The 288358-nt window shown below is 39.1% G+C and overlaps 3 protein-coding genes and 3 pseudogenes across 5 annotated transcripts; 3 read left to right on the top strand and 3 right to left on the bottom strand.

The window, feature by feature from the left end:
• The first annotated feature begins 77760 nt into the window (after positions 1–77760).
• Positions 77761–79179, top strand: LOC149998222 (serine/threonine-protein kinase MARK2 pseudogene; annotated as a pseudogene).
• Positions 79180–96412: 17233 nt separating this feature from the next.
• Positions 96413–146774, top strand: TOM1L1 (target of myb1 like 1 membrane trafficking protein). Of its 3 annotated transcripts, XM_090257354.1 has the most exons (16): positions 96413–96528; positions 98758–98842; positions 101072–101150; positions 109227–109376; positions 110122–110247; positions 111715–111819; positions 113047–113163; positions 125476–125609; positions 132577–132634; positions 133018–133135; positions 134617–134713; positions 139802–139853; positions 142221–142326; positions 142769–142850; positions 145976–146040; positions 146648–146774. In XM_090257354.1, exons 1-15 carry the CDS (start codon positions 96471–96473, stop codon positions 146037–146039), a joined length of 1431 nt encoding a protein of 476 aa, XP_090113480.1. In that variant the 5' UTR covers positions 96413–96470; the 3' UTR covers position 146040; positions 146648–146774. The 3 variants fall into 3 exon arrangements, with proteins under 3 accessions (XP_090113480.1, XP_090113483.1, XP_090113482.1); XM_090257357.1 differs by lacking the exon at positions 109227–109376; XM_090257356.1 differs by lacking the exon at positions 111715–111819.
• A 1144-nt stretch (positions 146775–147918) lies between these two features.
• Positions 147919–153738, bottom strand: COX11 (cytochrome c oxidase copper chaperone COX11). Its single transcript, XM_090257358.1, has 4 exons — positions 153291–153738; positions 150094–150249; positions 148687–148812; positions 147919–148299 (listed from the first exon to the last, which is right to left on the bottom strand). Exons 1-4 carry the CDS (start codon positions 153651–153653, stop codon positions 148117–148119), a joined length of 828 nt encoding a protein of 275 aa, XP_090113484.1. The 5' UTR covers positions 153654–153738; the 3' UTR covers positions 147919–148116.
• Positions 153739–153742: 4 nt separating this feature from the next.
• On the top strand, positions 153743–284526 carry STXBP4 (syntaxin binding protein 4). The gene is made up of 18 exons (XM_090257359.1): positions 153743–153816; positions 162674–162749; positions 163223–163347; positions 166304–166436; positions 176487–176593; positions 176780–176999; positions 177970–178048; positions 185327–185421; positions 193704–193800; positions 196096–196187; positions 200339–200428; positions 203517–203582; positions 231532–231708; positions 236359–236475; positions 236970–237019; positions 239639–239772; positions 272026–272083; positions 283894–284526. The coding sequence occupies exons 3-18, from the start codon at positions 163277–163279 to the stop codon at positions 284006–284008; spliced, it is 1701 nt and encodes a 566-aa protein (XP_090113485.1). The 5' UTR covers positions 153743–153816; positions 162674–162749; positions 163223–163276; the 3' UTR covers positions 284009–284526.
• LOC149998219 (Y-box-binding protein 3 pseudogene) lies at positions 155078–156370 on the bottom strand (annotated as a pseudogene).
• LOC149998218 (vacuolar protein sorting-associated protein 29 pseudogene) lies at positions 156324–161931 on the bottom strand (annotated as a pseudogene).
• Positions 284527–288358: the final 3832 nt, after the last annotated feature.

Below are 288358 nucleotides of genomic sequence, written 5' to 3'. Positions count from 1 at the left end.
TTCACTTTTTCCCTTATGTGTTTGCCTACTTAAGCATATCTGTCAAGCCTGTGAACATCTTTATCACCAGTGTTTAGAACTCTGCATCTGTTAGGTTGCCTATCTTCTCATTTGTTAGGTTGACTATCTCCTCGTTTGTTAGGTTGGCTATCTCCTCATCACTTAGTTCTCCCACTAGAACCATGATCTGTTCCCCCTCTTTGGCCATACTTCTTTGTCTCCTCATCTTGACTGGCTCCTGTGTTTGTTTGCCTCGAGTCTTAGGTAGAGCTGCCACTCCTGTTACATTTGTAAGGGGTGGAGCCTTAGGTTTTCATCAGTACAGGGAGACCCGTTTCACCACATTGTGGCGCTGTATGTGGGGGAGGGGCCAGAAGGGGAACAATATCACTTGCTCAACACTTGCCCCTTTTCTAGGCACTTCTCCCACTTTCATGTGGACTGGTACCTCTAGCTTTTGTCCTGGCTGTTGTTCCCAGAGTGGGTGGGTCTGCAGACATTCTAGCACCATGGGGGTCCTTTAAACAAGTGGACACTGCTGAGAGAATGGTAGTTTCTTCCTTCACCCCAACCCCCACTGGTTTGCACAGTCAGAAGCAATGAGGCTTTATTTTTCACAGCGCTGGGACTGTGAGCTGCTTGGTCTTGTCTGGCGCTGGGATCACTCCCCAGGTGTCCCTCCCCACTTTTTAATACATGTGACTGTGCTTTCCACCAGCCTGCCACTGCCACCGCTGCTGTTGCTGCCACCACACCACATCCTCTCCGCCCTGGCTCTGCCCCTTCTACCTGTCTGGATGAGTATTTCTTTTTTATATCTTTGTTTGTTGGACTTCCATACAGCTTGATTTGCTGGAACTTCTGGTTGTCTCTAGTTTTGAGGTAGTTGTATTCCTTCTTAGTTGTGGAGGGAGATGCAGTGTGTCTGTCTAGGCCTCCATCTCAGCCAGAAGTCTGTTTCAGAAGCAAACACACACATATGCAGCTACCAATACGTGACATGTTAAAGGTAGTTATTGTATGATGTGATTCCTTTCTTTTGTGTGTGTGTGTGCTTTCCAGATTTTCCATAATAAGCATGAATTACCTTTAACATATTTGCCCTGGCTGGTTTAGCTCAGTGGATTGAGCGTCGGCCTGCGAGCTAAGTGTCGCTGGTTCGATCTTCCAGTCAGGGTACATCAGAGAAGGAAAACTCTGACTCCAAAAAACCTCCGCTGCCTTGCGGCATACCTCTTCAGGGGAAAGGCTAAGGGAGTAAACCCCGACAGAAAATCCGGAGCCGGAGTCCCTAAGGCGGTTTGACGTTGTAGTCAACACCGGCAACTCCTGCGGCGCACCTGAACCCAAGCTGTATCGACTCCGTCTTTCCCTTGGACCCTTCAGCTGCGAAGAGAGGGGGGGGTCTGCTGCATGGGCAACAGCAGACCCTCCATATTACCCTGCCCAGGCTCTGTAGCTTCAGCGTCATCGCAAGATGTCGATTCAACACGGGAGGAGACAGATACCATGTCACTCCCGAGTCGGACTGCACAGCCATTCTTGGCGGTGCAGATAGACTCTGAAGAAGCTACACCATCGTCTCTCGAGACGGACGGCTGCCGACGACGACGACGACGACCTTTAACATATTCAAATGGCTTTGAGGCACGGGTTCAAGAAGCTACTTGAAGGGCCCCAACTGAAGTGAAGCAAGTGGGGCATTAAATTTCCATCCATTTCCACCAAACATTTGTATACGTTAATTTTAATAAGGAGCTCCAGAGCTAGGTTAAAAAAGAAGAAGAAGAAGCTGAAATCCACCATTGTTCAGTCTCCTCAAAACTTCTCTGTAGCAGTTTCCAACACCTCCTCTTCTAGTGCATGGGTGGACAGGAATATATTTGTTTCTGGATTCTTGGATTAATGCTAAAAAGGAGAGTATATGAGAGTTTAGACCCTGGTGCTCAAATTTTTTAATCCTGAGGGAATGGGGCCAGACTGGTATAGAATTCAGAAGCTCTGGTATCTTAAAATGCTAGAGTGGGATGACAAAAATACTTTTCCTTCACAGGCATCTCAAGAGGAAAATGCAAGGAGAGAGACTAGGGAAGCTCATCACTTCTTGGCCCTTGAATCCCTTCCCATGGAAAAGGAATGATCTAGAAATTGTTATATCTACAAAAATGGACTGCTGTGGTAACTTCCTTGTCAGCTTCTGTTTTCAACTTTTTGCTAATTCTTACCATTTTCCAATTGCACATTTTGCTTTTAATTTTCTTTACAATAGAAAATGTGTTAAAGAAATAAACAAAGCCCTCACTGTTGCTTTGACTGGGCAGATTTGCCTCAATGAGCTGTCCAGACTAATCCTCAGCAAAATCACAGATAATGAAATGCATCCTCTGGGTTGCAAGTCAGTGTTGCATAAAATTGAGAAGCAATTTGCCTCCATCACTGCTCTCTATAGGTAACTGTTGCCTTGGGAACATGCCAGCTATGCTAAATGCCATTTCCCAGCACTGGGTTCATAATCTGGCTTCAGAAAGTGTCACTGTGGCAGCTTAGGAAAGAAGGTCCTCTAGTTTCATGTGGAAAGCAAGTGAGATGTTGGCCTGGATGGTCCATGCCAACTATTTCCCCAAGGTTCCCATTGGTCTGCATGCACATGCAGGTGCATACCCCTAACCTTAGAGACTCCCTTCTCCTATTCAAGTTTTTAACACTTATTTTATTCTTACTTTTCAAGTTTTTACACTTATTTTATTCTTATTGTGAGTAGTCAGTGCTATATACAAATCAGGATCTTTCAGTAGTGGTCATCTCTATATTCTAGGCTCCTGGCACACAAAGGAAATTCAATAAATATTTGTTCCAACAACTCAAGACATAGATCAGCACAGGAGGTTCAGGCTGGCTGACGGACATTCCTTAGCAGACTCTGCTATTTCAATTCAGGTCAAAAGTTAGCATCACGAATGACGTTGCCCATGAGTGGACTGCACAGAGCAAGAAAGAATCCAAGACAGTGCAAACAGGTAGAATTAAGATGTTCCCCCTAAGACTAGCAAGGCTACAGCTAATGGATGAAGGTGACTCTGGGACCTAGGATGACCACTAAGGTCAAAGATTAGCCCCTTGCCTGAGAGGGTTCCCAGGAAAAGGATTTGAAAGAAGGAAATGAAGAAAAAAGTGTAATCTCAGGCCTGTGCATCAATACCAAGAATACATTATGCTGAGTCTGTGGGGCTAGAGCTGGTTGACTCCTTCTGCCCCAGGTCAAGCCTCTTCTGGTATTGGAGTGGGTCAGAATCTACAAGAAGGAATTAAGTATTGGGTTGGCCAAAAAGTCTGTTTAGTTTTTTCAATAAAATAACATGATCGATTTGGATATTTTGAGTATGTCAGCTTTTGCCCACATGGTATAATATTGATTGTTCTCAGTATCACAGTTTGATCACTGTCAACTTCAACTGGCCTACCTGACTGTTGAGCATTGTCCAGAGAGAAATCTCCAGCATGTACCTTTGCAAACCACTTTTGACATGTTCAGTCAATCACAGCACCTTCTCCATACACTGCAGAAATCATTTTTTTGTATTTCAGTTGCATTTTTACCTTTCTTTATATAATAAAGCATAATATGCTGAAATGCTGCATATTTTCGTTCATCTTAAATATTAAAATAGCTATAACTGTACAAAAATTCATGAATTTTGATGTTTTTAAGTGCACATTGATATGACAGTTGTCACAATACAATCTAACAAAATTGTTTTGAATAAAGTTAAAGACAACTAAGTACTACTAGAGCCATCTTAATGGGGGAGGGGGAATGAAACTTTGTGGCCAACCCAATATTATAGACATAGAGAGAAGAGGGATGTCGAAGGCAGTAAAAGAGGCCCTTGCTCCACTAATATGGAGTCATTGACATTTAGCTAAAAATTATTGGATATGCTTGAAGATAATCAATATATCCCTTACTTATCATAGCTCAGTAGATTAATTCCTTTTTGTGGACAGCTTCACTTCCCATATCTATTTTTCTTCAGAAGTAAATAAATACCATATGAACTTGGTTTCTCAGAAAAAGCCCAGAACCTAATAGGTAAATGAAGTCTGAGACTTTCATTAATTCACTTATTTTAACATTTGACATTAAAGTGGATATTGTATTCCCATTGCTACTGATGAAAAAATTTAAGTTTGAAGTGTGTGCAGAGAACAGCTGCAGAGCTCAGATCTGAACCCAGATTTCTTGGATGCCAGAATCTCCTTCTCATGAGCTCCTCCAAAACTCTTGAAATCTTGTTAACTGACCACTTGGAATTTTATACTTTCAATTGAAAACTAGAACAATTTAAAATATGTATAGGGAAACAAACTGACGAGTCATATGGGAAAAAAGTCAATGGGCACTCAAAGATTTCCAGACTCATAAGAGATTAAAATAATCCATTGATTTACTGTTACATCTTCTCCTGGCAACAACAAAGTAGGTTTTATTATAATTCCAATTATCATGTACTGTGACCATCTTTGTTAGGAATTTATGATGATTGGAGGTGAGGAAACATAATTTGCCCATTACACTTCTACTGCATAGAAGAATGGAATCTGAACCCCGGAAGTGTAACTCCAAAGCCAGAAGTCCTAAACACTATTCTGGGCTGCCTCCTGGATGTTCACTGAGCAATCACTGCATGCCAGATCCTGCATAAAGCACTTTCCGTGCGTTATTCCATTTAAGTCTCAAAACAACCCTGTGAGATCAGTGAAAGTGTCACCTCCATTTTACAGATTGCAGAATTCTGAGTTTGGAAAAATTAGATAACTTTGTCAAGTGACAAAGCCAGTAAGCTCTTAGCTAGCATTAAGTCACAAGTTCCCGACTCTCGAGCTATGCTCTTAACGAAAGCCTTCTATACTGCCTACATTTATCCTACAAATTCTTTTCAGTCCAGAGAAAAGTAATCACCGACAGTTGTTTACAATGTTTGTGCACATCATTTCATTACATTAAAATCTAACACCTTTGGGGGGAAGGTGTATCTGATGCGAGATGAGGATTTAAGGATTGAACTGTATACTAAGTTTTTACATATTCGAGGTCAGGGCCATGTAACCTGTTCATTGATCGATCTACCTCTGTGCTAGTAGCACACTCCTTTAATTATCGTGGGTTTTGACAGCTGAACATCACAGATTGTTCAGCTTTCTTTGTACTGTGACCTTTCAATATAATGACAACAAAACTCCAAAGCCAACCTGAGGAAGTTTACACAAATTTCAACCCTAATCGCAGTTTTCTTCAGTTGGCAATGTAAGCAGGGGAGGTTTTGTGGAATTGTGCATTTGCTTTTTTGACCCCCTGCCAACATCTAATCTTAGACAAAGTGACATTTCATTACTCCATTCAGATAGCTAATGCAGGGGAGATATTTTATCATCATCATTCAGTTCCCTGGGATAAGAGTAGCAATTGGGTGACACAGATTTATTGATAGCAAGAGCAAAAGCTACAAAACGCACTGCTAAATTCTTGTAAATTTTCAGCCATTATTTATTTTCACTCATAAATTTAGTTTTAATAGAAGGGCCATGAACATGCTTCTGCTTCTTTCTTATCATCTAATGAAAGATCATTTCCCAGGCTAGACTATAAATGAGGAAATACAAACCTTGCTCTCTTATAACAGGATTTCTTGATCAGTGTTTTCTATTTCCTTTTTCCAAAATTATGAACATTTTCTAAAACACTGTGTAAGATAGCTTTTGCCCGTATACTTGCAAAAAACTATAAATGCTGTTAGGAAGTCAAGTTTATTTTCTGAGGTTTCTAATAAACATTGCAGAAAAGAATATCTCTTCCACAGAAGTCGACAGACTGACAACATGGGGGGACCCCAGCGTGTTGTGATAGCTTGAATGTCACTTGCACTACTATGGGTCACCATCCTGTGGAAAGAGAATTTCAGTGGTGAAAGCACTTTCACATGTGCATTTCTGGCACTCAAGGCCATGAGGAACAATTCACTTCCAATCAGCTTCTCCCACATCAAAAGAACACAAAATATAAGAGTGTTTTGCATTGCCACTCTGAGTCAAGGGAGAGGCCACTGTAAGATTTAAAGCTACTTCTCTCATCTCTGGTACAAGATATGTTTGTAGTATTTCTCATGCTCAATGTTATACAGTAATAATCTTTCAGCCCCATCCTCCTCTCCCCATTCCCCTTCCTTCTAGGCTCTGAGGTTTTGCTTCCAGTAGTCATGACCTAAAATCTTTCTTCCTTGGCCTCCAGTTGATGTTCTGCTCCCAAATACATCAACTTCTTTCACACCCATATTTATCTTGCTCTCTACTGTTAAGTTTTATCTTTCTGCTTATGCAGGTAGACTCTATCCTTCAAGAACAAGCTCAAGAGAAGTCATTCCTGGCTTCTCTCATTCACATTGGTTGCTACTATTAAATTTAGTTATCTACTTTATAATACCACAGAATGGTAGAGCTGGAAGAAAATCACTTATTCTTCTCAGAAAAAGAGAGTGTAAGAAAATGGAAAATATAATAAGCAGAGAAGATACAAAGAAGTCATAATATATCAATAATTACAATGCATTAAATGGACTGAATTTGTCAGTTAAAAGATAGATTGTCAAACTTGATTTATATTTTATTTTAAAGGGGACATAACAATAAAATTAAAGGTCAAAAACTATATTTCAGAAAAACACTTTTTAAATTAGTTTGCATAGAGATATTAATATCAGACAAAATAAACTTTAAGAGAAAACTTTTCTCAGTGATTGACACTAACATTGATAAAATGCCAACTGATCTAGAAAATATAACAGTTCTAAAGGTGTATCCTAATTAAAAAAAAAAAATACCTCAAAGTATACCAGAACAAAACAATAAAATTACAGAAAAAAATTGAAAAATCACCCTCACAGTAAAATATCATAATATATATCCCACATTATCAATAAGCCAAGAACATAAAACAAATAAATATACTGAGATTTGAGCAATATAACATAACCGATTCATAAACATATATAAATCAGCACCTTTCAATTTTAAAATATACATTCTTTCCATGCATATTAGGGTCGTTTACAAAAATTAGTATTTACAAATACTGACCATAAATTAAGTTTTAAAAGATTTCAAAGAATTAATGTAAATTATGTTTTCCTATCAAAAAGCAATTAAATTAGAAATATATACTAAAAAGAAAAATTTAAGAATTTCTGTACATTTGGAAATTTAAAATACCTCTAAATAACTAAAAAATTGAAAAGGAAATACTTAAAATATTAAAATACTCATAAGAAAAGATTACATATCAAAACCTGTGGCATATAGTTAAAGTGGTATTTAGAGGGAAATTTTAGGTTTAAAATAAGCTTATATTAGAAAAGCAAAAGTCTAAAATTAATGATTGAAATATAATAAAATTACAAAAAAGTAATCAACTTAGCAGAAAATTAATGAAATAGAAAGCAAAGTCATTAGAGAACATCACCAAAGATAAATTCAACTATGTAAAGAGATAAGCTTCGTAATTAATACAGAAGAGATAGAATAAATTAAAATGTGATTTAAAAGGAGGCCTAACTATAGGTACATCAGAGATTTTTTAAATAAAAGAGTACTATGAATTATATGATAAAAAGTTGAAAACTTAGATGAAATGAAAATACACTAGCAAAAAATAAAAGTAACGAAACAGATTTGGGAAGAAGAGGATAATGCTGTTAACAGTTCTGAAATCTTCACACAAAAATTCACACTCAGGCAATATTGCAGAAAATTTCCACCAAACTTCCAAGAAACATACAATTTCAAAACAATACTATATCGTCCAGAAAATAGAAAAATAGGAAACTTTTATAGGATATAATTCCTTCAAATGTTCATTAGTCTCTCACTTTTGTCATGTGAATAAATAATAAATAGTTACACATTGGTCAGTTTGCAATAACTCTGCCCTTGGAATTTTTTCATTCTTTATATTTGCTGATCAAATTTTTCTTCTTGCTTACATACAGAAATCTGAAAGCATATTATTTTATTAAAGTTGCCAATTTCAAGTATACAAATGAGTCCCAACTCTTCAAAATAAAGGATTAAGAGTTAAATTATAATTTTTTAATGTTTTGGAAAATAAAAAGTCAAATATTGTTTTTCAAATATTCAGAGAAATGATCATTTCCATTATTGGAAGCCATCTAAGAAATCATAGAAAGAACTGATGAACAGGGTACTCACACAAAATGAACAAACATATGGAAAATGTTCAACTCGCTATTAATGAAAACATCAAGTCAATCTTAAGATAACAATTTATTCCTATTAAATTGTTTTAATTATTGAAAAGCTTTAAATATTCACACACACAGAATGACTTTATTGTGTTGACCTTGGGACACTCTTATGTACTGGTGACACTGTAAGGCTGTACAATAATTTTTTGGATCTACTAGGAAATGCATGCTAAGAAAAAATAAGGGAATAAAATACTAACAAAAAGCTATATCCATGAAGATAGTGTACTAATATCTGTAACAGCAAATACTTTAAAACAATTTACTGTCCATGTAAATGATGTCACATTAAGTTAATGTAATAGTACAATATTATACTGCCAAAATGTTATTAAGCATCTTCTAAGAGAGATAATAATGAACACTATGTAGCATCATGGGAAGTGTTAATGGCATAATGTTAAGTAAAAGCAGATTATAAATCAGAACGACTACAAAAAAATATATGCATGTGGAGTTGAAAGAACGTTTGAAAACTAGGAAATCAATCATTGAATTAGGATAATGGCATAGTTAGTAATTTATATTTTATTGTTTAAACTTCCTTTCATTTTGTTGTAAAAGTGCCTTTAAGTTATTTTTAAAGAAATTGTTTTAATGACTGAGGGATGATGCAGGCTAGCCTTCTAAACCCAGGGACTTTAGTGTGGACATTTATCACAGTGAATGGATTTGAAAGATGGCCATTAAACTCTAATGGATTTAACTACAATGGCAAAGCATTTGGCCACACTTACATGCTTTTTAGTAGCTCATCACTCTAAGTAATTTCCCATAACATTTTTTCCTTTTCATTTAATCAATCAAATTCATGTACAGACCAAAGAAATACCAAAAGACCCAGTGTTGTTCTCCTAAGAGGTTTGACATGGATAATGTAAGTTCTGTGATTCATCAGGTATAGCTCTAGTTCCTCAGCTAGAGTCTATCCCACAATTTGCCTGCACTCCAAATATTTCTGGAGATCAATTTCAAATTTTAATATCTAATTATATGATCAAATTTAGCTGAGGTTGAAAACAATCAAAAATTTCCACTGAAGGTAATTTGGTCCTTAGGCGAAGGAGGACACAGAGATGAGGGAAGCTACTAAACATATTTGCATTGAACTTACTTGTTTTATGGGGATGACAGGATCTTTGCCAGCCAAAAAAAACAAAAAAAAAAAAAAAATTTAATATAACTTGAGGCCAGTGACTTGCAGGGACCTCTTCACTTGCACTGTTTTCCTCTCCTCACCTCTAATCTTCTGCATCACCACGTGGAAATCCTTTGACCCCTATGCTGGGGTACAGGAATGAAAGAAAATGAAGTATGATGATAAGAAACTGAAGTATGATGATAAAAGATAGAAAGAGGTGCCCTTATAGTATAGGGCACCTTCTGTGTATGGAGAGCTCCCATTGGCCACCATTTGATTGTTGGGTACTTTCATACATAATAGTAATATGTTTTATACTTTATATAGTAGCTGCTTCAAAATTAATTGGGAGTGGCAGCAACCTTTGGCTTCAATGTTGGAAAGTAAATAACTCCTCATGAGATAATGACTGTTAAAACTGAGAAACTGAGACATAATAATGACGTGTAGCACAAATAACACTTTACAAAGTGCCTTTGCATGTATTCCATTTAACTCCTACAGCAATTTTGCATCCAAAAAAACATTATTAGCCTCATTTTACAGATGATAAAACTGAGGTTCAAAGAGATAAAAGATGAACCCAACTATAGGATGGATACGTAAGTATCTTCACGTAAAAAAGAAGTATGTTAGTCCTCCATAATTTTGATGTCTCAAAATAATGCAGGTAGGAAGTTGTAGAGCCAGGATTCAAGCAAAGGTCTTCTAACTCAAAATCTCATGCTATTTTGCGAATAGGCGGTGATACTCTTCTTAGGGAAATATACCTTTTTCTGGTCTTTGGGATATGAACATCTACATGTGTCAGGATATGTAGCAGAATAGATGAACTGTCATTTGAAACCAAAAGCTGACTTGAACTGCTTGTGTTTTATGGAAGAGGTAGAAAAGAAGGGTAGATAGTGTGGCTTAAATCCTACCAGTGGAAAATTAAATCTCTGTATGCTCATTAAGATCAGGGAGAAAGGAAACCGAAGCTTTGAAGCCTCTGCCAGGTCTTCTGTTCTAAAGCATTTAAATGACTATTTTATTTTAGATTATTCTTCATTTTAGCAGAGCCCATTAACAGGTCTTCAGATGTGCAAAAGTAGACCCAAACTCGTTAGAAGGGTGGAAAGATAAACTATTCTGTACAATAAGGAGGAAAATTGAATCTAGAGGGGAACAAAGCTGTGCACCATGATACAGATGCTTAAAAGCATATAATATTCAGTTTTAAGTTTTCTGCCTTCAAGGTGATGACCCCTTCATCATCCTGGACCTTCTCAAAGGCTGCACAAGCACATACATTTATGTTTGATTTACTTTGCAGCAGAAAGAAAAATCATAGGACAAAAGTTATAACTGGATTGAATTCTCAATGTGAAAAAGGGGACCATGAGAATGTAAATCCCTGAGAATCTGTAAAAATGTGTAGGATAATGTTAGATTTAGCTCAGAATTAAAATCTGAAAGGCCAGTCGACTTTACAACCACTGGGTAAATAATACACGTAAACATAGAAAAGATGTGTATGAGCTTTCCATAGTTTGGTTCATCCATTCATTCAGCAAATATTTACTCGGTGCCTATCAATTGCCAGGCATTATTACTAGATGCTAAAAATGTCCGGGAGAATAAGTCAGAGCTTGTTTTTCCAATAATGGAATGGGTTGCTGTGAGAGAAAAATAAGGAAATGGGCCATTTCAACTCAGTGTGGTAAGAACTAAGAAGGAAGTCACAATGATACAAAAACACAGAGAAGAGACACCTAACCCAGTCTTAAGAGCAAAAATATGAAGCACACCCCCTAGGTTTTCCAGAACAAATGCAGTTTCAAACAATTTGCTTCCAGCGATAATTTTCAAGTGCCAGTCTGTTTACCCTGATAATGATTCAGAAAATACAGCCACCACTTGCACAGTCTACCCGGAGTTTATCCATCTTTACGATACATGTTCTTCCACATTTAAAGTCACCTGAGGAGCACCAGGGCTTGCCAAGATGGAATGAGCTCACTGTGCAGCCTCTCTCCCATGGCTTACAACTAAAAACTCTGCATGGAGTACAAAAACAAGTACCTGAGAATTCTGAAAAATAAAAAGTATCAGAAAACTGAAACAACCAACACAGTGTTGAGTTGCCTGTTTTCCTCCTCCTTTTTCCCCTTCTATGAACCCAGGGCAGTGAGGCATGGAAATGCAAGGGACTCGGGCAGCAAAAACACTGAGAGAAGCATCTTTTTTCCTGGCTAGAGGGCCAAGAAAAGGGGTTCCTGTGAGCCAGAAAGTATTTGGAAGGAAATCCCCAGGCTTTTCTCATTCATAGTCTCTCTCCCTCTCCTTTTCCCTCACCCTCTGACTCTCCCTTTGTCTGTTTCTCTCTGTCTCTCTATCTCTCTCTGTCTTACTTTTTTCCTGTCCTAAATATGCATTAGGGACAGCCCAAGTCACAGAAATGCACTGTCATCACAGTGGGGATGGCTGTGTGGGCACCTGAATCCCTGAGAGAAAGCCCATCTCTTTGGCCTGAGGAAATGGGAGAAAGGATATTTGGACACTAGACTACAGGGGAATATCCTTGTTAACTTCTCCTCTCTTTCCTCGTACACCATCACCTCATGGGCAGCCCCAGTTGTATGGAACCACAAGACCATGCAAGGGGTTAAAACTCTTAGTTTCTGTGGCAGAAGAAACGAAGATAGAAGACCCCCAGGAGTCAGGGTGTGAGAGCAGGGCTGGGACTGGGTAAGGCAATGTAGGCACACACGGGACAAAATTTAAGAGGGCCCTGGCTCACAGGGTTGTGCAAGTAGCAACCCTCTCCATGCACCACACTCAGAGAGAGGGCCTCCTAAAATTCTGCACCTTTGGCGTCTCACTCTTAAGAAAAAAATTCTTGAATGTGCTCAGAGAAAACTGACATCTTACATAAAAGAAAAAAAAGGACTCAAACGAATATGGATTTTTCATCAGGAACTTTTAAAGCCAGAAGACCGTGGGGGGAAAAAATAAACATCTTTAAAGTGTTGAAAGAAAAGGACCATCAACCAAGAATTCTGTATCCAGTGAAACTATCCTTCAAAAATGAAGACAAAGTTAAGACATTTCAGATGAAGGAAACCTTATCAAGTTTCATGTGAAAAATGTATCACCAGCAAATCTGCTCTAAAACAAATGCACTTGCTAAAACGTACTAGAAGTTCTTCAGCTGGAAGGGAAATGATACTAGAGGGAAATCTAGAACTTCGAGAATGAAGCAAAAGCAACAGCAATGGTATACATATGAGTAAATATAATATATTCTTTTCCTCCTAAGCTTTAAGAGAACAAATAAATTAAACTAAAGTAAAATATAATTTAAAAACCCAATGAGACCAAATACTAGTTCTTTGGAAAGATTAAAGAAATGCATAATCATTAAGACTGGCTGAACAAGAAAAAAAAAGGTGACGATGAAATTTTTCAGTATCAGGAATGAAAGCAGTACATTACTATAGACAGCGCAGGCATTAAAATGATAACAGTGCTACAGACATTAAGTCCATAAACCTAACAACATAAATGAAATAGTCCAAATTCCTTGAAAAACGCAAACTACTAAAACTCATTCAAGGACATTAGATAACTGGAAAGGTCCTATAGATACGAATGAAATTGAACTTCTGGGTTAAAACCTTCTAACAGAAAAATTCCCTTCTGATGGCTCACTGGACAATTCTACAAAACACTTATGTAATAAATATATTAATCTTACACAATTGCCTCCCTGAAATAAAAGGGAAGACAATATATACAAAATAATTTTATGCTCGATAGCAAACCCAAAGACATTACTAAAAATTTTTTTCTGTGCATAAAAATAAGTTCAAAAATCTAAGAAAATGAGTTGAAATATTATCAAATCAAACCTAGCAATATATAAAATGGATCATGATCAACTTGGGTTTACTTCAGAAATGTAGGTTGTTTCATCATTCAAAAGGAAATCAATATAATTCATAATCGTAACAGACTAAAGAAGAAAACCACACAACCATTTCAATACACACAGAAAAGGCAATGAGAAAACTTACATCCGTTAATGATTTAAAAATAAAACTCTCAGTAACTATAAGTGTATGGGAACTTTCTTAAGCTGATAAAAATAATCTACAAAAAATGCTACAAGTAATTACATACTTAATGGTGAAAGACTGCTTTCCTCCTAAAATTGGGAATAGGGCAAGGATGTGTATTTTCACCACTCCTATTCAATAATGTGCTGAAAGACCTAATCAGAAAATGAGGGGGAAAAAGGCATATATAGTAAAAGAAAGAAATAAAACTCCCTCTGTTTGCAGATGATATGATTGTCTATATAGAAAATCTAAAGAAATACATAAATAAGCTCCTAGAAATATTGAGTGAGCTTACCAAGGTGCCAGGATTCAAGGTTAATATACAAAAATCAATAGTATTTCTATATATTAAAATTGGAAATCAAAATTAGAAATAGTACCATTTATAATAATAATACCAAAAAATTAAATACATAGGTATAAATCTAACAAAATGTGTGCTGGACAATGTGATAAGAAGTACAAAACACTGATAAAAAATTTTAAAGAGCTCTAAAGAAATGAGGAAATATACTACATCCATGGACTGGAAGAGTCAATATTGCTGTCCAATCTGATCTATAGAGTCAATACAATTCCAATCAGAACCCTACAAGCCTTTCGTAGGTATTGACAAGCAGATTCTAACATTTATATGATAAGACAAGTATTAAAATAACCAAATAAATTCTGGAAAAAAATAACTAGGTTAGAAGATTCATATTACCTATTTTCAAGCATTAATACAAAGCTACAGTAATTTTGACAGTACAGTACTGATGAAAGACTAGCCACACAGATCAACAGAACAGAATAAGGAGGTCACAGATGGCTTACTTATACATGGACAAAATTGCAAAGGCAATTTAATGGTGAAAGGATAGTCTCTTCAGTAATGATGGTGAAACAATGAGATATCCATATGAAAAATAATAATAATTCACAACCTATAGTTTACTTTTTATATAAAGTATTAACTGAAAATATACCTAAATATAAAATGTAAAACTGTAAAACAAATGAGAAGAAAACATACATCTTTGTGACCTTAGATTGTGCAGAGTCCTTAGATATGGCACCAAAAATGTAATCTATAAAAGGAAAATTTTGATAAACTGTATATCAAAATATAAAATCTTTGCCCCTTGAAACACACTGTTAACAGAATGGAAATGGCCCCTGGCCAGGTAGTTCAGTTGGTTAGAGTGTCATCCCAATATGCCAAGGTTGCAAGTTCGATCCCCAGTCAGGGCACGTACAAGAATCAACCAATGAATGCAAAAATAAGTGGAACAACAAATCATTGTTTCATTTTCTCTCTCTCTCTCTCTTTCTATCTATAAAATCAATTTAAAATAATGCAAATGCAAGTCACAGATTAGGAGACAATATTTCCAATTCACATATCTGGCAAAGAACTTGTAAACAGAATCCATAAAAAACTCAAAATTTAACAAAAAGGAAACTAACAACTTAATTTAAAAGTGGGCATAAGATCTGAACAGACACTTCACCAAAGAAGATATATCTATGGCAAATAAGTATGTAAAAAAGTCATTGACATCATTAAAAATGCAATGAGATGCCACTATATGTACATCTATTTGAATGGCTGAAGTAGAAAATGCTGCCAAAACAACACGCTAACGAGGAAGCGGAGCAACTGTAGTTCTTCTGCATCGCTGGCTGAAATACAAAACGGTTCAGTCAGTTTGTAACAGCTCGGCAGTTTCTTATAATTAAACATGTATTTTAATATACTACCCTACAATCTCACTCCTAGATATTTACTTAATATGAAAACATTCACGCCAACAAATTCAAATTAAAAAGAAATAAGAAACCTATGTTCATACAAAAATTTGTAAATAAATGTTTATAGCAGCTTTATTCATAATCTCCGAAATCAAAATCACTGACATGCTTTTCAACTCGTGAATGGATAAACAAATTGGGATGCAGCCACACAATGGTATATTACTCAGCAATGTGAAAGAATGAACTGCTGATTCACAGATTCACATGACGACATGGATTAATCTCAAGTGCATATTGCTAAGCAAATCAATAAATAAATACACAACAATAACAACAAATGCCATATTCAAAAGACGACATATTGTAGGATTTTATTATATGACTTTCTGACCAGGCAATATTACAGGCACAGAGAACAGATTCATGGTTGCCGAAGGTTGGACCTGGGAGGATTTGGCTACAAAGGAGAAGTACAAGAGAATTTGGGGATGACAGAACTGTTCTGTATCGTGACTATGGTGTTGGATACACAAATTCATTCATTTGCCAAAAATTCACTGCATGAATTTTTTTAAAAACACCTTACATATCCCTTGAACACAGAGAAAAATGAAAAATGGACTCACACTTGACCTCCAGCAGGAGTAATTAGGAAACACGCCAAAACACCAAGTACCTAGATCATTATGAGAAAGTTAGCAACTATATTTTTAAAGGCTTTCATAATGGCATGTACTGAATTAACAGCCAATGTTTGCATACCTAGTTTTCACCTTTAACTCAAAAATTATGTGATCTAATGAAATGCTAAGGCTCATCATGCACAGAGCACATTACACACAACCCTCTTAGAGTCACTGTGCTCCTGAATAAAACATTTAGAGGCACTTAATGGAAAGGTGGTAAGTGCATTGACTTTGTTAATATTACCATAATTAAGGCAAAATATAGATAGCTAAAAAGGTCTTTCCAAGATAATGAAGATTTCTTAATTACCCGAGTCTTTGTAGCAAGCTAACTTTATGTTAAACTCAATTTTCCCTTGTCATACTAAACACTTAATCTGAGAGAAACTCAAAGTGGAATCCTGGAATTTGAGAAATAAAAGAAACTACAAGTGTCACAGAATTAGACCAGGCCCCACATTTTAGAAGTGTGAAGTATAGGATCTTACCTTGAAGAATGTGGAATACAATTTAAACTGTTACAATGAATGATTATAGATGGTTTTAGGCTAGAATACAAAGTTTAAAATATCTGTATTTGCAATAGGCAGAGAAAAAGAAATGACCTGGCCCCGGCAGGCATGGCTCAGTTGGTTGAGTGTCATCCCTCAAAGAGAAGGGTCACAGGTTTGACACCAGGCCAGGGCATGTGCCTGGGTAATGGGGGTGGTCCCCAGTTGGGATGCGTGAGAGAGGAAGCCGATGGATGTTTCTCTCACACATCAATGTTTCTCCCCCTCTCTTTCTCCCTCCCTTCCCCTTTCTCTAAAAATAAAATCTTTTTAAAAATATTTTTAAATGACCTTAATGATCTTAAAATATATGAATCTAGCTCCACTTATTTCCTGTGACTTTGCTTTTAAGAATGTGTGGGTTTTGTTGGAGAGTTTTATAATTACTTCTAGTTTCGTAGATTGACTCAGATGACAGGGTGACATTTTCTGAAAACAAGCAAGGGAGATAACAAGCCCACCCCTCCCCTCTACCACAACACTATCCATCACCCCCCTGCCCAGCCCCACCTTTGTCTGCACCAGGGAAAAGAAAGAAGGCGCCATGTTGCTGGGTCACGGGAAATAAAGCCACGGAAGGAGAATAACGGCAAACTAAGAGCTTGTGAGAAGACTTCATAGATAATATTAATTTCCAACCTTCTATTCGCTCTCTAATGGAAATGTTAATATGTATCCAGAGAAGGGAGGGCACAGTCCAAAGGGACCTACTAAGGTACAGAATTTCCCTAACACATTGTTATCTTCAAAATCCATGCAAAAATGTGTGTGCTGCTCCATAACTTATCACCAATTGTTTTAGTATACAAATAAAATTTCCACCAAACCAAAAAGTCCTTGTTTCTAGGAAATTCCCCAGAACTTGCTAGATATGAGTAATGTTTATCCTTTAGCTCTTTGTGTCATTGCCCCAAGCAGATATAATGTGGTAAACACAGAAAGGTGTCCCAAACATAAATACACACACACAGACACACTAAGCTGGTGAAATTGGAATTTTTCTAGACCATGGAACAAGAGATAAGTCTGGCACACACGTTCACACAAAAGGAGTAGCATAAAGATTGTACTTTATTATGCGATGTTTAATCTTTTTCTCCCTTAAGGGAGTCCTTTCTCGGTCTGCTAGAGACTGGTCACCCTGAAGGAATTATGATAATATTAATAGTCAATCCATAAAATTGTAAATTATTTTTGCCAGAAGAGATGACTGTGAGAACCCAAGAATTTTAGCCAGTTAGAAATGGTCCTGAATGTAAACACGTCTCAGTATCACTCGTACATTTAAAAAAATAGAGGGGGAACACTACATTAGGTTAATACTTTCCTTCTTAAAGAGAAATAATATTTAAGAACCTACGAAGCACAAAGCACCTGTGCTTGGTACTTTGTACTCAATACCTCATTTATTCTGTTAGATCTGTATGAGTATGTGTTAACACATTTTAGTTGATACAGCAGCTCAGTAGGGAGGCAGGGTTTGAACACTCTGTTCTCTCTTACGGCAGAACCTATGTATCTATTACACTATGCTTTCTCCCTGATTCTTCCATAAGATCAAGCTTGCTATCACTGAGCAGGTGATATAATAAAATTCCACCCTGCATCAGATTCTTTGCCTTCAGTACTACCTTCAAAATTGAGAAATAATTTTAAAGCTGAAGATCATGACTGTCTTCCTCACATTCTTGAGAGAAATAAGTTTGGCATTAGCTAGGAATATTGAAGATACACATACCATGTGACCAATAACTCCACTTTGGGGTATATACTCTAGAAAAATGTATACAAATGTTCAGCACAATCCCTGTTTAAGAACGTCAATAACACCATTTTTGTCATAGCCCCAAACTGGAGACAACTCAGTGACAGATAAATAAATCACAGTAATTCATACAACTCCATTCATACCATGGCATGTATGCATAAATAAAAATAAGTTGATTAGACATACAAGATGAATTCATCTTTTAAATAGTCTTGAGCCAAAGAAGCAAGACACAAAAGAATTATTCCAGTACTATTTACATTATATAAAGCTCAAGAGCATGCAAAACTAAACTATATTATCAGAAATGTGGGCATAAATGGTAAAATAATTTTTAAAACACAGGAATTAATTACCATAAAATTAATTATAGAAAATACTCTAAAGGGAGATAATTAAGTCTGATGGAGGAGAACCTCTGAGTGTTGGAAACAGCATATTCCTTGACTCGCATTGTAATTACAAAGTATTCACTCCATAATTATTACGTACTTTTCCATGTTAAGTGTTTAATTTTAAACTTGTGAAACTTTATAATGGAAGTGTTTTTACAATGGAAGTTAAAGGGAAGTGTTTACAAAATTAAAACTCTTGGGAGATCATTTCCCTCCACTTAATTTTCAGGTGCTGAGAAGGTTGAAGTTGCAGATGAGAATAAGGAACAGAAATGAGAACAATCAAATAAAGCAGTTCCTAAAATTGTCCAAATGAGAAAATAAATATAAATGTAAAAATATGTAAGATGTAAGGGTTTGTATTTATTGAGTGTCAGCTACGTGATATGACCCAAGTGCTCACAGACAGACTTAGGATCAGTACAAGCAACCTATCAACCTTCCTTATCCAGAAGAAAACCATTGTTAAGGTGACTATATGTTATGGATGCTTATACACAAAGCCCTTTAAAGAGGGTAAGTTTTCATCTGTGTTTTGAAGAATGTGAGGAACATGGCTTGATCATGACTATGGGGAGGTCTAAGACACACATGTAGCAGGAGTTAGCAAACATCAGCCAAAGAAGAGTGACTTGGCTGGAGTAGAGTAACTATAGCACAAAAGAGCATGAAGTAATATTTGCAATATGCACATATATAACAGGATACATAAAGAAGTCTTGAAAAATCAATAAGGAAAAGGTAGACATCCCCTATTTAAAAATGCACAAAAGATTGGTGTAGATATTTCATTTAAAAAAGGATACCAAATAGCCCATAACATGGAAAAGTGCTCCTCTTAATTAATAAGCCAAAAAATGCAAAAATAAAACCAAAATGAACTACACACCCACTGAATTGACTAAAATGAAAAAAAAAAATCAACTATTCCAAATACTGGCAAGGATATGGAACAATGGTAGGCATATCAGCTGAAATAACTTTGAAAAATGTTTAGTAATATCTACCAAGTTAAACATATAAGTATCTACACACACACATACATACCCTATGACCCGGCAACCCGACTCCTGGACGCTCCTCAACAGAGATGGGTGCTGTGTCCATCAAAGACTAGCACAGAAATGTGGATGGCAGTTTTAATCATAGTAGCCAAAAACTGGAAGTGACCCAAATGTCCACACACAGTACAATGATTAAATAAATGGGAAATGGTCATATAATAAAATACTAAACAGCGATGGAAAAAAACAACAACAACCAAAAAAAAAAAAAAAGAAAAGCTACTGATATACATAACCATGGGGATAAATCTCACAGATAAAATGTTAAATGGAAGAAGCCAAATACTAGAGATTACCTGTTCTATGATTCCATTTATTTGATATTTAAACAGGGCAAAAAAAAAAAAAATATATATATATATATATATATCAGTGAGGATAGAAGTTAGAATTGTGGTTAGCCTTATGGAAGGAATACCACTGGGGGTGTCTGAGGGCTGGAGGGTTGGGGGAGGATGGATCCTTCTGGGACCCTGAACATGTTCCAAGCCTTGATCTAGGTAGAAGTGACATGTGTTTATAAATATTATAGAGACCAAAATTCAAGGTATCAAGCATAGTAAGTAAAGAAGTATATATCAAAGAGTAAATTATTTCCTTTCCCATGAAGAAGAAATGTCCCCAACTTGAAAGTTTCATATTGATCATAAGATTATTAAAATTTTACAAATAGAATGTTTTAAAAAGTCACATACATTTCACTTATCATCCAACCCCAAAACATATTTCCTTGTATATATACTGATATGTAAGGAATCATTTTGGACAGAAATCCTATATAGAAAGAAGTCAGGATTTAGAATCAGAAAAAATTATTTGAAACCCTGATGGGCATGTATTAACCTAATCTCTCTAAATCTTTGTTTGCTCACTTATAAAAGGGAAGAAAAATATTGTCTAACCTCACAGAGTTGTTATGAGAATTAAAGTAGGTGAAGCGTTTTTATAAGCACTGCTGAAATGCTTCGTAATTTGTGTTAATAGAGGTGATCACAGTGTGGATACAATTCTTCACTCTGCTATTCTTGCTTTCTCTATAATTAGCATTTCCACAGTGACATGTAATTTTCATAGTGGCCTACCTGCTTTCCATTCCCACTTCGTTTCACCAACAGAAACTCAATTTTATTTGCGGTTGGAAAATGTGCCCAGCCTAGTGATAAATTATGATTGATCTGAACCAATCGTGACAAGCCTGTTCCCTTATTTCCCAGCCTTCCTTGCAGCAGGGGGTGGGGTCATGTGACTCAGGGAAAATTCATGGGGGGAAAAGGGGAGTTTCTGGGAAGGCAATCATTTTCCTGGCAAAAGCAATAGACTCTGTGCTCTTCTCCCCCGCCCCCACGTCCCCCTTTTCTTCCTGCCTTAAACCCAGTTGTACTGCTTAGCGCTTTGGAGGCCGTTGTGTGTGTGTGTGAGACAGGCCTAAGAACGTCAAACACATCAGTCAGGAGATCACCAAGCCCCTACTACAGCTCATGCTGTCACCGATCTCTGGACTTCTTGTGAAAGAGAATAAAAAACTCAGGTTTCTAGAAGCCATTGTTAGAGTTTTTGTTATTGCAGCTGAAAACATTCCAAACTAATATGATAGTTTTAATGCCTTTGAAACAAAAGTCACTGAATTGATATAATTACATTAGTCATTTACCTTTTACCAGAAATTTAGATTTAGTTCAACAAACATTCACAGATGGTCTCGTGTATTCTGTGTTATTGAATAAATAAGATATATTCCTCCCCATTAAAGAAACTGACAGTTTCTAATTTTGCACTATTAAAAAAATCCAGGTTTGATAGAAGGAGACTCGACTTGGGGTGGTAAACACAAAATACAATATATAGATGATGTATCATAGCATTGTACACCTGAAACCTATATAATTTTATTAACCAATGTTATTCTCATAAATTCCTTTTTTTTTTAATTTTAAAAATTAAATTTAAAAAATCCAAGCAGAAAACCACTATGCATATATTTTTCATTGGAGTTATTCCCATAAGAAATAATTCTCTCTCTTTTTCTCTCACCCACTATGCTCCCACTAACCGTTTGGTTCCTGGAACATACCAAAACCATCCCAACTTAGTCAGCCTTCACTAGAGCACCTTTTCCTGAGAATATTCTTCCCCAAGCCAGTGCCTAGCTGAATCTTCCTTGTCATTGAAATGTCAACCTAAATGCCACTTCCTTAGAGTGGTCTTTCTCCTCAGACACATAAAAGCAGGTATCCATCATAGTATCCTATTTTAATTCTTGGCACAGCAGTTATCACAATGTCACATTTTTCTGACTAATTGATTTCTTTCTTTATTCATTGCCAGCTCCCTTACCCCTACCTGGCTGCCAGAGAGCAGCCCCATATGACAACCTCTTTTGTTTTGATCACCTCTGTACCCCAGTCCCTAGAAAATTGGCAAACCATAGCCTGCAGTCAAATCCAAACCAGCTTCCTGCTTTATAAATAAAGTTTTATTAGAACATGGCCACCCACATTTGTTTACATAATCGTCTATGGCCGCTTTTGTGCTTCAATGGCAGAGTAGAGTCATTGGAACAGAAACTAGATGGCCCACAAAGCCCAAAATATTTCTTGTCTAACCTTTACAGAAAAAAAATTTTCTGATCCTCAACCTAGAAGAACACCTGGCACAAAGTAGGCACTTCATAAATTCCCAAGAAGCATTACTATTTTGTGTCAAAGGCTAGAGAAAAGAAATTTTTTTCTCATTTTGTACATACATTTGCTCCTAATGACAAATCTCGTCCCATTGCTGCAGGATTGCTCTTTACTGGAAGTACTTCATAAACCATAATTTCACATGAAACTCCCAGAAGGAACAATGCCTCACTTTAGAATAGAGCATTCAAGTTTAGCTCAATAAACTCATAATTATAGGGGCATCTCACTGGCAGAATCTAATATCTTTCCCAGGTTAACAGGATAAATCAGGTTCCACCTGCACTTCTTCACTTATTTTTTTTTTCCTGTATTTCAATTTCTTTTACTTTACTGAAATTATTTTAAAAGCTGCCACCAGCCAGCCCTCCACCCCCACAATTGTTCTAAAAGCTGCCAATTACCTCTTTTTAATATTTTTATCTTTATTGTATTTTTTTACATTACCTTTTAGTCCCCTAGACCCTATTCCTCCCAGCAAATAGTAAAATTTTAGTGATACTGGAGATACTGTGCATAAACAGATATTCTTAAGAAAGGAAAATGATGAAGGAGGAAATGAAAAAAAAGAAATGTAGAAAAAAGAATGAAAAGAGAAGAGCAATAAGAAAGAGGAAAAAGAGAAGAAAAAACTGATAAAAGAGAAAGGAGAAGAGCCAAAAGATAAAAGCTCAAATCTTTGTTTAGTTGCCAAGCATGAACTTTCTAATGAAGTCACCTCCACAATATTTGCTAAACAAGTCCATACAGGTTCATCTGGGGTCCAAATGAGCAGGAAGACCTGTTTGCCTGTTGATAAATGATGTCTGTGATTATGACCCTGATGCACAGAAAGAAAGATCTGAAGAGCTGAAGAAATTACAAAAAAAAAAAAAAAAATTAAATCATGTTGAATGATTTGGGAGTTAAATTAATGTTATTGGAAATGACTGCTCAATCAGAAGGTATTCTTGATCATACCAGATGGTAACAATTTTTACTTCCAGAATATCTAAATCACCTGAATGAGTATTCCCTGAGTTTTATCTGAAAGGACATGAGTTAAACAGCCTTTTTGTAGATGAATCTATTATAAATATTGCACTCATGAAAACCAAAATGTGAAAAATAAACTAATGAATAAATCTAGACAAGGTATTCTTACTATGAAAGGTTCCTCGGATTAACTTCATCTAATGCATTTAAAATGGTAATGAATTAGAACACATTTCAGGAGCATTCTAAATGCATAAAGTTGGAAGAAAATCTGTCCCATGTAATATTCAAAAGGACGAATAGTGAAATAATGGAATTTCTTAGTATTCCTTTCAGCCCAGAATAAGCTGTTTCCAAAAATGTCATATTAAACTTCAAACTTTCAAAGTATAATTAAATCAATTAGTTGGAAAGATCACTGTCTTAAAAGGACTCAGATTTGTGGGGTGTTTTTTTAGTTAATACTGTATAAATGCAGTAAATTTGAAACTATCATCTCTGATGACAAATTTATTCCATATCTCCATCATTTCTATTTGGTATGTCCACATGTTAGTGTTTTTCTTTTGTATTTTCTGCAGTTATTTCAAATAGATGCTTATTTCAAGTCCTTAGACCCAATCATTTGCAAATAACTTATCACTCGATACAATCTTAGATCATCCGGTATTTCCCAAAGTAGATTACTGCATGGCTCACTAATCCTATGAGATGCTTTAAATCTAAGATAGGAATTCTGTTACCAAATATATTTAGGAAAAAGCATTCTTTTATTGCTACTTCTAAAGTTCAGTAGTAAAGGCAACTGTTGAGCTTGTTTAGATATTTCCCAAATATATTTAGCTTTGAATTTTATTTTGATTATTTATTAACATCTTTTAGGTCACATTTGGAACTAAGGGTCTATTTTAGGTCTGTCAAGTTCAAACATTTTCAATGTCCAGGTGTGTAAAGTGAATGTGGCAGTCTGGTATCAGACAACAGGGAGTAACGTGGGCTGCAGAACTACATTCTTGCTGTTCCTAAAGGCATTCAGGTTCAAAGTACTAAAACGGACTGGTAGATTGAGAGAAAGAGAGAGAGAAATGGAGAGACCAATTGCTGATCAAACAAAGCCTATTTGTGGAGAAGATTCAGCTCCTGGGCCACCAGTTTTCAATTCCTGATCTCAACGATCTCTTACTGAACAAGTGAGAGCAAGAGTCTCAGAAGACAGAACTTGTTCACTCCACCCTAGGACAGCAGGTACCTTTTTAAAAACAGAATGATTAGGGGGTTCCTGTCATTGCCAAGCACCTGTTACACAGCAGCCATTTCATCATCCACTTTTCATAATCAAAATTAGCCCCATAGGCAAAGTGTTATTAGCTCCTATCGTATAAGATAGATAAGGAAACTGAGGCTCAGAAGATTATTTGATTTGCCCAAGGTTTTTCTCAGATCTCTCTGCTCCTAAGCCTGTGCTCTTCTCAGTTATATATATAGATTACCTTTGCAATCCAACAGGAGGACTGGGCTGTGGCATTTCATTGACAAGGTACCACACGTAAACAAGTAACAGAATCTTTCCACTGTTGTGGTGAACCTGACAAAGTTACCATGTATTTTCCAAAAGGAACCAACTCACAGAAACTAAAATTAAATTGTAGTAGTCCTTGTAATAACGTGGGAACTGCCATTGTTAAACACTATGAACTAAGTTGTTTTTTTTTTATTTTTCATACTATTTCCTGTCACCACAACCACCCTTCAAAATAGGTATTAAAAATACAGTTTCAGATTAAAAGTACAAGTGAGCCTGAGAAAGGGTAGGTAGACTTTCAAAGTGACACAGTTTTCAAAAGCTGGGATCTGATTGGCCTACTCTTTCTTACACCAAGTTGCCTCTCATGGTTCAAACCCATGGCTTTGGATTAGAAAAGTAAATATTTTATCCCTTCATTAGGACATGCCAATATTAAAAACCATCCCTTTTACACACGTAATCCCTGACAGTTAAAATATTGCTTTAAGACACGTAATCTCATTTAATCCTCCTAATGACTCTACGTAGAAAAGGCAGATTGCAGACCCACCACGTTGCAGAGGAAGAACGTCAGACGCAGTGACAGGACTGTGAAAGCAGAGCCCAGACGCACACCCAGGCTGTCTGACTTTCATGATTCCAGAAGCACTACACAGAAGAAAACATAGAGGCGTGGCTCTTCCATTCTCATTTGCATATGAACAGAATACCAGGGGGGGAGGAGCACAGATTATGGGGGGGAAGGGGACAGTGGCAGATCTACCCATGGTTATTATGGCTGAGAAACAGTCACTCAATTCCCAGGGACTTCAGACACATCATATGTAATAATTATCCTTCTGAATGTAAAATTCCTATACCACGCAGCCACCATTTCACTTTCTTTGGCCTCTATTTCAATGCCTCTCTATAACTATTTACATTGCTACCAACTGAGATGTGGTAGGATTATAATAAACTTCTATGGACTTCTAAAATTCCCTGATTATTGATAAACAAGGCAACTTGGATGGATTTCAAGGACATTATGCTGAGTGGAGGGGGGAAAATAAATTTCAAAAGGTTACATGCTATATGATTCTATTTCTATACCATTCTCAAAATTACAAAATTGTAAGGATGGGAAAGAGATTCATGTCTTCCAAGGGTCAGGAATGCAGAGTGGGGAGAGGAGGAGGGACAGGGCAGCAATGGATGTCCCATAAAGGTGTAGCATGAGGAATTTTTGAGTTGATGGAGCAGTCTAGAATCCTGGTTGTCGTCGGCAGCCGTCCGTCTCGAGAGACGATGGTGTAGCTTCTAAGAGTCTATCTGCACCGCCGAGAATGGCTGTGCAGTCCGACTCGGGAGTGACACGGTATCTCTCTCCTCCCGTGTTGAATCGACATCTTGCGATGATGCTGAAGCTACAGAGCCTGGGCAGGGTGATATGGAGGGTCTGCTGTTGCCCATGCAGCAGACCCCCCCTCTCTTCGCAGCTGAAGGGTCCAAGGGAAAGACGGAGTCGATACAGCTTGGGTTCAGGTGCGCCGCAGGAGTTGCCGGTGTTGACTACAACGTCAAACCGCCTTAGGGACTCCGGCTCCGGATTTTCTGTCGGGGTTTACTCCCTTAGCCTTTCCCCTGAAGAGGTATGCCGCAAGGCAGCGGAGGTTTTTTGGAATCAGAGTTTTCCTTCTCTGGTTGTCGTAATGGTAACAGAATCTACATACAATTGCACTGAACTACACATAAACACACACACGAGTACACGTGAACTGTTTCCCTGAGTAAATTCTGGGGATTGTACCAATGCTGATGTTCTGGGTTTGATATTGTACTATGTAGTTAGTAAGGTGTTCCTATTGAAGGAAACTGTGGAAAGGTACACAATACCTCTCTGTATTATTTTTTATAATTTCCTGTAAATTTATAATTATTTCAGAATTCAAAAAAAAAATAAATTTTCTGATCTTAACGGGGGACTTTGCTGGATCACCAGTGTCTATGACCTCACCAGTCCCGTCTTGGGCAAATCCACTCTACCATCCCCCAAAGCACCCTCCCTTCCAGGAGTGGCAAGTGTTCTATGGGCTGCTCTCAAATGTATCTCAAATCTAACCGGGTCACTTCTCTTTTTAAAACACATCCAGAGAATAAAGTTCAAAGTCCTCATTTAATATTGCATACAGGAAGGCTCATTATAATCTTGATCCTGCTTACTTTTCCAGCCTCGTTATATGCCCTTCCCTCCCTTTCCCCGGAAAAGAAATGCTTTCTTTCATGCTTGTGGTTCTAATGACGCCTTCTCTTCCTTCCACCTGGAATGCCTTTCTCCATGGTATTCCACTGTCAGTCCTCAGCAGCCCAGCAGTATTGCTGGCAGCTGGGGAGAGGAGTACGTATCTCAGGAGATCTCTTACCTCACTGTACACACTCATCGTGGTTTTTGAAACAGCCCGGCTCTGCTCCCAACAGGCCTTGCAGCTAAGGAGCAGCATATGGCAAATCAAAAGCTCGACTCATCAACAGACCCATTGAAGATGCCTCACAGCCTCTCTCCCCAGCCAGGAGTCTCAAGCCTTTGCCAAGTATTAAATTCGCTCACCAATTTTTTACAACTATCCTTCTGTGAGTCCAGAAGCAACGCCTAACCTAAATTATCCCCAGAAGGGAAGCGTGATGGTTTTCCTCTCCCACCATTTCAGGTGTTTACTACCCACCAAGGTTTCACAATGGCCATTAGATCATGGCAATGACAGAAGGCAACTCGAAGACTGGGATATTGAAATAATAAATCAGCTAGACTTTGCCTACATGGGTTACCTCTGAGAGGCTGAGAATGAACAGCTTAATTTGCACCACACAACTCCAGGGGTTCAGGAGCATCCGTTAGAGGAGAAAATAATACAATACAGCTTCAACTTAACCCAACATATGAGCGAGTAGCGAGACGCTAAGCAGAGAAAGCCCAGTGGCATTCTAGACCTCAGGACTACGGAGCCAACCCAGTCACTTTCGTGTGTTTATCCTGAGAATTTCCCACCGTGTTTGGTCCTTTCTGCCCCTGGTGACTAATGCCATTGAAAAGCAGTAGCCCTCCTGAAGGAAGTGCAGTTCAAACACAGCTATTCTGAAAGATTAACGGAGTGAAAGTATAGTATTTGTGAGGTCAATTTTGTCCCCCAGAGAACACATTTTTATCTAACCTTGGGCTGATTTTTTAACTCAGAGGGGTATTCTGATTAACCTTATCTCTAAAATCTCACTGTAAAAGCACCAAAGCAATGCATATGGATAAGATCAAGAATTGTCAGTCTTTTTAAATAATTCACCAGCATATTAATCTTCGTGAACTTTGAGGAACTGTGCTAATGTCAACTTTACATTGTTTTTCTAGGACCACAGAGGAGTCAGGACACGTTTCTCACCTCAGGTAAAGAATCACAGAGGGCTGGGTTAAGATGGCAACATAGGGTGATCTTGACCTCACCTTTCCCCAAGGACATACTGAACCTAAAACTACATATGGAGCAATTTCCTCTTGAATTAGTTAATTAATTAAAATAAAATAAAAACTAGTAGAGCAAAGACTACATATTGGGTAAATGGGGGGCGGGGGCACACCCAAGTGGGTAAGAGAGGCAGAGATACAAATCCCGCCATAAACCTCACCTACTACAAAGCAAGGCCGCTCATGAGTCAAGAGAACTCAAAACCCACAGCTTCTTCCAGGAGAGCAATGGGTTTGAACTCCACATCAGGAACCCCAACTTTGAAGATCTGTACCTGAGAGAAGAGCCCCCCAAAACACCTAGCTTTGAGAGCCAAAGGCGCTTGCATCCACGAGGCCCACGGGCTGTAAGTGACCTGAGAGAAAGCTTTTACAATACCCCCACCCCCACCCCCACGCTCAGGACCCACCTGCCCAGGGCGCAGCGCAGAGGCCACAGGTGCAAAAGCACCCAGGCTTCCTGCGACAGGAGGCTGATTCGCTTACCTGCAAGTGTCGGCCTGAGGGCCAGGCATCTGATGTCACACACACCTGGAGGCCTCTTGAAAGACCCTTGTGGCATTGGCTGGCGGGCACCATCTTCCCGCTCTCCGCTCTCCCTCTGCCTTGTTCCAGGGGGACCTTATACCCGCCTCTGGAGCCCGATTTTTGGCTGCCGCCATGGGAGCATTTCTAAACACCCCCGCTCTGGGGGCCAGTGTCGCTTACACTGTGGGTCCCAGAGGACTGTAACCAATGGGGAAAGAGTTCTTAACCAGCTCCGCCCCCAGGCACAGCAAGAGGCGGCAGGCCGAGGAGTCCAGTCTTTCTGGGAAAGAACTACGCGGATGCAGGCTGTGTAAATTTCAGGTGTGGAAGTTAAGCTGGGGCACAGATACTCTGAAGCCTTTGGAATTGACCTTATGTGAGCGTTTTGTGGGAACAGGGCCTTGTTCTGACGCTGTTTCTTCTCAACCCCTTTTCCCAGTAGGTAAGTAATAACTCCAGAGCGTTGCCCATAACACCCCAAAGAAAAGAATAAGATACAGTTGTTGAAGCAGGGGGTTGAACCCAGTGGATAGAATAATTCCTTCTCTTCAGCCAACCAGAACTATTTCAGCCAGTCCCAGACACTGAAAGAAACTGCAGTCATGTGGATGCCTAGAAGTTATCTGGCCAATTTGATAATCCGTGTTAAGGTATATATTAATATAGTCTATCTACCCAGATCGAAATACCAGATATTGCAGACCCTGCTTAGAAACACAGGAGCATAGAGCTCTTAGTGATTTTCTAGTTCAGTACACTCACAAATACTTTAAACTCATAATGCCCTAACGTTATAATCCATTGACCTCTGCCACACGTATGTAGAATTCAACCTCTACCTAATTGAGAAATGTTAAAGCTACCTATTATTGAGTACTGGCATACCTTGTTTTATTATGCCTCCTTTACTGTGCTTCACAGGTGTTGCATTTTTTAAAAATTGAAAGCAAGACCCTTAGCCAACAAAAAGATTACAACTTGCTTATACTTTATTACAATGGTCTAGAACTAAACCCACAATATCTCCAAAATATGCCTGTAACAGAGTAACCACTTTAAAGTGAAGGAGATTTCTAAAGAAAGCATTTTCAAATCCTTGCAAAAACGGTTTAACCTAATTAATGGCTCAGGTATATATCCCTTGGAAATGGGTTCCAAGTACAATAAACTATGGTTTTTATAAGAGCAGCTCTCTACTCATTCCCTTCCTGAAGAATCTGCAGGTTGTAGGTTCAATTAGTACACCATTGAATATTTGTACCCTCAAATTTTCCTGATGGAGAATATTGATGAGAATTAATGACTTTTTAGAAGTAATAATTGATCTATCTTCAACTTTGTTCAAACACCCTCCTTAGAGGTAGGGCTGGTCCACCTGATGAGCACAGTCTCGGTGCTGGAGGGGGGTTCCAAAAACCTGAAACTTGAGGGTGGCAACTTATCTAAAGCAATATGAAAAGAAACAGAAACATGCACACCAGCCAAAATCTATTGAAAATAACTAAAAATAAGATGCAGGGGAACAAAGAGATTTTATACAAAGGAAAATCCACTGAGATTTGAGGGAAGGAATAAAAACGTTGAGGTCATAAGGTTAGATCAGACAAAGACTTTGCCAGGAACAAGCAAAGATGATCCAAAGTACTCACTGCAAAGCCCATTCAGGTGTCCATGGCATGCTTTGACAGTCATGCAGGTAGGAAGGACATAGCCAGCTGGTTTAACAAATCAGAAGTAGGCTTCAGAAGCTTTTGATCACACAGATGGAGACAGCGTGTGGGTCAGTTGTCTCAAAACAGGTCATGGACTCTGAATGATTCTTCCAAGCCTTTGTCACATCACCTCTGTGAAAAATAGATCACACAGAAATGAGGCCTTGGGAATGTCAATTCAGAACCTAAACAATGTTCTAAAATCTTAAAAGGCTGTGTTCTAAGCCCTCTACCTTACATTTATACTTAAGAGTAAAATGCCAGTTTGTTTTCTTAATTTTCCTATCATAATGTTAACTCGTCCACGTGTGCATCTCCCACTACAGTATGTGGATCTCCTTCTATCCATAAATCAAAATATTTGTACTTAGGAAAGTAGGTATTGATCTCCCCATCGTGTTATCTTCTACCCATCTGATCTCCAAACTCTCACTGAGGCAACTGATATTTTAGAAGAGATTGCTAAATATGCATTTCCCATAATCCTCCAAGCTTTATCTCTGAATCAAGTCAAATAGCCAGAAAAACTATGTGCAAGAATTATTATATTAGTTCCCTATAGAAATGCCTTTACAGACCAGTTTATTAACATTATGTCTTCTTATTGAGAGGATCAAAAATTTGTCACCTCTTGTAAAATTGCTATTGAAAAAATTGTCTAGTATATGGCATAAAGCCTACTAAATGAAACATATCAAAAGCAAAATCAGTGCAAGGAAAGAATTATATCCCCTGGTAAACAGAAGTTTTATTAGAAAATGATGGTATTGAGGTTTTTCACCAAAACATCCAGGAAACTCAAAACTAACATGTTTGTACCTTCTTCACTATTAATTTTGTATTCCCCTACTCTATTTTTATTGAAGGCCCTCTCAAGGTATTTTTGTAAAGAGGGAGTATATAGATTAATTGATATAGGAAGTAAATGTCAGAATACCAAAAGTGGAGCAATAATTATAGCTTCATTATTGGTTGGATTTTTTATACATGTACAATTTATGTTTAACTTCATCTATTAATTTCTGTATTTAGGGAAGTTCCCTGTGCCAGAAACAATGCTATGCATTATCAGTTTTCATTTTCTTTTCCTCCTTCTGGACATTCAGGAAGAATACACCTCTTACCCAACCTGCAGTTGAGTTGGCCCTATATCTGTGGGCCCTGGCCACTGAAATTTAGGTGGAACAAATGTACATCACTTTTAAGCATAACACTTAAAAACATTCCACATTATCTTCTTGCTCTCTCTTCCCTTGCTTTATCAATCCTAGAAGCCATAATAAGAAAGCAACATCATAAGACAGTGCAGTCTTCATCATTCTGGGTCCCTGAATGACAATGGGAGTAAAGGCCCACTACACGCCAATGGGAACATCTAGCAAAACTGTAAATTTTTTTTTAATTGATCTTTTTGTCATTAATTTCAAAATTAATTGATACCAGTTGGTAATTTATTGGTATCAATGAGTAATTGGTAGTTAATTGGTTAAAAAATAATTGATAAACTTTTTTTGGAACAAGGAACTGAGAATTCAGAGTTAATTTTTGTTTGTTTGTTTGTTTTTTACCACATAGTAGCCTCTTCTCTCTAAGGACCCATCAGCCCAAGTTCACTGCCATTTCCTCTCTGGGTTCTTGTAAATTCTCTGAGATTCTCTTCTAGGAAGCAGCACATAGAGTCTTCAGATATGCTTGCCATTTTCTTATTGCACTCTGCCATACAAATTAGCCCAAGGGGGTAGGTCAAGGTGCCAGTAGCCCCAAACTCTGCTCTTTCAGGGACTTGTAATATCTAAGCCCCCATTGCATTGTTTCTCCTCATACATGTGTCTCTACCTCTCAACCTCTGCAACCTATGGAATCCCTGCATAGTCTCCTGGTTTGATTCCCATCTCTGGCTCATTTTGTATTCTTCTATCTCTGTTGTTCATCCTCAAGGCACTCTTGAAGACAAGGCTGTTCTTTTGAAAAAAGTGAGAAGTTTTCTTAGCTTTCTTCTGCATTCCCCATAACTGGAAGCAATGAATGCGACCATCCTAGCAGTCCAAATAGGAACAGAAAATATATTTTTAAATCCTTTTAGTAACTATTCCAAAAATATCATGAAACCCTGCCTGTCAGCTCTTGACTGTCAACCCTGCTGATTCTCTTTGGCTCTGAGAATTTCATTCATTTACTAAGGAACAGGAAGTCTTCTGCAAATACCCTCAATCTGGGGAAATAAATTCTTTTTCTGACTGTTTTATTTCAGGGGCTATATCAGTATGTACTTGAGTAGATACCCCTAAAATTTCACAGATCCTTCTTTTTCAGATGGTGCTCAGCACATCCTTTTTGTCTCTAAACAAGAAGAGTTAACCTTGCTACACTTTCTGGATTTACCATTGGAGGTCTCGGTGTTTGTCCCATATGGTTCCAGATTTGCAAATGAGACCGAGCTGAGCGTTACCTCACAATTCATGCAAATGAGGTACCAGGAAGGCTGTTGAAAAGAGAAGATGGTATCATCGGTCTTGCAAGGACATTGCTCAGATTGACAGGCCCACATTCAGCCTCCTCTCTTCCTTCCCATGAATTAATAGTTCAGCTCACCCTCCATAAGAAGTCATCTGCTTTATTGAAATTAAAATTGCACATGCACCAGGAAGAGCCCCGAGACAGAATCTGTCACTTGTTGCCTTTGTTCTCCTGGGCTGGAAAGGTCTAACGCTGAATGGATTATGCTGAAGTATACTTAAGGAAGACTTTGGATTTGGACCTGATATTCAGGAGCCTACACATTTATGGGCTTCAATCAATGGCCTTGCTCAGCGCTGCCATCATTTCTGCATTTTCCAGTGTCCAAGAAATGAAGCTGCCAGAGACTTAGTCACTAATGTACAGCTTTATATATTGTGACAGCCCAGGTTTAAGATAATTCAATGCACTCGATGAAAATATAGGCACCTGAACATGACTTGTTTTGATATATTCAGCTGAATCTATAATAATTAGGGTCAAACTCCCCAATCAAGAGGCACACATATGTTTATGACAGGAATATCATCACAAAATACGCCTAGGTAATTAATTATTCATTCAACAAATACTTGTTGAACAACTGCTGTGTTTTAAGGACTATTTCAGGTGCTCAGTATATAGGACTAAACCAGATAAACAGGGTCACTGCCCTCAAAAGTTTATCATCTTACTCGGGAGCCAGAAAAAATAGACCAGAAAATCAAATAAACAAAACTCGCTGATTTTAGATTGAGAGGTAAATGCCATGACAGAATCAAAACAGGGTGAAGTGGTAGCAGCAAGCACTGGGGTACACACACTTTAGGTAAGTGGCCAGGGAGGGCCTCCTGGAAGAGGTGACATATGAGATGAGATGTGAATGATGAGAAGACGGTAGATGTAAAACAAACTAGGATTCAAAACCCTGAGGTACAAAGGAGCATGGGATGGGCTAAGAATTGAGAAGCCAATGTGGGTAAAGTCTAGCGACTAAATCAGAGTGATAGGAGGGGCCAGAAACCATTGGAACTGTTGTGAAGACTTAGAGTTTGTAGCTGGAGTTGACATCACCTACGTTTTATTTGTTGATTTTTTAATTTAATATATTGGGGTGACATGGGTCAATAAAATTATATAAGTTTCAGGTAGACAGTTCTACAGCACATTATCTATATATCGTAATGTGTGTTTTCCACCCCAAGTCAAGTCTCCTTTCATCACCATTTATTCGTCCTTTACCCTCTTCTATCTCCCTGCACCCCCTTTCTCTCTGGTAATCACCACACTGTTGTCCGTGAGTCTTTCCTTTTTTCCTTTGCTTGATCCCTTCACCCTTCGCACCCGGCCTTCTACCCCTCTCCCCTCTGACAGCTGTCAGTCTGTTCTCTGTGTCCATGAGTCCGTCTCCTCTTAGTTGTTTTACTTTGTGCATTAGATTCCACATATGAGTGAAATCACATGGTATCTGTCTTTCTCTGACTGGCTCATTTATACTCTCCAGGTCCATCCATGATGTCACACAAGGTAAGATTTCCTTCTTTTTTACAGCATAGTACAATAGTATTCCATTGTGTAAATGTACCATAGCTTTTGCCCATCAGTAGAGGAATAGATAAAAAAGGCATCATCTAAGTTATTAAAAGAACACTCTGATTTTTTATATCAAACTGGGTGAAAACTGGGTGATGGCAGAGCAGAAGTGAGGAAAAGACACTGTTCAGGTGGCAACAGTGTAATCCGATCGGTAAAGGTGGGCACCTAGGTCTGGGTTTCGGGAAATATAAACTACATTGGTTTTGAATCAGAAACATCATAACCAATTCTTTATTCTAAACTTGACGCTGGAAGAAACAGATATTGAGCTACTCTCCACTCAGAAAATTTTGGAGATAACAAATGCTTGGAGAACAAAAAGAAACGAAGCAAAAATTAGAAGGAAAGCACGTTGATGGTGTCATTCGCAACATTAACAAAGAAAAGCAACATATGTTTTAGGAGTCATCACCATTTCACAGTTTGGCGAGGCCACCCAATTTTCTCAAGAGAGAAAGATCAAAGGTTACAATGCAAGTGCTAAAAGGCCAACTCAGATAAAGACAATTTGACAGTAAAACTTGTCTTTACAGAAGATGAAAGAAAATCTCAAAAGAGGAAGTGTACCACATGGGACAGGGAGAAAAACATAGTTAAATTTAGTTTTATTAAGACCCACCTACAGCTTGGTCAATTGGGCAATTAAAACTTCCCTGTAGTTTGTTTCTTATGAGATCAAAGTAAAGCCTTTCGAGAACACCTCATCAGTAAAAACAATTCCACAGCATTTTTCTCTTGGTGCAGGATTCTTTGTTTCAGGTATTCCCTTTACAGTCCAGTTGGGCAAAAGGAAGCATATACAGTAATCCCTCACTTATTGCGGGTATTACGTTCCAGACCCCTCCCTCCCCCGCGCCATGAAGTAGGAACCGTACATTTATTCTACACTCTTAAACCTACGTAACTTTAACAAGATACGTATACGGTACCGCAAAATCCCGCGATATAGCAAAAAGTCCATGATAAATAATTAAATATAGTGTTTTTAAAACTCCCAGGATACAGTCGTCGTCGTCGGCAGCCGTCCGTCTCGAGAGACGATGGCGTAGCTTCTTGAGAGTCTATCTGCACCGCCGAGAATGGCTGTGCAGTCCAATTCGGGAGTGACAATCCCTGCCGCACTTGGTACAGGTGAAGGCAGATGGCTGTTGTTGCTGCTGCTGACGCTGCTTCCGCCTCGATCTTTTCTGGACCGCCTCCTCGTTGCGCGCAGCCTCCGCGCGTGACGTACCTTGCCTGACCGCGAGCCTCCAGGCTAGGCGGTCGTCTGCTTGAACTTCCCATGTGTTGAGATTGATGGAGCATTGTGTCATGTCCTTTTTGCAGATGTCTTTGAACCGCAGTTTTGGGCGCCCTGTCATCCTCTTGCCTTCTGCTAGCTCGCCGTAGAGGAGGTCTTTGGGGATACGGCCTGCATCCATTCTTTTGACATGGCCGAGCCACCTGAGGCGTCTCTCGCTAAGAACTGCATGCAAACTGCTCATATTGGCTCGCTTCAGCACCTCGGTGTTGGGGACCTTATCCTGCCAGGCGACATGCAGGACGCGTCGCAGGCACCTCATGTGGAAGCTGTTGAGTTTCCTTTCATGCCTTGCGTAGGTGGTCCACGTCTCGCTGCCATAGAGGAGAGTGCTGAGTACGCAGGCTTGGTAGATGCGCAGTCTGGTTTTCTCAGTGAGGCTGGAATTGTTCCACGCTCGCCGGTTCAGTCTGGCCATAACTGTGGCTGCCCTGGCGATTCTCCGGTTGACCTCCAAGTCGACTGACAGAGAGCTCGAGATGGTGGACCCGAGGTAAGTGAAGTCGTTGACAACCTCCAGGGTGTATCCGTCGATGGTGATGCATGGGGGAGTCCCCGTGCCTTGAGCCATAACATTCGTCTTCGTCAGGCTGATGGCTAGTCCGAACTCCTTGCATGCGTGGGAAAGGCAAGTGACTAGCTGCTGGAGTCCCTCTTCGGAGTGTGATGTCAAAGCTGCGTCATCGGCGAAGAGCATCTCACGAATGAGCACCTCTTTGACTTTGGTCTTGGCTCGTAGACGGGCCAGGTTGTAGAGCTTGCCATCGGATCTGGTGTGAATGAAGACACCCTCGCTGCAGTCCTTAAAGGCGTATTGGAGGAGCATGGAGAAGAAGATTCCGAACAGCGTAGGTGCGAGGACGCAGCCCTGCTTTACTCCGCTGCTGACTGGGAAGGCCTCAGAGGTTGCGCCGTTGTAGGACACCGTGCTGTGCATGTTGTCGTGAAAGGACATGACCACAGCAAGCAGATGTGGTGGACAGCCAATCTTCCGTAGCAAGCTGAAGAGTCCGCTTCGACTGACCAGATCAAACGCCTTCGTGAGGTCAATAAAGGCGAGGTAGAGTGGTTTATGCTGCTCGTGACACTTCTCCTGCAGCTGGCGTAGGGAGAAGATCATGTCCACTGTTGATCGGCCAGCTCTGAAGCCACACTGGGACTCTGGGTAGACGCGGGAAGCAAGGGTCTGCAGGCGGGCAAGAGCGACCCGGGCGAATACTTTGCCGACGACGCTGAGGAGAGAGATGCCCCGGTAGTTGTTGCAGTCGCTGCGGTCTCCTTTGTTCTTGTACATGGTGATAATGTTGGCGTCTCTCATATCCTGGGGGATGTAACCCTCCTTCCAGCAGCGACAGAGTAGATGGTGGAGCGGCTGTAGCAGGACTGGTTTCCCGCTCTTTAGGATTTCTGGAGGGATTCCGTCGCTTCCTGGTGCTTTCCCGCAAGCGAGGCGGTCGATGGCTTTGCTGAGCTCTGCCGCAGTAGGTGGGGTGTCTAGCTCCTCCATGACTGGTAGGTCTGGGATGGCGTTAAGAGCAGCGTCTGTTACGGTGTTCTTCGTTGCGTACAGCTCGAGGTAGTGCTCGGTCCACCGCCGCATTTGCTGTTCCTGGTCAGTGATGACCTCACCTGTCTTGGACTTAAGGGGGGCGATCTTGGAGGGGATTGGGCCTGTTGCCTTCTTGATACCCTCATACATTCCTCGTGCGTTGCCTATATCGGCGGCTTCCTGAATGCTTCTGCACAGGTTTAGCCAATAGGTGTTGGCACAGTGGCGGGCGGTCTTCTGGACTTTGTTCCTGGCAGCCCGTAGAGCTTGAAGTGTACTGGGAGTGGGCGTGGCCTTGTAAGCCAGTAGGGCCTTCCTCTTAGCCTCGATCACGGGTTCCATTTCTTCCCAGTGAGCCTCGTACCAGTCAGCGTTCTTCCGCTCTTTCTTCCCGTAAGCAATAATGGCGGAGTTGTATATGGCGTCGCGGAGACGTGGCCAATTGGATTCGATAATGTCATCTGCCGCCACTCCCTCGCCGAGTGCATCTTCCATCTTGTTGATGAATTGCTGGGTCTTAACTGGGTTGCTTGCACAACTGGTGTTGATGCGTGGGCGACCCTTCATCTTGGAGTGGTGCAACCTCTTCGGCATTATGCGCACCTTGCTTACCACGAGGGCATGGTCCGTTTGACAGGATACAGTGAGGCCGCGATAAGTGAACTGCGATATAGCGAGGGACTCCTGTCGTTTTTATCACTGCTCAAATTTCACAGGTGCTAGCGGAGCTCGACTGAGAACAAGAAGACACGAGATGAGACCAATGAGATGGTGTTAGTGGATTAGACATGTGAGGTGAGGGAAAGGAAGGAATCCAGGTAAATCCCTCACCTTCGGGCTCAAGCAATAATGTAAATTTTTATGAAAGTAAGAGATCTTAGGAGACGTAGAAACTAAGATCTAAACCCCTTAGGAAGTAAGGGGACTTAGAGCTGGTTCTTACTGGTTTAATCAAGATTCCAAGCCTCTTGAGCAGGAATCATATCCTACACCGGCCGATGTCCAGCACCTAAAATACGGAGTGTTGCTGAAGCTGTGTAGATTGCTGTGGAGTCAAACTTGAACAGAAATTTGTTTTAATGAGAGAATGGAGTCAATAAATTAAAGAACTTTGTACAGACAACCTAGCATGGCTGGAAAAGGAATTGTTGATGAGATATAATGCTAATTATCATTACAATCACTGACTGGTGCCAGTTTTAGGGTTCCTTCTATGTACTGTTTCAGTGAATCTACCCTGTGGAGTAGATGCTGTTATTGTACTCATTTTATAGATGAGGAAACCAAGAGAAAAGGTGTCCAAACTCACCCAAACTCACATGGTTAGAAGTGGCAGAGCCAAAATTAGAACCCATACTGACCACCAAGCCTAGGCTCAGAATCCCTAAGATTAGCATGTACCAGTGGTAAGTGATGTTCCTGATGTTCTTGACCTTCACCACAAGTGAATCAAGAAATTCCGTGGAACTGTCTGGTGTGGCTCAGTGGGATGGGCATCATCCCACAAACTGAAAGGCTGCTCGTTTGATTCCCAGTCGGACACATGCTTGGGCTACAGGCCAGGTCCCTGGTTGGGGACGTAGAAGAGGCAACCAATCGATGTTTCTCTCCCTCTCTTTCTTCCTCCCTTTCCCTCTCTCCAAAAATAAATAAAATCTTTTAAAAAAGAAAAGGAATTCTGTGGAAATATGCCTCTCATAGAAGAAAGCAGAATTTTGCGGAAGGGAGACAACACCATCTGAAGTTCCGGACGTGGAGAGCTGCTCTGTGCAGGGCTGGGCCCTGACTGCTGTCATGGCCATGGGATAGCCAAGGGCTCGGGGAGGTAAAGCATGGCCTGCAGAGCTACATTTGCTGCAGACCTCTCCACACAAGGAAGCAGTGCTTTCTCTCTCCTTTGGGCTAGTGTCTCCGAGAGAGACTGGGGCCTGCAACCCCAGAGGGCATCTATATAGTTTTCCTTTCTCACTGTATTAGGATTCTCCAGATAAACAGAACCAATAGGGTGTGTGTGTGTGTGTGTGTGTGTGTGATTTATTTTAAGGAATGGACATGGACTTATAGAAGTGAGCACGTCCAAACCCTGCAGGGTGGACTGGCAACCTCAAGCCCCCAAAGGGGGCAGTGTGGCAGCTCCAGTCTAAAGACTGTCCTCTGGCAAAATTTCTTATTGCTCAGGGGAGGTTGGTCTTTTGTTGTCTGTAGGACTTCAACAGATTAGATGAGACCTACCCACTGTACAGAGAGGGCAACCTAGGATATTTTCCCACCTATTTAAACCCGCGATGATGTCTCCTTCTTTGCTATGCTTCGCACATACGGGTATCTACGCAGTTTAACACATTTCTCTTCTCTAAATCAGCATACAGTTAGCTCCTCTGATCTGCAGTTTTGCTTTTCTTGGTTTCAGTTACACTCCATCAATTGCAGGCTGAAGATATTAAATGCACCATTCTGAGTATTGCGATGAAATTTCACATCATCTCGCTCTGTCCTGCCCAGGACCTGAATCATCCCTTTAACCGGCATATCCACACTTTACATGCTATGCTCCCATCGGGCACTTAGAAGCCACCTTGGTTATCTGACAGACTGCCACAACACTGACATGCTGGTGTACAAGGAACCCTTATTTTACTTAATAATGGCTCCAAGGTGTAAGAGTAGTAATGCTGGCACTTGGGATACACCAAAGAAAAGCCCCTAAAATGAATGAACATGTAACAACAACAACAACAACAACAAAAAAAAAAACATAGTATATTATATACAGATTTTGGTACTATCTGCGGTCTTGGGTATCCACTGTTCTTGGGTTAGTAGGGAGGCAGTCACAGATTTTGAGGGTCCTTGAAAGTGTCCAGGGAGTTACTGAGAGGAAGAGAAAGGTAGAACCGAGGGACCACATACTCAGCACAGTGTCTCCAACTAGAAAACACTGCTGGTAATAACAGAGCAGGACGTCTGTCTTCCTTCCTAACTGAGATAAATCCCTAACGTCTTAGTTTGCCGATACCACAGCATCAGCATGATTGTCAGTTCCCACTTCACATAGACCCTTCTGGAATAATCATGTCTCTCCAGTGTGAGAGATTACTAATTAATATTTGACTATTTAAAAGAAGATTAAGTGAAAGCTTTGGGAAACTATGAATCATAATATTATTATAAACAGATCTCATTTGGGTACCCCATGAGATCTGTAAAAGAGAATTATATCAACAGCGTCTTTGGAGATATTCTAGGTTTATTGTTTTTTAAAAATTATTCTTCAATATGAGGCTCTAAAAGGAAGATATTTTGGTTGAAGCAAGCGCTGTAATATAAGAAAAGGATTATGATTCTAACATGTAGTAACACAAGCAATTAATGAAACTGCTGTTTGTGGAGAACTCAACACTTACACTTCTAAACATGTTAAAATTTTCCCATGATCCCTTAAGGCTTCTTTTAGAATAAACCTCTCAGTTAAGCTGCTCACTTGATATTGTTACTTGAATAGGTTCCTGGCCTTTGAGATGACACCTCTGTCCTTTTCCTTCTCTTCCTCCAGCCCCACCGATTATTAGTTCCCCTGCTTTGCAGCACTTTATTACTGTTACAGAGTGGGGGTCTCCAAAAATCCCCAGAGCCTGCAGATTGGGGATGGGTAAAAGGGAACAGCTTTCAAGATACCTTTGCATGACTATGGCTAGTAGCTTAGTGTCTCAGTTATGCAAATGGTTTGGTTCTTCCAAGGCCCCAAGGAGGTAGGAGGGGTTTTGACTATAGAATGGTGCTGAAAGAGCACACAGAGCCTGTGCAAGGTTCTGTGAATGGCCAGAACTGGGTACCACACCCACTGCGTCACAGGACACAGTCAGGGATTTAAAAATAGGCAGCAGACATTTTGGCTAGGAGAACATCATGCAGCTTTGAGAAGAGAACTCTATGCACTTTACAAGGAGGCTGGGAACTCCACGTGGTTCCGCATGAAGAGCTGGAGTGCACTGCAACACAGGCAAAACCTCCCCAGTCAGGATCGAATGATTGGCAGCTGCTGGTAAAGCTGAACTGTGTCTGGAAAGTAGGAAAACTGTATCTCTGACTTTTCTAAAACTAGCCTGGTTTGGTAGGGGGAGGCAGAACTATGTGTTTGTGGGTGTTTTAAAGAAAATAAGACAATGGCAGAAATCCACCAATAATCTAAATCTATGTAACTATTATATAAACAATTCTTCTTTTCACCAAACTCCGGTATTGAGAGTTATGCTTCTGGAGGCAGGCAATCAGGCCCCTAATAACTGAACAGCCCGTGGGTTCTGTTTCAATCTGGACAGCCCGTGGGTTCTGTTACATTACCACATGTGCTGTGAGTGACTGAATTCTCAGGCTGTGTTCTCAGAGTAATGTGATTTTACAGAGAACCTTTAACTCCCTGCATGATGGAATAAGAAATAAAGAAAGAGCACCAGATTCAAAGAGTATGTACTCCGTTTGTCGTGTTTGGTCATCCTGTGGCAGCAGCTGTCTTTCCAGGGCACCGTGCAGGGGGAAGGGAGACCCACTCCAGAATGACAACGGGGGATGAGAGAGGTATTAACTCTGGGAAATCCTCTTAAATAAAATACCCAAACAAAACTGGGAAGCAATAAAGCTCATAATGACCTGGTTGTTCCCAGAAAAGGCAACAAATAAAGAACAAAGCCCCCGGTTAATCCCGAGGGCTCAAGCACATGATCACGACAAGCCCACAGGCACCCAGTGAGGCTGCTGCCTGCTGCAGGAACCCAAGGGTGCCAGGTGTTTGAAGTCAGCTCTTCACCCGGCACCTCTGAGGGCTGTGGGGGACCTTGGAGATCTAGGGTCTCCTTCTCCGCTCTGCCAGTAAAAGCACGCATATTTACCCGCCCAAGGTACAGTAGCCCACTCCTCCATGGGGACACGTTACAAGCCCCTCAGTGGGCACCTGAAACCACAGATACTAAGTACCAAATCCTGTGTTACTATGTTTGCTCCTAAATATACATAACTATGATACAGTATAATTTATAAATTAGGCACAGTAAGAGATTAACAACAATTACTAATAGAACAATTATAACACTATGCTGTAATAAAAGTTGTATAAAAATGGTTTCTCTCTCCCTCTCTCCCTGAAACTGCTCTAATAACTAAGGTAGTTACTAAGTAACTAATTGGGGAGTAGAGCAAAGAGTGTGGATATGCTGGACAAAGGAATGATTCACATCCTGGACGTGAGATTCATTACGCTATTCAGAATGGCACATAATTTAAAATTTATGAATTCTTTATTTCTGGAACTTTCCATTTAATATTTTCAGGCCCTGGTTGACCACAGGTAATTGAAACCACACAGAGAGAGTAACTGTGGATAAGGGGGGGGGGCACTGTATTCAAGTTACAAAGGGAGTAGAACTCCCTAATGATTTTGAGGTAGATTAGGAAATCAGTGTGTTATGTAATTGACACTCCAGCTTGTGCTAGGGGTCTCAGAGGCGGTGGCTAAAGAGCTTCATTCTGACCCCAAGAACCTAAAACCCTACTTTTATACCATCAGTAGAACTTACCATTACTGTGATATAACTTGACATACGCATTCCTGAACAACCTCAAACTTTACAAAATAAAACTTAGAAAATAGCAAGGTATATGCAAAATGTGGGATTAGAACAAAACTCTCAAGACATATGTAACGTCGTACCCCGAGCACTATGGATAATAGTAATTGGAACCTTGGGACAGAACTTGGAGAACCCAAACAGACAGCTCAGGAAGGTTGGGGAATGCCCCAGTGGGGATGTCAGGTTTCTGGGGTACACGCTTGACAGTGGGTGTGGGCAGATGGGCACGTAATTCCACGAGGGGGTTTATAACGTTAGAATGTCTTGTGTGAGGCAAGTCCAGGCTGAATAAGTACAACAGGCCTTTCTAAACCTTCAGTTTCACTGAGAATAGGGGCTAAGAGTTGCACAGTGAGCAGTAAGTGTTACGAGAACAGAGACACTAACTACGTATCACGCTGTTGAAAGATCAAGTAACAAGACATCTCTGGGTCTGGTAACACGGAGAATACTGTTTTGCTTGACAAGAGCAGTCATGCTGGAAGGATGGAGACAGAAGCCTGATAGGAATGAACTGAGAGGAGAATGTGTTGCAAGAAATAAAGAGACTTTAAACAAGGGGTTAAAGGGCCAGAGAGTAAATATTTTAGATGCTGCAGACCTTAGCGTCTCTGAAACAACTATTCATCTCTGTCACTGTAGGTGAAAGCAGCCACAGATAATATATAAGCAAATGGGCATTGCCGTGTTCTGATACAATTTCATTTATGGACAATGAAATTTTAATTTTATATAATTTTTACATGTCACAAAATATTTTTCTTCCTTTAATTCTCCCCCCCCACCCCCAATGATGTACAAATATAAAACCCATTCTTAGCTCTTGAGCTATACAGAAGTGGTTGTCAGGCCCGATTTGGACTGTAGGCTACGGTACGCCAACTCCTGAAATAAACCACTCTTGGGAGGTTTTCTGTGAATGGTGTTGAATAGATGATATGATGAAATCTACAGATCAAAAGGGAATGCAAGCTCCATGCAGGAGAGACATTTTCTCTCTTGTTTGCTATCTTTAGCTTCTAACACATGGCTTAGCACATAATAAGTGCTTTTAAATATGTGCTAAATAAATGAATTGCTTCAACCTCAATCTGCCTACTTTCTGCTAGAGCATGGACACAGGGAGCTCACCTTAGAGCCTGCAGAAATTCTCACTGGCTCATATAAGAATAACCTGTCTGTGTGCTGTGTGCACTTTCTGGAACCGGAGTCAGATACCTGTCTGCTGAACTAGCTTCCTGCTTACTTGGCCTTGCTTAGAACCCACTGATGCAGACGTCTGCCTGTGTGCTCGGACTCGAACCCTGCAGGTTCATTTGAGACTATATATCTTGTTCTTTGCAAACAACCCAGTTGAGTGAGGAAATTCTTCACCTGAATCCTGATGTTAATTTTCTTTTAGTGTAGAATCTTTTAATAACCTACCTAAATGAAAAGATCCAGACAAGAAGATGTAGAAAGATAGATAGATGGAAGTAGATAACATATATGCATATATATATGCACATGTACACAAATATATACATATGCATATTCTTTTACTTTGCTCTGTTATTTTCCACCTTCTCTTTAGAGTCCTGCTATCTTGCCTTTCTCACAAACAGCCTCTGAGCTGCTTAGCCTGATAAACCCATGAATGGGTAAGCCCTTTCAAACCCTTCCTGGGTCTCTGGCAGCTATGCTGGCTGAGGGAGCAGATAACTCTGGGCTAGAGGAATCACAGAATTTTCCTTGATCCACTCCCCAACTTGCTAAGCTCTCTGCTACACATAGATCCAGGGTTTGTATTTTCAAAGATCACTCAGGGAGACAGAGCCAGGGAAAGGCACTGCCAGCATAGAATTTCCACTACAAAAATGACTCAAGGAGCAAACGCTCACATTAGCTTTTTCCTCCTCTGAACTCACAACGCTTACAGTGTAAGCCACTTGGAATTGAATCACACACTGCGCGGGGGTATTATCGCCTTCTGCCCACCTTTTCAGTCTTATCATGCGTTGCACACTCTTTTTGATCCCCCAAAGCTGATCTTTCAGTCACACTGAATGTTCTGCCATTTTGGACAACCTAGGTCCCTCCCCTCACTCATTTAACGACCTACAACCCACCGCTCTCCTACTTCTCCCCAGCCCTCATCTCTTTGTTTTAGAGTTCTACCCATCCTTCAAGCTTGACTCTAATTCTCTGTCTTCCAGGAACTTTCACCAGTCACCCACATTGGCATTCACATCTCCAGCTTCCATGATCCAGTCCACTTTCTGTCCTATATTGCAACATCTGCCACATGCAGTAGCTTTCCATGGAGAGAGTGTGTGTTATAGAGTTAGACAGATGCGATTCAAATCTTATCTTTGCCAATTACTTACAGAGGGATCTTAGTGACGTCAGTTAACCTCTCTGAGCTTCTGTTTTCTCATTGATAAAATGCCTAAATGTTTCCCAGTTTGCCTGAGTAGCAAATGAGATAATGAATGGAAAGGACCTGGCATAGACAGTCACCCGTTTGCCCCTTGTCCGACTCTATTCTGTAAAGAATGACTTTATCTATACAACTTCCATATTTGCTCCCATCCAAGTATCTTCCATAAGGGATCTGGCATATTTTCTCATGAGGGAAAAAGATTAAATGCAAATACCCATAGCCAACATCTCGTTAAACAAAAACAGAATTAGAGAGTTACAGAGTATAAGGAATCCTAAGAAAAGATTGGTAACATTACCTAGCTTCACACAAAGCAGAGTCTGCCACCTGATAGCATGCTAAAATTCGAGGCCAAGAAAACTGCTTTAGCAAAAGATCTTTCTCTCTAATATATACCCCTCCAATGTGTTGACTATACCTATAATCATGGCAACATTTCCTTGGTGTGTAAATAAAAAGGAATTCTTGAAAGAAACAACTAAAAACGCATTTGCCTTATATAACTGTCCTTACATTCTTACATTAGCAAATATTTGACATTTCTGATCTCATCCTCAATTCTCTCTCACCTTTATACAAAAAAGTCCAGCCATTGTTAATATAATGAGAATGGTTTGTGTGACATTGATGTAACCTGGCAGCCAAGGAGAGTGGACTGGAATGCGCATGTGTGAACAATGATGACTTCACTGTACTAGTCAGTGGGGGTGGGAGATGCCATTGAGTGAGCATGTGTACTGTGTGGCTGTCACATTCAAAATGACTGAGTGAGTAGAACAATGAGTCTGCATTAGATTTTGCATTAAGCTTGAACACTCCTCTATGAAAACTATTTGGATGACTCAGAAGGCTGCAGCTATGGGCAACTGGTGACTGGAAGCTTCATCACAACATGCCTGTTCATGCATCACATCTTGTGCAAAGTTTGTTGGCAAAACATCAAATCACCCAGGTGACTCAGCCCTGCTATAGCCTATATTTGGCACCCCGTGACTTGGGGCTTTTCCCAAAACTAAAATCACTTTTGAAAGGAAAGAGATTCAGGCCATCGATGAGATTCAGGAAAGTATGAAAAGGCAGCTGATTGGGGATTGGGAGAACTGTGTGAGGTCCCAAGGTGCCTACTTTGAAGGAGCCTGAGCATCATTGTCCTATGTACAATGTTTCTTAGATCTTGTATCTTCTTCAATAAATGTCTCTATTTTTCATTTTACATGCCTGGGTACCTTCTAGACAGGCCTCATACATCTCATTTCAAAGTGATAATAATGTTGGAACAAGTGCAGCTACTCCCATTTTGCAAAGTTGAAAATTTAGAGTCATAATGGTGATGACGATACAGTGGCGTTGCCATTGATCTCTCTACAATGACCAGGAAAATTTAGAAGCCACTCGGTGGAGTCCCTTATTAAAGGGTAGGTTCGAGCTTGGCCTGTGCTCATCATTCTTGGGGCTTGTCTGGCCTCCACCAGATTGAGCTGGAGTGACTATGGATATGCGGTGCTTAGAAGAGCATATCTTCAATGTGTAATGAAAGAGAAACAAGGGCGGGAAGATCAAGGCAAAAGTTGACAGCCCCACAGGTTAAAAAAAAAAGAGAGAGAGAAAGCTTTCAAAAAGGAGATTTACTCAAGAACATGATCACATTGAAAAACCAAATCTCCTCAGGCAGAATAAACTATGTGTTAGTAAAAGTCAGTTGTTTTTCCAAGATCAGAGTTGTTGCAACCAGCTATTTGTTCTAAAGTGAGTTCCTTGGTGTATGTGTTTATATATCCTGGTCTTTCTCACACAGGGACACTACTAAAGGACGGGGGAGAGGTAAAAACATAATTTTCTGTGATCCATGCTGGGGAATATTAAATGGTACTTGGCTATTTAAATATGCTGTTTGTACTGAATTCAAAGTGCATTATCTTACATCTCAGTTAACGTAGAAACACTTAGCCAAAAGCTTAATGCCCAGGAAAACTAGGTTGAACCTTAACATCTATGGCTCAAAAAATAGGTAGTGTCAAAATTTTTTTACTAGCTCTTGAGTTAACTCTTGGTCATCCAACATGAAGTAAAGAATGCCTAAAATAGTCCCTGAACTATACCGGAATCATTGGATAGTAGAGAAGAAATACTAGGAATCTGCTTAGGTGGTATTCTGAAGGGAGTTTCAATCTTTTAATAAGAATAACAAAAGGCCAAGGGACTAAGGGTTCTGTGCCCAATTCCAGTGGGGGGTTGGGGTGTTCCCCCACCAATGAGCAATGCTCTGACACCAGCTGGGGGTCCCACAATCGAACTAAATTCTGACACTATCTACCTAAAGATACTGTCAGCTCCCACAGGTTTAGGCTTAGTCCTATAAGACTGCCCCACTTCCCTGCCACATTAGAAGCCAATCGTAAGTCCAGCTTATCACCTGGGATTGTCACCAGCTAGCTATAGACTGGAGGTTCCAACGACCCTCTCCTTGGGTTCCATTACTTTGCTAGAACTCAAAGAAACATTTTACTTGGTAAGGGTTAATGACTATAATAACATGATATATTCACCATGTAAGACCCTATAACAGGTCTTATACATATGTCATACCATTGCATCCTCAAAATACTTCTGCAAAGTTGAAGTTATGTTCTCCACTTTACTAAGGGGTTGAGGCCCCAGGGTTGAGTGTACTTACTGAGGTGTTCCAGCTTGTTAAGAGGGTGAGATTTGGACTCGATTTGTAGTGCCTAAGCCTAAATACTTACCAGTATGCATTCCAGACCCCCAGAAGGTCAGAGTCAGGGGAACTAGAGACACAGATGAGGTCAAACAGGCCAAAGTCAAGAGCAGAATTAACTCATCTACCAGTTGACCTTTAAATATTCCATGCAGGGGCAGAAAGTTAAAAGGTAGGGTTTCACAATTTGTCCTAGATTGCCAGTGCATTTATTTGGACATTCTCTTCATGTTCCCTGTAGCTTGATTCATAATCCCTGGTTTTAGTATAAGTTTCTGTCTCCCCTGATTGGCACAAGGACCTTTCTGAACCCCCTCATCTGGAATGTTTGTCTCTACTCTGTAAGGTCTCTCAGCCACAACGTAGCTGGAATTTTCTAGTTGAGACCTTGTGCATACAGATCAAGCCTGATTTCTCTGATTTCCTTCCACCTGCGGCCATCCATCCCTCCCTCCCACCGTACCACTGGGATGGGATTCCGGCCCAAACTGTGTTCTGAAATACAGTGTTTTGAAACCGCAGTCACGCTGTGGGCTCAGCAAAAATTCCAATTCTGAGACCACATTCTAATGATGGGGAGTTCAAAACCCCTCATCCTTCAGTCTTTGGTTTCAAAAGAGGCTAAAATCAGCCTGTCAAACACCCATATAGATTGTATCTGTTAAGTGGCAGATACACAGAGTAAGGACCCTTGTTGGATATTGAGGCGTGTGTGGAAATTTGCACTGCTCACCTCCAGGATATCGCTGAGAAAACATGTTCTCTCTGCCAGAAAATTCTGTACCCCTCCTTCCCCTGTTCCGTTAGTTGACTCAGTCAGTGTGCCAACACCTTTCTTCTCAGGACCAACCTCTCAGCTGCCTAGCCCTTTCTGGTTTCCGCCAGATTCCACATTTTGCTCAGGAAGTGCTTAATTGGTGCTATAATACCAGCTTAGTTCTCCCTTCATTATTCCCTGAACTCTGCCTCATTGCATTTATCTTCTTTAATGTTTAATGCTATGATGACTGTTACTGATTAGGACTAAATGTTACCCCAGGATGCCCAGGGAACAAATGTTTTTATTAAGAGTACAAGAGAGGGAAAGCCATTCTGAAAAATAGAAAAGATTCCCATGATTTCCCTCTTGAGACTGCTTGAGCAGAGAGCAGAGCTGACTTGTGGTTATTATTTGATCAGCTAGAGCTAATCTGTGTTGATGCCTCCTGCCACATCCTGCCACTTGTGTGTGATTTCTTATCTACTAATACATAATGTATGGATCTGGATATAGGGAAATCAATTATCCTGCCTCAAGGAAGCAAAGCCAAACGAATGGCAACATTAGCCTGAGACTTCAGGAAAATTAGAGCACTGAAGACCCAGGTGTGCTTTAAAACTGTGTGGGGAACGTTCAGAGAGGAGGGAGGCAGGGAAAGGGGTTCGGAGAGCAAGGAGGAGGGGAAATAAGGGACAACATATTACTGCTTGAGGCCAAAATAACCTGGCTGTTCTGTGTGGAAGACATCGATCATAACAACAAAGATCCATGGAAAACAACACTCAGATGATTCCAGGAATCTTGCCCTTCTTGTCTTGAATTATCAGATGCAACAAGATATGTATCTAGCTCTGCTGAGCCAAACTGAGGATCATGATGAACATACACTAAAGAAATTATAAGTAAAAGGGTGCTCTAGCAAAGACTGTTTCTGCCATGCTTGAATTCTTTAGTTCACAAGAAATATGAAAATCGATGGTACAGACACAGTGTCTTAATATTCATTGGGGTTTAGAGGATGTGAAATTGGAAGGGGTCAGGGGTACTCTTGATGGCTAGCTGAACACAGTCGCTACTGAGTGCTTGTGAAGCTAGTCTAAATTCATCTCTCATCAGAGATTGATTTTTAAGACTTTTAAAATATACAGTGATCCCTCACTTATCGCGGGTATTACGTTCTAGACCCCCCCCCCCCACGATAGGTGAAAATCCACGAAGTAGGAACCTTACATTTATTTTAGTATTTACTGTACAGTACCACAAAATCCCATGATATAGCAAAAAAATCAACAATAAATAATTAAATATAATATTTTTAAAAATACCACGATACAGTGAGGCCACAGTAAGTGAACTGCGATATAGAAAGGGACTACTATACACTGTATGTTCTTTCAGTTATTTACATGTCAAAATAATGCTGATGTTATCATTTTTCAGAAAATAAAAATTTTCTAGGGAAACTGAATCCATAATTTTATTATTTAAGATACTTTTAAGAAGAAGTTTTGTATACCACTAAGAATTCCTAGGACTGAGCTCGGTGGTTAGTGTGTAGTAAGTACTTTTAAAATGTCTAAATAAAAATAAAAATAGGTAAGTGAGTGAACAAATGAAAAGGATCATATGCATTCAATTAAAGCATCCTATATGCATGTGGGTGTAGGCAGATAAGTTTTAAATATTTTAAAATTATAAAAACATTTTTATCAATATTTTAAGTGATTATGACCATCTTCCAGTGTTTGGTTGTGAGTAACCTCTCTCTGAATGGAGCAGAAACCAGATGAAAATCCTATATTTCTGAGTAGAATACAGAAAAGGTGGGTCCCCTCTGTGTGATCTTTATACTTGGGGAGTCATAATCTGTAGAGTTGGTACAAGACTCAGCCATATAACACACAATTCACAAAATTCAAGTGAAGCAAACATCAGCAGATATGAAAGGGTCTGAGATACTGACAGTAGAACTCCTGATAGGTTGGGAAAATTCTGGATTGTTCAGAGAATACAAAAAGTCAAATTTTCTCTAAAATAACGCAATGATAATTTCTCTAGAAAAACACAATGACAATTATTACTAACAATAACACTTCACCATTTAATTTAATTTAATTAATACTTCAGGAGATACAGGATGTTATAGAGTTGATTCTGTCCTTCTGTACATAAATTAAGAAAAGAAAATGGCTGTGACTTTCAATATGTCATTAAATTACAGGCTAGTGTAGTTATAGGTAAGTAATAGAAAAGCAATATAAGTCATAAAACATAAAATACCTTATTGCAATAGAAAACATGGTCATGGTATTGACCAGACAAAAGAATTCTATGAATACCTTACTATCTAAAGATAAATCACATGCATAATAATAATATCTAAAGATGACTCTACAAACACAGAGATTCTCATTAGGAAAATCATACTGTGAACTAAAATAATTAGATTCAAAAGATTTATTTTATGTTTAAGAGAGACTTATCTTGAAGACATTTGCACAGATGTAAATTTCAGGAAAGTTTTGAAGCCATGAAGAACTTTTCTACATGTTTTGGAAAGAATTATTGTCCTTGTCAAAAAAAGTTAGGCAACAATTTCTTAGGTAGGAACAGAAAACATAAACCATCAAAAAATTAATTAAAAATGCCTGATTTGATCAAAATTAAAAATTTCTTTTTTAAGAACACTGCTGAGAAAATGAAAAGAAACCAGGAGAGAATATTTGTTAAACATCTATCAGATAATAGACTGATATCCAGGATATATTAAAAACTCCTCCTACATCTCGATAATAAAATATAATGCAATTAATAATGGAAAACATTTGAATATAGACTTCATCAAAAAAGATGTACAAATGGCAAAGAAGGACATAGAAAGATACTCAATGTTTTGTGATTTATTGCATTCTATGATAACTAATAACATCATTGGTTGTTGGGGAAAGGGATGTAAATTAAAACCACAGTGAGATATTACTACACATCTGTTAGAATGGCTAAATTACAAAGGCTGAGCATACCACATGTTGACAAGAGTGCATAGCAACTGGAATTCCTCTACACTGTTAATCAGAATATAAAATAGCCCACCACTTTGGAAAGTATTTGGGCAATTTCCTAAAAAGCTAAATATATACTTGCCACATGACCCAACCATGCTGCTTTTAGATAACTACTCAAAAGAAATAAAAATATATGTTCACATAAAGACTTCTTCATGAATATTCCTAGCAGCTTTATTTGTAATAGCCAAACACTAGAAGCGGGGGAGGTTGGTTGTCCATCACTATCCATCACCTTGTGATCACCTCGTGAATGAATAAACAATGTCTGGTATATGTGTACAATGAAATATTACTCAGCAATATAAAGGAACAAACTATTGATACATGCAACAACAAGGAGGAAGCTCAAGAACTTCATGCTAAGTGAAAGTGATCAGATTTAAAACATGCCTTCTGTAAGATTCCATTTATATGACAATTGTGGAAAAGGCAAATCTAATGTAAAAGAAACACATCAGTAGTGACCAAATCTGGGGTGAGGGAAGATGAAGGAAGTTTTGGGGGCAATGAGACTTTTGTATATCTTGATTGTGGTGGTGGTTACACAACTGTATATACAGGGGTGGGCAAAAGTAGGCTTATAGTTGTATGTGAAACGCAGAGTTAGTTCATCCTTGTATTATGTATTTTTCCATATGAACAACTGTAAACCTACTTTTGCTCATACCTGTATCTGTCAAAATTCATAGAACTGTACACCAAAAAGGGGTAAATTTTCCTGCATGCAAATTATACCTCAAATGATATATATGAAATACTTATTTCATTTACCTTTACATTTTAGTAATAGAAAACTATTTTACACCACCTGGATTCTGAATAGAAATATCACATGTAGGAAATCAACAACTATTGTTTATTCAACAGGAAAAACAAAACTGCTACCTGAATATACTAATAAGTGTTTTTTGTATTTTTAAAAATAATCAGCCATGAGCTACTGAACCTCAAAGATTTCTCTCCTGTAAAAGAATGTATATTAAACTGAACGTGGGTTTTTCCATTACACACTTTGGAGTCCATCGTTCTTAGCTAATCTTTTATCATCTTCAACAAGCCCCAAATACTTACACTTAATAAAAAAGCCCTGTAACAGTTCTTCTAAAGATTATAAAAAAAAATAGATATCTGAACTGGACTAATATCTGAAATAGACTCTACTGGTTACATGTCTGCCTTTTCACAACGGACAAAATATAGTAATTAGTAGGAGCGCCCTTTAAGTCGTGTTAATTTTAAGGATTATTTCAATGTGTGTGCATCACATGTTACCTCTCGTCTGTAGCACACTCTCTAATGAGCAATGCGGAAAGGAGAATTACGCTTTCAAGGGTGAACCTGCTGAAAAACACTGCCTCAAGTGCGTGCTCATGAACGCTGACACCCATGAGATGGTTCCAGCTCGCTGTGTGCAGTCTGAGACTCAGCAATTGCCTCTGACTGACAAAGAGGATAACTTCACATTATTGTTTCTGAGCTTTCTGAAACAGGAGGTCTGGCCCGGCACACGATAGATATACTTCTCTCTCAGTTTATTTTCATCTCATTGTATGGAATATTTCCTATAAAGGGCTCACAAGGGTGAAATGCAGGAAATTCAGGGGAAACTGCTTCAGGCACTGGTGGAATGGCTGATCATTTAATTTTTTTTTGCAGCAAGCTCAAGGAGGAACTTATATGAAGGGAAGAACTGCAGCCGCCCTCCAGAGCAGCTGATGCTTAGCATAGCACTAGGGTGACACATCCATACATCTTAATAAAGCACCATCCATTAATCTATTAGTAGCAAGTCAAGGAAATACTCCAGTGGCCAAAGCAGAGTGGGTATGGAGTAAAGACTAACAACATGGATGATAGAATAGTATTAAAAAGAAACATAGTGATTATGCCCCCCGCCCCTGCAAAAAAAAAAATTCTCTATCTTCCAAATTATGAAGAATGCTTCACCGTCAAGTAATTGCTGCTGGGAGAATTGCTGGGGTGTAGTGGAAATTGAAGGACAGGAAGCTAGCTGCTCAAGCTAGCCAGATGTGTGTTGAGGTTTTTTTTGTCCCCAGTGATACACAGGGAATCGGTAAAAACAGCCAAGTGGCAGCCCCTAGAATGAATGTCATCAACAGAAAAAAAAAAAAAAAAACAATAGAGCTTCAGTTACAAGTAATGTTACTTAATTTTTTTAAATTTTAAAGCACTACAAAAGCCAAAGGTTGGGAAAGACAGATAATAATCAGCTGACTAGCTTCTTTCAGGTCTAGAGTCAAACCCGTCAGCACACAATGGATGAAGTCAGGGGAGAGGTAGGCACTAGTAGTATACCAGCAAGAACGCTGGACTTAAAATCAAAAGACCTGCACTTGAATCTCCGTTCTGCCACTTGCTACCAGGGTGATCTTTGGCAAGTTACTGAACTTCTCTGGAAATAATATGGAAGTACCTAGCGTTAGCAGACACCAAGTAGAATTTTGCTTGGTCTGCTTATCTCTTGTGGAGACTTTCATGTATGCAGCTCAGCCTCATGTGATGAATATTTGTTTTAAAACTGTTCATTGTAAAGAGTTCATTGGCATAGGACTCATCAGTCAAGATGTCAATATCTTTCTTAAGTAGATCCACCCAAGTAGGGTCACTCTCTCCACTGACCCACCTAAATACTTAACACATACTGCCTGCAGTTGTGTATAGTTGCTAATAAATTACATTGTAAGCATTCTTATTTCTGTTCATGTGTGCATGCTCTGTCTCCTCAATTAGGAGTATCGACTTATTGAGCCATAAGGCACTTTAGAGAAAAGTTTAGGCCAAATTCTTCATTGTACAGGTGGGACTATCAAGGTCCAGGGAAGACCAGTGACTCCAATGATTCAAATCATACATCAATTGGTGACTGAGTCAGTATTAGAACCATCCCTCTATTCAATCCCTGGCCAAGGCGTTTTTCTCCCACATTCTCATCACACACTATTCTAAAAATAAGCATCTAAGGACAAGAACCCACTTTTGCTGTTAATTGTTGTTAATCCATAAAATGTGGTACTCATTCATACAACCTAAAGGACCAGAGACACTGGAAACTTTCTATTTATAAATTGTAGTATTCAGAAACACCAGAAGTATTCTTCCAGTGACCAATTTATTCTGCAAATCTCATTCTTTCTTCATAAAGTTAGTAACACGATCATAGCTACAGATAGCACTATGGTTTGTGGCACACTTTCACGTCTATTATCATGTTCAATCGGTTTGCAAACTCTGTGGAGGAATCAAAGTAGGTAATATTATCTCCATTTTACAGTTGAAGAAATGGAAGGTCAGAGAGGTTAAATAATTTTTCTAACTACACACAGCTACTTATTGGTGGAGCTAGCACTCCAACCAACTTGGGTTTTCTGGTTTAATAATCCAATATACTCCACTGTATAATGTATATGCTACATTACATGGATAGGTCGTCGTCGTCGTCGGCAGCCGTCCGTCTCGAGAGACGATGGTGTAGCTTCTTAAGTGTCTATCTGCACCGCCGAGAATGGCTGTGCAGTCCGACTCGGGAGTGACATGGCATCTGTCTCCTCCCGTGTTGAATTGACATCTTGCGATGACGCTGGAGTGTCCTCTCCAGTGGAGCTGAAGCTACAGAGCCTGGGCAGGGTGATATGGAGGGTCTGCTGTTGCCCATGCAGCAGACCCCCCCTCTCTTCGCAGCTGAAGGGTCCAAGGGAAAGACGGAGTCGATACAGCTTGGCTTCAGGTGCGCCGCAGGAGTTGCCGGTGTTGACTACAACGTCAAACCGCCTTAGGGACTCCGGCTCCGGATTTTCTGTCGGGGTTTACTCCCTTAGCCTTTCCCCAGAAGAGGTATGCCGCAAGGCAGCGGAGGTTTTTTGGAGTCAGAGTTTTCCTTCTCTGATGTACCCTGACTGGAAGATCGAACCAGCGACACTTAGCTCGCAGGCCGACGCTCAATCCACTGAGCTAAACCAGCCAGGGCATGGATAGGTATACTTTTAATAAAATATTAACTTAGAGTATCTGTACTGAGTTGGTCAGAAATCTTTGGGACATAAGCCACTAAAACCCATTCAAACAAGTTTTTTAGTGGTTTTTTTGTTTGTTTTGTTTTTGTTTTTGTTTTGTAATGCAGGGGAGAGAGAAGACTGGCAAGGGGTGTGAAAGTCAAAGGCTTCATATAACCAGACCATATGGAACACGAGGATGGAGCAACCTTAAGGAACAGCCCTTGCTCTAATCGTCATAGCTTAATCAGCAGGAAGATGTGGACTTTTCTCTCCCAGTCACCTCTGGAAATCCTAAAGAACAATGCTGAGAGGGGGCAGGAGTCAATTTGCATCCGATGTTTATTTTTTAGATTCTTAGACCAAGCCTTGCATGCAGAGTCTAATATTGATAAATTGAGGAATGGAAAACTGGGCAGAAAAATACCAGTACTAGTCAACTCCATTGATGTTCAGAAAAATAACATTGGAACAACTGGCTAAACAAGAGAAACAAAGAAAATACCTGATTTCTATACTGTGCTGATTTCTATGGTGGAAATACTTCTTCCGCCATGGGTGATTTCAAGGACCAATATAACATCAATCAGATCCCGAAATTCCTGAAAAATTCAGCTGTTGGCTTATGTGGAAAACAATGAACCAGACTCAACACACCACAGTCGTGTAGCACTGGTTAACTAGACTCAGACCTGAACAGGTCAGGAAATTCATAGGAGCTACCAGTTTATGGAAGATGTGCCTTTCCACCCCTGTAAAGGAGAAACAGTTCAATTCAGCAAACATTTATTGACTACCTACTAAATGCCGGGCATTGGGCTTGTCAATAGAAGATAAAAAGATACATCCCCACCCTTAAGGATTTTGTACTCTGGAAGGAAGATGGACCAACTGCAGAGTAGATGATAATGTGAAACGTATTATAATAGAAACATTAACTTATTCCTTCACAAATATTTATAGTTCATTTACTAAGCGCTAAGTATTATGCGTACATTCAAATGAGAAAGCTGGACAGTTAATATGAAAGTTTTATTGGGAGAAGGAGGGCCCAACATAGAAGGGGCATCAGAGGAGAGAAGAAGGTGAATACAGTTGAGGTCAGAGAGGAAAGCAGGATAGGGAGCAGTTGTTTTCAATGTGTGGTCCCCACAGCAGCAGCATCAACAACATCTGAAAGCTAAGAAATGACGTCTCCACCTGTGCTCCAGGCCTATGGAATCAGACACTCAACATCCTGGAGGTTAATAGCGCCCCCAGGTGACCATGATACATGCTCACACTTGCGAAACATTGGTACAGTTTTATAGATCAGGATCGGTAATTTTAATCTAAAGCATGGCGTTAAAACCATTACTACTTTTAAACTGTGGAGAGAGGATATGTGACATTATATTTGTGCTTTTTAAGGGTTCATTCTCGCTAGCTTTTCAGAGTGTGGAATCTAGAAACACAAGAGTTTAAATGGAGCAATGAATTAGGAGGTTTTTTGAGGCTATAAATTAGGATATCTTAGTGTAAGGTTGCTGGGGTGGAAATGGAGAACAGTGCATAGATTTAGGATATGTTTTGAGGATTCACAGGGCTTACTAATATGGCAGGTGAAAGGAAGTAAAAAATCAAGGGTTATTCCCAGGTATCAACGAGGTCGATTGCAATGCTATTGGCTGAGGTGAAGAAGATTGGAGGAGGAGACTATGGGGAGGTAGAAATTAAGAGTCCCCTTTTGGTCATTTTACGTTTGAGATTATTGACAGACATTCACATGGAGGTGTCAGTTAAGCAGTTTGGTGGAAGAGTCCGCATTTCCAAGAAAATGTACCGAAGGTATGTTTTTGGAATCATGGCACTAGATGAGTTCACCTGGAGTGAGCTAGAAAAGAGGGCTCAGAGCAGAGCCCTGCACATCTAACATTTACAGTTCTCAGAGAGGAGTGGGGCCCTTTGAATCTTGCCCAGGGATCAACTAAGACAAGACAGAGGGGTGACCAATGGGACCATCCTAAATCATTGGTGACCTTGATAAACAAAGTTGCCATGCAGCAATAGGAAAGAACCCACTTAGAATGGTTTCAGAAAAGAATGTGAGGGAAGGAAATCAAGAAAGCCAACGTAACAACTCACTATGTGAAGGGGGACAGAGGAAAAAGAAGGAATTGGAGGGCCATTTGTTGATCGAAGAGGGTTTGCAAATTCCAGGCAAGACACAGTGCCTGCCTCAGACAGCTTTACCATCAGGTAGAGACGCCAGGCGAAAGGAAAATGATAGCCCCAAACCTAACCAATTTCCATTGTGATAAATGCCTAGAGTAGAATAACATTTACTGAGCACCTATGATAGGTAAGGTAATGTGAGGATATACAGAAATTAATCAAAATGAAAAAAATGAATGCACAGTTAGATAATTAAAAGAAAAGCCAGTCTGTGATGACGCTGTAGCAGAGGTACAAAGTGCTTTGGGATCATAGAGAAAAAAGGAATTGATTTTTGTCTAAACTGTTGCTAATCTTCAAGAAAAACAGAGAATTGGGACTGTTTCATTGAAGTATAGAGAAGAATTAGTTTCTAATGCAGAGGGGCTAGTTTACCAGAAACTAATTACTAATTAATAGAATAGTGAGTGCAGCTGTAAAAATGGAAATATTATATTTGGCTTCAATTACAGTCCAAAGAATAATAACTAATATTATGTAATTTCTGATTTTTTCAGTACCTTTATATTTTTTGTTCTCCATATTTATGGAAAACAGAAGGATTGGATCTCTGTAGAGAAAGAGAGGAGAAAATCTAAAAGGAAGAAAATGTAATTATTGAGTACCTATTAACCTATTACATGGCAACCTTTGTTGTGATACTTTAACATCCATTCTGTTATCAAATCCTTGGCCAGCCTTGCTTCGCAAGCTTTATCACAGTGTGAATTGGGAATTAGTCCCTGTATGATTAGAGAAAATTACTTAAGAGTTTCTTCTAAAATGTCTCTTGATGATTTTATTTCCTCTCCAAATAAATAGATACATAAGAGATTATATTCCTTTCATAGTTATTAATTGGACAACTATTATTTGCAAGAATCATAACTGAGGGAAAAAATGAATATATTTTTCATCCAAAGGATTTTTAAACATTGGGACTACAAGAGGCACTCTTGTACAATGGTTTTCAAATCCAGCTGTACATCTGAGTCCTGGGGGAAGCTTTCTGAAAATGTAGCTCCGCAGACCCCACCCCCAGAGGTTCTGATTCTGTTGATCAGCTGTGCAAGTAAGGAGCTGCAGCCGGGAAAACATTCCCAGGTGACTTTGACGTGCTGCTGGTTGTGGAAAGCACAGCTCTGATACAGGCAGTTCTCTTACAATTATGTTTCCATAACATGACTTGGCTATGATAAAATTTTAAAATTAGCGAACACTAATTGCATTACAAGGACAAGTATCAGCATAAAGGGATGGCCAGGAACTCACCATGCCAGTAGGGAGAAAAAAGACCTGTTGTGCACACGTTGTTGTAAAATGCTTTTGCTGACCTATTGCTGCTACTCTGTTTGAGAGAGTCCACGCTTTATTTTGTGATAACAATGGATATAACTAGTCAGAAAGAGGAGAGTGTAAGTGACACTCTGCTAATGAGGATGCTGGTGGTTAAAGAGAAAGAAGCCATTTCACTGGAGAAAATTAAATGCTGGATCTGCTTATTTGAGGTTTATAATTACATATTTTGCCTATAGAAGCACCCTCATTATTGAACATTTTCAGAGAAAAAAAATCCATTTTGTTCCCTTTAAACAATTGTTTTGATAAAACTTTTTAAAAAATAACACCATATTTCTTTCAGTAATGCAGCTAATATTTAATAGCAGAATAGACTATAATCTCTGCCTGTGAAAAAGTATCATAATAAATATGCAAATATGCAAGTGTATGGTAGAAATAAGCATAAGGCACCTAATTCTGCTTGGGAGGTATTAGAAGATTGATAAGACTTATGTTGAAAATGTAGGGGGTATATTTCTAGAAAACTACTATTATATTTGTTTATCTTTACCTTTTAGGTGTTATTCCATTATCTTTGTTTATTCTGCAATCTCACCACTCTACTAATTAGAAAGTTCTTGAATGTTCTAAATCCCTTTTTCTGTGATTCCAATTCATTCCCAAGAGGATGACTTTGTTGACAGAAATCCTGCGTATGGGCATAGCACTTGGATAGTTTGATTTCCCTATAGAGGAAGGTGTTGACAGGTAACTCAAGGTTCTTTTCCTGTCTGCCACCCTCCTTTGACTCCTCAAGGATGAGGCAGGGTTAGAGGGGAGACAGTACAGCCTTCAAGGAACTGGCGGACTGTGGGCTGTGCTTTTAGGGGCAGAGTTACAAAAAGTGTTAAAATATCACCTCATTGGCATAGTCTTTCTCCCCTTTCTGTAGATTGGTCTCAGCCACTGGGTAAAGCCAGGGTTGCTTTTAAATGAAAGGAGATTGACTAGCTCTGTCCCTTCTGATGTTCCCTTAACTTGGGGCTAGACCAAGACAAAGCCAGGACAGTGAAGGACATCTTTGCACTGGGGCAAAGGGTTTGTTATTGTTTTTCCCTTTTACACTATAGTTCTCTTGGCCTGGCTTTTTCTCCCAACAATGGGACAAAGTTCCAAAATTGGAGGTGAACTTAAGGGGAAAGAAATTCGGCCATTTTTCCAGCTTTGGTTCTAGACTATTAACTAAGCCAAAAAGGGAACTCTCTAGAGTTTTATATTGAGCTTTGAGGACAATCCTCCTAAAAATAAAATGTGTGTTTACCCTCCTGTGCCTCCATCATGTTCATATCATCATGAGGAACTTTACTGAAATCTTTCCAGGGGACCCAGCCCAATACCATTTCCAGCTCACCTTCCTCACTCTAACACAAAGCACAAGTCCAAACTAGAACCTGTCTTAATTTCTCTCCTTCTGAAAATGCCACTCAAAGTAACTGAAGGTATTCTGGGTTGTGCTTCCTGCTCTCAAGAAGCAACTGGCCTGTGTCAATAACCAAAGAGTCTTCAGGACCTTCTATCCAACACCTGCCTATTACTTCACTACAACCAACCTACAACATGTCAGCTCTTCCCATGAATTAATCGGTCTGTAATTAAGATCGCACAGAGAGCTCAGAAATTAATGAGGACAGAAAGGGTCATGACAGCACAGCTTTCTTTAAAGAAAAGACCAGCCTCTGTCCATCTCTGCATCAGCTGCTCCCAGGGCTGCCTTTTTCTGAACTGTAACCTCATTGTGAAAGTGCCTAATAAAAGGCTGCCACATAGTGGGCATCAATACACTGCATTGACTGTCCGACTTCTTACTTAAAATATAAACCAGGGAGCCTATTTCTCCTGCTTAGAGAAAAAAAGAAAAAGAAAAACAGTAAATTTAGCCTCATTGCTCACATCTGTGTTTTCTTCGTCAGCTCTTCACGCTCTGTGCATGGGGTGTTCTTTTAAGGTTTCTGGAGCCTGAGCTCCTGGGCATAATGCTGGGGAAGCAGGACAGGGCAGGGTTACATGCTCTGGGATCAAATGTATCTGCTATTTACTGCGAGATCTTGGGTAAACTATCAGTACTCTGTGGCTCGGCGTCTAGTACACGGCAACTTTGCAGATCTTAGGTATGTTATTAATGTGGTTTGATCCCTAACAGAATAATGATAATAATGATGTCCATTTTTCCTGTTCTCAAGAGGGACAGCTAAGAGATTCATATTAATAACTTCAATATACTCTCAGGTCTATAAGAAACAGTCCTGAAAGCAGGGTGCCATGTTTTGTGCAATGTTTGGCAACTGGCTTAAACTTTTTGTTAAATAATGAGAATCAATCAGATATAAAAATATTCTTCAACATAGCTGTGAAAGGAGATGTATTAACAAATCCAAGAACTCACCTCTTCAAAAATAAAATATCTTTCTGCCCTGAATAGCTGCAAAACGGCACCTCCTTTCCCATACCGTGGAAGAAAAGGACAAAAAATTTCTTCCAAAATCTGTTGTTTTAAGACTGCCAACCAGAGAAAGGGATCATAAAACACTGTAAGAGATGACAAAGTTGAATTAAATCCCGGGGACTTTTAAGAACAGTGTGAAGGACTTGTCTCTGGCCAGAGACATAATAGGGTATTGATTAATAACGTAACCTTCCTTTAAACCTGTTCAGGCAGCCCCAAATCTTGGCTGCACTCAGGTGGGGACTACAAAAAGGTTTGCCCAAGAACCTGAATAGAAGCGACAACTGGAAGAAAGCAGACTTGTCATGGACCAGTTTCCACCATCTGGATCCCTCCCGCCTCACTGAGCAGCACCACGGGACCCGAAGGGGATACACTCTGGTGCTTGTTCCTCATCCAATGCCCCCAGAGAGCATGTCTGTGCATTTTCAAGGGAAGTTTTACTTAGGCTTTTGCTTAATCCATTCAAAGACTAGACAAAAAGTATAAAATGAATAATTAACAGAGAAATCTAACGTAGCCAATATTTAGTGATAAATATATGATATACAACTCTGGTTCTTACTATGCAGGCAGCGCGAGTGTTCGCTGGGTTCTCTGAAGTTACAGAAATAGAGATCCGTGGAGGTTACTTCTAACAATGGGAAATCAGCTGTGAGGCTACACGTGGAAATGACAGCAACAGAAATCCCCCAGGAACCCAGGAATAGCTAGACTGAAGCTGGAGTATAGTTTTAAAAAACTGTAAGGTTTTTTTCAGGATACTCAATTCTCAAAACCCATTATGGTGTCAGAAATTCCAAAAGTTTGACAACATCCACTAATGATAATCTTGGATTCTCTACTATTGCTGTCATTAAGCAACCACCCTACCCTCTATTTGAATATTATTTTTCTATCTTTTAGCTTTAGCTTACCGATAACATTTTGACTACTCTTCCTGCTGAAATTGATCCTATTAACTATTCGTTCCTTCATTTACTGCACATTATTGAATATTATTATACAGAGGCACAACGTGAACTCCTCAGCTAGTGAGAGGCACTGTCTAGTAAATGATCATTGCAATACAGTCTAAGCTATCATATATTTATCATCTATCTACCTACCTCCCTATAAACATTGATTGATACGAAAGTCTCATACCAGGTCTCTTCCAATTCTGCTCATCACCTTGACACTAATAGATTTGCTACCCTTACAGCAGGTGCCATCTCCTGGTCCAATTAGCTACAATGGTGGAATCAAATGATTTAGAACAGGGGCCTACAAAGTATGGCCCACACGCCAAATCTAGCCTGCTGTGTGTTTTTTGTATTTTAATTAATTTATATATTGTCACTGGCTGCTCTTGCAGTACAAGGGCAGGCAGAGTTGAGTAGTTGCCGACAAAGCCTAAAATAGATACTTTGTGGCCTTTTATGAAAAGTGTCTGCCTAGCCTCATTTAACCATGGTCAAGTGTTTAGAGCAAGGAAGTGCTCTGAAAGTAGGTTTTCTTGGGAAGGGCTCAGGACTATAGCAGGTATTCTGGGGCTGAAGGCCTCAGGGAAGCTCCAAATTATCCTTTCTTAAAAAAAAAAAAGATTTATTTATTTATCTGTTTGTTTATTTTTAGAGAGAGGGAAAAGGAGAAAGAGAGAGAGAGAAACATCACTGTGTGGTTGCCTCTCACTCGCACCCCCCAACTGGTGACCTGATGTGCAACCTAGTCATGTGCCCTGACTGGGAATCGAACCAGCGACACTTGGCTCGCAGGCTGACGCTCAATCCACTGAGCCACAGCAGCCAGGGCTCCAAATTATCTTAAGAAGTCCTTGGGGTCTATATGCCCACTATAGATTGAATAAATATGCATACATTCAAATGTATGTAGATTATTTTGTTGTGAATAACAGATGAAAAAGAAAAAGGGCTCATGGACACAGACAACAGTGTGTGATTGTGGGACGGGGGGTGGGTGGAGGAAGAAGAAGGTAAAGGGGGATGAATGGTAATGGAAAAAATACAATAAAAAATAAATTATTCAACAAAATACATAAATTAGTTCACTTAAAAGTAATTTGTATCCCATACCATCTCTTTAATAACTTTTTTTCTCCATGAGTTGGAATGTCCCTCTAAGCCTTTTGGGAAGCTGTTACATATAAATATCAAAACAGTATATGACCGACTTCCGGCCAAGATGGAGGCTTAGACGGACACGCTAGGTCTCCCTCTACAACTAGAGAGGAATACAACTACTTCAAAACAAAGGATAACTAGAAATTCCAGAAAATAAAACTACACGGAAGCCCAACATATGAAGTTATAAACCAGCGGTGCCATTTGGGCAGGTAAGAGTTAAAGAGGGCAGTGCTGTTTGCGGTCGCACCTGGACAGCGGCGGGGCGGCGAGGAATCCCGGCTGCGGTCAAGCCCCTGCCGGTGCGCGACCCCAGCGCTGGGGAGAGCGGCCACCGCATCGCCTTGAACAGTGAGGCCCAGGGGGGCGGGAGGACGGATCCCGGTCTCCTAGCTGAATAACTGTGTGAATCCATCTTGGACCCCCGCCCCCAAAGAAAGCACCACAGGGCTGCGAAATAGGACAGGCGCTGGTCGCTGAATTGTGACGCGTACACAGGCACTGCCCCCTACAGCCGGCCCAAGAAAACAAAACGCATCTGTCAAAATGAGGCAGACAACTATAGAAATCCCGGTGGCACAGCTCACCAGGCAACAGATAGAGAACCTGACAGATGAACAGATAAGAAACCTGTCAGAAGCTCAGTTCTGGGCCATTGTTATCAGGTGGCTTACAGAATTCACAAAAGAGCAGGAAAAAGATAAGAAAGAAGCGAAAAACATTCATAACGAAAGGAACAAAACCACATACGAGACAGATGGTGAGGAAAAAAAATCCAGAGTTCATTTCAACAAACTGGAATATGGAGAAGGAACAAGCAGTCAACCAATGCAGAGAGAGGAAATGGGAAGCAACAATGAGAGGATCAGAAACCTCTGGGACAGCTATAAAAGGCCCAACATAAGAATCATTGGTTTGCCAGAGAGTGAGGAAGATGAACTAGAACTTGAAAAATTGAGTGAAAATATAATAAAGGAGAACTTCCCAGACTTGGGGAAGGGAATAGACTTGCAGGTCCAGGAAGCAAGGAGAGTTCCCAAGAGACTGGACCCAGGGAGAACCACTCCAAGACACATTATAATCAAAATGTCAAAAATTAAAGATAAAGAGAGAATCTTAAAAGCAGCAAGAGAGAAGAAAAGAATTATGTACAAAGGGGTCCCAATTAGACTATCAGCTGACTTCTCAAGGGAGACCCTACAGGCAAGAAGGGACTGGCAAGAAATATTCAAAGTAATGAAAATCCAAAACCTACAACCACGAATACTCTATCCAGCGAAATTGTCATTCAGAATAGAAGGACAGAGAAAGTGTTTCCAGGACAAAATAAAACTGAAAGAGTTCATTAGATCCAAACCACTGTTATATGAGATGTTAAAGGGACTGGTTTAAAAAACAGAAGCTAGGGAGATGAAACAAAGGCAAACGAAACAGGCAACGAGAGTGGAAAAGGAACTGTGGGTACGGGAAGCATATTGGGGGGAGGTCAACAGGGAGGGGGAGTGGGGAGAGGGAGGGAGATGATATAGGAATTGGGGATCATGGTAGGAGGGAATGGAATAGACGGAGAGAGGTTGGGAGGAACTGTATGCACAACTAATGGACATAATCTAAAAGGGGGGGACAACTGGAGGGAGGGGGGCCACCGGGTGGAGGGGAGCAGAGGGAAGGGAAATTGGCACAAATGTAATATTTTAATCAATAAAACACATTAAATCTGAAAAAAAAAATAAAAATAAAAAACAGTATATGACCTGAGAAGCATTTCTGTTTAGCTCTGGGATGAAATCAATGCTATCATTTTGCTATGTTTTTGTAAAAAACATAATTGGGCACTCACCATATAAAATGGGGTAAAACTAATAGGAAAGAGCATGGTTTCTACTACTTCCATTCTTACCATTCTGAAGCTCATCCTCATCCTTTTTGTAATAAGAAGTCAAGGAGGAAAAACTGTGATCACTAATTCAAGGAGCTGCTAAAAAGTGAATTTTCTGTTTACTTGCACAAAGAAATGAACTTTGCCCCCTAAGTTAGGAGCTCTTCCTTACTTGATTATGAGCACATGGAGTGCAGAGATTGGGCTTTACCTCATTCACATACCACTGCATCCGAGCATCATGACTGGCACATTGGGGGGGGCCCGTTATGTGTTAGTAAGACGAATGAGTGAAGATTGCCATATGTTCTCACAATTCAGTTTGCAAAGCTGACTCAGACGACCTTTAACATAAAGGAAATTAGGCACACCGTTCCTAACTGCTGTCACCCCTATAGAGATGAAAAAGCATGTAAAGTAAAAGGTCTCCCTATTAAGGAGTCAGGTGCAGGGCCTGTGAGAGCCAGGCCTACTTGAGCTCCCTTCCCTTCGTGGTCATTGCACTGCCTGTGCTCAGGCCTACGCTAACAGGCCTGGCCCTAACCCTGAGCTGCCCATCCTCCACGCGAAGTTAGTTGCCACGCTGGGCTCCCATGAAATTACATGTGCACTTTCACTCACCACAGACTGAATTGCAATTGTCACTTAGCATACAGTTTCTCCCCCTAGCTCAGGAGTTTGTATTGTGCCTCTGTATGACACAATTCAATCATGTGTGATAACTGAAGGAATGAATGAGTAATGATCTAATAAGGATATAAAATATAATATAAGGCTCGATCCTCTCACTGACCATCTATGCTCATTGATCACAACACACTTTCTTTGCTTTACCCACGTTCAGCCCCATACCATTCTTCGTGATGTAGCCTTTCCAGACAGCCTCTAACTATATTTCAAATTCTGCACAATTATAAGTATATATTTGTCATTCAGAAGTTCAAATCCCAGACGTGACTTTTATTAACATCCCCTTCTGCAGCCAACCTAATTCCTGATTCAGGTCTAGCCTTTTAAATAACCAACCCCCCACTCAGGGCCCCCATCTGCCTGCTAAATAAAGAATACCAGGTTTTAGTGGATACCAGGTTTTACTGCCAATATGAGACCCCAGGAAGGAAACTGGGCAGCATCAATGCGCGTCCCCACAGAGCAGCTAGCCCTTAGCAGTAAAACACCCTGACTCGGGCTTCTGGAGCCTTCCACCCCATCCAGTGAATCATTCTGCCAGAATGTGGCTGCCCAGCTAGGCCTCTGGGAAAATTTGATAAGTTAATCAAGGCTGCCCTCTCATGGTTAAAAAAAATTACCTGTATAAAATACATTCTCCAAACAAGAAATCCAGGGCACTCTATTGAAAATATAAATAATATTTATATCTTTTCCAAAGCAGATAATTTAAAGTACACTGCAGTCAACTTCTAAGATAAAAATGAATGATAAGTAAAAATATAAGTAAAAAAATACATTCACATTTTAAAAACCTGCTCTAGATTGAATTAGCATCAAGAAAGCATTACTGGTCCCAGAATTTAAAGGCAGATGAAATAATTCCTTAATGCTGCAAATGGGATATTTTTCATAGGGGATTTATTGTAGAGCGTGGTTGCCTTATACAACAGTAACACTGGTTCCATTCATATATCCATTCATTGAGTAAATATCCATAAAGTACTTACCAGGGAATTGCAACAACTCTATGATACTCTTTTTTTCATATTTCAACATTTCCGATGCACTGTACAACCTGTGGTATGTTATAATTTGTCTCCTGGCAGCAGCAGAGAGGTGGATATAGTGATCATTTCCAGGGCTTCTGCAGTCTGCTAGTTACTGTGGGTACCATGCTGACAAGACAACCACACTCCTTGATGGTTCAGTCCTAAATCTATTGGGTTGGCCAAAAAAGTCCTGTATGATTTTTTTCCATAAAATAAAAGACACGTTTTTTATTTTAACCAATAACTTTATTGATTTGAATATTTTGGTTATGACAGCTATCTCCCACATGGTATAATGTTAATTGTTCTCAAATAATGTCTTGATTTGACTACTATCAACTTCAACTGGTCTACCCAACCATGGAGCATTGTCCAGCGAGAAATCTCCAGCACAAAATATTGCAAACCACTTTTGACATGTTTGATCAGTCACAGCACCTTCTCCATATACTGCATAAATCTTATTTTGAATTTCAGTTGTATTTTTAACTTTCTTGAAGTAATAAAGAATAATATGCCTAAAGTGTTGCTTATTTTCTTCCATCTTCAATATTAAAATGGCTACACAAAATGTCACCAATTTCGGTAAGATTTTTTTTAATGTGTGTTGATATGACAGCCGTCACAATACAATCTAACAGAGTTGTTTCAAGTGAAATTAAAGACAACTAAGCATTTCTAGAGCCATATTACAGTAAGAAAAAAAAAAACATAACATTTTTTCCAGCCCCGTACTGAAGGACCATTTGGGGAGGGAAACCGAGTCCTGCCTGTTGCCTGAAAAACCTTTCATTGAGACTTCCTGGTAAGATTAAGAATCTAGAAAAATGGGTGTCAGTAGCTTAGGAGAAACTATTAGGAGGCAGTAGGGGAGCAGTCTAAGAAATGCTGCATCACCAATGGACTTGATGGCACAAAGAATGACATGGGGTTGAATAACATGCTAACATATTGATATCCCCAGGTCAGGGAATGAGCCAGGAGAGTGTGATTCTGTACAGGGAGAAAAAGTATCTTTGTTAATTTATTTTGCTTACATTGCCCATTGAGTATGATGTCAGTGGCAGGCATTTGTTGAGGTATGCTCCCTCTATCCCCAGTTTGCTGACTTTTTTTGTCATAAATGGGTACTGAACTTTATCAAATGCTTTTTCAGCATCTATTGATATGATCATGTGATTTTTGTCTTTCATTTTGTTTATGTGGTGTGTTATGTTTATTGATTTTCAAATATTATACCACCCTTGCATCCCTGGAATGAATTCTACTTGATCTTGGTGCATGATCTTTTTAATGTAATGCTGGATCCAGTTTGCCAATATTTTGTTGAGGATTTTAGCATCTATGTTCATCAGCAATATTGACCTGTAGTTTTCTTTCTTTGTTGTGTCTTGACCTGGTTTGGTAATTAGGATAACACTGGCCTCATAGAAAGAGTTTGGAAGTCTTCCCTCTTGGACTTTTCGGAATAGTTTGAGAAGGATAGGAGTTAATTCTTCCCTAAATGTTTTGTAAAATTCACCTGTGAAGCCATCCAGTCCAGGGCTTTCATGTGCAGGTAGTTTTTTGATTACTGCTTCAATTTCACTAGTTGTTACTGGTTTATGCAGCTTTTCTGCTTCTTCTTGATTCAGTTTTGGAAATTACTATGTTTCCAGAAATTTGTCCATTTCACCCAGACTGTCAAATTTCTTGTCATATACTTGTCTGTAGTAATTTTTTACAATCCTTTGTATTTCTGTGGTATCAGTTGTGGTTTCTCTGTTTTCACTTTTGATTTTATTTATTTGAGTCCTCTATCTTTTTTTTCTGATGAGTCTCATTAAAGACTTGTTGGTTTCATTTATCTTTTCAAAGAACCAGCTCCTGGTTTTATCAATCCTTTGAATTGTTCTTTCAGTCTCCAGGTCATTTAATTCTGCTCTGATCTTGATTATTTCCTTCCTTGTACTCACTCTGGGCTTTGTTGTTGTTCCTCTAGTTCTTGTACATATAGGGTTAGATTGTTTATTTGAGGTTCTTCTATCCTTTTTAGGTAGGCCTCTATTGCTATGAACTTCCCTCTCAGGGTTGCCTTCACTGTGTCCCATAGGTTTTGGGCTGCTGTGTGTTCATTTTCATTTGTTTCCAGAAACTTTTTGATTTCTTCCTTGATGTCATTGTTAACCCATTCATTATTTAATTGCATGTTAGTTATTCTCCATGAATTTAAATGTTTTCGAGTTTTTCCCCCCGAGGTTAGTTTCTAGTTTCAAGCCTTCTGATCTGAGAAGATGCTTCATATAATTTCAATTTTCTTGAATATGTTGAGGCTTGTTTTGTGTCCTACCATCTGGTCTATCTTTGAAAATGTTCCATGTGCACTTGAAAAAAATGTATATTTTGCTTCTTTGGGGTGAAAAGTTCTATATACATTAATTAAGTCCATTTGATCGAGAGTGTTGTTCAGTGCCTCCACATCCTTGGTGTTTCTTTGCTTGGAAGATTTGTCCATTTTTGACAATGGGGTGTTAAAGTCCCCTACTATGAATGTGTTATAAAATAAATAAATCAGTGTTAAAATGTTCACCAAGAGTCTTCCTCTTTATTTGGCATAATCCAGGATTCTGACCACACAGGTCAGGTTAAGACACACTCCTACTTAAAACTATCTAATGGCTTTCCACTGAATTCAGAATAAAATCTAACTTCCTCACCACAATCTCCAAGGCCCTTCCTATACGACTCACTAGCCCAACTTTCCTTGTAAAACCGTTCTCTTCAGTCATTATACCACCTTTCTGGGAACCATATTTCTGTGTCTTGAACATGCCAAGATAATTTTGGTCTTAAGAACTTGCTCTTGTTTCTGTTGTCTCTTTCTGGAATATGCTTTCCACTGTTTTTCTTCTGTACCAGAGACTGTGTGTGATCATTCAGATTGCGGCCCTTGTGCTATCTCCTCAGAAAGTTCTTTTGTAATCATGATTATGGTCTTCGTCCTTCTCATCCTCTGAAATTGCTCATTTATTTATTTACATATTCATTGAGTGTCTCCCCCCTCCCTGACCCACAATGTATATTTTCTCACTAGTTTCCTCTGTATTCTCTGCACCTAACACAGTGTCCAGCACACATTTGGCACTTTGTAAATGTCTGTCAAATAATTGGGTAGAGGTAAGAAGAAAAAGATTAGATGGAGAGAGAAAGCCCTGTTCTCTTATAGTTAAATAGGTCATTATTTTGGCTACATTTTGCCTCTGTTGATGAAAGCATGTATGCTGTAGACCCTACAGATTTCAAAGTCTCTCATGTGGGATTTTGTATTAACTGTACAAAATCAATAGGTCAGACCATATGAAAATGAGGCTCATTGGGAACAGATAATTTCCTTGTGCTTGCTGTGTTTTTAAATCAAAGTCTGACCTGACCTTTGTGGACCCTGAAAAAGAAGATGCCTAGAGAAGGACTCCTGGTGGCTTAACTGGGTTAAAGTTAAAAAACTATAACAAAAAACACAAACACACACACAGACACACACACACACACACACACGCCTAGTGGCCATTCTACACAGGGCCCTTTCACGCAAACTGCACTCTTGGAAAAGCTAGCCCTGCACTGTCTGCATCCAATGTTTCTGCCATTTGAGCCAGCCTTTATAACAGAGCCTTGGAGTCCTATTTAACCAGAAGGACTGAGGATTTCCCCATTTATTCAGACCTACACAGCAATTTCCCCAGCAGCTTCTTTACTGATCAATCAGAGTGACTCCATTATGACCAACCAGGACAGTGACTTTGGACCAACCAAACAGTAAGGATTTAGAGCCCTCATTTGTGTGAGGATGGACCAATCAGGGACCAGGGATGGGGACTTCTCTCTACATAAGTCAGTTCCCCTCTGGCTGTGAGAGCACACTTTCCCTTTCCACCTAAGGCTGAAGATTGCATTTCCCCAGCTGGAGCTGAAACACGGAAGACATCTCACTGGAACAGTGCAGGGCAGGGCAGAGTGGGCCAGACCATTAGGGACCACTGTCTAACTGGAGAAATGGTCTGACTTCAGGACGCCTCATCCCAGGGCCTCCTGGCCCCAGGGCTGCCTAACAGCAGAACTGTTTTCACAACCTGCTGTCACAACTGAGGTGTGTCACAGATGTGCTCTGTCACAATTGAGCTACTTTCACAGAAAAAAAGTATCTTCCTTTGCCACACCCCAAATTGGAGATTTCTTTTGGTATTCAACTGATGCCAGTAACCACCTGTCGATGCTTTAATGCATAACTAAAATACAGGAATCTGTCTTCAGAAAAGGGGAAACTAAATCTAATTAGGCCTATCTGATATTTGGTAAGTGGATTTCAATTTAACTGCCCCCCAAATAATAAAATTATATTAACGATGATCCATATGGATTCTCATTGGGTAGGGTTACAGTCATAGCAGTTACTAAAATACTTCTAGAAAGTCTGATTTTTGCTACTTGAGAAATGCCCAGAGTCCCATAGGGATTGGGGAACCCATTTTACTAGACAAATTCTACCCCAGGTGTGCGAAACTTGGCTGATATTGTAGCATTTTCATTGGACCTATCATCCATCCCCAGTCCCCTTGTTTTATAGAACAAACTGACCAGATAAATAAAATTCAATTGGTAAAATCTGTTGACTCTTAATCTACCTTGGCCTAAGAAGTCTTTGCTTTGGTATTGCTTAATCTATAATTAATACTTTTTGGTTTATATTGATTTTCCCCTTCTAAAATTGTGACCGGAAGGCCTATTCTGTGAGCTTAGATCAGGCAGGGAATGTGGGAACTTGCCTTAATAAGGAGACCTTCTAACTTGCTGCTGAGAACTTGCAAAGGCCCTTGAAATTAGTGCAAGCTCATAGGGCAATCTTTCCACAGAGCACTTCTGGGAGATGGCACAGAGCACCATGGCCTGTGACCTGGGTACATGGTCCATCAGTAAAACATGTCCACAAGGACTCCCTCCAGCCTTGCTGGAGTGGACTATACTACATATTGTTAACTAATCCCTGAGTCGCAAGGGTAAATGGTACTGATTCATGAATTTGTTTTTTATTTTCAAAGCCCCCTAACTTGGGGTCTTCTGGCCAAGATTGAGGCATAGACAGACATGCTGTATCTCCCTCCACAACTAAGGAGTACAACTACCTCAAAATTAGAAACAACCAGAAGTTTCAGAAAATCAGACTGCATTGAAGTCCAACAAACAAAGATATAAAGAAGAAATACTCATCCAGACAGGTAGGAGGGGCAGAGAGGACGCAGTGTGATGGTGGCAGCAGCAGCAGTGTCAGCAGGCTGGCAGAAAGCACAGTTACACGGTTTAAAAGTCAGGAGAGACACCTGGGGACTTCTCCAAGCTCTTCACCAGACCTGGCAGCTCATGGTCCCAGCAACGGGGAAAATCAAGCCTCATTGCTTTTGACTGTGCAAACCAGTGGGGGTTGGGGCGGAGGCAGAGACTGCCAGTCTCAGCAGAGTCCACCTGTTTAAAGGGCCCCCATGGTCCTAGAATGTTCACAGACCCACCCACTCTGGGAACGATGGCCAGGGCAGCAGCTAGAGGGGCCCAGTCCCATACAGAAGTGGGAGAATTGCTTGGAAAAGGCACGAGTGCTGGGCAAGCGCCACTATTCCTTGTAAGACCGCTCCCCCACATACAGCTCCACAATGGGTCACCCTGTACTGAAGAATCCCTAAGGCCTCTGCCCCTTACAACATAACAGGAGTGACAGCTTTACCTTAGACAGAGGCAAACACACACAGGAGACTTCCAGCCAAGATGGAGGCCTAGACTGACACGCTCCATTTCCCTCCACAACTAAGAAGGAATACAACTACCGCAAAACCAGAAATAACCAGGAGTTCCAGAAAATAAATGGAAGTCCAACATATGAAGTTATAAAGAAGTGGCGCTCATCCGGACAGGTAGGGCAGGCAATGCTGGGGAGGAGAGGTCAAGCTGTGCTGGCAGCAGCAGCAACGGCGATGGCTGTGAGACACCAGTAAGCACAGACACCCATATTTAAAGGGAGGTGAGAATTGCCTGGGGAGCACTCTTGGCTGCAGACCAGGCCTGTCTGCTCATGATTCCAATGCCAGGGAAGGAAGACCCCCGTTGCCTCGGATTGTGAGGTCCGGGGGGGGGGGGGGCGGACAGAGGAGGAGGCTCCTGAAATATAAGCGGAGAGTGAACGGCAGGAATCCATCTTGAACCCTACCCCCACAGAAAATACCACAGCATGGTGAGAATTGTCACCCAGTTGTGAAGAGTGCATGGGGCTCCACCCCCTCTAGCATAGGAGCTGTGACAGCCCCACCCAGGAAGGAAAGGTAAACACAAAATGGTCAGGATGGCACAGATCATGATAGAGATCCCGGTGACACAGCTGACCAGACAGCAAATTTCTAATCTAATGAAGCAGCAGATAGGAAATCTTTCTGAGACACAGTTCAGAGCTTTGGTTATAAAAATGTTTACAGACCTAACAGCAGATCTTAAACAAGACAGGGAAGGAATGAAGGCTAGTCCTGCTGAAATGAACAAAAACACACATGAAACTAGTGGTGAGAGAAAGAAAACCAGGGATCAAACCAACAAATCGGAACATAGGGAAGGAACAAACAGTCAACCAGTGCAGAAAGAGGAAACAAAAAGTGAGGAAAATGAGGAGAGGCTCAGAAACCTATAAAATAGCTATAAGCAGGCCAACATCCGAATGATAGGGTTTCCAGAAGGCGAAGAAGAACTAGAAATTGAAAAATTATGTGAAAAAACAATGAAGCAGAACTTCCCTAACTTGGGGAAGGAAATAGGTTTACAGGTCCAGAAGGCACAGAGAGTTCCAAAAAAACTGGACCCAGGGAGAACCACACCAAGACACATTATAATCAAAATGTCAGAAGTTAAGGATAAAGAGGGAATCTTAAAAGCAGCAAGAGAGAAGAAGAGAATTACATACAAAGGGGTCCCAATAAGACTCTCAGCTGATTTCTCAAAAGAAACTCTGCAGGCAAGAAGGGACTGCCAAGAAATACTCAAAGTAATGAAAATCCAAAACCTACAACCACGATTACTCTATCCAGTGAAGCTGTCGTTCAGAATAGAAGGGCAGAGAAAGTGCTTCCAGGACAAAGTAAAACTGAAGGAGTTCATCAGATCCAAACCACTGTTATAGGAAATGTTAAAGAGACTTGTTTAGGAGAAAGAGGATCAAAACTATGAACATTCAAATGAAAACTGTATCACAACAACCAACAACAGAAGCTAGGGAACCGAAACAAAGGCAAACTAAGTAGGCAATGAGAGTGGGAAAAGAATTATAAGTATGGGGAACATTATGGGGGGAGGTCATCAGGGAGGGGGAAGGGGGTAAGGGAGGGAGATGGTACAGGAATTAAGAAGCATAGTAGGATGGAATGGAGTAGACAGGAGATGTTGAGAACTATATGCACAACCAATGGACATGGACTAAGGGGCTGGGGGTTAACTGGAGGGAGTAGGGGGTCACTGGGTGGAGGGCAACAAAGGAAAAAGAAATTGGGACAACTATAACAGCATAATCAGTAAAGCACTTTTTTTTTTAAAAGCCCCTAACTTCTACCTCATTGACCGAATTTACACCCCAGCCTATAGGAGACCTCAAACTGGAGTTACCCAGAGCTTGGTTTTTCCTTGACAGTTTTATATTAAAGGTCTTATCTTCACATCTATATTGTCCTTGCTGAAAGAGATCATAAAATATTCTATTTTCCCTGATTGGTGTGGCTCAGTGGATTGAGCACCAGCCTGGGAAACAAAGAATCACTGGTTCAGTTCCTGGTCAGGGCACATGCCTGGGTTGCAGGCCAGGTCCCCACTTGGTGGCTTGTGAGAGGCAACAGAATGATGTATCTCTCGCACATCGATGTCTTTCTCCCTCTCTTTCTCCCTCTCTTCCTCTCTCTCTGAAAATAAATCAATAAAATATTTTTTTCTTTAAATATTCTATTTTGTTGGTATTATTTCTTAAGAAACTATTAACATCAATTTTATAAATGGATATAATTAGCTCATAGACTGGCGGCTTTCTTTGAAATTTTCTCCTGTCTGAGCTTATTCTAATCTCTGACTGTAACTTGTAAACATCTGTCTATAATTGATGAAATGACCATCCTTTGGGTCCCAGTCAGATCAGCAACAGAGATTGTCCTACTTAGGAGCCAAGGAGCACTAATACAAGGTAAAAAGTAACAGACTGAAGTGCTAGGGAGGGAAAAGCTCACAGGCAAATCCCTCTAAAGAGTCCCTTTACCACAAAGCTGAGACTTCCACAGACATATTAAAGGAAAATAAGTCCTAGAATAACTTATACACGTGATTAAAACACTCCATATACTGAAAGTAGGGAGATTTCTTCAGGATAAGCGTGACTATAACATGCCAGAGGCCCCCCTAAGTGTCCTCTAGCCTGCCTGCTCCCTCTGTGCCACCATAAAAGGGCAGAATTAGACCCAACACATCACCTCACCCTCTGTACCTCTGCAGAAGTCCTCCCATCCAGAGGTTTGCAAGTGTTTTTACAAATGTAAATTAACCAGCCTCATCATCACATCTCTCCATAAGATGGTTCATTTAAGTAACAGAAATTTACCTCAATGGCCTACTAAGGGTCATCTGAGATGTCCTTTGTGTAACCTGGAAATGGATGTTCAAAGTGTCAAGTGACATTGCAGCCTCACTGCAGATCCAAACTCATCATATCCTTAGCAGGTAGCAGTGGAGGGAGGAATGGATCATCTTCTTGAATCTTTACAGCAAGGCTCCTTCCAGTTGGCTTTTCCTCAGGCTCCCCATGTGCCCACATACCTGGAAACCCAGGCTTCAGCTCTCCTCTTTCCTATCTTATCTGTCCCAAAAGCTGAGTGAAGACAGAACATGAATTTGTAAAAGATTTTTTTAATAAATCACTTTGATTAAATAAGTAGTTGACCATATAGTGTCTTGTTACCCTCAAACTTTTATACTTATTAACCACTTACCTTATTGCTACTCACCGTGCTAGACACAGGGAAGACCACAGTCACGCTCCTGCCTTTGTGGGAAGGTCGGACAGTGAACAAGAACCAGCTGCCTGTGGTCAGTGCTGTGAAGATGACAAACGTGGTGGGCTGGGCGAGGCGGGTAGGAATGGCTGGGTCAGGGAAGTTTTTCTCTAATCAGGTGATATTTGAACTATGACCTGGAGAATTAGACGAAGTAAGACTTTTCATTTTACTTTATTTTATTTATTTTATTGTTGCAACTGACAGATTTTTACTTCTAAGAAAGTAAATTTCAATCTTTAATATCCCACATAAACAAAAATCTCATTGGGTGAGAGGGGACCCATTTTTTTTTTTTTTTTTTTTTATTCCAGAGCAAAAGGGTAGTGAAACAAAAAAAAAGAAACAAAAAAAAAACAACACTGTAGTTCATCCCCAGCCATGCCTGCTCCACACCATGCTCTGACATCACAGGCGCCATTGTGACACCTCTGCAAGTGCATCCTACATATACAGGCCCTGGCAGGGCTGAGATTTTGTCCGTTAGAGCCCAGGGAGCTATTGTGGTGACCTGTTGGACTTGGACTTGCGAGCTTTGTTCTTGCCGTTACTTTGAGAGTTTGTTTTCTTTTCCTTACTGTCTTTTTCCCGTTTCTTTTTCTTTTTTTGCATTTTTTTCCTTTTCCTTTATTACTTTTCCTTTTTTAAATTTTTATTTGTTTTTCTTATTTTGTTTTTACTTATTTTATTTTTATTTTTTTCTCTTTGTTTTTGTTTTCTTTTTATTTTCGTTCTTATTTTGAAGCCACCATGGCCCCTCAGGAGCGCATTATTGGCGATTACACGCTCCTGCGCACCATTGGCAAGGGATCCTTTGCCAAGGTGTGGTTGGCAGTGCACGAGCCAACGGGGACAGAGGTGGCTGTCAAAGCCATTAGTCGGTTTGGCTTATCTAGATATCTAGAGGAAGTTCGATGTCATACAAGCTTAAATCACCCAAATATCACGCAGCTGTTTGAAGTGATTGTCACTGGAACTATGTGTTACCTCTGCATGGAGCATGTGAGCGGAGGGAGCTTATATGACTACCTCGAAAACTGCGGCCCCAGGACCGAGGAGGCAGCCAGGCCCATGTTCCGGCAGCTACTGTCGGCGATGCAGTACTGTCACCAGAAGAAGATCGTCCACCGGGACCTGAAGCCGACAAACATACTGGTAGATGGTGAGAGGAATCTCAAAATTGCAGACTTTGGCTTTGGTAGGAAATTTACCATCAATAAGATGTCCGCCGTCTATGGCACCACAGCCTATATGGCCCCAGAGCTCTGCAGGGGTCAGATCTATGACGGCCGGAAGGTAGATGTCTGGAGCCTGGGGGTAGTTTTGTATCAGATGTTGACGGGGGCTTTGCCATTTGTGGGGGACACACATGGGGAAGTGCAGAAGAAGATCCTGAGAGGGAAGTTCCAGGTACCACGCTTTCTTTCCAAAGAAGGTCAAAATCTCTTAAAAAAGCTATTGACCTTCAACCCCAGGAAAAGACCTACCCTGGAAGCCATACTACAGGACCCATGGGTCAACATGGGACAGGGGGCGGGGGAACTGAGGCCGTATAGTGAGCCACCCTGGGGTGACCTTGACCCCCAAGTGATAGACTTAATGAAGGACATGGGGTTCCCAAAGCACGAGATCCAGGAGTCGCTGACTCGAAAGAAATACGACAGGGTCATGGGAACTTACATGATCCTTCAAGCCACAACCATGAAGTTCAGGAGCCGCACCATCCGGGTAAGGCCCTACCCCACCCCTGTCTCCAACATCGGCGAGATTACAGGAGAGTCTGCCGGTCCCTCAAGCCACCTGGGGTCGAGGACGTCCGTTCCCCTACCAGAAGCCAGCTCCAGCACATCGTGGCGCAGCCTGGATAAGAGGTTGACGGTTCCCCCACCCAGCCTGGAGTCCAGGACCAGCACTTCCCTACTAGGCTCCCCCACCACCCCCAGCCACGACAGCGCCAGCGACACTGCAGGAGCCCTAGAAGGAACCACGGAAGACAAGCGCTCCCAGGCTTCACGGCCTGAAGGTGGGACCCCAGGCTCTCCCTCTGGCCCTAGCCGGGGCTGGCAGGGTGTGGTTCACAGAACCTTCAGGTTCCTCTTAAAGGGTGTGTGCTGTGGGCCGTCCACTTTCAAGCGTCATCGCAAGCGGACAAGAATCACGCCAACATAATTTTTAAAGTTGTGGACGGCCTACAGCATCGAAGGTGGACACAGACAGCTGCCGGAGAGCGCGGTGCCGGTGACAGGCGACAGGACCCGGTCCGGTGGGCGATGGACGTTGGAGCTGCCGCAGCGTTCTCCGCTCAGGATTCACACCAGGAGGGGATCCCGCATCTCTTCGGACTGTGTTCTCCTGGGGCCCTTCTCCCTCCCCTGCTCTCCTCTGCTCCCAAGTTTGTGGGGGTTCTTAATAAAGTACTTGGTTTGTCCAAATTGTGTAATAAACTTGATGATGTGATCCAGAAGAATGTTTTGGATACTTTGTTTCTCATTCTCTGCGCACAGAATTGGGGCTGAGCGTACTGTGTTGGAGAAGCATGTACTGATGTGGTCCCTCCTTGGGCTTTACTACGGGAACTCTCAACAGTTAGGAACGTGGTTTTACTGGGAACCAGGCCTCTGGGTCAACACAGGGCACGGGGAGGAACCGGGCCTGCTGGGCAGGTTCCAGACACCAGGGCACAGCAGGGGTGAAGCAGGCAGCGGTCTCTGCTGTCAGGTAGCGGGCAGCCTGGGTGCTCTGTGACATCAGCAGGGACCACCTCTCCTGACCTGCTGGCTTTGCTTGCTTCCCTCTGGGCTGGGGTCATTGCCAGGGGGGCTCTCCCTTTGTACATTCAGACTTGTAAAGCCCCGCAGGAGCAGTGCTCCAGAGCTCAGTGAGCTAAAGTGAGAGCAGCAGGAGACATGGCTGCAGACGCAGGCAGAGCCCGTGGGCCAAGGGAAGGGCGTGGGCTTTACTCTGAGAACAGTCAAACTCATGAAGGGTGTTTAGCAAGGAAGTGGTATGATCCAATTTATGTTTTAAGGATAGCAAATTGTGGCAAATATTCTTTCTCTGCAAGCATTTTTATCTCTTTCTACATATTATAATATTATTTCTACATATAATATGATTCACCAGGCAGGGCAGGTTTTGTTTTAACTGCTGAAGAAGTGTGAGTGGGAAACTATGTGTCTTTCTCACTTTAATTTTTATCACCCCAGTTCCATTAACACACAGGAATGCAAATTAATCGAATGTTTTAAAAGGGAAAGCCCTACCTGCCTCTACAGAGCTGATTCATTGTTTTCACCTCACTAATCAGCTGATGTTCTTGGCCTTGGCACTGAGGAGCACTGCCGTGGTCCTCTGATTCATCTGTCCCCCTTCCCTGAGACCCCAGCAGCATATGGCATAGGTCTGCGTGTGACTCCCATCGCTTTGTATTGTCATTACGTGGTTCCCTTGCCCCCTTGCCCTCATCTTCCATTCCTGAGTTCTTGGGGGCTGGGAACTACATTGTTCACCTTTGTATTTCTGGTGGTTATCAGAAAGCCAGGTCCAGAGTAGGGATTGTTTCCAATCAAGACACATTGGAGCGTAAAAGGGACTGTGGTGAGTGATTATGCTGCAACAGCAGTGTCAAGTTGGACTGGGCTTGAACTGGGATGTACGCACCTCATGGACCTTGTGAAGCGTTATGAACAAAATGGTGAAATTTCTATTTCTGGGATCTTTTAGAAGGCCCTTGTACTCCCTCCATTTGCTCGAGCTGCTTTCGCCTGATGTTCCTCATGGCATGGGACACGTCATAATAGACACAATGTTTCTAACTAGCAAGGGCACCCAAGTTAGGTCATACAGACTCACACTTTCACTACATTTCCTTTCAATTCTACCTTAGTATTTTTAATTATTACAGAAAGAAGCTCTCAGTTGGTGTTAGCTTATCTTTAACCCCCTCAAACTCTTATTAATCTTCATTTTTTACATGACAAGCAACCTCAGGATCAGGACCTTTGAATAAGAAATGGTATTTGACTGGAATTTAACATTACTGTGTTAATTATATTTATTTTATGCTTTCCTTTTCTTCATGGCAAATTATGATCATTTTCCAGGCAGAATTGGGATATAGAATTTCATTTTCCATTAATCTTTTGAAGTAAAAAAGAGAAGATTTGAAATATCTATGAGAAAGTTCATATATAGATTTTGGCAAAAATCGTGATGTTGATGAACAAATGACTGATGTTTGGATAACTCAATGAGATGATTTCATACTTATTTAGGAAAATAAGTATGCCATTTGTGTATATTTTATTTACTTTTATCATCTTTTTCTCATGATAAAGATATTGCACGCTTATTGTTGGAATATGATCCTGGAAAATTAATAGCAGCAAAAGTATAGTTAAAAAGTAAAAACAAAACAGCATAAAATTAAACAGGTCAGGGAAGATTTTAATGTGAGTTCTTTAATTTACTTCTTTCAGAAATATGACAATTTTTAGGTATTAATACATGTGTAAGCCTGAATTTACATAAAATAAATAAAAGGGATATGGTTCGGTTCATTAAAAATTAACAATAGAATGCCTTTAAGTATCAAAGCTTCCCTTGTGTACTTAAAGGTTTAATTGACTCAGATATGATATACATGTCATATTCAGTTCCATTCTTATTCAGTAATTTAAGATACATCTTTACTGAATAAAATTTCATACAGTTTCAACCCATTATGATGAAATGAATGAAGCTTCCTTTTGGAAATTGCGCATTTAAACCTCTGCTTTTCTTATTTACCGGAGACACACACTTTCCAGATTTGCACACTTACCTTTCTACCATGGAAGAATAAAAACATAGCACTTGGAGCTGCGTTCTAATTTTCAGTGAGAGGGAATGACTTTGACTCTATTGCCCTGCCAAGCCAACATGTGTAGGGAGATAATTATCTACTTATAAAAATGGTACAGGTATTGAAAATATCTACTTACCTGTTTCTCCAAAGCAGAATGTCAGCGTGTTATAGCATCATTACCTTAATCACAAACAGCCAAGATAATTAGAAAACAACGAGGACCACAGCAACAATAAGACCCACTCCGCACCAAGATAATAATAACCTGCTGCTCCATGACAGCTCCGTGCTCCTCTCCCACCCTAAGGATTTCTCTAGTCAGGAGACTGACTACACCTTCATTTAGGGTGTGTGTGTGTGTGTTTTGTTTTGTTTTGTTTTTCACACACCTTTCACTGAATTTTGTATTTTTGTTTTGTGTGTTTCTGTGTGTGTGTGGTTTGTCTTTATTTTCTTTCTTTTTCATTTTTTTATTGTTGTTCTATTACAGTTGTCTCATTTTTTCCCCCATTACTCTCTCCTGCCCTGCCCACCTCCCCACTCTCCCACAGTCAATCCCCTCCCTATTGTCCACGTCCATGGGTCATTTATACTAGTTCCTTGACTAGACCCTTCCCCTTCTTTACCCCCTTTTCCCTTTCCCCCCTCCACCCTCGTCACTGTCAGTCTGTTCCTTGTCTCCATGCCTCTGGTTCTATTTTGCTCATTTGTTTGTTTTGTTCATTAGGTTTCTGTATTAAGTGAGATCATATGGTGTTTGTCTTTCATTGCCTGGCTTATTTCGCTACGCATAATACCCTCTGGTTCCACCCACGTTGTTGCAAAAGGTAGGAGTTCCGTTTTCTTCCCGCTGCGTAGTATTCCATTGTGTAAATGTACCACAGCTTTTTAATCCACTCATCTACTGATGAGCACTTAGGCCGTTTCTAGAATTTGGCTATTGAAAATAGTGCTGCTATGAATATAGGGGTGCAAGGTTCTTCTGAATTGGTGTTTCAGGATTCTTCGGGTATAATCCTAGCAGTGGAATCTCTGGATCAAAAGGCAGTTCCATTTTTAGTTTTTTGAGGAAATTCCATACTGTTTTCCACAGTGGCCACACCAGTCTCCATCCCCACCAACAGTGCACTAGGGTTCCCTTTTCTCCGCATCCTCACCAGCACTTGTTGTTTGTTGATTTCTTTTGGGTTTTGGGTTTTTTGTTTTTTTTTTAGTATATTTTATTGATTATGCCATTATAGTTGTCCCAATTTCTTTTACCTTTGCTCCCCTCTACCCAGTTACCCCCCCTACTCTCCAGCAATCCCACCCCCTTAGTACATGTCCATGAATCATGTATATATATGTTCTTTGGCTTCACCCTTTCCTGTACTATTGTTAACATCCCCCTGTCTATTTTGTACCAACCTACTATGCTTCTTAATCCCTGCATCATTTCCCCATTTCCCACCCTTCCTTCTCCCAGCTGATCACCCTCCAAATGACCTCCACACCCATGATTCTGTTGCTATTCTGGTGTTAGTTTGTTTTTGTTTTTGTTTTTTAGATTCTGTTGTCGCTAGTTGTGAATTTGTTGTCATTTTAATGTTTATAGTTTTGGTCTTCTTTTTCTTAAATAAGTCCCTTTGACATTTCATATAATAAAGTCTTGGTGAGGATGAACTCCTTTAGCTTTACCTTGTCTGGGAAACACTTTATCTGACCTTCTAGTCTAAATGATAGCTTTGCTGGAGAGAGTAATCTTGGTTGTAGATCCTTGCTTTTCATCATGTTGGATACTTCTTGCCAGTTTCTTTTAAGAAATCTATTGATAATCTTATAGGCACCCCTTTGTATGTAACTCTCCTCTCTTTCTTCTCTTAAGATTCTCTCTTTATCTTTAACCTTTGGCATTTTAATTATGATGTGTCTTGGTGTGGTCCTCCTAGCTTGTTTGGGACTCTCTTTGCTTCCTGGACATATATGTCCATTTCCTTCAACAAATTAGGGAAGTTTTCCTTCATTATTTTTTTACAGAAGTTTTCAATTTCTTGCTCTTCCTCTTCTCCTTCTGGCACCCCTATGGTTCAGATGTTGGCACATTTAAAGTTGTCCCAGAGGTTCCTGAGCCTCTCCTCATTTTTTCAATTCTTGTTTCCTCCTTCTGTACTGGTTAACTGTTTATTTCTTCTTTATGTTGCAAATCATTGATTTGAACCCTGATTTCCTTCCCTTCACCGCTAGTTTAATGAGAATTTTCCTTCATTTCTCTTAATATAGCCTTCATTTCTTCTCTGTCATAGTTTATCTTGTCTGCCAAGTCTGTGAGCATCCTTCTCACCAGTGTTTTGAACTCTGCATCTGTGAGATCAGCTATGTCCTCCTCACTTAGTTCTCCCACTGGAGCCTTGATCTGCTCCCTCCTTTGGGCCATATTTCCTGTCTCCGCAACTTGACAGCCTCCTGTGTTTGCCTCTGTGTCTTAGGTAGAGCTGCCGCACCTGTTATGTTGTATGGGGCAGAGCCTTAGGTGTTCATCAATGCAGGGGCAACCTGTTTCTCCATGTGTGGTGCTGTATGTGGGAGAGGGGTCTGAGAGGGAACACTGCTGCCTGTTCAACACTCACCCCTTTTACTCTGTTGAGGGACTGACAGCTCCCTCCACCGCTCCAATACCCACTGGTTTGCACAGTCAGAGGCGATGTGGCTTTATTTCCTCGCAGGCGGCAGAACTATGAGCTGCCTGGTCTGGTCCAGGGTTGTGAGAGATCCTCAAGTTTCTTTCCTGACTTTTAAAATGTGTGACTGTGCTTTTCATCAGCCAGCCCCAGCCACTGTGCTGCCACCATCGATGGTGCTGCTGCTATTGGCATGAATGCCGCCGCCACTGGCATAGCTGCTGCTGCCACTACCGCTGCTGTGGGCATTACTGCCCCAGTTCCACTATCACTGCCACTAGGGTCACCTCCTGGGTGCCGCTGGTGCTATCGCCACTGCCAGTGCACCCCCCACTTCCTCTCTGCCCCGGCTCTGCCCCTCCTTCCTGTCTGGGTGAGTATTTCTCCATAGTTGGACTTGCCTTAAATTCAATTTTCCGGAACTTCCAATTTACTTTTATAATTTTTGAGATAGATGTACTCCTTCTCAGTTGTGAAGGGAGACACAGCATATCTGCCTACGCCTCCATTTTGGCCAGAAGTTCTTGTTGATTTGTTAATGATGGCCATTCTGACTGGTGTGAGCTAGTATCTCATTATGGTTTTAATGTGCATCTCTCTGATGGCCAGTGATGTTGAGCATCCTCTCATATGCCTGTGGGCCCTCCGTATGTCCTCCTTGGAGAAGTGTCAGCTCAGGTTCATTGTTTAATTGGATTGTCTGTCTTCTTGGTGTTGAGTCATATAAGTCCTTTAAATATTTTGAAGATCAAACTCTCGTCTGAGGTATCATTAGCAAACATGTTTTCTCATACCGTTTGTTCCCTTTTCATTTTGCTGATGCTTTCTTTCACTGAGCAGAAACTTTTTAGTTTGATATAGTCCTAGTGTTTATTTTCTTTTGGTTGTGTTGCTCTTTGGTGGGTCCTTCCCTCCAGCTAGCTGACTGAGAGTCACCCCTCCCACCACATCTTGTATACTGTTGTAGAAGTGCACTTTCTTTCCTTCCTGGATCTGCCCCTGGTGGCATCAGATTGTGTCCCAGTCCGGGCCTTGGTAGCCCAATTGAGACTACCAGAGATCTGCTGTCTTTGTCTCCTTTAGATGTTAATCTATTCAATCTGTGATCTGCCGTCAGGCTTAAACACTGAGGGTGGGGCAGATTAATTCCTGTGGGCTGGGATATTGCTTCCCCTCAGGCTGACACCACTTGGAGGGGAGTGATTTGCCTGCAGTGTGGGGGATGAGTCAGCACTGGGACCTGGTCGGCTGCTCCCTCAGTTCTCTCCTCAAACCCACGGCCCTGAACTCTCCTTAAGCATCTCTAGTCCACTCTGCCCTCCCTCTGCTGGATCCCACGGTAATTGGGTGCCAATGTATTTTCATACGTGGTCCCTTTAAGAGCTCTTTGTCTCCAGCCATTTGTCTCAGGCCAGCAAAAAACTCTGTGGCTTTTCACTTTTCACAGCTGGATGCTATTTTACTTTCCACTCTGTTGCGGTAGGCTGGGAAGCCAAGCTGGGGGGTTAAACCCCACCCTTCTCCAGGGGAACCCTGGCTGCTGAGATGTTTCTCCATCCCTTCAGCTGCCACCCGTGGGAGCCCAGCCAGCTCTTTCACATCTCTGTACTTCCTACCAGTCTCGTTGTGATGAAGCAGCCTTTTCTGTCTGTCCGTGGTTATAAGGCTTCTCTCCAGCTAGTGTTCAGTTGGTTATTCCAGATGATTTCTGCACAATTAAGGTGTAATTCTGGATTGGTCCTGGGAGGAGGTTACTGTAGCTTCCACTTACTCATCTGCCATCTTGGATCTCCCTCTGTGACGTACTTCTTAATTCCCTTCACCTTTTCTGTTCATCCCTTCGCTCACCTCCCATCTGGCAACCATCACTTTGTTCTCTGTATCTGTAGGTTTGTTTCTGTTTTATTTTGTTTATTCATTAGTTTTATTTTTAGACTCCACATATAAATGAAATCATATAGTATTTGTCTTTCTCTGTCTGACTTATTTCACTTAACATAATCTCTATGTCCATCAATGCTGTCACAAGTGGTAAGATTTTGTTCTTTTGTGGCCGAGTAATATTCCATTGTAATATTCTTCTTTATCTGTTCAGCTATTGATGTACACCTAACAAAGGGTTATTTAAATAATATAAAATAAAAATTCAGTCATAGTTTAAACTGGTCATAGTTTAATTGGAATTTTTTTGTCTTTTAGTCGTCGTCGTCGGCGGCGGCAGCCATCCGTCTCGAGAGACGATGGTGTAGCTTCTTAAGAGTCCATCTGCACTCTCCAGTGAAGCTGAAGCCACAGAGCCTCGATGAAGCTACAGAGCCTGGGCAGGGTGATATGGAGGGTCTGCTGTTGCCCATGCAGCAGACCCCCCCTCTCTTCGCAGCTGAAGGATCCAAGGGAAAGACGGAGTCAATACAGCTTGGCTTCAGGTGCGCCGCAGGAGTTGCCGGTGTTGACTACAACGTCAAACCGCCTTAGGGACTCCGGCTCCGGATTTTCTGTCGGGGTTTACTCCCTTAGCCTTTCCCCTGAAGAGGTATGCCGCAAGGCAGCGGAGGTTTTTTGGAGTCAGAGTTTTCCTTCTCTGTCTTTTAGTAGTCTCTAAGATAATAGTGCATCTTACAGCTAAAGGAGTTATAGATTAAATGAACTATGGAAAGTATTATCGGTACCGTAGTCACTGAGTAATGGGACTCCCTCACAGAGACAGATGAGGGGCAACAACTATAAGCATGTAAATAATGAAATGAAACCACTTCGAATAGTAGTAAGTGCTATGAAGACAAAACAGAGCAATGGTTCTTAATTTCTGTGCCATTTCTTTTCATTCCCCCTCCCAGCAAAGAACTTATATGTTTGACTCATTGACATGAACTAAGGGTGGGTAGGATTGCTGGAGGGTACTGGGTGGAGGGGAGGAAAGGGAAAAGAAATTGGGACAACTGTAACAGCATAATCAATAGAATATACTTTGAAAAACAGTGAAAATTACAATATAAGACATAGAGGTGTAGGTGATGAAATTAAAATATCTTGTAATATATAATATCAATGCTTTATCCTATGTGACATTATAAAAGTGTCCATGACATATGAAATACATGATTTTGGTTGATTGAAAAAAAATGGATAGAATAAGAAAATAGGGTAAGGATAAATGCTGTTAGAAGAAGATTAAAATATTGAAGTTGAAAGATAATTACATGTTTGAAAATAAAAAAGGACTCATGGACATAGAAAAAAATTTAAATAAAACAGAGTAATGGGATAAAGAGGGGCCAGGTGAAGAGTGAGGCTTTAAATCATCACTGTAGAAGCTGAAGTCCAGTAGAGTACAGCATCCCATCCCATTATAAGAGGTAAGAGGAGAAATGTGTTCAAAAAGTAGGCAGGGTCAACTGTTAAAACTCGTACAGTGAGTCAAGAGACCTGTCCTTAATATTGGCAAAGCCATATCCTTTAAAAGCAACCTTACAGCTAGACCAAAATGGGTAGAAGATGAACGAGAGGTGTGGATGTGGGGGAGCAAATACACATCTTTTTGAGTAAGATTGCTTTAAGCAGCCAGAGAAACTGCCTGATGGGTCCTACCTGAAGGCAATGTAAAGTGACAAGAGCTTACATTTTGCAGTGTGTGTGTGCCCATGGGGGTGGGGGCAGTGGAGATGTTACAGAGCGAAAGGCTTGTTGCTCTCTCTGACTTTATCTTCATCTTAGCTTGCATTTTTCCCATGGCCTTCAGGGGAAGTGCTCCTGTTACAGATACGCTAATTATTAGAGGAATTCTGCTTGAGGCTTGAGCTTTGGTGAAGCCTTGCAGGAGCCTGAGAACTGGACTCAGATCATCAGGGGTCAACACAGAGATTTAGAGGTTTGGCACTCTTTCTAGAATCTCTGTTGGCACCTACATGTCACAGATCTCATGCCCCCACCCCGTCACCCTTCCCTTGACATAAAAGAAGCCCAAATTCTAGTCTCTTTTAAGATGGGTTTGCAGAAGCTTAAAGGCCCCGCATCTTCATAAACTGGTGCCATTTTGATCACTAAACCTTTTTTTAGTCCAAACTCCGATGTTTTGAATATTGGCCTTCAAAGCTTCGGGCACACAAACCTTGAATTGGTAACAGAGGGGCAATAGTAAGTCTTGTAAGCAGGCAACAAGTAAACAATTTCATAAAACTGTTTAAGATTATAATTAGTGATATAAAGGGCACAACCAAGATGACGTGATAGGTAATAGGGAAACAGGAGCCTACTTTAGGCTTTTAACAATTATTGAGCACCAGTGATATGCCAAGGTATTTGTTAAACTTGTTCAAATGTTGTCATTTAACCCTGAGACCCGCTTTTTGAGAAATGTGGAATTGTTATAGATAAGAAAACAGGTTTTAAAAGAATGAGTTGCCTGCCAAAGGTCACAATTAATGGTTGGTAAGTCTGGGATTTGAACAGAAGGGGACCAATATTTTGCCACCCCAAAACCTCGCCTTTTGGGAAATTGATTATAAGCTTGTTATTAAGAAACAAGACTATTTGAAATAACTTCCCACCCTCCCCCATCCCTGCCTACGTGGTTCAGATAGAAAGGCCAGCTCCAGGAAGGGAGCCTCAGCATATTCACCTTAGCATTAGACCGAAAGGCCCCAGGCAAGGGGCCTCGGAGCTGGATCCACTCCCTGCATTCCACTGTTCTGAGTTGCCTAGCAAGACTTTGCCTGCCCTCTGTGCCCCGCTCTTCCTCAGCTACCTATAAATTGCATATTTCCTTAGACATCTCAGGCCCCGTCCCTTTCATCTTTGTCTGTAGTGGCCTGCCCAGTTCGTTCCAGGTCTCATTCTGATGGCACCCCCTAGTTTGCATGCGTGTAACAAACTTTGTGCATTTTCCCCTGTTAATCTCTCTCTGTTAAATTGATTATTAGCTCATCTAGAAGAACTTAGAAGGTAAGAGGACAAGTTTCATTTTAGCTCCCACAGAACCAAGTTTGATCTAAATGAAGTGTCTCTGTTTCCCTTCCTGCCCATCCATTCTTTCAAGGCTCTCCTGCAAACAAACCTCCTAGCAGCAGCCTTTGGGCCTGCTCTTCCCGACTCCAGTCCAAATCCCAGTTCTCTCAGGTTTTTCAGAGCCCCATTCCTACAAGATCTTTTTTCAAGTAAATTGTTCAACAAATCACAGTATTCATGAAGTGCTGTTGGCAGCAAAACAGCACCAGGTGTTAGACCAGTGGAGTCGTACCAGACCCTGGCTAAGAAAGAGTTCAGAGCCAAGACCCAAACTGTAAGAGAAAGTTTATATCGAAAGTCACAGAGGTAGAAGATGTGAGCTGTAGAAGAAATGGGTTCAGGAAGCAAGTTAGAGAGGCAAAAGAAGTGCCCTTGGAGCTTAAGAGAAAGAGAGGCAAGGAAAATGCACCTGCAGGCAGGGAGAGGGGAAAGGTGCAGCCATGCTCCACAGAGAGAACCTAATAACAGGTCCTCTGTCTTAAGGGTATTTATCTGGAGGTGTCAGGGAAGAATCCCAATAGAATATTCATTAGCTTTCCAGGTGTGCCCTTTCAGGGTTCTGGTCTGTACTGATTGGTCGGCCCCAGGGTTGGGGGTCATTAGTCAATGCAGCTGGTTCTGATATCAGCCATAGCTCTGCCTGTCTGGTTTTGCCACCTTTCTGGGACTGGAGCTGAATTACAACTGAGGTTTAGGTTTACCTGATGTGGGTTAGAACCTCATTATCCTGGGGGCTTAATGCTTAAGGGCTATTCTCCCACCCCCTTGTTCATTACCCTCCAAGGGGGTCTAACCTGCATGTCTAGCAACATGCCAGCAGTATGAAAGGTCAGGGTTGCCCATCATTAGGCTCCCAGGGCTTTCTGCCTGGTGACCTGTACCTGGCCTGTCATCCTTGCCCTGCTCATGTCTATCTAACGCCCTGCCACAGTGCTAATAGAAACTAAATATATGACAGGATAATTCTAGTGCATGCTAATAGGACCTTCTTTTCCCAAGCAGGTAACACCTGCATATTTAAATGGTAGCTTTCAGGGAGTTATTGCCAAACTTCAAAGACTATTTTTTTTTTAAAGTATATTTTATTGATTATGTTGTTACAGTAGTTCCAATTTTTTCCCCTTTACTCCCCTCCACCCAGTATCTCCCTCCCCCAGCATCCCCCCCCAAGTCCATACCCATGGTTCGTAAAAAATAACTATCCCTCCCTCTTAGATATTAAGACCCTTTGTAATCTTGTAAAGGACAATGGGCGAAGGTCTCAAGCTCCTCTAGCTGCTTCAAGCTGGACATGGTCGTCGTCCTACCTACCCTTGGGTCCAGAAATCCCTAATAACAGTGGGGGTGTGGAGGGGAGGGTTCAAAGACTATTTTCTAATAGTAGAAAATCCAGCCGCCAGATAGGCTGAAAGGAGAAATTGATAATTAGTTAATATTTACTGAGCTTGTTGAGATGCCAAGCACCATTTCAAGTGCTATACATACATCATCTCGTTATTTTTCAAAACAATTCTATGATGTTGAAATTCTTTTTACCACCTGAGAGATGGGATTTGAACCCAAGTATTCCATCTGACATGCAAATCTGAGCCAGATTTCCAAAGGGACACACAGGAGTTAAATTCCAGATCTGAAATGAGTTAAGTGTGAACTGGTGAGGTCATGAAACCTACAGAAAGCTACTTGGCTTAAATTATAAACATATTGGTTCCCTTAGTTTATTTTCCAGATGAAACTTTGGTCTTAAGCTTCATAAGAATTATTTGAAATGATAAATTTAGCCTACAAATGCCCTTTCGTTTCAGATTTCTTTGGAGCTTCTTCAAGTTATAGGTGACGAGGCCAGCTAACAAAAGCATTTGCGTGGTTTAAAGTTCAATATTGGAGGAAGGACAGATGTTTAAAGTCAATCTGTTACCAGATCGAGGATTCTTGACCCCTCCACTTCTCAGGATGGAAATCAAGGGAGGAGACAAAGCAGATTTTGGAAGGGAAGAGTTTATTAAAGAAAAAGTAAAAAGGCCCGGGGCACCAAATGAGCACAGACTGGACTGAAAGCTATGTGGCTCCCCAGGCTACCGCTGCGGTCCGGCTAGATGATACAGTCTCAGCCTTCCTCTTCCTCCTTTGCTGGGCTGGCATTTGACTCATGCAAACACAGGGCAGATTCCTTTGTCCTTCAGGTTTCCCTCCGGTGAGCAGGCTCTGGCTTGCACAGGCATAGAGCGGATTTCTTTGTTCAGTTCCTTATGGCAGGTGGGCTCCTATGTGTGCAGGCACAGGGGAGCTATGTAGGAGGGGGGGACCCAAAAAACCCAGAACTTATTTAAAAATGTGTATTTATTCTTACATGTTTAAACTTCAGTCACCTTCAAAGTGCTCTCCATTTGATGCAATACACCTAATGAGATGTTTTTTCCACTGCTCCAGTTTTTGAACTCATCAACTTTGATGCCTTTTAGTGCTGCTGCAATTGTTTCATCTTTTCCACATGGGAAAACATTGCTATTTGAAGACTATTTCCATCTGGGGAAACCAAAAAAAAAAAAAAAAAAAAAAAAGTCTCTTGGGTGGAGTTCAGGTGAATAGGGAGGGTATAGCCTGAGGTCGTACTGTTTCAGGTCAAAAACTGCTGGACACTCAGCATGGTGAGGGCAGGTGTGCTCGCAAACCACCCACCATGAAATGGCGACACATCTTCAGTCTTCAAAACAAACTCACTGAAGCCAGATGCAGCCTCTCTCCACAATAAGGCCAGCTGATACACTGATACAGATGGGTTCCTGGAACACTCACCTATCAAGGGAAGCCTGTACTACAAGGGGCCCACCCTCCAGAAAATAATTCTGGTGTTTTGGGGGTCCCCCTTCATACTCTAATCTGGCAGTCCTATTTCATGGCATTTTTCTGGTTCCACCCTGGAATGTCTTTTTTCGGATCTCAGTCAGGGTTCAGCTGCCTCCTACAAATCAAATTTCTATTTGGCACTGCTGGATGAGGAATGCGGGGCAGATGCTACAGGTACTCCCCAAGGTCAATGACATGATCCTTGTGCTGTGTGCAGGAAGATGAAAGTGGAAAAGGGCCTAGTGTTTGAAATGAGGCAAACAAACCCAGATTCACCTCCCAATTCTTTGTGACTTTAGGCAAGTCAATTAGTTTTGCAGAAAAATGATTTGTAGTTTGTAAGTGTATTATAAGGTTCATTGGAGATACCAAAGCACTTTGTATAGTGACTGACACAGTAGGAAGTCTACAGTATTAGTTCCCATCTCCCTGTGCCTGCTCTCTCTCATTTGGAATCTCTGAGTTTAGCAAAAGCTCATAGAAATCGAACAAAATGGTCCATGGGGTGGGGATTAGGGAGGAAAGTACTCTCATGTGAAGCTCATAGAGGTGGTCCCAAGAGCAAGAAAGGAAGGAAGGCTGAGTTTCAAATTTCTAGAATCAGGGGTTCCCAAGATTTAATATATATGTATTTTTAAATGGAAATAAAGTCAACATATATCTCTGTACGTAATGGTTTTTAAAAAATAATGGGTAACATTCTGTAAAAGAGCGTCCATTTTAAAAATAGTATGCCTTTATATGCACAGAGTCTTGGTTATGTTTGGGAGAACCCAAGCTTCAATCCAAGTTCATCCCTAAGCATTATTAAGGTTTATGATAATTAAGAACTGCTGGATTGAACAAGGTCCACAGAGGGAAAAAGGCAAGGAGACAAAGAGATAAAGAATGCAGGGGATTTGGGAACTAGGGATAACATCAAGATTTTTTATTTGGGAAATTAAGGTAGCATTAGCCCATCATGGGACCTTTAAAAATCTTGATGCATCCTGGCTGGTATGGCACAGTAAATTGAGTGCTGACCTGCAAACCAAAAGGTCTCTAGTATGATTCTCAGTCAGAGCACATGCCTGGGTTACAGGCCAGCAACCAATGTATCTCTTATACATTGATGTTTCTCTCCCTCTCGCTCATCCTCTCTTCTGCTCTCTCTAAAAATAAATACATAAAATCTTAAAATATATATATCTGGATGTCATTGATGCATCCCAGGCTTCTTAAATCAGAATCTTTGAGGGTGGAATTCAGGCATCAGTACTTTTTTTACAGTGACCCATGTGATTCCAATACATCAATAACAGTGATGTTCAAAACAAGGAAGTCAGGTAGAATACCAAGATGATGGGGAAAGGGTGAGTATAGTAATTCCAGCTGTCAAGGGCAGGGTTCCAATAAGGCATCTAGGAGGGAATTAAGAACCAGATCTCAGGAAGGATAGAGCCACTCAAGATTTTGGAGAGTCAGTCAGGCATTCAGTAAGCATCCCTTAAGGCTTTTTAAGTGCCTGGATACCCAGTTCAACAAATGGGGTCCTCTTTCCCCTTTTAGGAGGCAGCAAAGAGATTTCTAAACAAAGAAGTAATATCAAGTGTTGTGAGTTCTAAGACAGATCTGTATGTAGGACAAGACAGAAGGGCTCAACTATCTTGGGAGTGGTCAGAAAAGGCTTTATAGAAAAGGGACAAGAAGGCACCCTGAGGGAATGGAGAAAAAGGAGAAGATAGACTTGGGAACTGTGGAGTGGCTTACTTAGGGTTAGTAGGCCAGGGAGGACAACGATGCCAGGTGAAGATCCTGAGAAGTAGCAGTCAGAAAAAGGAATGTAGGATAAAGTACCCGGAAAGGTGATGGAGGAAAGAATGGCTAATGGGAGGGGTATCACATACTACAGGGAGGGCAAAGAGCAGCTGAGGCAGAGAATGGCTGTTAGATTTGATGATCACATCGATATGGAAATTAGTTTCCATGGAGGGACAGGTGGGGGAGAAAAGAGTGGGTGGTATTTGGAACTGGAACCATTAAAAAGAGAGAGGGATAAAGAGAAGGCTAGAGAAAATACTATGGGGAAGTTTGGAGGAGCACATTTAAATATTAAAATAGAGAAGATGTGCCTACCGTGGGAAGAGTTTGGGACTTGGGGTTAAGCTATTGTGTTACATTCTTCTAGCTTGGAGCTGGATGGCCTTGTCACTTCCCTTCTCTGGCTGTTCTTTTCTTTTTTTTCTCTCTCTTACCTATAAGATGATGAGGATAGAGACTTTGATTTCTAAGGGCATGTCCAGATCTGAAAATCTAAGTAATTTAGTGGTAAGAACAAAATTAAATGAGAGGATAAAAATTCCTCTTACCTGCATAAAGGCTGGTAATGTGTCAACTTTGTCTTTTAGACATATGTACTTGCAATGCTCACTCACCTCTTCCTACAGGCATATGCCCTAGAATCCACTTATTTAAAAGTGTAAACTAATCAAGGGTACTGCTACTATCTAGGGCATACATGAGAGGTGCACAGGACAAAGTTCCAAGTCCCAGCTTCTGGAATCAGACAGTCCTTCACTAGCCAGACAACTATGTAAATAGTTATATGCTTTGGTTTTTCTAAACTGCAATATGACAGCATCTGAAATAGCTACTCAACCTGGATAATCAGGTGGAGAGAATATTAGTTACAGGTAGGGCTGATCCTATTATGAGAAATACTATCAGAACAAAAATGTTTTCTTCTATATTTTAGAATCCCTGGTACTAGAGAAAAAAAGAAAGGAAAGGAAAGGAAGAAGAAAAGAAAGAAAGAAAGAAAGAAAGAAAGAAAGAAAGAAAGAAAGAAAGAAAGAAAGAAAGAAAGAAAGAAACAGAAAGAAAGAAAGAAAGAGAAAAGAAAGAAAGAAAGAAAAGAAAGACCCCCTGCTGTGTATTGCAATTGGTTTTGAATTCTATTTTAAAATATATAAGACTAAGGGCATAAATTGGACCAAGCCCACTTTGATCTCTCTTGTCACCATTTCCAGGGCCAAAGAAGGGCTTGTGGGACAGGGTCCAAGTTGACAGCAAAAAGCGAGGTTAAGAGGTATTGGGATCTCTAATTGCCATCACCTGGAGGCACCCTACTCTCTAGGCTCTGGCATCACTGGAGATTAACATCGGTAATCAGATGTTATGCCCAGGATAGGGAAATAAATCCCGCTTCTGAAAGGGCAGCTGGAAAGGGGTTGGACCGCTTAAGCTGGGATTTACATTCCAAAGCAGTCCTGAGGCCAAACTCTCCCTGCCTGAGCACAGCGAAGCCTCTTTCCTCTTCTCAGTCGCGCTGGAAGATACTGCTCCCAGGAGCGAGGGCTAGGAACCGAGTTTGCTGGGCAGCGTCCTGTGTCCATCAGGAAATAAGAGCAAGACAAAGGACGCTAGCTCCTGGAAGGCCCCTAAATTCAAAGCTAACCCATCACCTGCAGCTTTAAAGGGCAAGAGACACACCTCCTCTCGCGGACCTCTGGGGCGAGGATGGAAGTAAATATTTGTCGTTTACTTCCATTTGGTGGTTAAATATGTATCTTGTGGGTAACAGTAACGAACCTGAGCGTTTTATGTCCCCAATTCTAATAATAATCCTGATATTTGTGTCATTAACCCCATACTTCCTTAGTTACAAGGGGGAGCAAGAGGGGCAGAGAAAGGCAGCAATTTGCCCAGTAGGCGGCGGGGTCAGAGCTGTGATTTCTAATTCGCAGCTGTGGCTCCGGGGCCGTCTCGCTCCGGCAGGGCAAGAAGCCCACCTGAGTTGGGAGCCAGCGCCCGGTGTCCCTTCTTGCACTCGGAGGCCACCACCCACTGGTCCCACCTGGAACTGGCAGCGCCCTCTCCTTGCAAGTCCCGAGGGGCGCAGCGCGCGGCAGGTGCACGGCCACCCAGGAGCCCCGCCCTAGTGTTCCCACCTCCCCTCCCTGGCCTGGAGCTGGGCGCCCTGCCATGGCCGGGCGGGACGCCCAGCCTCCGCCCGGAGCCTGGGAAGCTATCAGCGAAGAGGAGGAGCCAGGGACACCGTGCGGGTGGAGTCAGGAGCCGAAGAACCTTGGAGGCGTTTTTCCTGCGCCCGCCTCTCTCCGGCTACCATGGCGTTTGGAAAGAGTCACCGGGATCCCTATGCGACCTCCGTGGGCCACCTTATAGGTAAAGAAGCGCAGGGGAAGACCCCCAGGCAGGCGTTAGGGACGGGGGGCGGGAGCGGGAGATACCCTTCCCGGGGGTTGGGGTGAACCTCTTCCCGGTTGACTCCTTCTAGGCCTGCGGAGGACAGAGTTGGTCCACGTTTGAGGAAATACTTCCCCTCTCCCTGCCACTTGCCCCGGGCACCCGCATTGCACGCGGCCCCTTTGAGGCATTTCTTTATGGCCGACTCTTTCTAGAACCCCCTCCTTAAAAATCTGCCTCCCTGTGTATGCTTCCTGGAAAGTAAAATCGAACAGGTGAGCCACGTGTGGGATTCCGCTGTGGAGTGTTTGGGCCTCTCCATGGGTTAGTCCTCAAGTGTGTCCACTCGAAGGCACAAGTACTGCTGTGACCGCTTTACAGAGGACAAGAAGGATCAAGGAGATGAAGTGAAGGAACCTCGCGGTGAGAGGCAGGTCTTCTCAAACCAGTTCTCCCTGGCGCCAAGCCCTTAACACCTGAATTGCTTTTCTGGGTAAACAAAGAGATTGAAAATGCTCATACCTGGAGTGCAGGAAGTGGGGAGCAGAGAAGCCATCTGGAGTCACTAGAGGCCTCTCAAGACGCCAGGGACCACGCAGGTATCTGCCAAACTCATTTCTCCTGTGGCTGTACCTGAATAGGTCCGCAGAAGCCAGGGACTCCGTTCTCCCTCTTCTCCCTGATGCCTCCTTGGGGACCCAGGTGTGGCATCAGTGCCTATGATGCCAATCAGAACATGATAATATCGGGAACTTAGCGGGGTGAGGAGGCTCAGATTTGGAGACTTTGGGCTGCAGCTCAGTTAGCTGCCGTGTAACATGGAACACACCACTTAACCTGAACTTCAGAGCCCGTGTGGTACATAAAATAAAAGGGTGAGAGTAACTGTCACTGAGGAGGAACGATTTCTAAGCGGTTGCTGGCTATATCCCTATTGAATATTAAATAAACTCTGAGCATAAATGGGTTCAGATTGCATCTTCATAGGCTGATTAATTCTCTAATGCTGCAAATAATTACCAACTGCTTGAAACTGGATGAGGCAAAGGTAAGACCCCGTCTCAACCCTCAGGAAAGGCACAGTTTTATAGGGAAGATGGACACTTTTTTGAGGTTACTGTAATATGGAACCTTTACAATCCAAGAAAAATGTAAAACCACCCAAGACTTATGAAAAGGGAGACATTAACTCTGCTATGGCTTTTGAGGGGTGAGTAGGAGTTTTCCAGGAAGATGGGAGAAAGAGCATAGAATGAAGAGCAAGGAATCTGGCAGAAGGAGTGGTGATAGTCCTGAGCAACACAAGATCAGTCTGGTTTGTCCAAAGGGTGCCAAATTCAAAGAGTTCTTTTCCTAGATGGGAAGCAGTTTCCCCAACCAAACTTGTGTTCTTTCCTTTTTAATTTTTTCTTCATTCCCCCTAGGACTTGGTATTTTCATGCTGTGGCATCTTCTCCTTTCCTGTAGGAAAGATGTTAAGCTCATTCGGGTTGAGTGTTCTTTACGCTCCCCAGGTAGCATTTTGTATTCTTAAGGAGGACATCTGGACGGAAAAACATCTGAATGTTTAATTCAGCCTGGGTGCAACCTGGGTTATTATAGGTTCTAGGAGTGACCTTGCTCTACTACCAAAGGACACAGACAATTTCAGTCGTTCTCATCTCTTTTTCTTAACACCTCCTCCCCCAAGAGAATAAATGATTTTAAGAAACAGAGTAGCATCCAACAACTTTGATTTGAATGTTAGTTATACCTTGCACTGACTATGTAGCCTTGCGTCATTTCCTTAACTTCTCTGAGCTTCTGTTTCATCATCTCTGACAGTGGGTTTAATGACATTATAGAAGCTAAAATACTTAGCACTGTGCACTTCACTGTGTAGGTGGCTGCTCAGTAAGTGCCTGTCCTCTGAAAAACAGACAGGCAGATGGAGATGGAGCTGTCCTGGCCTAGCCTTGCAGTCAGGTGTTGTGCCTGCAGTCTTTCTTAATAGGTCACTCATTACTGTTGCTACAACAGCCCTCTGAACTTGGGTTCTGATTGATGCCTGAATTACTGGGAATTGCTCAGAAAAAAAATCTCTTTGCCCTTTGGTAATATAAACTTAATGGTACTTGCTAGCAAACCCCAGGCAGGTTATTTCAGGAAGACCAGACATTTTTCATTCTGTTGTAGCTCAGAGTCAACACAACACCTTTTTCTTTGCAGAAAAGGCTACATCTGCTGGAGTTCAGACCGAAGACTGGGGCCAGTTCATGCACATTTGTGACATAATTAACACTGCCAATGATGGGTGAGTACAGAGTGTGGCTCTTGCCTTTGCTTCTGGTAAGAAGCACAGAACTACAGTGCATTTTCTCTTGTAAACCTTTGGTTTTCTTGTTGAAAGAGTGTTTTCCTCCCCCCTTAGGTTGAAGTATTAGGAGAGCTGCTTGTTTGAACATGTGCAGTGTCTGAGAACCCATTATAATTGTTCTCCTCTTTGCCCTTTCCTTAATAGTTTCGAATTTTGGCTCAAATTCCTTGTTCTTTAAGAAAAATAATTTTTTTTAAGAGAAATTGTTTTCTTCTTTAGGAATTTCCCCCTGCTCTGATTGCTGGTATTTTATGTTATTGTCACTGAAAAATATTATCAAGAAGCTAGTGGACTCCTAGGTGACTTGGCTTTGGACAGTTGTCATTGTAACCAGGAAATAATCTTGCAATCTTTTCTTTTTCTCCCTGTCACAAGACAGTATTTCTCCTCTGAAGGCCAACTTGCCCATGTTCATGCTGTGTTCTTAAATGGCATACTATCTTTTGTTATACTTTTCAACAGTAGAGAATTGAAGTTTTAAAAAAATTGCTTAAAAGGCCAACTGTTTTGTGAATTTAGTCTGAATTACAGATTGTTATGAGGGATACAATTCTGTTAATTCTCCTATGTGTGTTAAAGTGATAAGTGACAGCAAAAGATTTTAGTATAGTTTATGTTGATGAAGGAGACATTCCACTTAATTATTGACTCTATCAGTGGAAAGTGCTTATGGTTAGTATTTTAAAGTATTTATGGTGCTTTCATTGTAATCTTGTTTACTATATTTGGTTTCTCTGTGAATCTTTTTTTTCATTGATAATACTAATTTCTTCATTGATAATACAAAAAGGGAATCTCAAAGTCGTTTTTTCCTTTTAAAACAGTATCTTTATTCTTTTAAACTTCTCCTAGACTTTAATTCTAGATTTTAGAGAGGACTTTTTAGAAATATAGAAAAAAAATCTATATAATATTGTATTTTATAATAGTGGCAATTCCATGTAAGCATATGTAATATCATATAATTATTATCCTATAATAGAAATCTACCCATGCAAACATAACAAAATTGGAAGGTAACATATAAAAAGGATTTGTATTTTTCATTTTTATTGAGATAGAAGTGACATATAGCACTATGTAAGTTTAAAGTGTACAGCATGATGACTTGACATACGTATATTGCAAAATGATTACCATAATCAGTTTAGCACTATAGTCATATAGCCATACAGTTTTTTTCCTTGTGATGAGAACTTTTACAGTCTACTCTCAGCAACTTTCAAATATACCATAGAGCAGTGCTAGCCGTACTAAGAGTCACCATGTCGTAGAACACAACGCCATGACTTATTTATCTTATCACTGGCAATTTATACTTGTTGACCATCTCAAAGTACATTTTGACCCTCTACTTAACACTACGTAATTCCTCCTTTAGTAACATAAAATTGTGACATATCAGAAATTGACCTAGTTAATCGTAATGCCTATGGGATGCTAAGGAAATACTAATAGTCTTAATCAAAATGGGTAGCCTTCATTGGTTTTGGAAATTACATTTTCTGTATACTGGTTCTGTACATTGATGGAGGCGTATGTGCATGATACATTTCACAAGTATTCTAAGTAATATTCTTATGTAGATTTTTGTGTGTCTGTGACTAGTTAAAATTTAAGTTTAAATAAACACTTTTCAAAAATGACATAGACATGAGTGCTGCATGAATCTCAGAGAAAATGTATAAAATGCAGATCAACATAAAATAAAAATCACAAATGACTCCACCACCCAACAAAAACTGTAGTTAACATTTTGGAGTATGGATTCATAACTCACTTGTTTTGCTATTAACATGTGATGGACCTTTCCTCCATGTCTTAATTATTATTCCATTTACTAAGACATTTTGAAAAGCCCACAGAGTATTTTTAATAGGGATTACCACGAGTTATCTATTCAGTCTCATATAAATTTCTAGTTGTTATTGTAAACAGTATTATAGTAAATATTTTATTTGATCCTCACAAGGGGCTAGGTGGTATTGTCTTCCCAGATGTGTGAGGAAAGAGGTGTCACAAAGTGTTGCCCTGGGTCACACAGTGGAACCAAGGCCTTGAGCTTCTCCTCAGCTGTCTCTCCCCTTACAATGCAGGTGGCTTTTCAGAGAGTCCGCATTTTCAGCTCTGCCTAAATTGATGATTACTTTGTATTCACTGCTGTAGGCCAAAAGATGCAGTAAAAGCTTTGAAGAAAAGGATTTCCAAAAACTACAATCATAAAGAAATTGAACTTACCTTGTCAGTAAGTACTTTCGTATTATAATTAAGACTCTAGGATTTTCCAAGCTATAGTCACATTTTAATTCTGGTTAAATATATATATATATATATATATATATATATATATATATATATATATATATATAATTAATAGGTTAGCAGAAAGTTATTTACAATATGAATTAAAACTGTTTATTGAGAATTACAGAATTAAGAGAGTTAAGTTGGTTATAATAAATAGCATTTCATTTTGTGGAAAGAGTGTTCCTGGAAAATCGGGTTTTTCTGGTCAGGAAATGGGAGCTGGGGGTTCGACTGATAGGTCCTGGGCTGATCAGAAAGTGTGCATCTGTGTTACACAGGGGAGAACTGAAGTCTTAGAAATGCTTCCCAATTAGCTCTGTATTGCACTTGAATACCTTTGTGGAATTCTGAGGTACAGGCAGCTGATGAAGTTTCAACCAAGTTCTGCTGCTTGTTGCAATTGGGAGAAAGTCCTTTGTTGATTAAGTAATTCTCTTATGCACTATAATATCTGTAACCCGGGCATGGACACTTACTTGACCTGTTGCCATTTTCTCCCTTGGCCATACAACCTCTTCAGTCACTTTGATGAGTTGCCCTTTTTACTTCAGTGTGTTTTGCAAGCCTTGCCTGTTGCCTGAGAGTGAGCTGTGGGGCTTTCTGATTTCCTTGGCGTGCCTTTGGACCTCGGCCTGGTCCCAGGCTTCTCGTGGTTATGGCACTAATCAGCCAGCATCATCACACTGCTCTTAGGGGCTTTGGGAGTGTTTTGATCAAGAGGACCATGGGGTGACTTGGTTCTAGTTCTTGGTTACTTGGAGAGTAACTGAATGAGAAACAGTCTCAATGATGCTTTCATTAGACAAATACCATATGATCTTGTTTATAAGTAGAATCTCATGAACAAAATTACTAATGACCAAAATAGAATCAGAGGCATAGAAACATGGAACAGACGGACAGCTGTAAGAGCAGAGTGGGGCAGTGGAGACTGGTTGAGAGAAAGTGAAGGGATTAGAAAAAGAAGATACATGCATGACTCATGGACGTGGACAACGGTGTGGGAAGTGACTGTTGGGAATGGGGGCCGAGCTGGGTGGAAGGGGGCAAAGGGGGAAAAATTGGGACAACTATAATAGCATAAACAATAAAGTACTTTTAAAAATGATGCTTCCACTAAAAAAACCCTTCCATTTGGGCACTGAATATAGTTTTAGAGGCATTTTTCCTCTTTCACCAGTTTTTGACTTCTCCCTTGTCCTTTAGCCATAGCTGCCACCTCCGGGAGGTCACAGAATGAAGGGAACTCTGGACAGAAGCAGGGCACTTCAGCAGATATATCTGTGCAGTGGATCAGTGATGGAAATAAACTTTTGCCTGATACCTGATTGATGCTCTTGACAACCCTGTACTTCCCCCGCCTCATGATTTTTTACACCAGTGTTATTAACTCCATTACATAGGTGAAGAAACTGAGACTAGTGAGATGAAGAGGTATTTTTCCACTCAAGATTTAAGTGGCATCATCCTCAGAGTCTAGATTCCATGCCCTTGCCCCATACCATCTTGTTTCTCAGAACAAATCATGCCCCTTATTTTTTCATGTCCTCAGACATTTTGTTTTTTATTTTTTCAATATCTTGTATTAGTTTCAGGTGTCCAGCTTAGTGGCTAGACAATCACATACTTTACATAGTGTTCCCCTCAATATTTCTAGTACCTGACTGGGTCCAACCATAATTATTACAATATTATTGAGTGTATTCCCTATGCTTTACATCCCCATGACTGTTTTGTTTCATTTGTGTCTTCAAGTTCTTCATATATGGTGCAGGACCCAGATATCAAGGCCTCAGATGTTGAATTAATGATTTAGTGCCCCACCCCCAATATCACCTCTCCTGGTATTCAAGAACACTCAGGGCTAATGGAAGGTACTGCAGAATTTGGGTAGAAACACAGGTAGCTTTGGAATGAAGTGGATCTAGAATATCTCAAGGCTGCCGAAGGCTAGGAGACTCGAGTGAGAAAGATAAGGGCAGAAGAGGAATTTATGCCGCTTTCAATATTTTAGCATGTGGTATTATTTCACCTTCTTACAGAAGTTTGCTCTCTGTAATGAGTCTGTCTCTTCTTCGTTGTAACCAGCCTACTCAACATTTCTGTGGTGGTTTCTTATCTCTGTCTCCATATCTTTCTCCATGGTGGTTCCTTCCTTCTGAGGATGAACCAGGACCCTTCCCTGAGGAAGCTGGGTTATTCTAGAATTTTCTTCTGACTTTTCTGACCCTTCATTTTGCTTTGGGCTCCCATTCTTCCTTCCCTTCAGATTGTCTGATCTTTCAAGCTGATTGTTCCCATTACCTGTTCCACCTCAGGTAACTGTACTTCCCCAACCTCATGATTTCCACACCAGTAAGTGAGAACACATGACTAAAACCTGCGCCAAAATAAGGGTAAGAGTCACAGGTTGAGGGGCTATTGTTTAGGTAGAGTTCATTAAGTACCTGCTTCTTGGATGTCCTTTAAGCATTTGACTCTTGATAGCTTCTTTCAGATTTCCCCAAGTTGTATATTTAGTGGCCCGGTGACCTTCTGACTGCTCACGGCATTGCATAGGTGTGTTTAATATTGTTAATATTAACTTTAATATTGTTAAGCCAAATTTGATTGTGATGGAAATTAGTCACTGAAGGCAACACCAAATGTGGGTCAAAGGCAATCACATGTTAACCAATAAACTCTTTAAAAATGAATCCCCATATATGACATTTCCATTATATTACTAGGAAGCGATGAGAGAGTGTCAAAGTCAATTATACATGTTCTTTCTATCATCCATCATTTGAGTTCTCCATGGTCTTGCTAGCCTTGATTGGGTCTTCCATGGGATGTGACTAGACTGATCTTCAATCATCATTTGGTGGAACAGTTTTGTCAAGAAGTCAGGAGTTTTGTTTTTTAAAAAGCATTTTGTTGCCATGTTTTATAACTCTTAGGCTAGTCTTTTCCTGAAGGAGTCAATAAGTCTCAGCAAGATACTATTATTGTCAAATGGAAAGTGGTTGAACAGGATCCTGGGAATTGTGGAGCACCCGCTACGTGGGGAGCCATGGGGGCCTCAGAATTAGTGTAAATAGTGTAGAATATGTTTAGTCCTCCAAGAGCTTGTTATAGAGTGAGCTCAGCCCCTCAGTGTGGTCTTCCTCAGCTCTGGGTGGCCCCAGTGCCTGGTTTACTGTGCTTGGTTTAGACACTGTGAGAACTGAAACTACCAAGTAGATATTTTTCTTCTAGCTTCTCAAAAAAGAACACTTACATCAGCTAATCAGTGCCTTCTTTCCTGATAGAAAATTACCCATGGAAGCAAGTGATCAAAATAGTTACCATTTAAACAACATAGAAGCAGATTCGTAGACACAGAGAACGAACTGACAGCTGTCGGGGGGTAGGGGGGGGCTGGGTGAAATCGGTAAAAGGATTAAGCAAAAAACAAGCAAACAAACACCCGTGACACAGATACCAGCATGGTGAATACCAGAGGGAAAGGAGAGTGGAGGAGTTAGAAGAGGGTAAAGCCAGAATAAATGGTGATGGAAGGAGGCTAGAGTTTGGGAGGTGAATACAAAATACAATATACAGATGATGTATTATAGAATTGTACACTTGAGACTTATATGATTTTATTAACCAATGTCACCCCAACAAATTCAATAGAAATATTTTTTGAAGTAGTTACCATTTATTAAGGTCCTGCTATGTGTCAGGCTCTTCATACACATTATATTTCCATTTCATCCTTACAAGAAATCTCTAGAGGGAGGTGTTATGCTCATTTTGCAGCTGAGGATGCTGAAGCTGAGCGTAAGGATAAGTGGTTTGCCCAGTCAAGTGCAAAAGTTGGCACAGTCTTTAGTCTCTCTTGGTTCCCTGACTCCTAGATTCTCTATCGCGCCTCAGATCATGGTTTCTTGGTTGTGTGGTTTCCAAAGATAGGTTATTTAAACACAACCTTCACATGTAAATTGCACCAAAGCCCAATTTCAAAATGTGCAAAAGCATCATATTTAATATTTCCAATGTGCCACAGTAGGCTTTATTGTTTATCAAAGTGGGCTCGGGTGCGTGTGGAGGAGGTGCTGGTGACATACTAAGAGGTGATGCAGAAGTCATTGGTCCTGAAATTCTACATTCCAGTCGGAAAACACAAAGGGCATAATCTGAGATCTCCAGATGTTAACATTTCCAGTGTTCCTGTTGACTCTTTGATTTTGTACAGGTAACCTCCTTGGAATGTCACCTGTTATGATACAATCTTGGTGCTCCAAAGCTAAAAATTGGTCTGCCGACTGTTTGGCAAGAAATTCACCATTCATTTTATTATTAGGGGAAGTGAGACTTGGAGGGGGAAGTTGTTCTATAAACTCCCATCGAACTAGAGGCATTCCTCTCAGATTTCACCTAATAAAAAGTTATGATGTATCAAGCAAAGAGTCATTTGTTATTCAACTTTTCTAGTTATTTTTCCCTAAGTAATATGCATTAAAATAGTCATCTTAATATGTTTTGGATTCTGTTTTTATTTTCCTTCACCTTAAGTGTTTTCGCTATGTTTCACATAGCCACGTGTATTCAGATTCTGTATTCTCTGATTGCCTTCTTAGCTATGTTGCCCTTAAAACTACCGCTTTCAGACCTGGCTGGGTTGCTCAGTTGGTTGGAGCATCATCCTGTACATCAAAAGGTTGCAGGTTCAATCCCCAGTATGGGAGGAAGCCAATTGATTTTTCTCTTTCTCTCCCTTTCCCTCCTTCTCTCTCCTTCTTTTTCTCTGTCTCTCTCTCTCTCTCTCTCTGTCGCTCTCTCTCACATGTGCATTAAGATTAATAAACATATTCTTGGGTGAGGATGAAAAAAACTACAGCTTTCCTTTCTTCATTTTGTATTGCCATTAAAGTGATGGCAAACAGAGTGTGATGTCAAGTCAATTTACAGGGCTTTTTTCCTGCAGAGATGATTATTCCTGTCCCCGTCACATAATGGTGTGACCTCTCTAACCCAAGAAGAGATAGTAGCGTGGAAACTAGAGAGTTAATTTCGTTTTTAGATCACTTTAGAAATTTGCTTTCTGCATGCAGTTCTTCAATACCAACTCCTTTCTTAGCATGATTTCTCATGTTTCTTTATTAAATATTGTTTTTTTTTTTCAAGGTAACTAAGGACCCCACTAATCAATGAACCTAGCTGCCTGTTTCTCAGACCATATTCTTTTTTTTTTTTCTTTTTGTATTAAACTTATTGGGGTGACGTTGGTTCACAAAGTCAGATAGGTGTCAGGTGCAGAGCTCAACAAAACATCATCTGCATGCTGCGTTGCAGTCTCAGTGCCCCCAGCAAAGTCTCTTTCCATCACCGCTTACCCACCTCTGCTCACCTCCACTTACCAGAGAATCTTTTTTTTTTAATTTCTTTTTTTATTGTTGTTCTATTACAGTTGTCCCAATTTCCCCCCATTACTCTCTACTTCCCTGCCCCCTCATTCCCACAGTCAACGCCTACCCAGTTGTCCATGTCCATGGGTCATTTATACTAGTTCCTTGACCAGACCCTCCCCCGTCCTCCCCCCTTATCCCACCCCCATCCACTGTCAGTCTGTTCCATGTCTCCTAATGAATAAAGCAAACAGTGGAGCCAAGGAGAACCAGAGGCATGGAAACATGGACCAGTGCATATTCTTAACTGGTTGACACGCCACCCTCCCGGAGACTGCCCTGTTTTGACTTTACCGACATTATGTTCTCTTTGTTTTATGCTTCCATTTCTCTTGGTTGCTCTTCAGTTGCCTTAATTGAGTTTTCTTTGGAAGAGGGGCCTTTGATAGGTAATTAGATAATGAGTGTAGAGCTCTCTTGAATGAGATTAGTGCCTTTATAAAATGAGTCTAATAGGTGAACCCCATTGTTGCAGCCATTCCCCGCTGTGCTCAGCATAGTCAGCCTTGAGTTTTAGCTGAACACTCTCTTGGACTCTAGTTGTGCGTGCCCAGCTCTCAGCCAGGCATCTGTACTTGAATGTCCTGCCGTCCCTTCTGTCTTAGTCATCTTGGGCTGCTCTAACAAGTATACCATAGACTGGGTGGCTTAAACAACAGATACTTATTTTTCACAGTTTGGGAAGTCCAAAATCAAGGTGCTGGCACATCCAGTGTTGGTTGAGTGCCTGCTTTCTGGCTTGTAGATGACTATCTTGGTATATCCTCCCGTGGCCAACAGAGGGATCATCTCTCTCATTTCATTTTATAAAGGCACTAAGCTCATTCATGGGAGCTCTAACCACATGACCTAATTAGCTATCAAAGGCCCCTCCTCCAAATATCATCACATTAGGGATTAGGAACTTCAACATGTGAGTTTGGGAGGGACATAAACATTCAGCCCCTAGTACTTTTAATCTCAAAATGTATCATTTTTACCCTAGATCAGTCATACCATCCCATCTAGTTCCCGATTTCCATCCAGGGCATCCTCAGCCTCATGCAGAATGGCAGCAATGTAAATTTCGATCATCTTTTTTTGACAGTCAGCTGTTGAAAGGTCTTCCTCCCTAATTGTTATGTCTTTTCCTTCCGTGCACCCACACCGTTCTGGTGTAGGCCTTTCTGCATCAGGCCTGCGCTGGTGGGTTCCTGCTGGATTTCTCCATCATTCCAGGCTCTCTTACCTTCCCATTCACTTTGTACAGTTCTGCTTGGAAACCTGTCCTGAGTATAACTTTCTCTCAAGTTCAGGATAGAGATGTGAAGGTGACAGACTAACAAGAACCCTTCAGTGCCACACAAATTTCTCCATGATTCTCCTCTAGACTTGGTATCTACCTGACCTCCTCAGAGTCCCCAATTTGCCTCATAAAGAAGCCTCTACAGACCGAAGTACTGATTTTCCTTTTCACAACCCATATGCCTTGTCGTGTGTGTGTGTGTGTGTGTGTAAATACTATTTACATGCCTAGAATATAGCCCTACACTCATTTTCACTTAACTATTTTTCAGAGCCCAGTTTAGGACCAGCTTTTTCCAAAAGTCTTAACGACCTGGCCCTAAATTATTACACATGTCTAAAAGGGTCTATAACTTAGGGTAACTATGTAATTTATCATCCAGATGAGGACACTTTCTGTTTGTTTGTTTGTTTATTTAAATATTCTTTCTTTTAATTGGATTTATTGGGGAAGAACAGGATACTTTTGACCGAGAAAGAGGGTATCATTAATAAAGCCAAGGCAACAGGCATAAACCAGGACTTCCTGGAAATTGGAACAAATATTACCCTGACTATAGCCAATGTGTTTTGTTTCTACTTTCTATTTAGTAGCTTGTATTATTATTAATGTTCTTGTAAGAAGTCTATCATCTAAGCGGCAGGAATTTTTAAAACATGCACTACCTGACTAGTCAGAGGCACTGACCTTTTTCCCTTAGACTGTCAAATAAAAAAGTGATGGCAGCCAACACAGCAATAGCCATCCAGTGTGAATTCCCTGTCTTGAATCATAAATACATAGGTCATATGATGGAGTTGCATCTTATTGGTCACATCACATAATAAGGTTGTGTCTGATTGGTTAATTTTTGGTATCAGGAATCCTTATATACAAGTATAGGCACCTGATTTTTTAAAAAGGCACTTTGGAGCAAAAAGGGTAGGTTATTATTATTATTATTATTACTACTACTACTACTATTATTATTTGTATATCAAACAAAATTATACCTATTTTTTGTCAGACTGGCAAAAAATATATTTTTTGGCGTGCTGTAGAATTTTAGTAATTAGCTTATGTGTGCCATGAGATGAAAAATGTTGAAAATCACTGCTCTTAGCAGTTACATTATTCCTTATACTTCCTAACATTCCCAGAACCTAACATTTTGCCATATGTTTTAGTAGACACTAAATTCTGTTAGTTCATTAGAATGCTGGGAGAAATTGTTACTTAGCAATTTTTACTTTATATTTACAAAGTGGTTTTCCCAAAGAAATTTAGTGTGTCTTTTTTTTTCCCCCCTCTAATTTAGCTTATTGACATGTGCATGCAGAACTGTGGTCCAAGTTTCCAATCTCTGATTGTGAAGAAGGAATTCATTAAAGATAGTCTAGCTAAGCTGCTGAATCCCAAATACAACTTGCCATTAAACATTCAGAATAGAATTTTGAATTTTATTAAGGTAAGCCTCTTGTATGCTTTATGGAATGGTAAACTTCTATGATTAGAGATTTAATGACATACCAATTGGTTTAGTGATCTTTTCCAAACCCGTGATTGAGCCAGAAAGCACTTCACTGTCTTATTTTCTGTGTAATAATACATTTTTATCATTGGACAGTGCCTTTTTTTCCCCTAAAGAATTTGTAGTCATTTTTCCTGCTTTCTGTGTCTATTTTATCTATGTCAGGTAAGAAAGGGAGTGAGATGTATGCTTCATTTTGTGGATATGAAAACTATGTCTAGAGTAGATAACAGACTATTTTCAAAGTTATTTGACAAAATAGCTACTATTTTAGAATATGTCTATTAATTGTCAATTTCATATAATAAAAAACAATCAATTAGTATCTATTCCAGGGTTTCATTAAAATGTTGAGGCATGGGAGTCTGATGATTGAAAATATTTTACATTATTATTCTAGTCTCTGAAAATGTGCAGTTTGTCCTTGGCGTTCAAAAGTAACTTTCTTTTTCTGAGTAAGGTCCCTAATTGTCACTTTCTCATTTCCTGTGACCAGCTTAAGAATTGTGTTTTGTAAAAGACTCATGGACATGGACAACGGGGAGGGATATGATTGCAGGAGAGGGGGTGGGTTGGGTGGGGGAGAGAAATTAGGGGAAAAGGGGACAACTGTAATTGAAAAACTAAAATAAAAAAAAATTTTTTTTAAAGAATTGTGTTTTGTTTTTGCTGTTCTTTTCAGACTTGGTCACAGGGTTTCCCAGGAGGTGTGGATGTAAGTGAAGTGAAAGAAGTGTACCTTGACCTGCTTAAGAAAGGTGTTCACTTTCCGCCTTCCGATGCAGAGGCAGAGACAGCAGGACAAGAGGTAAGAAGTCTCTTCTTTGACTAATGTAAAGTTAGTATATTACATGGATGTTTTCTCATCGAAAGGGAAAATCCTAGCTCTGTTCAACTTAAGCAAAAAGATGAATTTATTAGAAGACTATTGCAGTGTCTCCTAGAATAACTAAATCACGAGCTCATTGGTGTTGGCTGGATCTTTTGAACAACTGTGAACCAAGCACTCAAATGCCATGTTACTTGTCTACTTCTGTATGATCATCAGCTTCATTCCTCTCTCACTGCAGACCATTTTCTTCCACACAGTGGATAACATAGCTTCCAAATTTTCATGTAATAGCTTTAGCTTTTTCAGATTCCAAGTCAAAAAGTCTGGGAGAAGGAAGCTCTCTGAACCAACCCGGCTCCAGAAAGGAATCATTGGCCTATAGTACAGGAGAGGGAAGCTTTCAAAAGAAAGGATGGATGCTAGACAAGGCTGTTTACTTTAGGTAGTCATTTAATATGCTTGTTGTTTATTATTAATACTGTGTCTATGAGAGTTTCTAGATATTCACATGTATTCTCCCATTTGCAAATAATGTTCAAGGGTTTGAACTATGACACTTTGAGCGGCCAGTTATCATTCATCCCCTTTCTATGATTTCTATAATACAAAAACAGTAGTTCTTTCCTTCTGTAGATTGGTGAGTCCTGTCTTGGTGGAATAAGCAATACCAGAAGTCTCCATGGAAGCTTTGTCTGAGGGCCAACTCTTCTGCTTGTGTAGTTATTTGCTTCTGCCCCATTCTTTATCTGCCCATGAGCCTACCCACCATATCTCTTTTGGTTTTTCCTCCAAGGCACAGTATAGTAGTCGTCTAGAATCTTGCTACTTACTCAAAGTGTGATTTGGAGTATAATCTTTGGTCTTTCCTGGACTAAATCAGAATCTCATTTTTGCAAGATTTCCAGGTGATGTTTCTGCATATCTGTATTGAGAAACACTGGCCTCCAGCCTTGTGCTTGGGCTCTCTGCCAAAGGTTGGGAAAGGAGCATTTATTCAGGGAGGTGTTCACTGGTGGAAAAGGAGATGCTTTGCCAGCTGTGGCTTAAAGAGACTCGATTCAAATTAAATTACCATTTGTTTTTAACAACCCAGAAAGAGGATAGCAGTAATCTCTCATGGCAGTTTGTCTTGTAGACCTTTGGTTAAAAAAAACAAACAAACAAAAAAAACACAACATTTTATTACACTTTAAATCAGTTAATAACCATAATAGCCACCTTTTATTGACTGTGTACTCTATGATGGGCATACCATTTGCTTAGTACTGTTTTCAAAATGCCGAGCAGGTTGGACACCGGATGGTGCACTCCGGGCTAACACCCTCTAACCTGGGCTTTGGTTGGGAGAAAGTGATTGAGTCATCTGAATGGAAAAAATTGGGCTGGGGAGTGTTTATGTAAATAATAAATGTTAAATAATACTTTCATGTTTCATATTGATAGATGACTCAGATCTCATCAAATCCACCAACATCTGTTCCTACTGCACCAGCTCTTTCTTCTGTAATTGTTCCCAAGAATATGACTATTACATTGGTCCCAGAACAGGTAACAATAGCAACAGCTAAATTTATTGATGACTTTTTCTAAGTTCTAAGCAGTTAGTATGCAGTTTATCCTTTTTAACAGTGTTATGAGGTGAGGATGCATTGTTACCCTCATTTTGCAGAGGAGGGGCCTGGAGCTTAGTGATACTGTGTGACTTACAATGGTTCAATTCTAAGTGAACTTAATCCCATGGATTCTCTCTGGCCCTAAAGCCCGAGCTCTTCACATTTCTGCTTGGCTAGTAGCTTTTGTGTCTCTGTGGAGGTTGGGCTGTGAAATGGATCTTGTGTCAACTAGCTCATTTTTATTGTTTTTGATAGGACTGTCCAAACACGATTTCAGAAACCTCAGTAAGCAGTAGCCTTATCACTAGTATTCACTGTGCTAACTGAATTACACTTACTTGTTTGTCTATATGTATTTCTCAAAGGTCCAGATGAGCAATGCTTATACAGGGTGGGGCAAAAGTAAGCTAATGGTTCTTCCTATGAAAAAGAATACAATAATTAATAAATAATAATGCAATAAACTCTGTGCTTCGTGTACTCACAGTTGTGAACCTACTTTTGCCCCATCTTGTGTGAAGATCTTTTCTCTCCTCCTTTAAGGGAACTATCATTGAAGAATTGGTATTAGTTTTATTCAGCATTATATAAAAATCCATGCGGTTAATTTCTCTTAGAATTTAATCTAGGAATGAGAAAAAAGAGTGTTTCTCTCTTGATTACTCTTTTGCTAATACCATGAGAACTGTAACACCTTTATTGATTTTTTTTCCCCCCATTGGTTGCCAAGAAACACAGATTAACATTTTCCATTCTGTTGGGTCTCTGGTAGAGGCACCCTCCCTCTTCTCCATATTGTACGTGATCTGATTTTTCTACCTTTATTTTTAACGTTTCTAGAGCATATTTTTGGATTTATTACAAGAGATCTCTTTTTCTAAGCTTATCTTTTCAGTACATATTTTTTGCCTTTTTTTTTATTGTTGTTCTTTTACAGTTGTCCCAATTTTTCCCCCTACAAGACATCTTTAAGTCCTTTTAGGTGATGGTTTACACATTTGTAAAATGTATAAATATATTTTTTATTAAAACAGAAAATTGAAAATATTAAATTTTACAAAAACAATTTCTCCTCCAGTAAGTGTCCGCTAGGAGAAGGAAGCAATGTAGCCGTTCTTTATGTGTGACACGTACTGACTGGTGGCTGTGTTGCTCCCCACAGATCGGAAAGTTGCTCAGTGAGTTGGATATGGTGAAGATGAATGTGAAGGTGATGTCCGCCATATTGATGGAGAATATTCCTGGATCTGAAAACCATGAAGACATAGAGCTTCTGCAGGTGGAATATAATTTCTGGGCAATCAGTCCAAGTGTCTTTTAAAATTATTCTCTAAACTTAGAGCCTTAGAGGTGGAAGGCACCTTCACATTGTCTATCAAGTCCATTCTCCTGCGTCCTCAATTGATTTTTAAACTTAGCAAAAAATAAAAAAAGATGCAAGAGGGACTTTTTCAGAAATGTAAAAGTAATTTAGACATGCTCCTTGCCCTTTTGCAATGAATAATTTACCTAATTTAATCCTTAATAGCCTTGCTCATATACAATCTCTTATTAGTCGCTAACAGTGTTAAATGTGTAAAGAAAGTTGCCTCTATATTCAGCCATTCAACAAACATCGAGTAACTGCAATGTGGTAAAGGACTCAGAAATGTGGAGGCTGTCCTGGCCCTTAAGGAACTTATGTCTAGTGAACACACTGGTCTTATAAACCACGGTTTAATGGCATGTTATAGATGCTAGGATAGAAATTTGTTTCTCATGCGGTGGGATGAGGGTCGGGAGCAAGGTGTTTGGAAAGGTTCAGAGGAAGACAGTACTCAGGCTGGAGGAAAAAGTGGGCAGTGCACGCAGCCCTCTGTGAGCAGGAGACGGCACCATAAGCAGCTAGTTCATTGTCACTGGAGCAGTGGCCCTCCCAGACCCTTTGCTATGTCTGTAAGTCCATGCCCGTTACCTTTTCCCTCTAATGGTTTGTTCTGATTATCAATTTTAAGTTTTAACATACTAATTTTAGAAGCAGTTGGAACAAAAATCAGTTTATAAATCTTGCTTCCCCAGTAAGTTAAGAACCTTATTCTATGTCTACTTCTCTCAGATTCCAATTAGATTTTTCTTTGTTATCTTTCCTTTAATTTCCTAGGGCATTAGTAAATAACATTTTTCTTAATCGTTGCTTCTTAGGGAAACAAATTGTAAAAATTTCCTCGCCCAACAGTGCTTTTTGTTTCTTCATAGATGTGCTTCCTCCTTTTATCTTTCCAAGGACAGGAATTATTTTTAAGGATGCTCTTGCACGTTCTCTATGGATTTTCCCTTTTGGGGTGCAGAGTCTTTTGTTCATCACTTCTTTCACTTGTGTTCCTCACGTATCTGGCTGTATTGCTGATGGGGAGCTCATTTTTGCTTTCCGTTTTGTGGCGGTTGGTCTGCATTCTCCGCGGCTCGGCTCTTGCACACCGAGGCGAAGATGCGGTTGCTGTAGCTTGTGCTTGATACTGTTTTCCGAGTACGTGGGACTGGCCTTGGGTGATGCTGAGTGGGATATCTTTGTAGCCTGTTTTCTGAGTTGTATGCTTTCTACTTTCTCTGAATGCTCTCAGCAACTGGAAATAATTCCCTATGTTTCTGTCTCAAGCATGGCTCCCACCTAAAACCAGATACCTTGTCTCAGCTGTCTAGTCTCACATTGGCAGAGAGGCATGAACAGGCGTTGTCTGGCCTGGTTGTTTCACGGCAGGACCTCAGCCAAGCCGTCTAGCAGCTGCCCCTCGTGCCATCTTATTCTGCCTCTGCCATCTCCAGGCACAGAGCATCCTGCCTTGGTCTCACGTTCTGCAGCAGAGCACACGGTGGGCAGTCTTGGACGTCCTCTAGTGCAGGAACCAGCAACTTGGCCGGTGGGCCACATGCAGGCCTCCGTCTGTTTTGGTGTTGTCTGTGAACTCAGAATAGTTTTCATGTTTTTAAAAGACTATTGAAAGAGAGAGAGAGATCATTTCTCCAGCTATATGTCTGCAAACTTAACTCCAGGGACCACTCGGGAGTAAGCCATACCTCTAAGGAACTCCGCTCCGCGTCCTCCCATTATTAATGGGTTTGAGTTCGTGGTGTCTGTCAGGCACTTAGGGATGAGAAGAGAATTTAAAAGCACAGCGTGGGAGGGTCAAGTTCCTGGTGAAGACTGCTAAGTTCTGGTCTTTACAGGTTATTGAGGGCCTTTTATGCCATGCCAGAGTGAGGTTAACCCACATGGTGGAAGGAAGCCATCTGAAGGACTGTGTAGTCAGATACAGTGTTAGAAAGATGCCTCTAGTGACAGTGACATGATACATTCTGGGCAAGCAGGAAAAATCTCTAGGACACAGTTTAAGACAGCATTTTCTATTCACCTTCTGCTACAGTCTAATGGGGAAATGACATCTGTGGTCAAGTAAGTTTACAAAACCAATTGCCTACTTTATTCTTCCCCTTGGAGGTTCATAAAACCCATTCGTGTAGGAGAGGCTTTAAGAGTCTGTGTTTAATCCAACACTTAGAAACTAATTTAACTGAAGAATCCCCATTTGTTGAGTATCTGTTAATATCCCACAGAACATCAGAGTAATGTACCTTGAGAGAAACCAATCAGAATTTTACATCAGTGGCATTAAGTATATTACCTTTAGAATATTTTCCTTAGGAACACTGTACAATTTTGCTAAGGATTCTTGGGGTTGTTGGCCTTGGGCTAGTCATTTACTGTCATGGGACTTAGTTTATGGATGTGTAAAAGGAAGAGTTCAGATGATACTCAATAAACAAAAATTATATCCTATTTACATAGGAGGTTAAAATTAATTATTAGAGTTGCACTCTAGTATTCTTTTTTAACAATCCACAATGGAAGCCTTTTACAGATATAAACTTTGTGACTTGTGATGTTTAACAGTGTGTTAAACTAAAATGTAAAATTAAATATCTAAGTAAAAGGGTATGTGGCAGATATTTTTCAAAAATTGCCACCCTCCATTTAAATATGTGAATCCAGTTTTATGGCTTAGGCCGTCCTGGGGTACACTGCGATGGCTTTTTCTGTCAGTCTTTGGGTGCAGATGTTTGATTGAGTTTTTCAAGGATAATGCTCATTTGTTGGTTGCTGTTTTGATGCCGGAGCTCAGGGCTGTGTGTTGCCTTGAATAGTAAAGAGACTTGGGTTGTAAATCAACATTAGAATACTGCTCATGGCCAACTCAAGTTGAATGCGTTCTGGCATCAGATCAGCTTGTTTACAGAGCCTATTGAATATGTAACTTTATTTTTCTTTCTATGCTTTTCCTTAAAAACACTGGACATCTGGTGTGGGGAGTGCTATTCTTAAATTCTTTTGACAAATATTTAATTTTTTTTTTGTAATCTAAATAACCCTATAAAGAAAACTATTTCTCTGCTCACAACTCTTCTGACACCTTTGTGTGAGTTTTTTTTTTTTTTTCCCTCAGTTAAACAGTTCTGACATTAGCTATGCAGAGTTAGCACAGACTCCACAGATTAAGGGCTCAGTCCCACAAGATTACCCGCCACTTCAGACACCAATCACAAGTAGTATGCCCACAGGTTACTCACACTTCTGTCTCACTGGGCTACAAAATCAGGGGCTCCCACACCCTCTTCTCAGGCTCAATAATTTGCTAGAATGGCTCCCAGTATCCAGAGAAATACTTGACTCCTCCTGTTACTGGTTTATTACAAAGGATGCAGTTGAAAGCCGGATGAAGAGGTACATAGGGCTAGGTCTGGATGGATCAGGAGCTTCTGTCCCCACAGAATTGGGGTTTACAACCCTCCTGGAACCTGGATGTGTTCGCTGACTCAGGAGCTCTCAGAACGCCAAGTTTTTGGAGAGATTCCATTATGTAGGCATGGTTGATTTAGTCACTGGCCATTGGTGATTGAAGCAATCCCCAGCCCCTCTCCTCTCCTCGGAGGTCAGGACTGGGTGAAAGTGCCCGCCCTCTGATCACAAGGTTGGTCTTTCTGGCAACAAGCGTCCCCTCTTCCAAGAGTCACCTCATTAGCATAAACTCTAGTAAGGTTGAAGGGAGCTTATTATGAATGACAAAATGCTCTTCACTTCTGCCACTCAAAATTCCAAGGGTTTTTGAATGTCTATGCTAGGAACTGGAGTTGAAGACCAAATCTGCATTTCTTATATCACACTATTCTATCTCACTACTGTCAGTCTGAAAGAATTGGTGAAATCTTCTATGGAAACAGAGGACAAGGAGCCTACCTGATACAAGGATGTTAAAAATGAAGTCAGCAAAGATAGATTATGGAGAAATGAAGTAATTCTTTAGTACTTTTTCAGGGGTTCTCTCACATCTATCTGAACCTCCACATAATGTTATCTCCCTGCCTAGCTTTCTCCATGGAACCCAAGGCTCTTTTGGGAGCTTTGGCATGAGCCTGGCTGAGACATCAAGGTGGAAGGCAGTGAGGGCTCACTGGCATTGAGCATCCCAAGGGCATAGTCTCAGGATAGGAGTGCATCTGTGAAGAAGTAATAAAAGTATTTGAAGGTAGCTTTGTGAGTTGTGAAACATACATCTACTTCTTTCTCCAAAACGAGCTAATCACCACAGTTTTTTTAAGCTCATGAAAATAATAAACATATCTCCTCTTTGTTCCCCAAATCTCAGTGAAATAACAGAAGAAATAGGAAAATACGAGTAAACTCCCCCGGATTATGGAAGGGCCGAGACAGATCATCAGGAGACCAGAATAGTGAGGAGATTCAGTGTCCCATAATGTAGGTGAGATCAGACTAGTGGAGGAACCCACACAGCCTCACCAGGCAAAAGAGACCCTTCCAAAGTGACTTTCTCCAGAAGAAGCCATACAGACCCCAAAGTCAGAGTAAAATTGCATGGGCCTTGGATACACACATGAAGATGAAAACAGCTGCTAACTTTAGGAGCAGGGAATTTCCGGTGTGGCTGTTGTTGACCAAAGAATGTCTAGCCTATACAAAAGTATTATAAGAGTTTATTTGAGGCAAAATTTTGAAGACATGCCCAGAAACAAAATCTTAACAGATTGAGAAAATGCTTCAGAGAATGGCAGTTTTCTGGTTTCTTTCCTGCATTTAGAATCAAAGGAGAAAATGTAAGGAAAGTACATGAAATGCATTGGTAGTAGATTAACAAGGTGGGCAAAAAATATAGCAGGGAAATCAGTAGGAATGGATACAAAGCAAAATGGAGAAATGATTCTTTTACATTGGTGGGTACAGGGTGGTTAATAACAGTTACGCTATATAGAGATGGTATTCAGGAAATAAGATAACAATGAAGGATTCTGTGGTCTAGAAAAGAAAATTGCTCTGATGTTTCAAAGGTGTTATCCTAGATGCAATAAGAACAATGGACAGAGCTCACTTCAGGTCAAGGTTGACCTTTGCTAAAGAAGCTAGAGGCCTGGGATGGGACTGCCCGCTGTGGCCTGCCCAGTTAGGAATGATCAGACCCTTCTCTGTGGTCCCTGTGGCCATTGAGCTTGTCAGGCCTGCTATGTGTCCCCCTAAGCTTGTCAGGTTTGTTACATAGACCCTCTTTTGTTCACACTGTAAAGGACAGAGAAAAAGGACTGTCCTCCAATTAATTGGGGGTTTCCAAGGAGCCTCACCAGTCAGGAGGAGAAGGACCAGCATTCACTAGGGACTTTAAACTTGGAAGGCAGGGAGTCTCATTCCTAGCAATGATGATGCAATAAGGCTGTTAGAATTCTCAGGAAAAATACTTATTTTCCTTCTCTTCCTGAAAGTCAAGGCTGAGACACCGTTTTCCTTTTTGGTTATAGAGTGAAAAGAAACCTTTGGTTTTCTACTGTTCATACCAGCACTACCCGGACCAGTTCTCCTACACCGGCTGGCTGGCCAACCATACGTCTCAGTTCTGACACTGGCTACCTGGAGTTAACATCAGATTCCACAGGGTCAGGGCGCAGCCCCCACAGACTGCCCCTTCAGATGCTCACTGCAGGGCTGGGCCTTCTGTACTTCTGACCAGCCAGCTATAGATCAGGAGTTTCCTAAACCTCCTGGGGTTTGATAATTTGCCGGAATGACTCATAGAATGCAAGGGAACTCGTATATTTACTGATTTATTATAAAGGATATTACACAGGATACAAGTGACTAAGCAGATGAAGAGGTCCAGAAGGGTTCTGCCCCCATGGAGTTGGGGTGCACCGCCCTCCTGCCCCATGAAGAGCTATGGGGCTCTTCAAACCCCATAGTTTATGTACTTTTATGGAGGTGTAGGGGATCAGAACAGGCCTCCCCCAAAATGTGCCACTTTGGCACATGAATTGTTTTGAGCTGAAGGCCAATCAAGACCTTGTAGACTCATGAGAAGCTTTTACCTGTCCCTTAAAAAATATAAATTAGGGGTCTTGCCCATAATAAGTCATTAACTGGAGATAATGTTTTATGACCTATCTCAAGGGCAAGGGAAACATCTGATTACTGAATATCTGCTCTTATCCACAGCCCATGTTCTTCTCCTGGGTCTGACCATATGGGCCACCTTCCTATTTCTCGGAATTTCTCGGACACCCTGAGTTCATTCTGTCTGGGGAACTGTTTTCAGCCTTGACTCCCATGCCACCCTGTCTTCTAATGGCCAGTTTTTTTTCATCATTCCAATCTGGGATGTCTTTTCTGACTCCCTACTCTGTAGTCAGCCACTTTCCTGTCACAGTGTGGATTTCATTCTCCAGCTAGCACTCTGGCACTTTTCTTGAATTTTTGTTCAGCTGCTTTGTCTATTAGGATGGGAGCTCCACAAGGCCTGCCTTCTCTACTGCTCAAGTTCTGGCTCCCAGAGCAAGCCCCTGGTATGATGTAATCACTCAATAAAAATATCTTTAATATGTTCATGGATTGTACCTAGATTTTATGTGGTTTAAAATTAAAATCTTTGCTGTTGATATGAGTTAAGAGACTTGACCTTCATTTACTTTTTTCAGTTAGATGGCTGCTTGCCTAGATAACATTATTAACAATTCATACTGTCTCTTCTAATTAGAATTAATACAAGGATGTTTTTCCAGAAGCTGTTCCCTTTGTTTGATCGATTTGTCTATTCTTGTGTTGCTATTTACTATTTTAATTATAATACTTTGCATTTTCATATCTTATAGGGCTTATCAGTTATTAAATGGATAGTGTGCTCAGTTTGGGTCATTTGAAGAGTTTAGTCAATGTACTATTTAGTGAGATATCACAGGATTCAGAGGAATGACAGGAGGTAGTTCAGTACCCTGGGCTATTTACTGACATCCCTCAATAGGCAAGAGGGGACTTTGGCCAGAACCCAAAAGAAAAAATCAAGTGGAAAAGGCAGCCTTGAGCATAGTGGTGCTTTTGGTGAAAGAAATGAAAGGAATAAATATCTAGACCTCACTATCCTCCCTTCTCCCATTTCCTGCCCGTGTCCTGTTGCTGAACCCAGTCAGAAGGGAGAGGGCAGGGGACCTGGGGACGTGTTCCAGGCCAGTCCCCAGGGCACAGAGCAGGGCGAAGAGGGTGGACAGTGCATCTGAGGACAAAGAAAGGTATTCAGCACATAGAAGAAATCTCTACTCAAAAATTCCTTGGCCTGTCTTGTGTAGACGCTTTGCCACTGATCATTATCTTAATGCAATTTATTAACATTTCAACCAACCTCTAAACTTGGAATTGCTTCCTGTTTTGTCTATTGGTACTGACCTCCTAGCAGCGGTTCCAGCTTGTTGCCTTACATCCGATATCCAGTGCCCTTACTTGGAATCCCCAGTCTGTTCTCCAATCCATGCCCAACAATTAGATCTTGTTAGACTAGTAGGCAGTGAAACTATTTTGCATAGTAAACACCTTTCCCCGCACTATATTGCTTGTGGACTACGAACTTCATTACAGGGGTTGTGGCGGGGAAGGGGGAGAACGAGACTGGATTTTTTTTTTTTTACTTGCCATAGTGGAGTACAGTACAAAGGTTCTGAGGCTGCATTCAATCTAATAAGTCTTGTGATGAGTTAAGAGTGTCTGCTCTGGTCACAGGAATGAAATGTTGCTGCATGTGTTCTTGGCGTTTGCTTTCTTGGCCTTGTACACTTGGCTTTGGATCACCTTACTCTGACCTTGAATAGCTGACTTTCCCTGCTACCTCCCATTTTACTCTTTCTTATCTTGTTTTTTCCCAGCCCCAGGAGGACAATGAAAGAATAGAATGTTTTGATCTTCTGCAGAATGAAGTGAGCTCTGATTTTGAAAGTATGACCTAGAGAAAACCTTACTCTTAACTTATTAGAGATGTTTAAAATCATGTGAATATAAAACTTGATCCTGTGAGAGTAATTTATAAGCAGTTGAGGGAAAAAAAAAACTGAGAAGAAAATAAAAAGTCATCCTCCCCAATCACTCTTACTTTCTTTACTATTCAGAAGCTTGTATGTAATTAAGAGTGGAAGGGACTTTTGATGTCATTGTGACCATTTTTCTTCCTTTATAGGTATGGCTGCATATTCAGAAAGGGGTTGATTTGCTCACACAGTGGCAGGGGATGGAGCTGGAGTGAGAATTGCCTTCTCCTGAGCCTGTGTTCTATCCATTCTACCATGCTTCTCATGTTGAACCCAGGATTAACTTTCTAGTATAGATGGCTAACCTATTGTCTTTTCTGTGGGTATATGTTAGCTCTCTAGGATGGAAGCAACTAGAAGGCAATTACCAAGTCCTATACTTTTAAATCCATACAACTATGCATATTTAGATTATAAGCTTTGTACTCTAGAGTTTATAAGTGAGTTCATTATATGTATCTTGAATAGACCAATTCTCTTTGTTGAAGAATTAATGATTTAGGACAAAAGAAGGGCTAAGAAGTTACTGAAGACAAAGACTTTTGGTAAGCTAAATGTTGACAATATTTGCCCTGGACAGTGTGATTGGAGCATCCTCCTGTAACCGAAAGGTTGTAGGTTTGATTCCCAGTCAGGGTTCATGCCTAGGTTGTGAGTTCAATCCCTGCTCTGAGCATGTATAGGAGGCAACCAGTCAATGGTTCTCTCCCTTCCTCTCTCTCTAAAAACAATGAAAAAAAAAGAAAAAAGAAAAGCCCTCAAGTGAGGATTTTTAAAAGTGTAGACAATATTTATAGTTGGGACAAAGTCAGAAGGGTTCTAATGAACTGATGATCTTCTTGAGGATTATCTTGAGGATTAATTTCTCATTTATTCACTGAGGCCTACATAAGGCAAAAGAGACTACATGAGTAAGTTAGGCTGGGAAAGGTTCAGTTTTAGGGTGGGGGTCTTACTTTGAGCAGATAGACATGTTCTCTGGGTCTCTTGCAGCCTGGGTGCGGTGCCCAGGGAGAAAGGAAATATGGTTTGGGCCGATAATAGGAGTATTGCCAAGGAGATATTATTTCTAGAGAAGGCTTTCAAGTAAACACATTTCTTCCTGTTTTTACTTTTTCGAAGGCACCTTGTATTTTCTTTGTATTGAGCTGCCCTGTGTGGGTAAACGTAGCACAATCAGAGCTGGAGTTGAAAGTGCAGAGGGATCTCCTTCCTTAACTCCTGAGCACTCTATGGAGGAGGAGAAGCTGTCTGGGTGCCAGAAGAGGAAGCTGTTAATGAGCTTCTCATTTTGCTCCAAAGACTTTTGAATTGATTGTTCAATTCACTTTAAGCTAGAGGCCTGCCTTGGCTTTGATAGGGTATAAAGGAAGGCAATTCCAAGGGCTCCGTGCTGGACATACATACCAGCAGCTGTTCCTGTGTGTTTTTTTTTTTTTTGCTCACAACCCCTTGCTTTCCCACATCCACAGCCCTGCAGGTGCCTGCTGTGGGGAACTTCTGACCTGTCCTTTTGGTCCATGGTGCTTGATCTCCACTGTTTGCAGGTGGCTTGGCCCTCCTCAGAGGCAGACATCAATTGCAAAGATCAGAGTGGGCTGGCTTTGAAGAGGTTTTTCAAATTCTGCTTTGCAAACCTGCTGGGAGATCTGACGTTCCTTTCATGTTTCCATTCCATCTGTCTTTCCAGAGGGCAAAGGGAGGGTCTTCATGTAACCGGAGGTGGGGGGAGGGGGATCAAGAAGCTATGGATGTTGGTCGCAAATTCATTTGAAATTAATTAGATTAATTTCTACTTCTTTTCATCGCAGTCCTCTAACAGCCATTGTATTTCCTCGATCTTGGCGCTGCTCTAGCAAGACTGCCAGTGAGCAGGAAGAATAATTTTTGTATACTCACAAATGAAAGAATGAAAGAAAAGTTCTCATTCATCAAGGAGAGAGGATTAAATACTCTTCTGAATTCTTTCCTTTGTGTATCGGGTCCTGGGTAGTGGTGTGAATATTACAGGAGAGCATTAATAACCTAGTTAATCTCCTAGTGATATCGCCTTACACAGCCAGAATACATTTATCGATTACCCACTGTATGCCAAACATGGGGGTTTCAACTACACCATCACCTGTTCTGACAACAGTCCTACGAAAATATCGGTGTTATCTTTGTTTTATAGATGGGAAAGAAAAAAACCCTGAAACTAAAATGTAACTAAATCTCATGTCAGTTATGCATATGTGAAAGTTCTTTGGTCTATTGAGTCTAAAGTCTCTTCTCTTTGCTCTATACCAGGAGCCATAAGTGAGCCAAACCTAGCTTGCCGCCTGTCTTGGTTTTATTAGGATAGGACCACAACTCTTTGTTTACATTTGGTCTATGGATGCTTTCCTGTTATTATGAACAGTGGGGGTCATTTTGACAGAGAACATATGTCCGGCAAGGCAGAAGATATTTTAATATGTGGACCTTTAAGAAAAAAGTTGGTTAACATTGCCGATAGAGGCCAAGTATTTATTTAGCAAATAGGAGAGTTTTCTGGCTGCACGTTGCAGGTGTAAAACCCAGAGTCTGTCATCAATCTGTCTGTCTCACTGTTTCCCTGCTTCTCATTCCCCTTTATCTTGCAAATATCTTCGTTATGATTTTGTAGAGAGTGGTGGCTTTTACCTCTGAGTCTAAATGCCAGTTGGTAATGGTTTGATTTACTTATTTAGAGATTTCCTGTCAGAGCCTTGTAATAGATAGTTTGAGATTCTAAATGGTTTTGTAAAGCGTCAGTTTTTCGGTGGGTCTTTCCTAAGAGGAAGGATATTAGATAATGTAACAGTAGGGTGACTTAACGAGTTCTGCTGCTTTCATTTCGAAAAGAGAAACATCCCTATGCGTTTTTGCCTGATGTTAATATACTATTGCATGGACAAACTCCAGCCAAGATAGGTTTGAAGAAATATTGCTATCAGTTTTTGCTCCTCAGGCTCATTTGGAGGTTTGCTTAGGAGGAAGTAAGCTGTAGGGCAGCAGTTTTAAAATGTCAGTGTACAGTAGTCCCTCTCTATATAGCGGTTCACTTATCGCGGCCTCACTATATCGCGGGATTTTTAAAAATATTATATTTAATTATTTATAGCGGATTTTTCGCTATATCACAGGATTCTGTGGTACTCTATATGTATGTTGTTAAAGTTACGTAGGCTTAAGAGTGTAGAATATGTTTAAGAACATAAGTAGCGTTTATAAAAGTGTGGAAAAGGTTCATAAGGGACTGGGAATGGTTTGTAAGTGTGTGGGAGGATTTATAAAGCCTTAACATATATATAAATACTAAAATAAATATAAGGTTCCTCCTTCACGGATTTTCACCTATCGCGGGGGGGTCTAGAACGTAATACCTGCACTAAGTGAGGGAATACTGTATATAAGAAACACTTGGGATGTTTTTAAAAAATGGAGATTCCCAGGCCCTCAGCCAAAGAGATCTTGAATCAGGAAGTCTGCTATAGGTGCCTCTGAGGCTTTCGGGCAACAGTTGGTTTGGGGAGTGGAGCAGTAGCTGACTACAAGGATACTAGGTTATTCAAATAAGGATATTATCCGTGACTCATTTTTAATTCTGGTTCAATTTCTCTTGGAATATGATGCTGTAGCTATACATTTTAAATGTTTATTTAAGTGAAACATAATAGGAAAATCATGTTGCTATAAATGTATTTGAGCTAATTCTTTCTTCCACTATCTCTAATAATGACAATAGCATTTTATGTTGTACATCATACTTTATAGCTATCGAGGTCCTCATTATGTACATCTCATTTGATTTTAACATCAACCCTTGAGATAGATGTGGCAAGTAGTGTAATTTTCATTTATCAAATGAGAAAATTGAGAATTAGAAAACAAGTGATTTTTTTCCCCCTAACAGTATAGCTAATAAGCAGTCCATCTTGAATTCCCACACTCTGTTTCTAATTTCTAGTCCTGCTGCAGCTTGTTCTTATGACACCTATTTTGATTTTTAGAGTAAACTACAATCATTTATAACTCATGGCCCTCTGAGAGGAAGGATAAGCTGTCCATAGTTAAATACTTGAGAATCGCCCATAGGTCTCTCAAGGTAGAGGGAGATGATCATAGGCGTATACAGATTGGTGAATCAGTTGTCTTTATAGAACATTCTTAAGCATGGAAAAAGAAATCTCTCTCCTTTCTTGGACAGAAACTTTATAAGACGTGTCGAGAGATGCAGGAGCGGATCATGGACCTGCTTGTGGTGGTGGAGAATGAAGACATAACTGTTGAGCTCATTCAAGTGAACGAGGATTTGAATAATGCCATCCTGGGATACGAGAGGTGAGCAGACGGTGCACCCTCTCCAGCCCTGCTCCAAGTCTAGTTTCACCACCAGGTTACTCAGCATGCTATTAGAATGCCTACAAGGAGAACACTCAGGAAGATCAAGAACAAGTTTGGAACAAGGCTGCCTTCCTCCCAATATAAGGGATCTTGGTCCTGGCCTTCTGGGAGCTTGTGATATGGCTTACAAGAATAAGCAGTGCTAGGAGCATTGTTGGGCACTCTCAGGCTGCGTATACCCCTAACCTATGAGTGGGACCTGGATTTTATTCACTGAACATTGTCTTCACTGAGCACACTGTAGGCTCTCAAATAGATGAAATGCTATAAACAAAGACTCTCAGTGAAAGTGAAATTGACCGTAAGTTTGAGATGGAGAAGAATACGAAAAGAGAAGAGGGGAGAATATTTTATATGGAGAAAATAGTCTATGAAAAACTAGAGCAGCCTGTGAAGAAATTTTTTTTAATATGCTTTATTGATTATGCTGTTACAGTTGTCCCAATTTCTTTTCCCTTTGTTCCCCTCCACCCAGTGACTTCCCTCCCTCCAGTTGTCCCCCCCACCTTAGTCCATGCCCATTGGTTGTGCATATAGTTCTTCTTAACATCTTCCTGTCTACTCCACTCCCTCCTACTATGCTTCTTAATTCCTGTACCATCTCCCTCCCTTTCCCCCCTTCCTCCTCCCTGCTGACCTCCCCCCATAATGTTCTCCGTACCTATCATTCTTTTCCCACTCTCGTTGCCTACTTAGTTTGCCTTTGTTTCGGTTCCCTAGCTTCTGTTGTTGGTTGTTGTGATACAGTTTTCATTTTAATGTTCATAGTTTTGATTCTCTTTCTCCTAAACAAGTCCCTTTAACATTTCCTATAACAGTGGTTTGGATCTAATGAACTCCTTCAGTTTTACTTTGTCCTGGAAGCACTTTCTCTGCCCTTCTATTCTGAATGACAGCTTCACTGGATAGAGTAATCGTGGTCGTAGGTTTTTGCTTTTCATTACGTTGAATATTTCTTGGCAGTCCCTTCTTGCCTGCAGAGTTTCTTTTGAGAAACCAGCTGATAGTCTTATTGGGACCCCTTTGTACATAATTCTCTTCTTCTCTCTTGCTGCTTTTAGGATTCTCTCTTTATTCTTAATTTTTGACGTTTTGATTATAATGTGTCTTGGTGTGGTTCTCCGTGGGTCCATTTTTTTTGGAACTCTCTGTGTTTCCTGGACCCGTAAGTCTATTTCCTTCCCCAGGTTAGGGAAGTTCTGCTTCATTATTTTTTCACATAATTTTTCAATTTCTAGTTCTTCACATTCTGGAAACACTATCATTCAGATATTGGCCCACTTATAGCTATTTTATAGGTTTCTGAGCCTCTCCGCATTTTCCTCATTTTTCGTTTCCTCTTTCTGCACTGGTTGACTGTTTGTTCCTTCCCTATGTTCCGATTTGTTGGTTTGATCCCTGGTTTTCTTTCCCTCACCATTAGTTTCGTATGTGTTTTTGTTCATTTCAGCAGGATTAGCATTCATTCCTTCCCCGTCTTGTTTAAGATCTGCTGTTAGGTCTGTAAACATTCATATAACCAAAGCTCCGAACTGTGCCTCAGAAAGATTTCCTATCTGCTGCTTCGTTAGATTAGATATTTGCTGTCTGGTCAGCTGTGTTACCGGGATCTCTATCATGATCTGTGCCATTCTGGCAGTTTTGTGTTTACCTTTGTTTCCTGGGTGGGGCTGTCACACTTCCTACACTATAGGGGGCAGAGCCCCATGCAGTCGTTACAACCGGGCGACCCTTCTCACCACACTGTGGCATTTTCTGTGGGGGTGGGGGTCCAAGATGGCTTCCTGCCATTTACTCTTTAACAGTGAAACACTGAGAGACCAGGAGCCTCCTCTTTCATCCCCACCCACTCTGGGCCTCACAGTCCAAGGCAGTGGAGGTCTGCCTTCCCCGGTGTTGGAATTGCAAGCTGATGGATTTGGTCTGCAGCCGGGGGTGCTTCCCAGGTGCTTCTCGCCTCCCCTTTAATATGGGTGTCTGCGCTTACTGCCATTCCGTTGCCATCACCAGTGCTGCCACCGCAGACAGCACAGCTTGACTTCTCCACCTCGCCTTCACCCATCCTACCCATCTGGACGAGCACCACTTGTTTATAACTTCATACATTGGACTTCCATTTATTTTCTGGAACTTCTGGTTATTTCTGTTTTTGTGGTAGTTGTATTCCTTCTTAGGTGTGGAGGGAGACAGAGCATGTCAGCCTAGGCCTCCATCTTGGTCCAAAGTCTCAGGAAATTTTTTATATGAACATAGATTAAAAAAAAATTTTTTTTCATTCAGAAAAGAACAAAGGGAAAAATGTTAAATACTCGTAACTTTATCACTAATATTTTAGTCCCAATTTTTTAATAGTTATATTTATATAGAGAACACATACTTTTGTTTCTTCCTTGATTTTATTTACTATATAACAAGTCTTTGTGTATCTTGTGTTTTTAAACACTTTTGGGAAACTTTTTTTTTTTTTTAAGAGAGAGACAGGGGAGGTGAGAGAAAAAGAGAAGGAGAGAAACAACAATGGGTTGCCTCTCATAATATGTCCTGACCAGGGACTGAACCCACAGCCTAGGCACATGCCCTGACCAGGAATTGAACTGGCAACCTTTTGCTTTGCCAGATGATGCCCAACCAACTGAGCCACACTGGCCAGGGTGGAAACCATTATTTTTAATAGCTGCATGCTCATAATGGCCCATGTTTCTCTCACAGTTCACTTATTAGGCATTTATGTTATTTCTAACTCATTCATTCATCAGAAAAAGTATTCTTATAATCTTATAGTAGGAAACCACCTTAAATCATAACTATCTACACTTGGAAATTGAAATAACTGCTGTGAAACGAAAGTACAGGAGGTCTGTTTGGTGAGAATCACAGTGGGACCCAATCCAAATTGGGAGAAGGAAGCTTCTGTGAGGAAGTGCCCTTTAATCTGAGAACTCTGGAAAGAGTGGAAGTTGACTAAACAAGGAACAAAGCAAGAGCAGGTACAATTTGTGAAAATACGGGGAAGTGCCATAGACCTGGGGAGAGCGCATGCACCCAGAGCCCAGCCCCAACAAGCTGCAGCGTGCTTTGGTGACAGGTGGCTTTTTCCTCAGTTTGAAAACAGAGCTCCAGACAAGTCCCCTGATCTCTTTCCAGACCTACCTACTGTAGAAATTTTGTATCTTCAGAGATCCCCACACTTTTCTCGATCTGTGTTTCTTAGTTAGAGAGGATTTGGCATTTGGGTGGGACAGCGTTCTCTCTCCCTCCTCACTAAATGTCAGCGTGTTCCTCCTAAGAGGGCATTTGGAGGCACCCTGGGGAGCACCATCTCTGTTGCGAATTACTGGCGATATGGAATTGTGCAGTGACCATATTTCTAACTAGCCGATGAGGAATGAGGGCAGTGACCGAGTAGTCCTGGATCAAATCTTGATGATTTCAGACAAGATGTTTAAATTTTCTAAGACTTAAGTTGTTTTTCCTGTTTGGTAAAGAGGATAATACTACCTATTTGGAGGGTTTTCTTTTGGAAATTAAATGAGATAACATGTATAAAAGCACCCAGGGGAGTGTGCTAGCACACTGACACTCATTAAATTTAATTTCTTGTCTTCCTCCTCTCTGTTAACATCCCACTGAGCATTTTAATTTGACAAGACCCCCCCCCCCACACTGATCATGAATGAACCAAAAGAATCCATGAAGTAAAACCAGTAGCTCTGAAATAAGCTCTTTGCTCACTATCTTGTATTTACCGCCTATCAGTGACAGCAGCCCTTTGGATGACGAGAGGACAGGGCATCGACTGAGGCTGGGAGCCCCGCGATCCATGTTCTCTCCGCTCTGAACAATCTCCCAATCCTTTGCCCTTTTGTTTTCTGCGGCATAAATCGTTGTAAGCTGGAAAATATCTAAGGGAAACCACATGGTTTTCAGTAGAGTGCTGCCTTCTGGTTTTCATTTTGGAGAATTCTGTTACAAACCGTAAGACCAATGACTAAAATCTTCCTCTGAAGGGGATGTATGTTTATTTGGTCGAGCTATCAGGATATTGGATTCCTTCCATGAACGGCTCATTCTGGTTCAGCTTTGAACCATGTGGGCCAAAAGCAACTGCAGGCACTTGTGAGACAGAAACACCGAGTCTTAAGATTTGGAGAGAGATCCCTGTCTCTAGAAGAGATACATCTGGTGTATTAGTTTCCAATAGCTGCTATAACAAATTATCACAACCTTAGCTTAAACCAGCATAAATTTACTATCTTACAGTTCTGTATGAGTCTGAAATGAGTCTCACCAGGCTATCGTCAAGGTGCGGGCAGGGCTGCATTTCTCTTTGGAGGCCCTAGTGACTCCTCTTTTGTTTTCTTAACTTTTGCAACTTCTAGAAGCTTCCCACTTTCCTTGGCTCGTGACCCCCGCCCCCGACCCCCCCCCCCACTTTCCTCCATCCTGGAAGCCAACATCATCTAGCTCAGTGGTCCCCAATTTTTATGGCACCAAGGACTGGTTTCATGAAAGACAATTTTTCCATGGACTGGAGTGGGGTGAGGGGGGTGGCTTTATACCTGCCACCAGATGCAGATTACTTGTCATTTGCCACTCTCTGATAGGGTTTTGATATGAGGCTGCAAGCAACAGATTTATTATGGTCTCTGTGCAGTCAAACCTCTCTGCCAATGATAATCTGTATTTGCAGCCGCTCCCCAGCGCTAGCATCACCGCCTCAGTTCCATCTCAGGTCATCAGGCATTAGATTCTCAACCTGGATCCCTCACATACGCAGTTCACAGGAGGGTCTGCGCTCCTATGAGGATCTAATGCCACTGCTGATCTGACAGGACGCGGAGCCCAGGCGGTGATGTGAGCGATGGGAGCAGCTGTAAATACAGATGACGCTTTGCTTGCTTGCCCACTGCTCACCTCCTGCTGTGTGGCCCGGTTCATAACAGGCCACCGATGGAGAGTTGGGGAACCCTGGTCTAGTTGAGTCCTTTTCACATCATATCACTCTTGCTTCCCCTTCTGCCACCCTCTTCCACATTTAAGGACATTAGTGATTATATTAGGCTCATCCATATAATCTCCAGGATAATCTCCATGTTGAAATCAGCTCGCTAGCCACCTTCTTTCTATTAACCATCTAACCAAACATATCCATTGTTCTATTGATTAGGGTGTGGATATTTGGGGGGGGGAGGGCATCATTCTGCCCATCGCAATCTGTCCCCTGGTTCCCAAAGATGCACATCTATCCCACATGCAAAATACGTTCACCGTATTCCAACATCCCCAGAAGTCCCCACTCATTATGTCCCGGGAATAGTTGTGCAGATAAGGAAGTGGAAATTTGTTATTCAAGGCTTGACCTGTGGAGGGTGTTCAGACCCAGCATAACTAACTAGCATGCAAGAGGCCAAGGTCATAAGTAGATGGGAAAAAAAACAAAAACATGTATTTTAGACAGGGAAAAGTCCTTAAAACCAAGTACATGTTCCAATTCACTGTAAGCTTTTAGACTTTAAAGTGTTTAGGTTCACAGAGTCAGTGTGTCATAGTATTAATACCATGTTTTTAAGGCAAGTCTTAGTTTGTATAGCATTTCCACATTCATCCACCTGTATCATCTACTGATACCTTGCCGATGAGAATAACTTTCTGAGGAAATGGTTCAAATATTGCTATTTTCTTTGAGCAGATGGAGAACTGAGGATCAGGAAGAAACATCAGTGGTCATATAGCTACTTGATAATAATGCTGATACTTGAACCTTGACTTCTACCTTCAACTTTACTATTCTTCCTAAACTTTTACTTTATTTTATTTGTGTGTTTATTTCACTGCTCCTCCTTTACCCCCAGTGTACAAGCAGCATAAAATTTTTAAAAGTTATAAAAGGTCAGTATTGTTAGTAGGTATCAAATACTACTTCAATAAATGTATTTGAATTTTTATGGGAAATTATAATGGCAAAATTGGAAACACCTTAAATATCTGAGAATAATAAGAATAGTTAAATATGTGATATGTTCATAAGGTAAAATATGCAACCACTAAAAATTGTATTTCTGAATAACAAAAAAGTACTTGCAAATTAATTGAATTAGGATACAGAATTATATAAAATATAATTTCATCTAAGTTTAAAATAGATTAACTTACAGAAAAATATACTGGAAGGAAATACATTATGATGTTAAGGACCATTTCTCAGGTGATAGAAATGATTAGGGACCATTTCTAGGTGATGGAATTGTTATTATTTTAAATAGTTTTCCGTTTTCAAGCAACGCCAAACCTCTGAGCCCTTCAACAAAGAGAAGGGACGATGAAGATTAAAAGAAGTAATGGAGAAAAAAAATGAAAAATCTGGAGGGGCAAAACCATTTTTAGAACTGGCACCCAAGGACATTGGAATACTTGGACATTAAAATTCCAATGTATATAGGTTCTGCTACCAATATCAAGATTGAGGGGGGTGGCCCACACCAACAAGAAATTTATGGGGTACCAGCTGGGTTCCTAAAATTCAACTCAATTTCAACACAGTCTACCCAAAATAGCAGCAGATGCCCCAGGTTCAGGGCTTATTCCACAGAAATGTCCCCACCTAACCAACAACCCCAGATGCCTGTTGAAAGCCCAGGCTGTTAACTTTGCTGCTGACCCACTGGCTAGAAAATAGAATTTCCACAACCTCATCCAACAACAACAACAAACTGTTATTTTCTTGCTGTGTTCTGTAAGGGCATTATTACTTTTATAAACTAAAAAATGTTACTCAAGTACTTTATTGGGAATGGAGTGGTGATGAAACTGCCTTTATTCCTAAATATTTGCATCGTAATTTAAATATCGTAGAATTTTCAAACTCATTTTATTTTAAATATTTATGTTTTGCTAATTCAAACAGGTTTACTCGCAACCAACAAAGGATTTTGCAGCAAAATAATCAGAGGGAAGATGCCAACGTAAGTGTATAGAAATGTTATAAAAATATACAATTGAATGGTTTACACATTGTACAGTACGGAGCAAGGCTTATGTTAAAATAGGCCTTAACAAAGAGGAGACTTTCCTTAATGACTGGGATGATTTTGATGGTGTAGTTTTCTCAATAACTTGATATTATTCAGTTATTAATAAGAGGTCATCCGAAGGTAATTAAGCAGGAACTCACACAGATGGTGAGATATGGTGGTACTCATGTTGCCTATTGAATGGAGAATTCTCCCTCAAGATGAATCCAAAATAGGATTCTCCTTTCTCCAAAGAAAGGCTTCTGGAGAGAAAGCTATGATAAACTACCTGACATCATTTTTCCAAATTCTATTTTTGTTTGCTTTGTTTTCAGACTACCAGTGAACCTTCTGCCCCATCCTGTGATCTGGTTGACCTAAGTCCCAGCCCTCCGGATCCTAGGACCTCCCTGGAAGAGCTCAACACCATGAATGCTCAGCTTTCAGACTTAAGTAAGCAAGCTCGTGGGCCCTTCCGAGTAGCAGAAGAGCTTGCTATGAAACCCTTCTCCTTGGTTTCATGATTAAGTGCAACCAGAGAGGGGCTGAAGTCAGTCTGAATATCAGAACTATATCAGGAGATGCCACTTCTTGGCAGATGGTTGCATCATACCCAGTACAGGTGGGAGATGGGACAGGCTTAGACTCTCCTGCAGTTCATGTGGCCTGCTTTAGAGAGGCTGTTCAATTCCATGGCCCGTACTTAAGTCTACTCTGAATACCGTCTTTGGGTGTCTCTGCCATGCTACAGCATCGAGAAGGGAATATTGGATGTAGAGAAATTCAGGAATCGTGAGGCCTTACCCACATGGTGGTGAACTGTGGAGAAGCAAACACAGGCTTTTCAGTTAGAGGAGTCCAGGGTGAAACCCCAATTCTGCCACCTCTTAGCCACCTAACCTCTGAGACTTTCCTACCTTAAAAAGTAAGAACAGTGGCTACTTCAGTGGGTTTCTGTGAAGGTAAATGAATAATGTGTATAAAATGCATTGTTGCCTTGGGGGTTACCTGTCTTATCTGTCTTATATGTTATCACCTGCTATCCTTATTCCCAAAACGTTTGGGTAAATTACAAAATAAGGATGATTACAAAAAATTCTGAAGTCTGGAACTTTTTGCCAAACTAAAATCAGTTTTGTTTTATTTTTTTCTCTTATGTTAGGCCGTTTTTCCAGAGTCAAAATACTTGGTATCACTGTGTTTGTGATTTTCTTATAACTTCCTTCATTTCTGAAATGTTGGGCGGTTTGCTTACGTAGAACAGTGGGATGGATGGACAGAGTCTGTTACATAAAAGAGTTTTCTTGAGTTTTTATGAGGCATTTTCTTAGGGGAAGGGAATAATTATTCTCTTTGGGTTGTCTCACTTAAGATGGGAAGTTAAGAGTTGGGGGAGCGCTGGCTGGTGTCGCTCAGTGGATTGAGCGCCGGCCTGCAAACCAAAGGGTCGCTGGTTCTATTCCTAGTCAGGGCACATGCCTGGGTTGCAGGCCAGGTCCCTGGTTGGGGGCAAGTGAGAAGCAACCACACACTTTGATGCTTCTCTCCCTTTCATTGTCCCTCCCTTCTCCTCTCTCTAAAAACAAATAAATGAATAAAATCTTAAATTAAAAACATAAAAAGAGTTGGGACAGGTTAGGGTAGAGCTCTGTATATACAAGAGGATTTTACTTTTGAAGTTGGTAGAACAAGACACATAAAATCCCTCTCGTTCCTAATCATTTTGGGATTTTATAAAACCCAGTAGCGTAACATCTGTTGCCTTTCAACAACCTAATAACCTCTTTAATTTCTATCTGAGGAAAGTCCATAATTCTTGGTGATGGAAATCAATCTCTCTCTCTTTCTCTCTCTCAATACTGTGGGAAAGGCAACAGAACAAGTTATTGACAAAATGTTTTAAATCCAAACAACAATTCCATTTTGTGTTCTAGGTTTCCGCTCTCCAAGTCCTATTGTAACGAACAACTTGCAACCCAGTGTTCATCCACAGGTGGATTTGCTAGCCTTGGAAAATACAGAAACAGCCACGTAAGTATGTCAGTCATACTCCAGAACTAACGGTATCTTGTTCTTTCCCTCATACTTCCAGGAAGTGTGACGTAACAGGAAAACTAGAGACTTCGGAGTCAGACAGACCTGAGTTAGGATCTCAGTGCTACTTCTTCCTACTAGCCATGGGACCTTCGATAAGATATACCTAGTGTGAACCTTCATTTTCTTCTAAGAATACTTCCTAGAAGTATTCCTAGGGTTCTTACAAAGATTCTGTGAGATGCTGTACATACCCCCTAATATGGTATTTGGTACATAATAAGCCTTCAATAAATTGTCTCTGTTATTTTTAAAGTGATTGACAGGAAGTAGATGAAATACAATGACAAAGGAAGGGGAAGAGAAATAAGGTTCAAATGGTTCAGCATAATGGCCACACCAGTTACCAAGTACTTGCTATGTGCCAGGCACTTTGCTAAGCTGTTTTTGTGTTTTTCATTTAATCTCTGCAAAGGTTTTTGGGTCAGTGCTATTGCTATCATTCTCATTTTATAGGAGAAAAGGCTGAGTGAAACTTAAGGACTAGAACTTGCCCAAGTTCGTTGGGCTATGAAGTAGCAGTTCTTGTTAATGGTTACTTGTTTTACCATGTGATCTCCTGGATCTCATAGTTTAGTGTGCATGAAAAGTCACTTGGGCGACTATTGAATGGTAAAATTGCTGGCCCCCAGACATATAGGCAAAACCAACCATCCAAATGTCTTATGGACTTGAGATTTTTCCACCCCTCTGTGTTTGTAGTTTAATTTGTTCATTACAGAACAAATGAGTGATGAAATTATTCATAACAGTAAGGATCCTTGGGAAACAGTGATGATGGGATAAAGTCACAGGCCGTATTTATGGCCCACTGACTACCAGGCAGCAGGCTAAGAAGAATAAGAAATGGCTATTAATTTCTTGCTAGTGCTCCCAATAGGCCCGAGGTAGGTACCCTATCATTCTCAATTTATAAATGAAGAAACCAAGGCTGAGGACAATAACTTGCCAAAGGTTACCCTTCTGGTAAAATTGACACGCCACCCTTTCTTATGTTTAGTTCTGTGAATTTTGACAAATAGAGTTATATAACTACTACCACAATCAGGATACAGACTGGTTCATCACCCCTGAAAACTCCCTTGCGTTGTTACTTTATAGTCATACCCTCCCCAACCTGTGCAACCACCAATCTGTTCTCATCACTATAATTTTGCCTTTTGGAGAATGATTTCTAAATAGAATCACACAGTATGTAGCAGTCCTTGAAAAGGTTGTGTAAAGTTGGTGTTTACTTCACATATTTGAAGCTGTTATAAGTGCATATGCATTTAGGACTGTTATAGCTTCTTAGTGAATTGAGCCTTTTATCATTATATAATGTTCTCCTTTGTCCCTTGTTATTTTCTTTGCCCTGATGTCTACTTTGATATGAATATGGCCACACTAGCATTGTTTTGATTGGTGTTTGTGTGGTATATCTTGTTCCATCTTTGTATTTTTTATGTACATCAATATTTGAAGTGAATTTCTTATAGATAGAATGTGATTGTGTCATGCATTTTTATGTCTTCTTATAATTTTTGTCTTTAATTGGTATGGTTAGACCATTTCTATTTAATGAAATTTTATGTTTGGATTAAGATTCTACCATGGTGTAATGTCTTGTTTGTTTCTTTTTTCCTGCATACTTTTGGGTCATTTGAATGTTTTCAGTATTCCATTTTATCTTTTGTGATCTTTGTATAGTTTATATATGAGGGCAGGGACTGGTTGCTCTAGGGATCACAATATATGTAACTTTTAAGTCTGCTTAGAACCAGTATTTGACCACTTGAAGTGCAATGGAAAAACTTAACCACCATATAGATCTTCCACTTAAATTATAGTTATCATATATATTACACCTATATACATTGAAAAAAAATTACCACTAGACAATATTATAATTTTTGCTTGCAACCCACAAATGTATTTCAAAGAACTCAAGAAGAGACAAATAGCCTATTCCATTTACACAATATTTACCATTGTTGATGCTCTTTGATTTTGTTCTGGTATAATTTCCCTTCTCCCTAAAGGATTTCCTTCAGCCGTTCTTTTACAGCAGTGGAAATATCTTAGTTTTACTTCAGTCTAGTATGTCTTCATTTCGTATTTGTTCCTAAAGGATATTTTCACTAGATATAGGATTCTGGCTTAACAGTTCTTTTTTTTTCAGCAGTTTTTCAATTCCACTCTCTTCTGGCCTATATGGTTTCTAATAATTGTTCACATTTAATAATTCTAATAATTGGTTTCTATAAACCATATAATTCTATATGGTTTCTAATAATTGTTCACATCTAATAATTCTAATAATTGTTCACATTTTTGTTCCCTATAGATACTGTGTTGTTTTCTTGGACTATGCTTTCAAGAACTTTTATTTTTTTCTAATTTTGAACAATTTTATGATGATGTGTCTGGGCATTGGATTTTATTCTGTTCTGGGTTTGCTGAGTGTATTAGTTTCCCGTGGCTACCATTAAAAAAAATTACCACAAACTCGGTGGTTTAAAACCACAGGAACTTATTTTCTCAGAGCTCTGGAGACTAAAAGTCTGAAATTCAGCAGGGCCACACAGCAGGGTTTTTAGAGGGGAAGTCATTCTTTGCCCCTTCCATAGTCTGGTGACTGTTGGCATTCCTTGGCTTGTTGCCACATCACTCCATTTTCTGCCTCCACCATCACATTGCCTTCTCTTATCTACAGTTTCCAGTGCTTTTCTCTTTCAAGCTCACTTGTCATTGGATTTAGGGCCCATTCAAATTATACAGGTTGATATTGTCATCTTAAAATCCTTAACTTATATGCATCTGCAAAGACCCTTTTTCCAAATAAGGTAACATTAGGACAAGGACATAAGTTTTGGGGGAGCCACCCTTCAACCAGCTCCACTGAACTTCTTTAATCTGTGGTTTGCCTTTCACCAAACTTGTGAAGTTTTCAGCCTTTATTTCTTCAATTTTTTTTTTTTTAGCCTTACCTATTTTCTGCTGTCCTGGGAATCTTGTTGGCACAAATGTTAGTTAGATCTGTTGTCATTGTCTCATAGATTCCTAGGGTTCTGTTCATTACTTTTCTCCCTTTCTTTTTCCTGTTTTTTAGACTGGATGATTCCTATATCTGTGTTTAAGTACACTCATTGTGTCCTCTCTCATCCTCATTTGATGTTAAGCTCATTCTGTAATTATTTTTAAATTTCAACTATTATATTTTTCAATTCTAAAATTACCATTTCACTCTCCATATCTTGTGTTTCTTTGCTGAGACGTCTATGTTTCCATTTTTTTTTGAAGAGTGTTTGCAATTGCTTGTTGAAGCATTTGTGTTCAAGAGCTGCTTTAAAATCTCAGATAATTTCAGCATCTGTATCGTAATGATATTAACCTTTCAATTTGTCTTCTCTCTTGCAATTTGAAATGTTCCTCATTCTTCAAGTTCCTAGTAAATTTGGCTCGTGTATTGGAGGTGTTGAATGTTATGACATACTTGCTGTTATATAAATCCTATTGGGAATGTTGATATTTTGGTATTATTAGGCAAACACCCTCATTAGGCTCATGCCACAGTGCTAATCTGCCTTCTCTATGCTGTGGTTCCAACGCTGCTAAGCTTTCAGTCTTTGCGGTGCTATTCGGGTCCGTTTCACATGTGCACCACTCAGCCGTCAGTCTAAGGTCTGGACAGCAGGCTGTGCATTCGGTTCTGTCTTTGGCATCCTGACTGGGAATGGACCCACAGAGGCACAGATTAGAGGGGAGCCCAGGATTTCACAAATAATTTTATAAGTTTGTTTTCCCAAATCCGTCCTTCGCTGTGGTTTCTCTGGGCCTTTGTCTTCCTGGGACTCCCCCTTTCGGCTCTCCAGTCAGAAACTGGAGGTTTGCTATGCCATGCGTTTTCTTCACTGTGCTTGTGCCTGGGACCAAATGGCAGGAACGAGAGGAAAACAGAAACAAGGGAGGTTGGCCTCATCCCCTAGGGACCACAGTTCGGCTTGTCGGAGAGGACAACTCCCCTCACTCTATAGGCCCATTTCCCCTCATGTCACTGTGGCCGCCTTGGGATTGCCTCGTGTTAGGGGTGTGACAATGGAGAGAAGAGGGGAAAACGCGGGAGGAATTTCCGCACGCGCACTGAGTACACTGCTCGTGGAGTGAGAACGGGAGGCCGCTCCCAGAGCTGTCTGTCCTCACTGCGCACTGTCGGGTTTTAGGCTGCCTTGCACTCAGTTTAGGGAATACCAGAGGAGAAAAAATGGTAAGGTCAGCGACGGTTCAGTGCGATACTCACATTCTTGTCTTCTTTCTGTGTCAGCCTGTAACTATGTACTTTTCAGTCCTCAAATACAGGAGTCCCTCTCTATCGCGGTTCACTTATCGCGGCCTCACTGTATCGCAGGATTTTAAAAATATTATATTTAATTATTTATCACAGGTTTTTTGCTATATCGTGGGATTCTGTGGTACTGTATACGTATGTTGTTAAAGTTACGTAGGTTTAAGAGTGTAGAATAAATGTAAGGTTCCTACTTCACCAGAGGGGTCTAGAATGTAATACCCGTGATAGGGGAGGGAATACTATATTCGTCCCATGCATTCCTCCTGTCCAGGTTTTCCAGCTGCATTTAGTGGGAGAGACAAGGCCAAGTGTGCTTACGCCAACTTGCCCACAACCAGATCGCTCCCCACTTGCTTCCTAACCTCTACTCCACATCACCTCTCATCCTTCAGGAAATGATGGCGGGGTGGCTACTCTGATGGGAAGACCCGAGGCTCTGTTTTTATTAATGTACTGCTCATACTCCAGTGTCTCAGGGCTGCCACTGCCAAAGGACAGTGCTGTTTTTATTCTTTGGCATTTGGGCATCGTGGCCTGGTGGACACTGAAACCAGATGGAACTGTTTTGTAAAATGAATGCTTTTGTACAGTTTGAAGGTACATTTGACGTTCCGTGTGTAGACCAGGAACGTCGTCTTACCTTTTGCATTTGTGTTCTCACTGTAGGGTAATCATGCTGTGTTATCACACTATCCTAGGTCTGCCCAAAGGACCAGCCAAAACCTCGCCTCAGGTCATCCACGCGAGAGTGTAAGTGATGAAACCCTTCACCGGCAGTGCATGCACCTAGTCAGATGAGCATGGCCAAGTCACCTAGTCAGATTAGCATGGCCAGAAAGGGCCAACCGGTCATTAATTCTGATGTTCTTCTCAGTGTCTCTTTGTATTTATAATGTATTGACATATCCCTGTTAGGGCTTTTCCTTATTGTCTTTTTAATCTTTTATTTTTTTAAATTCCAGTTGACACACAATATTATGTTAGTTTCAGGTATACAACACAGGGAGTAGACATTTATTTAACTTACAAGGTGAGCACTCCAATTCAATCCAGTACCCACCTGACACCACACATAGTTATTACAGTATTATTGACTGTATTTCCTATGCTGTACTTTACATCCCCATGACTATACAGTTGGCAATTTGTGCTTCTTAATCCCTTCCCCTTTTTCACCCATCCCAAGCCCCCTTCCTTCTGGTAACCATCAAAATGTTCTCTGACTCTGTGTGTTTGTTTCTGTTGTTTGTTATGTAGATTCCACATGCAAGTGAGATTATATGGTATCTGTCTTTTGCTGTCTGACTGATTTATAGATTAATAGATAAAGAAGATGTGGTACATATGTATCATGGGAGATTACTCAGCCATAAGGAAATCTCGCATTTCTGACAACACGGGTGGACCTGGAGGGTGTTATGCTAAGTGAAATAAGTCAGACAGAGAAAGTCTTAAATATTTTAAGATAAACAAGTTGAGTCTCCCTTCTGTTAGAAAGATGACTAGGGACCAGAACTCCTCCAATGTTGTTCCTATTTGCAGTGTCCACGTCTTTGCTCCCACCCTCTATGACATGGGCTGCCACCACTCTGCCCAGCCAGCAAGGTCAGCAGTGACCTCACCACCAAGCCCAGCACTGCAGGTTCAGTCCTCCTCGACCCTGATTGATCAGCAGCAAGTGACAGCATCACTCCCTGCTCCCTGTCTGCATGTGTGACTTTCAGGCAACACTCATTTTCGAATCTTGTCTTCTTTGCTTTCTTTCCAGCTCCGCCTTCCAACCTGCCCTTCCTGTCATCTAGTCCCCCAGCAAGTGACCATGCTACTATTCAGTTGCTCACGTCGAGAACCTTGGAAAATAGTGCTTGACCCCTCTACCTTTTTACCGTTTACCTTCAAAGTATATTATTCCAGCCACTCTCCTTTTTTTAATTATTTTTTGATTATGCTATTACAGTTGGCCTGACTTTTCCCCCTTTGCCTCCCTGCCATCCAGCACCCCCTATTCTCTCAGGCAGTCCCCCCGCATTGTTCCTGTCCATGGGTCATGCATGTAAATTCTTCGGCTGCTCCATTTCCCATACTGTACATTACCTCCCCCTCCACATCCCAGCCTCAGCCACCAGATGGATACTGCAGTGGTCTCCTAAGGGTTCCCCTTCTTCAGTAGTCACACCCCCCCTCCACTCCCACCCGCTTCCACACAACTGAGTCTCAAAACAGTAACCGGAGCAATCTTTTTAAAACAGTAGTCATACGATGTCCCTTACCTGCTCTAAACCCACCCATTGTTTTCTTCCCCACTCCACTTTACTCGGTAAAAGCCTGAAATGCTGATCTGACCCCTCCCATGACCCCTCCAACCTCACTGCTCACTCTTCTCCCTCGGCTCACTCTACTCCAGTCACACTGACTGACGTCCCCTACTTCAGAGCATACGGGACCTTGTGTGTCCTCTCAGGTTCTCGCAGGGCACACTTCAGCATCAGGGCTCCGCTCACTGTCTGCAGTGATAACCCACCCCAGGTCCCCCCGCCTCTCCTGTCCCCATTACCCTTTTTCCGTAGAGCACTTGCCATCTGACATCTTGTTTACATTTGCTGACTGTCTGCTCTATTTTATTTATTGCTCTATTTATAGCGCCTGGCTTCTATAGGTGTCCAGAACATATCTGTGCAACAAATAAGGAAAACTGCAGGAAAGATGTTTCTAACGAACACTTTTAATTTGTATTAATCCTTCGTAAATGCCATCACTTCATGCCTTTCCATAGGGTCGTTTTTTTTTTCCCTGTTTGAGGCTGAGATTTTATATTTAGTGTAAAACAACAGAATCTGGATTAAGCTACATATTCTTGCTTTTATTTTTTGAAAGCCTGTTTTTATTTTTTATTTTTACATGGGAAATGAGGTGCAATGTGCACAAAGCCAGACAGAAAAGCAGAACAATTTATAAGTGGTTATTAGCTAAAAAACTAAATAGTTCATAATTGCTAATCTTGTCTAGTGAGGATATAATTCTTGCGGTACTGCCACTTGAAAGCCTAGGAATCTAAATAATAAAAAAAGGAAAACATTGTAGAACGTTTATATGAATATGCACTATGCTTTTTTTCAGTTTCTGGAATATTCTAATGCAACATTACTACATCCCGTGAGTCCACAGACCATTCCAGCCACACCATCAAATGAGAGACTACCGCCCTTGCCCAGAAATCACCCAGGTACTCAAGATCTTGTTATTTATTTGCATGAGGAAAAATTGTGAGAATAAAGAAGTCTGCCTGAGATGTATTGGTAATTATAAGCATACAGAGGAAAAATTAGAGGAGTTTATTTGCATTTTAAAGTTCCATGAAGTAAATCCAGGGCAAATACCATTATGACTGACATTAGGAGATTATAAAAAATGCTTGTGTTGTTGTGAATATTGTATTTTGAACACTCAGGGTAAATGAACCTTTAGTTGAAGTTTGAAGTCATTTTGTTATATAGATTTGTTGCACACGGGAGTAGTATTAGAACACCAGTGTTATTTGTTTTAGGTTGTATTTGTTAGGACCTTCTGTTTGGAATATAAATCATAAAGAGAATACTAACTGTGCATATTTCCTAGAAAAGCAATGTGTGTTTACCGTTTTTGTTTTTTGGGTTTTTTGCCTAAAGCAATGACAAAGAATGATCTCCAGCCACCCAATTACTATGAGGTAATGGAGTTTGATCCCTTAGCTCCTGCTGTCACTACAGAGTAAGTCATTTACAAAATGATTAATTTATTTTTTGTCTTGGTTCCCTTTGGTAGCAGAGCTAACAGAGCTTGTGTATACATTTAACTTTGTTTCGATCTTGGCACAAATTGATGACCTTATTAAAAATGACTTATGGGGCTTTATGGAAGCTGTTGCTCTTAATGGTCTTACCATTCTAGGCCTTGTGAGTGAAAAATAAAAATGCTGGGTTGCACATTAAGAAGTAACCGGAACCATCACGTGCATTAATGGATTCCTCATAGATGCCTTGACGGAAAGCCAGGTTCTTTCCAGCTTGCACTAGTCAGTGATTAACGATATCATAACGCATTGATGGAAATCCCCAAAGAACTCATAAGAACTTGTTTTTAGTTTTTACTACAACTACAATGTGCTTAAAATAGGTTAGTAAAGCATTAGTGTAAAAATAACTTAACTTGAAATCCTTAAGTCCCTGCTATTTTATGAGTTCCTATTGGTCAAGTGTATATAAATATTTCTAGGGTGGTAGGCTCATTAGAGCTTTAATATACTTTGATTGACTGAAGGTTACCCCCACAATTGTTAAAAGTGATGAAAGCAAGGTTACGGAAATCACTGTTCAGGAACTGGCAGCCTGCGGGCATATGTGTCTTTGCCTACAGCTGTGTTTTGTTGAACCTTTACAGAATTCAACATATGCATTTAAAAATTAGTTGCCAACAGTTAAAACGCTGGGATATTTTTTAAAAAAATATTTTGATCTCTGGATTCTTTTCGATGCCATGCCTGCATTTTTACATGCTAGCCATAGGTTGGGGCTGAGGAGTGGCTGCCTCCTTAAGTTGACTCTGCAGTCCACCAGGGCCCCTCCATCTGCAACCCCCTCCCCCCACCCCTTGTCCATTCACTTGACCTCCCTGGCATGGGTAGGTCTTTGAGGTTTTGACGGACACCTGGTTTAAACCGTCAATGTAGTGATCCATTTTGGAAATAATTAATGGATAGATCTTAATAGGCTTAGGTGCTCATTAAGCATTTTTTCCTAACAGGATTAGAAATTTCCCTAGGTCATTCTGCTTGATAAACTATCACTGAATGTATTAGTTTTTAAGGAATTAGAAATTGGTTAAACTAGGTATGCTTTCTGGAAACCGAAGTTTTTGTTTGTTTTTTGTTTTTTCCAGTTTCTGTATCCAAATAGGAACCGGAAAACTTGATTATATTCTAGTTAATTAGGAGATTGTTGTAAGTAGATATGGCAGTGCAATAGATATTAAAGATGAGAGGGAGTAAAAAGCCAAAGGAAGACTTAGGAATTCTCTACCACTAGAGAAAGGAATTCTTTTCCTTTCTCCAGAGGGTAAGGGTGTCTCAGTTCCTTTGAAAGTCTCATGAAACCCAGGCAACTTCTTAGGAAAGGCCCAAAATCTTGCAGAAAAGTTTTGAGATTTTCACATCACTGGCTGTCCATGAACCTCAGGTTCAGAGTTTCAGGACAACAAATACAGTATTTATGAGGATATGTACACATACATACACACACATACAATTCACTTGACAAATAAAGATTGACAATGATTAGGGCCTGATTTATCATGCTGAACAAGAAACATGCTCCCTGTCCTCATAGAGGTTAAATCTAATGTGGAGGCAGAAATTAAAACAAGCAAACATGTATTTAAATATGTGTTAATGATATGAAAGAATATGGTCACCTGACACTGTATAATAGGAACTAATTTACATGAGGGTTAGAGAAAGCTTAGGAAGTGACATGAGAGTTACGACCTGCAATTGTTTTCCTAGTCAGGTGGCAGGTTTGGGAATCAGTGTTACAGACCCACGGAACAACTGGCACAAGGGCCCTGAGGAGAGTTTTGGCACATCAAAGGGAATGGAAAAGCCAAAGCCAAGAGCAACAGATGTGGAAATTGCAATTTAGAAACCAAAAAGAAGGGAGTGCACAACTGTGATGAACATCACTCAGAGGACGAGGAAAATGAGGACTGAAAACTAGATAATGGATTACGTAACAGGAAATCATTAGTGATTTTCGTAAAAGCTCTTTTGGTAGATGGATGGGGACAGAGGCGAAATTTCAGTGCATTAATAAATGAGTGGAGTAGCATCAGTAAGTGCAGATGACACTAGAAACTTCAACGTGAAGGGATGCTGGGAAGTGGCCGGGCAGCTAGGGGGTTACTGACATGGGACTAAGGGACTGCCTTGTTGATGCTGGAGCACCTATGAATGCTGAGGGGTAGGAGCCAGTGGACAGGGAGAGGGTAAAGATTCGGTTCGGGAAGGGGGATAACCAAAGGAAGTTGCGTGTTTGAGAAGCCAGGGCTAGACAGGATCACGGAAGTAGATGATTGTGCAGAAGAAAACAAACTTGAAAATTCAGTGACAGGAAGCTGAAGTTTCCATATCCAGGCATTTAATTTATTAAGAAGTAAGGTTTCTGACTCACTGAGAGGAGGGATGTCAGAGACTTGAAAGTGAAGGAGGTTGAAATATTTTGTGGAAAATGAAGACAAAACTTATTAGCGAAACTTTTAAAAATACTATCTGGACCAAGCTTCCTCCTGTTGATGATCAAGGCTTTATATAGTGCTATAATTTTTATTGTGTATATGAATTTCATGTTTATAGATATATTTTCTAGCCATAGACATAAGACATAAAGGATTATATGGAAGATGTTATAGAAAAATTATTATATATAAAGTACAAAGATGACAGTTATAAGCTAAAGGTGGCTCAGGAGTTTGGACTGTAATAACATAGGTTAAATAAGCTGTAATTAGTATATTTTTAAAATATTTTGAAACCAGAAAAAGCAGAATACTTTTTCCTTTTTTAAAAGCAAAAGCAAACTATTCCAAATTTTAACCATATTTTTCATTAAATCACCATTAGAATGAACTCATATATAATATACATATTTTTAAGATGCATAGGAATTGCACCATTAGGATCCAAGAGAGCTATAAAGTAAGCTTCAGGGTGGAGATTTTTGTTTTTGTTCACTTATACAGCCTGAACAGCTAAGGACACCAGAGTTTTAGTTAAGGTTAAGAGCCAAGACAATACTTTGGAACTTATATATAACCCTTTAACCGTGATGGCTTGTTTGTTTCAGAGCTATTTACGAAGAAATTGATGTTCATCACCACAAAGGCACTCAAAATCATAGTGACTGTTGAGGTAAAGACTTCCGTTTACACAGCCTTCATTCCACATTCTGTGTGATTTCAGTGTAATTATCACTCTCTCTGTTTGGTATTTACATTTTGTAAGGGCCACCTGTGTCTCTGACACTTTGGTGAATGAAATATTATTATACAAGTTCTTCCAAATCACTCAGTTGAATGAACTATTTGTTCACTAATGAAATAATTCTTTGTGACCTTGTTAACTAAAAATAATAAATTCTGGGAATGAAGAAGTTGATTTATGTATAGAAATATTAATGTCAACAAAAACAGATGATCAATCAAAACTTTTTAGCACTGGAATCAGACTTTTATGTGCAATTAATACCGATGAACTGGGACTGGTGGAAGCCATTCACTGTTAGCCCAGATAGGTCTGGATTATTTCTATTTGCTATGCTAGTCATCCCATTTATTTATTAATAAATTACATAGCCACTAATAACCTATTAACCTTATTTATTCTCCTCACACCAACCCCTACAATGGAAATAGTACATTCCTGCTTTTCCTCTACTAGTATGTGGATCTGTTGTTATCAAGGAATGGGGAAAGAGAAGTAAAGTATGGGGATGCTGACTATCTTCTGTTTATTCTAGGTGAAAGTGAGTGACCAGCTCACTAGCTGCATTAGGGGTGACCAATCTCTTAAAGGTAGACCCTGTCCAGCTTTGAGGCCCAGAAGACAAGACCTACCAAACACAGACATCAAAACCACGGTGGAACATTTCTCTTCTGCAATAGTGAAATTTAAACAGAAGAGTAACAGTTCAAGTTTTATCTCAAAAAGCTTGGTTTTAACATATATTCACTTAAAACTTCAACAAAAGAAAAACTCATTGTACTGAGGCCAACCAGGTTAAGTGAAGCATCTTATGAAGCTTTCCTACATTTAGAAATCATCACATGGCTGTGATGAGAGTAGATGAGTATTTTTTTATTACAAAATAATTTGAATAGATATAAGCACAAAATGTGAAAATCTAAATATCTTATTCAAGAATACTGAGTGCCTTCATTTAAATAAAGTTAACTATAAAAGTCTATTAGCACTTCTTTATAAGTAATATTGCTTAGAATTACGAATTGTAAAAAAACCTTAATATTGTAGTTTGTATTTCAGGTACCCAGAAGAGGTCACCAAATGCTACATCGAGTTGCCTTTAAATACGATTCTTTATAATACTAAATGTTTTTTTTTTCTTCTTTTTACTGCAACTTAATATTTCTATTTGGAAAAAAAAAAAAGACTACTGGAAAACATTCAGAATAAATTATGCATTCATTCGTGTCATAAATTACAATGACAAATAAATTACTATTAAAAAATTTAATACGTCTTTTTTACAGTTTGTTCATTGCAGAACTTCTAATGTCAGGAATCTTCACATTTCTCACTCTTATATTTTAACGTTCAGGGACTTGGAATTACCACAAGAAATATCAGAAGCCTATTAGATATTTGCATTTTCATGACACCAAAATTTCAAAGTACTTTGAATGTTAATTGCCCTAGATCTTAAAAGGAAAAACAGTCACATCTGAAATCAAAATATAATCTTTGGGCAAACTATTAGGGCTTAGTGATTCCTCTTCCATTTTGAGTTTTTAAAATAGTGACTATACACAATGGGAAAAAGAAGTAGTAACCGACTGTTTTAGAAACAGAAGTTCTGACCTAGAGCCTAAGACAACTAGCATTAAAAAAAAAATCTTAACACGTATGAAGTGCAAATAATTTGGAAGGGGTCCAGTGAATTAAGCTGAACCATCAAGTCCATGCCTACATATTCACAAAACAGCACTTTAATACTACTTAGCAAAGTATGGTTTTGAACAGTCAAATATTCTAAACAGGCATGTGGATTCCTTATGCTAAAAAGATGAACTTATTCTCTATTTTAAGTAGGGCAAATTAGTCGGGGAAAAAAACATCAGTACATAATATTTAAAATAGAAAGCATGAAATATAATGGAATACATTATTATAGAATGTTTCTCTTCTGAGAAGACAATATACATGATTTTTCAAAAATCACAAACTTGAAGCAGAACTTGGTTGCTGACTTCAATGATAGCCTGGAACTGGCAACCTGTGCCCCTCCTTTGCTTCAAAAAATGTGTAAGAAAGGGTGATGAGATCAACATTCACCATCCTTGGATCTTCAGCAAATTCAGGATCAATGTAGAAAAACACTGGCATATCTACTTCCTCTTGTGGATTAAGCCTTTGTTCTTCAAAACAGAAGCACTAGAAATTAGAGAAAGGTATTTGTTTACTAATATTTCTATTCTATTATCTATAATAGAAACTAATGATGCACTTCTTGGTTTTAATAAGCATAATGTTAAACACAACCTTTAAGTTCTGTGAGGATAACAGCACAGCATCTTTTTATCTCAGAATTAGTTCTGCTTTTAAGGATTGAGAATCAACAAATGCTTCTAATCTTAAAGCAGATTTCCATTTGGTTTGACTCTAAACCTCTACATAGCTGTTTATAAGCAATGAAAAAAAGCCTGAAGTTTAGAAGAATTCAGTTTTTAGAAATCAGTACCTACTAAAACACTGCAGTAAATTTATTATTAAAGTGTTTTTTAAATTTTATCATATTCTATAGTTCACATTTAGTTGTACCTGTATTTTATTGAAATACTGTCCAGCTTCAAATGGTACGACATTGTATGTAGAAATTCCGATTACTGGCTTGTCAGTAGGATTCTTAGCTTTATAAAATGCAAGTGCAGTCTCTCCAGGCACTACCTGTTTTTAAAAATATATGTATATTATCAATGCTTAAAATCGCACACGACTCCTTTCCCTACTAAGTCAGTCACATTTTTTCCCTATCCATCAGACCATAACACCTAAGCTAAACTAATGTTAAGAGTCAGCAAAAGTGAATATTACCCATGAACATCTGATTTTTCAATTTTTACTTATCGATATCAGTGAAGAACAAATGCAATTATGCATACTTAGTTATGGGTTGTCCTCTTACATACCCGAAGTCTTCAAGCAGTGATCTGCAAACTAATTTAAAATGTTTTCAAGGACATCATAGCTCAAGACTAATTTCTTAACACTTATTCCTAAATATCATTATGATTGACTAAAAATTCTCCTTAAAAGGTTACCAACATTAAACTTAGCTTACAGAGTAAATTAAACTCATAACCAGAGTAAAACTGACTGAGCAGAACTTTTATTTAACCAGAAAGCACTAATAATTTTTTTGAGAGGAAAACAGATTATGTTGCAAGGCTTAAAAAAAAAAATTTGTCACATATCAATCCAGCCACTGATACCTTGTATACTATGTGACTGGAACTAATATTCAAAACCCTAACCTATAAAACCCTCAATCAATGAAGAGATGCAGTCATGTTTACAAACCTGGGAAAGCACTAATTTGGTTTTTCCAGTAAAAGTTACAATTAAACTTTTCTGGCTAGTCCTCAAATCAAGAGATAATTTCAGTAAATCCTCCCAAATTCCAGCTAGTTAAGATTTTAGGAAACCTTTAAGGTACAGTCCTGCTGAAGTAGAACATCACTAGTGTGGTTACTTCAAAGGTCCTAAAAATTTATATTTTAAGGAACAGGGATATTTTTGATGTAAATTAGTAAACTGTACTTATCTATTTTAAGCAATAATTTTTAACATTTTTCCTATGCGATCCTTTATACTTAAGGAAAAGTTAAACTATATAATAGCTACTCCTGTCAAGATTAGTACAGACCAGAGAACTTCTCAGTGAATGCTTAATATGATTCTCCTAAAAACACGGCATTTTTCCATTGTTTCAAACTGCCTTTTACTATAGGACCATGTAACTGAAAAGTTAAAGTATATTCTGTTCATTAGCTGTAGGGCATTGTCAGAAAATAATCTGGAAATAAAAGAATTACAGTAATGGAGTCTGTCAGTATTTTTAAGTTATAATTTAGATCATTGTTTCCTAAACTATGAAATGGTTGAAGTGATGAAAGGAATTTTTACCCTAAAAAAAGCAATCTTTTAATTAGTGCTTTAAACACTTACAAAAATTTCAGTTTGCTGAGGTCTGAAGTTCCACTGGAGACTTGCGTGCACATCTGCATTAAAGGTGACTTTAATGATGCGATCCTTTACGGGCACCATGTTTTCAATCTGGTCTGATGCGTGACCTGCTGCTACTGATCCTCCAAGTCCAGTTGTCTAGAAAAAGAAACTATAATATGTTAAATATTATTTTTAGGTACTAATCTAGTTATTGGATGAAAACAATTTAAGAAACTATTTAACTTTAGAAACTAAGTTTATATACTATCACTGACTGTTTCCTATGACTATGTCAATGATTTAACCACTTAGGGTATACAGGAGCCTGTATTTGTTGAAGGGTTTTTTTTTTTCCCCTTTCAGTCATTTGGAAGAGCAGACTTTCCACTAATACAGCTCAGGATATTTAGCTTTTCATTAAACACACTTTCCATTATTGCTAGTATTTCATATCTATTGTTAATAGAAATAAAATTTACCCAGAATCCTGTCATTTCAGTAAAACTATTTAAATAATTCCATTTTTCACATTCTTGTGTGGTCCTTTTCCATATCATAATTTACATAGTTCAGATTAATGTAGCTTCAGTTCTGTAGTCTGTTTTTCTCAAGTAACGTAAGTATTTTCCCATGTTGATAACTGGTTTTTGTAATTATTTTCTGTATTTTTGGTATAGTACAGCTTTTACAGACTTCATCAGTTAGAGAACTTGATCCTTCTGGCCAAAGCAACTAATCCTAAAGCACTGGGATAATCTGTATGACACTTCTTCCCTATCTTCATTGTCATTATTTCCTTTATCACCAGAGATGCTTAAAAAATATCCTTACTTCCAGGGTCATCACTCTTCTGATGCATGAGGTTGCCATAATTCTGGTCTCCGGATTAATCTGTTATGCTATACTAGGGAAAAAATACCAAATTTGAGGCTAGAGGAAGACTCACAGCAAAATATATTACTATGTTCCACTTGCTACACAGTCAGCGAGCGTCACCTGACTGCCGTGCGACAGCATCGAATTGCACTCTCATCCTAAAATACGCATCAGAGGGCAAGCCTTCATTTATCCTTAACAGGTAAGTATATTCCTCTGCCCAAGAGGGCTCTAATGCTTAAGTTTTGAAATACAACTCATTTTCCTGAAGAATCTGAGTCACCTGAATATAGATTCCTTAATGTATTCTCTCTTCACAGGCAGTCTTGAAATATAGTTTAAATTTGTAAGTCTGATAATTACAGAAATTAAACAAGGGCACTGAAAAGAAAATATGACCTAGTCTCTAGTCTAGTTCTGCTACTAACTAGCTCCAAGAACTAAATAAATATTTATTTGGGCTACGCTTTTCATATTCATAAAATGAGGTCACTATATTAAGTGGTTTATATAATCCCTTAAACTACAACTTTTTATTTTTCTGCCCTGCACTTGCACATGCCTGCTCAAAATGCTGTCATTTACACAGTTTGGCAGCTTGGCAGAGGATTTCTCAACCTTGGCATTAGTAACATTTTGGGTTGGATAATTTTTTTATTTTTGGAGGGGTGACAGTTGTCTGTCCTGTTCAGTGTCATGTTTAGCAGCATCCCTAGCCTCTACCCACCAGATATCAGTAGCACCCTCCCTCCTCACCTTCCAGGTTGTAACAATCAAAAAATGTCTTCAGACATTACTGAACGTTCCCTGAGGCATAAAACTGACTACCCACCACCCACATGGTTTCTGGAAATCCACAGGTTGTTTTGGATTCAGTTCCACTTATTTCACCAGGTGGTAGTCTGGGGATTCACGCTTGGTCCCGGCAGGCTGGCCACTGATGAAAATTAATTCACATTCTACCCTCATCCTCCAGAAATCAAGCAACTGCACTTTTCCACATAAATGCTGATATTAGGAGACTGAAAGTCCTTTTAACTTGTTTTAATCCTTATAAAAAATAAAGGCGCCCTGGCTGGGAGGCTCAGTTGGTTGGAGCGTCGTCCTGTCCACCAAAAGGTTGCAGGTTTGATCCCAGGTCAGGGCACATGCAGGAGACCACGGAATGATGTTTCTCTCTCTCATCAATAAACATATCCTATAAAGGTAAGTTAATGTCCATAAGCTCAAGGGAGGTAAGCCAAGTATTAACAACAGCAGAATCACAGATTCTGAGCACTCTTGAAAATATTAGTGACGCCTGACTCCCACTCCAAAACATTCTGATTTCATGGACAGGGACATGATCTGGGGGTCAGGATTTTAAAAAGCTCACCAGGCGATTCCCACAAAAAACAAAGTCTGGGGACCACTCTCTAACACAGATGAACCCAGTATGTAGCTCTCACTTATGGCATGTTTTTTTAAACAGAAATTCCGGATGTCTACCCAGACCTAATCAGAATCTCTGGGGGCAGGAGAGCCCTGGCATTTTTACTTAAGAAACTTCTCTGTTGATCCTAATGCCCAAAGCATCAAATTACTACTTGAGAACATCGGAGAATACATTTGAAACAGGTGAAGTCTGCCTTTGCCAGAGCTTCTCAAAAGTTCAGTTTGCATCAAAATCAGCTAGAGGACTTATGAGAAGAGACGGCTGGGCCCTGCCCCCAGAGTTCCTGATTCAGTAGTTCAGGAGTCGGGCCCAAGAATTTGCACTCAAGTTCCCAAGTGATGCTGACGGTGCTGGACCACGCGGGGCCACACTCTGAGAACGACCTAGTTTCCGATCTAAAAGGGAGCCCAGGACAAGTCCATTACAGTTCCACATCAACGGGGATGCGATCCTCAAAGGCCTAACTCGTGCCTGCTGGTATGGATAAAACGCTACTTACTCCCGGGGTAAGCACAAGTACCATGCACACTCCCATTCCCAGGATTAACCTTCGCGCATAAACCACGGGGTTCACAGAATGAGTGTATTCACACGATTACAATTTAAAAGCGGGCGCGAGTGAGAGCGGCAGGAGGGTAAGGCAGCTTGCTAGATTTCGGGGTCTAGGCTGCGGACCTTCATGATGAGGCGCAGGTCAGACATCGAGGGATTTCCCAAGTCCCTAAGCACGGTCACTATAGAGGAATGGGTTCTATTTGCAACTTTGCCGCTCGCTTTTTTGGTGACCTTGGACAAGTCACCTTTCTGAGCCCGTTTCCTCTCTGGACAGTCATCTCGGACGTCCCTTCCAACGTAACATCGCCCAGTGTGCAGCGCCGGGCCCTACCTGGCAATAGAGCCGATACAGGGGTACGGCGGCGTAGGACGCCCCCAGCATGCCCACGGCGGCCGCGGCCATGTACGTGAGGACCGTCTTGTTCCGCCGCCGCCATTCCTCCTCCTGCGCGCGCGTGTAAGGGTTCGTGCTCTTCGGCCGTCGGGACGGCTGCACGGCCAGATCTCGGGCCAGGTTCGGCCGCCTCCATGTTACGAGTCGCCTCAGTCCGCTCTCAGCACCTCTCGTCCCGCTCCTTCCTGGCTTGAGACACTGCTCTGCACTCTCCGCAGAGATGGTCGGAAGCCCAACGGGGTTCCACCGCCAGCCACAAAAAGCGACGTACCTCCATCCCGGACGCCAGAGCCCGCCCATAGCTCCCGGAAAGAACGCCCGCCTGTCACGCACGGGGTAAGATCTCGCGAGGCCTGCCCTGTCCCGCGATATCTGAGTTGAGCCTGCCGCTGCCTTGGCTACCAGGCTCCTTGGGAGGCTACGCCTGTAGTCGAGCTACGGAGGCCGGGTTGCCAGGTTACGGGTAAGTTCGCGTTTTGCTTTATGGCTGTTGCACGCACTTTGCTTCTTTCCACTGCCTTACTTATAGGAATACGCCTTACGCTCCTCCGCGTGCACCCGTCATCACTCGGGTTTGTGTCCTTGATCTTCCTAAACTCCATCAGCCTTTGTCTCTACCTAGCGGCCCCCAGCGGCCGCTGTCGCTGTCCCGCGGTCCTTTTACCTGGGGTACTCTGGCCGCTGGTCTGCTACGGTACTTAGCGCCCTAAACCTGGGCTCCAGGATCACCTGCCCTAGGAAGCTTTTCTGTGATAGCTAACCACAGCCCACTCGAGCACTCACGTGCATTTTCTCGGCCCCCGGGGAATCGCCTTCCACTGCTCTGACTCTCCTTAACTTCTTGCCCAATGAAATTATCGCTTGTGGAGCGGGAGAGAGACGCCGCTCACCTGAAGTTTGTTTAGAGGAGACTGACCGAGCTGTGAGGATCATTTAAGGAAGGACTGAAGGAAATGGGGCTGTTCATCTTGGGGAACAAACGTGTGGGGTATGTGATAGCCTTCTTCCGTTATCCCACAGGACACACTAGGGTCTGGGGGACAGGCGGCGTAGCTGATTTTGCTGTATTGGAAGGAAACATCTTTCCAGAAACTACAAAGTAGCGGTTAAGAGCTCAGATTCAGACCTTAGGTCTGGATATATACCCGGGTCTTTACTTTGGCCTTGTGTCCTTAGGCCAGTAAGACTTCATGGCCTTATTTGTAAAGTGGGAATCATAACAGTGCAATTATACATGTCAAGTGATTTTCCCGGTGCCTGAGGCATAGTAAAAAACTAGTAAATGTTAGCTTCCTTTCTGATGAGCAGAGCTGCCTGAGAAGCGAAATGACCACACGTTATTCAACAGTTATTTCACCCTTATGTGGGCCAGACCCTGTTCACCGTACTGGGAGCTACAGCACAGAAAAAGTCAAACAAGATCACTTCTGTTTCGGAGAGTTCTTTCTTCTGACGACTCAGGGGATAATCAAGTAACAGATACACAAATAAGGGAATTTCACATAACAGTGTGTACAATGAAGACAATGGAATAAGATAATAGTGCGATTTTATTATTTTCTTCCTTGCAAGGGTAAAAATTTTATTTTTGAGGAACTCCATACTGCTCGTTTTCAAAGAGAGGCACATAAAGAGGCAAAAAATGTTATCCTCTCTTTATCCTAGAAATAAAGAACTGATAAAATTTCTTTTTAAATCACAACACTTGGAAGTTTAACACCAGCATCCAAAATGAACAAAAAAGGGGTAAAATAAAAGCATTTACTTTCTATTTCAGATTTGTTTTGGTTGGGCTGCTCCCCATGTGGTATTTCTATTTCTTCTTTCAATTCCTATTACCAAAACAGTAAAAACGAGGAAAAACATACATAGCCCTAGTTAGTGGTTGCTGAAACTGGGGAGGTTTGCTCTCTTGTCTTCTGTGCAGGCAGTCCCGGGAAAACTGGCTGACATTCTCGTTTTATACTTGTTTCATAAAGAATAATCGTAAACATTCCGATGTCTACAGCTTGGTTCTTTAGTCGTCCACTTGATCGCTTGGATGTCTCTTCGGTGTTGGTAAGGTGGTGGTCTGCTTTCTGCTTTATTTTTGGAATGGCCGTTAATTCTGTAGGTCACCTGCTGATGGCGAAGGCGCCCGCGGAGCCTGGTGGTGTTCCTCACCCCTGCTCTGCTGGGTGGCCAGAGCAGGGCTCTCAAGTGGCACTTCCCCTGCCTTGGCCGCTTTGCCATCTTGTGAAGGGGCATTAGGAGGACCCGGGCGACGTCAGTAGTCGCGATATGGCTTGTTTGGACCGTTGGCCGCTTGTCGATGCTCTTCAGCCTGTCCCACAGCCGGGGCAGGTCGTGGGCTAGGAGGCCTCCTCTGATACCTTGGAAGGTAAGTTGGATTTCGACGGACTGGTCCCTGGAGCTGCGCTCCCTCTGGAGCTCCATCCTTGCTCTCTCCCGTCTCACCTGCGTTACTGGGAGGTTCGTGGCACCTGCCGCAGTAGCCACGTCTGTAACGGCGCTGGCCGGCGGCATAAGGGCTCCCCGCTACGGGAGCTCCGTCTGGGCAGGTCGCCTTGGCTGCTTCAGCGCCCCTCTCGCCTGTCCCTTCCTCGCCCACACTGCGCAGGTGTTGCCGTCGGTCGTTATTGTTCTAGATGATGGCATTCTGATGTACATCTTCTCTGGTGTCATTCCGATTTATGAATCCATATGCATGTCTGACGTCGAACCATTTGACAGTGCCAACGACTTTGGTGGCGAGTTTTTCTCAGGGCCTTCACTGCCTGCTGGGGCTGAAGAGGTGGGGCCGCGGGGACGCAAGGATTTGCGGTGACAAGGGCGGAGGGGGCTGGGGCCTCAGCCTGGGATGTGTCACCGCCCACCGGGCTCTAGGCTGCATGGTCTTGGGGGACCGCCGGAGCCTGCGGGACGGTGACAGTGGCCTTGTCCGCCTCCCTCATGCCTCATCCTTTGCTCTTACGCGGGCGCCTGGGTGGCTGTTGGTCGGAGGGTAGCGCAGCTGGCTGTCGCGGCCGCCGTCTGGGCTCCGCGAGGCTGGGGCCATCTCAGGCACGGGCTGCGGCGCGCGGGGAGGGCTCTCGCAGCGGAGGCGGCTCGAGTTCTCAGACTGCCGCTCTTGGGAACAGTGTGATTTTGTTTTATTTTATTTTAAGTATATTTTATTATGTTGTTGCACTTGTCCCAATTTCTTTTCCCTTTGCTCCCCTCTGCCCAGTACCCGCCTTCCCTCCAGAAATCCCACCCCCCCTTATAGTTAATGTCCATGGGTCGTGCATGTAAGTTCTTTGGGTTCACCGTTTGCTGTATTATTCTTAACTTCCCCCTGTCTATTTTCTATCTACTAGTTAATGCTTCTTAATCCCTGCACCATTTCCCCATTTCTTCCCCTCCCCACCCCCAGCTGATAACCTTCCAAATGATCCCAATACCTCTGATTGTGGAGAACAGTGTGATTTTAAATGATGAGGAGGAAGAGTAGTGAAGTCAAGTCTTACTGAAAAGGTGACATTTGAGCCTAGTCATGAATGATAAGCTACTTATACAGTGACAATCCCAAGTCATGCAAAGCCCCAGAGGCCAGAGAAAAACAAACAAAAGCGTTTGTAGCCTAGTGAGCAGGGCGGAAAGTGGTTAGGAAATGGGGTCAAACCAGGTACACAGGAGCCAAATATACTGAGGCGGTTTAGCCATATCCAAGGGTTTGGATTTTATCCTGAAATTAATAGGGAGCTGTTAGTGATCCGATCTGATTCACATTTTTATTGTTTATGTTGTAGAGAATGGATTAAAGAGAAGGGAAGGGCAAAAATGGAAGTAGGCAGTTACAGTAGTCCAGGTGAGTGATGAAGGTCACCTTGAGTGAGTAACTTGTGATCACAAGGCCAGAAAATTACAGAGCCGATAAAATCCAAGCACCTTCTGGCTCTTTTCTACTTGGCACAAACATCTCAAGATTCTATGATTCTACAAATTTATTTGTATTGTTTTATGTGAATGTTTGAAAATCTTTTTCATCTCTGTCTCCCTTAGTTCTCATACCAGATTGTCAGCTCTTTGAGAACAAGATCTATTCTATTTTAAATTTCTGACAGCATGGACTCAAATAACCCCGTGCAAATGTTAATGTCACTGAAAGCAAGAATGCATTCTCGCCAACATTCTCCAGGCAACCCTTTCATGTAGCAACAGGTAGCAGTACATATAAATGTCAGTCATAGTGTCTTTGTCTTGGATTCTATTATTTTATTTTGTTTTGTAATTGCAAATGAAACTGTTCCTTTCCAAGATGCAGTAATCTTGATAGTGATAAAGTGGTGTTGGCTGCAATTTTTGTGATTCTGAATCTGCTTGTGATAATGCATAAATCATTATGATAACTAATGCTAAATAATGGATTCTACCTTGAATGGAATGGGAGTGCCTCAGGGCAAGGCTAGTACAACCCTGTTCTGCAGGTAGAGGTGTTGATTAGGAGCTTAAAATATCAGAGGCTGGACTGAGATGTCAGCCTTGGCACCTTTAATTTGTAATGCCATAAATAATCCTAGTGCTATGATCATGTTTAATTTTATATAGGTTGTTATTTTTTATACAAATCATTTGTATAAAAATGGGGTGGGGAGTGAGAGAAATGGTGAAGGTAAGAAAGAAAGAAAAAATAAAATTTGATAGTTACACGATCTTTTATCTGATTATTGGTTTTCAGACTTTCTGAAGACTTAAAGGATTATAAAGATGCGTTATTTTTAAAATTTGGTTTCTAATTACTTTTTGGCAATTTTAATGGATAATATAAATTAAGGGAATTGCAACTTAATATGCTAGTCACTGAGCTATATTTCTTAACTGTCTAATAAAGTTACTGAGTTCATTTAGCAATGTGAAATACCTAACAGTTCATCTAGTAGTACAAACAACTGTTTATTTGGTAGCTATATGTTACAAGATTCTCAATGTACCTAAAAGTAACGCATTTGAATAAATAGTAAGAACAAATGAATTCTAGTGTGCTTGAGACTAGGCTGGCTAATCACTGTTTTCCGATTAGATTATTTCACACTAACGGTGTGAAGTTGCCTCAGTAAGTCTGATATCCTCCTTTCTTATTCCTGGCATCTTCCTTTAAGTCACATGTTTCAGGGGCTACTCCATTTAAAAGGTTTTGGATAAGTTTATATGATTGGTAGATAAGATTAAATGACACCAGAAATCAGTCATCAGTAGAAGGCATTTATTTTTTTCAAGTAACGTTTACCAGGAACAGGGCCAGCTTCATGGGTGTGTGATCGGTGCAGTTGCACAAGGCCCTGCTTTTAAAAGGGCCCCTGGCTTAGTTGGGTCCTGTACTTGGTTTAATGTTCTGCTGGTACTATCTTGAAATAATTTATTTTTTAAATAGGGGGACTTGAATTTTTATTTTGTACTGGCCCTGATATACATATTATATCCCAAACAAACTAACTGACTGGCATTCTGCATAATTCAGGCTGATGCACAATTAGCCTATCTGGAATAGCAGAGGTTAAAAGTAAGAGATAAGGCAAAAGGCAAATTCAGGTCTTCTGAGAACAGTCAGGTTGTATGAAATAAGATCAAGCAAAAATCCAAACTCCTTTCCATGACCCGTAAGACTTGGTTAATCTAGACCCTGCCTACTTCTCTAATTTTATCCCCAGTCTGTCTCTGCATTCACCATGCTCCAGCCACACTTCTTGCTGTGCTGTAAACAACCCAGATTTATTTTGTGGCCTTGAGGCCTTTTCTCTGCCTGGAATACTTTGTCCCTCAGTTTTTCTCCTGGCTGACCTATTATTTGGATCTTGGCTGAAACACCACTACTCCATCCAAATTAGCACTCCCCTGTCCAGTCAAATTTGATCACATCACCTTTTGGTATCTGGAAGTTAGTTCATTTTGCTCTTTCCTTTTTTTATTGTTTTTATTGACTGGAATGTCAATACCGTAAAAGCAGGGACCTTGTATTGTTCAGCACAGTAACTCAAGTACTTGGCGTAGTGCCTCCCTGTGATTGTACTGAGTAAATGTCTGGTGGATGAGTTCATGAATAGAGCGAGAAGAAGGGAGTCAGATAGTCTAAGGAAACTTCTGAGAACAGTGAGCTGTTGCTCTGATGAAGCTCTCGGGTTTCAAAAAGTCTAGGGCTCCTTTGAAGCCTTCTGATGTTTCCCACGGGACTGGGCTGTGTGTTACAGGCAGATGCTTTGCATCCACCCCCAGACAAATGAGCAGCATTCCTGAACTGTTTAGATTCCTTAAAGGAAAAAGTGCATCCGTGGCTGGAAAATTGCCTTTGGGTACAGAATAAAGGATATAGTAAAAGAACCCTTTGATCTTTTATAACTTGCTTCCTTGAAACTTTAGAGTCATTTAAAAAAAAAAAAGGTCAATTAAGTAAAATCTAGCTCAGAGGAGGGAGTTATTCCTGATTTTTGCCAGTGTTCTTAAAAACTGTAGGATTATATAAATAGCTAATGCTATCTTGAAGAATCTCTGATGTGATAAAATATATACAAGCTGTCAGTTTCTAAACATTGTTATTTTTTGTCTCCTCAAATATGATATAATTCGGAGTCTATAAGTCTTACTTTACAACAAGCAATATTTACATTTTTAATATTAGTTTCAGTGACTCTATAAATAGTAGGTATTCCTAATTTATCAATCACAGGATCCACACAGATTATTTATGGGGTACCAGCAGCTCATGCCCTCATCCTCTCTTGAAATGACTTTAATGTAAAATATCACTACACAAGTACTTTTTTTTTTTTTTTTCCTCTCCTCAAATTCCCCCCAAAGACCTGACTTTAGTCTACCCCATTCCATTCATGGACCAGACTGATCTTAGAAGTTTTAAAAAGAAATTTAAGAAGAAAATCTTCCCCTCCTGGGGAAAAAAATTCTTGGGGACTTGTAGTTTATTAAACTCAGAATAGAGGTTTTTTCTTTTAAATTTTGATTTTTTTAATGTAAAGTTTTACTTTTTTTCCCCAAGGGGGCGTACTCTGCTTCAGTCACCTCCCTCCTCCCTTCTATTTTTCTTTTTATCGAATTTATCGGTGTGACACTGGGTAACAAAATTGACAGGTTTCAGGTGCACAATTCCATGAGACATCATCTGTACACTGTATTGTGTATTCATACCACTCCAAGTCAAGTCTCTGTCCATCAGCATTTAAATTTTATCTATCAGTAAAATCTTTGATTTTTTATTTATCAACAAATTTTTATTTTAGAGCAAAAAAGAACCTTTACGGGTCATTTTATTAATGATCTTGTCATTCTATACATGAAACTGGGCAGCAAAGTCACATGGCTTACTGGGCAGCAGAAATGGAACTCAAACTCGGATATCTTAACTTTGAGACCCGGGCTCCTCCTGATGCAATGTACTGTCCTTTCTTTCTTTTTTTATTTATTTATTTTTTTTTTTTTTATTTTTAAGGAAAAGAGGGAACAGGGTTGGACAGTAGAGGAAACTCCCAGACTGACTGGAGAGCCAGTAGGAGCAAAGGAATGGGGAAGGAAAAGGGGAAAGGAAGGGGGACTGGAAACTCCTGATCACCCACATGGGCTGTAGGAATCTCCTCTATTTCCTTTTTTTTTAAATGAAAGGTGACTGTTTATTACTGGAGAAGAGAAAAATGTATACAGAAAGTTCAGATTCTTTTTCCTAATGTGCTACTTTTGTAATAAAGTTCCAGATATCAACTTCGAAGGTGTTTACAAGGGTAAATTTTTTTTAAACATGTGACCATTTACTGTATGGTGGATATATTTTTAAAAATAGAAATCATGTACTTAAACTAAATAAATTCTTATAGTTTCCAAGAAGCTTCGAATATTGTATTAACAGAAGACGATATATTTCACTGCAAAATATTATAAAACTGACCCAGTTTTGTGGCTCTAAATGTTTAATTACTTGATTTGAACAAATCAGTGAATTTAAAAAACTCAATAGAAATATCAAGACAGGCCTGGCTTTAAGATTTTTTTTTTTTTTTTTTTGGTATTTGATTCATTCTTTCATATCATCTCTAATTAGCTGATACACATAAATGACTACTGTAGAAGTCTGGATATCCATCCACACAAATAAAGGAATGATGTTTATTGTCAAGGCATTATACACTCCACGGGCAGAACCTGGGGTAATGCAGAATTTATTTTCACGCTCAAATGCTTTAAATTTGTGTGTGCGTTCCGAGATCAGAAGGTCCACATCTAACTGCCACTGCACCAGGGCTAAGCTGGCCGTATCGCCCCATGGAATAACTCGCTGTCCGTGGATCACACCACTTCTGAACCACCCAACTGTCACAGCGTTCTCTTCTGGATAATTCAGAGTCTCATCGAAGTCTCCTCTCACAATGAGAACATCACCAGCCATAGGCTTCGGGTGGTCACAACTCTTTCTGGTGCAAAGATTCCAGTGCAGAGAATGTGCTGAATCGTTCCTGGTGACAGCAGTTTTTTTAACTTAGCCAGCAAACTTGCACTGGTGTGGGACGGGCTGGTCTCCTGATTCCAACACCAACATCCTGTCACCGGGCTCCACAAATGCACTCTCAAATATGAAGCCAGTGGCAAAGAGATTTTCAAAGCTTTTTTATTTTTTTTTTAAACAATAATTTCAGATGAAATTAACATTAAATACTGGAATTAGTGTATTCCAGTCTTCCATTTATTCATTAACATTGTGAGTTTATACTGTTTGTAAACCCTTAGTGGGCTATTTTGAGAACAAGAAGGTCAAACCGCCATTTTTAACTGGGAATCAGATTTTTTTTTAAATTTAACTTTATTAAGGTATAATTGAATTATAATAAGCAACACATATTTAAAGTGAAACAATCTGGTAAGTATTGACACGTGGATTCATTTGTAAAACCATCACTGTTGCCTACTATACCTGTGAAGAAACAGGCTTGGAGAAGCCTAGCAGGTCCTGTTGGGATCCAGGTGTATCTGAGGTCAAGATCCATGCTCTGGGTTCTGCAGCCCAAATTCTGGCTGGGAAAACAACCATTGACTGCTTCTTATTTGTGTGTGGAGAGTACACAATCTCTCTGACTCTAGCAACTGATTTCTTTAATAAGAGGATTGTGCTAAATGATCCTAACATCTTTTTTAGCTTTAAGTTTGTATATTTCATTCATATTTCTTATGCAGAGATGGTAAATCTCTGTTCAAATATTTTTTAATTAAATGCAACCACTATTCTTTGTAATTTTCATAGTGGAGCTATAAGAGACATTAAAATAAAATTTTTCTTTTAATAGGAAAATATTGAAGAAACTGTGGAGTAATATGAGTCAAAGTAATCTAGGATCTGTAAGAAGTCCCTCAAAATAGTTGGTAAGGCAGTAGGAATTTCTATTTTCTCCAACAGTGCATAGTATAATTATTTTGCAGGCATTCTGACTATAAACTTCCTATCCTTGTGCTCACAAGAGACATTTTCCTCAGTCTTTTGTTATTATGTGCTTTTTTAGCTTACTCATGGTAGAAGCTCTAATATTACCTGAAGCTTACCTGTAGTCTTCACTTCTGTCAGAAAATGCAGATTTCATGTAGATGTAGATGTTGATAATAATATAGTTATATTCCTATACCTATACCTATCTATCTTCAAACTATCTTTACATTTCTCAGTTAACTATGAGCAATGACTAAAATGACATAGCCCAAAATAATTGAAAATATATCTAACATCTACACAGGCACAGATTGTTTATGTGCCAAGTGTATGTAATGTTTTAATATAAAGTTTAAAGCAAATCTGACAGTTCTGAGACATGATTATTTGTTTTCTGCTTCCCCAATCTTAGGAAAAGATGAATTTGTAGACTCTTCATCAAGATCTTCACTTACACGGCTGTTAAATGCAAGGCTACTGTGGTGAAACCATGAATAAGAATACATGTGCTGCAGTACCATCTGGTCTACTTGAAAAGTAATTGTTAAATTAACTTTAGTATGTTTTGAACTGTAACAGTTTGAAATGTGTAAAATATTAATGAATATTTGGTACAAAGTTTTATACAGCTAACAACCTGTGGCCTAGGATAACAGTAATGAGAAGTTGATCAATAATCACCTTTCAATGTAAATCAATATAAAGGGCAAATTCTGCATTCTCTTAGAATTATTTTTAGAGATTGCTTTATAAAAACTGATCTAATTTTTTGAATATCTAAAATGTGTTTATAATTTCAGTATAAAATAACGTAACATTAATTTTTCTGAGTAACAACCACCCCGAAGTGTCTTAAAAATGCAAGCTTTTATGATTTGTCATGATTTTGTGATTAACTCTTATGGTCTGCACTAAATGATGTAGGATGGCCCCATTCACGTGTTCTGGGGCCTCCCCTGGGAAGGCTGGATGACTGAGGTCTCTTTCGACTGATCTTTCGTCTTCCAGGAGGCTAGCTCAGGCTTTTTTCTGTGGTGGTGGAATGGTTTTCAGGAGGAAGCACAAGTCTCTGTCAAATGTCTGTTTTCCTCACATTTGCTGATATGCCATTGGCTGAAGCAATTAAAGTAGTCAAGTCCAAATTCAAGTGGTAGAGATAGAGACTTTTTAATGGAAGGAACAGTTGAGCCGCTTTCCAGGAGGCGTGCAGACAGGGATGAGAAGAATTGCTAGCCATTTTGCAATATGTAACACACATATAACAAGAGAAGTCTTGCTTTCATTCTTGCCCTTCGCTCTGTGACCTCAGTCCTCCCATCGATAACCCATTTTATTCTTGGTTTGTTTTCAATGTTTCTTTTTGCATAAGTAAACATATACATATAAATATACATAGATGTTATATATGTGTATATGCACACATAATTACATATCTTTATTCTCAAAGCGATTTATTCTGTGCAAGGTTCCACTCTACAGTAGACATCGAGTCTTGCTTGCACAGTAAACAAGTGTATACCAGCCCTTTGACTCAGGTTCACAGGTCTTCCCTTGAGAGGGGTGTCAGGCCATTTAAACTCACGGTATCTTTCCTTGATGCATCGTCCTGGGAGCACTGGAAGGGTCCCAGTCTCCAAGGGCACCAGCCAGGCCTAGCTGTGTCATGTGCAAAGAGCTCCATGTCTTGGTGCTAACCAGTTTTACTCTCTGGGACAGCACAGAGATCTTTTCCACTACTCAGGGCAAATCAGGCCCATAAGAAAGTCATAGGAGTAAGGTAAGCTTCCCAAAACACCGAAGCTCTAGCTCCCAGGCTGCACTTGCCAGCTTATTCCTAACAAAAAGGTAGCATATTATATGGACTGTTTTGACCTTGCCTTTTTTTAACTTAAAATTATATCCTGATGATCACTTCATATCAAATTTATAAAGATCTTCCTTGTATCTTGTTATACTGTGTAGTATTTTATCATGTGGATGTACAATAGTTTATTCAGCCAGTGTTTTATTGATGGACATTTGCATTTATGCCAAAATGAATAACCTAGTATCAAGTCACTCATATATTTTTGCCAGAGTATCTTTGGTATAGATTCCAAGAAATGGTATTGCTTAATTAGAGGGTAAGTTTAGAGGTTACCAAATCCCCTTTTTAGGGGTTATACCATTTTGCATTCCACCAACAATGTACAGGACTATCTCTTTTCCCACAGCCTTGTCATCAGAGTGTATTATCAAAGTTTTACATTTATGTTCATTTGATAGGTGAATAGCATTAGCCCAGCCTAGTTTTTACTTGTAATTTTTTATTATGATTAAAGTTGAGTAGCAGAATTATTTTTAATAGTAAAAAAAAAAAAAAAAAGTAATATGAATTCTTAACAATAGGGGAATTTAAAAATAGGACCCTCACAGCACTACTGTGTTGACAATAGATACCCTATTCAGATTAGAAAAAGAGGGGTCCTTTACTGAAACAAAAATATGTGCTGGAGATTATGTGTGTCCCCATTAATGGAAACTCACATTTACAGATTACTGGAGGTGCCTAATGAGATGCCTTTGTCCTCTCTTTTATCTCTTCCACTTGTAGGCTTCCTTCCCTTATGCCCTTATCACCTAATATCCCATCAAAAATGGGTCAAAGTTCTGAAATCCACGGCAGTAGAACATTTTGGACTCAGTCCTTTCCTTTTTTGGCTACTAATAGATAGGCCTTCTGACTAGAGCCGAATTTAGTGTAATGCAACCCTAAATGATGTTATAAATGCTACATGGAATGGTATAACATATGTGTATTATTCAGCACAATACCCAGTACATAATAGATAAGCAGGCAACCCTAAGCCTTATTTCAAACTTTATTAGTCAGTAAAAGTAAATGGTCTGACCAGAGTGTTCAAAAATGTAACTTTCACAGAATTCTTTTGACAGATTTTTCTTTTCTAACAGTATTGCTCTTATGTCTGACAGAACCTGCAGCTGGAGCAAGTGCTTATACCAGAAAGATACTCTTTCCAAATTAAAAAGATAAACTTTTTTTTTCTTGCAACTCAAATGGAGGTTATATTTATATTGTTTTAAAAGGCCATGTACCTGTCTTTTAAAGTCACTTACCTAACTCATTAAAATATTTAGTATTGAAATTCTTCTGTGGAGTCTAAAAATCATTAAAAGCAAATCTTTTTAGTCACCTCTAATAAATTTAAAATTTTATCTCAATAATATTCTAAAAGTATTTTTCTTCTCCAAAGAAATAAGCATTATTGCTATAATTTCTTTTATAGATTGATTGTTTTGTAGAGAAAATTAAAAATACAGGTAAGAAAATCCATTTGATAGCTTTTGTTTCACCGCAGTTTTTAAAATGTAGTTGCTAATATGTACTGAGTACTCTGAGTTATCTAGATCTAAGAATTTGATTGAACAAGCAGTTTAAAGAAAAAGTAGGATCTCTGGGCTAACCTGTGAGTGCTTATTTACTTTATCTTAGGGATCCTGCCTTTCAAATGATTACAGTTACCAAGGAAATAGGCCTTGGTCTGAAGATCCTGGGAGGAATTAACCGGAACGAAGGTCCCTTTGTGTATATTCAGGAAATTGTTCCTGGCGGAGACTGTTATAAGGTAAAAATGAAGAAAACAAAACAAAAAACCTTTCACCAGAAAAACAAAACCACTAGTGACGAGGTTTATTTTTGTAGTTCCTCAGTATGTTTTTAGCATTAGTTCAGGGCCCACCGTGACCATTTCTCAGTGAAAGGTACAAAGGAACTGGAAAATAGACTTTTACCCTCAAGGACCTTTAACCTAAGAAATGAATATGAAATAAATATGAAAATAACAGATTTAAGGTTCCAACTTAAGGTTTTATTTTTTACATTATAAGCTGTTCAACTCTTATCTTGTTTTTGGTTGAGAGAAATTATATTTGGAGACATGTTATCTATCCACTGCCTTGAGTTTGGAATAAGTTGGATCACTTGAATTATATTCTTTTAGATTCTCCCAAATGCAAAACAAAATAAAAACACTCAGAAATAAAATTCATTCATTTCTGAATTTATAGTAATTCTTGTTGAGTTTGTTAATTATATCACTAATTAGCTGCCCACATGAGAAATTAGATTTAGAATTAAGACTAGAAAATATCCTTTTTAGCAATTATTGGGCTGGCCAAAATGTTTGTTTGCTTTTTTCAGAAAGATGGCTCTAGCAGCTCTTAGTTGTCTTTAACTTCATTTGAAATAATTTTGTTAGATTGTATTGTGACAGCTGTCATATCAGTGTGCATTTCTTTAAAAACACTTATCAGAATTGGTGAATATTTGTGTAGCCATTTTAATATTGAAGACGGAAGAAAATATGCAACATTTTTGGCATATTATGCTTTGTTATTTCAAGAAAAGTAAAAATGCAACTGAAACACATACAAAAAAGTTGTATACTGCTTATGGAGAAGGTGATCAAACCTGTCTAAAGTGGTTGCAAAGTTTTGTGCTGACGACTTCTCACTTGGACGATGCTCCACGGTCAGGTAGACCAGTTGAAGTTGATAGTGATCAGATCGAGATATTAACTGAGAACAATCAGTGTTGTACCACATGGGAGATAGCAGAGATACTCAAAATAAAATTATTGGTGGAAATGAAAAATGTATCTTTAATTTTACAGAAAATACCATACAGACTTTGTGGCTAACCCAATGGAAAGTCTTACTTTCTTCCTCCATGTAAGAAATATATAAAGCATGAGTTCCTTTTCCCTCTGGCTGCTGGGAAGCTCAGATCCAAATCTGAAGCACAATCCCAGCAATTTAGTTGACACACTGATTACTATTTGCATTCTCATCTCTCTTGGACTTAATTGTCATTTTTGTTTTATTAATGTGATTGATTACATGTGTCTTTTACTGAACATTACCTCCTGTACTTTTTGGAAATATATAGAGTATAAAGAATTTAACATAGTATCAAGCTGCATAGTATGAGAAAGGATTCTCTTATCATTAGGTTTGTTCATACTGTTTTCTTATTCTACTTCTTTTGGTTGAATAAATAGCCCTACTCTTATCCCCATTCCTACCCAAAACACTTGTTTAGCAAGCAGTTTATCTATTCTACTGTATTTTTTTCTTTGTTAGGAAAAACATTAGTTTTAGTAATAACTTCCAAAATAATAGAAATGATTTTGTTTCAGGCTTGTTGAGATAATAAGGTATCTTCCAAATACATGATTTGTAAATATGCACAACAAGTTTGCAATATTATAAAAATATAAACTTTTGGCTATTGAGTTTAAATTGTTAACCAGATAAGAACATATTTAAATGATAAACTTAAATTCAAACAAAAATGAAATTTTTCTTTTAAGAATTGAAATCTTTAGTATTCAGTTTTGAAGCTGAGATGTGTGTGTGTGTGTTCAGTATAGCTACGGTATTTCTTAAACCACTTGATATAATGTAATAATAGATTACAGTACCTAAAAAGTGATAAGATTTTGCTTTTAAGACAAGTATCAATTTGTGCTTTTATAGTCCATGACAAATATTTGTAATTAAAGTAATAAATTGATGGCAGTGGTGAATGATTCTTAATCAACGGTCAGTAATAGCAGACTAAGAAATTATATTCATAATATATACTTTCTCTTACTGGTTTTCTTAGAATTCCATTGCTTGAAAGGGTATGAAAAAGCAAAACCCTGTAATGAACTATTTTGTATATTTACCACTAGAGAGCAGCACAGAGTTATTAATGTTCTTTGACTATACCTGGTCTTGTCCAAGAGAACAGCCAGAATAAAGGTATAGACAGAGAATAAATAAGTTTACAGTACCTAACTTATCTGTGTGTACTTCCTTATGGTAGAGAGTTCTATGCATATTTACTCTGAAAATACAAAATGGGTGCTATTTTATTTTTTTTAAAGTTTTAATTATAATAGCATTTACTATGTTCTAAATACTGTGTTGGAATGTTAATAAACTCCTAATCTGCACAAAATTTCTGCATAGTAGGAGTATTCAGGCTATAAGGTTGTCCTTGTTAAGTGTTGAACTGAGCAACTGCTAATGTTTTTAAAATGCATATAAGCGCTTTGACTTCCTCTAATTTTAACATATTCAGAACTAACAATATAGGCAATATTGAGATTATAGATGGATTATATTCCATTTATATCCCTAAATTTCTTATGTTAGGGAAATATTGGAACTCAGAAGGAATCTTTAATGATGGTTAGCTGTTGCCACCACCCCCAGCTCCCCCACCTCCCCACCCCCGTACACACACACACAAATGTTTTTGACTGGCAAATACGAAATACAGTTCTGCTTCAGTAACCAAAATAGTGTGTTCCTTTGAAGAACATATTCAGAGTTCAAACTTGTGATATCTTGAAAACATATTTCTAGTTCAAGTAGGAGAGAAGATTATCCCAGCTTTAAGATCTAAAGGCAGCCTATAGGTTGAAAAGAAGTGTACTAGGTACAGAATTAAGGAAACATGAGAACTCTTAAGTCCCTTTTCATCTCCCTAGCTAGTCTGTATCAGTCTGGAGTCATCAGCGTTTGATCTTAGGCCTTTTTCTGGCCTAGCTACTCCTTCCAGCTTCATACCCATGTGTCCAGTTGCCTCGTCAACATTCCCACTTGGATCTCTTAAAAGCCGTCTCAAACTCAACCTATTTGTGATAAGACTCACAGTCACACCACACCATCATCTGCCCATCTCTTCCCAAACAAGCCCTCTTCCGGCGTTTCCAGTCTTGGCAGAGGACACCTTCTAGTTGCACAAAGTCAGAAAAACCTAACAGCATCCTCACTTCTACCTCTTCCTAACACCCATATCCAGTTCATTAGCACATACTGCGGATTTTTTACTCTCTCAGTATTTCTCGAACCCAGCAGTCTTCTTGATCTCCACTACCACCACCAGAGCTTAAACTGCCATCAGTTTTCATCAGACCTCACACTAGCGTTGTCTGCCTGTTTGCACATGCCTGTTTTCCTCCCAGCCTGTCTCACTAACATTAGTTGCCTACAAGGCTCTGTATTCAATAGAATGGGACCTCTGCTCATGACTTCTCTGGCTCTTCATCTTTATGCTTCCAGAGTGGCATTCTTTCAGCTCCTGGAGGGACCCAAGTTCTTTCTCATCTGTGCTGTTCTCTCTGACTGGGAACAGCCCCTCTCCCGCCACGTGATTTCTTATTACTTCCAGATATCAATTCAAAGACCACTTTCTAAGAAGTGGGTTCCTGCCCCCGCCCCCGCCCCCCAGTTTTTTTATTCCTGCATGTGCTCCAGGCTCCTGTTGCCTTCTCTCAGTTTGTAATCATAAACTGATATCTGTGAGAGTTTTATTAACTGAACCACAAGAGAGTATGTTTCCTAAGTGCAGAGATCCTACCTGAATAAAACTCTTAGCCCTCAGTGCGATGCCTGACACGTACTTACTGCTCAGCTAATATTTGTGAGTGAATGAGTGACGCCTTAGTCTGCCACGTTTCTGAGACTTGCTGATCTGTGTACCGTTTTACTGCCCCATCTGGGCCAACGCCAAGGTGCTTCCTCCTTGGCCCCTTGTGTCAGATTAGGATAACACTTTGAAGCTTTTTAATATTTTTAGTTTGTTTCTTTGTTTTTCTGCTAATAATATAAGGAAAGCAGGCAGGAATCGAATGCTTTTCTTCAAACCTGATACATTACAGTATTCCCTCACTTATTGTGGGTATTAACATTCTAGACCCTCTACGAAGTAGGAACCTTACATTTATTCTACACTCTTAAACCTACGTAACTTTAAAAACATATGTATACAGTACAGCAAAATCCCGTGACATAGCGAAAAATCTGTGATAAATAATTAAATATAATATTTTTTAAAAATCCCACAATACAGTAAGGCCATGATAAGTGAACTGTGATATAGAGAGAGACTACTGTATTATTATTTTCTCTCTCTGCAGTTGAGATGAGTCTTATAATCAATGTTATAATGTAATTGGCAGCATTTTTTCTCTTAATGATATTTACAATAATGGCCTATCTTATAATTGACATTTTAGATTTGATAAATTCAGGACTCTTTTTGCCAAACCCCATAGATATAAACAAAGATCACAAAAATATAGGTACTAATGGTTAGCCATCATTCTCAAAGGACTGAAGTAGGACATTTTTAACTTTCAGAGGAAGTCTGTGTTCAGAACATGCTGGGCATGTCATGGGAACTGGGATCAAGGCTTTTTAGACAGAAAGACTGAAGGCCTCTGGATGGAAAAGGGTAAAGAAACCAGTCCCATTGGTGGGGCTAAGGAATAGCAGCCAAGAGGATTCACTTTGCAATGTCACTCTCTGTCCTCCTTTGCCATTGTTATTTCTGCAAAGCCACCTTCATGTCCTCTGTTTCCTAGACCTGATTAGGTACCTGGCACTATGCCGGGGGAAACAACCATGAAAAGGACATGGTCTGGCCAACTGAGAATCAGCGGTACTTGTTTAGGAGTTGCTGAATTAATATGCTCTCATGTAGCGGTCCCCAACCTTTCTGGCACCAGGGACCAGTTTCGTGGAAGACAGTTTTTCCACCAGACCAGGGTGGGATGTGGGGAGACAGGAGGCCTGAGCTCAGGCCCAGGAGGGGGTGGGAGACAGAGGTGGAGCTCAGGTGGCATCCACAGGAGGGAGACTGGGGACCCCTGCTCTAATGAGAGGAAAAAGGGTATAAGGATAGTCAAAAATAAGGACAGTACAAAGTCAATGCAACAGTTTAGGCAATTAAAAGAGCTTTTGGAACAAAGAGAAAGGAATCATTAAGTAAATCTAGGGACTTGGGGAAAATTTACCGCCGAGATAATGTTTGATTTTGGCTGTGAAGTTCAAGTGAGAGTTCATCAGATAGCGAAGTGACAGGGTGGGTGGTGTCGTTCTAGGCAGAAATTAGTACGTGTAAAAGCATTAGTGTTTGAAGAACATTTTCTGAAAATAGAATGAAGAATATATATGCTGAGAAAGGCAGGTGGATGATGAGGCTAGAAAAAGTAGATTGCACATAGTTTGTTTTGCTGGGTTTGGGAAGTTAAGGAGTTTCAACTTTCCTACCAGTGGGCAAGCATCACAGGTTCTTCACTTGGGAGTAACAGGATTAAATTTGCTATCACTGTGAAAACTGCCCATAACACATCTGGGATTCTTATTCAACTGCCTTGTGTTTAACACCTAGAGTGTGCTGGGGTTTTATATGTTATTTAACTATGACATCAACCTTGTGTGATAGGTGTTTATCCCCACTTAACAGCTAAGAAAATGGAGTCTCACAGAGGTTAAACAACTCACTTAGAGTCTCATCAATAACTGGTGATGAAAGGAGGACACCTCCCGTTGACAGTTTATGGCACTGTGGGAAAGGATCCAAAGGCTTGCAGGAGAAGCCCTTAGTATTTAGGAATAATGAGTTAGTTAAATCCATCAGACAGTATAGATGGTTTCTGATAAGGGAACGTGTTATTCAGAAAATGATCTAATAGTCTTTACACTCTGAAATGAACAGTGTTGATAGTTTATAATAGGAGTATTCAAGTAGTCGGGAATACATTATTATTTCAACATCTTTATAAATGTCAGCCTGAAGATTTTAGACTCTGAACCTGGGCACGTGAAAGTGCTTGGCACCTTGCCTATCATGTTGTATAGTTAGTTGCTCAGTAACTGCTGAATCAGAATCTAGACAGTGTGGAAGAGGCCTCTGAAGTTAGAATCTTCACATATACATTAATCCATCTGGGGCAGAATTCACTGGTTTTGAATGCCAGACTTTTACAGAAATAGCTTTGTTTTAGTTTGCAGGTTCTGACTTTTAAACAGGTTCAGAAATTCACATGATCAGCTAAGATTTTATTCTAGGAAACAAAGAAAGAAAGAAAAAAACCACTGCTGTGAATACTTTTTAGAAACATCATATATATATAAATACAGAAGCCATAGTCGGAAGGCAGTGTTTTTCCTCCCTTCTCTGACTCCTATCCTGCTTGAACATGCTACTTAAATACATCAATGTACTTTAATATAAGGTATGTTAAACTGCCCTTATGAGAGCCTTTCCCTCTGCATGGCTGACACTGGTCACACAGCCTGAGAAGACAATGTGGGAGGTCATAGGTCAGCCTAAACCCTGCTGCCTGCTTCTGTTTTCTGTAGCCTTTCCATCTGCAACCCTGACAACCGACTGTGATTTCTCTAAGATACACAGATACAGGAGCTGCCTCAGACACTTCAGAATTTAGTGATATGCTTTTTTTGTGGAGGAGATTGTGTGCCTCCCCATCCCCTACCTTCTCTTTCTCTCATTGTTTATGAACAGTTAGCTAGCAAGTCAGAGAGCTCACTCTGGAATTCAGGTCCATCTGGCTGCCCAGCCATGTGCTCTTTCCACTTCACCCATGCCTCTGCAAGCTCCTGCCCCAAGGAAAGACACTTGAGTGGCCATCTGACGTAGAGTCGTCATTGTAGAATTCCCTCTTTTCAAGAAAGTTTACTGGAAGGAACTGTAATTCCAAGAATTAGCACGAAGTAACTTAATATTTAATACCTATCACCTCGTTTCTAAGTGGACCTTTCTTTCCTTGTCAGTGACTTTTATTTACTTACTTTTTAAAAAGATTTTATTTATTTTTAGAGAGAGGTGAAGGGAGGGAGAAAAAGAGGGAGAGAAATATCAATGTGTGGTTCCCTCTCGTGTGCCCCCAACCCGAGGACCTGGCCTGCAACCCAGGCATGTGCCCTGACTGGGAATTAAACAAGCGACCCTTTGGTTCACAGGCTGGTGTTCAATCCACTGAGCCATACCAGCCAGGGTATCAGTGACTTTTAAATGGTTTGCTCCAATGAAGCAACGCTTTCTTTATTTTTCCCTTTGTCCCCCTAAATTGTTCCAGGCTTTAGGATACAGGTCTATGAGGGGGGACCCCAAAAACCAGAATTTATTTATAAAATATTCTTATGTTTTTAAACTTCAGTCATCTTCAACATATTCTCCATTTGATGCGATACACCTATCAAGACATTTTTTCCACTGTTCAGAACAGTTTTGGAATGCATTGATTTTGATACCTTTTAGTGCTTATGCCATTTTTGTTTCACCTCTTCTACATCAGCAAAACATTTCTCTTTGAGGACTGTTTTCATCTGGGGAAACAAAAGTCGCCCAAGGTGAGATCAGGTGAACAGGGAGGGTAAGACATGGGGGTCATGCTATTTTTGTCTAAAACTGCTGAACACTCAGTGCAGTGTGGGCAGGTGCACTTGTAAGTCACTCGTCAGGAAATGGGCAAATGAATTGAATCTTCAAAAAAAAAAAAAAAATCACTGAAGCTGAACGCAGCCTCTCACAACAACGCCATTTGGTACACTGATACAGATGGGTTCCTGGAGCTCACACCCGGTAGGGGAAGCCTGTACTACAAGGGGCCTGCCCTTCAGAAGATAATTCTAATTTTTTTGGATCCCCTCTTCTGTATATGGATTTAACAGTAACATCTATTTAATTTTATTAGTTAATTTATTTTAAAATTAGATTAAAAATTCTCTGTTTGACCTCTACTTTGGATACCAGATTTGGAATATAGAACCAAAATATGATTTAGCTAGTCAGACCCATAGTTGGGCAAATTACATGAGCTTTCTTTTTATTTGGGGGTGGGGGGGGCGGAGAATTTATATTCTTTTTTATAGGGTAATATTTGATGCATACAAAAGGATATTGGAAAATATATCTAACTTATGAAGCATAATAAGAAAATGGATACCTGTGGATCTACTTAAGAGTTCACCACTTGACTTACGAAGTAGAAAATTCAAGTACTATTGAGGCTTCCTGTGTGCCTTCTCCAGATTATATTCTCCACCCTTCCTCCCAGAAATAAGCACTGCAGAATGTTTTTATCCTTCCCTAACTTTTCTTGGTCTTATTTTTTTTTTGCCTATGGCCAAAAGGTGGTTCTTCTTGTTTGTTATCATTTCACCTTAACCTTGAATGAGTGAATGGCTGTCCCCAAACTCAAATTAAGCATATTAAATTGCATGCTAATGTACATAAGTGTCTAAGTATACTCTGTGTATACTTGATTTAAATGCATGTGTAACCAAACTCTGTAATATGATTTGGGCCCAGCAATATGGACCTGTGTTTGTAAAATCTTACAAAATCAGCTCTTTCATTTTACTGAACATGTGGAATCCGTATTATAAATACTTTCTCCATGTTGCTTAGACTTCCCAGCATTACTACTGTGTCTTACTCCCCATACATTAATCAGATAGGAGAAAAAAATCATCTGTTAATATAGCAGTTGTGTGTTATGATCTTCAACTTTGCTAATCATATATTTACAAAGTCAAAATTAGTTTTTAAATTTTATATATTATTAAGTAAAATTACCTTTTTAGTTTAATGTTTTATAATGTTTATAATTCAGAAATATCATAGGGTAATTATGTGTTTAGATTGTATCTTTTATACAATATTTGAGATAACATGTTACCGCAACATTTTTTGATAAAAATTGTATATTTATTTAATAGTTTTGTTTATACTCAGTATTCAGTGTAAGAGTTAACACTAAATGTCTTTAAAAAACAAAAATAACTAGTTATTTATCAGTAAAGTAACTATAAATCACCATTATTATGTATAATGCATTTCAGATCAAAGACTTATCTAAGCAGTATATCTTAGATAAGACTGAAGAAATGTATTTCCTTGAATTTGTGGAAGTTACTTAAATGCCATCACGGTGGAAGTCTGGCCTTTTAACCATATGAGCTTCCTCCTTAGTTAATTAAATAATGACTGTCCTTGTACAACTAATAAATTCAGAAGTATCTTAGGAACTGAGAATGAAGAGAGCTCATTCTTTTCCAGTTTGAATTTAGAGAGAAGACAGATGGAGACTGAGAAATTCGCCTAACAACTACATTAAATCTTGTAATTCATATGCTCTGTCTTACTCAGTTAGATTAGTTAGAAGGAGAGCTTAGACTTAACAAAGATAATGCCAGACAGCTAGTTAGAAGTAGCCATTATTAGTAGGGCAAGACTGAAGCTAAATGTACAACTAATTAGTCCTGAGTCACAGGACAGATAGTAGATCCAGTACAGGTGTTTGATCGGGAGCTGAAATATGGGTAGTATCAATATAATTAAGATCCTTGATTGAATTTTTTAAAATTCATACTGTGGAATAAATCTTGATGGTTTGGTGGGATGAAAGATGCAGGAATGCTCAGAAACTAAAGTGAATCAGTCTTGTGTTCTGAAATATTCTGGGATTATGTAGCCTTCTTTATCATAGAGTCAGAGCTATATCTGTCTCATAGTACCAAGCTTTTCAAACAGGTCTCTTTTCTTTGTGTGCCGGGTTTTGTCTTCAAATATTCAGAATTCCTTAGTGTGCAAGTTTATTCAAGATATACATGAACTATTCCTATTCATTCATGTATATTAGCAAGCAAGGCTTTAATCAAAGCTTTCTGTTATTGAGATTCTTTGTCTAAGATTTTCTTTATACTCTTTCTTTAAGACATAATTCACTAAAAACTTTGCTTTAATTGTATCAGTTATTTAAAAAAAAAATCATCCTCAGTTTCTTTACAAATGTTACTGTTTTTGTTAGGATGGACGTTTGAAGCCAGGAGATCAACTTGTCTCAATAAACAAGGAATCTATGATCGGTGTATCATTTGAAGAAGCAAAAAGCATAATTACCAGAGCCAAGTTGAGGTAACTATTCTATCCATAGGATGAAATGAATCATGTAGCATGTCTCCTTAAAATAGTAATTTACAATGTCGTAAGTACTTTAGACCCTAAAAGAAATATTTTAAAATAATATGTGAAACATTATCTTAGAATTCAATTGTACTATATCAATAATCTATTCATAAAGTGATTTCTTTTTAATGTTAGGTCAGAATCTGCTTGGGAGATAGCATTCATAAGACAAAAATCTGACAGCAGTCATCCAGAAAACCCATCATGTACATCCCTTTTACAAACGTCAGGATTATATGGACCTCAAACCTCAACATTTAGTCTTCTTTCTTCTCCCCCGGAAATACTAATTCCAAAGACCTCATCCACTCCCCACACTACAGACACTATTTTACCTTCTTTTAAGGAAAATCAGGTAATCTTAAATTACTGTTTACTGATGTAGTCATAAATCCTCTATGTTTTTATGTTTGTGATATACATATAGAATTTTAATTTTTGGTAGTACAGTTTGCTGGCAAACTGGTATTTCCTTGACAGGTCTTTTTTTTTAAGATTTTTATGCTGTGCTCTCAATCAATATGTACTTTTTCAAGTCGGTGTGTTGTTTGTCTGGAAAACCATTATCAGGAATGGCATCACAAAGCTATGCCTAGATATCACTCTAAACTATGTTAAGAATGTCATTTTTATTTTCAGACAGTCTATAATATGGTTCAGTTCATTATTATTTCTGTTTCCTGGTTGAAGACAAACAGTGTTTCTTTATGCTTCTTAGCTTCTTTTCTACCTAGTGAGGCTAATCTTAATCATTCAGTGTAGGTGGATTTTGTTCCTCACGTGTGGATGCTAGAATATAATTCACCCTAGCAGATGCACACAAAAGGGGGAGTTTCTACATCAAAATAAATACAATCAATAACTAGTTGCTATAGTACTCTAATAAGTCAAAGTTATAAAATAGAGTATCTATTCTTTAAATTTCTGTTAGCTGTAAAGTAAAATAGGAAATTCAGGTAGGCTTTCAGTCAGTGAAATATAATTTGTCAAAGGTAGCTTCAGTTTCATGTATATGCTAATCAGATACAGAGTAGAAGATTTTTCATCAGCCCCTTACACTTTTTCATTTGTGGTTATAATTAACCTTTACTAAGACAAAGTACGTGGTCTTATATTTTGTTGTCCTTGGATGGTAGAGCTGAAAGCAGTCATTACCTTCAATTCTGAATTTGTTTGAGGATGAATATACCAAATTGTTTGAGGTTTTATATATATTTTTTGACTGTTGCTTTAATCACTTTATTCTTTTTATGGTAGCATGAGCTTCTAGTCTGGTCTTTGACCTACTTTAGAAAATGACATTTCATATTCATTTTCTTTCATAGTTGAAAGTTGGATACAAGAAAACAGAACAGACTCCTATTACCTCTTTGGACCACAGCTCTGTGGATATGCCTAATACAGGTAAATGCACATTTAATTCCTCTTTCCTGTTATTTTTTTTTCAATTACTCTCTCTCTCAATGAGGAGTACATAATGTGACTTAATAGACTTCAAAGAAGGATGCATTAAGTCTTTTTTTTCTTCAGTGAATAAAAGAGCAAAATGAATGCATTGTGTAGTGGTCCCTGTTAGATTATGACTTTTATTGGAAATTTTCCTGAACAAAGGGTTGAAATTTTCAAAGATGTATTATCATAACAGGGTGTATGAAGCTGTAATAACCAACGAACTGTTGAAACCAAGTAATGAAAACTCTTTTATAAATCAAGATTAGGTTGCCTTGGCCTTTAAGTGAAATACTGGCTGGTTTGGCTCAGTGGATTGAGCGTTGGCCTGCGAGCTAAGTGTCGCTGGTTCGATCTTCCAGTCAGGGCACATCAGAGAAGGAAAACTCTGACTCCAAAAAACCTCCGCTGCCTTGCGGCATACCTCTTCAGGGGAAAGGCTAAGGGAGTAAACCCCGACAGAAAATCCGGAGCCGGAGTCCCTAAGGCGGTTGGACGTTGTAGTCAACACCGGCAACTCCTGCGGCGCACCTGAAGCCAAGCTGTATTGACTCCGTCTTTCCCTTGGACCCTTCAGCTGCGAAGAGAGGGGGGGTCTGCTGCATGGGCAACAGCAGACCCTCCATATCACCCTGCCCAGGCTCTGTAGCTTCAGCTTCACTGGAGAGGACACTCCAGCGTCATCGCAAGATGTTGATTCAACACGGGAGGAGACAGATACCATGTCACTCCCGAGTCGGACTGCACAGCCATTCTCGGCGGTGCAGATAGACTCTTAAGAAGCTACACCATCGTCTCTCGAGACGGACGGCTGCCAACAATATTAAATGCACCTTTCAGAAAAATTGTAGAAGGGAGAATGGCTTAAGTATTTTGGGGTGGGGTTTTTTTTTTTTGAAGATATTATATAGATATAAATTTAAAAGACCATCAGTATTGTGAATTCAATATTATTGGTTTTTAACTACCATGAAATGATTTACTGACTGTTTAAAATAATAAAAGACTGTAAACTACCTTGAGGAAAAGTATTTTTATCAAACTGTGAAGTGTATATTGTCTCAAATATGAAGAAAAATTAGTCCCCTTAAATTATTTCCAAAAGTTAAATACAACAGTTAAAAAACTATACAGGGTGGGAAGGTTTACAGTTGTTTGTATGGAAAATAATATAATAATTAATAATATAAGAATAAACTTTTGCATACTCAGCTGTAACCCTTTTTACTTAGTGGAATTTATTGACTCCTAGAAATTTTATTAGTTTATTCTCTTTACATAGTTAATTTTTATTCTCTTGATATAGTATTTTTATATTAAACTGTGACCCCATGTGAGGGAAAAAGATAAATCAAAGAAGCAAACAATGGTGAGGACACATTTATGTAACATGGTTTTAATATTGAAAGTAATTGAACTACTCGGTGCTTCTTTTAGCTAAAATTTATTCAGTAAGCATTTACTGAGTATGTCATGTGTAGAAAACATAGTACAGTAGGAATTATGAAGGCATTAGGATATTTTCTGTGAGATGTTTAATAATATATTGTGAAATAAAACATGGGGTTAAAAACCTTCATTGTTCAGATTCGAGGAAGAAATGTGTGTGTGCGCTTATGTGTATGTGTGTTTATTTTATCAAGGAACTGCAGTTTGCAGTACCCTGTGTGAACTAGCACAGGGTAGGGGTGCTTTTAGTGCCCTAGGAGCATACTCTGCTCTCTTGAGGATGACATATTTGAACGAATAGCATAAAGCGCAAATGAAGTGGACTAAGGAAAGAAAGTCATCAGTGGCCTGAGTGATGTAGGAAAGGCACCATGGTTAATCACTAGGCTCTGGGTGGAAACTGATGTCACCGGACCCTAAATGCCAGGTTCTTGAGTCTCAATGTCATAGAGAAGAGCGCTGAACTCAGTACAAGATCAAGCACATAAGAGTTTATTGAAAAGAGCTTGTGCACAAGGGACCTGACCAGAAAAGAGAAGTTGAGCTCCCGAGGGGTCCTTGTGGATCACTTGTACAGGGCCCTTGGGGTGAGCATGGGGCTTGGGAATGAGGATGAGGTCAGCTGTCACATGATCATCATCTAATGGCAATTGATCCATGGGCAGTGGACCATTCAAAAGGCCTGTAAAATAATGCTTGCACAGTATTCTAGTTATCATTTCCTTGACAAAACAACTTTTTTTGCAGAACATGGTGTTCATAAAGGGTGTTATCATCATACATTCTTTCCTTTAAGGATGCAGTCAGGTTAGTTTCAACTATAGAATATTATGGAAAGTAAGGAGTCATAGTTGAGTCCCTAAGATGGAGTGTTTTTAGTCAAGAGCGAGTCCAATGTTACCCCTATCCTGTCTCACTTAGAGGTTCAAATCTTTGCTCTCAGCTGCTTAGCTATGTAATCTTGAAATAGTTGCCTAATGGGATTGTTATGAGTATTAAACAAGATCATAAATGTCAGTCACTTAGCACTGTAATTGGTACATAGTATAAGTTGAGCAAATTTTGCTGTTTTTATTAATATTACAGAATTTGCTGACTAGAATGTAGCTTAGATAATATTCTAGAACCTGTTTTTAGAGCAGGAGTGAAAGTTTTTATACTTTATTTAAATTTTGCATATTCCCTTCTAGCTCTAAAATTAGGACATAATAAAAGATTTGTCACAATAGACAGAATTTCTTTGCAAAAGTCCCATAAAATACAGATCTTGAAGGAGGTGGGAAACCTCAATTGACAAGTGAAGGTAGGAAATCATCCTAAGTGAAGGAAGCACCATGAGCAAAAGCAAGGAACTAAGGATGAGCTAGAAGTCAGGTAACCCTATGGGGCAGATCTGAATAGAGCAAAGGGATCTTGCAATAATGAGAAAATTGAAGTAAATTTATATCAGTGACTATAAGAAACAATGCTAGATTTTATAATAGAAAAATAATTTAATGAAAATATATTTGAGTGATTGAGCTGTATATAAAGTGAGTATTAAAATACCATTAAAATGGAACATTTTTCTGGGGTAGAAATAGCATTGATTTAGTCCCATTTTCTTCCACATCGATATAGTAGGCCAGATGTTTCTGGGGGGGAAAAGCAGTCAACCCTAAATTATCTATAAGTAACTTACATACATTGTGATGTGTCTGTTATCAGTGCTTAACTATAGATTGTTCACAAATTATATCCTTAACCATGGCATGTAGCCTACTTCAGCCAGTTGGTATTTATTCAAAAAATATAGATGAGTTTTAATGTTAACCTCAACAAAAATAAACTTAGTGAGTCAGATCTACCCCATTTCCCATCTCAAAATCATTCCAAAGCGTAAAACTGGTTAGGAATGTTTAAATCCACATTTTTTAAACTATTGCATTATATAAACTTTTTATTTCAGAATCCAGAGTTCTTTTTTATTGCCATCAGCTGCATAACACATGAGCTTCTGAGTTAAAAGCATACTAAAGGCATTACTACGGAAATTAGTAAAGAATCATTGCATAGAGAGATACTATCAACCCTCTATGCTCATTGCATCATTATTTACAGTAGCCAAGATTTGGAAGCAGCCCAAGTGCCCATCAGTAGATGAGTAGATAAAACAGCTGTGGCACATGTACACCATGAAATACCACTCAGCCATAAAAAAGAAGGAAATCTGACTTTTTGCAACAGCGTGGATGAACCTGGAGGGTATTATGCTAAGTGAATAAGCCAGTCAGAGAAAGACAGATACCATATGATTTCACTCATATGTGGAATCTAATGAACAAAATAAACTAACAAAATAGGAACAGACTAAGGAAAAATTAAAAAACTCAGACAACAGTATGGTGATTACCAGAGGGAATGGAGGGTGGGCAAGAGAGGAGTGGGTAATAGGGGGATAAATGGTGATGGAAGGAAATTTTACTTTGGGTGGTAAACACACAATACAATATACAGATGATGTGTTATAGAATTGTACCCCTGGAACCTGTATAGTTTTATTAACCAATGTCATCCCAATAAATTTGATTTAAAATAAATAGGTGAATGAATGAATGAATTGCAAGTAGAAAGAAAAAAGAAGAAATGCTATCATGACTTTGGCTGTAGCATAACACAAGCCTTAAGTCTTCTGCCCTAAGGCTTTTGTAATTGAAACAAAGTAATGATAGGGAAAAATACCCCTGGAGAGTTCATAGAATTAACCAAATGGTATTGATCCTATCCTTATAAAACATTCCCTTTCTTCTGTTCTTGAAAAGAGAAACAGGAAGAGAAGATCCAAGAGAATAATAAGCCGCACTTTGAAAAGTCTCACTCCCTGAGAGAAGAGCAAAGAAATAGAGTTTGAGGCTGAAATTGAGAGATGCCACAGGCAAATGGGGAGAGCTGTCTGTGAGGGGCTTTTCGGGTCAGGCCACTCGGAATTACCAAAGCGTGCTGGGTTTCTGCTCAGATCCTCCTGCGGTTTTGCTTCAGAAGTAAAGGGGTAGGGGAAGGTTGGCAAAAAGAAAGTGAGATTTAGTTAAGCCATGATGCATATTATTAAATGGAAGGTTAGTATAATTTTACATTGAATCTCCTATTTAAATACAATGTCTCTGTGTCAGTATTCATAGCAGTTTTCTGTGATTTTGATTTTACCTTTACAATGCCTTCAAGTTGGTCTGTTTTATTCTCCCTACTGTACAGAAGAGAAAACTGACAGTGAAGGGTAGTGACACATTTAAGAACATTGACTCGAGGAGTCACAAAAAGTAGAACCCTAACATGGTCACCTACGAGCTGTGTGATCTCGAGCTAGTTTCTCTACCTTTTTGGACCTGAGTCGGCCTCTTCGTCTTTAGGATGGGAACGATAACACCTTCATTGTGGTTATTTTAAAGATTAATGAGCTTATATATGCAAAGTACTTAATGCACTGCCTGACTAAAAGTAAGCATAAATAAGAGCTAATCTTGTGGTATTTCTACTGTTGCACAGCAAATTTTTAAGCTTAGATATAGAAAACCGTAACTGAGAGTGCATGTCTAAGCGGGTGTGGACGGTGCGTGTGTCCCTGCGCCTCCCGCTGTCTGCCTGATCTCTCTCACCTCCACGCCTCTCCAAGGCTGTATAGTCAGGCGTGAACTGCGTGTGCATGCCCAGGGCTTGGCTTGGTCGGCCACCCTAATTAGCTTTACCTAGTGGGAGTGTTTACCCTGGCTGGTTTGGCTCAGTGGATTGAGCGTCGGCCTGCGAGCTAAGTGTCGCTGGTTCGATCTTCCAGTCAGGGCACATCAGAGAAGGAAAACTCTGACTCCAAAAAACCTCCGCTGCCTTGCGGCATACCTCTTCAGGGGAAAGGCTAAGGGAGTAAACCCCGACAGAAAATCCGGAGCCGGAGTCCCTAAGGCGGTTTGACGTTGTAGTCAACACCGGCAACTCCTGCGGCGCACCTGAAGCCAAGCTGTATTGACTCCGTCTTTCCCTTGGATCCTTCAGCTGCGAAGAGAGGGGGGGTCTGCTGCATGGGCAACAGCAGACCCTCCATATCACCCTGCCCAGGCTCTGTAGCTTCAGCTTCACTGGAGAGGACACTCCAGCGTCATCACAAGATGTCAATTCAACACGGGAGGAGACAGATACCGTGTCACTCCCGAGTTGGATTGCACAGCCATTCTCGGCGGTGCAGATAGACTCTTAAGAAGCTACACCATCGTCTCTCGAGACGGACGGCTGCTGACGAGTGGGAGTGTGTCTTTATCGTAGGTAGGTCAGGCATTAAGCTGAGTCATCGTCAAGCCTCACAAGTCCAAACCTTAAAAATGAAAAGTAGAGTTTGACTTCTCTGCTGTTTGGTCTGTCAGATGACCCCACTCCATGCTCCTCTTTTATGCCACACTTGCGGTTTGGTAGAGAATTTCTCTTAATGTTACCGAACCAAACTGAACTGAATCAAACACGGGTCTGTGCCCCCTGATACACAATGAAGCCAAACACTGACGGCAAGGTTTGCAATGGAGAAATGAAAGCCATTGTATCGGCAGGGCGCCAAGCAAGGAGAGTGGAAAGCTGGTTCGGCAGTTACATTTAAGAGGGAAAAAAATGCATATGGCATTTTTTATCCCATGGTCAACAATTAGGTGTCACATTAATAAAGGAAACTTGCTTTTTATCAGAATTGCAAAAATTCTCTCATACCCAAATCAGTCTTTCTCAACGTTTGATTCCATTTGAATCTAAAAGTCAGTAGCCATTTTTTATGATCTTGACACATATAAGCTATATTCAAGATTTTACATAGAATGTGAACGATGTGTTAAAGGTTTAGAGGAAGACTATTTATTTTCATATGCGCTTCTTATGTTCTTAGGAGAATGCAAATCATTTTGTGCTTAGAGACAGATGCTCTGAGAAATTTAAAAAAATTAAAACACTGCATAAAGATGTGACATTTTAAAAAGTTTTTTCTCTTCCTCTTGTTTCTATGTAGAACTAGTAAAATATCATTTAAAAGTGTATTTAGAATAGAGACAATTTAGCTATAAGGATTGACGTGTATTACAGGAATTTGTTTTACCAACTTTGGCATATTAAAACAAATAATTTTTTTCAAGTTCTAGTCCCAGATGGCACCTGGGGTCTTACTCATGCAACAGGGACAAAGGCTTATCTAAATAATCAGGGTAGATTGAGAAGGTGCTCTTGAAAGTCCATTCATACTACTTGAAATATAACCCTGCTGTAAAATAAGAAATAAGATTTTTTTTTTTAGTACAAGAAGTTACAAGTCTGTTATAGTTTATATGTAAACTTGAAACAATTTGCATTTTCAAGTTTTTCTATGGTACTTCTCATATAACAAAACCACTTTTGCCAGCCTAAGAAATATCATGATCTTTTTAAATTTCTCATGTGATTTTACTTATAAAAAAAAAAGACTTTTCAGTTTACAGTTAGTAAGGCATTGTGATGACAGGATAATGGTGGTAGGATGTATATTTGTCTTTTAAATTAATATTTCTGTAGGATTTAATACATAATTGGCCACTATTTTTATTTCATATCTTTTAGGACTCAAGTAAAACTGGTTTATATGATACATTTTATATTTAACGAAAAAGCCATGAAAACAAAAGTGAAAACTGCCAGCTGATTAGCCAGAATTATTTTTGAACAGCGGGAGCTCAGAGCACATCCTGTCAAATGAAAATTTCTATTCCAATTAAATTTCCAATTAACGTGCACCCTGTTGTCTCTCAGATACTGCTCCTGCCTGGACTGATAATTATGGACCACAAGGAAAGAAGATCTCCCTAAATCCCTCCGTTCGCCTTAAGGCAGAGAAACTAGAAATGGTAAATACTTTAAGTGTCCATTCTTCTTCCATAAAATAACAGCAAGGAAGGAGTTTCCTTCTTGGAGAGGATAAAGGACTGGAGCCATTAGTTTCTTGAAGAGTTATATATTTGCAATTAAATGAATGGCAGTTTGGATTTAAATTAATTTACTCATGTTTGAGTTGGGCAGTTCATGTTGTTCACTGGTACAAAATAAATAAAACCTTTTGTCGCTAAATTGACATGTAAATGAATCTGTTTCCTCCTGTGTATAAATAAGACAAACATGATATTTTACAATGTAGAATCGAAGGAAACATGGAATAAATTATGACAGTGTAGTAGACTTCATATGTAATAGCAATAAGTGCAAATAGGACTCCATTTGTTCAATTTTTTTAAAAAGTTAAGGGAAACTAAATCCTAAAGAATAAGGTAGTCAGAGGATCACTATTAAGAAGATGATGGCCATGTACTAAGGCACAAAATTATTGTCCTGGGGAGAGGAAAACATTGAGTGTTTCTGTATGTAAAAGACACTGAAGATGATTAAAAAGAAAAAAAAATGTAGGAAAGTGTTTTAAAACTTGTTTTTGTCAGGTTATTTGGGAGCTGACAGCAAAAATGTGCCATGTCTTCTATTTTTTAATATAAAAATGGATATAATGTTCAAGGTCCACAGCCTCTACTTTCCTGTCATATTTTGTGTATAATAATGTTTTGCATTTTAGGAAGAGCATCAATATCTAGCTAGAATCAATACACGTCATGTTTAATCCATATTCATACCTTTGCATGGTCCTATAGCAGAGCCCTTTTCATTGCCAGTTTGAATCTTACCCATTATTCAAATTCTGACTCATTCCAACTCCCCCATCCAAGACTTTGCTAACTATTACTAGTTAGGGCCAATATTGCCTTATTCTGTACACTTTGTGGTTCCTTATAATCTTCTCTGTATCTTGTCAGATCAGCGAGATAAAGTTTCTTCACAACAATGACTAGTGTACCTATCACTGTTTAAACACCTGATTTTTGCTTAGTGAAACATTGTGATTAATTAGATACTTGAAATGCCTTTTTTGATATTTTCAAAATCCTGAGTATTTTTTGCTAACTTGTACTCTCTATTTTTTGTTAAAATGTAAGTTCTGGCTAATGGCAAAGTTTACAATCAGTTAATATTAACATTTTCCAAAAATAAAGTGTTTGAGGTTTAAAAAGATATTTACTAATATCTAAAAATTAATAATTATTGTTTTTTTAATGATGTTCGTTTAATATACATTTATGGACATTCAAAATTTAATGCTAAGCATTTATCTGGTTAAGTAGAAAATTACCTAGCTAAAGACTACCTAGGAGCCTTTATTTTTTTACTTGGTTTAAATTTTCAGATGCATGATATATATTTTTTATATTTCTAATTTTCTTAAAGATATGAAAAGCATCTAAATTTGTATTGATTCTGAGAAGTATGAGTTTCTTGATTACTAAATCAGAGTTCCAGTTTTGGTTTTCCTTTTAGCCTAAGCAAATTGATTATTTTTTTAGAAAAATAAAATACTTTTCCAGCAAAAGAAGCTCACATTCTGTGTAAATTCAGCTTACTGACTTTTTTTCAAAATATTTTTAGTGACTGTATTTAGTAGAGCATTCCTTCTTTTCAGAGTTTGAAACTATTTTACTTAATAATTTTTTTATAAAATCCAAATTAGCATCTATCCACCCAAATATTTCCTAAGCTGCTCTTCCCTTTTTGGATAGTTGATTATTACTATAATAATATCTGTATCACTTTAATTTGAAATAGATCCTTCAATTATATTTGCTACTTTATAGACAAATTTAACTTTATCACCCATTACATTTTTAATATACTTCCTATTCAGTAATAGGTAAGGACAATGTGATCAAGTATTTAAAATATAATAAAGTTATATCTTTATTTCTTTATCTTCTATATTGCATGTAGTATCTAGAAAATTAGTGCTGTAATAAGATTTCACAAGGAAAAGGTGTTGGCTGATTATGTGGTTATTAATTAATTATCCTACTCAGTATAATTTTTAAGAAAGGCAGAGGGGTTAGAATTTGATGAAGGAGAGTAGCTATTACAACGTGTGTATGAATGGCATTGTCTTCATGAAGTCCTTTTTGTTTTTCCCAAGTAGATGATTTTATATCAGAATCTCCTGGAAAGTGATTTCTAACACTAAACTAGTTTTTTTTTTTTTTTTTTAATTTATTGTCTAAATAAATGATTGCCTCTTTCCATGAATACTCTGAGAAGTATTTTTGTAGGCAGATATTTTTTTAAAATAATTTCACCATAGTTATTTAGTGATATATTTTTCAAAGTATTTTTGTAAGTGCTACGTGTCTCATTTGATTCTAATGTAAAACTTAGAAATGGGTATGGTAAACATAACAAATAGAGATACAATTTATTAGTTGGCTTGAAGACACTTCTATACTATCAATATCTATATCTTTGTACCTGGGAAAAATGCTTTGGGGCACAGATGCCATTTTGCTGGTACTTACTTTACCTCTTGCCACTTCTGTGCATGTGAAGAAAGCTGCAGTGAGCAGTGCAGACCCGCTGTTCGATCATAGTGAATGGGATGCCCTTTGTGATTAGGCTGGGACGTATGTGGCTGATACTGCACAGCAACGGCAGTCCTTAAATCAATCATTCAGACACCAGAAGACATTTAGGACAGTTATTGTCCAACGAATACATTTGCGTTTTTAAGGCTAAAAGGGGACATTATTCAATAAATTACCTTTTGATCAAAAATAAATTCCTTTCAATTTAAATTTAGGAGCTTATCTCACTGACGTGCTGTATTCATCTTGAATATTTTGCATTCAACAAAACATTCACCCATTACGGAGTTTAGCTCTAAGTCAGTTTACATTGTAGTTAATTGTATTTTGCAACTTTATTATTACTCAGTATAATAAGAATCACCATATATTGAGTATTTTCTGTGATAGGTGTTTTATTTGGATTACTTTTGTAAAATTGTTTTTATACTTTTACATGGAAATACCAATTATACACAGAAATGGATATATTATACATGTACAGTTTAAAGACTAATAAAAATACCCACTGCCCAGCTAAGAATGAAAACTTTTGAAATTGCCTGTGTTTCTTCGTGATCACATATACCTTTCCTCTCCCCAAGAGGTAACTATATTCTACATTTTGGGTTTACCATTTAGATGCTTTTAAAAACTTAATTACTAAAATATTATGAAGTCAGAGAGTTTACCTCCAACTTTACTTGAGGTGTTGCCAAATTTTCACTTCTATTTCTTCAGCTCCCAGAAGAACAGTCGGTTCATATTATATGCTCAGAAAATAATTATTGGATTGGTAAATTGTTTCCTAAGGTAGTTTTTATCAATTTTCATTCCCACTAGTGTTATGTAAGAGTTCCTATTGCTCCACATATTTTACATTTAGTCTAATTATCATACATTTTGATATATTTTGTCATTTTAAATTTTTTCTTTGTTTTTTTAAATTACTTTCCCCCCTCTTTATTGTATTGTTTGGTTTATGTTTAATTATTTGCTTGCTTTGCATTTTATTTTTCTTCTCCAGCTTGTTTAGAAATTATACCTTCTCTTGCTTTTCTTTTAATGATTAATGTACATTTTTAACATGCATATTTAACTTAAAGCTAATCGGTATAAAGTTATTCAAAATCTTTACCCTCCTTTTCAACATACAAGGCAACTTACAATACTTCAACTCTGATGAGCCTCTTCCCAACTTAAATGCTTCTTATTTCCCAGGATTTTAGCTTCAGTGAGACAGTTTCTCTACTTGTCTTTCTCTGTAGCCATCTGCTATTTCACATACCCACTGAGTTTCTAATTTGTTATTATCTACCTAGTATTTTTATAATCTTTTATAATTTAAAAAAGGATAACCAAAATGCAATATGTATGTGTGTGTATGTATCTACGTATTTATTTATTATTGGGCCATAAAATGAAGTTCTGATACATGCTACAACATAGATAAACCTTGAGACATTAAGCTATGTGAAAGAAGCTAGACACAAAAAAACACAAATTGTATGATTCTATTTGTATGAAATGCTCAGAATAAGCAAATCCATGCATATAGAAAATAGATAGTGGTTGCCTGGGGTTGGGGGATAGGGAAATAGGCAGTGCCTGCTAATGGATACGAGGTTTCTTTTGGGAGGTGATGAAGATTTTCTAAAGTTAGTGGTGATTGATTCACAACTTTGTGAATACACTAAAAGTCACTTAACTGTACATCAAAATGGTGACTTTTAGGAGATGCGAATTATATATCAATAACTTTGCTATTAATAAAACAAAGTCACATTGATATGTACAGTGTGGTATATACAATTTATACAAAAATCAAAACAGTATTTTTAAAACTATTCACAATATATATTTATAAAAATATGAAGTAATGGTATAAAAACATGCCTGGGAATGGTCCATAAGAAACTCCATACCCGGGCCAGGTAGCTTAGTTGGTTAGAGCATTGTCCGAATACACCAAGGCTGCAGTTCAGTCCCAGTCAGGGCACATACAACAATCAACCAATGAATGCGTAAGTAAGTGGAACAACAAATCGATATATCGCTATCTCTCTCCCTCCCTCTCTCTCTCCAAAAATCAATCAATCAAAATTTTTTTAGTAAGAAACACTGTAAGAAGAGAATATTAAAAGGTGAAAAGTTTTGCCAAAAACTGGAAAGAAACATTTGTAATACACATAACATATAGAATGCTAAATATCTAAAGAACTCTACAAATTAATCAGAAAAAGACCCACTGAAACCTCTCCTAGGTATACACTCTAATGGAATTTTTACCCATGTGCTGTAGTAGATACGTATGAGAACGTTCATTGCTGCAATGCTGGAAAGCAGAAAATCCAATGTCCATCTACAGAAGGATGGATAAATAAAGTGTGGCATATTAATCTAATTAAATATGATACTTGTCAGTAAAAGTGAATTCATTACTATTATAATAGCATATAACCACATGGATGAATGATAAAACCATACTGCAAGATGAAAAAGCAAGTTTCAGAAGATGATCTGCAATATTTTTATGAAGTTAATAAACAGTAAAGCAAAATAATAGGTTAGGGATATACATGTGTATGTGACAAACCATTTTTAAATTAATAGTATTGAAATTTTAGTGTTGGCAGTTTTGTAATTCTTAAATGAATTCATGGATGTTTTAGTTTATTGTCCTGCTTGAAAGTATATGTGTTTGTTACATACCGTACATGTTTTTAGTATACATCAAATATTATAATAAAATGTTTGGGAATATTAAATTAAATGTAGACAGTTGTTACCTCTGGGGAAAAGTTCAGAAGGGCCTTTTGCAATGTTTGTTAAAGTCAAAATTTGATATAAATATACTTAAATGCTAAGCTTTAATATACTATTATAACAAATATAAAAAGCATGCAAAAGACCTAAAATCTACAGAATAGAAAGCTGTGATATATTGATAGTTTTTAAAAGCATAGAACACTCTATATAGTATGATTTAATTTTTGTAAAAAATACATAATTTATATGTATTTGTATATATAGGTGCTATTCTCAGAAAATCAGAAAAATTATACACCAGACTGTTAATAGTGTTTGTTCCTGGAGCAGTGGTTCTCAAGGACAGGGATGTAGAGTTTTGCCTCAGGGGACATTTGGCAACGTCTGGAGATATTTTTGATTTTCATAATTGGGAGAATGCCACAAAATTAGGAATCACTAACAAAAATTGTCTTAAAACTGTGTATGAAAATTTAAAACATATTGCTAAGTAATTTGTGAGTCAGAAATATTGCTAATCAACAGGAAGAGAAATTTAATCTCACTTGTAATTAGGGGAATTCAAATTAACACACAACATACTATTTCATATACAACACATTGACCAAAAGTCAAGAGGGAAAACACAAAATGCTGTTACGACTCTAGTAAAATAGGAGTGCTTACATACTAGTGATGTGCATAAACTGCTTGGTACAACCAATTTGGAGAGTTATTTTACAATATCTAATGAAGTTGACTATATTAACCCTATGACTCCACATGCAGTCTTCTAGAGATGAACTGTAGAGAAATTCTCACACATCTATACAAGGAGACATATGTGTCTTGATGAAAACCAAATTGGAGTAATTATAAAAGCCCATCATTCAAGGAATGAATAATAAGTTATAATATGATATATTCATACAGTTGCATACCATTTCAAGTTAAAATAATTGAATTAGTTTTTCAAACAATATCAAGCAATTGTGAAATCAAAACATTAAGATAAAAATACAAATAATTTGTACTGTACTATTCATGTAAAATTTTAATTGCACAGAGTACATATTATTAGGGGATACATGTAGTAATGGCATCAAATCATGGACAGGAAGGATACACCAACCTTAGGATAGTGGTTCCTGTTGAGGAACAATGGAGAAAGCTTTCAACTAAGTCATTAATGCTTATTTCTTTAAAGTATATAAATTTCAAACAAATAGGAGTATTTGATGATAGCAAGTACATGGGTGTTCTTTGTATTATTCTCTTTCCTTTATTTTTATTTTTTGGAAAAGTTGGAACATTTTTATGACTGAAGGCAAAAAAACGCCATAAGTTAAGAATCATTATTATTCCATGTTTTTCAGAGCAAATATTGTATTTATGACTATAGACAGGGTAGGCAAATAATGCTAGACTAAGCTCTAGAATCACTTTTGAAAATCTTTCCTGATGTTCTCCCTTCCTCCTGCCTTCTCTCACTGTGCCCAGCCACCTATACATTAATTGGTATGTTTTGGCTACAGTCTATCCTGTACACACTTCCATTAAATTACATATTGCACTAATTACATTTATTTACATATTATCCTCAATCTAAAGACCAGAGTAGTAGCTGTATCTTGCTTGGTTGTCCCTTTGCCTGACAAATAGTAAGCACTAAATAGTTGATAAGTGAAATGATGAATAACTGAACAGATTCCAAAGGAGGAAGAAATTTATAAAGGATACTTACCAATATCAAACTTTGCCTGTGTTTTAGTTTTGATATGATTGGCACAGAATATGTTCTTTCCAGAATTCAACAGTATAGGGCATCCAATCAGGCCCTATGCATTAGTTAAGATTAGGTTTTGCTATATATAACTGGAGAACCTAAAATAACAGTGGTCTCCATTAGAAATTCATTTCTCTCACACCAGAAAGAAACCTGAAAGAAGGTCATCCAGGGCTGGCATGGAGGTCCTACAGTGTTGGGGTCCCGTGTTCCAACTATCTTTCTGCTCCACCATCTCTACTGAGATCGCTCATGAGCCAGGATGACTACTTGAATTCCAGCAACCAGCCTCCCTCTTTCCCTCCCTTTCTTTTTCCCTCCCTCCCGTCCTTCCATTCATCTTCCTTTTTGTTTTCTTTAAATTAAGCTCAAAGAGAGACGGAAAAGGGACAGGAAGTGCCTACTGCTACTTTTGGAAGACTTCCCAGAAGTTCCTTACAACACTTCCCCTTGCATCCCCTTGGCCCGCACATAGTCACGTGGCCTCAGCAAGCAGCAGACGGGGCTGGGGAATATCTTTTAGCTGGATGACAATGTTTCTAGCTAAAGAGTGTCGTTCTGTTACTAAAGAGCAAGGAGAGAATGGGCACTGGAATACAACTGGCAGTCCCTGAATTTTTAATCAGCAATGGTTGCTAACAGAAGGTAGAGAGACGCTTTCCAGAGAAAGCATTTTAGTTTACTATTAATGGAAACCTGCTTATAAACAAGCCAAAAATTAGAATACTTTGTATTTAATTCGGTTTCCATCAACTTTATTTTTCATCTCAAGTACAAGATATTAGCAAAATATACATGCTGTAGAGTGCTGTTTATAGAAATTAATGTTCAGTTGGATTTAACAGGATTTTCTTGCTCTTTTTCTTCTGCCGTTTCGCACAGTTTAAACCAGGAAATAGTTTGAATTTTGGTTCTAGGGCTGTGCTTATGAATTTAGGATCTGCTGAAGTGCTAGCCTTGGGAAAGAAAACTGAGGTGGTGGGGGAATGAGGAAGCTAATGTTTTACAGAAAATTAATCCATAAATAGTCAGCAGATTTTCTTTGGGCACCTAATTCTGTGCACTGTTTCTGAGATTGACTCTTTTCACTGGGGTTGTAAAATAAAGTTCTAAAGAAAAGTCTTATTCTTTGAAGATTTGAAGAACTGCTTTACACAAGTCCTTTTCCTTCCAGGCTCTAAATTATCTTGGTATTCAACCCACCAAGGAGCAACACCACGCCCTGAGACAGCAAGTGCAAGCAGACCCCAAGGGGACAGTGGCTTTTGGAGGTAATATGAGGTACATTGTGTTATGTCATCACAGAAACTTGTTTGAACATTTATTGTGACTCACTTTCATTACAAGTTCCTCTTCTTAGAAGGCGTGAGGGAAAAATAAGACCACATTCTATTTCTAATTCCTCAATCGTATACTCTAAAAATTCTGCTAGAATTACTGCTCAGCAAAAAGGAGAACTTTCTCAGAATCTTTTGGCTCTAAAATATTATAATTCTGTCATATTCTGTTTTAATTTTTATTTATTTCATAAACATTGCATTAGTAATAACACAAAAGTACAAAATATAGAAGTACTGGTAATTTCACTATGGTGGACTTTTAATATCTTTTTACCTAATGTGTTATGGCAAAGATTTTTATGATTTTGTATAATTATTCTTATTAAAGGTAGCATAATGTTCACATACTGTAATATTAAGCCTTTTCACTACTGGGGTTTTTGATGGTTTCTCAGTAGCTAATATTATAAATAATTCTATATTGAACATCATAGCATTTGTTTTCTTTTTCTTAGGATGAATGCCCAAAAGTGGTTTGGACTTTTGATATATATTGATAAGTTGTTTTCCTGAGATTTTTTTTTACATATTATTTGTTCTGCCACTGATAATATTGGAATATAACAATTTTTGAATCCTTGACAGCATTACATATTTAATATTTTTCTTATGCAGTATATGCAAAAGCATCTCTATTGCTAAAAAGAAAATTCACTTTTTGGTTTTGAAGTAATGAAAAAAAGATATATTTGCTCCCCTTTCCTTTTGAAAAATGCCTCAAAATAATGAGAACCAAGAAACAGGATTACATGTATACTAAAAACACAATATATAAGGGCAGAAAATAAATGAATCAGTGATCATAGGCAGGTGAAATCTGAAGAGATAAGGGAGTCACAATGGGAAACAATTGATTTGTCCCTGAAAAGGACTGAGAGCATCTGGTACTTCTGAAGGCTGAGTGCAGGCAGGACATTGAAAACCAAATGTTGGAAGTTTGTATAAGGAGTAATTATATGCTGTTCCGTGCCCTCTCCCAGGCAATCCAGCAACTACCACTCCCTTATACCTGCAGAGGAAAATAAATATATTCCCTTGAGAAGCTGAAAATGTATGGTGATTTATCACTCACAGCGCACACTTAGATTGCTCACGGAAATCGGCAGCCATGTTTATATGCAAGAGGCCGTAGGAGTCTCTGAGGAAGCTGAACAAAAACATCAGCTTGGCCACCTAATTGTTCTGTGGCGGAACCTGCCAGTGGACAAGGGAAGTTATCCACACAAAATTTTCAATCAACATTTTAGTGCCTAATTCTTAAATATGTACTCACAGCCAAGAGTCAGTAGACATTTGGAGACATCCTCCAACCTAAAACATAGAACCCCAGACTGTCAGGCAAATAAAATAGAAGGAACTCAGAAAAAGAGAAATATTGCAAGAGCAGAAGAGAACTTCACGATAAACCATAATTAACAGCTTTAATAAGATAAGCAAAGATAAGGCATCCGTGAAATAAGAGTAGGATACTGTAAAAGAGGAACAACTGGAGATCCTTGAAAGAATCCTTGGGAATTAAAAATATAATAGTCAAACAAAAACATTTGAGGGTCAATAGGTGACTAATAGGTCACACTCCATGTCTGAAGAAGCTTATCATTCGCTCCGACTGCATGAGGCAGTGTTGTATAACTATCAAGGTTATATATATGCCTCAGAGTCAGACCTTAAGTGGCATCCTGTTCTGCTACTTATTTGCCAAGTGGCTTTGGGTGATTTTAGACAGTTAACTTCTCTTAAACTGTAAAATAGAGAGGGTAAGAGGCCCTACCTCATAAAATTCTGAGGATGAAATTTCAAAGCACCATGTCTATCATATAGAGGCTTTCTAGAAACGTTAGCTGCTACTACTATTATTACTAAACCTTGGGTTCTTCCAGCTAGAAAAATGTAAATCATAATATTGTCATATGTTTTGGAAAAAACCCTACTTATAATTTAAGAGTTGGAGGAAGAGTTATACCTGTGATATATGTTCGCTTTATTATTATCTTAACTGATTTATTAACTTCAGCAAAATTAAACGAAGTTAAAACCTGTTTACCTCTTCTTCTTGGAACTTATATTTACATGTCACTTCAGTTAATACTATTTTAAGGCAACTTATGTAAGTAAGGTAAATTTTAAGCAGTAGTTATAACACATAGCTTCAACTTAATATAGAAAAAGATAAGATTTATTTAGATAAAGTTAAATATGCTCTTTCTGAAATGTGTTCCATTTTAGATTTTGTCGAGGTTGCCAGAAAGTTGTTTTGCTTGCAGCTGGATGAAGTCAATATCGGTGCACCTGAAGTTTCCAACATATTAGATTCACAGGTAGAGTATGCCCTGAAGAATTGTTGTGGTTGTACTTAAATCATGTCTTGAATGTTATGTGACATGTATGAGGGCTTTTTTTCATTTTTCATTTTTTCTATCGTTGTCTTCCAAAGTGACTGTACAATATTGCATTCCCACCAGCCATGGTTGAGAGTTCCCAGAGACCTGGTTGTTTGGAGACTCTCAGATCACCCAAATCTTCCAGAATTGAGCCACCAATTTGTCAGAACTTATTCTGTAGCATGTAGGGTAGGAAAACTGAAGGTGTAAGAACACAGTTTTTCTTCCCACGGATTTAGATATCATGTGTTTATCTACTTAATATTGACAGCAGAGCCATTGTTTTCTTATTGCTAAACCGTTCTCCAAGCTCCCAGACCCATGTTTTCTGAGGAAGCCAAAGATGGTTGAGTAGCTGAGAACTTCAGTGAAGTGGGGAATTCAGAGTACTTTGTATGAGTGCGCAAAGCTGTCGTACTAGTGGCAAAGAGATACTCTCGCTCCAAATCAGTAATTTATGTCCTTCTTACCAATATGATTTTAGAACAGATAAGAATGTATTCAGTCTGTGATACTTTGGCAGCAAAAGCAAAGTGCCGATGGTGCTTGTGCGAGGTCTTGTGTGTGCCAATAACGTACTGTTTGCAGCACAGATCAAAATGTTGGATGTATTAATGCCTAGGTTTTCCTTTGTTGTTTTGTGCTTTTCAACACCCAGAAACTATCCCCGTAAATTGCTGGCTTTCCTTTTTCTCCCCCACAGGAATTCATAGTAAGAATACATTTTGCTTCACTATACTTACATATAGAATTGAAACAGAAGTCTCAGAGCATTACTTACTTTTTCTACATCATGGCATTCTTATTTAATATTCAATTCTATTTTTTTTCATTAAGTATTTGGTCTAATAATTCACTAATGGGTCATGTACCACAATCTGGAAAATACTCTAAAAATCACTGCTTGTCAAGCAGCTCACCAGAAACAAAAATATTTCATTGTTTTGTAGAATAATTCCCAATTTTTTTTTTTTTGAGTTAAAAAACAATATAATACCTCATCTGAAGTTTATCAATAGATCTGTGGTTGAGGATGCTGACAGCCAGTGAAGGAGGGGAAATTCCACCCTGGTAACCCCCTCAGCCATTTTGTCACAAACAAGAGAGTCACATTTCATAATCCATTTGTCAGGGTTTCTTTCTTCCTTCCTTTCTTTTTTTCTTTCTTTTCTCATGTTTCTTTGGGGCGGGGAGTGCTTATCTTTTTCTTAATTTATTTCTTAAAAATATTTTACTGATGCATAATGGACACAAAGTGTCTCTCGTGTAATCACCACTTAGAAGTCTCCTTCATGTCACCCTCCTTACCAGCTGTGTCTCACACTCTTACATGGAACCACTATTTTGATTTCTATCAGCATAGATTACTTTCACCTATTCTTGAACTTCATAATAAATAGAATCATACAATACGTGTTCTTTGTAACTAGCTTCTTTTGTTTATCATTTTGTCTGAGTCATAAGATTTCTTGAGATGCTATCTTTTAGGAAGGAAGAATTGCTGAGTCATTATAAGTCAGTCCTACTTTTGTAGAAAAAAATCTTTTGGTTTTAGAATAAAATGACATTTAGAATCAAAAATGTAATTATGTTACTGTGATTCTGATCATCATTGCTATATAAAAATTTACATGTTGCTACACCTGCTGCAAGGTTAGAACCGACATTCAGCTGTCTTCTCAACTTAGAACAGCAGACTCTTACTTCACTTTAATGTCATGGGTTTACCACATTAAGCACCAAAAATGGAGTGTCTTAAAATCACAGAGAGAACACTCTAAGTTCCCTAACTCAGACTCTTCACAATATGGATTCTTGTTAAATCAAGGTAGTGGATTGCAACCACCATTTCAACGAGAGAAATAGAATAGAAATGGTACCAAAGTGAACTGTATGTGATAAGAGTGAGCAATATTTCACTTATACTGGGTCATGAAATAAATGATCTTCCCACGGTGTGGAGTGGTAAATACTTCATGGCCACTTCACCATATACTCAACTGTAAAATATTACATGTATATCTTACAATTGTGGTGTTCATGGAATTGTGCTAGGTGCTTTGGTACATGTTATTAAACAGGTGAAACTCCCACCTCTATGCTGTATACATGAAACTAATACAAAATAACACCGAACTGCACTGGATTAAAAAAAAAGATAAGTAAAACTCCAGCCTGTCCCTCAAAGAACTTAGGGTATAAAGTAAGGAAAGTAAGGTATACTAAGAATTATAGTTTTAAAATGCATGCTGTGGTAAGACCATAATAATAAAAGAGCTTAAAACATTCGGAGAAGATTCATGACAGAGTTGGCATTTGAGGGAGTTTTGAATGGTAAATGGAATTTTATCTGCTCAGGCGGTTAACAGAGAGTAGTGAGCACCTGCATGAACAACCATAAAATTTATATAATGTAATGGTAAGCAGAGAATGATATACTTTTTTAAAAAAAGATAATCTAGTACACACAGGTCAGTGAGAAAGTTAGGACTGAAAGAGTAAATATTAAACTAAGAAGTTTATACTTTATTAACTGTCTGCTAGGAGCCATCAGGGAGAACAGTGACATCTTCAAACTGGTATTATAGAAATAATAATCTTATGATAGTGTTGGTTATCTTGGAAACAGATGAAACTAATGGTAGGTAGTCTAGGTAGGGAACAAAGGAGAGTCCAAATAGAGAATAATAATATATAAAGCAGGGCTGTGGTGTAGTATGGTCAGATAACTCCACTGCCAACGTCACCACCGCCCAGTATTGCTTTTGCACAAGACTAGTTAATATCCTTTGGACCACTCTGTAGGAAATATGTTTACATTTGAAAATCTATTTGAAACGAATCTAAAACAGTGTAAGAAGGGATTTTCTGAGTGTGTGTTGAATATTTACAAAAGAGTAGAGACAGATGAAGAATGTGAGATCATGTAAATTATAGACAATGACCTTATCGATACACAAAAGCAAATGTGTCAGAACAAAAAGAGCCGGTAATGTTTAGGGAGAGTATTTCTCCCCAAATTTGAGGGATGGCCCTACTTCTGCTATTCTAGGATTTGGAAAGCAGATCTGAGTTTATTAATATTCACCATGATTTTTGTTGAGTAGTTAGTAAAAAATCACAAACTAATGTCAGACTTCTGTGAGAATTGGGATGACCATTTTATTAGCTGTGAAACTTTAGGTAAATTACTAACCTTTTGAGCCCATTTCTTTATCTGTAAATGGAAGCAATGCTATAGTAAGGATTTAATATTGAATATATATAGTCCTTAGCAAGTGTCTGCACATAATAAGTGGCTGATATTATTTGTATTATCTTTTTCTACTCTGCATCCAATTGCTTTCTCTACTTAATCCTTTAAATCATATTTTCTATATTTTTAGTTCTGTTATAGCTTCTACATAGAAGGCGGCCATAATTAGACTTGGATTTTTATCTCTGATAAAATTGTCATTGTTTTTTACCTTGCAATTAACTGTCAAAGAGATCATGTTAAAAGTAAGAGAGATTGTCAGCTCTGCCATTTTTTGTTGTTGTTATTCACTTGTGCATGAATTATTAATCTTATCTTCAAGACACAGTTTCTGTGCAGGAATCTTTTTAAGCACTTACTTGGCTGTTATGTTACATTGTGTTTAATTAAAACAAGACACATGATCAATTAATGTACTTCAGTGGGTTTCGTAAACAGTCTTGGTTTATACTACGCAGCATTTGGTTAGCCTTAGAGACCATATACTTGGAAAGGGGATATCTTCAGGGAATAGTTTATGTTGATAGCTTATAAAGTCTTTTTAACATTATAAACACAGTCTTGAGATTTGGACTTTTAAGGAAAAATATATTGTTAAATAAGAATCATAAAGATGCCAACAGATTATGTATACCTGATAATCATATACATTCCGTTATAAGTAACAACAATGTAAGATTAAGCGTAAATGAGTGAAGTTCCCCTAGATTACTTTAACATCCCCTTTTACCCAATCAGATGACTCCGAAGCCTTGTCAAAAGGGATTTTCATGTTAGTTCTCATAATTAGCATCGAATGCATAATTTTTCACTTATATTTTAATGTTGACAGCTAATCACCTGTGATTCCTTAGAAGCAGATGAAATGGAAAGGTTTAAGTGTGAAAGAAATGATGCCTTGGAAGAAATGAATACACTTAAGGTAATCTCCAATTTTGCTTTCTCACATTTTCTTTGGAAAAAAAAAAGGAAGAAAATTATCTTGTGCTGAATTTGGAAGTACTGGGACTTAGTGTTACTTTTAAATAAAGAATATTAATATCAAATAGCTTTAAATTAATATTGGTCAATATTGAATATTAATAACAAATAATTTATTTCTTCGGTTGAGCTTTAGACAGTTAATCTTTTGGTTCACACACTTTATATTTCACAATACATGTAAGATTCTGTGTGAACAGTAGTTTTTACTCATATCTTCTGATTTGGCTATTTCTCACCCCTTTTTTTCTCACTTTGGTGGCAAGGATGAGGAGCCAATAGAGCAAAGTTTGACACTGTTGGGTCATCAGATGTTTGCTGGGAAATACATTTTCTCCCCTATTCGCAGGCATGCTTCAGGGCCATCTTGTTTTGTTAACATGATTTGGAATTAAGGCAGTATGATTTAAGGGAAGAAAAAACACACAATATATCCCAAATATACTTTAAGATTTTGATTGTCTTTATGTTTTCATTCTGTGTTTAGTAGATTATTAAATTTAAATTCTAATTTTTATACAAGGCCATTATATTTTTTAAATCTTTGAGAAAAGCAACATAACTACCTAATTTACCATTAATTAAACATTGAAATATATTTTAATATTATTTCTAATAATTTTCATAAATAAGTGAAATTCTATTGTTTATTTAATTTTTATTAAAGCAAAATAATTGCACCCATAAAAAGAAATTTCCTTGCTACTTTAGTTTTTAAATTCCAGTCTCTATAAGAAGCACCGTTAAACATGTCTTGTTTATCCTTTTGTAGACTTTCTCTAGATAGCCAGTCATATTCTTTAAATGAATGTGTGTACTTATACACACACACACACAAATATATATAATATGTACTATATATTTTTTAACTTTTACAAAAGCATTTAATACATCACACTCTTTTTGACAACCTGCCTTTTCCCCCCACTTTGTTAGTATCATATCTTGGGCTACTTCTCCAGCTAATAAACACAGATATGTCAAAGTCTTTGTAATGGCTCTCCTGTCATCAATCAGGTGGATCTGTCCTAGGTTATTTAACCAGTTTCTTAATGGTGAATAGTTAGGCTGTCTTCAGTTTTTTATTATTAACAATAATTCAATTATGGACAGCTTTGTAGATGTATAACTTTGCATGACTTACAATTGTAGAAGTACAAATTGAATAAATTTCTGAAAGTGAATTTTTTTCTCAAAGGATATGGACATATAAAATTTTATGTATGTTACCAAATTCCCTTTCAAAAGACTTCACCAATTCATATTTCTTCCAAATGTATATGAACATCATTCTATTCTAAGGGAGTATCTTATATACTTATTACAACTTTGAAACCACTGTCTTTCTACATTTCTGGTATAACAAGTTATAAATTTAGTTTGAAAAGTGAATAAATTCAGTTTTAAAAATAGATTGACAATAGTTTTCTCATATCCTCTTAGGACTGTTAATTGTCTTGGTAAGGTAGCGTTCTTATGCATAAACCATTACATTTTGTCGTTCATCAGAATTTTTAGAGGCTCTCAGATCTTTCTCACTTCCTTGATGTTTATCATTGCTATTTAGTGATATATTTCAGTTTTTATATGAATATCGACATTAATTATTAGAATTGTAATTTAACAGTGTGTTCATGTAACATTTAAACAAGCTTCCCTGAGGAAGCTTTAAATTCACATTTTAAAGTTTATGAGATGTAACCAAACATATTGTAATGTGACATAATCTGGAATTTCCTTTAGCACAAAACCTATCTATTGTCTGAGAACTACTTGTTTACCTATATAAAAGAGTATACAAAGTAATAAATATTTTATTTGAGATTCTACTTGGATTATACACAGACACAAAAATTGGCGTTGTTAAATGAAGTTCACAGAGTATATAGCTGGTCTCTCATTGCTTACCATTATCCTGTACATCTCTCTCTGGCTTAAGGTACAAATAAAAATGAAACCAAAATAATTTGATGCTAATGTCTGATTTTATTTGGTAAGAGTGATTTTTTAAAGTGCTGTGGGCTCTCTTTAACTTAAAGCCTTTCTGCAGAGTTCACGTTGCTACTGCTTTGCCAAGCTGAATGGAAATAGATATATTTTCCATTTACAGATGCAAAAAACTAGGACACAATGGGTGAAGGTGACTTGCCAGAGCACAGAGCTTGGGAGCCAGCAGTTCCCTGGCTCCTGGCCGGGGCCAGACTCCTTAGGTCGCTGTAGTATGTTCCTCTCCATACCTTCATTTTGTCTCTTAGACACGAATGAGCTGAAATACACCAGAAAGCAGATTACTTCTCACAAACATTGCAGTGTGCAATGAGTATTTATACTCAATTTAATCTTCAAGCAATTCCTCAGATCAAGTTTATAGTTAAATGGTTTTAAATTATACTTAGTATTTCTTATTCGACCAAGAAAATGTAGATTTATTTATAAAATACTTAAAAGTGAGCATTTTAGGGTATATGCTTAATTTTTAATTAAAAGGTGATAATATTTTATTGGCATGCATAACATTATTCTACCTTAAGAACTATCATTTCATATTTTGGTTACACCAGTCAAATAGTCAAATCTTCATTTTTATCGATGATCTTCCAAGAATAAGCTAAATTAGGAAAATGTTATTCAACTTAATTTCATATGTCTTCTTTAGCACAGTAAGAGAGATTTCCAAGTTATAATAATAATGCTTTCCAATTTGGAAGCTCTTTGGCAGTGATAGCTATTACCCAAAATTTAGTTCATATTTACACATTTTGATCCTGGTTGACTTATGTTGGACCTCAGATTTGAGACTTTACAAAATGGCTATTAAAATAACAAAATACATTTTGATCACAATTGTACTGTAAATAGCTAATTACTTTTAAATGGTATATATAAAATCAGAAAATTGATGGAACTACATTTTCAGGTTGTAGCAGTTGGGTATTTGGGGCATTTATAAGCTTTGAAACAAAGCCTTAAAAATTATAATCATTGATACCTTCATAAGAAATTATTAATTCAGTGGTTTTTAAATATAGGAAAAATTATTTGAATCAGAAAGGCAAAGGAAACAATTGACAGAAGAACTCCAGAATGTGAAACAAGTAAGTGCATCTGTTGTGTATATGTGTTTTGTGTGTGTGTGCATAAACATGTGAGGTATAATTATAAAGCAATGATGCTGTATAATATCCTAGAACATACACATGTGAGTAATAGAGGCTGCTACTACTGCTCAAAGAAATGTTAAAACTCCTCTTTGAAATTGCTTTCGAAACCAGATATACATGGGCTGAAAAGATCATACTCATTGCTTTTCTATTCTTCTTTTATTTTATTTTTTCCTCTTCTTCTGTTACTCATACCTCATATTATTAAAGGTAAACGCAAAATAAGCCATAAAATAAATAACCCTGCAAGGCAGGGCATTTTTGACGTTTATAGAGCATGTGTGAATGACCCGTGGATATGGACACTGGTGTGGGGATTGACCATGGGCGTGGGAGGTGGGCTGGGCAGAGGGGGGTTCAGGGGGGAAATTAGGACAACTGTAATGGAATGACAATAAATAATTAAAATAATATTAATAAGAGGTAAAAATTTATTTTACTTAGAAGTAAAAATTATTCAAAGAATTATAGGTAGTTTACAACAAACAATGACATCATAAAATATATATACAGATAACAAACAAAATAATAAGAAGAAAAAGTTAAGAGAACACTGTTAGAGATCATTAACAATCAACTGGTTTTGAATCTCCCCAAAATTATCCTCCCAGAAAACATAAAACCAAGAGTGGAAATAAAATCAAACAGGACCCATATCTTCAATATGACTATGTGACAGAGAACACCACAGCCTTCTCAGTACATATAAAAAAAATTTTTTTTAATTCATCAAAGTCCTGCAGTGTGCCTGGCACTGAAAGCTGGAATACAAAGAGCAGAGGAGGCTTCAAAACTGGAGAAGAGTTGGGAGAAACACAGCAATTAGGTAAAGTGCTAATAAACTCACCACCAGATAGAGAAAATGGAATAATTGAAGCCAAAATACTGAACAACCCCACGGTTCTCAGGACTTGAGAGAAAGCGTGTGCAACCAGAGGTGGCAGCCTTTAGAACCAGTGCTTCTGGGGGAGAATCAAATAAACAGAGAAGGGGTGGCATCCCTTGGAGACTCGGGAATGACGACAAAGAAGGACATTGAATAACCCTCGCCAGTAGTGGCCTGCGGGAACACATTACACAGAAAGACTGGTCAGCTGCATCAGTAGGGGGAAAATGACTTGAAATACAGAAAGGAAACCTTAAAAAACATTTGTTTGTGTATGTGTGTGTCCCTCCAGAGCATTTAAGATCTTGCAGCTTGGCGATGTTCGGCTCAGATAAACTTCCATAAAAATTCAGAGAGAGAGAGAGAGAGAGAGAGAGAGGAAAAGAAAGGAGGACCTAAGAGGGGAAAATTAAGGGTCTGGCATAAATGAAGAGAAGCAAGACTTACCAGACCTCCTCATCTACCCTCTTCACAACCGTCAACAAGATCCATAAAGTCAGTTGCACAGGAGAGGGTGCTGTTGAACTGAGAACTCTTTCTACGAAAGAAAAGGAATAGGAAAAAAAAAAATCTGTCCCCATCATTACAAAACAACTGGAAAAATCAGACAATACGAAATAAAGCTTTCCTCAGACAATATGAATTAAATGTGATCCTCTTCAAAACATTTCAACAACAAAGTTCATGAAAACTGTACTGCCACACTCCAAACTCATTTAAGTATCCTCCAGCAAGCATTTGGCATTAAGAATCAGAAACTTAAAAACTAAGAATAGGAATTGACCCCCCCCAAAAAAAAAAAAAAACCTGGGAGAAAGGAAATGAGACTTGATCTAACTTAGGGAAGAAAGAAAAGGAAAAGACAAAACCAAATTAGGAAAGAAAACTAAATTACAAGTTGCCCAAGGGAAAATGTATTCAAATGAAAAGGCATTGAAGAAAACCAGAAAAATTACCAGGAAAATGCATGCGAATGAAAGAAATAAAAGCGTTTCTTGAAGTAAATTAAAGCACCTTAACAGCACTAATATTTAAGACTATAATCCAAGAAGACTTTTCAGAACTAAAAGAAGACCTGAATCTATTTTGGGTATGGGGGAAACTTGACCTGGGCAGATCAACTCTAGGACATATTCAGTAAAACTTTTAGACTTTATAAATAGAGAAAAAAATGCACAGGCCTTCAAGTAAAAAGATCAAATAGCTTACAAAGGCCAGCATCAGCCTTCTCAACAGAACATGTAAAGGCGGTAGTGGAGCAATATTTTCAAGAAACTAAAGGAAAGAAAGTGTAAGCTCAAAATATTGTATATGCCCAAGATGACACTCTGATTTCAAGAACAGTTTGGAGTACTGTGCACTTCCTTGTAGTATTTCTGAGGACTCCAGGAGAGGATGACTTTCATCGGACCAAAAAAATAACTGCAGCAACCTTGTCAAGAACTTCCAAACAGTAAGCATTTTACATATGTTATTTTATAGCTTAGACTAAAATGAGGGTGAATTCATGGGTAGAAGAATGACATGAAAACATTGCATGCTTGGCAGAAATCAAAAGATGCAATTTATTTATTAAATGAGAGGATAATGGAGAAAAGGGGAATATAGAATATGATCATTGTCTTCTTAAGTAAGAGCTAGTAGTCAACAAATACCGTGTGAAACTGACATTGACTGTGGGAGGAGGGTGGGCAGGGTAGGGGAAAGCAATGGGAGGAAAATGGGACAACTGTAATAGAACAACAGTGAAAGAAAACAGTAAAAGGTTAGCCAAAAATAGAGAGGATTTCAGTTCAGGTACTATAAAAAGTAATTTAAAAACATAATACAAATGTAACCTATAGAGTGAAAATACAAACCTTCCTAAATACCAAAAGAATATTTTTTAAAAAGCAAAAGAGACACATGAAGTAAAGAAATGCAGTAAATATAAGGTACTCAGTAATTTCAACAACAAATAACATGACCATTGAGACTGAACATAATAGTCATCCTAATTAAAATGAATGGGGTTAACACACTTCTTAAATGAAAAAGGTTTTCTTGGGGAAATATGGGTCACCAGAACTGACCTCAGTAGAGACAGAAATCTCAGCAGACCTATATCCATAAAATAAAGTTATCAAGAAACCTACCCTATAGAAAAGGACCAGGCCAGATGGTTTCACGGGGGAATTTAACCAGACCTTTGGCGATCAATCCCCAAACTACATAAATGGCTGCAGAATACAAAATAATGAAAGAAAAGATCCAATTTTTTTTTGAAGCAAGTTTAATATTTGATACCTAAGCCTGATAAAAATCACACCAAAGAAAAAGAAAATGCAGTTAGACTAGAAAAACAAGTAGGGGTAAATGAATTAGAAAAGAAAGATAAAACTATTTGCAGACGACATAATAGTAATTCATAAAACCCAAAAGAATCCATGCAAAAACTGAGTGAAAAATTCACAAGCTAGCAAGATATAAAATTGATATGCAAAACTTAATTACATAAATAATAACCTGAAGCTAATAGCATTCTGCACCAGTGGAAATTGATTCACACTTACTGTCACTTGATATTTGAAAAAAGTTCACACACAGTTCAGTTGGAAAAGATGGTAGTTACAATGCATAATGATATAAGAAGAGATTATTTATGTGAGAAAAAATTGAATCTCAACCCCTACCTCATATCATACTCAAAAGCTAACTCTGAATGGATTGTCAATCTAAACGTAAGAACTAAAACTATTAAATTCTAGAAGAAGCTTTTGTGACCTTGGGTAAAGCAAAGTTATCAAACTATATATCTAAGATAAGGAAATTTTACTGTGTGTAAATTCTACCTCGACACAGCTATTTTTAAAAAACAACTATGCTATCAGATTAGCATAGTTGCTGCTAATCTGCTGCTGTTTCAAAACAAGCATTCTCGCATGTTTCTGGTGGGTATGCCAAACTGTACACCCATGTGAAGAAAAATTTGTCATTTCTACATATGCATACTCTTCAACCTGGCAGTCTCACTTCTAGACATTTGCCCTGAAGTTATATCTCCAATACTATTAAAATACATACACACCGTATTTATTGTAGTATTACTTATAATGACCTGGCTGGTTTGGCTCAGTGGATTGAGCGTCGGCCTGCGAGCTAAGTGTCGCTGGTTCGATCTTCCAGTCAGGGCACATCAGAGAGGGAAAACTCTGACTCCAAAAAACCTCCGCTGCCTTGCGGCATACCTCTTCAGGGGAAAGGCTAAGGGAGTAAACCCCGACAGAAAATCCGGAGCCGGAGTCCCTAAGGCGGTTTGACGTTGTAGTCAACACCGGCAACTCCTGCGGCGCACCTGAAGCCAAGCTGTATTGACTTCGTCTTTCCCTTGGACCCTTCAGCTGCGAAGAGAGGGGGGTGTCTGCTGCATGGGCAACAGCAGACCCTCCATATCACCCTGCCCAGGCTCTGTAGCTTCAGCTTCACTGGAGAGGACACTCCAGCGTCATCGCAAGATGTCGATTCAACACGGGAGGAGACAGATACCGTGTCACTCCCGAGTCGGACTGCACAACCATTCTTGGCGGTGCAGATAGACACTTAAGAAGCTACACCATCGTCTCTCGAGACGGACGGCTGCCGACGACGACTTATAATGAGAAACTATTGGAAACTACCTTAATTGTTAAGCATAGGGAATTGAGTGAATAAACTGTAGTACTTACATGCAGTGGAGTACTTACTATGTTGCTCAGGAAAGAATAAAGATCTCTCAGGTAATATGTAGTGATTTCCAGGAGATATTATCAAGTTAAAAAAAAAAAAAAAGCAAAGTATGAAGGAGCATATACAGTATGCTATCTTTTATAAACAAGAAAAATTAAAATATCTGTTTATCTTTACAAAAGAAGTCAAAGGAAGGATAAAGGATACAACAATGAACTTTGTTATCTACAGCGTGGGTGGACATGAGGTGGCTAAGATACAGGAAGGAGTGACAGATACGTCTCTGAAAGTGCCATTTTATGTAATTTTTACTTTTGGGTGCATGCTAATGGTCTGTACTTTCAAAAATATATAAAGAAATCAGTCAAGATAGGAAAAGCAAAATGAACTTAAAACTACAAGCAAACTGAAGTAAATGAATATATTTGTATTTCAAATGAATATCATAACCATGCTAAAGGAAAACAAAAGAAAGAATCAATTCAGGTAACCTGTAACCACAATATTTGTGTTCAATGTTCGACAGGTTGGGGCTGAGTTAGAAAAGAATTGCAAACAAATCTTGAGTGTTTTTTAGGATGTTTTATTGTTTTAGGGGCATGATCAAAACAATTCTGAAACGATTTTAAGATGTAATATCGGTTTGAAAAAAATGTGTTGATAGTTGTTGAGGTCCAGAATCTCAATGAAAAAGCTAAGACATAGAAAATAGAATGAAGGAAGTCAAGAAAGAATTTTGTGGCATGGACTAGAATTGGAGGTATCATTGTGAATGCATCATTTCTGAGTATATCTATACGTGCATATGAACATATATGTGTTACAGAGCAAAAGGGGCTTCTTTCACGTGGCGCCTGGGTGTAAAACCTGACAACTAGTGTTGAGGAAAGCAGGTCTTTATTTACAGTATTCCAATCTGGGGTGGGCAGTGAGCACTTCAGCTCAGGCCCCTGCTCTCCCACGGGACCCAGCACTTCCCTTGCTCCCCAGAAAGCTAGAAGCCAAAAACATGTCCAGAAGTTCCCCATCCCTTATGTGTCAGCTCTGTCCTTCAGGATCTGGGGTACGATGTCATCAGCTTCCATATAACAGTCCAGGAAAACATGTGCCATGTTGCACTGGATCACGCATGGTTTTCCTTTTGCCCTTTCAAAGCTGCATGGAGTTCCCCTCTGCCCTCCTTGCAAACCACATGGATCTCCTCTCCTCCTCTCAAAGCTGCATGGAGAACCCAGCTAAAATGTCTGCCGCCTATTTTTAAATCCCTGACTGCATCCTATGACACTGTGGGTGTGGTACTGACCATTCACAGAACCTTGCGCAGGCTCTGTGTGCTCTTTCTGCACCATTCCATGGTCAAAACCCCTCCCATCTTCTTGGGCCTTGGAAGAACCAAAGCCATTTGCATAACTGAGAAACTAAGCTACTAGCCATAGTCATGCAAAGGCATCTTAAAAGCTGTTCCCTTTTCCCCATTCCCCAACCTGCAGGCTCTGGGGATTTTTGGAGACGCCCACTCTGTAACATATATGCACATGTATATACCATATATGCATGTATGTAGATATATTTGTGTGCAGGTGTGCATGTGTGTATGTGTGTGTATCCACAGCTCTGTCAACTGAAAGAGCCTAAAAGCAGACACCCCAGTAGCACATCGACGTGCCCAAAAAGCACTCCCCACTAAAAGAAACCCAGGACTTGTGGAGAAATGACTGTTGTTAGGACTGGGGGAGGGTAAGTACAAGATGAGGCTGGAACATATTACACCAGAAAATAAGGATGTGTTCAAAATGAAGGGAGCATGTCACCAGAAACCAGCTTGAAGGGGCTCCCACTGGCCAAATCTGGAAATAATTAAGACCAAGATAATTAAATACAGTAACGAATTACAAACCATTGAAAAATAAGTAATTCACGAGTCTATATCATTAGTACAATAAAATAGATAATCAGAAAAAAGGAGGGCTCTTTGCTTGTTATAATTGGTTGAGTGCCCACTGGTAACTACAGAACGGCTGCCAGATTTGGGAACTCAGCACTTCGCATCTGTTTTAGTAAAGACTGAATCACACTGGAATCATCAGATGCTAAATCTAGGGGAAGTTTTTGATGAAGAGCAGAATATTTACATATTAACATGGTTTTAAAGTTGCTGTCTACAAACTATTAATTGCAAGGGAAAAATAGTAAATACACAGTAGTGAAATCAGACAGCTACCACTGGTGCTAAGAATTGGTATCAGATGGACATATGAGCCCTTGAAAAGGACAGAACAGCACATCGTAGTAGTATGGCTGAGAATGTATGTATAACCTGACTCTGGCCCTGAGGAAACATTAGACAAGCCTAAAATGAATGACAGTTTTATTTTTTTAGAACAAGGCGTGTGTGTGGTATGGTGTGTGTGTGTGTGTGTGTGTGTGTGTGTGTGTGTGTGTGTGTGTGTGTGTGTGTTCTTCAGAAATGTCAATGCCATGAAATTACAGAAGAAAGGTAGTAAAAAATTCTAGATTAAAGGGCTGAATACCATCTTGACCCTGGACTGGATCCTGCACTGGAGTGAGGAAAATACTATAAAGGATACAATTGTGTCAACAGACAAAATTGGAATACAATGGTAAATTAAAGTATTGAAGCAATGTTAAATTTCCTAAATTTGGTAATTGTAGTATGGTATGTAAGACAGTATCCTTCTACTTAGGAAATAGAAGGGGTAAAGAGCTGGGATGTATGTAACTTACCCTCAAATGGTTGTGTTTATGTGTGTGTGTGTGTGTGTGTGTATGTGTATGAGAGATTGAAAATATGGAAAATGTCGGCAACAACAGCTTCTAAACATCAGGGGCTCACAAGAATTCTTTCTCGCTTGTGAACATGTTGGTCAAGGGTGAAGCTGGTGAGTCAGGTACATCTGGTCAATGGGTATGAAGATGTTCTTTGTACTGTTTCTATTCTTGCAACTCCTTTGCACCTCTGTAACTATTTCCAAACAAAAAGATTTTAAAAAGACCCCTATTTTGTTGACCAATTTTCAGACCCCCATTTTATTAAGGATTTTTGTACTTTGGCTGATATGCCTTTTTATTTCTTTTAATTCTGTATTTTCAATACCTTCATCAGTTTCTATGTCCAGGCCGTTTTATATTTTAGTGTTTCTTTGCCTCCTGAAAGTGGATATTTATAAATCTTCTTTGTTAATTTTTATATGTAGAATAAATTAGAGGTTGGAGTTTTCTCCTACATTTAATTAAACTTTTTTTCTCTCTTAAATGCTTGGAACTTAAAAGCTTTAAAATATACTAGATATAAACATAGTTGATAAAATAATAATTACATGGTGGGCTGATTAAGACATGAATCTAAAGAAAAATAGCATGTTTGCTTTCTTTTTCTAGCAATACCTACTTTTTCTACATGAGGCCCTTCAGTATTTATTTCTCTGAGTGGATTAGTTTCTGTTATTAAAGAAGGTCAGTTCTGCATGAATAAATAATTAAATTCAGTATCAGAATTTAATAAGATTCAGTAGGAAAAGGTGGGACATAGATTTAAAAAATAAACAGGAGAAAGAATCTTATATGATGAAAGGTGAATTGGCATAAGGAGTAAGTAATATGGTATTGGGTTGACCAAAAAGTTTGTTCTTTTCCCTAAGATGGCTCACGTAGCGCTTAGTTGTCATTTGAAACAATTTTGTTTGATTGTATTGTGACAGCTGTCATATCAGTGTGCATTTAAAAATAACTTTCTAAAATTGGTGAATTTTCTACAGCCATTTTAATATTGAAGATGGAAGAAAATATGCAACATTTTCAGCATATTATGCTTTATTATTTCAAGAAAGGTCAAAACACAACTGAAACACACAAAAATAGGTTTGTGCAGTGTATTGGAGAAGGTGCTATGACTGGTCAATGTGTCAAAAGTTCCTTGTGAAATTTCATGTTGGAGATTTCTTGCTGGACGATGCTCCAAGGTACACCAGCTGAAATTGATAATGATCAAATCAAGACATTAATTGAGAACGATCAATATTATATCAGGCAATAGATAGCCGACATACTCAAAATATCTACATCAATAAAGTTATTGGTGAAAGTGAAAAATGTGTCCGTTATTTTATGAAAAAAAAACTAATACTCAAAATATCTATATCGATAAAGTTATTGGTGAAGATTTAAAATGTGTTTTTTATTTTATGGAAAAAAACTAAATGGATTTTTTGGCCAACCCACTAAATAATGGCCTTTGGATGAGACCATGTATGTTTATACTCTGACCCTGCCTCTTGCTTGCTTTAGACCTTGGACAAACAAATCCACCTTTCTAAGCCTCACTCTCCTCATCTGTAAAATAAGTTTGATAATAAGAGTCATTCACAAGAGTGTAAGAAGTAGTAAGTAAGTCATATGCATATTATGAATGTACATGGCATATAGTAAGCACTCAACGAATATTAACTATTATAGTCATTATAATGAATAGTGGAAGAAATATTAGGTGCTGAGAAGGAGGTGGAAATGACTTGTATTAACTATTTGATTCAGAAGAAGAAAATTTAATTCCAGCTGAGGGATTAGGAGGCGTTTTGTAGAGAAGGTAACACATGAACGGGACCAGACACGGAGAGGGAAGAGCAAACCAGGCATAGGACACAGCAGGAAAATTCTGGTGTGAACGGAAAAGTCTTGTCTTCAGAGTCAAAGTAGGCTCTCTTCATCGCTAGCTTTGCTATTTGTTAATATGTTTGTGTCTTCATTTCTAAAATGTGATATCAAATATCTGTCTTATAATTTGTTCATAGAACTTAAGTCAGGAATATAATAGGCTCCTAAAAATGATAGTTTTTATTTGTATTATTTTATTGTCATTATTAAAGGTCCACTAAGTGTCGCTGGTTCGATCTTCCAGTCAGGGCACATCAGAGAAGGAAAACTCTGACTCCAAAAAACCTCCGCTGCCTTGCGGCATACCTCTTCAGGGGAAAGGCTAAGGGAGTAAACCCCGACAGAAAATCCGGAGCCGGAGTCCCTAAGGCGGTTTGACGTTGTAGTCAACACCGGCAACTCCTGCGGCGCACCTGAACCCAAGCTGTATCGACTCCGTCTTTCCCTTGGATCCTTCAGCTGCGAAGAGAGGGGGGGTCTGCTGCATGGGCAACAGCAGACCCTCCATATTACCCTGCCCAGGCTCTGTAGCTTCAGCGTCATCGCAAGATGTCGATTCAACACGGGAGGAGACAGATACTACCATGTCACTCCCGAGTCGGACTGCACAGCCATTCTCGGCGGTGCAGATAGACTCTTAAGAAGCTACACCATCATCTCTCGAGACGGACGGCTGCCGACGACGACGATTAAAGGTCCAGGAACATCAAGGAACCATGGACACATTAAAGTGTTAGGAATGACATTTGGCTGCGGGGGGGGGGGGGGGTGTTGGGGTCAAAGCGTATAGACATTTGAATACCAATCTACCCTTTTAGACAATGGACTGCCATTGAAGATATTGACAAGGGGCAAAGATGATTAACTTGCGCCATGCATGATCTGACCCATCCATTTCCATCACATTCTGCATCTACTTGGCCCTACTTTTAAAAAGTGCAGAATTTTACTCCTTTTCACCACTCCTATCACTGGTCTAGCCATCATCACCTCCTGCCTGTGTTGCAGTTCCAGCTTCCTGCCAGATTACCCAGCTTTTCCCCTTGCCCCACCCCCACGCAGTCTAATCTGAACACAGCAGCCAGAAACAGCCTTTTAAAACTTAAGTAGAGCTCTCCAGGACTTTCCATCTCACTCAGAGTGAAAACTAAAATCCTACACGTGGAAGCCTAAGAGGAAAGGTCAAAGCCTCCGGGAGCCTCCTGGATCAGCCTTCCTACCCGCATCCACACCCCCCTCTAATGGCAATTCCTTCATCTCTTAGCACACCTCCCCCACCTCTCCCTCCCAATTCTCCAGCCCCGCTGCCGTCCCGCACCAGCACCCCACTGACACGCCAATCTCACTGTGTGTGGAGGAGATTTTTGCTATTACTGATTGCCTTCTTACGTATTATACACTTGTTATGTTTTTGTCCTTTATGTACATACCCGGACTAGAGGGTAAGCTTCCCCAGGGCAGCCATCTTTGCTTTGTTCGCTGATTTGTCTTAGAGCAATAACTGACACAGCAGGTCCTTTAAATATCTGGGGAATGTGTGAAGGGGTGAATGGAGAACATCTGTACTTTAGGAAGATCAGCAGCAGGTTGGGAAGTAACTGAAGGAGAGACGAGGCTTCTGTAGTAGCCTAGACTCGCACTGTCCAGTGAGAGAGGTAAATACAATGCAAGCCACCTATCTATTGGTAATTTTCTAGTAGCCACACTTTAAAAAGAGTAAAAAGAAACAGGAAAGTTATTTGACAATATATTTGAGTCTAATATAGTTAAAATATCATCATGCAATAATATTAAAAATTCAGTAACAAGATATTTTGTACATTTTTTTTTATATTGTATCATTGAGGTTGGTGTTATTTTACACTTGTAGCACATCTTAGTTTGTCCACTAAATTTCTATTGGAAATACTGGATCTGTGTTTAGATTTAACAAACTTTATAGTTAAAAAAGTAGATTTATATGCCTAAATGTTGTATATATAGTCTAAAAGTTTCCAATAACTGAAATGAATACCAAAAATCTTATTCTTTTCATATTTACATCCACATTAACAAAAGTGTTTAATATTTTTAGAAGACTTTATCTTTGTGGCAAAATCATTTCAAAACTACATATTTTCGAGTTAAGTGCATCACTAATTCTGGTCAACTTGATATTAATAATCAAATTCAAAGGAGTATTGCATATATTGAATGCAGTTCTAAATTTATCAATATTAGCTAAGCATATGTCAAAAAGTTTACATTTTTGTAGCTTATTTATATAACATTGGTTTAGGGTATAAAGTATGTAAAATTATTATTGATTACATTATGAAAAGTTTTAATGTCATTATAAATTCTTATACTAGCATAGCTTCACAAATAAGCTTTCTCTTTCCTTGGAGCTTCAAATTTAGCATATTCATATACAATATGGTATCAGTGATAAAATGTAAATCAGATTGCCATTTTTTGTCTTTGATTTCTATTGTTCTAAGAAAATCTTGAAGTTCAAAATACCGTAAATCTTTATAAAACTCATTACTCAGCCAAATTTCAAACCAATTGATCATTGATATAGGTAAATAAAAAGTTCTTGGGCATTTGTTTTGTGCCTTAATTGAATATCTTTAATCTTCTATAAAATATTTCTTCTAATCTTTTATCATAACTAAAATTGCCATATCAGTCTAAATAAAAATGGTTTACTCTTTTATTCAAAAATTCCCAAGCTATTTTATAGGTGGTCAAAGTTACAAATGTTGAACATTTATTTCTGATTTCAGGTGACTAATTTTATTGTTTCTTACTTGACTGTTAAGAGAAAACTTTTAAGCAAATTTACCATGCATTTACAAAAACCTCTTTATATTGTTCACTGCTTATATGTTTGAAAAAACTTTTACCCTGCAAACAGCTTTGGAAGTTGCCATTGCATTCCCCTAGAAATTCACAGCATACCATCTTTTAGTCCCTTTCTATTATTCTGGTTCTATCACTAGCTAATTCATCTCTACTTTATTACACATCAACAATAGCCCTTAATTTTATATTAAATTTTTTCCATACTTTCTTAAATATGAAAAAATTTAATTATATTTTAATAAAAATGCGTATTTCAATTTAATTTCCAATTACGACTTACATATATGTATTACTGTAACTCATGCTGTCTGCATAAAGTATTCTAATAAGCACACCGTTATACTGGTATATAAAATTTTTGAAATTAACTCATTAGCAGTACCCAGATCGGCGAAGGGTTTATGTGTACTCACATGACTCACATCCCTGGACCAAACACTACAGGGCAACAGTAATATCTTAAATGATACGGTGATTAAAGTGAAAGATAATTGTACCAGAACAATAATGTTTTGTGTAATGGAAAGTATTTTACACTTCTGAAGTTTTTTAATTTAAATGCACTCTAATTAAAATCGAAACTTTACTTGTTTAGTTGACTAACAATATTTCAAGTGCTCGATGGCCACCTGTAGTGCGTGGCTACCGCATTGGTCATGCAGACCTGCAAGTCTACCTCCTTGCTAATTAAGTTTTGGTTCAGGACCAGCAGTGTCAGCAACACCTGGAACTTAGTTAGAAATGCTGTCTCAGGTCTTACCCCGACCTCCTGAATCAGAGTCTGCACTGAACAAGTGCTTAGATGATTAACGTGCACCTTAAAGTTTAAAAAGTGCTTGTCCAGATGATAGGCAATGGAGGATTTGACTGGGTAGTGGGTGTGAGATTATATCAGACGTGTTAAAGGGGTCTGTGTGAAAGATACTATGAGGGTCAAGTCAGCCAGACTTAACAGCGATAAAATGTGCAGTAATAATCAGAGGGAGCAAAGTTTTGGAATTTGGTGATTACGAGTCTGTAGTGATACCATTAACAAATAGGAGAAATGAGATTGAGGGTGAAGAAGTTTTCATTAATAATTTATTTAGTGTATATTTTCCAGTTTTAGCAAAAATAATAAAAAGTATATGTATTTGTGCTTACAAACCAACATGCTTACATACTAATACAGCTATTCATTTCAGAAACAAACACTGCAATAAAAAATATGCTACCTAAAGTCAACCTTAATGCTGTCAATTTTTAAGCAGAATTTATCACCTCTTATGAATATACAATGCCATGATTTCAGTGATATGGATGTTGTTAATGAAAGAGTTCCTATATGTTAGTGAGAATAACTACCTCTCCATTTTTAAGGATTAATATCTTATTTCACAATTAACAAAAGAGTCTTTAAAAATTACAAATAGAGAGTGTGTACACCTTTCTCTTAAAAACTTTTAAAACTGGAAACTTGAGTTATACAAAATCTGGCAAAGTTTCTTCCCCTTTTTTGGTATCCTTTTGAAGATCTTGACATGAAATCAGTATAATACTAATAATTACACTATATATGTATTCTTAAATATATAGGTAATCTAATTATTAAGTACTACTAGATTGATTTTCAATTAATTTTACAACAATGGTTTCCAATTACTTTCAAAGGGAGAAGAGGATACATTTTGATATCCTTGGCTACTCAACTTGTAAACTTTTAATTGAATTATTTTGAGATAGTGGCCTGATCTGATCCTAAGAACAGAATAAACTCTTTTTTTAAAGTTTCTTTCTAACACCTTTTTAAACAAAAACATTTTTATTTATGTATTTTTAGAGAGAGGAGAAATGAGGGAGAAAGAGAAGAAGAGAAACATCACTGTGTGGTTGCCTCTCACACGCCCCCAACTGGGGACCTGGCCCACAACCCAGGCATGTGCCCCGACCAGGAATCGAACCTGAGATGCTTTGGTTTGCAAGCCAGTGCTCAATCCACTGAACCACACCAGCCAGAGCTATATTAACCATTTTAAATCCTGGGAATTAATTTACCTTTTTAATGTAGTGATTCAGAAGACAACAATGAAGAACAAAGAGGGAGAAAAGGGGAAAGGGAAAAAGGAAAGGAGAGGGAGGGAAGAAACACAAAATCAAAGAACAGACTGTTAAGGGATCCTTTTTCATAAGAAAAATGAGGTACATTACTTTTTAAACAAGGCATGGCTACCAGAATACTGACTATTTTGTCAAGAATTGGCTGTACTGTTTCCTAAAATCTAAGTATTTTTGTTGAGTTTTTATGCCTTACAGAACAAACAAACTTGACTTTAAAATCAGGAGTACAATTTCCCATAAAATTACACTTCTTGTTATTTTTTCTTCAAGTTTTAACAACTTTTAACAGGCATGGGCCGTCTTCTAGCAACTTCCTTTGATCAACAACTTTCTAAAACCTACCCTCACACTTAAGTTGTTTTTAAAGTTCCTTTCAGCATAGTGTTATGACCTAAGGCAGCAATGAATTGGTGAAAAGTCCAAAACCAAAATAGTTAGCTTGTCTGAACCAGTCTTTGCCCTAAAGAAACACAGGAAATTGTTCATTTGGCAACTTCTCTAGATTCAAATAAACCCAGTTGTAGTTGGCCTCGCCTGTGCAAAGGTTGGGTTGAATGTTTGAGTCCTCAATCAGAAATGTAAGGTCAAACCAGCACAGGGTTCCCCTCTGGATAGTTGAGGTTGAACATAAACTTAGCTAGCTTACTGATTAAGCAACAAAGGAAACTTTAAGGACAAAGTAAATACACTATCTCTAAAAGGACCAGTAATATGCAATTGCTAAAGAAGTATTCATGTTTTTATACTTTCAGAGATTAGGTTTCTTTGTGCATTTACTAAAGGAACAGTAAAATCTCTAATTTTCAGAATCAATGCGTCCCCACACCCCTTTTATTCTTCTTTAGCAATCTGAACTTTTTATAGTATTTCAGTATAGTAAATATTTTAAGATGCCAATCTCGTCTTTAGAGGGAAAAAGAAGAAAAAATATGTATTTGATTTGTCAGTCTTTTCTGTTCTAAAAGGTTACTCTGGTAAAATGTTCTTACGTTTCCATTTCAGATGGTCACGTGTGACCTCAGGATATCAACTTGATGTTCTATGAAAAACCCTCTTTACAAATGTCCCTCGTGATACTCTTTTGTAGCCACAGCCACCTCCTTCGTCCCCCGTCCCTAGAACCTGGCAACCACTAATCTTTTCTCTATCTCTACAATTTTGTTTTTTCAAGAATCTTTTATAAATGTTATCATAGGGTATGTCACTTCAGGGAGTGACTTGTTTTCGCTCCACATAATTCCCTTGGGATCCATCCAGGTTGTTGCATATATCTGTGGGTTGATCCTTTTTATTGCCAAGTGCATATAAAAGTGGTGAAATCTGATGAAGGTCAGTGGAGTGTATCAATGAAGTGTCCTGGTTGTGATATTCTTCTATAGTAATGCAAGATATAACTGTTGCAGGAGACTGAACAGAGTACAGAAAACTTCTGTATTATTTCTTACAATTGTGTTTAGTCTACAACTATCTTAAAATGATTTTTAAAAAAAAAGTTCTTATGATGGACAGCAATCTAAGTGAAGAAACTTAATTAAACAAACCGGGTTGAATTTATTTTTTAACATTAATTCCCTTTATGTGAAATCAAAAAATGACCAGCATATTCTCTACTATTAGACTTTGCCCAGGAAACTGCCTCAGTTAAAGACAGCGTGCTTGGAACGGAACACGAGGACAGCCAGCTGGCATTCCTGTTTGTGCAGACACCAGCCATAGCTAGTGATTCAGTTGAGGTGAATGTAGCATTCTAAGCAAGCATTGGCAAACACAGATGTCTTTTTCAGAAGCCCCATTTCCAAATAGTTGTTTCTTTTTCATCTAGTTGTTTCTTTTACCATTTAAAGAATTCTGAGAGAACTTTTATTATTCTATTCATACCATAGAACCCATTTTAATTGTGTCAGATTAATTAGAATCACAGAATTTTTATACTGGAAGAATCTGGAAAGGAAGTGATCTTATTCTTTATAGAAGCCTTGAAGTTCATTTGATTACTTTATTTTCTGTGGTTGGGTGGCTTAGTTAGGAATGATGTTAAGGTTTTGGGTTACATATCATGAGCCACTTTTTTTCTGGCTGTTCAGGGACCACATTCAGCTAGCTTTCCATCCTTCCTTCCTTCCTTCCTTCCTTCCTTCCTTCCTTCCTTCCTTCCTTCCTTCCTCCCTTCCTTTCTTCCTTCCTTTTTATTGAATTTATTGGGTTGACACTGGTTAACAAAATTATACAGGTTTCAGGTACACAGTTCCACAAGACATCATCTGCACACTGTATTTTCCAGCTGTAAAAAAGAAAGAAATCTTACCCTTTGCAACAGCATGGATAGACCTGGAGAACATTGTACTAAGTGAAATAAGCCAGTCAGAGACAAACAAGCGCCATATGATTTCACTCATATGCGGAATCTAATGAACAAAATGAACTAACAAGTGAAATAGAGACAGGCTCCTATAGAGAGAGCTGTTAGGGGGCACAGATTTGGGGGCTGGTTGGGGATGGGGTGGAAGGATTGAGCAAAAGAGAAAAACCTCACGAACACAGACAACAGGGTGGGGAGGGGGAGGTGAGGGAAGAGGGTATGGGGGGATAAATGGGAATGGAATGGAAGGAGATACTCAGCATTCTTTAATAAATTGTTTCATATATGCCATAGTAGTATATAAGGGAGATGTGGCAAGGGACTTTAAGAAACATTTATTTAATGCTTATTTTATATGGATGCATGTGAAAGCTAGACATACTCTCCAAGGCGCTCTCAATCTAGTAAGAAAAAAAGAAAAATAGAACAAAACCTTCACTTTCTACAAAGCATTTCAGAACAGGAGCCCTGTAGCTGGTGAGTTGTCTCAGACCTGACTGTGCTCCAAAGTCGGCATTACTTTCCTCCCTGTCATGTCCCGTGTTCCACTGAAAACAAACAAGTACAGATCGCTAAAACTGTATCAGTCATTTGCTAAATGACTTTCAGGGGGTACTGTAAACATCTCTGGGGTAGAGCAATATAAATTTGGCTGACAAACTAGTAAATTTTACCCAAGAAGGAAGTAGTGATAAGGCAGTTAATACTATAAACTTCTTATCTTGGCAGCTTACTATGTGAGAAACAGTTTTGGTATTCTTACTTCAGTGTGGGACTCATGACATTGTGTTACATGATTTATATTCACAAACAATTACAGAGTTAAAACAAGACTTCTCTAGTCGTAACTGTACCTGTATAAATCACCCTATTTGGAAATATTATACTTTGATTCGTTATCATCTACGTTAGTTGCTGAGGATTGTCTGTGACCATGGGTTTCAAATTAAATGGTGAATTCCATCATGATTCTTCGGTATAGAAGGCAGCTGCTTTCCTGATGTGGCCAACGGTGACATTCTGCCACTCTGACCGCATGTCCCTTACGTTACCTGTATCCCCTCACCACGCCTGCTTTTGCCGCCTCCCTCCTTTCACACTAACTAGTAACTGTTTCCCTTCCCTCCCCACATCATTTAGTAAGATCCTTTTATTGCACTTATTAACCCTATTTCTACCAAATCTGTCGTAAATATATTTACCTATGTGCAAGTTGCCTTTGTAATATTTTTCAGAGTTTTTAAAATACAGGTGTTTTTTGTGTTACCAAATCAGTCTTGATCACATACATATTTACCTTGTCTTCCTTCCATATCTGTCATTCTTTAAACTAAGACATTATTTCATTGTTGTATGGTATGAGATGAAGGTCTACACTGTAGACTTTTTCCCAAATACTTTGTTGTCGCAACCACTTATTGTTATGTGATATATTCATTATCATAAGTTAAATTCTTATATGGTCTAAGGACTGTTTGGGGCATCTGATCTTTTCCATTGCTTTGTGAATAAACATATATCGGGGGAATGAATATTTAATCTACCTCTGCTTTGGCCAGTACCAACTATTGTAGGTTTATATGTGCCTTACATCCTGGGGCCCTGTCCCGTCTGCCTCCTTTTTTTCTTGTTGTTCTTACTGGTTTTCAGATTTCACTTCCCAGTTCTCACTGATGCGTTTTCTCCCAAATGAACTTAGAATCTTATTTATTATTTAGATCCTATTACATCTACATTCACATCTAGAACTCTTGGTCAATTCCTCCAAAACAAACATTTAATAAAGTTTGAGTCCATTTGAATTAAACCTCTAAAGATTAATTTAGAAAGAACACATTTCTGTCTTGAAGTGAGAGCTCCCCAAAACTCCAAACTACATATTGATTCTAAAGGCTTAATAGGTGACAAAATAGGCTTTGAGCTGTACCAGGTTTTGATGCACAGGGTTTAAATTCTAATTATATGAAAAGAAATGTCCAATACCATAAATGTTCCCTTTTGGTACATTTATTACCATAATTAAAGAAGTAGGAAAATAGATTTTTATGTCATTCTTCACTAAACCAGAAAATAATGTTTTGGATTAAATAAGTTGTCAAAACAAGGTTTTAACTAATTCATATTTATATTGTGTATAAGTTCACATGGTAAAGTTTACCAGATAGATGTACTTGTGCATGTCTGTCTTTGATTAGGGACTTCTTTTAATAAACAGAGATTGAAAATTATTTTTTTGATATTCTTTGATGTTTAGAAGCAGGACTCAATTTTGCACCTTTGGGAGAATGAAGCAGCGTTGGGTGAAGAAGTTGACAGCTCTTGGGAAGTTTAATTAGAGCTAATTATAATTTGATTGGCCTCCTTTTCCTCCATAAAGCTTAACCAAATCTTCCTTTGCAAAGTGAGCACTTTGCTTTTTCATACAAACTAAAGAAAATCTTTGTTTCTTGGGTTTTCAAATATCTATTATTATTTTTACCCAATTTACAAAGAAGTGTCACTGTATAAATCATTGAATCAGGGATATGGGTGACTGGGGTCAGAAAGGACCTTCAAGATATATAGTCCTTCTGAGAGCATGTACCATATTAACTTGTGATGGGAAAATGTAATTTTTAGGGAAATAGTGTGCATAATTTTTCAATCTTTAAATTTTTTAAATTAATGAAAAATCAAGAAGTAAAATTGTCAAACAGTAAAGTGTAACTGTTTTTTTCAACCTTGATATTTTCTTCATTTCACTTGGTTTCGACATAATCTCATTTGCTTGATTAGTACTACTGAAGGATTTGTGTTTAATTTAGATATAAAAGGAATTTAATGAAATAATTTGCTTTTTATTATGTGGTGTTTTTCATAGCATGCTCTGTGATTGTCATTATAATTATTTAAATGAACTATAGTTCTGTTAATATTCCCATAAAGTTGAAACCTTTTATGAAGAACTTTCCTTTGAAAGCTTCTTACCTTATGAAGTTCTCTAGGGCAATTATTATAGTATATGAAAAATAACACAGTCATTCTCATTGTTGTCAACTCAGTTATATCTCATATTAATGTTGAGTGGAGCACCTGTTCATATGAGGCAGGTTTTTACTCTCAGACAGCCTGCATTCTAATTTGGGCTGTCAAGACCCTTACATTTTAGCAATTTAGGTAATAAAATATTTATATTTTAAAGACAGTTCAAGATACCAGTAGGAGATACTAAGTCGTCGGCAGCCGTCCGTCTCAAGAGACGATGGTGTAGCTTCTTAAGAGTCTATCTGCACCGCCGAGAATGGTTGTGCAGTCCGACTCGGGAGTGACACGGTATCTGTCTCCTCCCGTGTTGAATCGACATCTTGCGATGACGCTGAAGCTACAGAGCCTGGGCAGGGTGATTATGGAGGGTCTGCTGTTGCCCATGCAGCAGACCCCCCCTCTCTTCGCAGCTGAAGGGTCCAAGGGAAAGACGAAGTCAATACAGCTTGGCTTCAGGTGCGCCGCAGGAGTTGCCGGTGTTGACTACAACGTCAAACCGCCTTAGGGACTCCGGCTCCGGATTTTCTGTCGGGGTTTACTCCCTTAGCCTTTCCCCTGAAGAGGTATGCCGCAAGGCAGCGGAGGTTTTTTGGAGTCAGAGTTTTCCTTCTCTGATGTACCCTGACTGGAAGATCGAACCAGCGACACTTAGCTCGCAGGCCGACGCTCAATCCACTGAGCCAAACCAGCCAGGAAAGAGATACTAAGTAGTGCGTGCCTAATTACAGACAACAGATACAAAAGAAAAAAGGAGGGGAAAATCACTGTAAGCTGAAGTGGCCTGGGAAGGTGAGAGAAGGCAAAATGAAGTCGGTTTTGAAGGACAGGTGAGAACTGGATAACCGGAAAAGGGGAGAAGTGTGTACTCCTAGTGGGAGGGTTACTGTGCTCAAAAGCATCTTAGAGGCAGGAGAGTTTAATCTGGGGAAACTGGTAGTTACTGTACTTGGATGTGGTGATCATGTAAGAGAGCTGAGGGTGCCAAGGCTGGAGAGAGTGGTTTGGAACAAGCAGTCGAGAACCTTGAACTGTGGACATTGAGGATGTATTTTATCATGTCCCATGTACTTGTGCTTGTCACCTAAGGTGGAATCGAGCAATGTTTTAGGAAAATTGGTCCCTCAGAAGCACCCAGAACACATCCTAGTGAAGAAAACAGTAGGCAGGGTGATCACTGAGATAATTTCATAGGATCTACGCGTGAACTGACCAAGACATGAATCAGTAGTGTGGTGATGAGAATGGGAATTAAGGAATGGCTGCAAATCTATCATGAATGAAGACCTCACAGTGCTTATTAATAGCTGGTTAGGCCAGGAGGTGGAGTCCTGGGGCTCATGTGTGCATGGAGGAGGAGTGAGGGAAGCGAAAGAAGGGAGCACACGCCAAAGGCATGTGAAAAGTTCTGTGGGTTTAATTTTCTCCCCCAGGTGTGTCCATACTTAAGGGATGAGTTACAGATTTGCTTATGAATATCTACAAGTTACTTTGCCATCATTCGTTGAGAAGAACATTGTACATATTTTACTAACTCTGATACATAAGTTAAGGAAACTAGACATACTTGCTTTTAAACACTTTTCCTTCAACAGACCTCTTCCTGTAGTAACCCTAATCTTTTTCACAAGCTGTAATGGGACCTAGACCAAGAAAGGTTTTCCAGTGAGTGAATGTAGGAAGCTGATAAGAGAAGTATTCTTTTGTGCTTGGTAGCATAAGTGACATTCCACTCAAACATATATCTCTTTGAAGTCTCCTTGTTCTCCTGTCAGCCATTGACATTTTGGAAGATTTACTGATTAGCTTAAAAATTACAGAACTTCTAAAGTTAGTGATGTGGATGTGCTTGCCGAATTACAAACGTTCGACTGCTGTTAGTGCTTTTTCCTTTTACTTTAGGGAACCAGTACGACTCATAACTAGAGAAGAAAAGATTTAATGTGATTGTTGCTAACATTAAAAAAGATGTGTGTGCATTATATTTGCAAAGAACTTCTCTAAATATCAATGACTGACATTACTAGTTGACTGCCTCAGGAAAGTCCTTACTGAATCATCTAGTCTAGCTCTCTAATCACATAGATAATTATGTATGGTTTTCAAAGGCAGTATGGAGGGAAAAACTGTAACAAGAACTATAATAGTTTCTTTAACCCTCTTGTGAGAGTTGTGACCTTATAAAATAGGTATTGTTATTTCCCATGATACAAATGAACAGACTGAGTCTTAGAGAATTGCACCACCAAGAAGTGGAAAAAAATAAGCCCATATCTAAGATTCTGGCCTAGGTATATCTCATCTCATACTCATGTTTTTGAATTCTATATCATGTTGTTTCATGGGGAAGAACTGCTTGCTCTATGTGGAAAAATACACACCATATTGTCTTCCTTTTGAGCTCATACGACTGCCCCTTGTGTGAGTTAATAATGCCCTTTGTCTCAACACAATCACATAGCTAAGGTCAAAGTATTTGTAGCCTATGAAGATTTTCATGAGTGTGAATTATATTCTCAAAGAAGAATTTGGTCTGATCTTCCTTGAAGATTCATTGTGAAATTGTGAGGTGGAAAAAGTCTCATTTTACAATGGGACAGTATGAGTTGAAAGCATTTCCTGTGTCACCAAAAAATAAAAATAAAAATAACAATAATAATAATTGAGAAATCTGACTTCATAACCCAAGTCCCTTTTCGTATATTTGCTCATTCTGCTTAGTCTTAAAAGAAATAATACTTATGTTGATTTTTCTGATTAACTATTACACCTTCGTTTCTCTTTTATTTTTTAACTTTCTAAACTGAATTAATCTTTAGCTAATAGGAGGTAAATCAGTGAACTGGCGACAGTGTTTACCACAGTGGGATTTTGGCTCATGGTGAAGTACTGGGGAAATTCTGGCTCAATTGTTACTGCCATGGGAGGCTTTATAATCTGTTATCAGAAGACAGCCTAGGAGGACAAGAAAAAATGGATTTAGGTGATCCTGTATTGCTAAATACAGAATACTGCTGCTGTCTTTTCTTTACTGCTTCTTCTAAGAGTCATCATTTCAATGCTAATCTCTTATACAGCCATTCAGTGGGAACCGGGCTAGAACCTTGCCAAGGGGTCAAGTCTACCAACCTGACAGTTACACCTTTACAAAAGACATAGCATGAATTTATTCAGCATCAAAATCTCTGCAGCTTTTACCACCCAACTGCATTTCACACTGTATTAGCATCCATGCCCTGTAATGACTATAAATTCCATCCAGATTCTTCATTTCATTAACCAGCATTCTCTGAGCAAAAATAAAAGTGCTGTTTTTATAGAGGAATAAGAGCTGCATGAAGTGAGTGTGAAGGAGACAAGTCATCAAATTAGTTCTTCTTCACTGCAGCTATGGAGAATTTTCTGCCCCTCCTCTTCTCTTCAGTGACATTTTCTTTTTTCCTAGCTCGATTAAGTGAAAAATGGAGAACGATGTAGCCGCCTGGGATGTTTCTGACTAGATTGTAATGGCCACATCCTAAGCTTGTGTAGGGTTGGGCAATGATGATATTGTGATCTACATGCCATTTTCTAGCGTTTTCTTTAGTTGGAAAGGTAGGATGGTATAGTTGCCAAAAACATAAACTTCGTAACTAGACTGCCTGGCTCAAATCCTAGCTCAGCCACTTCCTAGGTTTGTGATTATGAGCAAGTTACTTAGCCTTTCTGTGCTTCAGCTTCCCATCCATTAAATGAAGATCATAATTGACATACCTCACACACTGGTACGCAGATTAATGGAGTTGATCCATGTAAAACACCTAGAGTACTGTGAGCACACTAAACCGTTACCTCCTGTATGCACAGTGACAGACTGATGTGAAGTTGATTCAGCTGCAACAAGGTCTGCTGAACTAACTAAATGTGACTGATGTGGCTAGATAAATATCCTTTTATTTCCCTAGTTATTTCTTTTTATAAGTACCCTTTTATTATAAGACGATTACTTTACAACATGAGAAAATAAGTTCTGTGAATCAAGGGTATAACAGGCGGTTGGTTGGCCACATCTCTCGACCCTGCACCCTGCTGCCAGATTTAGCTTTCCAGAGCACTCTTTCTCCTCTCAGTTTCTGCTCAGAAGATGTCGAGACTGCCCCACATAGAATACAAAATAAATATCCAGAAATCAGTTGCATTTTTATACACCAGTAATAAACTATCAGAAAGGGAAACTCAGAAAACAGTCCCATTTACAATTGAATAAAAAAAAAAATCCTAATACTAAATTTAACAAAGGATGTAAAAGATTTCTACTCAGAAAATTATGACACCAAATAAAGAAATTGAAGAAGATACAATTAAGTAGAAACATATAATGCGTTCATGGATAGGAAGAATTAACACTATTAAAATGTCCATACTACGCAAAGCAATCTATAGATTCAATGAAATTCCTATCAAGATACCAATGGCATATTTCACAGAACTAGAAGAAATATTCCAAAAATTTATATGGAACCACAAAAGACCCTGAAGAGCCACAGCAAAGAGAGAGGAGAACAGAGTTCGAGGAATCATGCTACCTGATATCAAACTATACTATAAGGCAAGAGTAATCAAAACAGAATGGTACTGGCATAAAAATAGATATATAGGTCAACGGAACAGAATAGGAAGCCAAGAAAAAAAACCCTGTCTATGTGGTCAATTAATATTTGACAAAGGTAACAAAAACATATGGAGGAGTAAAGATAGTCTGTTCAATAAATGGTGTTTGGGAAATTGTACAGAACATGCAGAAAAAATGTAGAACACCTTCTTACATCATACACAAGAGTAAACTCAAAATGGAATAGACTTAAATGTTAGATTCAAAACCATAAAAATTTTAGAAGAAAACATAGGCAATAAGCTCTTGGACATTTCTCATAACAATATTTTTTCTGATATATCACCTTGGGCAAGGGAAACAGAAGAAAAAATAAACAAATGGGACTACATCAAATTAAAAGTTTTTACAGAGCAAAGGAAATCATCAATGCTAAATGAGAGTATGTGTTTTCCAATGATACATCTGATAAAGGGTTAATATCCAAAATGTATAAAGAACTTATAAAACTCAACACCAAAAATAACAAACAACCCAATTAAAAAATGGGCAAAGGACCTGGGTAGACACTTCAAAGAAGGCTTACAGATGGCCAATAGATGCGTGAAAGGATGATCAATGTCACTCTCAATCAGAGAGATGCAAATTAATACCACGATGTGATAACACCTCACACCTGTCAGAATGGCTATCATCAATAACTCAACAAACAAATGCTGGTGAGGATGTGGAGAAAGGGGCACCCTTTTGCACTGTTAGTGGGAATGCAGACTGGTGCAGCCAGCAGTATGGATTTACCTCAGAACATTAAAAATGGCACTGCCTTATGACCCAGCAATTTGACTTCTGGGAATTTATCAAAAGAAATCCAAAACACTAATTTGAAAGAACATATGCACTCCTGTGTTCATTGCAGCATTTACAATAGCCAAGATTTGGAAACAACCCAAGTATGCATCAGGACATGACTAGATTAAAAAACTGCGGTGCATTTACACAGTGGAATATTACTCAGCCATAAAATAGAAGGAAATCTTACCTTTTGCAACAGCATGGATGGATCTGAAGAGTATTATGCTAAATGAAATAAGTCAGAGAAAGAGAAATACCATATGATTTCACGTATATGTGGAATCTAATGAACAAAAGCTAACAGACAAAAGAGAAGCAGGCTCATAGGGTCAGAGAACAGACAGACAACTGTCAGAGGGCAGAGGGATTGGGGGACTGGGTGAAAAATGTGAAAGAATTAAGAACACCCCCCCCCCCACACACACACACACAACCCATAGACACAGACAACAGTATGGTGATTACCAGAGGAAGAGGGGGTAGGTGGAGTTAGAATAGGTTAAAGGGATAAATGGTGATAGAAGGAGACTTGACTTGGGTTGGTGAACATTCGATATTATATAAGATGGTGTATTATAGAATTGTACACCTGAAATATATATAATTTTATTAATCTGTATCACCCCCAATAAATTCAGTAAAAGCATTTAAAGGATTTTTTCTCCCTGTCATGCCCCTTCTCCCGTAGCCCAGCCCTTTCTCTCCCTCTCCTTAACCTTTCTATTCATTGCTCCCCTATGGGAAGCACTAACTGCAGTCAGAATTGATCTCCAGCGCCCTTTCTCAAATGTATCACATTCCTTCTTGCTCTCTTTCTTTTTTCACATTGTTTGTTTTGTCTAGCATGCTCTACTCTGTTCCTCCATTTCTCTAAGTCATACCTAGTGTTCTAAGCTGAGCCAGAAAAGGGAAGGTGAAAGACAGCTTTGTATTTTTTAATCATATAGCATGTTGTCTGCTAAGTAAAGGTTGTTAATGATGATGAATTACCCTGTTCTACTTTCAAACTGCATGTGGAATCTAGCCACCCAACACTGTGTCCACCACTGTCACCCTTATCGAAGCCACAATTATTTTTCTCTGTCCCCTTCCCTTTCTCGCTGCTCTACCTTTACCCACCCCCTACAATCTACTCTCGACACCGCAGCAAAAGATACCCACTTAAAAAATTTAAGTCGATTGTATCACTTCTCTGTTCAACGCCGTCCACTCCCCATCTCACCCAGAGTAGAACCAAGGTCCTTACAATGGCCTACAAAATGCCTTAAGATTGGCCACTCCACCCCGCCGCCACCCATGCCATCCCTGCAGTTACTACACTGCCCTCACACCCTACTGCTCCCCACCTCTGCCCCTGTGGCCTTCCGTGCTGTTCTCTGAAGATGCAAGGCACAGTCCTGCCTCTGGGCCTTTGCACAAACTGTTCCCTCTGCCCAGAAAGCTCCTCCTTGGGACATCTTCATGGCTCCATCCTTCCTGCAGGTCTCTAGTCAAATGTCTTCTCAATGAGATATTCACTGATAATCTCTTAATTTACTGTCTCTCCAAACCGAAGTGTATATTCTGGGGGCAGAAGGGAGGATATTTTTGTCTATTTTGTTCAGTACCCTCAGTACCTAAAACAGAACTTGACACAAAATAATAAATAGTTCTTGAATATAGGAATGAAAATTTGATCCTTAAAAATTTGTCCGTATTGCCAACCCCTACCCTCACTTCAATTATATTTAGGCTGAAAAACTCAAGTATCCTCTAATAGCTTTGAGAATATTAAAATAGCCATAGTTGAATATTAGCCATGGCAATTGGAGCAGAACGTTTCATTGCAGAGAAGAGAGATTTTTGCATCAAATAAAGAAAAGAACTGGCTTACGGTATAGTAACTGCCATGTTAAATTATGTTGTGTCCTGCGGGACTGCTGTTGACCCAGCACCAAGGCACATTTTGAGAGAGCAAGTGACTGCCTCCCCCCCATCCTCTTCCTCAGGTGGAAAATGTAGCTAAAATACAAAGGTTTTTTTTTGGTTTTGGATTGTTTGTCTGTATCATCTGGTGGCAGAGTGAAATGGTGAACCGAGCATGGAGGTTGGAGTCAGGCAGACCTGGGTTTAAATTCCGGCATCACCACGTGACCTTGGATTATGTAACCTCCCTGAGCCTCTGTTTGATTATGTATAAAATTATCTTAAAATACGTCCTTTCTCCCAGTGTTGTTATAAAAGTTAAACGAGCAAAGACCTATGAATCACCTGAGACATAACATGTGTTTAATAAATGTCTTGTGAGCACTGCATCCTATAGAAATAGCTGTATATTTTGCTACTGAATTCTACTTTTTTGGCTTAAATTCAAAAAGAGAAGTAGCAGTTAGACTGATGTCTAGGAAAGCTTTGGTTCCTGGAACATGGACCCCAGAGAAGCTCCATAACACTGCAGATCTTTCAGGGGTGGAAGCTTCAAGAGCCTTCCTAGAACATGAGCCTTACCACCTGCTTGAGTTTTGTGGAAGCCTACTCTTTTTATCTTTTGAGTCAATTCTTATTCTTCTGTTTTCCCTTTTTAGTTCTCTTCTGCTTCCCTTATTTTCAAAATGTTATGCCAGGTGTGTGAAGTTGGAGATTCCATACTGAAAATCATCTCAGAAATCAATAAAGGAAAAGGTAGACCGGGCAGCTACTCTATATAATAAAATAGAAAATTAATGAATATTAATTTTCAAATTGAGATGTGAGGAACACGTATATATTAACTTTTGGAATTATAACTTCCTGAGGGAGGAAATGTTTTGTTTAAACCACTGAACTATTTTTACATGGTTATTTTTTTCATCGGCACCAATTTTGATATCTTTAGGAAGCCAAAGCCGTCATTGAAGAAACCAGAGCCCTGAGAAGCCGGATTCATCTTGCCGAAGCTGCACAGAGACAGGCGCATGGAATGGAAATGGACTACGAGGAAGTGATCCGTCTGCTGGAGGCCGAGATCACAGAGCTGAAGGCTCAGCTTGCTGATTATTCTGACCAAAATAAGGTGAGCAAAACAGTCCCCTCTCCTAGTTACCATGGTTTCCTTGCCGTTGTCATGTATCCTGTTTTCATTTTCTTTTCATCTGCACTTCTAAACTAGGTCAGTGTTGGTCTCCTATTATTCAGGGACAGGATGATGTGAAATGATGGGGGTGATGTGGAAGTCTTGAGCCTCCCTTCATTCAGGTAGCTTTGGGATGGAAAAGCATGTGCCCCAAAATTATTTGGGTCATTGGTCAACATTGTACAGCTCAGGCATTAAATCCTGGAATTACTCAGCATTTAATTGGTTACATTTTTTCTCTCTTTTGTTTCTAAATTTGCTAATTTGTCTTGGGATGGGAAGAGGAAAGTCTAGGGATGGGTTTTGCGTTTTGATTAAAGCACTCAAGAAAGTGTGCAGGTTACATAATTTTGCCCAAGGCCCAAGATAATTAATAGGAAGTAACTGAGTTTGAATGTAGTAGGCTCAAATTTCAATAGCAAAACACTGAGTGCTTTTATAGAAGGCAATGTGAACTTTTTTAATGTGATTTTTTCCAATAATACATACTATATTCATTGAGTGATGTTCAAAACCTATAATAGCCATACACCTTTACTTCACTGAGGTAAGATAGAAAATTAAGTAAACTGAAATAGATATTTTATAACTTCATAGAGTTTATTTATAAACATAATAGGTGTTTATACCTTAATCCAATTACCTTTCAAGAGAACATAAAGCAACTCTGAATTATTTATGTCTGTGTATTTAAACATAAAACGGTTAAATACTTTAAAGATACCAATGAAACTAGTTTTAGACAAGCAAAATACAAAAGAAAATCTGAAATTTCCTCAGGTTAGCTCTTGAGTTACTAATACATTCCTCACATCTGTCCGTTTAAACCAGTTCCACAAGAAGTCTGACGTTCCTGTTACCCTTTCATAATACCGCAAGGCCAAGGGGAAAGCATGTTGCTTGACAAAGCAGCAATACTTAGGAATGTTACATACGTTTTTTAAATTTTTGTCTCAGTATTTACGTTCTAAAAATGGAGATATGTCCTTATTTTATGTGAGTAACTTTAACATTAGTCTTTTAAACTATTTAGGGAAATGATCAGAATACTAAAGCACTTTTTGGAAGTAAGATTCATCTTCAAAAAAATACAACATTTAAGGAGTTCAGATGAATTTATTTAAATTTGTTTTTAAAAAGCATAGGTTATTTGAAATTCTTTTTTCCAGCTCCTAGATGAGGAACACTTTTGTTCTAAGTGGTCTGGTAGTAAAATTAATTCAATTCGTTTTTAGCATAATGGAGTCCTATGCCATTTCTCTTAACAATACCCTTAGCTAAGCCATTAACCTGTCTCTGGAAACACTCTTTTTTTTATTTTTATTTTTTTAAGAGATGTTAGACATGGGCATATCAACATTTTCAAAGCCCAGTACCAATGGAGAAAGAGAAAGAAACTTCTTTCTTAATTGTTTGAGATTGCTCAAAGAAACATTGACCAAGATGTTACAGGATTTATATTCAAGTATTTATTTTTAAGACACAGATTCTTTCTGAAACAGTCTTTTTTCTTTTCATTATAATTTTCTCTTGTACTTTATCTTTTTTTAAGACTTTATTTCTTTCTCTTTAGAGAGAGGGGATGGGAGGGAGAAAGAAAGGGAGAGAAACAGCAATGTGTGGTTGCCTCTTGCGCGCCCCCAACTGGGGACCTGGCCTGCAACCCAGGTATGTGCCCTGACTGGGAATCGAACTGGCAGCCCTTTGGTTTGCAGGCCGGTGCTCAATCCACTGAGCCACACCAGACAGAGCTCCCTTGTATGTTCTCTTCATTTACTTATTTACCGATACTTTTGAATACCCACAATGTCCCTCTCCTTCTCTTGCCCTTAGAGGTAACCACTTCCCTGGATTTTGTGTAAACCGTTTTCTTGATAATTTCACAATCTGTGTTCATATCACCAAAAAATATGTTTTTTAGTTTTACCTATTTATCAACTTTATAAACAGCGATACATTGCATATGTTATTCTGCCTTGCTTTTTACACACAATATTGGTTTTTGCCATCCATCTATTTGAAGTTTATAGCTAGTTTATCTTTTCATTGCCTTGTTGGCCCACCATTGAATGGTTATGCTACAATATATTTATCCATTCTGTATTTGATGGATGGTCCAATTGTTTTTATTTTCTTCTATTTCAAACAATGTTGCTAAAATATTTTTGTCCCTATATCCTGCTCAATGTGTATAAAAGTTTCTCTGCAGTTCATATCTTGGAGTGGAATTGCTAGGTTGAATGATGATTGTACAGTCCACTTTATTAGGTTATGCCCAATTGTGTTTGCTACTGTTTGAACCAATTTTCACTCCCACCCGTAGAGTGAGAATTACCGTTTATTCCACAACCTTGCTGACACTTTGTTTTCCTTTACTTTTAATTTTTATCAGTCTGTCAGATGTGATAAGTGTACCTCACAGTGGTTTTCATTTAAATTTCCTTGGTTACTAATGATTATGAGCTACTGATATGCTGGGCTCAGCTGTCACTGGCTCCAGAGAGCTGATTGTGTACATATCTTCTCAGCTCCGTGGTTAGTGACACCAGGTTGGTAGCTTGAAACATCCCCAAACGCTATAAGCCAGGGCTTTGCCCCCGCCCCCTGGCCCCAGATAGCCAGCTGAGCATATACTTATGTATTTATTAGGCATTTGTCTTTCTATATGAAACAGCTCTTCATATCTTTTAGCTGTTTTTCCATTGGAATGTCTTTTTCATATTGATATGTAATAATTGTTTGTATGTTCTGGTTATTAGACCGATAATGTATTACGCTTTTTCACCCTATGGTGAAATGAACGGGTGTTCTTAATTTTCATACAATTAAAGTTATCAGTTTTCCCTCATGTTTCTTTTGAGAAGTCCTTCCAGTCCCAAAGATATTAAGATATTTCTTTATATTTGCATCTCAAATTTTTAAGGTTTTGATACTTATGTCTTTGATTTTATGGCCTTCTATGAGGTAGGGATCCATTTCTTTCCTTCTTCCTTTGTTTTATTGTATCTTATTTTGCTTCTTCTAAATCAGCAATTTTCAACCTTTTTCATCCCATGTCACCCATAAACTAGTTACTAAAATCCTGCAGCACACCAAAAGGTTCCAATATGACAAAAAAAAAAAAAAAAGATATAATTTTGATTCATTCACCCTGGATGGCTATTGCTGTGTTGGTTGTTGTCATTTTTATTTGACAATCTAAGGGATAGCTTTCCTGAGGAAAAATGTCTTTTGCCTTTTTTGTTTAAACCCTAAGCTGTTAAACTCAGCTGTTTTTCTTTTATTCTTTCTGGTCTTTCTTGTGTAATTCAGATAGGATATATGCAAGATCTCATCTTTTCCCCTCTTTACCTCATCTCTTTTATATTTTGCATTTTTATCTTCATGCTTCATTATAAGATCCTTTACCTCTGTCTTTCATTTTACTCGTTCTCTTTTCAACTGTATCTAATTGGATAGTAAGCAAGTTTATAAATTGAATTTCTAATTTAATTATTACATTTTTTATTTTTAAGATTTATTTTTTATGTCATTGGATTTGTTTTGATAATTATTCTTTTATTATGCTTTTAATTCCTTCTTAATTTTTAAAGTATATTAAATATTACTTTATATTCTGTATCTGATCACTCCAGTGCCTGTTGTTTTTATAGGACTGACCCTGTAATTTATTTCCTTCAGTGAGCTTTTATTTATGGTAGCTTATCTCCTGAGATCATATCCTTTTGATACAATATATGTGAGAATTACTTATGATTTGAGTTTAGAACATATCCCTCCATAGAAGCTTTGTGTCTTCTTCTACCAGCCTGGGACCAACTTAAGCTAAATTTCCAGCTTATGAATTTACAGATTACGCAGTAGTATAAATTCTGACTTTAAACCCACTTGAGTGGAGGCTTGTGGTTAGTGCTTATTCAGTGGATACTTTTATTTAATCTGCTCACCAAAGCCAAAGTCAAAACTTTGTGCACCTTATGAGGTTGTTTCTTTCGAGTTCACCCTTTAAAGTTCTCCCATTTGCCATTCATGCCTGATGAAACCCCAAACTGTAGGCTGCCAGTGCTCAGCATGTACCTCCAGCAAGCTGTGCGGCAGTGCGCTCTTACTCCCCGTCCGCCTTGCTCTGGCTTCTCTGGCTGTAATTCCTGTACTGCCCATGGAATCCCCTACTTCCCTGCCAGCCTGGCTTTCCATTGGCTTGTGTTACATTGAATATATGTGTATATCTTCAGCATTTTTGGTTGCGCCACACTGGTAGGGTTTTTTTGTGAGCATCTGGTAAGCCATGTTGCAAAAAAAAAACAAAAAAAAAAAGCCCCACTGTAAATTAATTGAATGTAATTTATTATGGGAATTAATAAAGTTATATGAAGCTTATCTCATAGAATTTGCAGCTCCCATGTACAGTTTAACTGTTAAGTGGGCCATTATTTTAAGTGCTGCCCCCAAATCAGAAGGTATACATAATAAAGAGAAAATAAATGATACGGCAATGTTAAAGACTAGTTAACAAAAACTGACAGTAGGAGCCATTAATATTAAATAGAGGAAGTGTGTAAGATGTTCTTTTTCTATCTCTCTGTCCAGGAAAGTGTTCAGGAGTTAAGAAAGAGAATCACAGTACTTGACTGCCAATTGCGAAAATCGGAAATGGCTCGAAAAACTTTTCAGGCAGCCACTGAAAAGCTTCTTCATTTTGTAGAGGTACATTTTCCTATGATATTACTTCATGTCCATTTTTGAGAAATGTATGAACAACTAACATAGATAAATGTCAGTGTTTGGTGGGCTCAAAACAGCAATACTAACTTACAGTCAGACTAGAAATTGCCTAGATAATGAAAAGACCAGCTGACATATACATTGTTAAGAGAAATGATTCAGACAGGGTAACATGATCCCAAATATATACTGTTTTAACAAATAACTTCCTAATAAAACTCTTGGTATTCTAGAAACATTATTTAATAAATATGTTATAAAGAAAAGTTTCTATAGTTTTTATATTTCTGAGTAGAATTGCATGTTAATGAATTAAACCCCCCCCCCACCACTACCACCACATAAGAGAAATACCTTTTACTCAGTTAAGGGGGTAGCATGAAGCAGGAGATTATAAATGTTAATTAAGCAAGAAAAGACATTTTAAAAGACTATTAAACTTAGAAATCTCCTTCACTGTTTTGTTTGTTTGCTAGGCTATTCAAGAAGTATTTTCTGCTAATTCTTCTCATTTATCAACTTTAAGGTAAGAATATTTGAGTACTTTCTAGAGAGTATGGCAACTGACTACATTGTCATCTGGTAATTGAGACTAAAATCTCTACATAACTCCTACTCAATACTGTTCCTTAATGTCTTGGGAAAATAGAAACAAGGACATTTAGTTTTTGACCCCATCTCTGTGAAAGAAATTTCCTGGAGGTATTTAGCAAATCATTGTAACCTAGTACTCTAAAGTTGAAGTAGGAATCATCTATCTTGTCTTTGTCAGTAATTTTGTAAAGAGGAGAGTAACTTGAAGTTCTTTAAGCGTCCTGTGTATGAGTAAAAGTTACTATACTGGTCATAGGTTTAGTAGTAAAGGTAAGTCTCAAGCTCCATATTAGTTGTTATGCCAAGCAGAAGTTTATAAGGCATGTTCATGCAATCAATTTCTTTACATTTTCAGCATTCAGTAGACATAAATTAAAAATATATTTGGAGAATACACCTTGATTTTGTTACTATTCACAGTTTGTTTCCGATTTAAAGTTTCTTACTAGGAGCTACAATTGTACTAACATTCATTTATTTCAGACTGCAAGAGTATGGTCATTTTGATACATGACACAAAAGAACTATTTCTGTTTGTACATTTTCAAAACAATTTTTTCTTGTCTTAGAATAGCTGAGACATTACCATTCAACTTCTAGCAATGTGTGCTTGCAGAAACAGGAAAATTCTTCCTTTTGCTATGAAAACAACAGTTTAAAAAGCGGAGATGATTCATTGTATTCTTATTATATTTAGGTTTCCACAGCAGTTTTTAAACTTAGAAGAATTCCTACAGTAGTATACTTTTAAACTCATTCAATTCTAATGTTTTATTTCTTCTAATGAAGGAATTTGACATTTTTAGTTGTTATCCATGCTACTTATGATGTAAGATAATTACATGAATTCCATGATGATTATTTTTAATAAGGATGTTAAAATACTCAGCAATCAGATTCCCCTTGTATGAGTTAGGTATGCCCTTACTCCCAACCCCAAGATCTCATTGTGACTTCAAATAATAATTCAAAAGTTCTAATATTAAAAATTAATGTTAAAATGACTACTGAAAAGCCAGAGCCTGCCCTTTCCTTAAATTAGTTCATGGGGAAAAAAAGATAACTTTAAAAAGTGACATTAAGCAAATTTTCACCATGTCTTGAAAAGTTAGCTAGCAAAATTTGGTCAGTCTTTTTAATATACTATATCTTTTGTAGTGGATATTTGTAACACAGAATAAAGGCCCTGTATTTGAATTTAAGATTGATGCTTTAATTTCTCTTTGTGAATTAATCCCATCGTGCTTAAGAAGATGGACAGTAAATAACAATGGTTTTGTCATCAGCTTAAAATAGTATAGCTTTTTACTCTGGCTGGTGTAGCTAAGTTGGTTGGAGCATCATCCTGTAAACCAGCAGTTCTCAACCTGTGGGTTGCGACCCTTTGGGGGTCGAACGACCCTTTCACAGGGGTCTCCTAAGACCATCGGAAAACACATATGTAATTACATATTGTTTTTGTGATTAATCACTATGCTTTAATTATTTTCAACTTGTAACAATGAAAATACGTCCTGCATATCAGATATTTACATTACGATTCATAACAGTAGCAAAATTACAGTCATGAAGTAGCAACAAAAATCATTTTATGGTTGGGGGTCACCACAACATGAGGAACTATATTAAAGGGCCGCGGCATTAGGAAGGTTGAGAACCACTGCCATAAACTGAAAGGTAGCAGGTTTGATTCCCGGTCAGGGCACATGCCTAGGTTGTGGGATGGGTCCCCAGTTGGGGTGCCTACAAGAGGCAACTGATTGATGTTTCTCTCTTACATTGATGTTTCTCTCCCTCTTTCTCTCCTTCCCGTCCCTCTAAAATCAGTAAGTATGTCCTCAGGTGAGGATTTAAAAAATGTCTCTTTTCAAGTAAAGCTTTAGCATAATGACTTGTTGTAGTAAAACATCACACTTTTAATTATATGTGAATGCAGTTATTTCAAGTGACATTTGCATTTTAAAAAGTAATATAAATGATCTAGGCTGTTAGATTTAGGGGCAAAAAATGGAAGTGCTTAAGAGATAATTTGATGAGTAAATATACATATTGAAATTATAGTTATTATTACTAGAAGTAATAGTAACTGTGTTTAATAAACTTATGATTATGTGCTTAACTTGAATTTTTATAAAACTGAATAAAAATCTACATGTTAGTATAATACAAGTACGTACAAAATAAGCCCAACAAATGATTTAGGAGGTGGACCATCCTTGCATTCCTTCCTTCTTGTGTATGGTGTCAACCTAAGTTTTAAAATGTGCCTGTTTATTATACAGTAAAGAATTGAAAACAGAAATAATGTAAGGGAAATTAGGACAAATGTAACACTATAATCAATAAAATACATTAAAAAAAAAAGAAAACAGAAATAATGTAGTAATGTTTTCCACGAATTACCGTACTTCATTCAGGGCTGTAAGCGTGCAACATTCCCAGATATAGAAATCTTTTTGTACAAATTTATAACTAACAAGAATTCGTATTTGGCAGAGATAGATGTTCTCTACTGAGTAATAAGTTCACCTGCGTTTTATCGCCCTCGTAGGGTAAGAAGAGCTTTGCCAACCTCCCCCGCTTCCCTTCCATCGCTGGGCAGGAACGGCCGGAGCGTGGCCGCAGCACTGGCCCTGGAGTCTGAGGAACTCGTTAAATCTGTTCGTGCCACACTTGATATGGACTGTAAGTTCTCTGAATTTTTTTTTCACATTTTAAAATAATTCATTTAACAAAACAAAAGAAGAAAGTTTCAAGTTTGACAGTTTAATTGTGTTAAAGTATTGGTTTGACTCCAGGAGAGTGGATAGCTAAGCCATAAGAATCTTACTGCACTAATTGTAGGGGAAGAATATTTGTTTTACTTAAAGTGCCCCAAATGGCTTCCAACAGAAGATCGCTGATTAAGACATGTCTTAACTTTTATCCAAAGTCTCTTTGAAATGGAAGAATAAACATAAAAAGTAAATTCACAACAGCACTGGAAACCTGGAAGGGTAGAATCAACACTGAGGAATTTTTGAATAATATACAACAGATGGAATAAGATTGAAGGTACAGACCCCAAAACACAATAAATATGAAAAACAACTCTGCCAGAACAGTGAGTTCAGCAGAACCATGGAAAAATCCCCGGGATCCCAGGCAGGGAAAACTAGGAACAGACCCTGAGGCAGTCAGCGAGGTAATTAATTAGAGTGCCTGGAATAGCTGATCCGGTTCCCCGCTCTTCAGGCCTGCTTGCTCAGGCTTTTGCTCCTAAGCAAGGGCCGGGAGGATACCTTTCTTAAGGAAACGCACGATCTATCAGTGGATTCTGCGGAGTCACCATTGAGCCAAAAATAGCAGCAGGGTAGTACTCTAAGAAGCTGCCAACATCTCAAAGGACGGGGAGATCCTTGGGTAAAAGCTTAGGTGACTGACGTGACCGTCCTTTCCTCCTGCTCTCTCTGGACGCTTTTGCCTCTTCATGGATTGGGGCCCCCTTATTTGTTTTTCTGTCTCTTCCCTTGATGTCAGTCTGTCTGCTGATTGTTTTTGTGCTGACCTCTTAACATTTCATTATTTCTTTAGTTTGCCATTCTTAATGTTTCTGTACTGGAGATCAGATATCAAATATGTGTAAATATAAATATATAGAGATATAGATAAAATTCTTTGTTAATTATGGATAAAAATAATAAGTGTTGGATGAAGTCCTAAGTAGGAATTGGCTTGACTTGGTATAGAGTAATAGTCAAAAGTTTTGGGGGGTAACTTTTTACTTCCATACTATGTTATACAGGATTGGAAATCATGTCTCTAATAGTATCTGCTTAATTTTTGGTTTTGTATAATCTATTACCTTTTTAAAAAATCAAATTACATTTCAAAAACCCTGTAAGAACTCTTTATGTAAAGAAACTCTGTAGGTTTTACGGGGGGATGAAAAATAACCACTCCTAAATCAGATGTGTAAGCTCAGAATTTTACACATCAGACATTTTTAAGTTAGAGTGGGAACAGGGGAGGGAGACACCCGCACAGACATAGCCCAGTGGACATTGCCATCATTAATTGTAATTACTTTGCTAATATTAACCTTTCTATTTGTCAAACATGATTATTCAAAGAAAATATTTGAAATTTAGCAGAACTACTTTGGAAGAAAAGTGAAAAATTCCATCTGCACCTTTTATCCATTGCGAGATTATACATACTTTGTTGTTTAAAACTAGCAAAGAGTTTCTACGTTTTCTTTTTATTTAGAAATACAATTGCCAATGTTGGCATATTTTCCCAGTCCTTTTATAATGCAATATGACATATCTTTTTCAGTTGGATCATTCAGATCAACTCAGCTCATTTTTCTTTCTCTTGGCATTTTCTATGCATGTAACAAAAAACTGGAAATTCCTGCCATGATGTAGATAATTCCAGCTGCAGCCTTCACCCCATGTCCTTGGCCATGCCTATCTGATTATTTCAAGTTACAGTTTGAAGTTTTTTCTTGGGTAATTGCCTCCACTTTCTCCATAATGTAAGGACATTCTAAGATGTTAGGGATTTTCTCAGAAATGAGAATAAGATTTCTTGGGTCTTAGAGCTTAAAAACAAGCTTCTGAGGAATATCTATAAGACATTTCTGAACCTTTTTTGGTTCGTGGACTACTCTAAAATCTTTGCATTCATTTTCAGGTGTGTATGAACCCCAGCTTAAGAAACATGTAGAATAACAGATAATGTGAATGCATCAAACGCCATATGGCCATCCAGCCCGCAGCAGAATGCCTTTAGCAGCAGGGAGGTGTGTGAGAATCCTAGAGGCAGCCTGGAATAGAGTTTGAATCCATGTAAGCAATGCTCCTCAGCGTTTCTGATGATCCCTAGAAATAGATGCTCCACAGAGCATCCCAATTAGTCATTCCGCTTTCTTGGGCAAATTACTTAACCCCTGGGCCTGTTTCCTCACACGAAAAATGGAGATCATATCAGTAGGGCAGGAGTGGAGGATTAGGTGAGATACATGTAAAGTAGTTAACAGAGCACTTGATAATATAAGATACTCCATAAATGGACCGCAGTTGCTGAGCTGGTACCACATTATCATTCTTATTTAAAGTAATAAATTTAAATGAACTTTTTCTCAGTGCTGAGTACTAAATAATTATTATCTAAAGCTTCTTTCAATTTGGATGCCTCTGAAAATTGGTAGATGAGAGCTTTTCTTAATATATAACATTTAATGTTATTACAGATTTTGAGTTAGAATATTATCATCACAGGAAATCGTGGCTAAATTTCTGAATCAGCATCTTATCTTTCAGTTGCTTACTGCTAACTCTAAGAAAACTTTGGTCTGTTCTCTTAAGCTACTTCCATTTAAACAGTATATCAACAGAATAGGCATTCGTAATCATTTTTGGGACCCTTGGAGGTGCTTATATTGTTCTCCATCAATATTTACATGATCAATATCACAGTGCTTTTGTATAATCTTTATTTAAAATAACTACTTGTTTTGAACTGTAACTTTTTATTGACAAAATAATTCTATAACAAAAGCAGGAAGAGGCAGTTCTGTTTTCAAAATGCAAAATAAAGGAATCTAGCTAGGTAATCCCTTAGGAGATCTTTAATAAAGAGAAGGTATTGATTTCCTGATTAATTGGTAACATAAACACAGGCATCTGCCTTCCTTCAAGATTCCCATGGAAATGATTAATGCAATATAAAAATAGGGGAAAATCTTCAAAAGCATTAGCAGTTACAGGTAGACCCCCAAAACTTTTCAGTACAGAGTAGGCAGGACTTTGTAGAAAGAAAACACAAGGGCCAGTTTGTTCCTTCCTCTGCTGAACAACAGTAGGAATTATGAGGAACCTTGGCAATGGGCACCCCTCACTGCTTTCTAGTTTGAACAGGTAATAACATCAGAGGCTGCCTGGGTAGATAGACTCTTCTTACTCTTTTATCTTGATGAGTCAATGGCATTTTTGAAATTCTCAGGGCTCACACAAATTCTGTGTCAGCCAGAAGGCCCACTGGGGCGTGGTCCTCTAGGTAGCATAGCCACACTTCAGACCGGACGCGTGTGGGGCATCCAGGAAGCTTTACACATAAAGGGAGTCTAGTAAGTGGCTTCCGCCCCAAGTGCCACACTGCTCTGCACAGCCACCTCTGTCCTGCTTGCTTCTCAGTCCCCTCAGACTGCCTGCTGCCTCATCCTTGTGCGTGCCTTGCACATGCACGTTGGCCAACCCCGGCCTGGGCTCTGAGAGGGGAACTCCCACAACCAGGGGGCCCACACATCCTTTCGAAGGCCAAAAACCAGTTCTGAGTAGAGGGTTCTCAACATCCAGGGTTTTATAAAGAGAAATATATCACACACATATATATACACACACATTTCATCCAAGCCCTTATAAACAAACATACACATAAATATACCAATACAGGATTATGAAAAAGTCCACAGTATTACAGCTAGAAAATAGAGCTGTCAAGATTCAGGATAGAGTTTGAGAACAAGATGATAGTGGTCTCATGCCAAAACCTCCTCATTCTGCTCTTATACTTAGAAACGACATTTGAAATGGTGTTTGTGTGTTTAAAAGATTAAAACCAAGAAAGGAACATCTCCCTGCACCAAAACAGAGGGAAAAACTATAATGATAAGTGGGCTCTTAAGCTTCAGAGATGCACGGAATTTAGATGAGCAGCTGGAGCAAAGGTTTCTACACCCACATGGGCCCAGATGAAGCCTGATCAGGAAGCAGGGATTCTTCCCATAGAGTATATGCTCTCCTACGTTACTCATATATGACACACCAAAAAAAAAAAAAAAAAAAATCCTTTCAATTTACAGCCATCTGGGCCTGGCCCCTGATTAAAGTTCAAAGTAAATATTCTCCTCCATGACAGATGGGAATATAATTTGGCTCAACATTCTTGGGAATCAGGTTTGCAGTACATAACAGGAACTATTAAAAAGTTTCTTTGAAAGATTTTTTTTAATGTTGTAATGGTCATAATTTTAACTTAATAATCCAACCCATCAGTATTTTTTGCAAAGAAAATAATGAGAAATATGCATAAAAATTATATGTAAGTATTTTCATCACAGCATTTCTTATAATAGAAATATGGATGTTCAACTGTTACAAATCAGTTGCATAATTATGTAATGCTTACTCAGCCATTTGAAAATAGGGGTGAACTTTTCTCCTACCAAGCAAGGACCACCTGATTACACATATTTGTCTAGGCGAGCCTCCTGCATCAGTTCAGGTGTTCTTGTCTGAAACTAGCAATATTTTAACTTCTAAAATTAGAATGTGAGTAATAGCTGCTTTTTGCCTTTATAGTCTAATTAGAAGTTATTAAGGCAAATGGGAAAAGGTTTTATGAGAAGAAGGGGAAATGCAGTACTGTAGCATTTGAAGGCATCTGTAATTTTTCTTTTAGGTCCAAAACTCAGAGTTGATATAGCACCTTCTCATTGTATGTATTCTAGGTCTCAAACTGCCGTTATTGCTTTTCTTATTTCCCTCCAGAGCAATTTTTGTTAACATGAATTTATCAAAGGAAGAGCCATATATCTTTGGTGAAAGTCAGCTATACTGTTTAGAATGAGCATTATGGTATTTACTTCTTCATAAAGTAATCATGCATATTTATATATGTTTCTTCTCCTGGAATTTGGGAAAATGTTCCAAGTATAAGGGAATAGCTTATGTGATTCTGATGCCATTAGAAAGACAGTTTCACCTGTTTTTATAAGGCAAACCTGTTCTCCGGTGACTTGATTATTCAGAGCCAGATAATAACCACCTATTTGTGGTGTCAGTACCATTCAAGGAAAATGATAAACTAATATATTGTCTTGTATTGTTGCAAATTAAAAATAGGTTGCTGCTTTAATGTTCCATTAAGAAAATATATCAAATTTAATCTTGGGTGATTTCTGGAAAAGAGACTATGCTTGGGTTATTTAATTTTGTTTTAAATGGGAAAATTATTATTAGCTTCAAGAAAAATGAAGTAATTTCTTTCCTCGTACAGTTTTATTTCCAGAAGAAAAAAAAAAAGGTGAGAGAAAAATGTATCACTTAGAAAATGTCATCATTTAGATTCACTACTTTATTCTTTCATGAACTATTTATTGAGAATCTACAGTGGGCCAGACCCTACCCTAGACACTGGGGCAACAGCATAAACAAAGTCCTTGCCATCAAGTTGCTTCAGGGCAGAGATGGGCAAACAAGTCAGTGAATAAGTAAATAACAAATCCGTACAATGGTGACTATTATAAATATAACAAAACCAGATGATGTAAAAGGAAATGTAAGTGGGGGTGTTACTCCCTTTTTGAAAGGGGTGGCATTTGAGCCAAGATCCAGCCTGGAGAAAATCTATGGAAATAGCTTCTCAGGTCAAGTACAAAATCCCTGAGGTTGGAGCTATCTTAACATATTTGAGGGACAGAACAATGCCTGGGTATCAGGTACCTCTGAGCACGCAGGAGACTAACATGAGATAGGGCAGAGGTGCAGAAAGGAGCCAGGTCACACCAGGCTTTGAACAGCATCCTCAGAGTTTGGGTTTTTTCTTGTGTCATAGGAGCCACGGATGGTTTTAAGGATGAATAATATGACCTGAGCTACATGTTGAAAGACTGTTCAGGCACTTATCTGAAAGCGGACTGGAAGAGTAGCAGGAATGAAGAAAGCAGGAAGGCTACTTGGCTCTTGCAGTGACTGACATGGGAGATGGCAGTAGCTAGGGCTAGACTTGGAGCAACAAAGGAACAAATATTCGTTTTTCAAAACAGGGATTAGCGGTATATCGGTGTGTATAACATTTGGGACACCTGAAATTCAGTACTAATGTTTAGGTTTGATATGCATGTGCATATTGGGTCCATGAGTCCAGACGCACAAAGCAATTCCCTACCATCATCGCTGATCTTAGACTCCCTCATGTTTCCCTGTTGCTCCTTCGGCCTATTAATTAACTATTGGGTATTTGCCTTTCTGACCCTGGCTGGTTTGGCTCAGTGGATTGAGCGTCGGCCTGCGAGCTCAGTGTCGCTGGTTCGATCTTCCAGTCAGGGCACATCAGAGAAGGAAAACTCTGACTCCAAAAAACCTCCGCTGCCTTGTGGCATACCTCTTCAGGGGAAAGGCTAAGGGAGTAAACCCCGACAGAAAATCCGGAGCCGGAGTCCCTAAGGCGGTTTGACGTTGTAGTCAACACCGGCAACTCCTGCGGCGCACCTGAAGCCAAGCTGTATTGACTCCGTCTTTCCCTTGGACCCTTCAGCTGCGAAGAGAGGGGGGGTCTGCTGCATGGGCAACAGCAGACCCTCCATATCACCCTGCCCAGACTCTGTAGCTTCAGCTTCACTGGAGAGGACACTCCAGCGTCATCGCAAGATGTCGATTCAACACGGGAGGAGACAGATACCGTGTCACTCCCGAGTCGGACTGCACAGCCATTCTCGGCGGTGCAGATAGACTCTTAAGAAGCTACACCATCGTCTCTCAAGACGGACGGCTGCCGACGATTTGCCTTTCTCATTAAACAAATTCCTGAGAATTGAATTGATGTAATTATTTAATAATACCAAATCTGTAGTAACCCTCTACTACTTTCTGTTGGTATATAAGAAGCAAGCAGAATACAGTCTGTCAATCATAAAACTGGAAAGCCACCATGTTTCCAGTATTTAGTATACAGAAATTTCTAGTGTGCATCGATCCCAGAGCTACTACATGGTATGCATTTTCACAGAAGATCATGGCCAGGGAAGTATTTCAGATGCATACTTTAATCACGTACACTGCCAGCAGCCGTGAAGTCATGGCTAGAAGAGCAATGCTTAGTTTCTCCCATGAGGCAGGAATGCAGTTGTCCGGGGACTGCAGGATGTCCAATAGCTAGGGTTTAATCAAGTGAAAGTCTGCATGTACACCTTAGGGCTGACATGGTGAACAGAGTGTAACATGAAATGATTTCTAACACAAAAGCAGAAAAAAGTACAAGGACTGCTTCAAAACTACAGAAGGCATTGATGAGAAAGTACAGGAAAGTATCTGTCCTCCAAAAAATGGAACTCTAATTACTTTCCCAATTAGAACTGACTAATAATAGAAAGTCTAAGGTGTAGTTCATGCTTCAGTCCTACAACTGGACACATAACATGTCAATGGTGCCAGAAAGATAAATTTTTCCCTCAAGGCCTGAGAATGTCCTCATTCAAACTGAGGGCATTTTTGAGGGGTTACTGGAATAGGTGTTCTCCAGAGGTCATAGGAGGACAAAGCATCAACAACTCATCTTGGAAAAGACAGCAGCAGTACCAGTGTGTCCAGCCACAGCCTTAGTAATAACTGCATGTGATACACTAGCTCCATTCAGATCCAGAACTTCCTGCCTTCAACAATAGAATATCACTGTTATTGTTACAGATAATATATTTTAACATAATAATACCATAGATGTAGAAGGTTTTAAATTTTATCAGTTTTACAGCTTAAAAGAACTATTTTACATCAATACGTCTGCACAGCAATCCTGTAAGATAGGCATTATAATGTCTAATTTAAAAGCTATAAAAAGATCAAGGCACAGAGGACTTAAATGATGTACTTAAGTCACTGGCTTGGAAAGGACAATACCAGAACCCTAACTCAGATCTTCTAAGAAGTCTTATGTGTCTCTCGGGGGTATAGTTGTCATTACATCACAATTGAATTGGATTTTTTTTTCTTGGGAGTATATAAAATGGTGAGGTGTCTTACACGCACTGGTATCTTAGATTTGATAAAATACAGTGATCTCTCAGAGTCCTAGTTACCTGTCTCCAAATTGGGAATCCAGTCTTTATGATGTTGTTTCAAGGATTTAAAGGAACTAGTAAGAAAGTGCTTTGTAAAATGTCAAGCCCTATGTAAATATAAGAGTATATTTAAAGTTCATTTTTTATTTTTAATTAGAATCATTGACCAAAATTTACCTTACCTTATTTTCATGACTTAAAAATATTCACAATAAAGCAACAGATTGCATTGGTTCAAGAAGCTTTCATAATTTTTGATCAGGTATAGAGGATCCCTAACTCTTTGATACATTAGTTTCCCAGGAAGCCTGGACTGGGAGAGTATCTGTTTTTTTGCTTGTTTCTTTGTTTGTTTTTTGCTTGGTTTTTTTTTTTAAGAGTATTTGTTTTTTATTTAGAAACCTCAGTATAGTTTGAATTTCTTTTAGAGGGCGTATTTGTTAATTCTGATATTTAAATCATCTTTTAAAAGTTAAAAAAAAAATTAGGTGTCACTGAAACCTCACAGTAAGTAATAAAAGGTCTCTTTGGAATCATTTACAGAACTATGCATAAAGAGGGAATAATAAATGTGCCTAGGTTAAAAAGCTTAAAACCGAAGATATAGAATCAAGAACTGAACCTTTATGATATTTTTTGTAATGACAGATTTGTAACCTTATGAATTCATCCAACCAACATTACCAATTAGATTCAAAATGATTAGGTCTTAGAACTACACAGTGCTATTGGTGTTACTAATTTTTTATAACTCCCAAATGCTAATGAAAAGTTAAAGTCAAAGCAGATAGAGCATTGGGAGTAAGAAGACCTGCTTCTTGCACAAGATTTTTTAAACCTTGAGTTAATTCCTTATCCTCACTTTTGCCCCAGTTATAAAAATGGAAAGAATGAGCATGATATAGCTCATTACATTACAGGATAAAATGAAGTTACATTTGTGATTGTCTTTAGCTTTTACATAAAAATTAGTTATTTGTACCCTAAATACTCTCTTTATCAAAAAGATAGATTCATTTTTTTCTTGTAGAGAGGCAGAACAGTATAGTAAAGAAACCAGGTTCAAATACAGCTCTACCACCTAACAGATTTGTGTTTTGGGGTTTCTCTAAGCTCTCTGAGTTTCATTTTCTTCATCTGTGAAAATGAAGATATCACCAGCTCATAGGGTATTTGTGAGGCTTAAGTAGAATGTATCCGAAGTGGCTAGCTTATTAAAGATAATGTTTATAAAGTGACTCATACCTGGTAGGTACTTAATATCGTCGTCGTCGGCAGCCGTCCGTCTCGAGAGACGATGGCGTAGCTTCTCGAGAGTCTATCTGCACCGCCGAGAATGGCTGTGCAGTCCGATTCGGGAGTGACAATCCCTGCCGCACTTGGTACAGGTGAAGGCAGATGGCTGTTGTTGCTGCTGCTGAAGCTGCTTCCGCCTCGATCTTTTCTGGACCGCCTCCTCGTTGCGCACAGCCTCTGCACGTGACGTACCTTGCCTGACCGCGAGCCTCCAGGCTAGGCGGTCGTCTGCTTGAACTTCCCATGTGTTGAGATTGATGGAGCATTGTGTCATGTCCTTTTTGCAGATGTCTTTGAACCGCAGTTTTGGGCGCCCTGTCATCCTCTGGCCTTCTGCTAGCTCGCCGTAGAGGAGGTCTTTGGGGATACGGCCTGCATCCATTCTTTTGACATGGCCGAGCCACCTGAGGCGTCTCTCACTAAGAACTGCATGCAAACTGCTCTTATATCATCATTATCATTTTCATCATTCATTGTTGTTATGTAGTAGGAGTATTTTGTCCTTGCAACCTAGTTCAATATGATACACTGTTCTCTTCCCCTCCCCCCTCTCTTTACTGGGGGAGAAAGGGGAGAGTTGGAAAACTTGGAAGGTGGTGAAAGATTTCTACTAATGTAGATTTATATGATCTCTCATTATTCCACTGAAAACACCTAAGAAACCATGTGCCGAAACCTTGAAACCAATTGCAAAATAACATTTCACTCTTGTCAGTAGCAGTAAAATTTGTAAAGGAAACCCAGCTTTAATTGAAACTTACTTCATATATATAAGGCTCAACATAATAAAGAAGTTTATGTCTAACTGGCAACCTCAAGGGCTCTTCATATATCAGTTTTGTATATGGATAAGGAGGCCCTGCTGAACGTGTACAGAAGGTAGAAATACCGAAATTGTCCAGGAATGGGTACAGAGAGCCACCAGTTCATTGCAAACCTTTAACTACGCTTTCACAGGCATTTCACCCATATGAGGAAAGAGTAAATCACATAGATACCTGGTAGAAGAATGTTCTAGCACTAACTACAAAGGCTCTGCAGCAGGAGAGTGCCTGGTATGTTTGTGAAAAACAAAGAGAACGGCGTGGATGGAGAGGCCCAGCTCACTGTGTCATTCTGTCCTCTTAGTCTAATTGTTTGCTTTCAGAAGCCTTTCCTCACCACCTACCTAACGTTGCCTTTTTCTCTACTTCCAGATCCTCTGTTTTACTCCCTTTGTTTGTTTACTTGTTTATTGTCTTTCTCCTTTATTAAAGTATGAGCCCCTTGAGAACAGGAATCTTGAATGTCTTGTTCATCACATTTTAGGTAACATCTAGAACAGGATGTGGCACACAGTAGGTGTTCCTGAAATGTTCATATAATTGTGATTAAATTTATTTAATAAATATATTTAATATATGCGCTCTATCCAGAAAAAAGTGCAGCCATTGTTAATACCTACAACGAGAACAGTTTGCACAACATCCACGTAACCTGGCAGCCAAGGGGAGTGGACGGGAATGCGCAAACTTGAACGGTGATGACTTCACTGTACTAGTCAGTGGGGTGGTAGATGCCAGTGAGTGAGCATGTGTCCTATGTGGCCGTGGCATTCAAAATGACTGAACAAGTAGAGCAACGAATTTGCATCACATTTTGCGTGAACATTCCTCCACGGAAACTATTCGGATGATTTAGAAGCCCATAGCTATGGGCAATAGTGATTGGCAGCTTCATTAAGACAATGCGCCCACTCACGCATCATAGCTCTTGCAAAGTTTTTTGGGGAAACATCAAATCACCCATGTGACTCAGCCTCCCTACAGCCCAGATTCAGCACATTGTGACTTCTGGCTTTTCCCAAAACTAAACTCACCTTTGAAAAAGAAGAGATTTCAGACCACCGATGAGGTTCGGGAAAATACAAGGGAGCAGCTGATGGCGAGTGGGAGAACTGTGTGAGGTCCCCAGGTGCCTACTTTGAAGGGTACTGAGGCATCATTGTCCTATGTACAATGGGTCTTGTATCTTCTTCAATAAGTGTCTTTGTTTTTCATATTACATGGCTGGATACCTTCTGGACAGGTGTTGTATATAAGAAGAGAGGCTCACTCTGCTCACGTTGAGGATGTCCCTGTAGTGGAAAGCAGGCAGTGAGCTCAGTGGGTGAGACTTGAGGAAGAACAGAATGAGCTCTTCTTGTACATGCAGATGCTAGGTGGGGCACCTCACATCATCATCTGAGACTTTCTGACCAAAATACTTTCATGAATGGCCCCACCTTTTTTCAAAGCAACAGATCTAATCTAAGGGGAGTATGACTGCAGGCAGTTCCCTGTCCAGAAAGCCATGAGTGTGAGTGCGGGTGACGCACCATAAAGAGCATTAGAGATGAAAGAAAAAAAGAACGAAACCCACATAGGTCTGTAAGAGTGGACCTCAAACAACTCAGGCAAAACAAAGAAGAGGAAGCTCTCTCGAAGGAGATCATTAATTCATGCAGACCAAGCTGTTATAACAGTGAAGCACGTCAGCATCTGCTGGAATTGTAGTTCTACCAAAAGATTCTAAAGAAAATGTGATTGTTTAATTACCTATATATCTGGACATATACCATCAATTCTCTGAAAGTAGTTTTGTCTTGTTTTGTTTTAAAATTAGGTTAAATGGGTTTGTTCTCACGTTTAGAGACCAAAGGTGAGAATGCAGCTTGTGGAGTAAGAAATCCTGAAAGTATTTACAATTACTTGCAGTCTCAGTAGAAAAAAAAAAAAAAGAACTAAACAAACAAATCAAGGGAGCTTCACAGAGGTTTTTGATGAGCTTAGATGTTTAAACAAATACACAAAAGCTGGAGAAAGAAACAACCTAAAATGAACAAGAACTCATAAGAATGGCAGCAGGAATGTTAAAGCCAGGATTCTGTTTTTATAAACATTAAAGATGAGAAGAGCTACATTTGAAGTAGTAATAAAAAGAAAAAAGACTTGTTATCTAGAGGGAAAACGTCTAAGTAATGGGGTGTTCAGGTTCTCCAACCGTCTTCACGGTCCTTGCTTCCTGGTGTCCGTGCCCTTGTGTGATGCCCTCCCCTGGAGTATGTGCAGCACCTGGGATTTACTCATAGCCAACAGATCCCAGCAAAGGTGACAGGATGTACATGGTAACATTGTATAAGATTTTGGAACATTTTTTTATTTTTATTTTTATTTTTTTTCTGAAGTCTCTTCTTCCTGGCTTCAAAAAGTAAGATATTATGTTGGGAGACCCACGTGGCAAGGAGCTGAGGGCAGTCTTGGGCCAACAGCCAGGGAATTTGAAGCCTTCAATCCTGTAAGCACAAGAAATTGAGTTCTGTTGACAATAGCAAAACCTTCCCCAGTCAAGCCTCAGATGAGACCACTGCCTGTGAGACGCTAAGCAGGGGACTCAGCTAAGCCTCGCCCAGACTCGTGACCCATAGAAACGGAGATAGTGTGCAATTTTAAGCTGCCAAGAGTGTTATAGTTCATTACCCAGCAATAGAAAGTTAATATCATAAACTACTGCCGTTTGCTTCTATCTTCCCTGTTGAGAAAATAGCGTTCAGAGTGGCAAGGCTAGAATTTTCCCTGAGTGAAAAAAACTTTTTTCTACTAGAGTAAGAGATACAAATTACGTTCTTTCAGCACTGATGAACTTTGTGAATCAGCTTCACACTCTGCATGAGATGACTCCTTTCTGTCTTGCCCATCTCTTTAACACTTTTCTGTCCAGTCAGAGGAAGTTTGGGGGAGATGGGAGGAGACTCCTTTACAGGCTTCACCAAGGTTGTATTAGAAATGCTGTCTGCATCTTCCTGAGAGAGGCAGCTGTCTCTCCTCGCCGTGTGAGGTTGGCTCATTCAGCTTAACATTCCCAGTACATATCACAGTGCTTGACACAGAGCTGATGCTCAGTGACCGTTCGGTGAATGAATTTGTTAAGTTACCTCAACCATGAATTCAATAAGAAAGAAAGAAAGTCACTTTCCTCTACTGGAGTGCTTTTATTTCTTGGACTTTTGGAAGTAAAAAGAGAAGCATGACATTTATTTGTGCACAGGAAAGCAAATAATTGAATCCTGAGAATACAGAAATGAGGGAATTACTTTTTGTAAGTGAAAGGAACCTTAAAAACCTAATATGAATACTGATTATTTCATAATTCTTTTGTTTTCCTCTCACTCTACCGAGCTCTGTTTAGTTTCATGTGAGACACATTCCATATGGGCAGATGCTGAAAGCTTAGCAGCCCGATTCCAAGTCAGACTCACATAATGGGCTCATTTGTTATGTCTCCATTCTCTAGCTTCCTATCACATAAAACAACAAACCTGTTAGAACCTGACAATAACCGAAATGTCTTTACCTTGTATTCATTTTATTTTCAACTTTCTTCTTTGTAGACCCCTAGTGGAAACAGTCTTAACATTATTCATTCCTGTTTGGTACATCGAATGCCTGGTACACTGTGCCTCGTTACTAGCAATTTGTGAATTCTTTATAAATACTTTGGTTAATTCATTCCTAATTGCCTTGTTGGGCATACTAATGACAAAATGCCCAAAAGACTGGGTTTCATTTATATAACATGTAAGTAGGAAATGGGCAAAAATGTATGCTCTGTTGCTTTTACTATTCATTTCAGAAACATGGTATTGTTTTAATCTAAACTAAGCAAATGAAAGTATTTCAGCTCATAATGTTATTATTTGTGAATTGGGAAATTATACACCAATTGAATTGAAAACCTTCATTTTAAAAAAGTGAATTGATAACAAGTGGAGGGATACCCAATGGCCATGTGCATCGCCTAAGAATATGCTTACTTTTTAAAAATACAACAAATATACATTCTATCTCCCCAGAAGCCTATTCTTCTGTGGTCCTTAATACATAAACCAGACCACATCACTGCCCAAATCAGAACTCTCCAGCCACTTCCCATCACACTCAGAGTAAGATGCAAACTCTTTACCATGGCGTGTGAGGTTCTTCATTTCTGGCCCCGACTGGCTGTCTGGTCTCATTGTCTACCCTTCTTCCCTGCTTACACTACTCTGGCCACCTCAGTCTCTTTGTAATTGTTGAAACATGCCAGACCCATTCCTACCTCATTGCCTTTGCACTTGATCTCCACCTCTCTGGAATGGTCTTCCTTCAGAACTTCAGGAGACTCACTCTTTCCCTTCATTCAGGCCTGTGCTCCAATGTCATCTTTTCAAAGAGGCTGTTCCTGACCCCTCTAAAATGCTAGCCCCCATTGTCTGTAAGTATCACTCATGATTTCCCTACTCTAATTTGTTTTTCTGATAGCACTGATTGCTACCTGAGACTATGTCTGCCCCACCAGAATATAAAATACAGGAAGGCAAGGTTCTCACTTGTCTCATTCATAAGTGTATTCCCAGAATCCCTTAAAGCACTTATTCAGTACATGTTCATTGAACAACTAAATGAAGAAGATCATAGAGGTAGGTTGTAGAAGACTCAACAACAGTTGAAGAGAGAAACAAAGAGGAGAAGTAAAAATGACACTGAATTTTCAAGCCTGAATAATGCAAAGTGGTAGAACCATTAAAAGTCACAGGTAACTCAGAAAGACAGATTTGGGAGAGCAGACAAACAAGTTCTATAGAAATGCTTGTAGACATCTAGACGGAGACTGGGAGAGAGGTCAGGACTGGAGATGTTTAGGAGATGATTCATGTAGGTCTGATAGTTGAAGCGCAAATATTGCAGAGAAAGGTTGTAACAGGAAAAGAAGGAAAAGGCCTTTGGGGACAGCTCAGAGGAAGAGGGACCCAATGGAGAGCAGGCAGGAGGATGCTAGGAGTAAGAATGAAGATAGATTATTGGGAGATTAAAAAAAGAAAAGCCCAGGGAGAAGAGAGTTCCTTGGAGGGGGTGATAAGCAGTGCTAAGTGCCGATAACAAGAGGACAACATGTGACAAATGAATTCGCTGTGATTGCAAGCATTCGTGACCTTTAAGAGAGAAGCCTCCGTAGACTGGTGAAGGCAGAAATACATTTTGCGCCAGCACTGTCTTGAATGCCAGTTTAATGTTTCTTCTGTGATTCATAAGGCATTGCAGTATCTCTTAAGACCTTTGGTCATTTTGTAAATATCAGTTATGTAACTGAAGATGAAAAGGTGTAAGATTAAGGGAAAAAAAGATATAAGAAATTGAACTGAATCTATACTGATCCTACAACATATGGTGGAAGTTACTTAATCTGAACAAATTCCTGCCGGTGCCCAGGTTTCTGTGACTTTCTAGTGAGGGATGCAATGTGCTCTGATAACTATCAACAAAGTGTCATTTAAGTGTAGGCACAGTGTTTTTTTTCTAAATTGAGAAGTGCTAAGATGAAAGGGAAAATGTTACTTAGGCCAGCAATATTTTTATTTTATTGTCTGCTGACATAAAAATGTGTTAAACTTTATTTTTGTTATTTTGAAAAGATCTAAAAAGAGTGACTAGGCAGGAAATATTGCTTATAATTCACTACTAAGAGACAATCATTGTTTACATTTTGACTTAATTACTTTCAGTCCTTTATTTCCATTTTTTAAAACCGGGAAGGAACACAGCATGCAGACTGCCCGCATTCAAATCTTATCTCTGCCGCTTGTAAGGAATGCGAACTTGATGGTCTCATAGCCTCTGTTCCTCAGTCTTCTCACCTGTAAAATGTAGGAACAACTAGTTCTTTTATAAGCTTATTTGCCCAGTACCTGGTCTACAAATTAGAGTTTATCCCATACTCTTTCCACCTTTTCAGTCTTACCTGTTCTATTTCTTCCTCCACTGGCACTTACTTAGAAGACTTCTCGTTCCTCGCGTCGCTAGATCTGTCATTCCCCTGGTGTTCTGTACTTGTTTCATTCATCTTGATATGCTATATTATTTTAAAATACCATTTAGGTTGGACACCACCTCTACTCCTGGAGACTGGGCTAATATGAGCAGCTGAGGAACCCAGTCAAGGGTTATACGTGTCTATAATGGCCTTAAAGTTACATCGCCCTGCGCCTCCAGTCAGTTATGACCTGGATCTGTTCTGAAATAAGAATGCATAATAAACTGACTACAGCATTTGATCGTCTGTATCAGAATTATTATCCTAAAAAGCCATTAACCATGCAATGATAATCAAATCACTGGATGGGCTGTTAACAGTAATATGTCCCTTAGGGTAACCACATTACAACTGTGTGTGCTATGTGCAGACTATTGTGACAGAAACGTTTCTAAGACAGGCTAAATGTGAACTATTTAAATAATAGAGGACCCAAGGGAAAGCAGTCTCGTTTTGTTTACTTCAGGAAAGGATTAGCATTTATTTTCAGTGTCCTTAAAAAAAGGGGAGATTAAGAAAGAAGGCCTTGTTAGCCTTTTGGTTAAAATAATTGATCCAATACCATTAAGAGAGAACATGATCATAAAAGATGGAACACCTCTCTCTTGGATCCATGATTAAAAACAACACTGAGCTAGTTCTCCCCATTGAACTCAAAGGGTCCCTTGGGTATGACAGTGATAATGCTCATATTTCCCAGAGCCAACTTTGATTTTGAGTGTTTTGGCACCCTCTTAATTACTCTCCACATTTGGGGCTCAGAAAAAAATAGACGAAGTATCTATAATATTCTTTCTTTGTAGGCAAGGTTTTTGTCAACCTTAGCCTTTATTGAAAACGTCTCTGCTCTGTCCTAGTACAGTAATATAGATTGTTATCCAAAGGTGGAGCTGTCTATATCCGTACGGTACTGACAAGGTTCTGCGAAGCGCATTGCTATGCTTTGGGTGGGCGAGTTTTTATAAACATCGAAATGCTATTGTTTTATTGCTTGAGAAGATGGTGAATTGACATTAACTTAAGGAAACAGACCGCTGCAGGTTTTTCTAAGTATCTTGCAGTAAATCAACCTTCAAAGACTTCCTTAGGAAACACATTGGCTCTTTTTAAAAATATAAATGCAATTCATTGAACATAGTTCTTAAATCATCTAGCTCTTTTTTCTAATCCAAAGATAAGGAAAATATGTCAACCTGTAATAGGACTTCCTAAAGATGTGAACAGCAAAAAAGTTTGGATGTTCTTAATCCGACAGAGCTAGCTGCCAGTTTCATGGTTCTTTGTGTGTTTTCATTCATTAGGAGCTGACTTAAGAGTGAGGGCCCATTTGTGTGACATCTTGACTCAGCTCATCATCTTGAAGTTTTCTTTTAAAGAGTGACTAATTATGTACTTCTTTACAAGTGGAAGTCAAAATTTTGTTTGTGGCCCTGGCTAGTGTACCTCAGTGGATTGAGTACTGGCCTGCAAACTGAAGGGTCGCTGGTTTGATTCCTGGTCAGAGCACATGCCCGGGTTGCGGGCTGCATCCCTAGTTGGGGGTGTACAAGAGGCAACCACACATTAATGTTTCTCTTCCTCCCATCTCCTCTCGCTAAAAACAAATGAATAAAATATTTTTTTAAAAAAAGAAAAAATTTTGTTGGTGTATTTTCTGAATTTGTAATTGCACCCTCTTTTTATTCTTTGGAGTGGAAACCATTGTTTGTTTTTTCTTTAACAAAATGCATTGGTGCAATAATATTAAAATAAGCTGCTCACTAGAATATTTGGCTCTACCCCAATCACAGTTTTTAAAAATATTAATTAATTTATTTATTTAAAAATTTTTCCTTTTATTTTTCAGTTACAGTTGATATTCAATATTATATTAGTTTCAGGTATGCAGCATTATGGTTAGACATTTATATAACTTAGGAAGTGGTCCCCTCAATCAATCACAGTTTAAAATAGTTAATTCCTCAGCAGAGTTCTGCTGCTAGCGGACTTGAAGCTCAAAGTTCAAAAGCAATTGCAAAAGGAAGAAGACCTAAATAATGAGAACATTTGTTAGACTGTGGAGATGTCGTCTTTCAGCACCTAGGGTTATTTTTTAAATTTACAATTCAGGAGTGAAATCTGAACTGATCAGAAATGATGTATGGGCTAGGTTTAGCCGTGGTGACAAATGACAGAGCAAGCCCTCTTCAATTCTATCCTGAATTGTTAATGAAGATTTTTGTTTCATTTGGGTCTCCTACTGTAGTCTGGGAAGCTCAATGTAGGCGTAAAGACGAGTTCCAGGAAGTAATGCCTTGTTTGATTGTTTATATTTAAGTGAAAACATCTTAGCTACTTTCTTATGCCTCAAGGGTCAAAAGTTTAATGAAACATACACGTTTACAGACATAATTTTTAAAATGCTCATAGGAAATAGTACCATTTTCCAAAGACCTGATAAATGTTCTCAAAACATTGCCGAGGAATATATTTGCATTTGAGAACATAGCTTAAATATTTTATTGACCATGTAATTCATGGTGTTTGTGTTATTTCCAAGGAGCATCAGGGCCTAAATCACGGCATGCAGATATATGTTGACCATGAAACACATTCAAAGCACAAAGGCATGAAAATCTGTTAGAATGGGCTGGGCAGCAAGGACCCTGCCTTGGCTGTTCAGTTGTTGACTTGCCGTGTGACATGTCAGATTTCCCCTTCTCAACTCTACTGCCTAATGATGCTTCAGAAGGTTAATTGGTATTTAAAACAGTTTTGAGATTTCCAGATAAAAGATTGCACGGAAGCACAAATTTTATTATCTGGCTTTCTGTCTAGTGGTTGCTCTTGGTATACGCTCATTATAACCTTACTTCAATATGAAGGTAACATGTTAAAATTGTGAAGAGGTTAAAAGTATAATTATGGTTATAACTAATTATAATGTAAGTTAACCAAGTATAATTACAAAGCAGTTAATCGTTAACTTTTGTTTAAACATGATTTTCTTATTTGAGTAGAAGGCAAAAAAAAATTGGGCTTTCGTGCTCTTCTGTTATGACAGTGCTCTGTTATGTGACCTAGATTTCAAGTCTCTGTAGTATTTCCTGTATAAAGCCAGTGTATTCCCTCTCTGCACACCTACCACTAATAATAAAATATGAGTCAGCTATACAGAGACACTAATTGTGTGAAGTTTTTAATCAAAACCTTTTATTAATGAAAAACAAATACAGAGTGCTATTATCATGTAGATGAGCTAATAAGCTAATTCATTAAGAATCTTTCTAGAGGAAAATATCTCAGGAAGTAAATATTTAAAGATGTACTCTTGGATTTTTTAAAAATAATATGCTTTTTTGTATATGTCAAGAAACTTATTTTTATGTCTGGTGTAATCTTAGAATTCTTGATAGGCAGAAATTGTGACTTTAATTTGATATTGTTCTAAACAAATAATTTAAATCTATTCTCTTCAAAAAGTTTTTCTATTATTACAATCTGTTATTATAATCTCACTCTTTTTTGAAAACCTTTACACTCTGGAAAGCAAACAACTATCCAACAAATGATTTCTCTTGGCTCAGCCCTTAGTATAAAAAAGACTAGTTATGAAACTTTTTCTCTGTAGCCCATTTATATTTTGATGATGACCAAAGGTCTTAAAGCAACCATTTTGCTATAACGTAGTGCCAGAAAATTAGACAGATTTCAGGTTACTTCACTGAACATACATCACCTGGTCAAGGCTTCGCAACCAACACTCTGGCCTTGACTACATTTAAGAGTTATGTATTTTACAGAAACAGGTCTATCCAGATTGGCTGTACTCGTCATCGTCGGCAGCCGTCCGTCTCGAGAGACGATGGTGTAGCTTCTTAAGAGTCTATCTGCACCGCCGAAAATGGCTGTGCAGTCTGACTCGGGAGTGACACGGTATCTGTCTCCTCCCGTGTTGAATCGACATCTTGTGATGACTCTGGAGTGTCCTCTCCAGTGAAGCTGAAGCTACAGAGCCTGGGCAGGGTGATATGGAGGGTCTGATGTTGCCCATGCAGCAGACCCCCCCTTTCTTCGCAGCTGAAGGGTCCAAGGGAAAGACGGAGTCAATACAGCTTGGCTTCAGGTGCGCCGCAGGAGTTGCCGGTGTTGACTACAACGTCAAACCGCCCTAGGGACTCCGGCTCCGGATTTTCTGTCGGGGTTTACTCCCTTAGCCTCTCCCCTGAAGAGGTATGCCGCAAGGCAGCGGAGGTTTTTTGGAGTCAGAGTTTTCCTTCTCTGATGTACCCTGACTGGAAGATCGAACCAGCGACACTTAGCTCGCAGGCCGACGCTCAATCCACTGAGCCAAACCAGCCAGGGACAGGCTGTACTAATAGTCAGAAAATAAAATTATAGTTCCAGCTGTATCTAAATAATGTCAAACATCTGTATTACAAGTAAAATACTGACTCATATATTAACCTTTTTGTTTCCAACAGTACAGATGTTTACGTTATGTGGGCAAAACAACTGAATGATTGATTGAATGTGTTTGAGTTGTTATCATAGTCTCGGAGTATTACTCCAAAGCATTCTTTAGGGTCTGTTCTTTCTCTTAACTGTGTTCTCACTTTTGTTCCTCCCTTTCCTCCCTTCCTTTCTTCAACAAATATTGATTGGTACCAGCTATGTGTCAAACACTGTGTGTTGAGTGGGGGAATAAACAGACATGGCTTTCCTGGAGGATACACTTGGTGGCGAGTAATTGGACTTCCGTAAAAGTTTAATTATATACTTACAAATTATGGTGAGTGTTCTCAAGAACAAGAAGAATAAAGTGGTGTTCATTTATTCGTCAAACATTTCTGAGGAGCCTCCTCTATGTCAGGCATTTTGCTAGGTTTGTAGTAGACAGGGATGAATGAAACATGACTGCATTCTCAAAGAGCTTATGATGGAGTTGGGGACAACAACAACAGGAAAACCAGTAAGTACGTAATTTCAAACTTAGCAGGTGCTATGGCTGTGGTGCACAGGATACTCTGGTAGACATGGAGGGACAAGAAGGATTATCTGTCCGCAAGGTAAGCGTTGAGACTTGAAAGATGACTAGGAGCCAGCCATCTGTGGAGCAAGGAGAGAGCACTCCAGGCTGAGGCGAAGCGCTGTGTGCGCCAGGAAATGAAAGGAGACGAGAATAGATGCCTTTAGTGAGATGGGGAAGATTTCAGGGAGGATCGACTTTTGAGAAATAAATCAAAACATACTTTTGGGAAAATTAAGGATGATTTGCCTGCAAAACATCTAAGTAGAGATGTTATTGGGAAGTTGCTTATGTTAGTCTTGAGTCAGGAAAAAGGGCTGGACTGGCCAAATTTGAGAATCATTAACATACACAGGGCTTTTAACTCTGAAAGTCATGACGTCCCTACACTAAAGAAACATTTCGAGGTCCATAGAGAAAGAAGAAACTAGACTAAAAGGAGTGGCCAGAAAGATATAGGAAAATAAGGCAAATGTAGTGTTGTGGAAACCAAGAAAACCTGAACGGTTTTGAAAGCATGCTTTTGAATAGTTAAGTAATTGTCATAGTAGATAGTAAAAGTTTAAAAAATGATTCTCAGGAAATTATGAGACTCCACATCTTTTCTCCAAAAAGTGGAAACTGTCTTAACCAGGTTAACCAACTCACTTCATTCTACCAAACAAACTGCCGTGCAAGGGTGGGTGATGTCTGCTCCCAGCAGGCCTCTCTCTGGTGCTGCGTGTGCTTAACTGCTACCGGTTAACACGTATTATAAGAGCTGGCTGTATCTTTGCAAAATGATTAATGTCTCTTGTACTTGCTAGTAAAAATTAATTGTATAAGTTGTAATTTCATGAAAACTGACAGTGGAAAAAAAAAGTTGTTTTTATAAAAACTAAGTTGAATGCCTTAAAGATATAAAAGTGAGCTAATAGTGCTACTGATTACATGTGAGGGAATCATCTGTAAAAGATTCTGGGGAAATTCTAAAAGTCTAGAAGAATTCTTCTCTTGGATTGTTTCATAACTGTTCTTAATTCTCAATCTACTTTAAAGAAACCGAAACTGGAAATGATAGCTGATGCATTTGAGTGTGGTTTCTGCAAAAAGAACAATACAGAATCCTAATCAGAGGACTAATCAACAAAGAAAAGACTTTGACCTAATAAAGATTGACAAATATATATATATATTTATGTTTTCACTTAAAGTAAATAAATACAAGTATATAAAATAGAAATATATCCATTACCTTATATCCACTATATACATGCCACTTTAACTGATGGTCAGTCTTCTACCATAACCAACTATCTTTGTATCCAGTTCTAGAGTATGGCTAGTGAAACAAAGATAAACTTTAACTCAACCTATGTTCATTACTAAAATATATTAATAAGGTATTGAATAAATGGAATCAACTACCGTATTTTTCACACTATAAGATGCACCTGACCATAAGACGCACCTAGGTTTAGAGGAGGAAAACAAGAAAAAAATATTCTGAACCAAATGTTGTACTAAAATATTTAATAAAATATAACAGAATAATATTTCAGCCATGTAAAGTGAACAGCAGTCAACAGCGGTATTAAGAACCATCATCACTATCATTAATAAATGAGGAGAGACTTTAAGGTCCAAGTACTCTTCTAGTTTTCTGGGAACCCCAAGAACTCATCATCGCCAGTGTCAGAATTTATGAAGTTCAGTTGCTCACAAACACTGATATCATGTTCTTTGCTGTCTTCATACTGACCAGACGCCCTGAGATTCAGCAGTAAAGTAGGACATTTAAGCATCCCCAGGGGTTTCACATGGGCCCACCGCTTCCTCTTCTAATGGCTGTTGCCACCGCTGATAGGTCAGGTAATACACATCACAGTCTGTGACGCAATATTTGCTCCATAAGATGCGCAGACATTTTCCCCCCACTTTTGGGGGGAAAAACGTGCATCTTATGGAGTGAAAAATATGGTATATTCCTTTTCATGGTTTTGATATTTAAGTACTGCAAACAGGAAAAATGAGTCTTAATATTTTGAAAAATCTAAGCATATGCACCCAACATTTGTATTTCTCTGCTTTAATCACACTGATGACTTTTAAGAATGGACTGTATTTGATTACTCATTAAATCAAAGCAACGGTATAATCTCACTTTTATTCTTAACACATAGCCATAGTTAAGGTTACTAAAGCATACCTCTCAAGTAAAAATATTATAAATTAATAGAGTTTTCCTTCTTATTTTGTGACATTCTCTTTTCAATAAATTTCAGGCCTTTCTTAAGATAATTAGAGGACATGGGAAAGAAACATTTTAATACTGCTACATTTTAAATACCAGTTCTTACTGTTCTATAAATATAACTGCAAGCATTTTATTTTTTGTCAATGATATTTTCAAATTAAAATTTCACATTCAATACTCAATCAGTGATCAGTGTGGGATGGCAAGTGATTAAAGTGGGTATGTCATAAATGTAATAGAATGTAATATAAGAGTAATAACCAGTGGGGGACAATAGAAATGAAACTTAAGATTCCCAGGGTTTATAAATTTGATTTATTGGATTTTAAATACATATATTTGCGTGTACACACAAATGTCTGCTAACCAGATAATGTTCACGGTCCCTGCCTATAAATAGTTACACGCCATCCCATTACTTGTGTGCTGCTTACGCAGCAGCTTGTGTGTCAGTGCTTTGAGGCATGCTTACTACATACAGCACCAGAAGTTAAGTCTTCGGGCCATCAGACAGAAACAACAGGAAGACATATTTTGGCTCAATTATGAGCAAAAATTATGAGCAAGAACCTCGGACAATTAGACATATCCAAAAACATGAAGTCCTATTTTTCCATTACTGCAGAGCTTGGACAAATCATAGGAGTTGTAGATATACTGGAAGAAAATAGAATTTCTGAAATCCCTTGTATATGGCTGCCGCAGAGCATGGAACATTTTGTGCAATAAGCAAAGGTCCAAGCGTACCTGGGGGGCTAAAATGCAACCAACTGGACACTCTGGTACAGGACCATGTTTCCTAGAGTAAGGAGCACCTTCCTATATTTTGGAGAAGGACCACTAGCCTTGTAAGCTCCATGCCCTCAGAGTTGCATCAGCTCAAAGGAGGCAGCATTTTCTAGCCCTTGCACACAGAGGGAATGCCATTTTCAACCTGGAATGGGAACTTTTTCTTTAGTTTTTACCATCACCACAGGCAAGCAGTGGTCCTGTTTTTATATGTTAGTCTTCCCTTCTGTTTCCTTCCTTCCAACACTAAAAGTCTGAGTAAGCAAATGAAAGGACATGCATTAAATATTCAATCCAGAAAATAATATTTTGGAATCAAGTTCATCTGAGGAAGACTTGGTACCCTCGGGGAATTAGCAGTCTATGGGAAGAGGAGAATAAAATAATTGTGCAAATTATTACAAAGTGATGTCGAGTATGTTAAATATTTTATGAATGATACAAAGTGCTAATAGAGGGAAATTGTCTTAAATTCAGGAAAGCATTTACAGAGAACAAATCATTTATGATTTGGCTCTGAGAAATTTTGAATGGCAGTGATGGAACCAAAAAGAAGTTGGGGTGTATGGGAGATGAAGGTAGATTTTCATAATTTTAAAAGCACTCAAAGAATTATGAGATGCAAGATTGAAACAGATATCTCATTATTTATGTGACTATAAAGCAACCACAGTCTTGAGAAAATGTCTTAATGTGAATTATTAACTGTAATACTCATTTGCACTGATGTCCTGGGGTCCCCAAGATCTCAGACACAGTCATTCTGACAAATCTGGTACCTTAATATGTTAATTAACCTAATCCACTCTCCTGTAGTCAGTCTTATTGTTTTTGTCTTCTGTGGCAGACTCAGCTTTTGCCCTGTCCGGTCCATCACACTCAAAACCGTCAAGTCAAACATTTGTTTTTTCTGCCTCCTGCACACACAGCCCACTTCTGGTCCATAACCTATAAAGAAAGGCTGCTTAGGAACTTCTCAGGCAACTTTTAAGTAATGGATAAGGACACATAGAACTGGGACCGCCTCTTATTTTCTTTCCTTTTGCCTTCAATGTGGATATGATATCTGTAGCCCTTGGAGGCCTCTATGCAAGTACAAGGTTGCACCGAGGATACTAGAGCAGAAAGGTTGAAAGAACCTGGGTCTTTGATGTTATTGTTGAGCAAGCTCCAGGCACCTTAAAAATAAACCAGTGTTTGTTTGCCCCCCAGTTGGGTAGTCTGTCACTTCTACCTGAAAGCAGCCCTGATGTGCCACTTTTTTTCTAAATTTCTCCAGGCAATATTGCTTTAAAACACCATCTGTAGCTGGGTTTTACTTGTTGGGATGTGAATACTCAACCAACTATTGCTGAACCTTTATTCTGCAGCAAAGACCATACTGTGTACCGTAACGTGATACAAAGATAAGTAAGACATAGTCATAACCCTCACGGACTCATGTTTTACACGGAAGAGTGGTTCAGTGCTGTGACAGAAACAGATACAAACCACAGAAGCACCACAGGGCAGGGGAGGATGAACTCTGCTGACAGCTCTGGGTAAAGCTGGGAGAGTGGCTGAATCAAGCAAAAAGTGGGGAAAATGGAAAGCACTCAAGGTCATGGACAACAGTATGGTAATTTGGGGGTCGTGGAAGAGGGTATAGGGATATACATGGTGATAGGAAAATGAAGGAATGAATAGATAAATTCATTCATTAATTAAATAAAAGAAAAAACGAATTTAATAAAAACTTAAATCTTCTTAAAGACAAATACCTAAAAAGTTTTATTTTTATGATGTTTTTAAAATTTTGCCTGAAAGTAATGCGAGGTCCTTAATAGATTTTCAGATAACCATACTTAAAAAACAAAAAATTTAAAGGCAAGAATGCTATGTATCAGCAAAACGCTACACGATTAGGAACCCGTGATACTTAGAGGTGCATGATTTGCCCTCAGGGTAGGAAACCTCAGTGCTCTTGATGTAATTTCATCTGGTCTGTGACAGCGTTTCTCAAGGTGCGCGTCTGGTGGCCCTCCACTGCACTGTTGTCAAAATCCACAAGTAACAGTTGTGCAAATATTTGTAAGAAAGTTTCCCCGGTGAGTACAAAGACCTTATAACAACAATGAAATTTCAAATATGTGCAGCATCCACTGCACCATCAGCCTTCATGGGAGGCGGATTTCTGCAGGCAACAGCTATTTCTTGAGTGCCCAGCGTGTGTGTGCGCGGCAGGCGCCGTTCTGCACCCGGCCCCCTTGCTAACCGGGCCTCGGGTGCTGGGCACTCAGCAGACGTGAGCAGAAGAGGTGCTGCGAGACGTTCCCGGCAGATCCGGGGTCTAGGCGGGTAAAGAGCCAGAGGCACTGACGAGAAGGTCACCATGCTGGACCATCGTGAGGGAGGTTTTGACCAGCTCTGCCAGGGGTAGCGTGGATGAGACTTCCCATCAGATCGAGAGATGGGATCTGAACGTTTGAGCCCATCATCTCCAAATCCACTTTACCTTCCCAGCTGTACCGTGACTAAATTTAACTGGCTGTAATCTTTTTTGTGTATTCCCTCTTTCTTCTTCTTTTTTCATTGTGGTCTATAATGATACTCAAAGCTGTAAGAGTACGTAGCCCATTTAGTTAAGAGCAGTAAGAATTTGTTTAAAGCTCTTTCTCGTCTTTTCCTGCCTCCTGGCCTCTTATTCGCTGGCTTGCTTTTTTCTCTTTTTTAAATTACTTTCTTTCCTTTATCACAGAATAAAACACAAAATGTTTTTTAAGTTTTCTGGATATATTGAGGGGGGGGAGTTTATAATTCCATAACTAATTTAAATTTTAGATTATGTTGATATTTTATACATCTTTAAAAACACTTAAGTTAGTTACAAAGTTCTTATTTATATGTGGCCTTTGACCTATTTTTGTCTGTGACATTTCTCTTCCTAGAATGAAAAAAAAAGTGCCCCACCTCTGGTTTAGGCAACACATGAAATAAATAATATGCGCATACCCAGATGGTATGCCTGCTCCACCCCGACAGCCTTGCAGGTGCTGCATGAGCCTGCAGGGGCTCTCAGGCCTCCTGCCCACCCCCCACCCCAGTCTCTCTCCTGAGCAAAGGGCTGTTTAGGGAGATCAGGCTCCCCTTTTGTCTAGGGCTCTCTGAAATACTAGTGCGTAACCAAACTTCACAAATTTGTTAATTTATTAGGTGTTTTCTTCTGACCCATTTTTATGGCAACACCTCTTCTTCCTGTGCACTGTCAAGACAGAAAGAGTTCATTTGCCCCATCTTTCCTCAGAGAGGCTTGGCACCCCTTTGGAATTCACCTGAGAGTCATCTCAGGTGAGGAACTCAGTTTCTCAGAAACTCAAAATATGTTGTGTTTTTTTTAAGTTGTGCATCTTTTCCCCACATATGGTGGAAGCAACTTTCTCTTGCATTTTCTTCATCTTAAACAGGAGCAGATCTCCTGCTTCCTTTTTAAGAAACTTTCAAACAAGTGTAACATGGCCTACAAAAGCATGCATAGTCATATTTGCCTGTCTCTCCAGCCAAATCTCATATCACTCTCCCCCTCCCTCACGCACTGTGCTCCAGGAACAATGATCTCAATTCTTCCGTTGTGCCAAGTTCTGCCCCAACCCAGAGCAAAGGTACATGCTGTTCACTCCACCTACAGTGTCCTTCCCTGCGTCTGTACCTGGACAACTCCAGCTCCTCCAAAGGTCCTTCCTGATATACTGCACCTCCCCACCCCCGTCCAAATTCATACATAAATTGCTTCCTCGTTCTGTTTCATAGCTAGACAGTGGTCCATTATCTGGATATATTGTCTTAATTCAATCATCCCTCTTAGTGGATATTTAGATTATTTTTGGTCTTTTGTTTTCAGAATTAATAATCTTGTATAGAAAGTATATCTGTAGTATAAATTCCTAGAAGAATTTCTGGAATCCACAGTACATAGAGTTCAACATTGTGGTTATGAGTCTTGGCTGTACCCCTGCCAACAAGTGACTTAACCTTTCCAGTATTTGGAATATGAAGATGATACCAGTACCTAGAATTGGGAGGCTTTCTGAGCTGGTACATGTATAGAGCTGAGAACAATGTCTAGCACATAAACCTCTCAGTAAATATTGATTGTTATTATTAGCATTTAAGATTTTAGATAGTTCCTACTCATAAATGTGTTATCAATTTAAACTTCCATCAGTATGAAAATGACTGCCTTTTCATACCCTCAACACAGTGTCTTAAAAAACTACTTTTTAATTTTCGCTAACGTGATGAACAGGACCTCCATAATAGTATTTCTCTTAATAAGAGTGAAGTTAAGCATATGTTCATATGTTTAAGTTCATTTATATCCTGCGTTCTAAATGTTCCACATGTTTCACAGACTCTTATTTGTCAATGATTTTTTTTTCTTACTGATTGTAGGAGTTCTTTATGCATTAGGGGGTTGTGCCTTTGTCTGTGCTATGAGTTAGTCTTTCATAGTATTCAGTACTTTTGCTTCATAGTATTTATTCCTATTTTTAATGGTATCTTTATTTATGATTATTTTTTAAAGCTCCGTAAGATCAAGGTCCATGTTTATTATTCATCATTGTATATTGAGCACCAAATAAAATGCTGAACACATAATAAATGATCGATAAATATGTAATGAATGGGCCAAGCATGACAAAGAGAATCTTGGTACTTAAGTAGACTGGGAAATTGGAAGGGAAGGGAATTTTGTATGGAAATGTGATGGATTTGTTTTTGGGTACGTGACAGTTAGGTGACAGCCAGTATTCTAAGCTGAATATGTACAATACTCTTAATTGGAAAGATCCTCACAAAGATCTCAGAGTCATCACCAGGAAGCATTTGATTGGAAACAGATGATATCTGAGGGACAGAATGATATGTGAGGGTCCTCGGTAAACACTCCCAATCAGAAACAATTTCAAGTGATCGTAGTTGTTATAACTTTTTTAATATGAAAAGAAAAGGAAAAATAGAAGCATTATATATTTACAAGTATAAAGATATGGAGAATGTAGAAAACTTTCAATGCCTTGGAACAATAATGATTATTGAAAAGTCGTCGGCAGCCGTCTGTCTCAAGAGACGATGGTATAGCTTCTTAAGAGTCTATCTGCACCGCCGAGAATGGTTGTGCAGTCCGACTCGGGAGTGACACGGTATCTGTCTCCTCCCGTGTTGAATCGACATCTTGCGATGACGCTGGAGTGTCCTCTCCAGTGGAGCTGAAGCTACAGAGCCTGGGCAGGGTGATATGGAGGGTCTGCTGTTGCCCATGCAGCAGACCCCCCCTCTCTTCGCAGCTGAAGGGTCCAAGGGAAAGACGGAGTCAATACAGCTTGGCTTCAGGTGCGCCGCAGGAGTTGCCGGTGTTGACTACAACGTCAAACCGCCTTAGGGACTCCGGCTCCGGATTTTCTGTCGGGGTTTACTCCCTTAGCCTTTCCCCTGAAGAGGTATGCCACAAGGCAGCGGAGGTTTTTTGGAGTCAGAGTTTTCCTTCTCTGATGTGCCCTGACTGGAAGATCAAACCAGCGACACTTAGCTCGCAGGCCGACGCTCAATCCACTGAGCCAAACCAGCCAGGGTTTTATCGAAAAGTACTTAGATAATATGTTATCATTATGCCACAATTACTTACTGTGAGGAAAAGAAAGCCTTTAGTAATGGAAAACTTGAGTTCATCATAAACATACATGCTTGTGGAAATCAAAAGTGCTTTTTTTAACATGAAGTAGGCTATTTGGTTTATCAGTATAATCTATTTTTCAGCTTATAACTGAACATTGTTTTCTGTTACTAAAATATCACCGAGAGATAGTTACTATCGATTTAGTCTCCAACTCTGTTTTTTACAGTATATTAACTGCATGAAAAAGAAGAAACCATTCAGTCTTCTGAAAAGAGATGATCTTTTCTTTTTCAGAACAGAGAATTTATCCTAAAATAAGCTATACATACTATTTAACACACAGAAATATCTTGATGGCTAAGGTTGTCACATAATAATTTGACTTAAATAGATATGAATTGGTACTCTTAGTAAGTCTGCTGTGAAGTTACAATCCCTGTACATAGTTGTAAGAATGTAACCTGGGCAGGACTTCTATTCTGGTGGAACAGGGGATGTGGTAGCTCAATGTCAATCTCGATTTTCCAGTGGGCCTGTGGATTAAAAGATACTGTCTTTAAAGTATACATTTTTTTTCTTTTTCTCATTAAAAATCTATGAATTAAAAAAAATGAGAAGTATGGATATAACTGTGCTGGACAGACAAATACATCATTTAGACAAAAGTCTTAATCACATGAGGATGACTTTCAACTTAATATATAGCTGTCTTTGCCTTATTGATCAGAAATCTTGGTATTTCTGGGCAGTTTTTGTCATGAAGGCAGGGGTTTTATGTACAGTCATCAGATTCTTCGCTGCAGGCAAGGGGCTGGTCAGCGGTGAATGAAGGGATTTGTAACAAAGACGTAGAAAACGTGATGAAAGAAAATGCACGTACTGGCTGGCTGAGCGCGTGCTGGTCATGGACACTGGAGGAAATGTAGGAGTTTCACTTTGGGAGCTAGAAGCCAGTCAGTCGCTTGTGCTGAGTTCTCAGAAGGGCTCATTTTTCACTTAAAATAGGAACATGTATTCATTAAGAGACAAAAGAAATTCCTAGGTGGTCTGTGTTTATCTAGGAAAGAAATAGTTATGAATTTTTGATCAGGGTCATATTTTATACAACTGGTTTTAGACTGAAGATAAATATAAAATAAAGCTTGTTTTGCTTTCCTTTATTATAAAAACAGCATTCTGAGAGATATTGTCAAAGAATATCCTTTACAAAGCAAATGGTGATAGAGTAAGGTTTTACTTCATTCAAATAGTCGGTGTACCTGCATTTTTGGTCTGCCTTTTGCTGAGACTTGGATAAATGGAAATCAATCCTTTGTTTGGATAGCCCAGTTACTTTCTAAACAAGTAGGCTCCCTGAGCATGGAGTTCATTCTTTAGTGTGTACATCTCTCTTATTCCCATCAAAGGAGCCATGATAAGCCTGTATCAAGGACTGATCCAAAAGGTCAAATAAAACCCTTAGCAGTACTGAGGGATGGCGTAAAGGGATGGAAACCATTGTGTTCTAGAGGATTCTAATGGGAATAGAAGAGAATGTGCCTGCCTCAATATGAGCCTGTTTTCATGGGGTGACGAGGACAAAAAAGTACTCACTTACAGAAATAAGGCCAAATAATTGCTCGCTTACTTCAATGTGCATCTCTTTATGGCTAACTATTAATCCCATCAGAAATGGAAGCTAAATTTAGCAAATTGGCCACTTAGGTTTAGCGCACAAAATTCTTAAATAACAAAATAGAACACCACAATCCGTTGTAAGTCACTTTGCTAAACTTTTAAACTTCATAAGGACTTCTGTCTTGTCAAAAAGCTACTTTCAAACCCGTGCCGACCTGAAATTCTTGCACACCATTTATTCACAGGGGAGTTGAGTGAAATCATATAAAGGGAGCCAATTAAAGAAACTGAGCCAGAATAGACAAGCAGAGGCCATCTAGTCCTTCCTTCTGCCTCCAGGCAAAAGTCATCCCCTGCACCAAAAATTTTTACTTGAATCCTGCTGACAAAAATGCTCATCACGTGTAAATGACAAGTCATAATCCAGTTAATGCAACTAAAGCAGATTAACTGTTCAGGACTTATTTACTATGTTCTAAAGAAGCTGAGTAGGAAAACTCATCTGAATTGTTTTAATTCCTCCTTTCTAGAAAATTATTTTGTACGAGAAATGTACTCAAATCGTTGTAAAGATGTGGGAAGTGGTGTCTAGGAAATGCGGTTATCTTTATCATCTTATTAAATGTATTTTTGGTTTCCTTTCACTCCAGGTCTACCTTACGGGTGGGAGGAAGCTTACACAGCAGATGGCATCAAGTACTTCATCAAGTAAGTGCAAGCGTCTCAACCAAGTAAGCAATTTTTTTCACATCTGGAGAGAACCTGGAAGTTGCAGAATAATCAGCAAAACCAAGAAACCCTCTTGGAGGTTACAAAAATTAGAAACAAGAAATGTAGGCTCACCATTTTCATTTCATGTGATTTAAATGATACCAGATATCAGATATCATTTGGGGAAAGAAGAAAAACCTAGTAATAATTTCAAGGGAAACATCAAAAAACTAGAGCAGGGTCATCATTTGGGGTGGGGAAGGAAATAAGTATTTATTGAGCATCAGCTGGTGTTGAATACCCAGGCATGTATTAGGTTTCTATTTCTGTGCATCCCATATCATTTAATCCTCTTAACAACATGGAGAGTGGGCATCACTCAGCTCTTACTAGGATGGTATTCTGATGGTAGTGAGCTGCATCCTGCCCTCTGCCATGCCTGTCTTCTAGAAGGTCCCAAAAGAAACACCTGATCCAAGAAAGACAAACTTGTATTCATTATTAACTGGGGTTGTGAGTTCCAAGGCATTTGAAAAAGGTCAGTAGATGAGTCTGGGCCCTGTGGGGAACTCTTAACTAAGCTGAGCCTCAGCCATTCATCAGTATAGTCTCACCGAAAGGTGAGTGGCAGAGCCTAACTTGGGTCATGTGAAGAAAGGATACTAAAGGCATCCTCACTGACTACCAAGGAAAAGGGGGGAGCCAGAGACGGCCAGCCAAAGAGTGAGTGTGTCCCAATGCCCAGTACCTTGCTGACTTAAGCTGCTGTCCTTTGCAGACTGGAACAGTAGCCTTGGGTTGGGCTCCTACCACAAGGGAGAATAGCATCCAAGGAGAGGAGAGAAGAGAAGGGATAAACAAACCCTTTGACTCCCCTGAGGTCTAACTCACAGTCCCTGTGGAGGGAATGGAAAGAGACGCTACATTTATGTAGTACACTCCAGTATAGAAAATATATCCCTTCGGGTGGGTTTTGGAAGGCCATCAATTGTTTTCTTTGACCTTAATTTTGACTCATAAGAAAAGCAGAAAAGATAATAAGATAGATTTGTTCCCCAAAGGACAACGGTGGATGTCATTGTCTCACCATTACAGCTGGAGAAACTGGGAGGAAAAGAGCCTAAGCCTGTCCAGACCACACAGTAAAACTGCAGAGCAAAGGCATAAACCCAGAGCTGTCTGGGTCCACAGCCACCCCCACCACCACACATGCACACATGTACGTACATGCACACATATGTTGCACCACCTTCACCTCCTTATTTTAATATGGTATCTCTACATGTTACACACACACAAAAAAGACATTTTAAACAGATCTTCATTTAGAAAGGGCTCTATACTTGATGATTTTAAAACAGTAGATTAGAAGCCTACTTCTAAGAATAAGTAGTTATCTCCTGTAGATCAGAAAGGTCAAAGAGTAACGATAAGAAAATCTGACACTATACCAGGGCTTCCTTTACCCGCCTCATGGAGGAACAGCGTGCTTACTCTGAGTTGGGTTCCTTTTTGCCAGAAGTTAACCCTATTCGAGTACCTACCCTTATTTCAGCTTAACTGTTCTTGATGAAAGTATTACTTAATAATTGTTACATACTTCCCTGCCTTCTTACACTGAGGCTGCTGAACAAAAATTATTATGAATGTCAGTCTTACACATAATGCAGTGAGTTCTGCAGGGAGACCCTAAGCTGCAGGAACTAGGACAGAGACACAGCTGTCATCTCTCTGCTCTCAGTGTGCCTGTCCATCCCCTTATTCCATTCTTCCTTTTTATCCTTTGCACACTTCGCCCTCTTCCCCAGGAGCTTCTTATTTGAATAGAGCAGGATGCCAGATAGTCAGACTAATTGGAATTGCTTGTACATAGTCCTTGAATGTGTGTCCATAGGGGTCTGTATGTGAGTTAGGTGCCGAAGTTCTGGTACAAGTGGATTTGATCAGGAAGGTCGTATGGCAGAGAGGAAAGAAGAACATGGGCCTTGGAGGTGGAGAAACTGGGTTCAAATGCTAGCGTCTCCATAGAAGAGTTGAATGACCTTGGATGTGAGTCTTAACCTCTCTGAGCTTCAATCTCCACATTTATAGAATGGAAATAACATCAGTGCTTCTTAGGCTAGGGTTCCTGTCCAGAATGAATGATCATATGTATGAAAAGAGCCTATCATAGCACCTGACCCAAAGTAGACACTTGCAGCAAGGTGAGCCCTCCTCATGCCCTCCCTCACTGTGAGATTTTGATGGGGATTCCTTCATGGCTCTGAGCTATGTTCAGATACTTAATGTCGCCAGGAAGCAGTGTCTGCGTAAGCAAACATCCACACCCACTGTATACCTCTCTTGGAACTTTGTTTTGCTTTTTAGCTTTTTGTTTTTTAATCTTCATCCTCCACTATACCAAGCAAAATTTGAGTCTGGATAGCCTGTGTTAGTTTTTGAGGTAGGAGTGGCTCATTTCCCGTGTAAATGTACTTTGGAGGCAAGAAATGACAGGTGATGAGCTCAGGTTGTCACCTCTCTCAATGACTGCAATCACCCCTCCAGAACACTGCAGGAGGTGATGGTCTATATGCATATAATCTTTTCCCTGAGATTGACATCTGTCACTGTCTTCCTGGAAATTGAACTGTTGCATCTGACGGAAGCCAAGCCTCAGGCAAAGGAACAGTTGTCAGTGCTGTCCCAAGAATGCCACATGTCCACTGCACAGCTATGAACACTGTGTAGTCATCTACCGAAGTTCTGAGGCAGGAGAAGAAAGCACTTTACCTGGTGTAAACAAATGTATGCCAAGTGTTGCCATCGCTAGAGTAGTTCATAGAAGTAAAAACACGTATATCTCTTTATGTGTATGTGTATATACCAATATACATGTGCACATATGCATATAGGCTGGGGTTGCTCACCTTATATATGTATATATACATGTGCATGTGTGTGTGTGTGTGAGAGCATTCAAGGGAAAATGTTCTTATTTTCTCCTTAGAGAGAGAGTTGTAGCATTCTTAAATTTAATGACAGAATGTCAGTTATCTTAATGGGGCTTTAATGAAGTTATCTGATTAACTTCACCATTTAGCTACCCAATTTCTTATCTTTCATTTGAAGCTGCGTACTATTCCAGATTTATAGTAGTCTTTAGAATGATTGCACCTCAAAAGTTCATGTACTTTATATGTATGTTATATAATTAAACAAGGTCATTATGTGAGTTACGTTTGATAGTAAAAGTGAATTTAAATATTACAAGTTAGACAACAGCTACATTGCTTCCATTGCATTTCTATTTTTTATTTATTCAGATTTACTATGGTAGGTGAGCAGGATTATATTAATTCTCTATTGCTGCATAATAAAATTTCCCCAGATTTTGCAGCTTAAAACAATAAATATTTATTTTCTCACCCAGTTTCAGAAAGTCAAAGATCCAGGTGTGGTTTTGCTGGATCATCATGGCCCCCTCTCTGGGCCCCTCATGAAATTGACAGTCAAGCTGTTAGCCAGGGCTGGGAGCTGCAGAGTGGCTTAGGGGGGCTGGAAAATCTGTGCCAAGCTCACACCCGTGGCTGTTGGCAGGAGGCTTCATTCCCTCACCACCACGTGGACCTTTCTCCATAGGGCATAGGGCTGCTCACAACATGACAGCTCCCTTCCCCCAAAAGCCAGGGGCAAGAGAACAAGTGAGAGCAAGAGAGACACCAAGACCAAAGCTACAGTGCCTTTTAAATGGATCTCCGAAGTGAGTGACATACCATCACTTCTGCCACATGCTGTTGGTAACACAGACCAACCCTGGTACAGTGTAGGCGGCAACGACCCACACAAGGGTGTGCATGAGGTCGCTGGGAACGACCTTAGGGGATGCCTACCACCGTGCTGTTTCATAATATAATACGTGCAAAACCCATTATTTTTATAGTCATCTACACATCTGTGTAAACAATGCAGAATTCACAGTATCACATACTTGCTTCAAACATTACATTATACTTTGGCAATTTTTCAACTAGGTATAAACATTTGTTTGTAAAAGTCACTTAAACGTGCTTCATAATTCTCCATCCATTCATTTGTGTTGATATGCCTTTATAGCAGATCCTAAAATCTGAGACATTGCTTCTTATGTTATAAATCCTATTCTTCAGCACATAGGGAGTATTGTACTCATAACATTAGAGATGTGTATCAGCATAATCTAGGGAGTCTGTGATTTCTCAATAAAACAAATTTCTGTCTAGAGCAGAGCAGGCAAGTGGATTTTTCAATGCAGTCTCTCAAGTGTAGTTGTTAAGAATTCTGAGGCCATGGTCAACTTCACTGATGTGTGCCTTGGTTGAATAGAGGTGTCTGCTGTGCAGTGGAGGGGAGGTGACCAGGCACGCAGGACACCTGCCACGGCTTTCCAGTCATCGATCTTACAGAGCATGTTGCTCACACAGGAATTCTGCCAGGATGAACAGTAATATTGCAATTAGCAGGCTGGAATAACTCAGTAAATGGTGGCAGCACCCTCCGCCCACAAAGTTCTTAGGAAATATTCAGTATTCAAGAGCTTTGCTTTTATGACCCTAAAGGACAACTGATCTCTAGGGGTCATAGTTTTTCTTCTTTCTCTCCGGTCAGAGTTCATTAATGACTTGAATGATTGTCTGAATTGGGGTGGTTGTTTCCATGTAGGAAAGAATGTGAATAAAATTGTCGTTGTCAACCAGCATTAATTAAAGACTTAAGTTGCACTGTTATCTCATTTTTTTAAATAAATAAAAAATAGAGAACACAAAAGAGGAAAATTGGAGGTTATATTTTCTTACCCCTAACCTTATTTTGAAAGTAAAGACCATTTTAGGTCATTCTAATGTAATTAGAGATTAAGGAGATGTAAGAAGGGAGAATGGAGAGGAAGGGGCTGTTTCTGGATTGGAAATAAAAAACTACTATTTCTGACTTTGCCTAAATCTCTGGCAGATTATTTTAACTCCACTTGAGTGGACATTGTCAGGAGCCCTCCTACTGAAGACCTCATTAATTCGTCTGCTTTGATTTTCGAGGAGTTAAGAAATACCCACTGACAAACTACTAAAGTCTACGGCTCATTTGATGAGGTGTCAAGGCAATTTCTGTGCACTTCAGTTCAGCCTAGAGAAGGAGAGTGCAGGTCGGCCCCTCGCTATCTTCTGCATGTATGAGAATCCCAAGCATTTCATTAACAAGACCATCATGAACAAACCAAAAGAGGACTTGAAGGAAGAAATATGGACCTTTTTAATATTTTTGTCCCCAAATACTTATTAGCTGTGAATAACTTGTAAAGTATTGAGACCGCTAGTTTGGATGTAAGCATCTATGCAACAACTGGATGAGAATACCCAGTAATTAATACAGTGCTTTGTATGTATAGGGACTGAATACATATTATTAATGAATGAATGCTGTCATGGGAAGTCTGGAGAAGCAACTGGTGAGAATAATACACGTGGGCTTTAGTATCAAACAGTCTGGCTTCGAATGTTTATGCCACCACTTTTGAGTGTGACCATGGTACAATTGGTATCATTCCAGTTGTCTCTGCTTCCTTTTCTCATCCAAAAGCAAGGATAGTGGATTATATCCCTCAGGATTGTTTTGATAATTGAACAAAACAAGGGGTATGAAACCCTGGCAAAATACATTGCTCATGTATTCTATGCTATAGCCATTAGCCAATGAAGAAGTTTTAAATGACATTTGCGCAGCTGCGCACAGAAACCAGTAGCCACGACCTCCACTTACACCACTTTCCGGTCAGTCAGAAGGCCTGAGACAGGAGCAGGGAGGTTGCATTGCTCAGGAGCCTGAGACAGCTTGCTCTGGATTTTCTATAAATACCTAGGAAGGGGTGTAGCAATATGCAGCTCTGTGTGAGCAACTGTCATTTAAAGGAAAGGCCAGCCAGCTGGCTGAGGTTACTCAGAATGGCAAAGCGCACTGAAATGAATAAAACATCCAGATCCAGACAGCTAACAGCAAACTCTTTTCTTCCCCCATTTAACCAATGACTGGTATAACGGAGGCAGTAAGTAAAGTACCTTGGAATTTCATTTCTTTTCTGGGGTTATACTTTTTATTTAGCCATATGTGGAATTCTCTCTGCTTCCAGGATCCTTTCTTTCAATTTACCAATAGATAGGAAGATTTTTGTCAAACACTTCCCCTTAAAAATTTGGTTGCTGTATTAGACTGCTAGAGCTGCCATTACAAAGTACCACGGAGTGGGTGGCTTACTTTCCTGCTCTCCAGAAGCTAACAGCCTAGTGGACAGAGCAAGACATACTAAGAATTCATGGCCACATGATGTGAATAATATATGACTGCTGAGGAAGCAGGCTTCCCTCACATACTTTTCATTCGTCCTTAATCAAGTTCTTATCAATTTTGTGGCAAGTGCTTTAAAATGCTTTAGACATAAAATCTATGATCATTGAATTAATCAATCAACACATCTTTAATTATTTCATCTTGTAAAGCTGAAGATGGTCATTTAATCCATCTCAGAACCTCCACACGCTCCCCAGAGAGGAGTGTAACATAAGGGTTAAATTCTCCGAAGTCAGATCTGGATCCAGGTCCTGGCTCTAATACTTCCCAGTGTTATGACCTGGAATAAGTTAATTCCTCTCTCTCAGTATTAGTTTGCTCATGTAGAAAATGAGGATAGCAAGTATGACTCTTTCTCTTCTTTAACTTACACTGAGGTTGTAAAAGACAGTTAAGTCCACTTATTCACAAGTCCAAGGGGGCACCATTGGAAACAATCAGTATGTAGAGTTCATGAGAGATCTGTAAAACCTAATGACACATTTGGTCTTTATGCCATAATTTTTAACTGTAATTGAAGGTTTCTGCTTTATAGCCCTCGCTGTGAAGTGGCTTTTGCACTTACCCATTATGGAGTCTGTAGCACTGATAAAACACCTCCATCTTAGAGATGGTCTTACAAGGACTGCCTCCCGGTCCCTTCCGGCCTTGTGATATTTAGGCTGTACATTCTTCTCTACTACAGTATGTATATTTCTATTTTTATATTTTTAGTGTAGTCAGTTGAACTTTGGTAGAAAAATAATATTAGAATAAGTAAAAAATTAGTTGAAATAGTATGTTTCAAATAATTTTAGTGTTTTTAAAATTTCATATTTGGTAATTAAGAAAATGCATTTAGTCAGATGTTTATTAAACTTATTTTATTGGCTAAATTAAGTGCAAGCCTTATGGCTTATATTATAATTCTCACTATTTTAATAAGAACAGTCAAATTTAAAGTAGTGTCTATATTTCATGAATTTTTACTCATAAGTGGGAATTTAATGTGAAAACTTCAGCAATGGTCTTGCTGAATTTGTTTCTAATTAAATTTATTTTTATTAATCTATATGCTGACAGTGTATTTTGATTATTGATATATATTTAAAGTAGTGTGAAAATATGCATTTATTGTCTGTTTTTCGTATTTTAGACAGAAAAAGCTCTTTGGTTTATAGAAGTTGTACATATATTTACTGGGAAAGTAATAATCGTGGCTTTATCTTGAAATATTCTCTTGTTTGACAGATTTAGAGTGACATTATCTACTATAATGTATCACTGCCGTTCAGTGTCTTAAAGCTCACATACCAGTCAATGCAGGTATTCTTGGTTGACGAATGGTTTGTTTTTTCTTTGGATGATGCTTTTGAGACTCCAACACCTTCTAGCTCATGGATATACCACTTCCTAGCCCCTCACTGTGCTCTACATTCCGTTAGTGGACTCAGGCTCTTTAAAAACCCCTGGCCCACAAGACACAAACCTCAGTTCTCTTACTTTGCATTGGTGGAAAACAGTCACGTGCTCACATAAGGCTGTAGTGGGAGCTGGGAAATGTAGTCTCTCCTGGTAACAGCTCTCCAGTATGTGACAAACGTGCCAACTACAAAATATACTTTCTTTCTTTGAAAAATTAATCACACCAGCCTTAGACCTTGGATGTTTCAACTTTATACAAATGTGCCAGCAATCTAAGCCTCTGTATATTATTTGAAATAATATAATTGATATTTCCGTATTTTTTTCAGGAATTTTATTTTTAGTGTTCTAGTTCTGCAAGTCTAGTGAGATAGCAATCTTTAAATAAGCTCTAAACTGTGCCTTCCAATTTATTGTACTATTATCATAAAAGAAAAAAAACAACATTATCACGTTCCCAAATCAAATATTGATATTTGTTAACAACAGATTTGGCAGTCATTCAGAAGCAAGACGTATTCTGCTTTTCATATATTGTTTTAACTTCACTTTTATTGTTGCCACTATCACACATGTCCCTGTGGCCCACCCCCCACCCCCTTTGCATACCCCTTCCCTCGGGCCATCACCGCACCCTTGTCTGTGTCTGTGGGTTATGCATGTATGTTCTTTGGCTAATCCCTTCAAATATATCTGAACTGCTATTGGTTGCTCCCCAAATCAGGTCAGATGCCTCCTCTGCAGCGACATTTGCCAGAGGTGCTGTACACCCAGATGGGAGATGTTCATGTTCCACAGTCAGCCTCATTTATTTTCCAGACCTCTAAATTTTTCATACCAAGTAGCAGCATCTCACTTTATGAACCATGGTCTTTATTAATTAAACAGAGTCAACAGGACTGATTTATTTTCTCTCTCCTCAGTTGAATCGCCAAGCACATAAATCAGGGAGAAAATATTTCTAATACTAGAATGTTCTCCAAGCCAGCAAATCTGGGGATTATCTCATCACGCTATTTTTGTCAGAGCCCTTTACTTACAGTGCTCACTAGCACATAAAACTGAATGGTACACATGCAGCTGCCCCATCCCATCATCACAGGGAAGATTCCAAGGCTTCCTTACCGTAAGCAGAAACCCCTAATTATCAGTGAAACTAGCCGTGATCATTCATTGCCAGGCACTTTCCGTGCACCATCTGAGTTTTAGAAGCATTGGCTCTGGATGTTTTCACAGAAGACCCAGGGGTAACATGTGCACTGGAAGCAGAGGACGCTCTTTCTCTGCTGCCGAAGTTTTGTTTTGTTTTTTTCTAGTGAGTAGCTGCTATAATTGCATTTTTGGTATTTAGGTGTGGGTTCTTAAAAAATACAGAAAGCACATTGTGAACATAAGATTAATCAGTGAATATTTTATGGCATTATTTTTGTGTTTGGTGTAATGTCAGATGATATATAGCTAAAAAGTGCTAATGCAGGCTACTGGCAAGGATGACTTTCTGGTGGAACTTTCTAATATTCATTGTTCAGTCTATCACTACATTTCTTTCTTAGACATTTTGCTTTTGATTATTTTAAATGATCGATTTAATGGAATGTTCTCATATGGGCAGTTATAATATTTCAAGTATGAGAATTATTTTTTTTAGGTCAAATAGGAAAGCATGCACCTGAACTTACCCCCCAGGCAGTTGCTCCTGCTTTTCTTCCTTCTCTCCCTCCCCAACTAGGGGACATTGTCGGGGAGTGAGGCCTCATAGTCATTTAAAGTCTCTTCTTTGGACTAACATACATAAAGATTGTAAAATTGTCTCATCAGGCTTTTTCCTTTTGTTTTGAAACCCGTATTTTGTACAGAACGATGGGTCCTTCTTTCACTTCATGTGACGATGGGTCCTCCTTTCACCCCGTGTGGCGTTCTAGCCTGCTTATGTTGCACTCGTTAGTATTTATTTAAAATCACTTTCCATTTAGGCAGCTTTCCAGTTTTACAAAGACCTTGAAATGAAGTTATCCTGTGCAGAATCAAATGCTTCAGTAAGTTCAGGCTCCATAATTAGAAATTCCATTAAACCATTTTAGAGATCATAGTAATGTGGATTACTGTCAAGAGAATAATGATACTTTGTACCACTTAACCAGCTCGGAGGTTTTGAAACTGTGAAGATGTCTGGGCCTTACCACCTTCACCTTGACTCTTAAACAACTTGAACTTTCTTACCTAGTCGTGAACCTATCAGTGATCTTCTTCCATGGAAAGATGCGTTTTTAATATTTAAACAGACAAGTTTAGTAGTCTGTAAAGGGGGATATGGATAGAATTTAGAGTATAGGATTGGAGACAAACCAAATGCGGTAATGACAGTGAAAGTGACCATTTGTACTAAGTCTAACATTTTCAGTTATTGTCATCAACAGCCAGCAAGTGCAATTTTGTGGTAATTCCCAAATTGTGTGCTGTAGAACACTAGCCCCATGTGTGTGCTCACAGGGGCATGACATTTTGAGAAATACTGCATACTCCTGGAGAGCCAGAGAACACAGTGGTGTATCTAAAGTTCTGGGAAATCCTAGAGCAAGGAAACCTACCTGCCTACATCTAACCTAGTATATCTCAGACTTACTTGACCATAAAATTCTCTTCTTCACATACCATTTATTAAAGACCCTTGAGACACACTTTGGAAATGTTATACTATAATGTAGAAGATACTTTCAGATGCACAATCATATTTGATCTTCAAAAGCGCCAGTACTAACAACTTCTCTGCGACCTGATGCTGCTTCTGAGGTTGAGTTTGGATAGAATAGGGGTGGGGGAAATGAGGTAGGATGGATAAGGGCAGTGTGATAAACCAGGGCTAGGAAGAATACCCAAGGAAAAGACACAAATCATCCTAATCCTAGAAGCTGTCTGTCCAGCACTCAGGCACTGGGCAGATAGCAGTAGATTTAGGAGATCCATCCAGCTGCAGGCTGGGTGTTGGATGTTGGTTCTGATGTTTCGCTGCTACCCAAACATGCCCTCTCACTTCTTGATGCCCTTCCCTTCCTCTGCTTCTGTTCTTCCCTGAAATGCCTACTCATGTGTTCTGAGAACGTGTTAGGCACCATGCATTAATTCAGAGAGAAGAATCAGTTCTCGTCCTCAGGGAGCTTCATATGCATTAAGAGGGCCTAAGAACAATCAGCCGTTTGTCGTATGGCATAACGTCTTATGCTCTAAGACCATGGGCACAGACGCGAGGAATCTAGAGGAAGATGTGTTTCTTTAGAATTAGTAAACTAGATGAACAAGATTGTAGCGGAGAAGAAAGCACGGTTGAAGCAGGTAAAATAAAGGTATTTCATACTATGGAGTATGTATTTGATCCAGAAGGCATTGTTTGGCACTGCATTTTTAGCAAGTGAGCATCAGCGTATGTCATTAGACAGATCTCTTGGCTGGAGCAGAGCATGAATTAGAGAAGAACCAGAACAGAGGCAGAGAGACAAGCAATTTCAGTGACCCAGGCAATAGCTTTGGAAAGGGAGGAAGGAAGAGATTCCAGAGATGCTACAGCAAGACAGTCACAGAACTTGCTGACTGAATGAATGTCAGATAAGGAAAAGCGAGAAATCCAAGATGAGTCACTGTTCTACATTTCTTGTTATCAAAAAAGAAAAGAAGAAATGGTTTTTGGTGAGCCTTAAAACCCATCTAAGACTTATTAAAAGATTGGATCCAGGCACTGGCCAGACAGCTCAGTTGGTTAGAGCATGGTCCCAACATGCCAAGGTTACGGGTTCAATACCCTATCAGGGCACATACAAGAATCAACCAATAAATGCATTAGTAAGTGTAACAACAAATCAGTGTCTGTCTGTCTCTCATTGTCCCTTCCTCTCTCTCTCTCTCTCAAATCAATAAATAAAAACTTGTTTTAAAGATTGGATTCAGTTCCCATAACCTGCTCTCACAAGGGCCTGCAATAGAGTAGATGAGCACTCGCATGGGTGAGTAGGACCAGTTTCCTGATTGTAATCACATTCCTTGTTCTTCTCAAGTCACGTAACACAGACTACATCCTGGAGGCACCCCGTGATGAGCGCACTGAGCCTGTCTTGCTCGGAGGAGAATGAAGAGGATTGCACCAGAGAACTTCCCGACCAGAAGAGTTGACGGTCTTCCATAGGAAGCTGAGCCCCGGGGTCTTCCAGCACCTCAGTCTACACAGATGACTCGGAGACGCAATGGTCTAAAACAGGAGCAAACACACACTCCGTACTGATGCCGTGAAACAGAGACTCTGGATTGAAGGCTATGTTTTGTAAAGCTTTCTGATACAACTGTATGCATTTACAAGGTCAATTGCCACTACAGTGGTTCTTGAAGAAGAATCTAGTCCTATATTTTGGAAGTCATATGTAATTAGATTTTATATTAGGTATCCTTTTTATATATAATTAGAATTTTGTAGTTTTACATGCAGTTCTTTATGCAGTGTCTGATACAATGATCTCTAGAATTAAGACGGATGGAAAATTATGCAAATATAGTGAAACATTTCATTTATTTGAAAATTCACTAACCTTTTATATTTGAATCTTAGGAAAGTGATTAAGCAAGCTTTGGAGATTTTTCTTAAGATCACAGTTAGACTGCTATCTCACAGGCTACTGAATACAGCCTACATATTAAGGGGCTTTCTAATCTACATAATGCTTTCCTGACCCTGTTTTATTGAAACCATGCAACACACCTGTGAGGCAGATCCAGTGGGTGATCTTTATTCTGGTTTCTGTTTATGGAAATAGTGGCTCAGGGAAGTGAGGCACCTTGTCATAAGTCTCTGATTCTCTGTCCAGCCCCCTTTCCCCTGCCCCCTGCGGTCCCAGCAGAGGCAGGGCACCGCCCAGCACACAGGGCACCTGGTTCTATTGATGCAGCTGAGCTCCACGCTGCGCACTCCCGTGGCCGCCAAAATCCAGGAGGCACCTCTTCAGTTAAACATGGCCCCCACATAACCCCATTGGGGCCCTATAAACCCTCCCCCCCTTCTGCACCCCAAACCCTCACCAGGTAGGAGCATGGCTTGGTGATGTTTCGGCAGGCTTCTTGGGGCTGGCCCATACCAAGGATTTGCCCTGCTTAGGGTGCCCTTTCCCAAGGGAGCATCTGAGGAGCATTTATGAGGAGAGGGGCGTCCAGAGTCTCCTCTGCTATTGAAAGAGACATCCTTAAAAAAAAAAAAAAGAAAAGAAAAAAAAAGAAAGAGACATCCTGGAACCCTTCCGCTCTGAGTTCAAGACTGGCCTCATTATTGCTGATCCCATCCACCAAACTAATTATGCTTTTGATCTTATTTTATTTTATCGTAAGGATGCTTGACAGTTTCTAGCGGGAATGAGCCATTGACTTGGAGTGCTACAGATTTTCACTCAGTTCAGTGATTTAAAGCTGGGGCTGGAAAATGGGGCGGGGGTTGTGGGTGGAAGTCATTTCAAATGTCCAGGGCATTAGGTACCAACTGAAAAACATAAAGGTACTTATTCTTATCCAATATTGTATTTTTAGGTAATATACTTAGAAAGAAAGTAAGAATCATTAATTTCTCAGAATACCTGTACCCAAACCATACCTAATAACACAGGGAAAATAGTGTTCATCACTCTGGCCATTTTTTTTTCTCTTCTCTCCTCCCCTCCACTGCCACTAACACTCCTCTGCTCCTTTCCTTGTCCCTCCCTTCTCTTGTTCTCTCTCTCTGCCTCCCCACCTCTGAAATACAAGTAGGAAAACAGAACTCACAGCCTTGAGCATCATCTGATGCAGTGATTTTTCAAACACCTTCTGGTGAAAAAAAAAAAAAGACTCATTTTTCAAATGAATTCTTATCCAGAATCACAATATATGTAACAGAATTTTTTAAATATTGCTGCTCCACTTGAAACAAGATAGAGCCTGGTACAAGCAGCCCCAGCACTGCTTGTGCAAACCCAGAGCTCCTGAGAACGTAGTGCAAGAATACTCAGTCCCAAGAGTTCATACAGAGAAGGAGTGACCAGGTCCAGATCAGACCTAGACCCTACATCTCCAGTCTACTAAAAATCTCATATGACATGTAATATAGATGGGTGTTGTAAATATATGTATATATTGTGCTCACCCATACATTCCTGCATACATGTACATTTTATAATGTATGTCTTGAATAATAATAACGTAAGGTCAGATCCAGGCCGACAGGTAGTCATTAGCCCTGAGAAAAGTTTCAGAATGGCTGGAGAGGTCTTGTGTTTCATCTGACACTGTTTGAATATTAGGAAGCTTCAGGGAGACAAGTTTGGGGAGAAGCACCTCAGGGAGCTTTCCCTGTGTCCCCAAAGGTGAGTGAGACTCTCAAACACCTGAAGTCACTTCTATAAGTTAGTTTCTGTAATTGTGAAAGTATAGACTTTTTGTTGTTGCCAAGTTAATGGGATGACATTTCCCTCCTGCTTCCGGGAGTGTTTTCCTTTCTTGTTTCTAGTGAGGAAACACAGAGGAGATGCTAGAGCCGCTTGAGATCAAGATCTCGGGCACACAATTCACTGACAGATGTTCATACGTTAACTGCTATTTTGTGCCACTTCCCTTCCTGCCTTTGTCAGATACCTAATGGGAAAGGCCTATCATTATTTATTAAGCATTTCTGTGCCATGTATTGTGATTTCCAGTTTGCCTATAGTATTTCTTTATTGCCTTAGAACAACCCATGAGGTAGAACCCATAATGGCCCATGTTGTACGGAAGAAACATAGCTTTAGTGAGAGTGGCTCATCTTGGCCTTAACAGCCACACAGCACCCACGTGGAGAAGCTGGGGTGTAAGGCAGGGCTCACGTAGCCCGCTCTGGACAGGGCTGCTTATGTTTCACTGTGTGGGATGCCGGGGGCAGAACTGGGGTCTGTGGGCCAGTGTGACAAAGAGGCAGGTTCCGGTTCAGCGCAGTAAGGAACTTCCTGAGAGTTAGCACTGGGGAAGAATTCCCCAGGGGAAAGCAGAAGGGAGCGCTGTCCCAGGAGGTGTTCCGTCCATCTGAACTCCTTTCTGTAGAAATGTGGCTGAGGAGGGTCAGGGTCAGAATTGACTGCATCATTTGAGCATCCTCCTAGATGCCACTCCTCTTTACGCTTCTGTGACCTCTAACCAACAGATAAATGCCCTCAGACATGCTCAAATAAACATATGCTAAGAACTCAGTAATAGCCTTTCTCCATTGCAACTAGAACCCCCAAATTATTTTTTGGTGAGTTGACATTTACCATGGCTCATCTTTCTTTTCTATAAATCAGCCCTATCGATGTGGTCATTGTAAACTCTTCTCCGTTGACCCACTGACTCAGATTTTTAGGGTTAGGCTGCCTCAGTCTTCTGATGTCCTTCCATCTCACTTTACAGAGGAGTGACCAAGGTGAGCCATCCTTATTCATTCATTCCCAAAATGTTTCTTGAGCACCAACAATGTACCAAGCAAGCCCTGTGTTAGGCTCTAGGGTGAAGTAGGGTGATAGCCAGCCACTCCCTGGGTTCTGTTGACTGGTGGGTAAAAAAGTAAAAAGCTTCTCAGGTGGCCAGAATTGGACAGCTTCTCTGATATCTTTGAATTTTAAAAATAATCTATTTCCATTAAAAATCAAGTAGTACGGAATTGAATAAAGTTAAAAAAAATAAGCCATCTCACTTTCCAGAGGTAGCCATCACTAATATTGGATGAGTATGTTTACTCAAAGGAAATCATACTATTAAGTAGCTTTCTTTTGACTTAATACATCATGGTCATTTTTTTCATATCAACACATAGATTAATGTTATATTTCAAATGTCCGCATAAAAAATCACTACCCAGATAACTCTTGTGTAGCCAGCCAGCTATTCATGAGCTCTTAGGCTGTTTTAAGTTTCCTGTTACTAATAATGAATATCATAGTGAACATTGTCATATTCATGTTCTTATATTTATTCAGTCCTTTTCCTCATATACCTATGCACTCTGGTGCCAGTATGTCAACAGTGGGACTGCAATGATAGAAGTAAATTGCTGTGGCAAAATAGGCTCATTTTGATGTTGTTAGGTATTCATAAATTTCCCTCCATAAAAACAGGATCAATTTACACTACCACCAACAGTATATGAGAACTGCTTTCACTATATTACAGGACTTTTGGGGGTCCTGAGGTTGCAAACAACTTTCTGATTGCTTTTTGTGCTTCAAAGAGTAGCCTTTTATTCCATCATTACCTCAGGACCAGAACTTTTTCATGGGTAGGTTTTAGGGTTTTTTTTTTTTTAAGCAGCAGAGACTGATTCCCTCCACAGAGAGGAGTCTGGCAATGACTAATTCACTGTATGTTGAACACATCTTTACTCTTAGCTTTTTACCTGAAAATATTTACCTTTCCTACTTGATAGATAATGGTTATGAGGACCAACTTACAAATGAGCCCACCTGCATGAGAGCCCTTGGTGAAGTGCAAAGCACAGTACAA

The sequence above is a fragment of the Furipterus horrens genome, unplaced genomic scaffold, assembly GCF_987537825.1.
Source record: "Furipterus horrens unplaced genomic scaffold, mFurHor1.1.pri manual_scaffold_11, whole genome shotgun sequence".
Lineage (NCBI taxonomy): Eukaryota > Metazoa > Chordata > Mammalia > Chiroptera > Furipteridae > Furipterus > Furipterus horrens.
The sequence above is the reverse complement of the archived record's forward strand: the minus strand, read 5'-3'. Positions and strand labels throughout refer to the sequence as shown.

Bases quoted from the DNA above. Each gene is read 5' to 3' on its own strand.
- STXBP4 (XM_090257359.1), top strand. From the start codon at position 163,277: ATGCAAGGCTACTGTGGTGAAACCATGAATAAGAATACATGTGCTGCA. The intron at 176,594-176,779 runs GTAACTATTCTA...TTTTAATGTTAG, and splicing joins ATTACCAGAGCCAAGTTGAG to GTCAGAATCTGCTTGGGAGA. The intron at 185,422-193,703 runs GTAAATACTTTA...TTTTCCTTCCAG, and splicing joins AGGCAGAGAAACTAGAAATG to GCTCTAAATTATCTTGGTAT.
- COX11 (XM_090257358.1), bottom strand. From the start codon at position 153,653: ATGGGCGGGCTCTGGCGTCCGGGATGGAGGTACGTCGCTTTTTGTGGC. The intron at 148,813-150,093 runs GTAAGTGTTTAA...TTTTAAAAACAG, and splicing joins CTCAGCAAACTGAAATTTTT to GTAGTGCCTGGAGAGACTGC. The intron at 148,300-148,686 runs GTACAACTAAAT...TCTAATTTCTAG, and splicing joins AGTATTTCAATAAAATACAG to TGCTTCTGTTTTGAAGAACA.
- TOM1L1 (XM_090257354.1), top strand. From the start codon at position 96,471: ATGGCGTTTGGAAAGAGTCACCGGGATCCCTATGCGACCTCCGTGGGC. The intron at 109,377-110,121 runs GTAAGCCTCTTG...TGTTCTTTTCAG, and splicing joins GAATTTTGAATTTTATTAAG to ACTTGGTCACAGGGTTTCCC. The intron at 133,136-134,616 runs GTAAGCAAGCTC...TTTGTGTTCTAG, and splicing joins TGCTCAGCTTTCAGACTTAA to GTTTCCGCTCTCCAAGTCCT.